At 35.7% G+C, this 236976-nt stretch overlaps 6 protein-coding genes across 13 annotated transcripts; 3 read left to right on the top strand and 3 right to left on the bottom strand.

Moving 5' to 3' along the window:
- Positions 1–4828: 4828 nt before the first annotated feature.
- LOC123529441 (uncharacterized) lies at positions 4829–33291 on the top strand. Of its 2 annotated transcripts, none has more exons than XM_045309771.2 (7): positions 4829–4971; positions 14175–14350; positions 15752–15916; positions 17012–17131; positions 17851–17983; positions 24231–24439; positions 32060–33291. In XM_045309771.2, the coding sequence occupies exons 2-7, from the start codon at positions 14180–14182 to the stop codon at positions 32318–32320; spliced, it is 1059 nt and encodes a 352-aa protein (XP_045165706.1). In that variant the 5' UTR covers positions 4829–4971; positions 14175–14179; the 3' UTR covers positions 32321–33291. The 2 variants fall into 2 exon arrangements, with proteins under 2 accessions (XP_045165706.1, XP_045165705.1); XM_045309770.2 differs by lacking the exon at positions 4829–4971 and adding an exon at positions 5002–5149.
- Positions 33292–34884: 1593 nt separating this feature from the next.
- On the bottom strand, positions 34885–53846 carry LOC123528644 (pre-rRNA-processing protein TSR2 homolog). The gene is made up of 6 exons (XM_045308521.1): positions 53693–53846; positions 46220–46310; positions 43564–43655; positions 42445–42579; positions 41094–41208; positions 34885–35001 (listed from the first exon to the last, which is right to left on the bottom strand). Exons 1-6 carry the CDS (start codon positions 53762–53764, stop codon positions 34931–34933), a joined length of 576 nt encoding a protein of 191 aa, XP_045164456.1. The 5' UTR covers positions 53765–53846; the 3' UTR covers positions 34885–34930.
- Position 53847: 1 nt separating this feature from the next.
- Positions 53848–108625, top strand: LOC123528643 (uncharacterized). 2 transcript variants are annotated; one of them, XM_045308520.2, is made up of 12 exons: positions 53848–53902; positions 81891–82985; positions 86411–86476; positions 87159–87303; positions 92883–93040; positions 96104–96259; positions 96632–96757; positions 96967–97056; positions 99096–99184; positions 99475–99553; positions 100373–100624; positions 102980–108625. In XM_045308520.2, exons 2-12 carry the CDS (start codon positions 82191–82193, stop codon positions 103121–103123), a joined length of 2100 nt encoding a protein of 699 aa, XP_045164455.1. In that variant the 5' UTR covers positions 53848–53902; positions 81891–82190; the 3' UTR covers positions 103124–108625. The 2 variants fall into 2 exon arrangements, with proteins under 2 accessions (XP_045164455.1, XP_045164454.1); XM_045308519.2 differs by lacking the exon at positions 53848–53902 and adding an exon at positions 70269–70430.
- LOC123530295 (uncharacterized) lies at positions 108619–146458 on the bottom strand. Of its 5 annotated transcripts, none has more exons than XM_053521956.1 (18): positions 146388–146458; positions 142864–143029; positions 141096–141147; positions 140826–140910; positions 140276–140335; positions 139745–139800; positions 133606–133707; positions 129368–129581; positions 125801–125908; positions 125080–125222; positions 123126–123252; positions 121708–121846; positions 120789–121024; positions 120061–120227; positions 119275–119464; positions 116852–118040; positions 111714–116411; positions 108619–110074 (listed from the first exon to the last, which is right to left on the bottom strand). In XM_053521956.1, exons 2-18 carry the CDS (start codon positions 142970–142972, stop codon positions 110058–110060), a joined length of 7692 nt encoding a protein of 2563 aa, XP_053377931.1. In that variant the 5' UTR covers positions 142973–143029; positions 146388–146458; the 3' UTR covers positions 108619–110057. The 5 variants fall into 5 exon arrangements, with proteins under 5 accessions (XP_053377931.1, XP_053377927.1, XP_053377929.1 ...); XM_053521952.1 differs by lacking the exon at positions 108619–110074 and adding an exon at positions 110434–111458; XM_053521954.1 differs by lacking the exon at positions 108619–110074 and adding an exon at positions 110434–111458 and having other exon boundaries at positions 146412–146452.
- Positions 146459–146472: 14 nt separating this feature from the next.
- Positions 146473–172023, top strand: LOC128547958 (dihydrolipoyl dehydrogenase, mitochondrial-like). Its single transcript, XM_053521959.1, has 14 exons — positions 146473–146614; positions 153762–153834; positions 154301–154380; positions 159540–159678; positions 162784–162884; positions 163303–163446; positions 164051–164152; positions 164870–165091; positions 165748–165884; positions 166624–166685; positions 167519–167646; positions 168164–168301; positions 170854–170943; positions 171264–172023. Exons 1-14 carry the CDS (start codon positions 146573–146575, stop codon positions 171327–171329), a joined length of 1524 nt encoding a protein of 507 aa, XP_053377934.1. The 5' UTR covers positions 146473–146572; the 3' UTR covers positions 171330–172023.
- A 2675-nt stretch (positions 172024–174698) lies between these two features.
- On the bottom strand, positions 174699–236462 carry LOC123528499 (contactin-4-like). 2 transcript variants are annotated; one of them, XM_045308259.2, is made up of 25 exons: positions 236305–236462; positions 232830–232906; positions 231687–231778; positions 231125–231210; positions 230224–230396; positions 229438–229548; positions 226657–227007; positions 224580–224681; positions 220962–221234; positions 220430–220535; positions 217593–217783; positions 215938–216216; positions 212929–213219; positions 206053–206219; positions 205235–205364; positions 204674–204877; positions 203611–203760; positions 195818–195912; positions 194376–194483; positions 193102–193249; positions 189108–189229; positions 186335–186560; positions 183484–183599; positions 180114–180294; positions 174699–179875 (listed from the first exon to the last, which is right to left on the bottom strand). In XM_045308259.2, exons 1-25 carry the CDS (start codon positions 236445–236447, stop codon positions 179733–179735), a joined length of 4065 nt encoding a protein of 1354 aa, XP_045164194.2. In that variant the 5' UTR covers positions 236448–236462; the 3' UTR covers positions 174699–179732. The 2 variants fall into 2 exon arrangements, with proteins under 2 accessions (XP_045164194.2, XP_053377933.1); XM_053521958.1 differs by having other exon boundaries at positions 236294–236365.
- Between the last annotated feature and the right edge of the window lie 514 nt (positions 236463–236976).

Here is a 236976-nt window from a genome sequence, read left to right as displayed (position 1 = left end):
GATATTTAATTTCGGTACCGTAACGGCTTGATCATAAATGTGACGTCAATTTTGACACAAGAAGCTGGTTCTCGTATACACAAAATATCGCATTTAACTTGTTTGAAATATTGAAGCGTATTATGTATCATTGCAAATCAAGGACATGGCATTATTTTTTTTAAATTCTATAAAAAAGTATAATGATTTTGTTTTATTGACTTTCATTTTGAATAATAAAGTGGCCTGTCATGAACCGTTGCGTTGACGTCAGACAACGACGTTATAAAACAGGTGCTTGTTTGTGAAATATGGCATGTCCAAAATATTTATATTAGTATGTGTTTATACCTTCAGTTATGGGAAGAGTTGCAAAACTGTAGGTATCACATTATTATTTCATACAATGGGATTTGTTTTTGAGAAATTACAACATACATTATTTTTGAACGTTCCTTTTCAAAAGTGTCCCACTTACCCTAATGTATTGGGGCAAGTTGGACACTGTCGTTAAGAACAAAGTTCTCCATGATTTTATTTTTGAACGAACTGGATGCTGGAAGAAAATGGGGATATGCTCCAATGGACAGTACATAAAATGTTGTACATAACTGGACATAACCACTATAAATTGTCAACTTTTAATCTTTTTCCACAAATGAAATGAAAATAGGAAAGAAAGTCTAGTAATGACGAAACTCTGATATTTTGTAAGTATACCACTAGTTCACAGGCGTGGTCATAATATATATTAGCTTAACTCTAGTGCAACTACTGAATTTTCTACCCGATACCAAGTTTACATGATCTAAGTCACTGTTTAGTCACATATGTTTATTTAAAGGGAGATCGTTCCGTAAACCCCTCCCACTCATTCCGCGTAAAATCTGGTGAGTTTAGAATTTTTGATAGTCTAATAGGCTAATACTGATATTTCTTTCATGTTTAAAGAAACTGTCGGCAAATCTTATATTAATAAGTAGTATTTATACTAGGTGAAGCGCAAGAACCAACTGACAGTCAATCCAACATAGTAGTTCTTTTAGTTAATTACTCCTTTAAAAGATGACGTTTTCTTGCATACCAGACGGGGATTTCCGGTATTTTTACCGGTGCTGGAAAACTCCATCTTACACCCCGGGGTGTAAGATGACTCTCGTGCTGTAAATGACGTATTACGAACTACATATATGTAGAAGATTTATGTAGTAATTGATATTTTATTTAAAAAACGGAATAAAAATTCAATACCTTGACTGTTCCTATTAGTTCCTGATAGTATATTTCTCGATTCAAATCACGTTATTTTATCAAAAATTCATAACGTTACGCTGCAACTGATAAAACAAAACCGGAACTAAACATTGTTATTTGTTTTGAAACGTCCTGTTTACGGACGTTGGTTTCCCGCGCTTTTTTTAAATACACTGCTATAAGAAATAGTTCTAAAAGGAAAGCCGTTCGATTGATTTTATTTTTATTATTATTTCTTGAAATAGGTATGCAAGAAAAAGAATCAATCACTGGTCGCGGGTAAAGATGGGAATATCCGGCACTCGGGTAACTGTTTAGGCGGTAACTCGGCTGGAAGCCTCGTTACCGCCTAAACAGTTACCCTCGTGCCGGATATTCCCATCTTTACCCGCGACCAGTGAAAGATTCTTATAGTGTCAAATATTCAGGCTAAAGCAAACACCAAATATTGGCCAGACAACACATTTTAGGTACAGTTGCCAATAGTTTCCGAGAGCGTATGCCCATGTGTCCGTCTAGATCTCCTTAACCCTGCCTTCATTCCCCTCACATTTCATCCCCTCCTCCCCGAGTCTTCCTGTATGCAAAAAGCTAGTTAATGTCCTTATTTCTTTGTGAAAAAAGACACACATTTTAATTGTCCCGTTAATATTTGATAAAATCTATGTTTTAAGACTGTTTAAAATTTTGATCAGTTTCAAGTGTAAAAATCACATATATAAGTACATAATGGATTATAGTTTATGTTAAATTCCTACATAGTTATTTACACTTATAACATTTTTCTATTTTAAACGATTTAGATCTACATAATAAGCATATATTGAAACAAATAATGACATAATTTAGGCAAAACTTGGACATATTGATTCCTTTATGCATCCTTGTTTTACAAAACAGTCATAAATTGTAATTAATACGGAGCTATATTTTCAGTTTAGAATTCGTTTTTGATCTGTGGACATGAATGGTTTCATTTGTCATAAATGCGACTGTAATATACATAAATTCTAATAAAACTAAAATGTCCCAAGTTACCCCAACTGGGTGGGGTAACTTGGGACACTTGACCAATGTTTAATTAATTTATAGTTAATCACGGGTTATCAGGTATTTGTAAAAGTTTATATTCGTCATATATTATATAGGTTGCGCATACTGAAATATCAATAAATCAAGTATATATTTTGTCTTTCTAAAATATTACTCAACAGTGATTCTTTAAGTGTCCCAGTTACCCCATTTTACCCTATATTCTCCCGCTGCTTACTTGATTTACCAATGTTCCCAATAGCAGAGTCAGGCGGGTGATCTGTTTTTGTTCAAACATATTTCCAACATACCCAAATTGAGTATACCGAATTTCAGTGTTATGCACCTGTCAATATTTTGCCCGCCCGGGGGAGCGGCGGGCATACACGGGACTTTAGACAGAAGGCCATTCCCGACAGGCGGGAATTAGACAAACATTTGATGTACCAACAAGGCTCTAGGGTGGGATTTAGACAAAAAAGGTTGTCTCTAGGGTGGGGATTTAGACAACAATTTTTTTTGAAATGTCAAATTCCCCTGGGTCAGCCCGCCGCCCCCCTGGGCGGGCAAAACATTGACAGGTGCATTATGTAGGTATGTTTGTAGGTCGTTGCTGCACAACAGAATCTCATTTTGACAGCGTATCGCAAGTAAAGGTATGTGGCAAAATGCTTCGTCAGAAGTCGTGCTCTAAATCTAAACCGATTGAATTCAATCATTGGCTAGAATAAATCTTCTAGTTTTTTATACTGGTAGTACACATGTAATCTGTGTTTAGCTGTAGTAAATGTTCATTTTTTTAAATGTGAAATTCGTATCTAGTATACCTTTGAGATATGGACACTAGCTTTATCCGCTCGTATCTTTGTATATTCGAAACCCCATTCGAGGTGTCTTTTTTGTTAATGCGAGAACAATGTAAAGTGTTTTGTTTTTGAGACACAAACGCTTTCTTGTAAAATATTGAAAGTTTACTAAACCAACTAAGCGTTTCTTGGTTTATCTGTATATTTTTCATGGTATTAAAACACTTGTTTTTCTGTCATTGTTCGAATGTTTATCTTTGAGGTTTGTTACTAAGGCAGACAGAATCTTTGGATCTTGTGAGACATATCTATGCGAATTTTCTTCTTAAGAAAACTTCAGCCAACGTAAGCCCATATGTACATATTTGTACCAATGATCATATGACATGGCTGGTAAAACCTTTATATGTTCAGTTAAATACATACGGTATCTAAAATGATCCACTATATATGTTCAACATCAGTTGATATGTCTGTACGCACTATTTAAGGTTTGCTCACTTTTACACTATAGATTACAATAATCTAGATTTCAATGACACAGTTGGTGATCATGAAAATGAAGATTAGTATGATAAACAGGAAAGAAACATTGTCAGTATGACTAACTTTCATCTGTAAACTTGCTTCTTTATACGCAATATGATTTAAAATGAAGAAAAATATAAATAGATGAACCGTTCGAAGGTGTTGCCACTGGCCGTTCCTGAGCGATGCCAGCGGTGTTCCTATATCTGTTCGTTTTGACCATGCTGTCAGTTTGTGTATTTGCGTGCGTGCGTGCGTGCGTGTGTTTCCATTTGTGACAGGCCTTTTTTGCGATTTGTGCCTCTGGTTGTGTTTGCTGCGTTCTAAGCTTCCAGAAAATCTACACTTACCTTAAAACAATGTTTTGCTATATTATAAAAAAAAAAAAATAAGTTCATTCAGATGATTTTGTTCAAATGAAGTACTTTAAATAACCGTCTAACCCCCTTAGGCTTTATACTTTGTTGCAATTTTGGCATTTTAAGCCTTTTCATTTTCGTGGTGTCGAATTTGAATTGTACGCACAGGCGTATATGCACAGGTACGCCCTCGGCCATGGTAACGCATACTGCTAAATTTCTACGACCGGTCTTAAAGCAGCATGCCTCCAGATTTTGCTAAAAATAATATTTCATTCAAATTGAACTTTGATCATATTATGAACATTAGAATATGAATTTTTGTTTCTAAAATATTTTAAAAGTTCCAAATTAAGAAAAAAAGATGACCGCGTCGGGAATCGAACACCGGACCACCGCGGCAATAAAGACATTTTCCCGTCGTCGTAACCAATAGCGCTATAGCTGAAGTAGTGAATAATATAGATATTTATAGAGACAGTTCACCCGGAGTAAAAGCCGCGTGACAAACGCTTTTCAATTTTCATCGTAAAAAGTAGTAAAAACAGCAGATTCTCAAGTGTTTCCGTAACATAAAATTTGTCAGTAACTAAGTTTTAAAGCCTTCTTAAGAAATATAGCATTTATTTCAAGATATCTAATAAAAAATATTTTTTGTTGTTGTCTAACGATCTGGAGGCATACTGCTTTAAAAGCCATTTCTTGTTTTACTCCGTTTTCTTTTCTTTTTAATATGCTAAAAAGTTTTGTATGATGTATGAATTTAGTGTGGCAGATGTTTACAAAAGACGGAATATGTTACTCTATACCTCACTGCTGCATACACAAGACGGAATATCAATATATACTTCACAGATGCATGGTTTGAAACACAACGCAAAATAATATTTGATCACGAGTGCATTATTAAAATTTAAACAAGTCGGGACGTAGGCCTATATAGTAGCCATTTGACTGTAACGTAATACAGGACTACTGGGGCAGAACAAGGAACAAGCCGGGGAATTCCGCAGGTAAACAATTTGTTTATGATTGGCCTACAATTTTATTCAAGGATACCAGCCTGCATACTAATAATAAGTTTACATCTCATTTATGTCATCATTTATCTGGAGAATAACTTCCAGTTGACAGGACCGTTTCAATAGCAGGCCTTTTGATATTTTTTCTAATTCATAGTTTACATTCAAGGTAAGCATAGATCTATATATTTTATTTATTTATACTTAATTTAAGAAATAATATATCTCATCGGTGATTTGTCGCTGAATAAATCACTGTTTGGAGTTCAGATGCGAAGGAATTAGATCTATATCACGAGTGCGTAACCCGAGTGATATAATGCTACGCATCTGAACGACAAACAGTGATTTATTCAAGAGCAAATCACTAATGAGATATATTATTTCGATTCTAACACGTTATCAAGCACTTTAAAGTACACCCTTGTCGGCATGCATTAAATATTTGCCCGTTTTCAGTCGGGTTCTTTTCCAGCGCGCCGCTACGCCGCTTGACGCTATGACGTAATAGTTGTGACGTCAGAACAGTGAATTGTTGTTTAATAATTCACTGTTTCCAGCCTTCTTTGTTTAATAGGAAAATGAATCGGATCGTTTTAGAATGTATAATAATTTCAGATTTGTTTATCACTGGAACATTTTTCATTTTGAAATCTCATGAACAACCACTTACTTTTAATAATTTAGTATAATTATAGAGCTATAGCTTGAATAATTTTCCTTACATTATCGTGTTTTTAATACACATGCTTTACGTGTACTAGAGACTACGGCGTAAAAATAAATTGTACACCGAACACATAGGCGTTAAGTTGGTCTGCAGTTTGCAGTTTGCAGTTCGCAATTCGAATTGCAAACTGCAAACCGTTTTGCATTTTGCATTTTGCAGTTCGAAATGCAAACCGCAGACTGATTTGTATTTTGCAGTTTTGCATTTTGCAGTTCAAATTGCAAAATGAATTAATTTGTGGTTCGAGTTATATATAAGTAGATGAACTTCGATTCGCTTTCCGAGAAAGTTGTTATTGTATTTTGCTTTCAGGCTTTTAAATTAAACATTTTAACCCAATTTGCACTTTTAAATTTGAATTGCAAACTGCAAAACATTATGCATTTTGCAGTACGAATTGCAAAATGAATTTTATTTTGCGGTTCAAGATATATATATTTGAACGGCGATTCGCTTTATAAACAAAGATTCTGTAATTTGTTGTCTTTCATGCTTTATTATTTAACATTTCCATCTTATTTGCACTTCGTAATTTGAATTGCAAACTGCAAAACATATCGATTTTGCAGTTCGAATAGCAAAATGAACTGTTATTTTGCGGTTCACGTTATATATATTTGTTTGTTTTTCGTGAATATGGAATATATCTCGCTTAGAAGTGATAAAATCACAAATATTTTCACGAGCGCGTAGCGCCAGTGAAAATGTGAACATTTTCTCACTAGTACAGTATTCTTTTATAGATGAACAAAAAATCATGATAAGTGTGGCAATTTTTTCGTCTTTTAAGTTTAATGATATTGACAGACAGACAGTCGAACACACAGTCACGAAATTGGTAGCTGAACAGCTTTGATAATAAACTTTCAATAGTTATATCGTTATTTAGGTTCGGACATCGACAATTAATTTACGCTAAACATACGGAGTGACTGTCGGGTCAATACTTACGGAAGATAAAAATGAAATCAGTATTTATATAAAATAACACGTTACAATTTTTATGTAGGTTTAAATACAAGAAGGTGACTCGGAATATGTTCAATAGCTTTCTGTAAATAAAGACATTGTTGGTCTAAGTGATATACTGCATTTTGCAGTGTGAACTGCAAAAATGTTTTTTATTTATTTATTTACTGAACCGTGGTGAAGTTTCTCAAAAGATGGTATAATTTTTAGGCTTTGGGATTTTAAGACTTAATTTTTAAATCTTGTTTGAAATTTTAATATTTCGTAATTTGAAATGCAAACTGCATAATATTTTGCATTTTGCAGTTCGAATTGCAAAATGAATTATTATTTTACAATTCAAAATAAAAATTGAATTGCCTGTAGTGTTTCAAAAAGGGCTTTTCATGCATTGAAATGTATTATTTTAGTCTCATTTGGCGTTTTGTAATTTGAACTGCAAACTGCAAAATATTTTGCATTTTGCAGTTTGAATTGCAAAATGAAATTTTATTTCACAATTCAAGATATATATTGAATTGCGCAAATTTTCTCAAAGAACATTTTATTGTTTTTTTTGGGGGGGGATTTTCCAGGCTTAAAAATGTAACATTTTTATCGCATTTTCATTTTGTAATTTAAACTGCAAACTGCAAAATATTTGCATTTTTGCACTTTGCAGTTCAAACTGCAAAATGATTTCTTGTTTTACAATTCAAGATATAAATTGAATTGCCTGTGGTTTTTAAAAAACATGGTATTGTTTTGGGGCTTTTCAGGCTTTGAAATGTAAAATTTCAATCTCATTTTCATTTTTGTACTTTGAACTGCAAACTGCAAAATATTTCCATTTTGCAGTTTGAATAGCAAAATTCATTTTGCAATTTGAATAGCAAAATAGTTTACAATTCAAGATATAAATGAAATTGCCCGTTGTTTTTTCATTCTTTCAACAGGTAGGCTTTCTAGTAAATATGAACTTGACGATGTGAAACGTCTACGCCTCATGCAAATGGGCAACGCCATACTCAGTATCAAATGGTCGTCACTTTTAGCTATTTAATTGAAGCATTCTTGCTCTACATGATTAATGTTGTTATGATTACTTACAATTAACTTTTTCAACGTGTGACAAAATTGCAAAGTATATTTCATCAGAAAGGAACATTTTCAAATGGTCACAAAAAGGTCACACTTCCTGCGTTCAAAATTGACTATGCCAATGTTATATTTAGGATATGTATAGATTTCCCTTTTTCTTCTATAGAACTGCGTGTACATTTAGTGAAGAAATATTACAGGTACTTTGATATTCAAGTTCTTTTAAAGGTTCCGTAACACTTAGAATTTACTTACAGAATATTACATTTTGTCGACTCTACCCAACACGAATAATACTACGAATAATTTGGAAACGCGTTTAGGCGCCATTGTCTATGTATGACTGGTAACAGGAGGAGCGCCAATCACCTAACAACGTAGGAAGGCCAATTGCGTAACAAAAGCTCGCTCCGCCTCTGCGAAAACTATGACTGGCTATCTTCGAAGAGTTTAAGCCACTTAGAGCGAGGCAATTGCGGACACGGTTAATGAAAAGATCATATGTAAGGGGTAACAAATGGCCATTAACTTTGTAAAGGAGTAAGCGGAAGCTGGGACACGGTAAATTTGATTTGATGCGAGGCATGAGTAAGTCAAAAGTAAGTCAAAAGTTCGTGATTTAAACAGAATCACTTTACTCCAATTTTGTGCTGGTTTGTGGTGCTTATAGACTCTTGAGACAAAAGTATATACCGTCATATTAGACGCGGATCAAGATAATAGAATTGTTTTACAGCACTAATAAGACATTATTACATCGTCTGTCAAAACAGATCTTTTAAGAGACGACAGTTTAAAGTGTTCAAACAGTTATAGAAGTTTTACCCTCTCATTATTTTGATAATACTCATTTTGTCATTTATTTTCATTGCATCCATCTAATGTTTCGTACATATGATAAGCTGTAATGCTTAAATCTAAATAAATTCTTAGTAAGATATAGCATAAATGTGCCTAAACAAAATATGTCATGATACACAATTTAAAGCAAATAATACTTTCTAATATAAGATTAATAAGCATGCATATAAATTTCACATACAATGTGACATGTTCGTCTCTATTCTGGTAGACCACAGTTTCTGTAATGAATAATTAAAGTAGAAATCAACTTTAAAGAAAGCAAAAATATGTCGTTTCATGATGTACAGTGTAACATAATACGCTGACTTGACCTAAAACTTTCTATTATTTATGAAAGGTTATTAATTTAAACAGTTAACAGAAATGTGCACGTATGAATATACAAATGCAAATTTGCGGTAGTTTTTAATGTAAAAATCAATATGTAGCATAATGCTCTATGTCTTGAGGAGAAAAGTGTTCGTTATAATATATAGGTCTACGGAGTTCAAATGCCTTGTATACAAATATTGACAGATTTTTCTGAATCAGGTAGTTTTCAGACGTTAACAACTCTATAAATTTTGGTATGTTTGGACGTTTCCAATAATATTTCTTAATATGATTTTGTCTAAGATCTTTATATATCTGACATTCTAACAAGAAGTGGAACTCATCTTCAATAACATTGCATATAATACACTTCCTTTCATTTCTCGGTATTTTGTTTGGTTTATGCCATCTTCCTGTTTCTATAGATAATCGATGTGCTGATAGACGAAGACTTGTTAATGCAATTCTGAATTTAGTAGTTTTTATTTAATCTAGATAGCATTTAAATTCGAAATCTGAAAAAAGTTTATAAGTTGATGCTCTTGTTGAACTGTCCAAAGACTCATTCCAAAGTTCTTACTCATTTCTATAAGCTTTCAGTACAATAAAATAAATATTGCATTCCTGAGAGGGTGATATGAAAAATGTTCACCCCTCGAAATATGAATATAGACCTCGGCTAGCGCCTCGGTCAATATTCATATATCTCGCGGTGAACATTTTTCATATCACCCTCTCAGGAATGCAATATGTATATAATATTCAATACAACATATAAAACAAAGTCACAATCAAACATACTAATGAGAATAGAATTTCTACATTTATATTAATTGCAAAACGAATTTTTATTTTGCGTTTCAGTATTCAGTATTTCAATGTCTTTTTCGCTTTGTAATTTGATTTTCAAACTACAATTTTTATTTTGCTTTTCAGAATTTAGGATATCAATGTCCATTTCGATTTTTGTAAATCATGAATTTTTTATGTATGTACAAACTGAGAATGAAATAAACTTTGAAACTTTTAATTTGAATAACAAACTGCAAAATATTTTGCATTTTGCTGTTCGAATTGCAAAATATTTTTTCATTTTCGATTCAATATATGTAATATACTGCTTTTCAGTTTCTTAGAAAAGTGGTATTGGTTGGGATTTTCCAGACTTTAAAATTTAACAATTCATTCTTATTTGCGTTTTTTGATTTAAATAGAAAACTGCAAAATATTTTGCATTTTGCAGTTCAGATTGCAAAATGAATTTTTGTTTTGCGTTTCAGAATTCAAGATTTCAAACGCAATTGTAATTTGAATTGCAAACTGCAAAATATTTTGCATTTTACAGTTCGAATTGCAAAAAGAATTTTTACATTAAATTCAATATACATTGTGTATGTATTGAACTTCGATGAAATTTCTCAGAAACATGGTATTGTTTGGGGCTTTTCAGGTTTTCAGTCTTATTTCCGCTTTGTAATTTGAATTGCAAACTGCAAAATATTTCAAAATATACGCAAATTATCGCAAATAACCTTCAATATCTACAATATCATACATATTTATATTTGTTTTTGATACAGAAAGAAGAGATTCTGTTTCAAGTAACTAGCATTCAGTGAGGCAAATGTCAAATTACAGTCATTCGTAATACTTTAGACATCCCCCATCCCTTATGTCCTACTGGGGTTTTGCTTAAGTCTGCTACGTCGACAAAGATTGTTTTTCTTGAGACTTCGGACGCTTGATTTCGTATCCAGACATTCTTTTTTGATCGTACCAAGTGGGAGCTCGTTGGCTCTAACCACGGTTTGATGGTGGGGATCTTGATTTCTGTTGCCTTGGTATTTAAGGGGAATCAGAAATGGCATAGCTTTGTGCAAGTGATACATTTATACGGTTTCCAGCATACTGGGGTACATTGTTATTAGAAACTCTTGATGCTTGTGTTTCTGCACATAATATAGTCCCAGTGTGGAAATACATTTTTTCACAATTTTTCCGTTCATACTTCTCTTTGCCGAGTAAACTAAACTAACCTTACCTACTGGCCTTGATTTTGATCTGAGGTCAGTGTACACAGCCCATACTCTTTTCCTAGCATCGCCAAAAAGACAACTTGTTGAATCTTAACCAGAATCGGAAAAAAAACGCATCTGAAATTCGAACTGCAAAATGGAAAATATTTCGCGGTTTGCAATTGAAATTACAAGCACAGGAATGATTTTAAAGCCTGAAAATCATTTTCTCGGAAAGCAAATCGCGGTATAAATTTCTTGAACCGCAAAATCAAAATCTACCTTAAAACTGCAGTTCTTGACACGTTTCGAGGATGTTTTAACAGGAAAGTAAACGTGTTCTCGTCATTTTTAAAATTAATAATGCAAAGCGCAAATGAGAATGAAATGTTGAATTAAAAATTCTGAAAAGTTCAAAACATTAACATATTTCTCGGAAAGCGAATCGCGATTAATTTATATCTTAAACGGCGAAAAAAAATCATTTTTCAATTTGAATAGCAAAGCGCAAAATATTTTACAGTTAGCAATTAAAAATACAAAGCGCAAAAGTGACTGAAAAGCTCGATTTTAAAGCCTGAAATATATTCATTTTTAAATACTGAAAAGCTCAAAACATTACAATTCACATATATATAATGAATAATAAGTAAAACTTCATTTTGCCATTCGAATCGCAAATCGCAGAAAAGAAAAACGATGTGACTGAAATATTCAATGTTATAGCCCGAGGTGCTCAAAATATTAACATTTTTCATGGAAAGCGAATTGCGGATTATATATATCTCTCGAACTGCAAAATAAAAGTTCATTTTGCAATACGAACTGCAAAGTGCAAAATGCAAAATATTTTGCAGTTTGCAATTCAAATTACAAAGTTCAAATTAGATTGAAATCTTCAATAATAAGGCCTGAAAGGCAAAAAAATAATAGATTATTTCTTAGAAATAGAATTGCCGTCCATATATATCTTGAACCACAAAATAAAAATGCATTTTGCAATTCGAACTGTAAAATGCGAAATGTTTTGCAGTTTGCAATTCAAATTACAAAGTGTATATTAGAATGAAATGTTAAATTTCAAAGCCTAAAAAAAATGCGCTTCATATGTATCGTGAATCGCAAAATAAAAATTCATTTTGCAATTCGAACTGCAAAATGCAAAATGATTTGCAGTTTGCAATTTATATTACAATGTACAAATTAGACTGAATTGTTAAAGTTTTAATCCTAAAAAGCCCAAAACAATAACAGCTTTCTCGGAAAGCAAAGCGGTTCATACTAATCTTGAATTGCAAAATAAAAACGCATTTTGCATTTTGAATCGCAAACTGCAAACCAGTTTGTGGTTTTCAATTCGAATCGCAATCTGCTAAACAGTTTGCAGTTTGCAATTCGAACTGCAAAATGCAAAACAGTTTGCGGTTTGCAATTCGAACTGCAAAATGCAAAACAGTTTGCGGTTTGCAATTCGAATTGCGAACTGCAAACTGCAAACTGCAGACCAACTTAACGCCTATCACCGAACACCTGTTATAACGGCGTAACAATGAACTGCTGCGGGAAACGGTAAGTCTTGGATGGGCTTTCGTTACTAACTTACTATGTGATTAAGCGTCTGTTCAGACAGGTTTAAATAGCGATATTTCAATTGTTTGTACTTCAATGTAACTGTTTTCAGTGCAGGAAAAAGACAAAACGCTACCACTCTCCGGACATAATAATGTTTTATTCGTTTCTTCTATCATAAAAAAAACTCCGGTTATATTATTATGTTCTTATCAATCAAACCATGCATTTATTTGGAATTACTAAACGTTGTCAAAAAGAGATTTTGTCGTTACTGTTAAGCGTTGCAATTTATTCTTTTGACGTTAAAATAAACTTTAAAATGTAACTAACGCGAGACAATCTAAGAAAAAGTCACATCGGATAGTCAACTTACTAGTAACTAATAAACATTCTAACACGATCCGATTCATTTTCCTATTAAACAAAGAAAGCTGAAAACAGTGAATTATTTAAGAAATAATATATCTCATCGGTGATTTGTCGCTGAATAAATCACTGTTTGGAGTTCAGATGCGAAGGAATTATATCACGAGGGCGTAGCCCGAGTGATATAATGCTACGCATCTGAACGACAAACAGTGATTTATTCAAGAGCAAATCACTGAATGAGGTATATTATTTCGATTCTAACACGTTATCAAGAACTTTAAGGTACACCCTTGTCGGCATGCATTAAATATTTGCCCGTTTTCAGTCGGGTTCTTTTCCAGCGCGCCGCTACGCCGCTTGACGCTATGACGTAATAGTGTGACGTCAGAACAGTGAATTGTTGTTTAATAATTCACTGTTTCCAGCCTTCTTTGTTTAATAGGAAAATGAATCGGATCGTGTTAGAATAAACAACAATTCACTGTTCTGACGTCACAATTATTACGTCAAAGCGTCAAACGGCATAGCGGCGCGCTGGAAAAGAAACCGATTGAAAACGGGCAAATATCAAATGAATGCCGTCAAGGATGTACTTTAAAGTCCTTGGTAACGTGTTAGAATCAAAATAATATATCTCATTTAGTGATTTGTTCTTGAATAAAATCATTGTTTGTCGTTCAGATGCGTATTATTATATCACTCGGGCTGCGCCCTCGTGATATAATTCCTTCACATCTGAACTCCAAACAATTATTTATTCAGCGACAAATCACTAAATGAGATATATTATTTCTTAAATAATTCATGTTGATCTAACACCAGTAAAGGCGACGACTCTCGAAACGCCGAAGTAATTTTTATAGCAAAACTTATTTGCTTTATATATTATATTACTGTTCTCTTCTGACATCTATTTTTGTGAATATATAAAATGTTTTAGACATTTTTAATGGCGTTAAAGTTATACTGTGTCCAAATTTCATATTTGAAGAATTACTCCATAGTCTCTATGTAAACATGAAATAAATATGTTGCATACGAACAGTATTTTATATCAAGTTAAAAACAGTACACAGTAACAAGCCACGGTGTGAATTTTGTACCACCACTAAACGAACCGGAAGCTTTTTAAAAGTCAATGTCACACGACATTAATTGTGAATAAAACCCAATATACACACTATTTTTATTTAGCCGATTTAATTACATTTAATGGTGAAAGATGTACATGGTATATCTTTAAGTATACTCCATACTCCATATACTTTACTATCATGTTTAAGTTTTCATGATGCCTGAGGTTGTATCCAGAAGGTTTGTGATTCGGCAGCCACCACCTTCAACAAGTGTCATTCACAGTAAGAAAGTGGTCGTATGTTCGGTAATATTTGCTATCCTGGCAGTCTTAACGGCTGTTATCGTCATACCGATGAGTTTTTCATATCTGGAATACTATGAAGTAAGTTAATTGTCTTCATATTGTTTGTTGTCGTAGCCTTACAGTGATATTTATATGCACTATTTATTTTATCTTATCGCATGTTCAGGGTGACCAGCCCACGTGACTTTTCGGTATCGTGCACTCAGTTCAGTAAATATCCTTATTTCTTGACAGTTTTTAACAAAATAAATAGCGTCGAAGACGGGAAAATGGGTGCTTTCATCACGACTAAGCGTATTTCAGAAATTCTTGATACTTTTCTCAAACATTTCGCCTAAAAAGGTGTTTTTTGTTGTTGTTTTTTCCAACGGACCAAATGTGTACACGCACACACTGGACTTAGGGCGAAGTGTTTAGAGACAGTATTGATTAAACGTGGTAGACGCTTTGTGGCGAGACTTTTCATATGTTAAAACAGTTTTTAAAAAAATAGAAACACTTATATTATCATATATACATATTTGAAACATAACTACTAGGATGCTACTTCGACACATGGGTTGGTCCTGAACAAATAAAAAATAGCAAATAAGCTGACATATAACCGTTTATAAAGTTTATGCACTAAAATATTCAAAGGTTTTTATTTTTCATTATAATTAGAAAGTAAATAAAGCTAGACATTGTTGGAACTGTCCTTTACTAAAGAAAATAAAATGTCTTAACAACCATTCAATCTCATTTTTAAAAAGGCTTACTGCTATGGGTGACCCCAAGAAGCAAAACTCTTGACTGCATTTTAAACAGTGTTAACTGCTGTATCTGATTTATTCGTATTTTTCACATGTTTTTCCCAGAAAACCCTCGCCAACCTCCGCGCAGGAATATTGTTAAACAATCAAACTGTACAGATAAGAGGAAGTAACACTGCGTTGGAGTTTGCTGGTTCGCCTCGGCGAGTCAGTATTCTATTAACCCTTCCCCTGCTAAATTGATATAATGAACTTCTCCATTTTTCAATTGGACAGTACCATTAACTGTTCAAAGGGGTGCATAGCAAAAAAAAAAATACTGACTGAATGGTGAACAGTGCAGATCATGATCAGATTGCACGGATGTGCAGGCTGATCATGATCTACACTGGTTGCAAAGGCAGAATCAGTCGTGTCCAGCATTATAAGGGTTAAAACTACCTAAAACACCGAACATTTCCAATTCCTGGCTCCCAGCCTTTTCCTTCATTTACAAACACCAAGCCAGCAACTTTATACAAAATGTCGGTTCGTTTTATAAAGCGACCAATCGAAAGCTGGCTTACAAAAGCCATAGTGCCCTAATAGGCCGTGGCCATCTTTAATGAACAAAAAGAGCTCAATGGTACGCAAAGGACCAGTCTATCGCAAGTACAATACTGCATCAATCGCTTCTCCCTAATTGCAGAAACGACATTTCATGAGTCTCATTTCTTGCTATTCACAGTATGGGTTCAAGCAGCAGAAAAGTACCGGTAAAGTATGGCTTGAGAACATTTACACTGGGAAAAGGTATTTTCTCGGTCCGGACTACAATTTCCTCGTGTACCCTGCAGACTCACAGCCGCTTGATCTGATTAAGATTGACGTATTTACTAAAGACAAACTAGAGGTGGGTAATTATACCAGCTCAACATTTTCCCTGCTAAATTTCTAAAATGGACTAGTCCATCATTCAATTTGGGCAGTACCACTTATTATTCAAAGGGGTGTTCATTGAAAATTTACTGACTGCACAGCGAACAGAGCAGACCATGATTATGCTGATCTTGGTCGACGTCTGCACTGATCGCAACGGCAGAATCACTTTCCGGCAGCAGGCTCAAGGTTAAAGTGGCGCCTAAACATTGCATGTCACTGGTACACGTTTGTCCAGTGTACCAAAAATCACTGTTATCAAACGTTCTACTGCACGTTAATCGATTCTGCACTAAGCAAAATTTCAAGCAGACCACATAACAATCTTTATGTTTTAAAAATTCAGAATTATGTATACAATCTGTAATACATTATGCACAAGGTGTTAACAGGAGTGATAATGAAAGAGTACTCGTAACTTTGTTTTCCAGTAGCTGAAATGTAATTTGAAAGGCTAGTTGTAAGCCTCATCTGGACCTTTTACAAGTAGCTGCCAATTTGGAGGTCTGAGCGTGTAACTATTGCTTATATACAGTCCGTCTCAAAATTTAACTGTATAGCGATTTGTCGCATAATGTTTCGCTGAATCAGCATCACGCTGAAGCGCATACCTTATTGAATTTAACGTTAAAATTTGTGATGGACCTCTGTAGTTACAATCATTTCACGCTCAGCCCTCGAGTCGCCAGCAAGATACACTTCTGCCAGGACCGTTGATGCGTTGTTGTGGAAAATATACCAATGAAAGTTTAAATACTAAAGCTATAGTATTTGTGATTAATGTAATGCCAGTAAAGGGTCTTTCAAAAATAAACTATCGCAATAATATATCTGGTCAGTTGATTTAATCATTTATCAAGGCATATCAACGTGCGAATTTACTACATGTAGGCACTATATTCGAATTCAATTAACGTTCGCTTTTTCTTCATTTGGTCGCGTTAAATGCTCACATTCATGAATCAGTTTTTATTGTTAAAATTCGCTGTATCCAGATATATATATATGTGTACATGTTTATTTCTTGACATTCCGGCTAATTTCCCCTCTTTTTCTACTTAATAACAAGGTGGCACTAAGTGCCCACATGCAGTATTTCTTGAGAAAAGATGAACTGACACTACTGCATAAAACCTTCAATGTTTATTTCGATGATGTTATGAAAACCAGTGCTGTGGACGCACTAAAGGTATGTCTTCTTTCATGTCTTTTCAGAATTTAAAAAATGTTGTAATGAACTTATTTTAAAACTCGAAGTCTAGAGATCCGCGGGCATGCACTAGGTAGGCATTTTATTTGTTCTCAAAAGCTGGTAGCCTTGCTTATTTTGCTTATCGGGATGATTTATTTAATGATCTGTTATTATCACGCTGTGCCAAAACATCTTATTATTTGGACTACGCGTAAAAAGCTGGCTGCGCATTTAAATCAAATAGTGCTTTTAAGTCAATAATATAGAAAGGCTTGGTTGTTTTGGAGCTGTCTCTGCTCTAGGTCAAGGCAAAAGTTTCTAAAAATAGAACGATGGTGAAAAAAAACGAAACCACGATGATGGAAGTCGAAACTGCGATGACGAAAGTCGAAAGTATAATGATGTAAACACGAAACCACGATGGTGAAAACGCGAAATGATATCGCGTTTTCATCATCGTTGTTTAGTGATTTCGACTTTCACCATCATATTTCGTGATTCGACTTTTTCACCATTCAGGTTTTAGGTTTTCATCATCGTAGTTTCGAGATTTCGGGGTTCAGAAATAAAAAAATATTTATGGTCCAAACGGAACACCGTACAAACGAAACACCGTAACATACGATTAATTCTTACAGTTTGAATGAACGAGTTGTTCAGTGTATAATGTGCACATTAAGTTAGTGAATTAAACTAGAGCATTGATATCCAATTAGGGTGCAATACCAATATTCACTACACGGGAGCTAATCCAGAATCGTTCTTCCGTGGAAAAGGTGCTTCATAGTGCAGTCAGACAACGACTCGGTGGAGAATGTTGTAGGCCGGACTGCAGTCAATATGGCCAAGGTATGCTGTCTTAATTTAATTTGTGTTTGTGTAGCTGTATTTTGTATAGCGGAAAATGCAATTATTATGAGCAAAGTGTACGCATATGACCATAGTGTGACTGTAAAACGTTTGGGCTTCACACTCATTGTGACCATACGATCACGGTAATGTAAACAATGTAAATATCGATTAACTATAAGAGTTCAGTCTACACGATAATGTCCAGAGAAAACGAGGATGAGTTTGAAAACGTTGTTTTTCAAGAATATCTCTCTTCCAAAAACTGCTTTCGCTGTAGCCGCCGGTCATTCGTCTATAGATATGCACATTAATCAAATGTTATTGCCCGCATCAGTTAAAAGCGTTTCAGTTCCTTCAGTGCAGGTACATAGCGAACAGATTGGAAAATGCACACTTAAGGTTACGGGAGTCGTTGATTCATCTACATCCATTTCAAAAATGCAATCATCCCGATTTTTACAAGCAAGTAGAATTTCAAATGGTTCTGCTATCCTTACAGCAACAGGTTCAAAATGGATAACAAGGGCGCCAAAGTCTACAGAAAATGCTTTTCCTGACTGCATATATGTATGACTGATACAAGTATCAAACGTCGGATTTCGAAGATTTACATCTACCTGCAGAAAAGAATTTGAGAAAATTATCAAAAGTGCTCATCCAAAAGCAAACAAGGATAATGAATAAAACAACTGGATGTTTCAAACGAAACACAGAAGTGTTGTATGCCCCCATACAAATTTGAATAGCAATCACATAAATGAGAATGACCTGACAACCAGCAACAATACTGAAGAGTCTGCTTATAACGTCATCTTGAAGCTTGTTAAAGCACCTCGGACATTTGCTGGTAACAGATCGACTTGCCAGAATTTCAGCCGTCAAATAGTTGAACTCTTCATATATCTCAGCAAAATGCATAGTCACGGATCTAAAATAACACAGAACCAGCGACAATGATCCAACAAGCAATACCCTATTGTTCACGACGTACATTTTGACGAGAAAGATGCTCAAGAAGGACGAACGCATTTAATCATTGTATATTTCAAGAAAAATGACTCTGTGGTTGACATATTGGTGTTCCTAAACCAAATGGCAGCCAAGACAGTAATGGCGCATTTTTAGTACAAGAAAATGCCATGTATTAAGACAAGTAATTTGAAAAATCAATCTTTAACAAAAATGCGTTGACGCCAACGCAGAGAAGAGATTCAGAGGCATGCTAGCAGGTGACAAGATGCAGAGGAGAAATTCAGTAGAAGCAGATATATTTTCTAATATCATAAAGTTTAACAAAGGCCAAAATCAGCGCATAACATGGATAACACCCAAACCCGTCAGTATAGAGAAATATGCACAGAATTTGAAGGTGTGTTCAACCTTAATTCGTTTTTCCAGCTTTGCAACAGATATGGCCGGAAAATGAATAAAATGATGCTGATGATATTTTTGACCTCAGTTCTTTTTCTAACTTTGCAGAAAAATGAATGAAAATAATGCTGAACGTGTATAACCTTGGCTCGTTTTTCAAGCTTTGCAGAATGATTGCAAATGATACTGATGAAGTGTTTTAATAGAGTGAGTAAAAATGATGCTGATGAAGTGTTTGACCTTGGTTTGATTTTCAAGTTTTTAAGCAAAATAAATAAAAATGATGCCGACAACGTGTATGACCTTGACTTGTTTTTCCAGCTTTGCAACAGAATGAATACAATTCATACTGATGAGGTGTTTGACCTTGGTTTGTTTTTTCCAGTTTGCAACAAAACGAATGAAAGTGATGGTGATGAAATGTTTGACATTGGTTCGTTTTTCAAGCTTTGAAGTATAATGAATGAAAATTATTCTGATGAAGTGTTTGATCTAGGTTCAATTTGCAGCAAAACGAATGAAAAAGATGCTGGTGAAGCGTTTGATCTTGGTTCGTTTTCCAAGATCTCCATCAGAATGAATGAAAAATGATGCCAATCAACAATGTGTATGACCTTGACTCGTTTTTTCAGCTTTGCAACCGAATGCATGCAAATGATACTGATGAAGTGTTTGACCTTAGTTTCTTTTTCCAGCTGCAGGCAAAATAAAACTAGAGCTGCTTTTGAGAAAAGCGCATGCCTCCCACAACTGCCTAATCATCTAAACACTAAATCAGTGTTTTTATACTGTTTAGTCACAACAAATATACCTTTGAAGAGTAAAATGGCTGATTTTCAGTAATTCAAAGGCCATAATTCTGATATGCCAATTTTGCTAGTTATCGAACCTGGGAGAGGACTTATGGTCACACACATTTTGTTTAAGTTTGGTGAAGATCGGATGAGAATTATTCGAGTCACAGTGCAGACAAGTGTAAAAAGGCTGATTTTTGGTAATTCAAGGGCAATAATTCCTAAGTGCATGTTTGAGAATGAAGACTTCAGCATTTTTATGAGTGTAGGTGATTCATTAATTATTGTCAAGGGCCATAATTCCGAAGACCCTGTGCCGATGTGGCTAGTTATCGAACTTGGCCAAGGTCTTATTGGTAAATACATTATGTTCAAGTTTGGTGAAGATCGGATAAGAAATGTTTGACTTAGAGTGGGGACAAGATGAATGGTCACACACATTTTGTTTGTTTGATGAAGATCGGATGAGAAATATTCGAGTTAGAGTGCAGACAAGTGTAAAAAGGCTGATTTTTGGTAATTCAAGGGCCATAATTCCTAAGTGCCTGAGTCGATATGGCTACTTATCGAACTTGGCCAAGACACATTTTGTTCAAGTTTGCTGAAGATCGGATGAGAAATGTTTGACTTAGAGTGCGGACAAGATGAATGATTTTTAGTGCATGTTTGAGAATGAAGACCAGCATTTTTAAGAGTGTAGGTGATTCATTAATTATTGTCAAGGGCCATAATTCCGAAGACCATGGGCCGATTTGGCTAGTTATCGAACTTGACCAAGGTCTTATTGACAAACACATTTTGTTTAAGTTTGGTGAAGATCGGGTAAGAAATGTTTGACTTCGAGTGCGGACAAGATGAATGGTTTTTGGTGAATGTTTGAGAATGAAGACTTCAGCATTTTTATGAGTGTAGGTGATTCATTAATTACTGTCAAGGGCCATAATTCCGAAGTGTCTTGGCCGATCTGGCTAGTTATCGAACTTGGCCAAGGTCTTATTGGCAAACACATTTTTTCAAGTTTGGCGAAGATCGGATGAGAAATATTCGACTTAGAATGCGGACAAACTTTGTGACAGACAGACAGACAGACAGACACACACACACACACACACACACACACACACACACACACACATACAGAGAGAGAGACTGGAGTAAATCAAAATGTCTCCTACACCACTGTGTGGTGGGAGACATAAAAAAGATGCTAATGGCGTGCTTGATCTTTATTCCTCTCTCCAACATTGCAGCAGGTCTGGCAAGAGAATGGAAGAAAGTGATCTAGATATCTTGCTTGATCTTGGTTTGTTTTTCAAGCTGTGCAGCAAAATGAATGAAAATGATGCTGATGAAGTGTTTGACCTTGGATCATTTTTCAAGCTTTGCAGGATGATAAATGAAAATGATGCTGACAACGTGTATGACCTTGGCTTGCTTTTACCGGTTTGCAGCAGAATGAATGCAAATGATACTGGTGAGGTGTCTGACCTTAGTTTCTTTTTCCAGCTGCAAGCAAAATATAAAAAAAAAACAGGTATGCTGATGGCGTGCTTGATCTTAATTCCTCTCTCCAACATTGCAGCAGGTCTGGCAAGAGAATGGAAGAAAGTGATCTAGATATCTTGCTTGATCTTGGTTTGTTTTTCAAGCTTTGTAGGTATACCGACAAAAGAATGAATGAAAGTGAACTTTCTGGGATATTTAATTCTACCTTTTGTGAGATCAAAGAAGATGTTTGGTTGACAAATGAAACCCAGTCACGGAAATAATAATAATGATCCCGAGGAAAACGATGATGTTCCTGCAGATAGTGGTGGGCTAATCGATGCGTTGACAGCGGACTCCTACACAGATACTGTAGAGGGCGAAGATCAGTACATATCAATAACGGCAAATAGATATATAGCTGAAATCCCAGACCTTGGTGAAGAAAAGAGTGAATTCTTGGGAAGCTTTTGCAGAAGTGCTCTAATACATTCCTGGTGAGACTTTCACTATTTTATGTAAGCAAGTGACGTAGTTTTTTATGACGCTTCAGAATAAACGTAATCAGCTTGAATATTAATTAGCATTACCTGACTGTTGCATAGATAGTTTACTCATGATTATTTCAAATGTTTAATTTTAAGATTTTATGCTTATGATGAATTTCCTTTTCTTTTATAGGGGAAGAGGTGTCTTGGAAAACGACGTGATCTATGGATGAATCCATTTGGAAATTAGTTTTGCAATGATAAAATTACATCAATACAATGTTTATAAATGGTTGTTGTTTTGGTATTTTTTTACTAAAAACTACTATTAAAAACTACCGTTACTCCAATGACAGACGAGTGTGTTATTCCTTTCTGAACCCGGTATAGAAAAGTCCAAACATTTTAATTTTCTTAAATCGGAAGGAGAGCATTATCAATAAATTGGTTTGTCCATTTTTATTGTACATAGTATTTGATTGGCACTGTTTCAGATATGCCACTCTGTACGAAGAGGGACTGCAGTGTTCTTAGATGAATAATATAACATTAATTGTCACGATAATTGTGAAGGCACTTCTCTGTGAAATCATATCTTACTCTCATCTCATCTCTGTTGTTTGATGGTGCATTTTTTCTCCAGTGTTATTTTTGATAAACCGTAAATAGGAAATTGTTCACATTCTGCACAACCATGATTTATTTAAGTGAGGCAGCTGTTTAGAAAGACTGGAAGTTTTTTCCTCTTTAGACAAAATGTTTTCTAATGTTTATTTCTTTATTTTCTTATTTTTGCACTACCCCATGTCCATGTTTTCTAGAATGTATACTGTATCAACTGAAAAGTGATTCCAACAAGAGCTCGTCGAACACGAAATGCACACCTTGATGCATTAAGTAATCACACAAGAAACAGAAATTATATGATCACTGTAAACAAAAGTTCTACTGTTCTGGTTCAATCTGACCTTGACCTTTAACCTATTGACCTAAAAATCAACAGGGGTCATCTGCTGGTCATCATCAACCTCCCTATTAAGTCTCGTGACCCTAGGCCCAAGCGTTCTTAGAGTATCGTCCGGAAAGGGTTTAACTGATACGGGTCAATGTGACCTCCAACTTTGGCCAAATGAACTCAAAATCTGCAGGGGTCATATGCTGGTCATGACCAATCTTCTAATTAAGTTTCATGACCCTAGGCCCAAGCGTTCTCAAGTTATTGTCTGGAAAATGTTTAAATGTTCCGGGTCATTGTAAACTTGACCCTTGACCTACTGACCTCAAAATCAATAAGGTTCATCTGCTGGTCATGAAAAACCTCTCTATAATCTTTCATGACCCTTGGCCTAAGCGTTCTCAAGTTATCGTCCAGAAACTGTTTAACTGTTCCTGGCCAATGTGATCTTGAACTTTGACCTAATGACCTCAAAATCAATAGGGGTTATCTGCTGGTCATAACCAAACTCTCTATCAATTTTCCTGATCCTAAGCCCAAGCGTTTTTGAGTTATCGCCCGTAAACAATTTTACTGTTCCTGATCACCGTTACCTTGACCTACTGATCTCAGCAGGGGTCATCTGCTGGTCATGAACAACCTTCCTATCAACTTTAATGATCCTAGGCCCAAGCAATCTTGAGTTATCATCCGGAAACCGTTTAACTGTTCTGGGTCACTGTGACCTTGACCTTTGACATACTGACCTCAAAATCAATAGGGGTCATCTGCTGGTCATGACCAACCTCCCTATCACCTTTAATGATCCTCGGCCCAAACGTTCTTGAGTTATCATCCCGAAACCGTTTAACTGGTAAGAGTCAATGTGGCCTTGACCTTTGACATACTGACTTAAAAATAAATAGGGGTCATCTGCTCATCATGACCAACCTTTCTATTACCTTTCATGATCCTAGGCCCAAGCATTCTTGAGTTATCATCCGGAAACGGATTGGTCTACATTCCAACCGACCGACAGACAGACCGGCCGATCGACCGAAAGACTTACCGACATCTGCAAAACAATATATCCCTCCTTCTTCAAAGGGGGGGGGGGGCATAAAAAGTGTGATAGTTTCCAATTGTGCCTAATAAACCCTATACAATTTCAGCATGCCCCGAGGGCTGTAAACCAGTTCCGCTGTGTACTGATAAGGACAAAGGGCTACATGCCGACGTGGTACATTTTCAGCTAGGGAAATACTACATCCCATCTCCTGTGGAAACGCGCTATATGGAAGCTCTTGTACTACAAGAGACGACGCTTCGAGAACAATTGCTACAAAATGCTTCAGTTGTCAGAAAGGAAACTCAAGCAATAGTGAGTTAGACTTGTCTGAAAGTTTTTGTTGTGCCGATAAGATTAAATTTTGCGACTAGTCCCAGAATGCAGCCTTACCATTAGTGGAGTTCATGGTTGAGTTCAGAAAGAAACCGTCAGCTGCTAAAGATAAGAGATTAGACTCAAGAGTTAACTTTGTAAATTTGGGACTTAAGTTTAGTTTAGCAAGCTTGATTCTGGTGAAAGCTTTAAGCTTATCTCGAGTCCGCTTTCTTGAACAAGAGGACCATGATGGTCCTGAATCGCTCACCTCTTCCCACATGACCCAGTTTTGAGTATGATGTTGTTTTTTCTATTATTTGACATAGTGACCTAGTTTTTGAGCTCATGTGATCCAGTTTTGAACCTGACCTAGATATTATCAAGATAAAAATTCTGACCAATTTTCATGAAGATCCGTTGAAAAATATGGTCTCTAGAGAGGTCACAAGGTTTTTCTATTATTTGACCTACTGACCTAGTTTTCGAAGGTACGTGACCCTGTTTTGAACTTTACCTAGATATCATCAAGGTGAACATTCTCACTAATTTTCATGAAGATCTCATGAAAAATATGGCCTCTAGAGAGGTCACAAGGTTTTTTCTATTTTTATACCTACTGGCCTAGTTTTTGACCGCACGTGACCCAGTTTCGAAACTGACCTAGATATCATCAAGGTGAACATTCAGATCAATTTTCATGAAGATCCATTGAAAAATATGGCCTCTAGAGAGGTCAAAAGATTTTTCTAATTTTAGACCTACTGACCTAGTTTTTGACCGCAGTTGACCCAGTTTCAAACTTGACCTAAATATCATCAAGATGAACATTCAGACCAACTTTCATACAGATCCCATGAAAAGTATGGCCTCTAGAGAGGTCACAAGGTTTTTTAACTATTTGACCTACTGACCTTGTTTTTTAAGGCACATGACCCTGTTTCAAATTTGACCTAGATATCATCAAGGTGAACATTTTGACCAATTTTCATGAAGATCCATTGAAGGGTATGGCCTCTAGAGAGGTCACAAGGTTTTTCTATTTCAAGATCTACTGACCTAGTTTTTGATCGCAGTTGACCCAGTTTCGAACTTGACCTATATATCATCAAGATAAACATTGAGACCAAGTTTCATACAGATCCCATGAAAAATATGACCTCTAGAGAGGTCACAAGGTTTATTTATTATTTGACCTACTGACCTACTTTTTGAGGGCACGTGACCCACTTTCAAACCTGAACTAGATATCATCAAGATGAACATTCAGACCAATTTTCATACAGATCCCATAAAAAATATGGCCTTTAGAGAGGTCACAAGGTTTTTTCTATTATTTGACCTACTGACCTAGTTTTTGAGGGCACGTAACCCACTTTCATACTTGACCTAGATATCATCAAGATGAACATTCAGACCAATTTTCATACAGATCCAATGAAAAAAATATGGCCTCTAGAGAGGTCACAAGGTTTTTCTATTATTTGACCTACTGACCTAGTTTTTGAGGGCACGTGACCCACTTTCGAACTTGACCTAGATATCATCAAGATGAACATTCTGACCAATTTTCATGAAGATCTCTTAAAATATATGGCCTCTAGAGAGGTCACAAGGTTTTTTCTATTTTTAGACCTACTGACCTAGTTTTTGACCGCACGTGACCCAGTTTCGAACTGATCTAGATATCATCAAGGTGAACATTCAGACCAACTTTCATACAGATCCTATGAAAAATTTGGCCTTTAGAGAGGTCACAAGGTTTTTCTATTATTTGACCTACTGACCTAGTTTTTGATGGCACGTGGCCCAGTTTCGAACTTGACCTAGATATCATCAAGGTGAACGTTCTGACCAATTTTCATGAAGATCTTATGAAATATATGGCCTCTAGAGAGGTCACAATGTTTTTTTTTAGACCTACTGACCTAGTTTTTGACCGCACGTGACCCAGTTTTGAACTTGACCTAGATATCATCAAGGTGAACATTCTGACCAAATTTCATGAAGATCTTATGACATATATGGCCTCTAGAGAGGTCACAAGGTTTTTCTATTTTAGACCTACTGACCTACTTTTTGACGGCACGTGACCCAGTTTCGAACTTGACCTAGATATCATCAAGATGAACATTCTGACCAATTTTCATAAAGATCCCACAATAAATGTGACCTCAAGAGTGGTCACAATCAAAAGTTTACGGACGCACGGACTGACGGACGGACGGACGACGGACGCTGCGCGATCACAAAAGCTCACCTTGTCACTTTGTGACAGGTGAACTAAAAACCAGTACTTGTGTCACATGAGAAGGCGTGGTGGTGATCACAGTAAGGCTCAAATCTACATTCTCCGTGTAGAGCGGCCAACACCTTGTCCACTAGACTACTTCTCCCCTTTAGTTCCCAAACTCATTTTCATAGACTCATAGCCAATCAGTAGAAGTCCCATATCATAGAATCATATATATCAAATACATGTACATACTTGTAAATATTTTTGCTGTCATAGCAATAATATTAGGTGTAGAAAAAAATAAAATGGCATGTGGATTCTCAATATTGCTATCCAACTATCGTGTTACTTAAAGATTTAAAGAATATCTTTAAGTTTCAAAGTTTCCTTTGTCGTATTTTAATTTTTTGTTGCCATAGGAACCCCATTTCTGGTACTGGAACTAAATAAAAGGCCTTACATATCCAAACTGCCCATCTGGCTGGTTCAGTAACATACATTTCTATAGGTTTTGGCTCAATCGCATGAAAACTGTAGGCAGACTGACTGACAAGGCAGCAACTATATTAAACCCCCACCTTTTGGGGAGCAAACCTGAAATGATAGTATATCGTCCGTACTAATTTTGGTCTCTGTACCAGGTTATTTGAAAACATCTGTTGCATTCATAAAGGGCAAAATCGACATTTTATGACCGACAAGATGGACAGACAAACATACAAACAGGCAAAACTAACATGCGTGATGTATTGGTTTCATAAAAAATTTCTTATATAGTCTTTTAGTTATAAATAAGTATGTACTGGCTAAAACCACAAATTATGCTCACAAAATTAAATGACTTTTAACTACTTGCCATAGCATCCAGATTTTTGACGGAGCCACAAAATAAAAGGATGTATAATTATCCATATGTAATGTTTTCACAAAAAAAAAAATATATCATGCTTATAGTGTGCAACATACATTTTTGACCAATCAGAGCAAGTTATTTTTCAAAAAAATATGGCTTTTTATTCCTGAAAACCAATGTGACTTAGCAACAGCTCTACACACTGAAGAGCGTCGACACGACTAATTCTGATTGGTCAAACGTAGATTTCACACTGTCAGATAGAAACCATGAAGAGTTCTTCGAGAAAAAGAAACCTCGGTCGTTCACTCCCTATCGGTTTCTTTTTCACTTCATAAACTCTGTCTATAACTTAGAAGTTATCTACGGACAGACTGTCGCGGGCAAATCAAGTCCCTCAGGTGATACACCATTAGACCTTTATAACGGACACGGACAATGTAATCGTACTATGTACTATGGTCAGTATCTGGGGAATTTCTCAAAACACAAAAATTGTAACCACAAGAATTCGTTTTTTTTAAAGATAATAATATAATAAAGGTTTTCGCGTAATTATAATTATCAAGGCACAATATATCTTTATAATTCTTGGCTGCGCTCTCCTTTGCTGCGTATAAATCTTGTCCTCAAGGAGAACACAAATGAACAATTTGTATCTACATATACGTCAGATGAAAAAATACAATGTTCAGTTTAATTAAACGTCACATACTTGTACTTTTATTTATTATCTGCAATTTTATAAAATGCCTTTTTTTTCCTTTTGAAATTTTTGAGTGTTATTTTGACAGTCTATCGGTAAGCAACGCAAATACAACAAATTTCAGAGAATATATTTTGAACTAAATTCATTGGACGGTAGCTGTTTTTTTTTTTTTTTTGTAACTTAGGTGAAACAATTCTGAACTTAGCTCAAACAGACCATTGCTAGGTCTTTTCACTCAAATAAGTATAATTTATGGCAGAATATTATCTTTTAATTTAGATACAGCGATTTTGATCCAAACAGCTGTAATACAATTGCAAGCTGATGTTTTTATAACTATGTTATTTCTCATGTTTGGTGATAATATGTCATTCTAAACTCTTGACCGAAAACCTTTGTTTCTGTTTTTAGTAACAAACTATCAGCTACCCCATATATATCCAAGCCTTTCTATACTGGAAAGCTATCTATAAACAATGTTTTGTCGTAACATGTCGTTGTTACTTACTGTAATTGAGCTCAATCAATTTAAGCGAATAAGGATTTCTATAATATGTATTCACACTGACGTCTGTGTCCGTTTTGCTCTTTGCTCTCGGGTCAAAGTTGGCCGCCTAAATTTTTCTAGTAACTGCCCATATAATCATTCAACCTCATATTTTGTAATAGTGTTGGTTCAATGATTAAGTCAACCTTTTCAATGCCTTCTTAGTTATAATCACTATAAATAAAAAATCATCATTTCTTAAGGATTGATCTTGTTATTTGTAAATATCTCATATGCTCCAACCCTTTACGCCTGTACAGTGGCTTCATCTCATCTCTCAAAAGTGTATATAGACAAGTAAGTACAAAAAGTTAACCATATTATTTATTTTGTAATAAAGTAAGCCTCTCAAATAAATAGGTATAAGTTTAGTGTTCTTCTAATTTTTAAATATTCTCCCAAACACCAAGATCCTTAAACCACCCAATTACACTCCTACACCGACCGTCAGTTATCTTTGTAATTTCTGTTCATATTCCTTTTTTAGCTCGACTATTCGAAGAATAGTCTAGCTATTCTACTCACCCTGGCGTCGACGTCGGCGTCGGCGTCACACCTTGGTTAAGTTTTTGCATGCAAGTACATACAGCTATCATTTAAAGGCATATAGCTTTGAAACTTATTTATTCTTTTTCTAGGTCAATTACCAACCTCTCTGGGTCAAGTCCCATAACTCTGACATGTATTTTGAGCAAATTATGCCCCCTTTTGGACTTAGAAAATTTTGGTTAAAGTTTTACATGCAAGTTACTATCTCCAAAACTAATGCAGATATTGAATTGAAACTTCACATGTGTCTTCGGGGTTATAAAACTAGTTGATAGCACCAAGTCCCATAACTCTGACCTTCATTTTGGCCAAATTATGCCCCCTTTTGGACTTAGAAAATTCTGGTTAAAGTTTTGCGTGCAAGTACATACAGCTATTACTAAAAGGCATATAGATTTGAAACTTATTTTTTCTTTTTCTAGATCAATTACCTACCTCACTGGGTCAAGTTCCTTAACTCTGACATGTATTTTGAGCAAATTATGCCCCCTTTTGGACTTAGAAAATTCTGGTTAAAGTTTTACATGCAAGTTACTATCTCCAAAACTAATGCAGATATTGAATTGAAACTTCACATGTGTCTTCGGGGTTATAAAACTAGTTGATAGCACCAAGTCCCATAACTCTGACCTTCATTTTGGCCAAATTATGCCCCCTTTTGGACTTAGAAAATTCTGGTTAAAGTTTTGTGTGCAAGTACATACAGCTATTACTAAAAGGCATATAGATTTGAAACTTATTTTTTCTTTTTCTAGATCAATTACCTACCTCACTGGGTCAAGCCCCATACCTCTGACATGTATTTTGGCCAAATTATGCCCCCTTTTGGACTTAGAAAATTCTGGTTAAAGTTTTGCGTGCAAGTACATACAGCTATTACTAAAAGGCATATAGATTTGAAACTTATTTTTTCTTTTTCTAGGTCAATTACCTACCTCACTGGGTCAAGTTCCATAACTCTGACACGTATTTTGGGCAAATTATACCCCCTTTTGGACTTAGAAAATTCTGGTTAAAGTTTTACATGCGAGTTACTATCTCCAAAACTAATGCAGATATTGAATTGAAACTTCACATGTGTCTTCGGGGTTATAAAACTAGTTGATAGCACCAAGTCCCATAACTCTGACCTTCATTTTGGCCAAATTATGCCCCCTTTTGGACTTAGAAAATTCTGGTTAAAGTTTTGCGTGCAAGTACATACAGCTATTACTAAAAGGCATATAGATTTGAAACTTATTTTTTCTTTTTCTAGATCAATTACCTACCTCACTGGGTCAAGCCCCATAACTCTGACATGTATTTTGGCCAAATTATGCCCCCTTTTGGACTTAGAAAATTCTGGTTAAAGTTTTGCGTGCAAGTACATACAGCTATTACTAAAAGGCATATAGATTTGAAACTTATTTTTTCTTTTTCTAGGTCAATTACCTACCTCACTGGGTCAAGTCCCATAACTCTGACACGTATTTTGGGCAAATTATACCCCCTTTTGGACTTAGAAAATTCTGGTTAAAGTTTTACATGCAAGTAACTATCTCCAAAACTACTACAGATATTAAATTGAAACTTCACATGTGTCTTCGGGGTTATAAAACTAGTTGATAGCACCAAGTCCCATAACTCTGACATGTATTTTGGGCAAATTATGCCCCCTTAAATTTTGGACTTAGAAAATCCTGGTTAAAGTTTTGCGTGCAAGTACATACGGCTATTACCAAAAGGCATATAGCTTTGAAACTTATTTATTCTTTTTCAAGGTCAATTACCAACCTCACTGGGTCAAGTTCCATAACTCTTAACATGTATTTTGAGCAAATTATGCCCCCTTTTGGACTTAGAAAATTCTGGTTAAAGTTTATCATGCAAGTTACTATCCCCAAAACTAATGCAGATATTGAATTGAAACTTAACATGTTTCTTCGGGGTTATAAAACTAGTTGATAACATCAAGTCCCATAACTCTGATATGTATTTTGGTCAAATTATGTCCCCTTTCGAACTTAAAACTCTTTTGATATTTAACATTTTGGGTAATAATTTCCTGCTTCTGTGACAATATTTCGAATAGTCGAGCTTGGCTGTCTTACGGACAGCTCTTGTTTTTTAAAAAATCCTTGTGTATCTTTTAATTGTTTTAGAACACCACCATCCTTTCCCAAACAATTACAAATACGTCAAAGATCACTGTGTGTTTTTGTAAGCATGTACAGTAAGCAACTTAACAGAATTAAACTTCACCTCTACACAATTTAAAAGACAATGCGCTGTAATTATAATTATACATATTATCGATATACACTAAGCACAATATGTTACCATTTTCTAATAACATGTTTGAGAAAACCCCTCAAATTTGACCATTGTACAGAGTAAGTTTACATTTACATTTCCATGTCCGTGTCCGTGATAAAGGTCTATTTAGAGAACAATTAATTCAATGAATTCATGTTGAATCTTGTTACCATGGAAAATTTTCATGTTTATATTTTCCTAGACAATCTCGATGCCAACATTTCTATTTGACACAAATTATGTTCTGATCTAAGGAACTATTCAATAAAATACAAGATAATTTATTAAAAGTATTTAGTAAAGTACAGTTCTTGAATGGCTTGTCGAGCGCTGTAAGTTTTGACTATTGGCTGGCATAATAATAACACCAGTTATTGTTATTGACCGGCAATTTATATAAGAAGTCGTGTAATGATACATTATATTTTCAGGTCAAGGAAATTAAGAACCAAGCGAGAGAAATAACGTCAAATGCTACAGCGAAGGCTAATTTAATAACACGAGTTGCAAACGCAGACTACAGGAAATCAATAGAAGAGGCTCGAATTATTGGTCTTGCAAGGTGTTTAAGTTCGCTTAATATTACAGACGAAGAGAAGAAGATCAGCTTTGACTATCTTCGTGCGCTGCTGGACAACGGCAAAGTGAGACTGAATATCAATTTTGACCAACTGATTGCCGGCAAACTTTAGAAATGAAATAAAAGTCCTCTATAATAAACTAGAATGATTAATATGTACGTGATCGCACATAAAAAGGACCAAGCCTTGTCCAGGAGCAATAAGATTTAAGACCTTTCTGACCTCTTTGATGATTGGACAGTGAATTATGTGTGCTATCAACAACACTGTTTAGTTGTGATATATACATACATCAAGTTAAAACAAAACTATTGCCAAGCAAACAAAGTCCCCTGTCGGATTAAGTTTTTGTTGCGTAATAGATGTTCCAAAATGGAGACAAGCGTTTTCTTTAGGCAAACTATCTGCCGTCTAAGTTCCATTAACGTAAAGGCCGTGCTAAAATTGTGATCTCTATTAGGTTTACAGTAAATTTATGACCTCTAGTGTGTTTACAGAAGTTTTTTGACGGAAGATGGACGCCAGACTAACCACTATACTTAACAGCTCAACCAGAACGTCGAGTACATGTGAGCTAAAGTGGACTCCTTTTGTTTCATTTAAATATCTATCATTCTTTTCAAGTTATCGCAGGTTTGCTAATAGATAGACGGATGAAGGACAGTCATTTACTCCAAACTTATTTTCAGCCGGTAGGGGACTAATAAAGTTGAATTAATGGTAACAAAGTTAGTGCTCAAACCGCTAAAAGGTCGAGTCCTAATAAAAGAAATTGTCTTAGTCACATGAAAGATTTTTTCCAACACAAAGACTATAATTACATCATTTCAAGAAGCCACTTGTATCAGTCTAAAGAGGGTCTTATTGTATCGTATACTACTTTATAAAGTCTTTTATATTTTGTTATGTTTGAAAAGTATAGAAAGGTCTTTTAAAATCTCTAAGCAGATAAAAAGAATAGTAATCATAACCCTTATGACTACGGAAAATGAGAAAATAAACTGTTCTTCGTATATTTGTGCTGAACCTCTTAAATGTTACTTACATAAATGTATTTTCTAAATATATAACTTTTAAATGGTTCATGTGTTATGTCTGCTATTCCTTTTGGAATGTAAAACCTACCATGGTTAGAAACCACCATGGTTAGATACTGTTTTGTGTGTTTTGGGGTTGACAATAAAGAACTTTGTCGGCCTCTTTTAATATTTCCTTGGGTTCTACTCTATCCAGATCATAAAGGGAACCCGTTTTTATTCACACTGTAAATGTGCACAAACGTAATTTTGCAATTTTGATCCGATTTATAATGCCTGCTTTATTTGTGAAATGTTGAATTGGAGATGTTGCCAAGTGGACTTAGAAATGCATTTGGATATACAATGAAACAGCACTTTGTGAAATGTTGAATTGGACACATTGCCAAAAGTGGACTTGGAAATGAATTTGGATATACAATGAAATAGCACACTGATATTTTAGCTCACCTGAGCCAAAGGCTCATGGTGAGCTTTTGTGACTGCTCAATGTCCGTCAACATTTTCTAAAAAAATCTTCTTGAAAACCACTGGGCAGAATTACACCAAACTTCACAGAAATGATCCTTGGGTGGTCCCCTTTCAAAATTGTTTAAAGAATTGAATTCCATGCAGAACTCTGGTTGCCATGGCAACAGAAAGGAAAAACTTCAAAAATCTTTTGTCCAAAACCATAAGGCATAGAGCCTTGATATTTCGCGTTTAACATCATCTAATGGTCCTCTATGAAGATAGTTTAAATTGTGCCCCTGGGATGAAAAGAGGCCCCGCCCCGGGGGTCCCAAGTTTTACATAGACTTATATAGAAAAAAACTTTGAAAGTCTTCTTGTCTGAAACCACAAGACCTAGGCCTTTGACATTTGGTACGTAGCATTGTCTTGGGGTCCTCTACCAAAATTGTTCCAATTATTACCCTGGGGTGAAAAGAGGCCTTGCCCCTGGGGGTCTCAAGTTTACATAGACTTATATAGGAAAAAACTTTAAAATTCTTCTTGCTTAAAACTGCAAGGTATAGGCTTTTGTAATTTGGTATATTGCATTGCCTTATGGTCCTCTACTTAAGTTGTTCAAATTATGCCCCTGGGGTAAAAAGAGGCCCTGCCCTGGGGGTCCCAAATTTAACATAGACATATGTGGAAAAAAATCTTCTTGTCTGAACATTCAAGGCTTAGGCCTTTGATATTTGGTATGTATCATCGCCTAGTGGATCACTAACAAGATTGTTCAAATTATGCCCTTGGGGTGAAGAGGCCCCGTTCTAGGGGTCACTTGTTATATAGGAATAAATACTTCACAAATTGTCAGATCATATTTCCTAGACTGTTTAATTATAATTACCTGATGACCCCAAGTGATTATGTGTCATTTGACTGTGACCTTGACCTATTTTCTTGTTTTTTTTTTTTAAGATACCCCCTTGAAATTTGGATGACATGTACATTTTTTCACACCGATCTTAAAACTGCCTTTCAGTGACCATGAATGTGACCTACTGACATACTTTCTAATAATTTGGCATCAGTTACAAATAGTAAGTGTTTTACAGTAATATTCAATCATCACGGGGACCTACAGTTTTCCCAATTTAATTAACCAGTTGGGCACAGCTGTCTTAATACACATGACCATAAAATAAATAATTTGTATATAATTTATTTAAAATGTAACTGTGAACAAACAATGTCATCTTCTTTTTCCCTTCTTCCCAACTGTTGTCCAGCCATCGTCTTCTGTAACTTCCATTTCCATAGAATCTGAGGTGAGAAAAATGCATTAAAATCTCTTTGGTGTAAACCTGACACATATAAAAACTTTATCTACTCACTAATTACATAAGTCCTAATGCAGCTTCAAGATAAATATGTGACTTACAAGCGATTAGTTTCATATGCATAAACATCAGCAAAATATGATTTAAGTAATTTTCAAATTTAAAAAAAGCATGAAGTGTAAGTCACATAACTATGGTGTTACAAGTAAACAGTAGTTACTAGTCTGTGGCAAATTGTTATCCTGTGAATTTTTTTTCTATATTTTGAAAAGTTATGTTTTTATGAAAGCTTATGTGATACTTTTTAAGAATTCCATTGGTAACATTTTTTTCGGCCATCAGTGTGGCAGCCATCTTGAATTTCAAAATGGCTGCTATAGTTCTGTTAGTATGCTCTTACATATTCAATCTAGCCTTCAAATAAACCTGTTTTAGCTCACCTGACACATAGTGACAAGGTGAGCTTTTGTGATCACCCTTCGCCTGTCGTCAGTCCGTCCGTCTCGTGCGTCCGTGCGTCAACAATTTCTTGTCTGCATGATAATGGTTTCATTTATGATTTTATTTTAACCAAACTTGCACACAACTTGTATCACCATAAGATCTCGGTTCTTTTCTTGAACTGGCCAGATCCTATTACAGGTTTTAGAGTTATGGCCCCTGAAAGGGCCAAAATTAGCTATTTTGATATTGTCTACACAATAGCAGCTTTATTATGTCTCCCCCAGGAGACATATTGTTTTTGCCCTGTCCGTCCGTCCGTCCTTCCGTCACACTTCATTTCCGAGCAATAACTGGAGAACCATTTGACCTAGAACCTTCAAACTTCATAGGGTTGTAGGGCTGCTGGAGTAGACGACCCATATTGTTTTTGGGGTCACTCCGTCAAAGGTCAAGGTCACAGGGGCCTGAACATTGAAAACCATTTCCGATCAATAACTAGAGAACCACTTGACCCAGAATATTGAAACTTCATAGGATGATTGGTCATGAAGAGTAGACGACCCCTATTGATTTTGGGGTCACTCCGTCAAAGGTCAAGGTCACAGGGGCCTGAACATTGAAAACCATTTCCGATCAATAACTAGAGAACCACTTGACCCAGAATGTTGAAACTTCATAGGATGATTGGTCATGAAGAGTAGACGACCCCTATTGATTTTGGGGTCACTCCGTCAAAGGTCAAGGTCACAGGGGCCTGAACATTGAAAACCATTTCCAATCAATAACTAGAGAACCACTTGACCCAGAATGTTGAAACTTCATAGGATGATTGGTCATGAAGAGTAGATGACCCCTATTGATTTTGGGGTCACTCATTCAAAGGTAAAGGTCAGAGGGGCCTGAACATTGAAAACCATTTCCGATCAATAACTAGAAAACCACTTGACCCAGAATCTTGAAACTTCATAGGATGATTGGTCATAAAGAGTAGATGACCTCTATTGATTTTGGGGTCACTCCGTCAAAGGTCAAGGTCACAGGGGCCTAAACATGGAAAACCATTTCCGATCAATAACTAGAGAACCACTTGACCCAGAATCTTGAAACTTCATAGGATGATTGGTCATGCAAAGTAGATGACCCCTATCGATTTTGGGGTCAGTCTATTAAAGGTCAAGGTCACAGGGGCCTGAACATTGAAAACCATTTCCGGTCAGTAACTTGAGAACCACTTGACCCAGAATGTTGAAACTTAAAAGGATGACTGATCATGCAGAGTAGATGACCTCTAACTATTTTAGGGTCACTCTGTTAAAGGTCAAGGCCATAGGGGCCTGAACATGGAAAACCATTTCCAATCAATAACTTGAGAACCTCTCGACCCAGAATGTTGAAACTTCACAGGATGATTGTTCATGCAGAGTAAATGACCCCTATTGTTTTTGGAGTCACTCCGTTAAAGGTCAAGGTCACAGGGGCCTGAACATTGATAACCAGTTCCGATCAATAACTTGAGAACCACTTGACCCAGAATGTTGAAACTTCATAGGATGATTGAACATGCAGAGTAGATGACCCCTATTGATTTTGGGGTCAGTCTATTAAAGGTCAAGGTCACAATGGCCTGTTCATGTAAAATCATTTTTTGGAAATAACTTGAGAACCACTTGACCTACAATGTTGAAACTTAATAGGATGCTTGGACATGCAGAGTAGATGACCCCTATTTATTTTGAGGTCACTTGATCAAAGGTCAAGGTCACAGGAGCCTGAACAGTGACTTGAGAACCACTAGGCCAATAGTGTTGAAATTTAGCGGGATGACCGGACATGCCAAGTAGATGATCCCTGTTGCAGCTAACCATCAGTGTCTCTTTGACTTTCGCTCCTGACCCCTATTGACTTTTTGCCTATAGGACTTTGCATTGGGGGAGACATGCGCTTTTTTACAAAGCATTTTCTAGTTTATAATTTGATTTTTACCAAACTGGCACACAACTTGTATCACCATAAGATCTCGGTTCCTTTCTTGAACTGGTCAGATTCCTTTATGGGTTCCACAGTTATGGCCCCTGAAAGGGCCAGAATTAGCTATTTTGACCTTGTCTGCACAACAGCAGCTTCATTTATGATTTTATTTTAACCAAACTTGCACACAACTTGTATCACCATATGATCTTGGTTCCTTTCTTGAACTGGCCAGATTCCATTACGGGTTCCAGAGTGATGGCCCCTGAAAGGGCCAGAATTAGCTATTTTGACCTTGTTTGCACAATAGCAGCTTCATTTATGATTTGAATTTAATCAAACTTGCACAAAACTTGTGTCACCATAAGATTTCGGTTCCTTTCTTGAACCGGCCAGATCCCATAATGGATTCCAGAGTTATGGCCCCTGAAAGGGCCAAAATTAGCTATTTTAACCTTGTCTGCACAATAGCAGCTTCATTTATGATCTGATTTTAACCAAACTTGCACAAAACTTGTATCACCACAAGATCTTGGTTCCTTTCTTGAACCGGCCAGATTCCTTTATGGGTTCCAGAGTTATGGCCCCTTAAAGGTCCAAAATTGGCTATTTTGGCTTTTGCAGCCATATTGAGACTTCATTTATGGTTTTATTTGATACAAACTTCCAAAATATCTTCAACAACAATAAATCTTGGATTCCATGACAAATCAGATCCATTTGTAGGTTCCAGAGTTATTCTATATCTGATTACCTCGCCTGATTGTAATCAAAATGGATTTATATCAGTAAGTACTTATAGGACTTTTTTGAAATTTCATTATTGTCATTAGTTGGACTGAGCCAATGAGGGTAGATAACTATGGGCTGATTTTATTTCAAATTACCTCCCTTTATTTCAAATTAAAATGGGTATATCTCCACAACTAATGAAGATACTGATCTGAAATTTCATTTATGTCAACAGATTTATTTGGCAGATCCTTCTTTTGTTAACTTACAATCATTTTCTTTTAATTACTTCACTTTTACGTTATTATAAATAGCTTGTTTTTAGTAACTTTTTTATTATTGGCCGTAGGGGAAAACCGAGACCACTTTTCTGTGGTACAACATGGATGGTACCTCCAATTTTTAGGTGTATTTTGACGTATATGTACCTTGTAAGAATTTTTTTTTCTTTTTGATTTAATTTCTTCCCTTTGTTGTTCCTGTCATTTGGACTTAGATATTTTTTCTGAGGGCCTTCTTGTCCTCAAGTGCAATGATAACAGGTGAGCGATATAGGGCCATCATGGCCCTCTTGTTCTAATTAAGATATGGAAATTTATATTTCTAAATAGTAAAGGATTGTATTTACTATATAACTATCATATGGACAAGTACAAAATAGCAATTGACAACAAGAGCTGTCACAAGAGACAGCGCGCTCGACTATTTTCATGCTGGATAGTAAAACTGGGCACATCTGAGGAAGCTGGAGCTGTCACTAGAGTGTTTAATGACAATAGCTTGAGTCTGTGTCAAAAGAATTAAGTAATAAGAGAGATAAAGAACATTAAATAAGTATAATTCTAAACAAAAATTGGGGTAATTCATGAAATATTGGTGTGATTTTTGCACCTTGTGTCATATGATGTGGGTGACGATGTGGTATAACAATTTCAAGTTTCAATCAAATCCATTTAGTAATAAATGAAATATAGTGAAAGTGAATCAAAATCAACCTTAAAGTCTAAGTAAAAGGGGGCATAATTCATGAAATGTTGGTACCAGAGTTATTGACCTTGTGTCATATGATGTGGGTGATAAAGTGGAACAACTATTTTAAGTTTGAATCAAATCCATTTAGTAATAACTGAGATAGAGTGAAAGTGCATAAGAACTTAAACCGGAAATTCTAAGTTAAAAGGGGGATAATTCTTGAAATATTGGTGTGAGACTTATGGCCCTTGTGCCATACGATTTTGGTGATGATGCTGCATAACTAGTTTAAGTTTGAAACAAATCAATCAAGTTATTACAGAGATAAAGTGAAAGTGCATCAAAACTTTAACCAAAGTGCGGACGCGGAAGGACATGGATGCCACCGGACGCCGTGTCAAGCAAGACAGCTCTCCATACTTCGTATAGTCAAGCTAAAAATGGATAAGCAAGTCAAAATAAGATTTCGCCACTCCTGGGTGGGCATCCGAGTTGAACATTAACTTTCCATAAGCCAGGTAGACAGCTTCCACACATGAAAGAGTTCAACTTCCAAACGGTTAAAATTCACAGTGGTAAAGGGAAAGCGTTTTAAGTGAGTCTCTAAAACCCTGGTGGAAATGTGATTTTCAAGCCGTACTACTACCTTACTGTGGCACAGAAATTCAAGTCTAGATAATAAAGAATGAAGAACAAGAGCTGTCGATGGGCAGCGTGCTTGATTATTCTCAGTGCTTGATAGTATAATATAAGCTATGAGTAAAACTTAGTATAATATAAGCTATGAGTAAAACTTTAACATTACAATAAGCATATTCTAAGTCGAAAAGGGGCCATAATTCAGTCAAAATGCTTGATAGAGTTGCCTCCTCCTTTTTACAGACTGGGGTCATGATGGTAAACAAGTATGCAAAATATAAAAGCAATATCTCAATGGACTTTGAAAATATTTGGGGTGGTATGCAAACTTTAACATTTATGGACTTTGAAAATATTTGGGGTGGTACGCAAACTTTAACATTTATTCTAAGTCGAAAAAGGGCCATAATTCAGTCAAAATGCTTGATAGAGTTGCCTCCTCCTTTTTACAGACTGGGGTCATGATGGTAAATAAGTATGCAAAATATGAAAGCAATATCTCAATTGACTTTGAAAATATTTGGGGTGGTACGCAAACTTTAACATTTGTGTGACGCTCACGCCGACGCTGGGGCAAGTAGGATAGCTCCCCTATTCTTCGAATAGTCGAGCTAAAAATGCAACTGTCCATTATCGTGTTTTCTTTTATCAATAATATTAGCCCTTACCCTGCTAAATTTCTGTTCTTTCAACATGTTCAATTTGGACCATGACATTAACTGTTAAAAGGGGTGCTTACCTAAAAGATACTGACTGAATGGCAAACAGTGCAGGTCTTGATCGACTGCACAGATGTGCAGGCTGATCATGATCATCCATGCCCAGCATGATAAGGGTTAACACATTAATTTGGAACAATTGTTTCTTAAAGTTGCAGGTCTCAAGATTTATGTCAAACAAGATTTATGTCAAATATTATGAAATTCAGGAAATTCTTTTATAAGAATGAAAATTAACGTGATAAAATGCATTTTTATATCTATATATTAAGCACTCCCTTAGACAATACAGTACAATACGTAGAAACCTAACAATAGCATTAGTCAGGCTATTAAATATTTTTTTGATATCAGATAGAGGAAATTTAGCTTTATTTTATACCGAGTACATAAAAACATCTGCTTAATCAATACCTGTTTATCATTTTTGATATCAAATACAAAAAAAATATGAAGTTTTGATGTTCACCTGAAGGTATGTCCTTATAATATGTGATAAAACCTACTTGCAATGTCTTTGGTACAAAATGCACATCACACATTCGAACTAAAAGTCCAACAAAATACCTGTATTTTTATAACAGTCAACCTTAAAACATACCTTGATTTTCATTATTAGCAGCAGGTGGTGTAGAAGATTGTGCCGGCTGAACAAGAGGTGGAGGGCCGGGGTCGATACCATTTTCTGCAGGATCCTCTACATCACTGTCACTATCCTGACAATGGACGTGTTACATTTAACAATACAATAGAGTGTGGATGTAAAAAGCTATGAATAAATCATGCTAATGAGCCAAGTCACAAAACCTGTATTCATAAAACATCAACAAAACAAATAAGTTGATCAATTTATGTCTAAAAGAATATTTTTCATTTATGGATAAAAGAACTCTTTTAAGTGGCCAAATTACTCTTTGTGTCTTCTATGTTAATTGTATCATTCAACTTCTGTTTGTTCTTACTTGTATTATATTGAGTAGATTCTATCTGATAAACAATATAAAATGACTGATTCAGTTCTGAATTTATTGAACTGGTTGTACAGAAGAATATTACACTCACCGGAGCCTCATAAAATTTTATTCAGCCAGTTTATTAAATTCAGAACTAAAACTTTACATATTCTTTGATATCCTCTATGTATTACATGGATCATAGTCTGACAAAAATATGAAAATTTAGCTCCAGTTTTATAAGTATCAGTAACCTGCAGAAACGAATAGCTACACTTTAATAAAGTCAACAACAATTTGGGACATATATTTTCTATCTTTCAACACATAGTGAACACATTTCAGAGTCTTTGAGTTTGTTTTTGTTGTGTTTTAAGGCACTGGCCTCCAGATTGTATGATAACAAAAAAACTGACGTTTTTTAGGTATCTGGAAATGAATGCTATATTTCTTAAGAAAGCTTTGTAACTTAATTACTGACTGAAGACTATATGTTATGGAAACAAATGAGAATTAGTTGTTTTTATTTACTAATTTTTACACTGAAAATTGAAAAGCGTTTGTAACGCTTTACTCGAGGTAAACTGTCTTCATTAATTATATTTATATTTAACGATCGTTATATGCATATTCCTCCATGGTGTATTGGTAAAGACAGCAGGAATGTTTTTACTGCTGCGGCGGCCTGCGTTCAGTTCCCGATTTGTGATCTGGCAATTTTAAAGATTATTTAGAAACAAATACTCTGACCAATCTTCAATTTTAAAAAAACATCATTTATAGCCAAAGTCTGGAAGTACCTTTAAAGTAACACCCACACAACTTACTGGGTATCTTTTTCAGCTCTGGTGGAGACCCCTGGTGCCCCTTTAGAATTTGTTTCATGCATAAGTGGGCACCTGGATAAAACAACTGACCTTCAGTAAGCTAGCTGGATGACTTAATTAAAAATTCTACACCCCAAGTGAGGTTTTGAACCTTACCAATGCTTATACTTACCACAGCACCATTTGCCCCTGATACTTGCTGACAGTTCTGTACAGCTGGTTTTGGCAATTTGCCAAGTCTCTCTTGCAACTGGGCCTCATTTCCATCCTGACACAACTTGTAAAACCCACATATCATCTGAGCAATCTATACAATACAAAACAACTTGTAAACCCATGTATCATCTGAGAATTTATACAATACAAGGCAAACTGTAAATACATTATATCATACGAGCAATCTATACAATAACAGGCAACTTGTAAAACCCCAATAACATCTGATCAATCTATACAATAACTGGCAACTTATAAAACGGTTAAAACCCCAATAACATCTGAACAATCTATGCAATAATACAGGCAACTTGTAAAACCCCAATAACATTTGAGCAATCTATGCAATAACAGACAACTTGTAAAACCCCAATCATCTATGTCCTTTTATGGATAGAAAAGAAGGTCTTTGTCAAATTGCAAAAGTGTGTTAATGTGCACAATAATGAGCTCTTAATGAGGACATTGACAGAATATGAACAATCAAGTCTTTGGTAAATCAAGTAATCTACAGTATACACTCTATAAAGACACTTTCAGCAAAAAGACAAAATTCAAGGCACCAACAATCAGTTTTGCTATATAAATCTGCTCTAAATTATACAAATACTATCTAAAAGAAATTTGTTTGCAATATGTTTACTCTGGATATATACATATTTTGCTGACCAGTTCTAAGGAGTTCTCTATTACTAGATTTTACTGTACCCACAAAATTAAATGATTTCACAGTATCACAATTTCAAAACAAAGCACCACAATGTGGAGCAGCATACGCCCGAGGTATGACGCCCGAGGTATGACCTTTGACCCCTAAGTGTGACCTTGAAGTGATCTGTGTCAAGTTCATTTGAAATCCTTCAAGGGGTTCATGACTGACAGTGGCCACACAAAATTGCTAACGGAGAGACGGACACCGGTGTCAAAACATAATTCACCCCTTTTTGGCATATACATGAATAAAGGATTATTGATTGTTCTATAAGATTTTCTATATGTATATTGTTACAAAAATAATGGCACACAATAGCTAATACTACATTGTGTAGCTTTAAGACAAGAAAGCAGTGAAAACCTGTGGAAGACTTCCATCATCAACTATAGTATCAAATTCTGTGTTCAGAACATCTTCCAGAAAATCCTCGACTTCATACGGGTCAATGTTTGCTGAAATAACAAAAACAAACAATTCTATCAAAAGATAACACAAATATTATGAAGTAAAATTCACATGCCCTGTGTGAAGTAAATAGAGTGTCAAAGTTTAAAAGTTTATAGGGAGCATAAATTTTACAAACACTGACACGGACATGGTGACAACAAAATCTCTTCTATTGAACAAGAGGACCATGATGGTCCTGAATTGCTCACATCTTCCCACATGACCCAATTTTGAGTATGACGTCGTTTTTTCTATTATTTGAAAAAGTGACCTAGTTTTTGAGCTCACTGACCCAGTTTTGAACTTGACCTAGATATTATCAAGATAAAAATTCTGACCAATTTTCATGAAGATCCATTGAAAAATATGGTCTCTAGAGAGGTCACAAGGTTTTGCTATTTTTTGACCTATTGACCTAGTTTTCAAAGGTACGTGACCCTGTTTTGAACTTTATCTAGATATCATCAAGGTGAAAATTCAGATCAATTTTCATGAAGATCCACTGAAAAATATGGCCTCTATAGAGGTCAAAAGATTTTAATAATTTTAGACCTACTGACCTAGTTTTTTACCGCACGTGACCCAGTTTCAAACTTGACCTAGATATCATCAAGATGAACATTCAGACCAACTTTCATACAGATCCCATGAAAAGTATGGCCTCTAGAAAGGTCACAAGTTTTTTTTTATTATTTGACCTACTTACCTAGTTTTGTAAGGCATGTGACCCAGTTTCAAACTTGACCTAAATATCATCAAGATGAACATTCTGACCAATTTTTATGGAGATCTATTCACAAGTATGGCCTCTAGAGAGGTCACAATGTTTTTCTATTTTTAGACCTACTGACCTAGTTTTTGACCGCACATGACCCTGTTTCGAACTTGACCTAGATATCATCAAGATGAACATTCAGACCAATTTTCATACAGATCCCATGAAATATATGGCCTCTAGAGAGGTCACAAGGTTTTTTTATTATTTGACCTACTGACCTAGTTTTTGGAGGCACATGACCCACTTTCAAACTTGACCTAGAGATCATCAAGGTGAACATTCAGACCAACTTTCATACAGATCCCATGAAAATTATGGCCTCTAGTGAGGTCACAAGGTTTTTCTATTATTTGACCTACTGACCTAGTTTTTGAAGACACGTGACCCACTTTCGAACTTGACCTAGATATCATCAAGGTGAACATTCTGACCAATTTTCATGAAGATCTCATGAAATATATGGCCTCTAGAGAGATCACAAGGTTTTTCTATTTTTAGAACTACTGACCTAGTTTTTGACCGCACATGACCCTGTTTCGAACTTGACCTAGATATCATCAAGATAAACATTCAGACCAATTTTCATACAGATCCCATGAAAAATTGTTTTTAGAGAGGTCAAAAGGTTTTTCTATTATTTGACCTACTGACCTAGTTTTTGGCGGCACGTGACCCACTTTTGAACTTGACCTAGAGATCATCAAGATGAACATTCAGACCAACTTTCATACAGATCCCATGAAAATTATGGCCTCTAGAGAGGTCACAAGGTTTTTCTATTATCTGACCTACTGACCTAGTTTTTGAAGGCACGTGACCCACTTTCGAACTTCACCTAGATATCATCAAGGTGAACATTCTGACCAATTTTCATGAAGATCTCATGAAATATATGGCCTCTAGAGAGGTCACAAGGTTTTTCTATTCTTAGAACTTCTGACCTAGTTTTTAACCGCACGTGACCCAGTTTCGAACCTGACCTAGATATCACCAAGATGAACATTCAGACCAACTTTCATACAGATCCCATGAAAAATATGGCCTTTAGAGAGGTCACAAGGTTTTTCTATTATTTGACCTACTGACCTAGTTTTAGATGGCACATGACCCAGTTTCAAACTTGACCTAGATATTGTCAAGGTGAACATTCTGACTAATTTTCATGAAGATCTAGTGAATTATATGGCCTCTAGAGAGGTCACAAGGTTTTTCTATTTTTAGACCTACTGACCTAGTTTTTGAAGGCACTTGACCCAGTTTCGAACTTGACCTAGATATCATCAAGATAAACATTCTGACCAATTTTCATACAGATCCCATGAAATATATGGCCTCTAGGGAGGTCACAAGGTTTTTCTATTTTTAGACCTTCTGACCTAGTTTTTGAAGGCACGTGACCCAGTTTTGAACTTGACCTAGATATCATCAAGATGAACATTCTGACCAACTTTCATAAAGATCCCATGAAAAATGTGACCTCTAGAGTGGTCACAAGCAAAAGTTAAAGGAAGGACGGACGGACGCACGCACGCACGGACGACGGGCGCCGCGCGATCACAAAAGCTCACCTTGTCACTTTGTGACAGGTGAGCTAAAAAGAATTGAAGTAGTCGAATTAAAAATTTTGATGCTGGATGACGGAGTATATTTATACTGACAATCCAACGTGAGCCTTTAGCTCTGGTCAGCTACATACATGGCACAGAAAAGAGTACCACTTATGTAAAAGATAAAAAATTGCTTCATCCCAGTTCACTACCATAGCACAACAGGGAAGTAGTTCCTGCTCACCATTTTCTGCAAACCACTGATCTACAGCAAACACCAACCATTCTGCTTTGGCCTCGCTATCAGCTCCACCAAAACCATGGCTTACTGCCAACTGAAATTTCATGAATAAATGTGTCTTAATTCAAAATTAGGTATGAAAGGCAATAAAATACTATTGCAAAGTACTGTTGTATATGAGCAGCCTCAACTACTGTTGTATAGTAACTGGCATAACTGTTGATGTGCAGGAGCTGGTACAACTAGAACTGTCACAGGAGTGACTCATACCCCCACCATACGGTCTTGTCACAGAAGAATGGCAACCATAAGGAATCTTAAAAATACTTTGGAGTACTTCATCCTGGCCTTCCACATATAAGTAATACTAGTATAATACTAGTATAGTAATACTAGTAAATATATTAAATCTCTAATATTAGAGATACACTAAAAGTGAATACAAAAAAGTGTCTTACCGACCCATGTTACCATGGAAAAAATGTTTTTACTTTTTACATAGGACTTATAATAAAAAAGTTAGAAAAATACCTAAAATATTGAAAATCTAAAAATAGGATTTCTAAAAAGAGACTAATTCCTGGAATTTAAGGGGAAGAAATTCAGTACAAAGGTTAAAAAAAGGTTACTTCCCTTTGGCTCTAAGCCAATCAGAATGAGATATAGTGAAAATACATCAAAATTAACCTTAAATTCTAGGTAAAAGGGGACACAATTCAAGAAAAATAGTGTCAGAGTTATGCACCTTGTGTCACATGATGTGGGTGATGAGGTGGAACATCTATTTTAAGTCTGAATCAAATCCATTCAGTAGTAATTGAGATATAGTGAAAATACATCAAAATTAACCTTAAATTCTAAGTAAAAACAGTGTACGAAATTCAGATTTGAATCCAATAGCCCGTTCGGGCTACCAGATTAAAAAATTTCCAAGCCCGACACCAATTTCACTAGCCCGAACTTTAACACCTTAAAATACATAATTTTTGCACCATATAACATTTTGTTTTACAGACATCTCTATTCATGTTTGAAGTAATAAAAAAGACATACAGTACATGTTTGCCATGTTTTTGAAAAATTTTAACTCTAAATACTCCAGTCCAGATCAGCATTGTCAGAGTCCAAAAACATCGGACATGACACTCCTTGCCAAAATGAAATCTAAACTGTTATGCCCGATTTTTTAGGATCCGCACTCGCCAATTACTGCAACTCGGACTGTTGACAATTTGTAAGATGTAATACCGAGTGCTGAATACACATTTACACACACGCTGATAACATAATTTAAGCTCCGCCTACTGCAGGTACTTGTGAGATTTTCGCGAGAAGTGTGAAAGCTAATCAAATTACCCGTTACGCTAGAGGTGATTGTATTCAGCCAATTAGCGCTGCGGTTATGTCTTTGACACTGTGTTTGATTCTCAACACGTGAGAGTGCAAAAACCAATAATTCCATAAGCGTTTCTCAGTCTGGAAAATCACGATGCAGTACTCGTTTAATTAGCATGTTTTTTTAAACAAATGAGGAAAATTCGGTAGCCCAGTCGGGCTTGTACCTGTGGAAAATCGGTAGCCCGAGCTGAAATTTGGTAGCCACGGGCTGTCGGACTACCGTGAATTTCGAACACTGTAAAAAGGGGCATAATTCATGAAAAGTTGGTGTAAGAGTTATGCACCTTGTGTCACATGATGTGGGTGATGAGGTGGAACATCCATTTTAAGTTTGAATCAAATCCATTTTGTAATAATTGAGATATAGTGAAAATACATCAAAATCAACCTTAAATTTAAAGTAAAAGGGGACATAATTCATAAAAAATTTATGTCAGAGTTAAGCACCTTATGTCACATCATCTGGGTGATGGGGTGGAACAACTATTTTAAGTTTAAATCAAATCCATTTAGTAATAACTGAGATATAGTGAAAATACAACAAAATTAACCTTAAATTCTAAGTAAAAGGGGACATAATTCATGAAAACTTGGTGTCAGAGTTATGCACCTTGTGTCACATGATGTGGGCACATGATGTGGGTGATGAGGTGGAACATCTATTTTAAGTTTGAATCAAATCCATTCAGTAGTAACTGAGATAAAGTGAAAATACATCAAAATCAACCTTAAATTCTAAGTAAAAAGGGGCATAATTCATAAAAAATGGTGTCAGAGTTATGCACCTTATGTCACATGATGTGGGTGATGAGGTGGAACATCTATTTTAAGTTTGAATCAAATCCATTTAGTAATAACTGAGATATAGTGAAAATACAACAAAATTAACCTTAAATTCTAAAGAAAAAGGGGACATAATTCATGAAAACTTGGTGTCAAGAGTTATGCACCTTGTGTCACATGATGTGGGTGATAAGGTGGAACATGTTTTTTAAATTTGAATCAAATCCATTTGGTAATAACTGAGATAATAGATTTCGGGACGCGACGGGACGGGACACGATGCGACGGGACGTGACAAAACTGACTCCTACATACCCCCCTTAAACATGTTTGGTGGGGGTATAACTACTGTACAGAGTAGGTATAAACTACCAGTACTCCTTTTAAGTGTGGGAAATGATGCGCTATAACAAAAATTGCAATATTTTAAATCGATAGTGCATGTGCTAATGGGTATTTTGACTGGTACGTGGATTTTGCTTTATATTTCACAAAATAAAATGTGCCAGCGCTATAGCGCAAAGCCTATTCTTTAGCAACATTGCATTTATATCCTGTTAACTATATGTTTCTTACTTTTCATATTATGTTTTTATTTCAATTGAGTGTAATAAATTCATTTACTATAGGCGCATCATAATAGCATGTGGCCACAGGTTCTAAGTTACTAAAAGGTGCATGCTAAAAATGTCAAATAATCGCTACTATGGAGATATGATAAGCAGGGAAAACTTCAGAAAAGCATAACTACATTTTACGTTATATACATGTATACAGTATTTTCAGTCATATGAATAACAACAAGAGGTGTCCGTAAGACAGCAAATGCTCAACTATTCGAATTGTTGTCCCAGAAGCAGGAATATTACCCCTAATGTTAGAATATCTATAGAGTTTCAATCCAGTATCTGCATTAGTTTTGGAGATTGTAACTTGCACGCAAAACTTTAACGAGACCTTTTAAGTTCACAGGGAACATAATTTGGCCAAAATGCATGTCAGAGTTACGGGACTAAATGCTATAACCTAGTTTTATAACAACAAGATATTCCTTTGATCTGATTTACTGACCTAGTTTTTGACCCCACATGACCCAGTTTCAAACTTGACCTGGAAATAATCAAGACTAACATTCTAACCAAGTTCCATAAAGATTAGGTCACAAATGTGGTCTCTAGAGTGTTCACAAGCTTTTCCTTTGATCTTACCTACTGACCTAGTTTTTGACCCCACATGACCCAGTTTCAAACTTGACCTAGAGATCATCAAGACTAAGACCAAGTTTCATAAAGATTTGGTCACAAATGTGGCCTCTAGAGTGTTCACAAGGCAAATGTTGACGCACGATGCACGCAGGACGACAATGACCGGTCACATTAGCTCACCTTGAGCATTTCCTGTTCTGGTGAGCTAAAAAACAAACTATTTTTAATTATAATTAACTCTTAAGGTATTTATGTTTTCCACACATGTATTGGTTGACGTTTTCACAGTGTTTTTTTACTTAATGTTCTTGATTATAAAACAATCAGTTCCGTGCCAGTTATCATTATATCTTGTTAAATAACAATAAATAACTACACCTAGAAAATCACTAACAGGCTTGTCTTGAGGTACGGACTCGTACCTTTAAAATCAGATTCTAGAGGTAAGGATCTGTACCCAATGACACTTCCTTTTCTAAATGAATAGCTATGTAGTCCAACTAATTTGACGCGATCCTAGGAAATATTGAGATATATTTTTCATATGGGCAATATCCCCACTCGCGTCAAACACTCGAAAGACCAGAATAGTTGAAGCAACTTCCGATGAAATTTTCATCGCTGCCGACGCTTTACATGCTATAGGTATAAATGCTGATTGTTTCACGAATTGGCCATAAAATGAAATACAACTTACATGTATCAAAAGCGGATTCAATTCCTCATAATTTAATCTATGTTAAAATTATTAAAAAATACCCAAAATTACGAATTTTCTGGAGATTTAAACCTTTGTATGTACTGTACACAATCAATGTTTACCGTGTGTTTACACGCCATATAAAACCAATAACTTTACATGACTGTGTACTGTGATTTAACTTCCATTCTTTTGGTCCTCAGACTTAGTTTTGACGTTTGATTGCCTGTCACGAATCTTGGACGTTTCGACCCCAAGACATTTTGACCCCAAGACATTTCAACCCCAAAATTTAATTTTCTTGGACAATGCGACCCCAAAGACATTTCGACCCCAAGACATTTCGACCCCTCAGAAATAGTTCTATGTTTTCATTTTATATTTCTTCCATTTTGCATATTTTAGAAAATATTAATATATAGATGTATATAAACATTCTATTTTTAAATGAATCATACAAAAAATACATGTCAGTGAATAAACTGCGCTGACCGGAAAGTTTATTATTGAAACTAATTGAATTATTTCTTCATGTTTAATTTGATAATTTAAGAAGAAAATATATTATGAAAAATCAGTTTTTAAAAGAATTATATCATGTTTATATATGAATATAAAAACGTTTACTGCATTTATTGCCAAAGCACAATTAATGTCCTTTGAATATATGCGGCATAACAAACACGTGCCTCTGATTAGTCCTGATAGAGTTTGATTGGATTACCACACCTATTGATTATATATCAATTAATCAGTATATTTGTAAGCACACACAAGTGACATGTGACAAATAATGTCTAACAAGGTAAGTGCAGTTAAATATGATAACCTTTTATTTAATTTAAAAGCTAACAAAATTATGGCGACTGTTGTTCATCCACGAGTGCGCAAATTTCCCGTGCGCTCAACAAATTTTCAACTTCGTATAAAAAGTTTTGCGCATTTTATTTTCCTTTTGTAAATTAATTATTTATTTGAGGTATGATTGAATTCTATCATAAACCCTAAAAACACGATTTATTAAAGAAATACCTGTGTACATTAGAGAATCTAGGACATGGAAATTCCTAATGCACAAATTTCCAGTGTGCACACCGATTTTCAATCATGTACAAGACGTAACGCCCAAAAGTATTTTAATTTCCTTTTGAAAAATAATAATTTATGATATATATGTTTGAACTCAGTCATAAATCACTTCAAAATACCATTTGTTAAAGAAATATGGGTGTATTTCGGTTATGGTAATTTCCCGCGTGGTCGCCGAATTTCGATCTCTTATAAAATCGTTTTGCGTTAAAGAATTTTATTTATCCTTCTGAAACTTACTGCCAGTATTATTTATATTATACACTAATGATTTCTGCAATAAACCCTACAAAAATACCATTTATTAATGCAGATAAATATACACGTGCTGTATATCAACAATCAAGGTGTGATGATCCAATCAAAAGATCACGTTTTTCTGATTATGATTTTAAATATCAATGTAATGAAGATGGTGACATCTTAAACTTCTTTCAGTTACATTATAATTATTTATATTTGGTTGAAATAAATAAATAAAGAGGTATTAAAGATGTGACTTTATTAAAGTTATTTTCATAATTAAAATCAGCGAAATCGGCCCATGATTTAAAAATCTTGTTTTTTTAATATAGCCGTGTACTAAAATAGTCTTTAAGATGATTTAATAATATAAATAAACACCAAGTATGAAAATATACTGAACAGCTAAAGAAACTATCAAGATGTATAACTGGGGTATTGTTTTATTAAAGACTTGAATTTATAAATTTGACTTGTTTTCTTCCTACCACATTACACTTGAAGAACGTCACGTGGTAAATTAAAAAAATCAATAAACCATGAAGTCGGTAGTCCCACAATAGCCATTTTGCACGAAATTCACGTGCGCGTGTATTTAACGATATTCTTTGTGGAATTTTATTGTCATTGGAAACATTGATAATTGACTCACTCGAAAAACATCATAAAGTTAAAAAAATGTTGTTGGTTGCATGACACTACTGAATCAAATTCAGCATGAGCGCCCAATTGGGATGTTACATTGCAACTGTCGCTTAGAAGAGTTAGCCAGAATTTCGGGCAAACTGACTGTACTGAATTCACGGTTGATTGATTTTTTAAATTCAAGACGTTAAGTTCTTCAAGTGTAATGTGGTATAAAAAGAACAAATCAAATTTATAAATTTAAGTTTTTTATTAAACAATACCCTAGCTATACATCAGATAGTTTCTTTTGCTGTTCAGTATATGTTATATAAAGGTTATTTTCAGAACGATTTGTTCTTAAATTATTTACGTAATAAACGCAGCTGATACATAAATCCCATTATTTTCGTTAACAATATTTTTTATAAATGATGATTATTTCGTTATTGTGAATAAAAATCACTCATTTCTCATATGAAGGCAGATACTAATAGGGGATGAAAATCCCCGAGACGGTAACATCCGTATATAGTTATTCGTCTTTGCTGTCTGCATATACTGAGACAATTTTTTCGATGTTTTCCGGTTCCGGTTTATGTACAAAACGCAGAATGGTTGTCTGCAAGAACACCCGAGCACACCGAATCAGTCAGAGAAATTCGTAAACCGCGCCAACATGATTCTTTTTCGTAATGAAAACTGTACATGCAACTTAAAATCACTTTCAAACAGTGAGAAAGTGTAAAGGTCGCCAAACAAAAAATCCTAAAGCCAGTGCGAGAACGCGGTGAATGACGTCACCGTCACGGCTTCCCAAAAATTTTGCAAAGTATGATATTCGCTGTAAAAGGTATGATGACACTAAATGTAAACTTCACTGTTTAGAGCGAAGTTTCACTTTCTTTTGAGTGTTGAATATTTCTTCGTAAATAGATATATAAAAGATAAATCCCCATGCTAGGCAGTGCCTTAATTCATATTAAAGTCTTTAAGAAATTAGAAAAAGAATTTTAGAAAATAAAGAAATTTAGACAAATATGGCTCATTTTCGAAAAAAAAAATCTTATTTTCGCAAAAATAACCATATTTTAACATTTTAATTGCTAATTAAGCGTTATTACATTTTGAAATTGCTCAATTATCTATAGATTAAAGCTTAATTATAATAATGACGGCATTCGTAGATGTTTTCAGGCATATCATTGAATGGGGTCGAAATGTCCAAGGAGTTGGGGTTGAAATGTCTTGGGGTCGAATTGTCTCTTGGGGTTGAAATGTCTTGGGGTTGAAATGTCTTGGGGTCGAAATGTCTTGCTAGCCCTGTCACAAATATAAAACAATCTGAACGTCGAATTATTTTGACTAGATAACTATGATGGCGACTAGCTTCATTTTTTTCTTGGAGCTTAAAACGGGAAATAATTTTCTTACTTTAAGAACTGTCCAACTATTTAAAACTCTTTCGACAGAAGCACGAAATTGTTCCCGCATGGAAGCTGACATTTTGGATTCTCTGTTTCCCCTCTCCACTCTCACTTTTCATCTCCCTGCCTAGCAAGCAGCTAGGTACCAACCACATACTTTACTCGTTCATGTTCGGATATCTCCCAAGGCGAGAAAAAGTAGAATTTTGTTATTTTGGTAAGATTTTTGCGTAATACAAATTACAACTTAATTGCAATAATGTTTTTAGAATGAGAAAATACCATTAGACTTCATTTAAACCGACGCAAATACGAAATGTTTCGCTTATGGGTGCAAATGTCATTTTTTTAGAGGAAAATTAACGAATTGGCGAATGTCCGAAATGTTTTGCAATTTTGGGGTCTACAAGATAGTCAACTGTATTTTTACTCCGCCATTTGGCCATATATGGGTAAAACTTACGAGTAAGTTTTGCCTGAGGGGAATAAATCTTGATCTTCTAGACGCTTGGAACTATTTTTTATGCGCATTAATAATGTGTTATTAGGTTTTATTATATATCGATATATACTTCATATATTTTCTTCTATATATGTTTCTAATCCATATCTTCATGGTATTTGTTAATTACGATTTTTTTTGTTTCTAACCTATACATGTATGTACTGTACACGATTAACGTTTACCGTATCTACACGTCATATTGCGCAAGCGATAAAACCAATTAATTTAACGTTTACCGTATCTACACGCCATATTGCACAAGCGATAAAACCAATTAATAACTTTGCATGACTGTGTACTGTTTACAATGAACAATGTAAAAGTCGATTTATTTTAACTATTTCTGATATTTACTCCGTTCTTTAGTTTTTTATTCAAAAGTATTATTTTAGAAAATTGGTGTTATAAATGTTAACTTATTTTAAAGTATTACATGCAACAAAAACAATTTATATATTTTGCTTTGTTATTTATATTGTTATCATTCACCTGTATATTCTTATATTTCAGCTTATTCATTCTTTTATAATATACCTTACGTCTGTTATTCTTTTATAATGCATAAACAAATGTTTCGCATTTTAATATATAGATCTATAACACCTTCCTGAAATATTATTTCATATTATAAAACTTTTAGCCTACCACCGAATATTGTCGCAGTCATTTAAGAAAAAATTTCACTCAATCGCCGAAAATGTAATATGTGGACACAATAAAGAAACTTATTTCATAATAACTTGATTACTTTATAGTAGTGTTATAGAAATGTATAAAGTGTATACAGTATAAAGGTGTTAATACCTCCGCGAAGGATTATCGCTTTTACATATTTAACTGTACTTTGAATATAAATGCTAACAATTACACAGGGTCTGTAAGTTTTACCCATAGTATTATATAGAGCGACGAAAAAATTTTCAACAATACTAGTAATGCAATGCCCAGCGAGGGAAGTTTCTCCCGGGAGAAGGGTTTCTCTTGGGGCTCTTTATACCAGAAAAAGGGGCTACGGAATACTTTTGGGGGTTGTGAAGTGTATTAAAATGCATATTGACGGAAATTTTGCATACCAAAAGAGATAACTCTTACATAAACGTAAATTTTACATGAGTTATCTTTTTACGATTTTTCATATTTTATAAAGAGATAACTCCTTCAACCACAAGCGTTTAAGAGTTGTCTCTTTATGCATGTAACTTATCCTCGGCATATTATATACAGAAATTGAATTATACACTGAGTTATTTAAAATGTTCAATATTTTTATTAAATTACTGGCAATTCATGACATATATATCACTTTTCTGAAATGTTCGATAACATCATCAATCAATTATAACGGATTATTGTCGTATTAGAAGGAAGAAAGTTTTTTTTCCAATACCTTACAATCTTTGTATATAGAGTTATTACATTTTATACCTTACAATAAACATCGCTGATTACTTTGTTACGATTATGTGAATAGTGTAAAATATTTTTAATGTTTTTATAACCTTACTACATAATTATCTGTATGAACTTTGTAACTGTAACTTAAATAGATGAATCAACTTTTCTGAAATACAGTATTTGTATAATGATCGATATTATACACGTAGTGCAGTATAATCCAATGTGTACAATACATGTTTATTACTGTTATAATGTCTGATTGACAGAAAATGGTAAATATTATACGCTGTATTTCAGAAAAGTGGATTATAGAATTTCATACAATATTATATAACTGTTAAATTATTATAAACTTATGGCTGACAAAGCATTCCATTGAAAAGTTATATTACCCAGAGTATTATATAGAGCGACGATAATTTTTTTTCAACTATGATTATATATATTGCCTTGCGAGGGACGTTCCTCCCCGGAGAAGGGTTTCTTTTTGGGATGTTTGCATCAGAAAAAGGGGCGGAATACTTTTGGAGGTAATCAAGTGCCTTAAAATGCGTGTTTTATGGACAGCTTCGATGCAAAGGGAGACAACTCTTACACTTTGTAAATTTCACATGAGTTATGTCTTTACGATTCTGCAAAACATTTATAAAGAGATAACTCTTCCATTGTTATATATGCATGAGTTATCTCTTTATGTTTTACATCTGCGCAAGACATATTTTGCTTTCACTTTGTACAGAAATAAAATGAATCAGTGCTTAGATATACGTAAGGTCTGTAAGTTTTACCCATAGTATTATATAGAGACACGAAATTTTTTCTTATCATGTATGAATATTTATATTGCCTTGCGAGGGAAGTTCCTCCCGGGAGAAGGGTTTCTCTTGGGGATCTTTGCACCAGAAAAAGGGGCTACGGAATACTTTTTGGGGTAGTCAAGTGTCTTAAATTGCGTGTTTTATGGACAACTTCAATGCAAAGGTAGATAACTCTTACACTTTGTAAATTTGACATGAGTTATCTTTTACGATTTTGCATATTTTCTAAAGAGATAACTCTTTAATTGTTAGGTATGCAAGAGTTATCTCTTTATGTTTTACATCTTATCAACACATACTTTGCTTTCACTTTGTACATATTAAAAAAGTTTCAGTGCATATATATACGTAAAGTCTGTAAGTTTTACCCATAGTATTATATAGAGCGACGATATTTATTTTTCAACTATGATTATATATATTGCCTTGCGAGGGAAGTTCCTCCCGGGAGAAGGGTTTCTCTTGGGGATCTTTGCATCAGAAAAAGGGGCAACGGAATGCTTTTTGGGGTAGTCAAGTGTCTTAAATTGCGTGTTTTATGGACAATTTCCATGACAAGGGAGACAACTCTTACATTTTGAAAATTTAACATGAGTTATCTCTTTACGATTTTGCATTTTTAAAAAGAGATAACTCTTGCATTGTTAGGTATGCAAGAGTTATCTCTTTATGTTTTACATCTTACCAACACATAGTTTGCTACCACTTTGTTCATATTTTAAAAGTTTCAGTGCATATAATAATAAATACGTAAAGTCTGTAAGTTTTACCCATAGTATTATATAGAGAGACGATTTTTTTTTCATGTATGATTATATATATTGCCTTGCGAGGGAAGTTCCTCCCGGGAGAAGGGTTTCTCTTGGGGATCTTTGCATCAGAAAAAGGGGCTACGGAATGCTTTTTGGGGTAGTGAAGTGTCTTAAATTGCGTGTTTTATGGTAATTTCCCATGACAAGGGAGACAACTCTTACATTTTGAAAATTTAACATGAGTTATCTCTTTACGATTTTGCATTTTTAAAAAGAGATAACTCTTGCATTGTTAGGTATGCAAGAGTTATCTCTTTATGTTTTTCATCTTACCAACACATACTTTGCTTTCACTTTGTACAGATTTAAAAAAGTTTCAGTGCATATATATACGTAAAATCTGTAAGTTTTACCCATAGTATTATATAGAGCGACGAATTTTTTTTTCATGTATGATTATATATATTGCCTTGCGAGGGAAGTTCCTCCCGGGAGAAGGGTTTCTCTTGGGGATCTTTGCATCAGAAAAAGGGGCAACGGAATGCTTTTTGGGGTAGTCAAGTGTCTTAAATTGCGTGTTTTATGGACAATTTCCATGACAAGGGAGACAACTCTTACATTTTGTAAATTTAACATGAGTTATCGCTTTACGATTTTGCATTTTTAAAAAGAGATAACTCTTGCATTGTTAGGTATGCAAGAGTTATCTCTTTATGTTTTACATCTTACCAACATATAGTTTGCTACCTCTTTGTTCATATTTTAAAAGTTTCAGTGCATATAAATACGTAAAGTCTGTAAGTTTTACCCTTAGTATTATATAGAGAGACGAATTTTTTTTTCATGTATGATTATATATATTGCCTTGCGAGGGAAGTTCCTCCCGGGAGAAGGGTTTCTCTTGGGGATCTTTGCATCAGAAAAAGGGGCTACGGAATGCTTTTTGGGGTAGTGAAGTGTCTTAAATTGCGTGTTTTATGGTAATTTCCCATGACAAGGGAGACAACTCTTACATTTTGTAAATTTAACATGAGTTATCTCTACGATTTTGCATTTTTAAAAAGAGATAACTGTTGCATTGTTAGGTATGCAAGAGTTATCTCTTTATGTTTTACATCTTACCAACACATACTTTGCTACCACTTTGTTCATATTTTTTTTTTTGCATATTTTCATAAATATATAACTCTTTCATTTTAACATTTATTACTTAGTCTTGCAAAATCGTAAAGAGATGACTCATGTCAAATTAACATATTGTAAGAGTTGTCTCCCTTTGCATCGATTTTCTCCATAAAGCAAGAGTTACCTCTTTTTAAAAATGCAAAATCGTAAAGAGATAACTCATGTCAAATTTACAAAATGTAAGAGTTGTCTCCCTTGTCATGGTAAATTTCCATAAAACACGCAATTTAAGACACTTCACTACCCCAAAAAGTATTCCGTAGCCCCTTTTTCTGGTGCAAAGATCCCCAAGAGAAACCCTTCTCCCGGGAGGAACTTCCCTCGCAAGGCAATATATATAATCATAGTTGAAAAAGAAATATCGTCGCTCTATATAATACTATGGGTAAAACTTACAGACTTTACGTATATATATATGCACTGAAACAGTTTGGTTATGCTTGTAATTGGTACAGAGTGAAAGGAAAGTATGTGTTGGTAAGATGTAAAACATAAAGAGATAACTCTTGCATACCTAACAAAGGAAGAGTTATCTCTTTATTAATTTTTTTGCAAAATCGTAAAGAGATAACTCATGTCAAATTTACAAACTGGAAGAGTTGTATCCCTTTGCCTCTATTTTGTCCATAAAACACGCATTTTTAGACACTGGGCTAACCACAAATGAATATTTTGTCTGTATAAAGCTTTGTATTGCACAATTTAATAGTAACTTAACAGTAATACAATATTGTAATGAATAATACAATCCACTTTTCTGAAATACAGCGTTTATTAATTTACCATTTGTTTAATCAGGCATTACAACACTAATAAACATTAAATGCACATCTAGGTTTATGCTGTGCTTCCTATATATTATAGATCATTATACACATACTGTACTTCAGAAAAGTTGATTAATCTATTTTAGACATTTCACAACATTAGCAGTCATAACTGATATATTTGGATATTTTATAATATTGTTCAAAACAATGTTATCCACTTTTCTGAAATACTGCTTATCAATTCCCTATAATTTATATCAGGCATTATAACACTAATAAACTTGTATTGTACACGTAGGTTTATGATGTGCTACCTTATTTAATACATATCAATATAAAAATACTGTATTTCATAAAAGTTTATTAATCTGTTTTATTCATTTCACAATATTAACAGTCATAACTGATATATATATAGATATGTTTATTTCTTTTAACATTTTATTGCAAGTTTAATAGTAATATCTCATCGGCGTATGAATGATGTGAAATATATGAACGGAAGAAAGTAGTTCCTGGCGTATGAATACATAAGCGTCTACGTGATCCAGATTAAGAAAAAAGGTAAAACTCTCTCGTAAGTTTTACCCATATTATGCCCGCCATTTTACTCCTAATTTCAGTTGTTATTATTGGAATTCACATTCTTCATCTTTACAGTTACCAGTATGTAATTCAAGTGACTTTACATGGCAGATGTGCAAATAATTCCTTAGCCTTAGGTATATAGTGGTTTCCAGTAATAACGCGGGTTCCCCCGTATCGCGGTAATCTCCCTTTGCCTACATGGCGTCTGTTTCAATAAAATCGAAGATACACAGCAGTCTTTGTCGGTTGTTCCTTATCGCTGTACTGTACACTCATAGTCATACTCAAAAATCATCAGTTATATATGGATGTGACTGGGGTCATGTATGAATTTAGCCGCACAGCAGCAATTCAATAAGAGGGGCTTAAAAAGGGTTTTTCCCCCCATCCGCCAGAGTTCAGAATCATCCTACAGGTCCTACAGGAATGATACACAGCCTTAGGAGATCTATATATAATACAGGATATTTAATTACTTCATGGTGGTACAGTAAAAGATTTTAGTGTAACAATAAAATCAGATGTCACGCTTTCGTTGCCAATGGCGCCAAATGTGACAATAAACAAATTCTGGTGCTAATTTAGATCAGTTGGCTTTCAAAGTCTCTGGCAACAACAAAGCGAAGATCGGGGCGAGACATTTTTTTTCAGTGACACCAAAGAATTTTTTAGATCATCCTACAGATTCTGGCGCTATCATCGCTGTAAAGTGGGCCACTTTGCCTAATTATCACCTCTGGGTGAAATCTGAATCACCAAATTTTTCAGACTGCTGTAATCTGTTTACTTATAGGCACACACAGCGTATTAAATACACTAAATGCAAATTATCAATAAATCCATGGTTAACTCCGCCTACTCGCCTGTCAAACTTCAACCAATCATAGCATTAATATGCCACTGTAGTTTATCAATATTGTAATCCACGCCATTTTGAAAATTTTCAATTGTTGTGTAAAAAGCTGAAAAACTTAACAAATGCAGACTCAACCCTCCTTCAACATTTCAACATGATCTTATGCATCAATAGTATGTTATTTCTTGATTTTACTATAAATCACTTCAAAATTTGTTTCAAATATGGCCAATTTCAATAAATGAATTGCTCGGGCGCTGTGGCGGACGTCTGAACTGCCGTTCAAAATATTGTAAAATGATCGCAAAGTTTGGTATTGTTTTCGAAAAGATTAATGAATAAATCAATGAAATGTTTGATAAAAACCTTGTCTTTAATCTGGCAAATAACACATTGTTTATTGTACCCGCCCTCCATTTGTAAGGCAATGTCAGCAATGCTGATCTAGTTTCAAAAACAGTGACTGGTGAAATCTTATATCAAAGGTAAAACTTAAAGGTCATATTTGTGTGAAAGATCGCAAAAATAGCATTTTTGTAATCATTCTTATTGTTTAAAAGTATTCATGTCATTATTAGTAACTTACAGTTGTTCCTTGAAGTTTCGTATATATTGTCCAATGTCAATGATGAAAATATCATCAGACATAAGTCTTAATCAGCCCTGATGTTAAAGGTCAAAGTTCATTTTTGGGTAAGAGTTCAAAAGATAGCACTGTTATTTCATTTCTTTGTTCAAAATTATCTTGTCGTTATAAGTCATTCATGTTCATCCATTTTTATGTCAGCAACAAAGGTTGTTTACCAAAACAGTCAAGGGAAAACGTGCTAACAAAAGTAAAGATCAAAGTTGTTTAAGAAAATCACAAAAAAAGCAAACCCATACTTGTGTCACGACACTGTCAGCAATAATGAGCCTGAAATTAAAGTCAGAGTTAAGCTTCATGCAAATCATTTCATGAAAGTCAACATTTTTAGCTCATGTTATTTTTTTTTTAAATGATGAGTTATTGTCATCACTTGATTGGTGTTCGCGTTGCCTGGTTAAATTTTATGTTTAGGTCAGCTTTTCTCCCTAAACTATCGAAGCTATTGCTTTAAAACTTGCAACACTTGTTCACCATCATTGACTGACTCTGTACTACAAGAAATATAACTCCATTCTGCTTTTTGCAAGAATTATGGCCCCTTTTGGACTTAGAAAATATCGGATTTCTTGGTTAAGTTTTGCGTTTAGGTCAACTTTCCTCCTAAATGGTCAAAGTTACCGCTTTAAAACTTGCAACACTTGTTCACCATCAAAAGCTGACTCTGTACAGCAAGAAACATAACTCCATCCTGCTTTTTGCAAGAATTATGGTCCCTTTTGGACTTAGAAAATATCATAAAAACACACGGGTAGGACAATATTTCTATTAGACAGAGACAAAAAAATCAGATGAGTGTCTGCACTCGCGAGGCAGTGCTCTTGTTTGTAATTTATAACCATGTATTGTTCCAAAAAAGAATTGTCAGGGAAGAACTATTTAAAAGGTCAAACATCACCTTAATATCAGAATCTGAAAATGTGGCTTTTAGATAAAATCAGTGTTATAAACATAGAAAAATAAAGATCGGTGACAAAGGTTGGAACTATGTTTTTGTTTTGTTGGTATTATCGTCACAACCAACACTATTATAAGTCAGATGGCAACCTTTCAGCTTTTCATGGTGGAGGAAGACCCCAAGGTGCCCCTCCGGGCATAATTTCATTACAGGCGGGTCCCAGGGTAAAGAAAAATGACCTTTCGTAAGCCAGTTGGATGGCTAAATCCTCACAGGAATAATTCTACTCTGCAAGTGAAGCTCGAACCCACATGGCTGAGGTGCAAGTGATTTATGTGAATATGACCTTTGACTTTTAATATCAATTTTAACGTGACTCATTTGTGATGACCTCTTCATCTCTGACATATATATCCATATTTGTATCAAACTGAGTGACGATCAGACACTAATAATGGCAAAATAGTATTGAACAACACAATTTATTACAAAACAATTCTTTTCTTGCGATTTTCTAACACAACTTTGACCTTTGACCATGTTATGATGTTGACAATTGACTGTTTTGGTATATGACCTTCATTGCTGACATTGCTTAACATGTTAACATTAAAATAAATCAACATCAATGAGTATTAAAACGACAAGATATTTTTTAACAGAGAAATAAATAAACATGCTACCTTTTGAATTTTTACCTGAAAATTAACTTTTACGGTGAAATTACCTTTAATAGGGAATCGATCCTACCTTGCGACGAAAATCGGGATCATCCCTTTATGGTAATATGCGATATACTGAATGAGATATATACTAACAAATTTAAAAATGTGACCTTCCGGCATGTGCACAGAGCGCCTGACTTTTTTGGAAGAATACGCTTTTTCCTTGTGCCTAATAAGCATCCACATAACTTGTCCGAACGGCAACGTCTTGCACGTAAGTACAAATATGGGCAGTGTTGTTTTTATTCCAAAGTCTACCTTTAAAATGATAGGGAATCAATGCTGTCATCAAACAGTTCTTTTCAAATCTTATGCACACCCTATTACCCGATGTCCACCACGCGGAGGGATACGGCTGCCACAGAGGTTGCAAATCAATACATGTAACGATGAGTAGTGGTGTTAGTCTTTTGAGCTGTATTTTTTATTTTGACTTTCCATGAAAATATTCTGGTGCAAGCATACGTGTAAATGCCTAAACATATTATATAATTAATCCTGGTCGCCAACTTTGCGAAATAAAGAAGTATTCAGCTGTTTAAATTGAACGTTTATTAAAACAGGTATCATCCTACAAGGCGATTTGAGCGATATAGTCGCTGTAAAGTCGGCCACTTCGCCTAATTATCGCCTCCAGGCGAAATCCGAATCGCCAAGTTTTTCTGAGTGTTGTAATCTGTTTATTTAAAGTTGTAAAACTTGATGCATATTCTAGATTAAATTACTGATAAATCCATAGTCAACCCCACCTACTCGCCTGTCAAACTTCAGCCAATCGTATCAATATCACACAGTATTAATCAATAATATTGTAAGCCGCCGCCATTTTGAAAATTTTCAATCGGCGTGTAAAAAGCCGATGAACTTAACGAGTGCATGACCTTATGCATCAATTGTATATTATTTATTGATTTTATTAAAACTTACTTCAAAAAATATTTCAAATACGGCCAATTTCTGTTAATGAATTGCCCGGGCGCTGTTGATAAATAAAATACGATTCCGCGGACGTCTCAACTGCCGTACAAAATTATTGTAAAAAGATCGCCAATATCTACGAGTTTGGTATTATTTTGATAAAGATTAATAAATATATCAATTAGATGTATAAATCTGAACAAGTTGATGCAAGAATCAGGCATTATTAAAGCACGAGAATCGAAACATGAATGAAAATTTTCATGGCGTTTCGATCGTGCACCTGATAAACTTACGAGTTTCGGACGTGTAAATATCGGATAGAAATTTTAAGGCGACTTTTTTATAGCTAAGTTAATACTTTATTTAGAAATTCATGAAAATAATAATGCAATAATCAATTTCCTTAAATAATTACTGTTTATAAGTTATAGCAAGACCCACAGAAAGTGGAAATATATAATTATAGGCAGGAAACCGAATACTATGTCGAATCTTCTCCTTAAATTCCTCAATTTCTCCCTAAATTCTGGTCACTTCTCCCTAAAATTTTGACCTAGGATGATCCCTGTTAAAATTGATGCGAAAATCATATTCAACGACCCAATTTAAAGTGTTTACAAAATAATTTGATTGGATTTACCTCACACGTCAAACGATCAACCATCTGGGGATAATCCTGGTAAGTTTCATGTCTGTCTGTACGTCTACACCAACGTTCTGACCCTCCAAAGGGACCCGGGTATAGTCACATATGATAAACTTTACCGCAGAGGGCATTTTTAAATGATGCTCATCTCGCCAAGGAGTCAAAATATAGGATACCGTTTACGGCAGAGGGAAATTTGGTGTACAAATGTCTGTTTTGGCAGTTTGTTTTGCTTTTAAGCCTAATGGGAGGTCATGGAATCATTTGCAGTATGCATTGTTTATACTTGTGTTTAATAATGGGCGAGACCGCTGTAACACAGTGTTAATAAATCTACAGGTAGACTGTATTTCTATCTATCTCCAACATTGCATACAATCTGCTACATGTATATATTTGTTTTGCTGCTGTAAATGTTCATTTTATAAATTCATTTTTTGTTTCAATTTCTTTTATCATGAAATATACAGAAATAATGATATCTAAGGTCCTGGTACTTGCATTCTTCCTGGATTCAGTGTTCAATTTACGGTTAATATTAGATATTAAATTATATACAGCTTTCATTTAAATACACATCAGATCATATAGTTTAACACAGGTTGTCGAGTAGTATATTTAAGCATATATATTTGAAACAAATGGGAATTGTTTAAAAAAAATGCTAAGACACTGATTTGCAGCTTACGCTAGAGTGATTGACAATTAAGTTACAAGGAACTGGAAACAAAACATTTGGAGTTCTGGATATAGGACAAAAAAAGCATATACTGACGTGATTCCAAACGAAGGTGAAATACTTATTTCTAGCCACCAGCGTGTGGACATTTACCGAAGTTACGGGGCAAAATATCAAAACTGAATACACCTTTAAAGTTGTTAAGGGAGGTCGATCAGAATGAAATCTTCATTTCAGATAGTAACTAGGTAATAACATGTTTATTAGCAGGTGGTTTAGTTATTTCCTTCATCTTGATATGACAATTAACTAAATGGTCAATCATTATTGTTAAAGTAATAACACATGTATGCCTTCATCTTTGGTTCTGAAAATGAATACAAGATAAATTGTTCAGAACATATTTGTAAACAATTAATGAATACCCGGTAACAGCTTTATTTTGAACCAATCACTTGAATTATGCCACTGACAACAAATATATTTAAATTTTCTAGCCTAACTGATCTTTAATGTAGAACTATGTTACTATCAGTAGCCTCTTAGTATGAAAGCTTAACAATGCAAAACAATTAGATACTTGATATTAATCTATATTCAACACTGAATCCAGCAGGAACGCAAGTACCAGGACTTAGGATTTCATTGCTGGCAGCAAATTTCTGTATATTATGTTAAAAAAGAAATAAATATGATTTTACAAAACAAAGACTTCCAGTGGCAAAACATCTCTATACATGTATCAGATTGTATGCAATGTAGGAGATAAATATAAATACAATCTAGACTGATTGCAAAACGATCTAACATTTAATATTCAACGTAAATTGAACAGTGATTCCAGCAAAATCGCAAGTAACGATACCATTATTTCTGTATATTTCTTGATAAAAGAAATCAAAACAAAATTGAATTAACCAATGAAGACTTATAGAAGCAATACAAAATTAGAGATAGATAGAGATTCAATCTAGGCTGATAAACACTGTGTTACAGCGGTGTTCGCCATTGAAAATCGCCCATTATTAAACACAAGTATAAACAGTGCAAACTGCAAATAATTCCATGACCTTCCAGGCCTTAAAAGCAGAACAAACTGCCAAAACGACGTTTTTACACCAAATTTCCCTCTGCCGTAAATGATATCCTATATTTTGACTCCTTGACGAGATGGGCATCATTTAAAAATGCCCTCTGCGGTAAAGTTTATCATGCGTGACTATACCCGGGTCCCTTTGGAGGGTCAGAACGTCGGTAAACCCGATCAAATTATTTTGTAAACACTTCGAATTGGGCTGTTGAATATGGTTTTTTCATAAATTTCAATAAAAGTTGGCGACCAGGATGAATCATATAATATCTTTAGGCATTTACACGTATATCTACACCAGAATATTTTCATGGAAAGTCGAAATGAAAAAATACAGCTCAAAAGACTAACACCACTACTCAGCGTTATTGATTTGCTACCTCTGATGCAGCCGCATCCCTCGGCGTGGTGGACATCAGGTAATAAGGTGTGTTATATGGGAGGTGTTGAAGTCGGATCGATTCCCAATTGAGGTAGGGCCGTATTTCATATTATAAGGTCTGATATAGACTCATGTCTGAAGACATCATCATTGACATTGTCTGATAAATCAGATAATGACGGATATATACATAAAGCTACATGAACAACTACTCACTTTTAGTTTTTATGGAATAGATCTGTATTGCCGACATACACTTATATGAATTAATATCAATGACTTATAACAACGAGATAATTTTGAACAAAGAAATCAAGTAAATGTATATGTTACCTTTTGAATTTTTACAAGACAATGACGTTTGATCTTTAAGATCAGAATTGACCTTGACTCATTTTTGTACGCAAGAAGGGAGGTATTATGTTATGATGCCGGTGTCCATCTGCCTGTCCATTAGCAATTTTATGTCCGCTATATAACTCTTGAACCCCTTGAAGGATTTCGAAGAAACTTGACACAAATGTTCACCACATAGAGACAACACGCAGAGTGCATGTTTCAGATGGCTTGCTTCAAGGTCAATGTCACACTTAGGGGTCAAAGGTAATATGACTTTGTTTCCTGTCCGCTCTGTAACTCCTGAACCCCTTGAAGGTTTTTTTAAGAAACTTGGCACAAATGTTCACCACATCGATATGACATGCAGAGCGCATGTTTCAGATGGCTAGCTTCAAGGTCAAAGTTGCACTTAGGGGTTAAAGGTAATACCTTTAAGGATTTCAAAGAAACTTGACACAAATGTTCACCACATCGAGACAACGTGCAGAGCACATGTTTTGGATGGCTCCCTTCAAGATAAAGGTCACACTTAGGGGTCAAAGGTCATTATGACTTTGTTTCGTTTCAGCTCTGTAACGCTTGAACTGCTTGAAAATTTTTTAAAAAATTGGCACAAATGTTCACCACATCAAGATGATGTGCAGAGTGCATGTTTAGGATGGGTCGCATCAAGGTCACACGTAGGGGTCAAAGGTCATACCTTCGGGTGTATATTGCTCCACATTGCAGTGCTCTTGTTTATTATTACGTCATCACACACATTGTCTGTTTTATAAACATTAAAGTAAGTAACTATCAGTTGCTGAAAATAACAAAAATACTGGAGTATGGAAAATTAGAGGCTGCATTTTCCACTGGATCTGCATAAAATTTAATAAGAATGATTGTTTTGGTGAATTCTAGCTTAAGTTCAAATATCATTCATCTGGGGACAAATCTAGGGCCCCCTGCATTTTATTCTGAATATTCTTCAGGTGAGCGACCTAGAACCATTTGATCCTCACGTATATTATGTAAGCATATACCTAGGTATAGTAGTCGCAACTTGACCGCGATGGTTGACCTTAGGCTGATTATTCATATCGATTATTTCATTATAGAAATCAAGGGTGCTTAGGGTAGCCATGTATATTTATATGGTATTTGTTTTTAGCTCGACTATTCGAAGAATAGTCTAGCTATTCTACTCACCCTGGCGTCGGCGTCGGCGTCACACCTTGGTTAAGTTTTTGCATGCAAGTACATACAGCTATCATTTAAAGGCATATAGCTTTGAAACTTATTTATTCTTTTTCTAGGTCAATTACCAACCTCACTGGGTCAAGTTCCATAACTCTAACATGTATTTTGAGCAAATTATGCCCCCTTTTGGACTTAGAAAATTCTAGTTAAAGTTTTACATGCAAGTTACTATCTCCAAATAATGTAGATATTGAATTGAAACTTCACATGTGTCTTCGGGGTTATAAAACTAGTTGATAGCAGCAAGTCCCATAACTCTGACCTTCATTTTGGCCAAATTATGCCCCCTTTTGGACTTAGAAATTCTGGTTAAAGTTTTGCATGCAAGTACATACAGCTATTACCAAAAGGCGTATAGATTTGAAACTTATTTTTTCTTTTTCTAGATCAATTACCTACATCACTAGGTCAAGTCCCATAACTCTGACATGTATTTTGGGCAAATTATGCCCCCTTTTGGACTTAGAATATTCTGGTTAAAGTTTTACATGCAAGTTAATATCTCCAAAACTAATGCAGATATTGAATTGAAACTTCACATGTGTCTTCAGGGTTATAAAACTAGTTGACAGAATCAAGTCCCATAACTCTGACATGTATTTTGGGCAAATTATGCCCCCTTTTGGACTTAGAAAATTCTGGTTAAAGTTTTACATGCAAGTTACTATCTCCAAAACTAATGCAGATATTGAATTGAAACTTCACTTGTGTCTTCGGGGTTATAAAACTAGTTGACAGAATCAAGTCCCATAACTCTGACATGTATTTTGGGCAAATTATGCCCCCTTTTGGACTTAGAAAATTCTGGTTAAAGTTTTACATGCAAGTTACTGTCGCCAAAACTAATACAGATATGGAATTGAAACTTAACATGTTTCTTCGGGGTTATAAAACTAGTTGATAGCATCAAGTCCCATAACTCTGATATGCATTTTGGTCAAATTATGTCCCCTTTCGAACTTAAAACTCTTTTGATATTTAACATTTTGGGTAATAATTTCCTGCTTCTGTGACAATATTTCGAATAGTTGAGCTTGGCTGTCTTACGGACAGCTCTTGTTATACAATGCAGTATCACAGTATATATACTTACATTTGATCAGTTAAAACCTTCCAATACACGTATTCATATTCACACAAACTTATATTTCCTCTTTCTCGTGCAGCTCGTGTTTTACGTATGCTCCTTTTCAATAATAGATTGTGCCTCATTATGTATTATAATGCAAAGGTCAACCATCGGGGTCAAGTTGCGTCCACTATACAGCTCGGTATAAAATTCTCATAAATGGGATATATAATTTAGCCGTAACGGTTGCCTAAACTTTTGAAAATACAACCTGTAAAGAAGAAACAGGGCTTCTCTAATATGTGCGAAAGCTGTTGCATAAGGCCAAAACAAATTCTTTGTTTCAGGTAACATGCTCAAAAAAATTAGGGTAGATAGGTTGGAATTTTTTTTTGATAATTTTTTTATTAAGTGAGACCTTTCGGAAATAATTTTCTGTCAAAAATGAATACAAGTAAGGGAGTTATGGCTTTAGAGCATCAGTAAGTTGATTTCTAACATCACTGACCATGTTTAAAGCCTAAAAAGTGCAGTTTTGCAACAGTTACTTTTTGTTAAAAAGTTAAAAAAAAATTCTCCAAGTTCATAAAAATGTTTAGGTTCGGGCCAAAAATTTAGGGTAGTTCGGGATACTGGAAACAAATTAAAATAAATTACGCCTTAGATATGGCTGCTGAATGCACTAATTTCCTATATATGGATAAAATAACCCATATAAAACTGACTTTGTCTGCAAGCATATAAAAACCATATTACAGAGATTCAGTTTTTGCTAACAATCTTCATTTAGAAGACAGTATTGCCATTTTTACCCGAGTTTGGGAGTGCCCTTGTATTGTTAGAGATTGTGCCTATTCATTGAAATTTTAAACCTACAATGGTGTGATATTTCAGTTAATAGTTAAATGCTTTCTGTATATAATTTTCAGTTTTGAAAGCTTTGTTTCCATAGCAACCAGAATAAACTGACGTAAGAAGACAATATCAAATATTTAGTTCTGTTGGATGTTTACAGCTGGGTTTAATGTCACATCGAAATCAATAATGAAGTGATAGTAAAGCGGGAACAAATTGCCTATTTCTCTCAGATTTAGCAATGGCTTTTCAGTAATTGATGATTTTGTAGAGCTTTTAAGGAGAGCTACCATTGACGGAATTTATAAAAGCTATGTAATGGCATAATTGTACACTGTTAAAGCTATATAGTGGTGTAATTGTATACTTGTATACTGTAATGTGAGTACCTTTTTATGTAACAATAAAAGTAATTCTTTTAATAGAAATAATGTCACTATTCCTATAGGATGCATCAAATTGCTGGATTTGCATTAATTTTAAGGCAATTTGTTTTGAAAGTCAGACATAGCCTCAGGGCCCGACATGTGAAATTCAGTACTTAATAGTTTCATTTTATTTATCTGTTTTAGCTGGATTAATTTATGATGAATGATTGACCAATTCTCTTTGAAATTCCTGTATGGTGAAGTGATGCTTTAATAATGGCAGTGAGACATAATTGTTTTTGTGCTTTATCTCACAGTGTCTCAAAGTTTGCACTGGTTTCTATAAATTCTAGCTGGATTACAAATAGAATTGGTTGGAATTATCAGTCTTTATGAAACATTATTATTAGGCTTTTTTGTTTGTTTTTTGTTGGATTTAAACAGCACCGACACAAGATAGGTCATATGGCGGCTTTCCAGCTTTAATAGTGGAGGAAGACCCCAGGTGCCCCTCCGTGCATTATTTCATCTTGAGCAGGCACCTGGATAGAACCACCGACCTTCCGTAAGCCAGCTGGATGGCTTCCTCACATGAAGGATTCAACGCCCCGAGTGAGGCTCGAACCCGCATAAATGAGGGGCAAGTGATTTGAAGTCTGCGACCTTAACCACTCGCCCACAGAGGCCCCTATTATTATGCAGTTAGGTAGTTATAGGCAAATTATTTATTCTCTGTATACCAATTTTGGACTTTACGGGTTTTAGGGATACATGTACATGTGCACGTTTAGCAACATTTATGCTGAAGGATGTGGTGGGCTAATGCGTAATGAGAATTATGTTATTTAGTATTACTACATATTCACTACTTTGTAGAGACACAATACAAATACTTACATTTCACTATGGGTTTTTTTTTTTTTTTTACACAATTCCACTTTCATGATATATATCAAATTTTAGGAGACAATACGGCAAATTATTTGAAAGAGTGACGAGAGTCAATGGTAAAGTCTGGTAACTCCAGCTTACATTAATATGGAAGAGCAGTATAATATATTATTAGGTCTTCAGACAGTTTGCGACTGCAATGTATCCAGTTGAACATTTATGTTTATGTATAGGATAGACAACTCGTGCCGTTGTCTACGGGATATATATACAACGAGCAAAGCGAGTTGTATATATCCCGTAGACAACGGCACGAGTTGTCTATCCGACTTAGACCACGTGACATAAAAACAGCAATTATTGAAAACTGTCCCACGCATTCTATAGAAATTAGGATTAACGTGTTTTTATAACACTAACAGTGATATTATCTTTGTACCGTTAGCGTTTTTTTGTCAGTAGGGCACATGAAAGAATGCAGGATATTTTGTATAAATTCAGTTTTACTCAAATACCGGATTTACTAAAATTTGACGTTCATTAACACTTTGAGTCAGTTGCAATCGCAAATGCTAAACAGTTAAATATGGATTTCTCAAAAATACTCAAAATTGAACTGCTGAACAATTATTTTTTGTAAGGAGTTTGCATGTTGGCAAAACACGATGATAGATACTTTGATTCAAGAAGATAGCCAGGTTCCAAAACTACAAAAAAGGGCTGACAGTAAATTGGAGGTAAACATGTTGGATAAAAAAATTACTGTTGTTTGAAGTAATCTGGTATTTTAAGTATGGACTAGTGCTTACTGGTAATATACATAATCACATACAAATTATCAGATTCTATTAGAAATCACTTTTCAACAATCGGTATAAAGTGAAAAAATAATTATGGTTATATTCATTTTTGTTCTTATAAAAACAGGAACCAGTGTCAGTTTGTTTTTCACGATATAGTTAGTGCTTTTACTATATCGTGCCTTTCTTGTAAGAATGATGTAGTTGTTCTACTTGCTAACAGGGCCCAGTTGTTCGAAACTTTAATGGAATGTTAGTTTAGTTTAGTTTAATTGATACTATTTTGTTTTAGTTCGATTGTGGTGAAAGCTTTAAGCTTATTGTAACCACTCTCGAGTCCATTTCCTGGGAAAACCAGTACTGGTGGCATATGAGAAGTCATGGTCGTGGCCCTAATGATTCTCGAACCCACGACCCCTGCATTAAACTGTTAAACTAATATACTTATAAAGTTAATCGACCGTTAGCTGAATCGCCTGTTTAAGTTTCAAACAACTGGATCCAGTTGTTTACAAATGTAAGGATCGTGCTGACATGTCTTTTTTATAACAAGTGAACATAAAATGTTACAACTGTTGGAAACGTTTCAGTGATTGTGACAATTAAGTATTTACCCAGTTGGTTCTACACTACAAATATGAAGTTTCTTGTAATTCAATTTAATTTTTATATGTATAGTTATTTCAGTATATTATTTCAGTCATGTGAACCCTTTTATTGATATCCAGAAACATGGGGTCATTTTATGATATTAATATTTAGACGTTGTCAACTGAATTTACCTCCAAGTCAATCTTATTTTTTATCCCAATAAATTCCCATTGATAACTGCCAACTGGTAAGAATATTGCAAGGTCATTTAACTCCGGCGTTAGCCTGTATTGTTAGATGGTAAATTGACACGAAATTCACACGTTTTTTGCCCAAGTTTTCCCCGATATATATACAACGCTACCATTGTATATGAAATATAGACGGGTACAAGTCTGCTTTGTGATTGGCTATTTATGGATTATCGTGGTTTAAATGTTTTTAGGGGTTGCCATTACCTTGAAAAGTTAGGGAAACATTTTTTTTTTCAAGGTCAGTGAATTGTCAGGGAAATCTTGATGATGGTCAGTGAAAAATGAAATTTTAGAAAAGACAGGGAAAAAATGAAATTCTGGGTCGATGTTTAAAATGTTCAGTGACTATGGCAGTCTTCAAGCAGTATTTGTAAGTATTTGATAATTTCCAAACACATTTTGGTGTAAATGTGTATAAACGTAATTTAAATGTTCTTGAATCAAATTATGTTAACTGTGGAATTTCGGTATTTGTTAATTTAAGTTTGTTATTTCTAAAACAAATTAAATTAAATATAAAAGAGTGGATTGGACAGCTGTAGGGGAGGAGGAGCCAAAAAATATGGTGGTATTGGTCAGTGAAAAGTATGGTTTAGTCAGTGAAAAGTCTGGGAATTTAATTTTCTTAACTAAGTAGCAACACTGTTTTTAGCTCGACTATTGAAAGAATATGTAGAGCTATTGGACTCACACATGCATCCGTGTCTATGTCGGCCGTAGTCTATGTCTGCATTGGCGTCCGCATTTGTTTATTAGTTTTTCTATGTAAGCTGGTATTTCAGTAGCCACTTGTGGGAATGGATTGAAACTTCATACACTTATTCATGGTAATAAACTGACTTACAGTGCACAGGTTCCATAACTCTATTTTGCTTTTTAGCCCACCATCATGATGATGGTGGGCTATTAAAATCACTCTGCGTCCGTGGTCCGTCCGTCCGTCATTCCGTCCGTCCGTCCGTCATTCCGTCCGTTAACAATTTCTCGTTATCGCATCTCCTCAGAAACTACTGGGGGGATTTTGACCAAACTTTGTCAGAATGATGTATTGGTACCCTAGTTGTGTCCCCCTGAAAATCAGACTGGTTCAACAATTTATGAGTGAGTTATGGCCCTTTGTTTATTTCTATAATTTATATAGATTTATATAGGGAAAAACTTTGAAAACCTTCTTGTCCAAAACCACAGAGCCTAGGGCTTTGATATTTGGTATGAAGCATCATCTAGTGGTCCTCTACCAAGATGATTCAAATTATTTCTCTGGGGTCAAATATGGCCCCGCCCTGGTGGTCACATGGTTTATATAGACTTATATAGGGAAAAACTTTGAATAACCTCTTGTCCAAAACCACAGGGCCTAGGGCTTTGATATTTTGTATGTGACATCATCTAGTGGTCTTCAACTTAGATTGTTCAAATTATACCCCTAGGGTCAAATATGGCCCCGCCCTGGGGGTCATATGGTTTACATAGACTTATATAGGGAAAAACTTTGAAAATCTTCTTGTCCAAACCACAAAGCCTAGGGCTTTGATATTTGTAATGTAGCATCATTTAGTGGTTCTCTACCAAGTTTGTTCAAATTATCCTCCTAGGGTTAAATATGGCCCTGCCCCGGGGGTCACATGGTTCATATAGACTTATATAGGGAAAAGCTTTTAAAATGTTCTTGTCAGTAACTACAACATTCAAACTTGGACCACATGTATATTTTTGAGTGGCAAGATGAACCTTGACATGAGTTGACCTTGATTTTGACCTAGTGACCTACTTTCACATTTCTGTAGCTACAGCCTTCAAATTTGGACCACATGCATAATTTTGTGCACTGGAAAAAACTTTGACCTTTATTTTGACCTAGTGACCTACTTTCACATTTTTGAAGGTACAGGCATCAAATTTGGACCATATGCATAGTTTCCTGTTTCAAAATGAAATTTGACATTGATTTTGACCTAGTGACCTACTTTCACATTTCTCAAGCTACAGCCTTCAAATTTGGACTCCATGCATAGTTTTGTGTACCGAAAAAAACTTTGACCTTGACATTGACCTAGTGACCTACTTTCACATTTTTGAAGGTACAGGCTTCAAATTTGGACCACATGCATAGTTTTGTATTCTGAAATAAAATTTGACCTTGATTTTGACCTAGTGACCTACTTTTACATTTCTCAAGCTACAGCCTTCAAATTTGGACCACTTGCATAGTTTTGTGTACTGAAATGACCTTTGACCTTTACATTGACCTAGTGACCTACTTTCACATTTTTAAGGTACAGGCTTCAAATTTGGACCACATGCATAGTTTTGTATTCCGAAATAAAATTTGACCTTGATTTTGACCTAGTGACCTACTTTTACATTTCTCAAGCTACAGCCTTCAGATTTGGACCACATGCATAGTTTTGTGTACCGAAACAAACTTTGACCTTTACATTGACCTAGTGACCTACTTTCACATTTTTGAAGGTACAGGCTTCAAATTTGGACCACATGCATAGTTTTGTATTCCGAAGTAAAATTTGACCTTGATTTTGACCTAGTGACCTACTTTTACATTTCTCAAGCTACAGCCTTCAAATTCGGACCACTTGCATAGATTTGTGTTGTGTACGGAAATGAAATTTGACCTTGAGCTAGTCAGTAAGTCTTGAAATTTGGAACACTCAAAAATGGCACATTGGTGGGCGCCAAGATCACTCTGTGATCTCTTGTTACAAAATTATGCCCCATTTTTACTTTTTTCCAGTTTGTATGTAAAGCTGGTACCTGCTAATGGCAATGGATTAAAATTTCACACACTTGTCCACTGTGATGAACTGGCATTCTACAGATTCCATAACTCTGTATAGCATTTTTCCAAAATTGTGCCCCTTTTTCAACTTTTACATTAATTCATTTTACAAAGCTGTTTAATAGTCAAGCATTGCTGTCCTGTGACAGCTCTTGTTCACGAATATGGTTGGAACAGAATTTTTGGGGTGCAGAGACTTCTGCATTATTTGAAAATGAAGAAAAATGAGTAGTTTATATTTTGTTGACCATCTATCTATCTATTAATATGTTATTTTTCTAACAGCATGAATCTACAGTGCGAACTAAACATGGAACGATGCATTGAAAAACTTGTTGCGATGCACCATACTATGAAATCATCCATCAAAACATGACACCATGCAGCTCAATGTGAAGCCGTTTAACACAACATGAGTATGTGCAGTGTAAAATGAAATGATTTATTACAACTTGATGACGTCTAATGCATATTGAAACCGTTTTGTGTAATTAAAAGCGTGTATAAAAACTTGATGCCATGCAGTCCAATTTGTGAAGACTTTCAATACAGTATGTTTCATTATGCATTAGACGGCGTCAAGTTGTAATAAATCATTTTATTTTACACTGCGCGTACTCATGTTGTGTTAAACGGCTTCACATTGAGCTGCATGGTATCATGTTTTGTTGGATGATTTCATATTACGATCGTAAGAGGCGACTAATAGGGTCTTAATACTTGGTTTTGCTGTATCTCAGTGATTCCAGCAGGTATGCAAATTTTGATTCCATACCTCATGTTTTTATTTCGATGTAAATGAGATATCAAACCAAAATTTGTAGTCCTGTTTGGCGCCATATAACCTATACTGTGTTGGTGCACCGTAAAACCCAAATAATAAATTAATATTACGATGCATCGCAACAATTTATTCAATGCATCGTTCCATGTTTAAATGGATGGAATGAAGTTTTGCATTGAATGGTTTCAAAATACAATGCGTACCGTTGAATGCAAATTTATCGGACAGGATGGAGTTTTAGACTAGATGGCGTTGGAATGCTATGCACTGACTGACTTTTTTATGAGCGGATTGTATATTTACTCATTTTGGCGGTTACCGCCGCCCATAGTTTTCCACATAAATTGTTTCTGCACTTTTGAATGAATTGCAATGAAACTGTCTTCATACAGGTGTGTACTAGATGTATTTGAGGTACCTCTTAAGTCAGTTTGGACAGTCCGCCAGCTTAATTGTTTTGCTGAGATATGTATAAATACATCACTTCATAACTCTGGTTTAAAATTGAACTACATGTTCGAAACTTCCAAAAATATTAGGGGTGTACTGATATGCTATTCTCAAGATAAATATGTATCAGGATACAGATGCAACAATATGGTACATATAGCCATACAAATTCAGTAGCTAAAAGTCAGCATTTATGTGACAGAATAAAGGGGGAAAAAATGTTCCTACACTTGGAAAGACTGGAAGTACAAAAATGTACTTGAAATTTTGGTTTGAAGTTAAAGAAATGTTTATAAATGAAAAATTTGTTTAGTTACTATCTTTAACACTGATTGTATGAATGTTTATTTGATAATTTCAATTTAAGCTCATCCGATTTTATGAAAAAATATGATGAGTTATTGTCATCACTTGATTGGCGTCGGCGTCGGCTTTTGCATCAGCGTTGCCTTGTTAAGTTTTATGTTTAGGTCAGCTTTTCTCTTAAACTATCAAAGCTATTGCTTTAAAACTTGCAACACTTGTTCACCATCATTAGCTGACTCTGTACAGCAAGAAACATAACTCCATCCTGCTTTTTGCAAGAATTATGGCCCCTTTTGGACTTATCAGATTTCTTGGTTAAGTTCTATGTTTAGGTCAGCTTTTCTCCTTTACAGTAAAAGTTATTGCTTAAAACTTGAAGCAGTTATTTGCCATTAAAAGCTGACACTGCACAGCTAGTACCGTAACTTTGCATTGCTTTTTGCAAGCTTTATGGCCCCTTTTGGACATAGAAAATCATGGGTAGGTCAATATTTCTATTATACAGAGACAAAAAAATCAGATGAGCCTCTGCACACGCAAGGAGGTGCTCTTGTTTACTGTATTATGAAACAGACCTATAATATGATATGTGTATCGCCAGACTAATGAATTGGGATACTGTAAATTTCAATATATTGTTACAAATATAGCTTAAAAAATATCAGATACAATCTGTATTATTTGATTATTGATCAACATTAAACTCAGGAATTATATCCTCAGCCAGTGACAGACAGTGTTTCTGACAGAGTAGCCAATGGCATTATTATAGAATTAATTTGTCATTCATTGCTCTCATTTGTCTGTAATGAGCCTCCTACCATAATCACATCATTGATTCCTGTATGTGACAGGTGTCAAAACCGTGTTTAGTATTTTCATGTTGTTGTTTATATATACTTAACCCTTATCATGCTGGATACGATTGAGTCTGCCTTTGCAACCATTGTAGATCATGATCTGCTTGCACATCTCTGCAGTCTGATCATGGTCTGCACTGTTCGCCATTCAGTCAGTATCTTTTTGGTAAGCACACCTTTTAACAGTTAATGTGGGTGGTACTGAGACTACTGTCCAAATTGAAAGGTGGATAAGTTCGTCATAGAAATTAAGCAGGGTAAGGGTTGAACTGTGGGTTGACCTCTATTGCTTAGTGATTAAGGTTACTGAATCATCTCTCATTGATTCGGGTTCAAGACCCCACAAGGTATGTAGAATTCTTTATCGAGCTGGCTTAGGGAATGTTGTTGGTTCACCCTGGGTGCTGTCCATGCCTAAAGTAATGAATAGGGACATCTTGAAACTTTATGCTGCTAAATTTCTAAAATGGACTGGTCTATCATTATACCCCCACCAAACATGTTTGGAGGGGGGTATATAGGAGTCAGTTTTGTCGCGTCCCGTCCCGTCCCGAAATCTATTATCTCAGTTATTAATCCCCGGCCGTGGCGGAGGGATTATAGGAATGGTCTGCTTCCGTCCGTCCTTCCATCCGTAACAAAATTGTGTCCGGTCCATATCTCCTAAACCCCTTGAAGGATTTTCATGAAACTTGGGTCAAATGATCACCTCATCAAGACGATGTGCAGAACCCATGAGTCAGCCTTGTAGGTTCAAGGTCAAGGTCACAACTCGAGGTCAAAGGTTTGAGCCTGCCATTTTGTGTCCGCTCTATATCTCCTAAACCCCTTAAAGGAATTTATAAAACTTGGGTCAAATGATCACCTCATCAAGACGATGTGCAGAACCCATGAGTCAGCCATGCTGGCTCAAGGTCAAGGTCACAACTCAAGGTCAAAGGTTTGAGCCTTCCATTTTGTGTCCGCTCTATATCTCTTAAACCCCTTGAAGGAATTTTATAAAACTTGGGTCAAATGATCACCTCATCAAGACAATGTGCAGAACCCATGAGTCAGTCATGCCGGCTCAAGGTCAAGGGTCAAAGGTCTGTATCTCCTAAACCCCTTGAAGGATTTTCATCAGACTTGGGTCAAACGATCACCTCATCAAGGCGATTTGCAGAACTTATGAGTCAGCCATGTCGACTCGAGGTCAAGGTCACAACTGAAGGTCAAAGGTTTGGGCCTTCCATTTCATGTCCGCTATATTTCTCCTAAACCCCTTGAAGGAATTTTATAAAACTTGGGTCAAATGATTACCTCATCAGAGTGATGTGCAGAAATTATGAGTCAACCATGCCAGCTCAAGGTCGAGGTCACAACTAAGGGTCGAAGGTTTGAGCCTTCCATTTGGTGTCCACTCTGTATCTCCTTAACCCCTTGAAGGATTTTCATCAAACTTGGGTCAAATGATCACCTCATCAAGAACTCATGAGTCAGCCATGTCAACTCAAGGTCAAGGTCACAACTGAAGGTCAAAGGTTTGAGCTCTGTATCTCCTAAACCCCTTGAAGGATTTTCATGAAACTTTGGTCAAATGATCACCTCATCAAGACGTTGTGCAGAATTCATGAGTCAGCCATGTCAGTTCAAGGTCAAGTCACAGCTAAAATCAAAGGTTTACCCTTTCACTATCCATAGCAGTCGCGGGGGATTTAGCTGTCTTTCAGACTGCCTTGTTACTAAATGGATTTGATTCAAACTTAAAATAGATGTTCCACCTTATCACTCACATCATGTGACACAAGGTGCTTAACTCTGACACCAAGTTTTCATGAATTATGTCCCCTTTTACTTAAAATTTAAGGTTAATTTTGTTGTATTTTCACTATATCTCAGTTATTACTAAATGGATTTGATTCAAACTTAAAATAGTTGTTCCACCTCATCACCCACATCATGTGACATAAGGTGCTTAACTCTGACATCAATTTTTTATGAATTATGTCCCCTTTTTACTTTAAATTTAAGGTTGATTTTGACGTATTTTCACTATATCTCAGTTATTACAAAATGGATTTGATTCAAACTTAAAATAGATGTTCCACCTCATCACCCACATCAAGTGACACAAGGTGCATAACTCTGACACCATTTTTTCATGAATTATGCCCCTTTTTACTTAGAATTTAAGGTTAATTTTTGATGTATATTCACTGTATCTCAGTTACTACTAAATGGATTTGATTTAAACTTAAAATAGATGTTCCACCTCATCACCAACATCATGTGACACAAGGTGCATAACTGTGACACCAATTTTTCTTGAATTATGTCCCCTTTTACTTAGAATTTAAGGTTAATTTTGATGTATTTTCACTATATCTCATTCTGATTGGCTTAGAGCCAAAGGGAAGTAACCTTTTTTTTAACTTTTGTACTGAGTTTCTTCCCCTTAAATTCCAGGAATTAGTCTATTTTTAGAAATCCTATTTTTAGATTTTCAATATTTTTGGTATTTTTCTAACTTTTTTATTATAAGTCCTATGTAAAAAGTGAATACATTTTTCTGTGGTAACATGGGTCGGTAAGACACCTTTTTTTGTGTTCACTTTTAGTGTATCTCTAATATTAGAGAATTTTTGTATTTACTTCATCCCTCATCCAGGGCACATAATTATACTAGTATTACTTATATGTGGAAGCCTAGGATGAAGTACTCCAAAGACGAGTAAACTTCTTTTTAAGTATTTTTAAGATTACTTATGGTTGCCATTCTTCTGTGACAAGACGGTATGGTGGGGGTATGAGTCACTCCTGTGACAGTTCTAGTTCAATTTTGGCAGTACCATTTATTATTCGAAGGAGGGTTCACTGAAAATTTACTGACTGAAAAGCGAACAGTGCAAACCATGATCATCCGCGCAGACTGATTTTGGTCTCCACTGGTCGCAAAGGCAGAATCACTTGCTGCCAGGAGGCTAAAAGTTAAAAGGTGAAAGTCAATATGACTGTGACCTAAATTGTCCTGGTTTGATATAAAAATATCCACATAATATATGTACGCTTGCTGAAGTGGCATTATGCGCATCTTACTGCACATAGTGTGTTTTTTTGTTTCCCCCAAAAATGACGTTTTCAAGGGCAGATAACTCTTTTTCGAATCCGGTGACTTATGATTTTTATTGCATTTTTTTGTTTCTTAGATGATTGTCCTTCAATATCCAAAGTTTAAAGAAATTCTGTTATTGGGAAAATTTTCGCCCATCTCATATACAGGGAATTCTAGCGTACGCCTTTAAAAGAAAAAGAATTTGACAAAGTTATGAAACTTCATGTTATACAGCATGTGAAGTTGTGCACCAGGGGTTTTGTTTTGAATTTCGCTATTTATAGTAAGAAATTCACAGAACTTGTATTATGGCCCTTTATTTTGTCAAAAATATGTATAAAGGCCCTAAAAGGTTGACACTGCAATCTTGACACTGCAATCTTTCCATTTTGAAATCACCAAAATATCTAATGGTCATTTATTGTCTTCCAGAGTCTAGACAGTGTCATCATAGACCAGTATAAGCACCTGTGTCCAATGGAAACATCTCTTGTTTACAATTTTTTATAACTTTGTTAATGAATTTTATTGACAGGCACATGTAAATTGTTTAATTTTGTATTATCAATTTGTGATCATTTAATACGAAGAAACTAGAAACTTGTGTCTAAAAGACTTACTTAAATACATGACAATTATTTTCTTTCAGCTTGTTCAACAGCAGTGGAATGATTCTATGGGAAAGGAAGATCAGTAAAATATAGCTTACTATGGTTTGTGTAACACCTTGGGAGAAGATGTGCTAAAGCCAATCAGAATGTGACAGCCAATTCAGACAAAGTTCAGTGCTGTATCAGAGAGCAGTAAAAATGGAAAACTTACGTATTGGTTATCCTGCCAGTTTTGAAATGTTGCGCTGGAGCAGTATGTACAGATTAGCTTGGAAGACGAGTAGAATTTGTGCAGGTAGTTTAATTTTGTTTTGAAAATAAACAGTTGAAATATCTGAATGTCGGATCCTGGTGCACCTTTTGTGTACAGTTTTGGGAAAATGGATTCGGCGGATGATGCATATTACAGTGATATGACGTCAGATATTTCCAGCGTAACCTCGGGACCATCCCATTCCTGCAGGCAGCGGCAGTCATATCAGAAACATAACCGTGTAAGCAAGCACCAGGAGCAGCGCATGGTTGAACACGGAGTTGGGGTCATGGAGTCTCATTATGATAAGGAGAACAGTAGTCCTGATAGCGACGACCCGCAGAGTGGGAATATATTTTCGTTTATGCGTTCTGGCAGCGGAAAGGTTGTGCTCAACAAAGGGACATCACTCCCAACAGAGTTAGAGGAACTTGATGGGGAGAGTTGTGATTGCCACTGTATAGCCTGTTGCAGTTGCCATAGTAACAGGGTGAAACAAGGTTGTTACGGACACAATTGTGTGTGCAAGAAAATGTCAGATGGTGCAGAATGTCAGAATAGCGTAAATAAAGACTTACCCAGCCCTACTGCCATAGACTCTTGGGGTCACTTTAGTAAGCACAAAAGAAATCATTATAAATACCGTAGAAGCGATTACTCAAGTGACAGTGAGGACGAGGCATCATCTACCTTGGGAAAGAAAAGTGCAAGTAACATGACATTATTAGCTAAACAGAAATCCCATCTGCCAAGTATCACTTTGACTAGACAAAATTCCACATCATCCTCGCAAAGTTATGATAAATCAAATTGTGGGTCAGTAGATGTTTTCCAATTAAAAGAAGGTGTAAAACCACAGGATTTCAAGGAGAGAGTAAAGGTATGTTTTATGTAACATTCAGATTTTAAGGCTTTACTATATTTCGTGGGCTGAGCGCCAAACTATTATATCTTGTTCTTTATTTATATAAAGTTACAATAGTCTTGGGCTCAGTCCTTTCATTCCTTGATTTTAAATATTGGCACTTTCATTGGGTTCCGGAGCATGCAGATTCAGTCATTCAAGCCACAATGTAGCCTGGAAGCTTAGCGGAATAGGGCATGCAGATTTGTGAATTCACAGGGTAATAAGTTTGCAGCCCAGGTGGGACTTAAGTTCTTCATGATGATTTTTGATATTAACATAATTATGTATGTAATCAATCATCCTCCACCTCTGATTCATGTAGGGAAGTTGGCAGTTCCTGGTTACTGCATTACAGGTGCAGAATCCAGAAACGCTGAAAGCGTTTTGACGAGTCCTTGCTGTTCAGCGATTCTCTAAATGGACCAAATAACACAGTGAAGGGATGTAGTTCCATTAGATTTCTCAAACTTCAAACAGTTCACTGCATGAATGAAGTTAAGTTGTGTCAATTCCCTTTGCTATGACCAATATACGATGTAATCTGTCATATTTATGACTTGTAATTGTGCAATACTCGAATGTAACTCATTAAGCATAAATGTGCATTTTACGAATTGCGCAGGCTTACAAAGCTTGCGTAACATCCAGCGAAAGACAAAAAATGGTTCCACAGGGCTCCAGATAAGATGCGCATTAGCGTAAATTACGTATAGAAATAATGCAAATACGCATGTCTAATAATTTCTAAGCGTATAAAAACGTATATGAAATTACAGAAATGCACACAATGCTTTTTTAAAAACAAAATCTGAATTGTCTGGATGCGTTAGGTAACATAGCCGATCAGCCTTAATTTTCCCACATTGAACGTATACACGCATCGTATGACTTCTATAAACTTTGCGTGGGTTGAATTTTTCAGTCAGTAAACGGATAAATTATCGGAAGAAGAAGCTCTTACTGGTTTGTTTAGTTACTACAGATATTAAAAATGATTTTAATTCTTATTTTTCGAGAAATAAACAAATTGGCGAAACATTAAATTGTATTTTCTTGTAGTTTTTGAAATCGAAAGTAGATCGTCTATGTTTGGCTGCTTCCACGAAACGAAATAACTTTTTATGAAAAGATTTAAATAAGAGGTAATTTAACCGTAAACTTCAGTGTCAGATACTGCCAATTGCTGCTAAATGTCTTCGTATCATCACAATTTGTAAAATATATTGTTGAAACTGGAGAAAAGTGTAATCGTATCCGGATATAATATTTTGGGTAAATATCGAGATGTGTTATGAAATTTTAAGAAAAAAACTAAAAACAAACTGAAACTGGTAGACTATACTGTCAGTACATCAATCATTAGCCGACTCAGGCCCTTCAGGCCTTTGATTTACTACCTGCCATCACATAACTGAATACCATTAAAAAATAGTGCAAACCTTCAATGATTTGGGAAGGTGATTAAGATCCTCCTAGGGTTTGAAGCCATGACCTTTGTGATAAGGTGATTACACTATTTCCTATACTGTGGTCTCTTTAAAAGTTCATAATAATTGATTTAACATTTATAGTGAAGGAAGCTGTCCAGAAAACCAGCTGTTAATGTCATATACAGAGATACAAACAATACCAGGAAGAGCCTAGATCTATGTATCGCAGGGTTGTGAGTTTGATCCCCTGGCAAGGCTTATGTTGAACACACACAGTTCTCTTGGACAATTTGATTTAAGACATTATGTTTGAAATCATTCATCCTCTACCGCTGATTAAAGTGTGGAAGTTGGTAGTTGCTTACTCAGAACAAATTTGTTCTGGTACAAAATCCAGGAACACTGGTTAGGTTAACTGCCTGCCATGATATAACTGGAATACAGTTGAAAAATGGCACTAAATGAAAAACAAACAAATGAGACTTCACATTATTGGAACCCAAGCTTACCTGGTTTAGCTGCTGGTCATCTTCAAATCTCTTACAAGTCTATTCAGCAAAGTTACAGAGAAGTTGAAATAAGTCTAGCAAAAAAACCCAAAAGACAAGCACATGACCCCATCTTTTTTACCTGCCAAATTTTGTAAGTTTCAAAACATCAGGATTTAATCAAATTCTGCATTGTGGAAAAAAAAATTGGATCTGAAAGTGCAGAGTTCATTCACAGAATGGTGACAGTGAGAATTACATGATATTGATACATTCCTAGGCGGCTGTTACACTAACTTTACTCATACATCGCTGATTTTATGTAACATAATAAAACATGCAAGCCCATTTAATGTTTGAAATACATAGCCGTAATGGAAACTAATTGGCAAGGGGCTGCTGTTTGTCTGATGTGTGTTATCTGTGAATGGCTGTATTAGAATATTGAATAGATGTGCAAATGACTTTATCCAGTTCTGTTCTCCGATGTACTTACTGGTGTTTTAGAATATTTCCGTCTTTCTGTTATGTAAAGCAAATTACTGAGTGTAGTTGTACAATAATTGCAGACAAGGGGGAATATATGAATTGTCTGGGTCTATTTATTTACATTAATAGATTGTCATTTTACCAAGAAAAAACAAAAATTGATCAGCTTGACTGGAACTATATCAACAAATGAAAGTACACTGTACAGTGTATGTCAAACATTTACTAAATGAAAGGTGAACTATTCTGATCACTTGCAATCCAGTGTCTGTCTATCATCTGTCAACCATCCTTAAAAAAAAATTTCAAGCCAGATCCCCTTTAAAAGTTGATGAAACTTAGACAAAATGTTTCTAAATTGTTCAGATGTAACAGAAATAATCCTTCGATCAATCCAGATTCATGAAAAAAACATTTCCACTAGTGGTCATGGTTACTTCTCGTTTGTATATATCTTCTGTCAGAAATGGTTGGCCAGATTTCAAAATAATTTCACAGAAATGTTCTTGTGGTGACGTACACTCGAAATTGTTCATGCCCTTATGGTTGTTAGTGAGCAGAGCTAGTTACCATATATGTATTAAAACCTGTTAGAGCTGTGAAACTTGGATGAATCATCTTTAGAGACCTCTGTTGAGAAAAGGTGGTTGATGACCTGTCTTGAGATATTTTTATCAAACATTTACAATTTTGACCCATTTTAGCAAATTCAACATTAGTCTCAGTTTATGACACATGTGAGTGACAGAGGTAGCCTAGAGTCAGAAACTTTATTTGCAGTTACCTTGAAACCTGATAAATGTTTTTTTCACATGTTTCTTCCAGTATAATTATGGATTTTCAGTTAGAGAAAAATATGTCACATTTGCCATTACTACTTATGTAAGTCAAAACTGTTTTTACTGGCTTAAGTGATAATAGAACAGACATTGTTAGATAAAGAAAATTTAAAATAAAAGGAAATGTAATATCAGAATGATTTTATTTTCAGACAATGGTACAGTGGTTCTCAGATTTTAGTGATGAACAAAAGAATCTTGTTCTTAAAGAACTCCTTGTAAGTGTTTTTGTTCTGCTTTTCATCTATATCTAAGCAAAATTAAATATGTCTCCCACCACACAGTGTTGATTTACACCTGTCTGTGTGTCTGTCTGTCACAAAACTTGTCCGCACTCAGTCGAACATTTCTTATCCAATCTTCACCAAACTTGAACAAAACTTGTTTGCCAATAAGTCCTCAGCCAAGTTCGATAACTACCCATATTGGCCGAGGCACTTTGGAATTTTGGCCCTTGAAACTTGTTTTTGGTAATCAAAGCACTCAAAATCTGATAAGGCAGTTGAGGTCTTGGTGCATGGTTGAGTCATATACTTCTATTCAGATGATTAGGCAGTTGTGGGAGGCATGCGCTTTTCTCAAAAGCAGCTCTTGTTTATCAAGATTAAAATAGGGGACCTCCATGGCGGAGTGGTTTAGGTTGTTGACTTCATATCACTTGCTGCTCACCAATGTGGGTTCAAGCCTCACTTGGGGATTTGAATTCTTTATGTGAGGAAGCCATCCAGCTGGCTTACCGAAGGTCGGTGGTTCTGCCCAGGTGCCTGCTCATGATGAAACAATGCACGGAGGGGCACCTGGGGTCTTCCTCCACCATTAAAGCTGGAGAGTCGCCATAATGTTACCACCTGTAATTGTGTCAGTGCAATGTTAATTCATTTTTTCATGCTCTTGCTACAGATTGGTTGTGAATTGCCTCAGTTACATCTGCTGTCTGTCAAGATGGAGGCAAACCTGCACCATGGTTGTCCACCTAATTGTCAGGACCTGATCACATGGCTGCCGACTAATCAGGCGACCAGGATTCTCTCCTACATGGATCCAGGTAATGTTTAACTGATATCCTCTGGACATCGTGAGAGTAAACATTAAAACAAAAGGGAATATTAAATATAAATTAATTTTCATAATTTTTATAAAGACAACCTTGGAAAAGAAATATTTCTTTCTAATCAAAATTTCAAAGAAAGGTTAATATCAGAGCTCCAGATAAGCTTTTGGTGCAGTTGGGTATTTACTCATTCGTCCGTCCGTACGAGCTTAACCAAATGGGACTGTTTCATCTGGCATCAATACCTCTTACTAAAATGACTTGATACTTATGCAGATGTAACCTGTGACCATTCCTCAGCTTCAGACATTACCTGACCTTAGTTTGACCTTGACCTTGACCTCATTTTGGACTTAGGTTGCTTTATATGGGCCATCTCTTGGTTAACCAAATGGGACCGTTTTGTCTAGCATCAATACCCCTTACAAGAATGAATTGATACTAATAAAGATGTAAACAGTGACCATTCCTCATCTTCAAACATCACCTGACCTCAGTTTAACCTTGACCTCGTTTTGGACGTAGGTGCAAAATCTGTCGAGAAGGATGCCACTGGGGGCATCAAGTGTTTATTGAACCGTTTTTTCTTGTGGCTAAACTGTACTGGATGAAACATACTTACTGTTACAGTATATATTATTAACCAGGTTTGACTATTTTTTTACATGCCTGTAAGCAAGGTAAACATCTGTATTTAAATTTATAGTTCTAATTATATATAAATGTGTAACTTATATAAGGATATTTTTTAATCCCCTACTGGTTAAAAACCAGTTTCGGGGACTATAGGAATGCACTTTTCCGTCATTCCGTCCGTCCGTCTGTCTGTCCGTCCGTCCGTCCCCAATTTCGTGTCCTGTCCATAACTCTGTCATCCATGAAGGGATTTTAATATTACTTGGCACAAATGTTCCCCACGATGAGACGACGTGTCATGCGCAAAACCCGGACCCCTAGCTCAAAGGTCAAGGTCACAATTGGAGGTCAAAGGTCAACAGGGCTTTTTTCCTGTCCGGTCCACAACTCTCCCATCCTTGAAGGGATTTTAGTATTACTTGACACAAATGTTCCCCATGATGAGATGATGTGTCATGCGCAAATCCCGGATCCCTAGCTCAAAGGTCAAGGTCACAATTGGAGGTCAAAGGTCAACAGGGCTTTTTTCCTGTCCGGTCCATAACTCTCCCATCCATGAAGAGATTTTAATATTACTTGGCACAAATGTTCCCCATGAGGAGACGACATGTCATGCGCAAAACCTGGACCCCTAGCTTAAAGGTCAAGGTCACAATTGGAGGTCAAAAGTCAACAAGGCTTTTTTCCTGTCCGGTCCATAACTCTCCCATCTATGAAGGGATTTTAATATTACTTGGCACAAATGTACCTCATAATAAGACGATGTGTCATGCACAACTTTCAAACCCCTAGCTCAAAGGTCAAGGTCACACTTAGCAGTCAAATGTTAACATAGCATGAACAGGGTCTGTTTCGTGTCCGGTCCATAACTCTGACATTCATTAAGGAATTTTAATATCACTTAGCAGAAGTGTTCCCCATGATGAGACGACGTGTCATGCACAAATCCCAGACCCCTAGCTCAAAGGTCAAGGTCACAATTGGGGGTCAAAGGTCAACAGAGTTTTTTTCCTGTCCCATCCATAACTCTGCCATCCATGAAGGGATTTTAATATTACTTGGCACAAATGTTCCCCATGATGAGACAACATGTCATGCGCAAAGCCCAGACCCTTAGCTCAAAGGTCAAGGTCACAATTGGAGGTCAAAGGTCAATAAGGTTTTTTCCCTGTCCGATCCAGAACTCTGTCATCCATCAAGGGATTACAATATTACTGGGCATAAATGTTTCCTATGATGAGACGACGTGTCATGCGCAACACCCAGTACCCTAGCTTAAAGGTCAAGGTCACACTTTGAGATCAAAGGTCAAGAGGATTTTTTTCCTATCCGGTCTATAACTTTGTCATGCAAAGCAGGATTTAGATATCAGTTGGCACAAATATTCCCCTGGATGAGACAACATGTCATGCGCAAGAACCAGGTCCCTAGGTCTAAGGTCAAGGTCATATTTAGAGGTCAAAGGTCAAATTCAAGAATGACTTTGTACGGAACATTTCTTCTTCATGCATGGAGGGATTTTGATGTAACTTGGACCAAATGTTCACCACCATGAGGCACCCTTGTTTTTAGAATTACGTCCCTTTGTTGTTACTATAAATAGATTTTATTGTAACTTTTTTATTACTGGCGGTAGAGAAAAATCGAGACCACTTTTCTGTGGTACAGCATGCATGTTACATCCAATTTTTAGGTGTATTTTGACCTATCTCTACCTGGTAAAGAGTTTCTTGTGGACTTATATTATATAGATTTTTTTTTTTTTTTTTTTTTTTTTTAAAGATTAATTTCCCTTTGTTGTTACTATAAATAACTTACATGATAACATTTTTATAATCAGCCAAAAAAATTCAATATGAAAACAACTGTAGGTTTTTATATATATAAATTTTAATCCAAGTGTTTTGTTGTAACATATTGTATATATAGTACAATATTGTTTATACATCATTGACAGATATCAGTTCATTATGTTGTACTGCAGTAGAGAAAATAAGGTGCCTTCCAGTAGGGGACTTTGTATTGCATGGCAATACTTCATTCACTTGTTTTCTCTAATGTTTGTTTTTTTTTTTTTTTTGTTTTTTTTCTGGGAAACTTTCGTTCCATCGTAGTATTTGCACTTTAAATGCAGTCAGAGATCAACTCATCCACAATATACCGAACGATGTATTCACTGCAATATGCTTCCGAAAGATTTCAGCCAGTATCGGTGGCACTATATTATCACAAACAAAACTGTCTTTGCTGAACAACAAAATACCCTATTTTGTTTGTTTGCTGCAACAATGTTTTTCTGCGACCTCTTTTAGTTTTAGAAGTGGTCATTTTATTGGCATATTTTTCTGTTTACAAAGTGTTCAAATAACACCGATCAGACTGAATGGTCTTGTGCTTTTTTCCAATAAATAGCTACCTGTAATGCTGTAACATATAACCAGTTTGTTGTCTAGCATTAAAGTCTCGTACCCATTCTGTTAACAGAAAATGCGAAACGCAAGCGATTTTTAATGAATTTAGTATTAGGAATTTTAATAGCGTTTCAGTTCGCAGACTGTATGCATTCAGTTGGGTTTTCTGCAACTTTAATTATGTAAATACGCAAATACTCAGCTTATCTTGAGCTCTGAATATGAAATAAAGCATTGTTATTTGCAATATCAGCATGACAAGTCGTATGTAATGCTAATTTAATGCATTATTTTGACAAAAATGAGTAATGCTAATGCTAATTTAATGCCAATTTTTTCTAAGTAATGCTAATTTAATGCATTACTTTTGCAAGTAATTATTAACAAGCCTGATAAGTACCCTGGTAGATACAGAATTTTGTTATAGCAATACCATGGAAACAAGTTGAAGAAATTGATAGTCCAAAGAAAGTGTAGATACTGTGTAATCTGATAAATATTTCCTGATATAACGTACCTGTTCTGTGCATGTTTGTTCTCAGTACAGTTTTTTGCCGAGCCGGCTTGCAGTAGTAAAGACATAGTTGTCCAAATGGATGTTCGGTGTATGTGCGTGCCTGCTTGCATCAGTGTGTGCTTCTGTGAGTCCGTCCGGATTTGTTTGTCCGGACCATAACTTTGACATGCATGAAGCAATTTTGTTTATATTTGGCATGAATGTTAACCTCAGTGAGACGGAGTGTCTTGCGCAAACCCCAGGTTCCTATCTCAAAGGTCAAGGTCACAGTTGGGAGTAAAAGGTCATGTCAGATCTTGTCCGGCCCATAACTTTGACATATATTGAGGAATCTTGCTTATATTTGGCATGAATGTTTAACACATTGAGTTGGACTCTATCTCAAAGGTCAAGGTCACAGTTAGGGGTCAAAGGGCAGGCTCAACATGTTGCCTGTTGGCATCTAGTCTTAATATTTTCAGTACAAAATAAAATTCAAAACTTTATAACTTAAAGATTTCAAGCAGGAATCTTTATTGACATCAGTTGATGTATCAATTAAAAAAAAAATCAGTTAACAGCAGCTCTAGTGAAAATGGATTATGGTATCAAAACACTAAAGTTAGGCAAAAGAGTTACATTTTGTACCTTAAGATTCAGCTCAAAAGTAGTTTTGTAATAAAGGTGAAAGATAGTGATGAGTGAAAAATATCTTGCTGAAGAAATACCAGGAAGTTCATAGCAAATTTCAATGTAAAAGAACCCTGTTTGTCATGAGGTTTGAAAAGGAAAAAAAATTAATTAGATTCCTATTGAAATTTCAGACAAAATGATGTCCCTCTTGCCTTATTTTCTTAAATTAAGATAATTAAAAAAAAAAAAAAAAAAAAGGTTGCAAGAAGATTTGATTACAGGATTCAGTATGGGAGAAAGTGCAGAATGATTCATTAGCTAATACTTGCATTCACAAATGAGTAATTTTGTTTTAAGAACATATATATGGTGGCCAATCTGCATGACTTTTTGGCTTGCTTGTTTAAAACCTGCATGACTGTACATTTTGTATTAATGATATTCTATGCTTGATAATGTGTCATTAATGTTTGTGTATATATGTTGAGGCCCAGATAGTAGTTGGGGAAACCAAATGTGTAGCCTCTAGAAAATTATGAAGTTGTTACTTACTTACTTTACAATGGGAATATTAGCACTTGATTTAGGTAATATTTTTCTTATAACTTACTTATTACGTGACAGATTTTAATTAAATAAAAAGTGTCGAAGATGGGGAAAAGAAGTACTTCCCATGATATAAAGCATTTGCCGCACATTCTTAATACTTTTCTCAAACACTTAGGACCAAATGTGAAGGTTTCTGGTATTTGCAAAATTGGATTACGGTGAAAGTGTTGCAGGAAAGTAAAATCTGACATGTTGAAAAAGAAAATTATAGGTAAAAATGTTTCCTGAAATGAGCAATTTTTCCAGTGTACACAGTATTGAAAAATCTGTTGTCTCATTTACCTGTGTCATAGTATTTAATGAGCAGTGCAGCAGGCAGTTTAGGAAATAAGGATGTTTGCTTTTGAAAGTAAAAAGCCTGCATGATTTCAGATGTGATAAGTTCTCTAAGCATTAAAACTGGTAACCAATATCTTTTATATAATAAAATATCTGTAGTGTTTAACAACAAGTACTGTACAAAAATGTATATTGTCATATGTAAATCATTTGAAATAAATTCCAAATTACTTATATTATACTGACCTGGGAAAGTAGTTGAAGTTGATGGTTGTGTGCAAGTGAGTATGTTGGAGGGAGGGGGGAATGGTTGATGGGAGGTATTAGTTAACATTAATCTTGGCCAGTCCTGCAAGCAGCTGAGTCTGAAAAGATAAAGTTTAACATTGATTGCGTAGTTCAGAAACAGTATTGAAGAAGAATAAAACTTACAAATATATTAAAACCAGAAATTTATAAAAAAAACTAGTTTCATTTAAATGAGACTTCTGTTGATATTATATTTTCAGTGAGTCTTTGTCGAGCAGCTCAGGTGTGTAAAATATGGTACCAGTTGTCAGAGGAGCCGTCTCTGTGGCGGAGATTTTGTTGTCAGCCAAAATGGCGATTATGTAAAGCGGCGGAACACAAACAAGTGATTAGTCACATGTCACATGGTAGTATACAGGTAATAATCAGTTGTTAGCTTTAATACTTAGTAAATTCAAAGAATTTTGAGAAATATGAAATTATCAAAAGTTAATGCTTTTGAATATGAACTGAATTAACCTTTGACATGTGTATTTATAAACATTCAAGAACATCTGAGCCACTCCATGAGAAAACCAGCATAGTGCATTTGCGACCAGCATGGATCCAGACCAGCCTGCACATCTGAGCAGTCTGGTCTGGATCTATGCTGTTTGCTAACAGTTTCTCTGATTGCAATAAGCTTTGAAAGCGAACAACATGGATCCTGACCAGACTGCGTGGATGTGCAGGCAGGTCTGGATCCATGCAGGTCGCAAATGCACTATGTTGGTTTTCTCATGGTGTAGCTCATTATTATTATTCTTTTGTCATTTCTCAGTTTAAGAATTGTTTTCTTTATGTTAAACAGAGAGTATACAAGGATATTTGGTGTATGAGTTGCTAGCTTAAATTCTAAAATATGTGGAGAAGCAGTGTTTTTAGGGGAAGTGTGAAGACAGCTTTTCTGAAAAATCCCAAGTGTTTTAGCAAAAGACTGTCTGAATCTGTCCGTAACTGGGTATTGTCCACCTTGTAAAGTACATGTCTTGTGTGTCTCATTGTGATTGTGTGAAGTCTAAATTCTGTTTCATACTGAGAGTACAGTTGAACCTTTTAGTTTTCACAGTGGTATCACAATTGTCACCTTTCTATATATCTGTAGTACATGTACTTTATGCGGAACTATGTTAGTGTTAGAGTATTGTATTTCGTGTGAAAACAGTTAAACACCTCTGTCTTCATGTACCAGATTGTTTAACTTGACATGTATAACAAGTAATACACTTAAATGTTGATATATGAGCAATATTGCATAAATGTGAGAACCTCCACATGTAAACATAACAGTTCATTGTTATACAACAGAAACCATCAGAGGCAGTGTTTTCTTGCCCATGCATTTTAAATTGGGGATGATGGGAGGTGGTTGGGTCATATAGTGTGAACCTTAGGACGGATTACACCAAACCGGAAGTGACTACTTAGTGTTACATGTGAAGTAGTCCAAAATGTTGTTCCATCCTATGGATGAAATCTGGTATAATGAGTGACATGAGGAGGTGACAGTTAAATTTTTGGCTTATTTTTATTGCTTATTGTATTGAGAAAAGATCTAGACCATTTTCATTGTGAATTTCCTGGAATAAGTTTTATTCTTTGCGTAATTGCTAAACGGCTGTTTTCATGGGGGCATTTTTGAGAGTGATGTTTCTCAGAACAGATTATTTTTCTTATATACATCATAACATGTCAATATTTTTCTATTTTTGATAAAAAGACATGTCATACTAAATGACCATATATGGTTTTTTATATCATTGAAATGCTCTAAAGTGCTGAAAATGAGGTCTGAATGTTTTGTTGTTAATATGAAATAAATAAGGAATTGAATTGGTAGAATGTAACCTTATCCATTTGTGTTTGTGCTTGTGTGTACATGTATATGTGAGCGGAATATGGCGCTTGGCCAATGCTTTTATGCTTTGTTGGACTTTTAATTAACTTGGTACAAATGACCTCTATAACAAGACAATAAGTTGTGTGCAAGACCCAGACCCTTTCATCAGAGGTCAGAGTTACGTTATGGAGGTAAAAGATCGAAGGTATTTTTCTTGTCTACTCTATAACTTTTTATGCATGCATGGTTATTTAGATAACTCTGTACAAACCTGCACCATAACAAGACTCTAATCCAAACCCACACAACCGACAAGGTAACCTTCAGAGGTCGAAGGTTTTACATCATTTTTCATGTTTAGTCTATTACTGTTTATGAATGGGTGGATATTCCAATTACTTGGCACAGATCATCACCATAGCTTGACAGGACCTAGGCCCTAAGCTCAGAGTTAAATGTCACTCTTATAGGTCAAAGATTATACTTTAGTTTTCATATCTAGTATGTAACATATATATACATAAATGGATATTCAAATTATTTGGTGCAAACATTTATCAGACCAAGACTATATATCATGCACAAGACCCATACCTGTAGCTTAGACGTCAAGGTCATACTTAGCGGTCTGAACTTTTACATTCTTTTTCTTCTGTATGCATAGTAGAATATTCCAGTTGCTTGATATAAACTTTAACCATAAAAAGATGATATGTCTTATACAAGACCCAGACCCCAAACTTCAAGGTCACCAGACCCCAAACTTCAAGGTCAAATTAAAGTTAAATATTTATGGTTATTTTTCTTATCTGGTCCTCATTTGCTGTGACAAGGTGATATGTCCCTTACAAGACCTTACTTTGGGTTCAGTCTGAATGCTCTAGTGTCAAAGTACATATTCGGAGAACACATACTTGCGTGTTCTAACATCATATAAATGGGGCATCTGTATCCAGTGGACACTGTCATAGTTCTGTGTCCTAACATATCTGTATCCAGTGGACACATACTTCTGTGTCCTAACATATCTGTGTCCAGTGGACACATACTTCTTTGTCCTAACATATCTGTATCCAGTGGACACATACTTCTGTGTCCTAACATATCTGTATCCAGTGGACACATACTTCTGTGTCCTAACATATCTGTGTCCAGTGGACACATACTTCTGTGTCCTAACATATCTGTATCCAGTGGACACATACTTCTGTGTCCTAACATATCTGTATCCAGTGGACACATACTTCTGTGTCCTAACATATCTGTATCCAGTGGATACATTTCTAGTTAAGAGTTGCATACTCACCCAGTTCTTTTTTCCTGTCTATCCAAGTCCTTTCTTTGTCATTAACATCATATTTAAAAAATATGACAGAGGAAATAAGATCTTTAATGTACTGACTCTTTAAGCTGCTTTTTCTCAGTTTAGTGGAATAACCTTACTGTCTCCTCTTTCGCAGGCTTTGGTGTCAAATGTATATCTGACACTGAGAAGTAACAAAATGTTAGAGGAATGGACCGGATTATGTTATTAATGCCTTTTGTTAAGATTTCAGCTTTTTTATCAGAAATGGTAAAAGAAATTTGGTATTTTTTTTGCAGTGGAAAAAAGTGTTTGCTGAACGTTATCGCTTACGTAACAACTGGTTGAAAGGTCGATGTACAGTGAGAACATTTGAAGGTCATTCACAGGGTATCTCTTGTGTTCAGTTTGATGATACTAGGATTGTTAGTGGCTCATCAGACAAGACTATAAAGGTAAAGCAATGTCATTCTTAATTGCAATCAGCTGCATTAAAATAGAATAAATATGTACTTAACATATGACACTAGTTACATGGACAGGGAAGGTGTTCATTTCTTAAGAGATGGCATATAACCTTTAATCCATTTACTCTAACTTAGGAGGATGAAGTTATTTGCAGAGAACTAGATATATCAAGTAAGAACTTTTGTCTAAAGACCAAGAAACTTTTAGCGTTATCTTCTCTTTTTATATGGAGAAAGAACTTGTGTACAGGTGTAGATACATGTACTAAAATTTGATTTTAATTTCAGAAGAAAAAGTTAACTTTGATTTACTTGGTAGAAAAAAGTTCCTAATTATATGTTTGTGAATTTTTTTTTAAGGTATGGAATATACGGACAAATGCCCAGTGGTCAGTGCAGACCTTAGTTGGTCACTCAGGAACGGTGAGATGTTTACACCTTGAGGGTAATAGACTAGTCAGTGGCTCAACAGATTGTATGATTAAGGTAATTAGATTTTATACTAACTTAATATATACTAAATTTAATTGTTTAAGCTTGACTGTCAGAATTTAAACCTAAATAGAAACATTCACTGGTAAAATAGAAACAGTCACCTTAGGATTACATATTAAAAACAAGTTCAATAGAACACTTCTTAGTCCAGAACATGTTTGGGGAGCATGCATAGGTTAACTGATAGTTCTGGTTTCTAGGTATGGGATCTTTCAACCCAGGAGAGCTGGTCAAGTATTGCTTGTAAAGTGACCATGACCGGACACTCAGACACTGTACGATGTTTACAGGTAGGTAGAGCATTATTTACTGCTGAATGAATGTGTTTTTAGCCCACCATCATCAGATGGTGGGCTATTCAAATCACTCTGCGTCCGTGGTCCGTCGTCCTTCCGTCCGTCCGTCCGTCCGTCAGTCCGTCCGTCCTTCCGTCCGTTAACAATTTCTCGTTATCGCATCTCCTCAGAAACTACCTGGGGGATTTTGACCAAACTTTGTCAGAATGATGTATTGGTACCCTAGTTGTGTCCCCCTGAAAATCAGACTGGTTCAACAATTTTTTAGTAAGTTATGGCCCTTTGTTTATTTCTATAATTTACAAAGATTTATATAGGGAAAAAATTTGAAAATCTTCTTGTCCAAAACCACAGAGCCTAGGGCTTTGATATTTGGTATGAAGCATCATCTAGTGGTCCTCTACCAAGATGATTCAAAATATTTCCTTGGGGTCTAATATGGCCCCGCCCCGGGGGTCACATGGTTTTTATAGACTTATATAGGGAAAAACTTTGAAAAACCTCTTGTTCAAAACCACAGGGCCTAGGGCTTTGATATTTTGTATATGACATCATCTAATGGTTTTCTACTAAGATTGTTCAAATTATCCCCCTAGGGTCAAATATGGCTCCGCCCCGGGGGTCACATGGTTTACATAGACTTACATAGGGAAAAACGTTGAAAATCTTCTTGTCCAAACCACAAAGCCTAGGGCTTTGGCATTTGTAATGTAGCATCATCTAGTGGTTCTCTACCAAGTTTGTTCAAATTATCCCCCTAGGGTCAAATATGGCCCCGCCCTGGGGGGTCACATGATTCATATAGACTTATATAGGGAAAAGATTTTAAAATCTTCTTGTCAATAACCTACAACATTCAGATTTGGACCACATGTATGGTTTTGAGTGGCAAGATGAACCTTGACATGAGTTGACCTTGATTTTGACCTAGTGACCTACTTTCACATTTCTGTAGCTACAGCCTTCAAATTTGGACCACTTGCATAGTTTTGTGCACTGAAAAAAACTTTGACCTTGACTTTGACCTAGTGACCTACTTTCACATTTTTGAAGGTACAGGCTTCAAATTTGGACCACATGCATAGTTTTGTGTTCTGAATTGGAATTTGACCTTGATTTTGACCTACTGACCTACTTTCACATTTCTCAAGCTACAGCCTTCAAATTTGGACCACATGCATAGTTTTGTGTACCGAAACAAACTTTGACCTTTACATTGACCTAGTGACCTACTTTCACATTTTTGAAGGTACAGGCTTCAAATTTGGAACACATGCATAGTTCTGTGTTCCGAAATACAATTTGACCTTGATTTTGACCTAGTGACCTACTTTCACATTTCTCGAGCTACAGCCTTCAAATTTGGACCTCATGCATAGTTTTGTGTACCGAAATGAACTTTGACCTTAAGATTGACCTAGTGACCTACTTTCACATTTCTGTAGCTACAGGCTTCAAATTTAGACCACATGCATAGGATTGTGTACCAAAACAAACTTTGACCTTGACATTGACCTAGTGACCTACTTCCACATTTTTGAAGGTACAGGCTTTAAATTTGGACCACATGCATAAATTTGTGTTCTGAAGTGTAATTTGACCTTGATTTTGACCTAGTGACCTACTTTCTTTCACATTTCTCAAGCTACAGCTTTCGAATTTGGACCACATGCAAAGTGTTGTGTACGGAAATGAAATTTGACCTTGAGCTAGTCAGTAAGTCTTGAAATTTGGAACACTCAAAAATGGCACATTGGTGGGCGCCAAGATCACTCTGTGATCTCTTGTTACAAAAAGCACTGATATTTCAGATGTTTTAAATATAGCCTTTTTCAGTCAGTAGAAATATGTATGTCGGGTTAATTTGTTATTTTTACTGAAAATAAGGACATTTGAAATATAAAATAGTATAAACTTGAAATGCTTTTTATGAACTATGGACCATTTTAATATGACAATACACGTGTTAAATAAAATACTGTGTAAACTAGCATACCGGTACTATGTAAACTAATGTGTAAATTATATTTTAGGTTGATGATATGAAAGTTATAAGTGGTTCCTATGATAAAACATTAAAGATATGGGATCTTCCTACAGGTAGATGTAAGATGACATTGAGGTTAGTTTTTAACTTGGTCTTAGGCAAAGACACCTTTAATTATTAGTAATTCTACTTTACAACTGACATCACATTGCAGACAGTAATTTTTGTTGCAACAGTTTATTTTAGAATTTCTTTGCTCTTACGAATTGTTTTACACTTATACTGTAAATTATTGTGCTCATTTTATTGTTAAAGATAGTTGCCACACAATAGCCAAAAATATGGTATTAACTTTGAATAGTAAATTGCAAACTGTTCAGTATTATTGGTTTGAACTTGGCAACTATTCTGTTTTCATGTTTCAGAGGTCATCAGGCAGCTGTTTTATGTGTTCATTTCAATGATACAAAGGTTGTTTCGGGATCCTGTGATAAAACTATTAAGGTAACTAATTGTACTTTCTAAAATATGCATTCTAAGTATAATTAAATAAGACCCATGGGCTTTCTTGGTACAATTTCAGTTTTCTGTATAATGCTATATTGAAAACTAAAAAGCATCACTCAGCTACTGACCTGACTTTAAAGTAAGTTCACACTAACTGGTGATCTTCCCCCACAATCCTTCAGCACATTCTGCTATTTGAAAAAGCATTGCAGCAAGGGGACTAGGCAGATTTTCCTTATAATGGTTATAATGGAAACTTGAGAATGTTCTTGCCAGAAACTGCTGACGATTTCATACACATGTACCTATTTGCCCCATTTTGAAATGATTTTAGAAAATGCGCATTTAGTGTAATATACAAAGTTTGTCCATATTATTCCAGTTTGTTCTGGTCAGGGTCCATACTGTTCGCTAACAGTTTCTCTAATTGCAATAGGCTTTGAAAGCGAACAGCATGGATCCTGACCAGACTGCGTGGATGCACAGGCTGGTCTGGATCCATGCTGGTCGCAAAAGCACTATGTTGGTTTTCTCATGGCGCGGCTCTCATTAACCAGGAAATCATTCCATGACAATCCTTTGCCCTGCACCCAAAATCTTCATGCTGGCTCAAGAGGGTAGATATACTAGATAGTTCTCACGACTGCCAGTCTGTGCATGTAATACTGGTAGTGACTCTTATTATTCTGCATCTTTAAAGCTAGAAAGCAGCCATAATACTATAGCTGTAGTTGTAAAGTTTAACAAACAGACCAGTGATTTTTAAACAGAAACAAGAAAAATCTGCAAGTAAGGTTTTTTTTAATACTTTAACAGGTGTGGAATTACCATGGTGCTTGTATGATGACATTAAGTGGTCACCAAGACGCTGTCACTTGTCTTCAGTTTGATGCCACACGGATTGTTAGTGGTTCGCTCGATTGTAACTTGAAGTTCTGGGACATACATTCAGGTGAATGTATCAACACGATAGACTGGAAAGCTGCGGAGGGTCATACGGGTGTTGTGCGATGCTTGCAGGCGGACAGCTGGCGTCTTGTCAGTGCTGCTGATGACAAAACCATCAAGGTTTGTTTCTGATCAAAATATCATAATGTTAAAATGTGTAGAGAAACAGCAGAATATTTAAATTTCAAACATTTACATATGCAAGTACATGCTGAATTTCATGATAATTACATTGTTGTTATGTAGTCCTCCGAGGTGTTAAATTGTGATAAATGAGATTTTAGTACCTGATTGAGAAGTTTAAAATAGGTATAGTTAAAAGTGATCTGTTAGATTTTATAATTGTTGTTCAAACATTAGGTATGAATAGGTACTTCAGTTCAACTGACTTGGGCATTTCATGATAGGGTGTTCATTCGAACTTTTAAACTTTCATTTTTATGCCCCCCGGCATCTACTGATGCGGGAGGCATATAGTGATTGTCCTGTCCATTCGTTCTTCCGTCCGGTTAACCAAATGGGACCGTTTCGTCTAGCATCAATACCCCTTACTAGAATGACTTGATACTAATGCAGACGTAACCTGTGACCATTCCTCATCTTCGCACATCACCTGACCTCAGTTTGACCTTGACCTTGACCTCGTTTTGGACTTAGGTTGCTTTTTATCGATAAGGATGCCACCGGGGGCATCAAGCGTTTATTGAACACAGCTTCTTGTTTGTAACTTGATTTCTTACAGAATACAGCACTACATGAGAGTTCCTATTTATACGCCCGTCTCTGAAAGAGCGGGGTGTGTTGTGTGAACACTCATGGCGGGCGGCATCCAAAGGCATGTCCGCTCTTTAAGTCAAACAGTTTTCATCGGATCTTCACCAAACTTGTTGACAATGTTTGTGGGCATAATATCTCGGCCAAGTTTGATAACCAGCCAAATCGCCCCAGGCACTCCTGGATTATGGCCCTTATGTTACTCGAAAAACTGTGAATTTAGCCTTGTCCGCTCTCCAAGTCGAACAGTTTTCATCCGATCTTCACAAAACTTGGTGACAATGTTTGTGGGCATAATATCTCTGCCAAGTTCGATTACCACCCAAATCGCCCCCTGGAACTCTGAGTATGGCCCTTGAATTACTCAAAATCTGCGAAATTAGCCTTGTCCATTCAGTTTTGATCCGATTCATCCCACATGGAACCTCACAAATACCTTGATTCCTTCTCTTTTTAGCTTACCTGAGCACAAAGTGCTCAAAGGTGAGCTTTTGTGATCGCCCTGTGTCCGTCCATCTGTCCGTCGTCAACAATTTGACTGTAAACACTTTAGAGGTCACAATTTTGGCCCAATCCTAATGAAACTTGGTCAGAATGTTACACTCAATAAAATCTTGGACTAATTCGATATTGGGTCATCTGGGGTCAAAAACTAGGTCACCATGTCAAATCAAAGGGAAAGCTTGTTAACACTCTAGAGGTCACAATTTTGGTCCAATCTTAATGAAACTTGGTCAGAATGTTACTCTCAATAAAATCTTGGACAAGTTTGATATTGGGTCATCTGGGGTCAAAAACTAGGTCACCAGGTCAAATCAAAGGGAAAGCTTGTTAACACTCTAGAGGTCACTATTTGGGCCCAATGTTACTCTTGATAAAGTCTTAGATGAGCTTGATATGGGGTCATTTTTGGTCAAAAACTAGGTCACGGGGTCAAATCAAAGAAAAAGATTGTTAACATTGTATAGGCCACATTTTTTGACTGTATCTTCATGAAACTTGGTCAGAATGTTAATCTTTATGACCTCAAGGTCCAGTTTGAATCTGGGTCATGTAGGAGTAAAAACTAGGTCACCAGGTCAAATCAAAGGGAAAGCTAGTTTACACTGTAGAGGCCACATATATGACCATATCTTAATGAAACATAGTCAGAATGTTAATCTTAATGATTTACAGGTCAAGTTCAGATCTGGGTCAGATTGGATCAAAAACTAGGTCACTAGGTCAAATCAAAGGAAAAGCTTGTTAACACTCTAGAGGCCACATTTATGACTGTATCTTCATGAAACTTAGTCAGAATGTTAATCTTGATGATCTTTAAGTCAGGTTTGAATCTGGGTCATGTCAGGTCAAAAACTAGGTCATGGGTCAAATCAAAAGCAAAGCTATTCAACACTTTAGAGGTCACATTTATGACCATATCTTAATGAAACTTTGTCAGAATGTTCATCTTGATGATCTTTAGGTCAATAGGTCAGGTGAGCGATACAGGGCATTTATGGCCCTCGTTTTTTTTTTGTTAACAAGGCATACAACATCAACATTATTACCTTTATGATACGTAACTGAATATTTAGACGGGCCTATAGACAGTCTGGCACTCTTGCTATTTCTAAGTAAATCAGTGGTTGAAGTGTTGTTTTAGAATTTCGGTTGCCACATGCTAAAAAAATATTATACCATTTGTTATAATTTGTTTAGGTTTGGAATCTTGAGACTGGCAAACGTCTGGTGACATTGCGGAACCATACGGACGGTGTAACGTGTCTACAGTTTAACGATTTTATCATAGTGTCCGGTTCATATGACAAAACTGTAAAACTCTGGGATTTCAGTTCCTGTTAGTGTTATGATTGTGCACAGAAAGATTTTTATATAAAGGATCTCGGTTTGTAAGGTTGTGTCCGTTTACAGATTTAGAGCAATTTATTTCTAATTTCTTTTCGTGAAAAACTGTGCAATTTGATACAGAAGGTATCGCATTATAATTGGTGCAATTTATATGTGTTATTTTAAGGTAAAAAAATGTGACTATGTTAGATGTGAAAAAGGCATGGCTCATCCAGTTTAAGGTCAACTTGGTCATTTACAATGTCTATAACAAACTCTGGGCCTCCGTGGCCGAGTGGTTAAGGTCGCTGACTTCAAATCACTTGCCCCTCATCGATGTGGGTTTGAGCCTCACTCGGGGTGTTGAATTCTTCATGTGAGGAAGCCATCCAGCTGGCTTACGGAAGGTCGGTGGTTCTACCCAGGTGCCCGCTCTTGATGAAATAATGCACGGAGGGGCACCTGGGGTCTTCCTCCACCATTAAAGCTGGAAAGTTGCCATATGACCTATCATGTGCCGGTGCAACGTTAAATCGAACTAAAAAAAAAAAAAAACTATAACAAACTCAATTGTTTTTTTATACTTGAAATGTAGATGTACTTTAAATTCCAAAACAGTAAAAGCATCTTCATGTACCATATACATGTATTAACTAGGTCATTAGTGCAATATTTTGGAACCAAAGGCCTGAAACTGCATTTTTCAGAACAGTGATAGGAACATATTTTTTACCTAAAGATTGTTAGGGAAAGGCTTGACTAGCACAGAGTCTTAGTTTCTATTACATGAACGATTTTAATTATTTCCCTGTAGTCTCATTGACAAGATTACAGGATATTAAGAGACCAAGTTGACCCATAATGCCCTCGATGTTATTTACCGTCTGCTGATAAAGTGTCATTTAACTCGCATCTGCTGATTATGGGCATTTACTAAGGAAGATATATTGCAGGAAAATGATAACCTGTTATAAGTATTTTGAAAACTGAATTTTTAATGTGAATCTGTTTTAAGGGCTATATAATGCATTTTTAAAACTTGTTTTAGACTATATTTGTATATATATTTGAGAAATGTTCTGTCATTGAGATATGCTATATTTTTATTTTGTAAAATATTCGTTATACTGTTAGAAATGTTGTGCTAATATATTAATAGTATATGGAGATTTTTATATTTCGAATATTTTGTATAAAATGGCAAATGTTGTTAATAGGTTGTGTTTGAAGATTAATTTATTTTAGTTTTCAATGGTTGTGAAAAAACGACAGTGATAAAGTTTGGTTTATACGAGAATTTTATTGCTTTGATGTACCGGGTATTAACAAAAATTGAATAATTGATGAACTTGAAATTTTTTTGATAACACATTTTGACTGCAGCTTGTAGGCTATAGTGTTGGTGGGAAGGATTTATTTTTCTTTTTGTTAGGATTTTTAAAAAATCAAGAACAAACAGTTTTGTTTTATTTTTGTTGTAATTGTTCTAGATAGTTGTATTTTTTATACTTCTTGGTTCCTAGATGTAAAGCAGAGTTTGGAGACCAGTCTTTAAACTCTAGCATCTGATTGGTGGACTTAGAGTTCAGTTTTGAAATTGACCAATGACAATACTGAATTATGAGACTGGTCTCCAAACTTAAGTTTTATAACCAAGAGTCCATATTATGTATTTTGAGACACAAACTGAGATTGATGTATGGTCTTTAAGCTTCCAGATATGAAATATTGTACCAGTAATTTATCCTTACATTGTAAGATGTCCATGCTCAAACTTACTATTTTTTTAGGCAGGGTAGAGCTAGTGCGATATTTATGTGTAGAATTTTGATTTTAATCTATTAGAATACCTTTGTAGTAATTGTACATTCTTTCTTCATTTCCACTATATGCAAAAGAATTGCAGTTTTACACCCATCTGAGCAGTCTGGTTTATTCTCTATAAGCAGTGATATTTATAGTATCTTTTAAAAAGCGGTTCTTATTCAAGCTTCGGACAAGTTATCATTTGTTTACTTGGAATGAAAGTCTGCATTGTTGTAAACATGAGCACTTTGCAAGCTCTTCCTCTAACAAGATCAGTGTCTTTAAAATAATTTTGTATGTAAAATTTGACACAGTATGATTATGATAAATGTCATTTTTAGCTTGACTTTTCAAAGAAAAAGTAGAGCTATTGCACTCGCCCAGGTGTCGGCATCGCCGTTGGTTAAAGTTTTTGATAAAGTCAAATATCTCTGTTACTATCAAAGCTATTGACTTGAAATTTAAAATACTTATTTACTATCAAAGTCTGCACCAGGAGAAACAATCCCCATAACTCTGATTTTGATTTTGACAGAATTATGTCCCTTTTTAACTTAGAATTTTTGGTTAAAGTTTTTGATAAAGTCAAATATCTGTTACTATCAAATCTATTGACTTGAAACTTAAAATAGTTATTTACCATCAAAGTCTACACTAGAAGAAACAATCCCCATAAATCTGGTTTAAATTTTGACAGAATTATGCCCCTTTCTAACTTAGAATTTTTTGTTAAAATTTTTGATAAAGTCAAATATCTCCGTTACTATTAAAGCTTTTGACTTGAAACTTAAACAGTTATTTACTATCAAAGTCTACACCATGAGAAACAGTCTCCATTACTCTGGTTTGAATTTTGACAGAGTTATGTCCTTTTTTAACTTGGAATTTTTTTTACTAGCAAAGCTCTATTTCAGAGTCAAGCACTGAGAAAAGTCGAGCGCGCTGTCTTACGGACAGCTCTTGTTCTTTAGGGCCACGACTCATTTCTTTGCTTATAGCTTCAAACATTAAACTTGTCAGATTTTATAAATAAACTGTATCTTTTATTTTCAAATAATTACTAGGGATAGTAAATAAGGTCTAAGAATAATTCTCTGCTGGGGCTATAATAGGGAAGAAAGCATTTTTATAGAATAAAAGCTTTTTCTCAGTTTTTCCACAAACTTTTTAAATGTATTTCTTTTCCTCAGTTTTTCTGTCTTAGTTATTCCACAAACTTTTTTTAATGTACCTCTTACCTTATTGCATACAAGTGCCATGACAAAAATAATATGTTGATCTCTTCAAGTAAAAGAATTGTTTCAAAAGGTTAAGGTAGAGAATGATATATTTTTGTGCTTGAAACTAGATTTATAAATTTTGCATCCCTAAATAGCATCTGGCAAAGAAGTTAAAATTATCATAAGAAACATTACAAATTTGAAGAAAAAAATTCAAGACATTAGTTTAAGCCCTCATATTGAAGCTTGTAAGGTTATCTGTTGTAAGTTACCTCCCTTAGTGTTGCTGTGAATGACCATACATACAGTTTAAAACATTTTCATTAGTGATGCTAAGAAACCCAATCATTTGTAAATTTTGCAGAAAAGCTCTCAGAGTTCTTTTACAATTGTGGATAATTTTGCTTTGCAGTTAAACCTTATTAAGCAGCCAGCCTAGGAACCAGTAGTCTGGCTACTTAAGCAAAGTTAAAAAGTAAGAGGTCGGTATGGGAAGTTAGCAGACCGACTGGTTAATACAGGTTATCACTTAGGCAGTTTCTATTGTACTTATTGGCATACTTGTAAAATATCAACTTTGATATTTATTATATTTAGCCATAATTTCAATGGTCATCCAAATTAAATTTGTAAGCATAGAATGCAGCCAAGCAAAATAATTCCTAGAGAGGAAGTAAAATGCACCCCACTTCACACTAGCTTAAGTGGTACTTATCTTGTAAAATTGAATACATACACTGATCCTAGAGGAATCGAAGGAACAATGGCAGTTGTTAGTCGAAGTATAGTGCAGTGTTTTATCTCAACGACATATCATGTACAAAGTAAATGATATTCTTTGGAAGCAGAGACCTATGAGGGACATTCAAAAATATTTCTTACTTTCTTTTAAGGAAAATATAATAGAATAGATTTCATTGAAAACAGTTACTTTTCTACTATAAGTAAAAGGCAATTTTACAATACACTGATATGGTTTAAAAACACAAACTCTCTTCTCTCTGCACAGTGTATATATTTAATGACATAACGAGTACGGAGTGTGAAATTATTATATCCTGTTTTTTATCCATATACTAAGTATAGTTACACGCTTAGTAGAATAAGTGACTAGACTTCTTATGTAAAATATTCTTATGCATTTACCGTGCTGTTTTACCCACTTACCATATAAATTTTTCCTAAGCTAACCCCAGTCATGATCGATAATATTCTTTCAATGGTCAGTCATTACCAAGTGCATCTTGGGCAGATTTCAAAATGTCACAGCTTATTTTTGCCTTGCATCATCTGTCGTCATCTTTCAGTAAATATTTCAAATAGCAAACTTTCTTATGTAATTTCAACACTAGTTCATTTTTCATATTGAATAGTTTGGCAGTTTTTGGTACTTCCTGCATCATTTTAACAAATTTTGTTTTGGCATCGTGCCAAGACACACACAAACTTCATTTTTGCCCTCATTTCAAACTTTTCCAGCGACACCATATTTTTGTGCAAATTTTAGTTTGAATTACATCAAATTTAGAAGCTAGGTTAAGCTACAGTCACACAGAAGTACGGATTACTACTTTGAGGTACTGATCGATATGGATTAGTATGCTTCTAGACGTAGCTATCCGTGCCGTATGTGTGACTGGGGTATAATGGCGACATTATCTCACAGCAGATTTTTAAAGCTAAAATTTGTCAAGGTGCTTTAACAAGTTTAAAGAAAAGTAAAACACTGTGCACAGCAAATGTGTTGCTATATTGTAAATGTTTGTTGCCATCCTTAATTTTTTTTTTTATCATAAAGTTTTCAAATTAAAATCATTATGAATTGTTATTTGAGGAAAATAGTTACGTTATTTTTTATCATACGGTAAGCTAAGCTCATTTTCGTTAATTCCTTTTTTCTAGTCCCTTATGTTAAATGTGTTCTAGTCTCCGCAATGAAGGTCATACCAATAAATGAGCCGAGCCATGAGAAAACCAACATAATGCGTTTGTAACCAGTCTGGTCAGGATCCATGCTGTTCACTAAGGGTTTCTCTAAATGCAATAGGCTGGTGGACGCGCAGGCTGGTCTGGATCCATGCTGGTCGCAAATGTTGGTTTTCTCATGGGGCGGCTCATATGAGCCATATTTCAAAATACTGTAAAATATGGCAGACAGTCTATTATTAATTTGTACAATATAAAAAGGGTGTCTATTACCCATCAACCTATTCAAGTACAATAAATTGCCCATTTTGGCCTTAAATATTCAACATGTATTCTCTTCTCCCTAGTTTTAAGAATAAGAAAACAGAATTTTCAATACCTTATTCAGTGGATTATTCAATGAATTAGTGGAACATTCACTAGTTAAGCAATTTATGCATAACATGCATTTTATTTTTCTATAAATTCTCAATGTTGTGATTTTATAATTTTTCAATGTTATATTGTCTAAAATTTTAGCTATATAACAGCATAACATAGACAAGTAAAAAAACTTTAAATCTAATGGTTTCTCTTATCTTTGTGTTGTGGATCCAACATTTTATGTCTCCCCCAAAGAGATAGTAAATTAGTTTTCCTCATCAGCCAAAAGTGGATGGAAGCCTTTAAGACTAAACAGAGAAATAGTGATTTTGTTACCTCTATCGGTCTGTATTTAAAGTTTTCCAGAATTTGTTTTTAAAACTGCTTCCAGCAAACTACCAAACCAAGGTGCATCATGGTAGTGCTAATTTGATAGCTCTACTTTTCATGTGTAAAGTCACAATCCCTATCTGTATGTAAAATGTGATGGTATTTCCCAGCTCCTTGAATGTACCATTATAACTACAAGGCCATAATGGTCCTGTATTACTCACCTGTGTATCAAAACCAGATCTTGAAACAATACTCACGGTCACACAAGAAACATTTTTGCTACAATACTTTGGAAACTGGCCTGAATTTCAGGGCTTTAATAATTCTAGTGGAGTCGCCAAAATAAAGTCTGCAAAATTATTTTAAAATCTGACCTGTGTTTTAAGAGATGATATTCGATTTTCTTAGTTTCAGCAGCTGCATTTTATTGACAAAGAATGATTTGAACATTCAAAGGAACTTAAGTAAACCAGGCAAGCAGTATCAAACAGGAAGATTGTTAATGGGGAAAAACTGACCCATGTTCCCTGGCCATGTTTTTCCGACTAAGCGAAATCAGAGAAATCATTTTAAAATTTGACAAATGATTAAAGACAAAATTTGTTCAAGTTTATCCTTTTATTGCCACGGCAACTTCTACAGTTCATGGAATGACTTTCTGTGAAGAAATTTGAAACTAGATTTGTGTCCATGGGACAGTGGTGCATCCACACCTGTCTTTGACTAAATCAAGGGTCATAACACTGGTCTGGCAGTGTGAAATCTCAAATGAAACACCACTTGCACAACTTCGCATGCTGAATAATAATCCTGTGAGGTTTGATGACTCTAGGTTAAATTCTTTTTGAGATATTCACAACACAAATTCAGACAGACATACAAACATACAAGAGCAAATCTAAATGACATAGTACCCCCAACCCTCCCCAAAAAACTAACTTAGGGATCAAGAAAAGGACAACCAAAGGAATATTCCTGTGACGTTTGGTTGAATTGGCCAAGAAATTAAGGAGATGTCACTTGACTAAAAGTGTAGACAACTGACGTAACTGATCACAATAGCTCTTAATCACACGAGGAGATGTCTAGTTTTGTTCAGTTTAAATCGCACCAACACAGAGTTGACAAGTGTTTAATGGTGTAGGTAGACTTGAGGTGCTCCTACTGGTACTGCTGGAGAGCAAAGGCCTAGGTAGAAACACCAACCTTCTCCACGCCATCTGGAAAACTTTGGTGAGTGAGGTTTCCAACCAAGCACTGGTAAAAAACTGTATTGATGATTCAGCCAACAGCCTCCTTCACTAAGCCACAGAAACCTCTGAAAAAAATATCTACATGAAGCTATTTCAGTATTTATGTCAATCATACTAATTTAATACACAGGCCGGCAATAGAGATTTTCTTTAAAACTCAATAAATACATCTATGTTGAAAGCAATTTTCCTTTCGAAATTGCAAGAAACAAACCGCTCCTGTCACGACACTGGATACCATGTTGAGAGTGATCAGTGCAAATTGCAGAACTTGTTTCACAATCTTAAATTAATTAGAGAAAAGATGGTGCCTTCAAGAATGGCACAAAAAATGTATAATATGTAAAAAGAAGTTAAGACAGGAACCAGTGTATGCTTTTATTTATTCTACTTCTACAAGGGGGTCAGTTATAATAAACACTAGTTGAAATTTAAACTGTAAGTTTTATTTTCAAATATACATATATATTCAATCTAGAATTCAAATGGTGTTTACCATATATTTTTTCCTTTCAAATGTAAAAAAATTCTGCATATCAAATTTTTCCTTTCATGACAGACAATAACAATTTCAACAACTCGAAGCAGAGATGCATTTTTATTAAAAAAAAAAACAAAAAGAAAACGAAAGTAAATCAATGAAAAAAAAAAGTAAAGCTAGCACAACAAAACCTATCAAACATCACTATCAAAGCAAAATATAACAATACAACATCAGATGGAAATATTTTCTTAAGTACATGCGTACTACAAAGTTTCATTTAGATTTCTGCATTGGTTATTTCAACAAAATGGTAAGAATTTTGAATATTTCAGTCTAACCAGATTTTGTTCTAATATACAATTCATTTCACATGAACACATACGGTACATCAAGCATACAAATGTGTTTTTATTCAATACAATCAATAATTGTAATTATTATCATAATCTGCATTATGAAGAATGAAACACAGAACAAGGTTACAGTTTATTCGGATAGAAAAGATCAAAATACAACAAGAAATGGTATAAAATTAGTTTTATTCAAAAACAAGTGTTTCAATTCATCATAGGATCAATTCAACAGCTATGAAAATTTAACCCTTACCCTGTTAAATTTCTATAATGAACTTGTCCGTCTTTCAATTTGGACAGTACCATTAACTGTTAAAAGAGATGAATACCAAAACGTTACTGACAGAATGGTTAACAGTGCAGTTCTTGATCAGACTGCATGGCTGTGCAATCGTGTCCAGGACAATAAAAAATTAGTTATATTCAAATACGAGTGTTTCAATTCAATACATGATCAATTCAATAGCTATGAAAATTTAATAAACCATGCCCATTAAACACCAAATATAACATTTAAAACTGGAAACAACTAGTCAAAACATTTCAAAAAGTATTTGATCAAACTAGAAAAAATTCAGTTATACATTACCATGAAAATACCTTCAAACAAGACTGAAATTAATGAAACATTTTATATATACACATTTTCTTTAATACATTTTGTAATATTAACATGGAAAATTGAAAATGTTGAGAAACTCAAGACTGTTACTTCATTTATGGAATTTTCATCTTTTAAAAACAGTTCCATCACTATAGATACTGATATTAAATGTCAGATGTGATATCATACTAGCAAACAATACCTACAATTTTAAACACCCATTTGAAGTTAGGTGTCTGTAGGTGAACCGTAATATTTCATACCTGTGAGAAACACTGGGAGATCAGTATTTTGTTCCTGCACATCTGGTGTTGTAACTGTCTGTGGTTGCTGACTTGTCTTCCATTCTGACTGAACAGAAAGAAGCTGACCTGAGCGGGACAATACACGTGCCATGATTGGCTTTTTCTTGAATGGGTCCAAATTAGTGTTTCTAACAGATTCTGTATATGTTGGTCTTTGCACTGTTCTTGTTTCTGGTAACACTTCTTGTGGAGTAGTCATGTCTGTGCCATACTCTTGTCTTTCTATATCATTACTGTCATACCTATTCCAGTCCACACTGGGTTTTGGTTGCTCAACTGGAAATCTTGGCTGCCTATCTTCATATGCTGGGTGGGACCATGGTCCTGGTGTAGGGTGATCATACCTTTCGTAAGAATCACGTCTATTCATGCTGTAGTTTTCTGTTTGTCTTCCCCTTTCAAGCCATTTCTCATATTCTGGATCCCTAGGTCTAGGTGGTGGCATTCTGTCATAATATGGGTCCTCGTAACTTCGGTCATCATAACCAGGATATCTAGATGGAGATAATCTTCTTTCATCTCTGTAAGATTCCTTTCTTCTTCTCTCTTCCAGCCAGTGCTTGTAATCTTCCTCTTCTCTATATCGCCTTTCAAATTCTCTTTCTCTTCTTTCATATTCTAAATAATTTCGGTCTCCTCTTTCATAATCTACATAGTCTGTATTCCTCCTTTCATAGGTCACATCTCTCCTTTCTCTATACTCTAAGTAGTCCCTATCCAGTCTTTCGTAGTCTCTCATTCTTTCCCTTTTTTCATAATCTACATATTCTCTATCCCTTCTATCATAATCAACATAACTTCTCTCTCTTCCTTCATAATCTGCATAGTCTCTTGATCTATATCTCCCACTGTTATCTCTTTCTCTTCCTTCATACTCGTAACTTCTACGCCTGTGTTCACTTTCAAATTCATCGTCTCTTGATAATCTGTCTCTTCGAGCTCCTCTTCTATCATAATAGTCTTCTCTATCACTATAGTCTGCATGTTGTGGATGATCATAACGGAATGTCTCTTTAGGAACATCAATAGTCTCTTTCCTGTTATTTCCATATGAAGACTGTTTTGTATTCGCTGCTTCTAATAAAGCCTGCACTTCTTCCAATCTTTTCAATTGCTCAACAAGAGCTGGTAAGTCTTCACCTTTAGACTGATTCTCGTCAAAATTTGGAGGAACATCAGGAGCAGTTTTTGCAGTATCTGCAACATGAAGTCCAGTCAAAGCTGCTATATTGGCTTTGATAGTTGCTAAATCTGTGCTTTCTTGTCTTTGCTTAAACCCTTGCTGTGACAGCCTAGATAAGTTATCTACATAATCCTCTTGATTCTGAGACTGTCCCTCAGAAATAGGTGGTGTCAATGTCAGTGCATCATGCTTCCTCTGCTGTGATGGAGTTTTTCCAATGTTTATATTAATCTTTGGTTTAACATCCTTCTTTGCTATACATGATGGCCCTCTTTCAAATATATCTGCCTTCTTTTGTTGCCATGATGCAAGTTTCTTAGATTTTGGAGCATTTATAGTCACAGTCCTTGTTGAATCTGTTGTTGAAGTGTCTGTTGTTGGAGTGACTGACAATGTACGTTTTGTAGACTGTGTCACAGCTGCTACAGGACCTTGTGTTTTATACACTGTGGTATTTGCCCTTTGTACTATTGGTGCCATTGTTGTAAATGGTGGCATCCATGAACTTGTTGGCAACTTCGCTATTGTAGAGACTGGTGCTACTGTGACTGGTGGTGGCATCAAAGGATTCATTGGCGACTTTGCTGTTGCAACAACTGTTACAGGTGGGCTCACTACAGGGGGAGGAATAACTGGTGAGAATGGCAAACCAGGTGGAGGTTGCGTAAAGGCAGTTGGAGGAGGAAATGGGACACTTGGAGGAGGTCCATAAGGATACTGAATCCAGCGAGGAGGTGGATAGTTGGGAATTTGTGGAGGTGGAGCTGATCTTGAGTACTGGTAATTGTACGGTGGACCTACTCCTGGAGGCGGTATATGTGTTGGTGTTCCCCCAGCAACCAACAGATTATATAGTGGTCTTTGTACAGGTGTTGATGGTGGTGGTGTAGCTGGTACATTGACTTTGTGCAGAAATGTTTTAATAGGTCTACTTTTGGAAACAACTGAAGATATCTTATTAGTTTCTTGCTTAAGAGTTGGTGGGTCCTCTGTTCCAGGGGGGGCAGGCTCGTCAGTGTAATTTATTATGTTTGAAACTTTGCTAACATTGGATGGTGGCAGTTTTCTCCAGTCAATAACTTTTTTACTTTTTGCTGACTTCTTACTTCCATCTTTTGTCTTATCTGATTCCAAGGTGGCAGAATCTGATGTAGATTCAGTAACCTTTTTATTTGAGATGAGTTGTTTATTCATTTCTCTACTTGGCTCCATTTGACCAGATTTTTCCATATTAGATTTACTGTCAGTTTTGTCAGAACTTTCTTCTGTTGTAACTTTCTTAGTTCCAGTTTTTTCCTCTATGCCACTTTGTAATATTTTCTCCTCTTCCTGACCATTCTTTGACTGGCTAGAAGCAAAATCTGGCACAGGAACATCTGAACTTATTGTACAAGAATCTTGAATGTTCTTCTTACTGTTTTCAGCTTGATCCAACTGGGGTAATTCTGTAACTGTGTCTGCTTTTTCTGTTACATCATTCTTTTCCCCAGCCTGTAAACTATCTTTGTTTGAGGTAAAAACATTGCTTTCAGACTTCTCTCTTTTATCAGAATTCTTTTCCATTTCTAATGTAGTTTTATCTTCTGCCAAAACTGTTGGTTCCTGCTCATTCTCTACATTTGTTCTGTCTACCTCACTTTCTTCAGCAGGTCCTACTGAGGTAACTTTTTCAGAGGCACCATCCTTGCTTAGAACTTCTTCAGACTGATCAGTACTATTGCTTGTTTTTAATTGTTCTTCCGTTTCCATCATAAATGTGTCTTGAACAGTGTTTTCCTTTGTCTCCTCTTGAGATTCAAAAACAGAATGTGTAGAAGAGTTATCTTGATTGACTTCCTCCATATCTTTGACAGTGTTCTTTTCTGTCAGGTCATTTTCTTTTTCAGTATGAAGAGGAATTTCTTTGTCTAGAGAATCACTTGTAGAAAGATCAGCAGTCTTTGCTGCACCTGATGAAGTTCTATCTAAAACTGATCCTGACGCTCCATTTTTCATATTACTGGTTTCCACTAACTTACTACTTTCAACTGTTTGTAAGGCACTATCCTGGTTAGAAGTAGCATTGTCTGTATTTTGGCTTGTGTTTAAATCGATGTTATCGAGACATGTGAATGGTGGTTCTGGTGGAACTTCAATACCAGTCTTTTCTGTCAATCTTCCATGAGTATCTTCATTAGCAACAATCTGAACCTGAACTGTATGGTGTTCTGCTTGATCAATTTTCTTTTCAATGTTCTCTTTCATTAGATCATTTCCTTCTACAGTTTGCGCAGGACTTTCCTGGTCTAGAACAGTAACATCTGAAACCACAGACTGATCAATCTGTTCAAGATTCATTCTAGTTTCATCCACTTTGTTAACTTGGGGTCCTTGTTGAATTTCAGCATCAGTCACCTCTGCCATATGAATATCTTCACTTGTTTCTATATTAGAAATTTTGTCAAGAACAGTATCATGATCTGTTGGCCCTGTTACATCGGAATGCTTTCTTGAGTTCAGCCATCCTTGTGTAGTGCTTCCAGAATTACCATTAAGAGATCCATTTCTAAAGTCACCTTTTCTTCTGGAGCTTTTAGGCTTCCTACCAAAAGCCTTTCCTCCTTTACCTTTACCACCAATCCCATCTTCATTGTCCGAATCACTACTCAGTTCTACATAATCATCATACAGCATAGCTGCTTCCGGACTACCAGGATCAGATGATTCATCAGTATCAGATTCACTGTCAGTCTCGCACATAAAGCCTAGTGCTTGCCTTCTCACTTCAGCCCTTTCATCTAATTCTTTTTTACTTAATTTTACAGAACTGTTTTCATCTGATCCACTTTCCTTTAATGTATCTTCTAATACTCCAATAGGATCATCTCTTTTTACAGATTTATCTCTCTTGCTCATTTTTGTTTTTTTATCACTATATCTACTTTTTTGTTCACTCACTTTTCTAACAGACAGCCATTCCGGTGAGCTACTTATTTCATTGATATCATCTATATCAGACTCACTGTTATTTTCAGTGTCTTCTTTTTCCTCCTTTTCAAAGTTATTTTCTTCCACTGTTTTCTTAACTTTTCTTATAGGTTCTGTTTTTGTTAACAAGGATATTTTAATGGTTTTCTTCCCTGGCTTCATAGTTTCTTGGTTTTCCTTTTGACCAGTCATATCATCACCAGTAAGATCGACTATTTCAATGACATCATCATCCATATCATCCTTCATAAGCATGCTTTCATTTAAATCATCCTCTGGTTTTGTTATGCCATCATTCTTGCCTAGTACTTCTTTGCTACTAATTATAGAGTTTGTTGATTCCACACTGAATGTCTGTACAGTTCCTTCAGCTGCATCTTTTTCATTTATGTTTTCTTCTATCACTTTTATACAGCCTGTATCCTGGTTACCATCTTCTCTGTCTATATGTTCTCCTTCACCTATACACTGTGAAGTTCCTGATTTTGGAACACTTTTTCTGGACTCTGAAAAAAAAATCTGAATGAGTAAATGTTTCTATGTGAATCAATACACTGTGTTTTAGACCATTTTTATGCAGTCAAGTACCACCAAACAATTTCAAAAGAAAATTAATTTATTGAAAGTAGCTTATCCCACTGGAATACATGACATTGATTTTGAAGGTTTTAAATCCATTGTTAACAGGTATGTGCTTATGCAACAAAAATCACCACATTTCTCCTGTAAATACAAAACATTTGAATAAACTTCAGTAGCTCTTTCATTTAAATCTCATTAAACAACCAGACCACAGAAGTGTTTGACCAGTTAAACCAGACCTATTAGTGAGGTATAAACCCTATGGCAATAAAAGACAAGTAAGTCAGCCCCTGTAGCCAGTCATCACCTGAGGTTATCTTATAATTATATATTTCTTCTATATGCTATATACCGTAACCTTTACCCGATTTGGAAATATCCTGCTCCACTCCGACAAGACTAGGAGTTTTGTACTCTTCTGGTGTTTGTGGATCAATGTCAGCAATTTTCTCAGCACTTTTCTCTATACTGTGAACCTTTTTCTCTTGTTCTGGATTCTTAGAAACTTGAACATCCATCTTAGTTTCACTTTCAGTATTGTCCTGCTTCTTTTCTATTTCTGGACTAATATTGTTACTGTCATCTTTATCATTACTGACATTATTAAAATCACAATTTGCAACTTCATTTGAGTCACTGTCTACAATCATAACTGCATCTGCAGGAATACCTTCATTTATATGACTGACTATTTCAACACTTCCAAAATTTCTATCATTTTCACTGACTTTAGTAGTAGCATCAATACTGGTATCTTGTTTACCGCTATCTACTTCATCAAGTGAATCACTATCAATTATTATAACTTCATTATCTTTATTATCTTTACTGCATATGTTACTTTCATTACTGTCCTCCTCACTGTCATGTGTTGTTTCTGAAAGATGCAAGTGTAAATCCTCACTTGACTCTGTAACATTGTCAATTTTTCCCTTACCACTAACATCAGTAGTGATCTTTTCAGCTTGAACATCTTTTTCAGCAGTTGTTTCAAGAGAGCCTGAAGTAGATTCCTCCGAATGTTTCACCGGAGTTCCTAAATATGTAATCACATTGTCATCTTTTAGTTGTTCATCTGAAGCATTTGCAGAGCAGGAGTCTATTTCTGCATCAGTTTCAGGTGAACCTTCTCTTTGAGCTGCTGTGCTTTCAACGATGCTCCCAACTAAGGCTACTTTTGTGTCGGTGTCTATTCCTTTTACAACATTAATAGTTTCTAACACTGCCTTCTCCCCATCTTTTGTTACTACTTCATCAAGCAGCGAAGGATTTTTATCTGTACCTCTTAAAACTGTATCTGAATCTGATTCTACAACTATTTTTGAGTCAGTATTTGCATCACTATCAAGCTCCTTATGATCATCGATATTTTGTTCTACACTGGACTCTGTGCAAGCAGCATCTGCCTGGCCATGGGTTGACTTTTTTGTGCCTTTTTTCCCTCCTTTTCCCCTTTTCACTGGACTTTTTGTGATTCCCTTTGACTTGGCTGTTTCTGTTGTTAAAGCAGTGTTATCATCTACACCTACATTGTCTGGCGGAACTACTGAACCCTACAAGAAATGACACAAAGAACTATAAGTACTTACTGATATAAATCCATTTTGATTACTATCAGGGGAGGTAATCAGATATAAAATAACTCTGGAACCTACGATTGGATCTGATTTGTCATGGAATCCAAGATTTATTGTTGTTGAAGATATTTTGGAAGTTTGTATCAAATAAAACCATAAATGAAGTATCTATATGGCTGCAAAAGCCAAAATAGCCAATTCTGGACGTTTAAGGGGCCATAACTCTGGAACCCATGAAAGAATCTGGCCAGTTCAAGAAAGGAACCAAGATCTTGTGGTAATACAAGTTGTGTGCAAGTTTAGTTAAAATCAAATCATAAATGAAGCTGCTATTGTGCAGACAAGGTCAAAATAGCTAATTTTGGCCCTTTCAGGGGGCCATAACTCTGGAACCCATTAAGGGATCTGGCCGGTTTAAAAAAGGAACCGAGATCTTATGGTGACACAAGCTTTGTGCAAGTTTGATTAAATTCAAATCATAAATGAAGCTGCTATTGTGCAGACAAAGTCAAGATAGCTAATTCTGGCCCTTTCAGGGGCAATAACTCTGGAACCCATAATGGAATTTCGCCAGTTGAAGAAAGGATTCAAGATCTTATGGTGGCACAAGTTGTGTGCCAGTTTGGTAAAAATCAAGTCATAAATGAAGCTGCTATTGTGCAGACAAGGTCCAAATAGCTAATTCTGGCCTTTCAGGGGCCATAACTCTGGAACCCATATTGGAATCTGGCCAGTTCAAGAAAGGAACCAAGATCTTATGGTGATATAAGTTGTGTGCCAGTTTGGTAAAAATCAAATTATAAATAAAGCTGCTATTGTGCAGACAAGGTCAAAATAGCTAATTTTGGCCCTTTCAGGGGCCATAACTCTGGAACCCATATTGGGATCTGGCCAGTTCAAGAAAGGAACCGAGATCTTATGGTGATACAAGTTGTGTGCAAGTTTGGTCAAAATAAAATCATAAATGAAACCACTATCGTGCAGACAAGAAATTGTTGATGCACGCACGCACGGACGGACAAACTGACAACGGACGACGGACGAAGGGTGATCACAAAAGCTCACCTTGTCACTATGTGACAGGTGAGCTAAAAAGAAAGTTGAGAAAAACTTCTCTTTTAATTTTTTTTACATGCTGACGATTTTCAAAATGGGGATTCAGCTTTTAAAGACTGATTTTTACATTAATGAACATGAAAATTTGCATTACCAATTGTTCAAGGTTAAGGCCTTCCTCTTCCTCTTCAGTATCTGTGAACTGACTGAGATCTTCAAACTGTTCGTCTGTCTGTTCTTCATCGTCACTCAGACAGAAACGACCAGCAGCAGCATCATCCTCACAGCTAGAACTGACTGCAGCAAGAAAACTGCCAGCTGTCCAACTGTTTGCAGCTTCACCACTTAAAAACAAGACAACATATCATATAGACACCTTTATCCAAATTACCTAGAAATTTCTCTAATTCATTAAAATTCTTTAAAGAAAATGTACAACCAATCTAAATTACATACTTGTATAATTATGCTTTGATTTAAGAGAAGGTAAGTTACCTGCTAATTAGCATCTTACATCATACATTTTTTTGATAAAAACAGATTTTTTTTTCAATTTACTTAGTTCAAGCAGCTTTTTGAATCAATCTATGGACGTTCACCCTGTGTACATGTAGTATGAAATCATTTAACTTCGTGGGCATGTGATTTCAAGGTTTAAGTCAAAACGGCTATTTCGGTTGGATATAAATTTATTGATTTCAACTTCTGAAAATAAAATGCATGGGAATTTTAGTTAATTGTTGGGAACTTTACGTTTCCTTTAAATTGTGTTAAGGTCTACCTATACATTGACCAGCTTGACCTGAAAACAGATAGTTTCATTTCTGATTTTAACTTTTGCATTGTATTTCAACAAGTAAATTAACACCCTTTAAAAGAAAACAAACTTTTTAGCTAGCATGATCTTTATATACAGGCTTGACTTTACATCTATGACTACCTGGCTGCAAGATCCAGACTTTTCTGACTCGAGAAAAGACTGAGTTCACTATCACTTCGCTCACTGCCATAGAATGACGAGTGCTGGTCACTGGTGTCGCTAGCTGGGGTCAGGAACAGATCTGGAGTCGGCGATCTTTCAGACTTCTTGGACTTTTTAGGTGTTGTCTGATAAAATGTAAACAGAAATATAGAACACATATAAATCAAAGTGACAATAAAATGTCTTGTGACAAAGCCTTAGTACAATGTATTTACCTATCACCACTATTTGGTGTCTTATAGAGAGCTAATAGTTCAATTTCGTCTACATATACTACTTTATAATCTTGTTATTATCCACAACTACAATATATGTACCAATTAGTATAATGATTAGCCAATTTGATCATAAACATTTAAAATGTACATGTGAAACCAAAGCCTGAAATTTCAACCATGTTAATTTAAATATAGTTTCACACTGGATTTAAGTTATCAGATAATTTTCATCCGACATCATTACATGTAGAACTTTTACAACATGTATGGGCATATGCACAGATGTTGAAAACTTGTCTGTTATCTACTATCATTCAGTGTCTGACAAACATGAAACTTGTACACCAGTGTAATAATATTCAGAATACCATTGCTACCACATTCATCCTTGCTAATAATATTTGTATCTTTTATACATAAAAGTAAAATTGGGGACTACTTTGTAAAAAAACAATAAGATAAACTTACTTCTTCATGTGTAGGTGTGGCTGCTGATCTTCTTGTACTGCGCCTTGTTCCGACTGCAGGTTGAGAGGCCGTCTCTGCTTTACCCTTACCCCTTCCTCTGCCACGCCCTTTTCTCTTTCCAGTTGAAGAGGATTCTGTAATGGCTGGTTCATCCGCTTCCATGGAACAAGACAAACTGTATCTTGCACTCTTCACTGGGGTACCAAAATCTAGGCTATCAGCATCACTGGTAGAGTCTAAAATTATACAACCTCATTCTATTTGCCCGCTTAACAGATACATAAACAGATAAGCTTTGTCAGCAAATGTTAAAACAGATAAATTACAAGCATCGGTTTTGGGCTTAATTCTAAAATTTAATGCCACTTTGAAGACTTCTTCTCAAGTTGTATTTATTTTTAAACACACTTTCAAACTTACGCCTGTGTTATACATGTACTACAAACTAGTTACATTGTCTTGCTCACAAATATGTGTCCATTTATGACAACCTTCCCACTATGAACGATATAAATTGTTAGGTATCCTGCTACAAGATATACTGTGCAATCATTCAATACTGATGGGGGAATACTTTTCATGAAATTCATGATTGTGTCAACATATGGAATTAAATCCCAACAAACAAGAAAATTTCCTGTTTTTTTTAATCTTTTGATTTAAAAATCCACAAATCAAACCCAAACAAAGCAGCCATTGGGCCTAAACCATGAAATCTGATAATAAATTAAAGCCAAAGAAATTAAATGATTCCAAAGTAAATCATTTCAGTTCAGAAAACAGTTTAAGAACTCAACCACATTAAGACTGAACACAAAGTCAACCAATTTGGCACTGTGATATTGAGGGTGATTTCAAACTCAGTTTTACCGCAGTCCTATGTCGATTTCCTGAGTAAAACAAAGGGATGAATTGTTACCTGTCCCTTTTCTCTTTCTGACCTGCCGTCCTGACCTAGTTTTCAAGGTACCTAGTTCCTTCACTTCTTCTGATTGAACTACCTCCCCTGCTCCTTTTTCCAGGCATTCTTTCAACATTGTGTTCAAACGGTGCTGAGTCTAGAACACAGAAAGTCAGAAAACTTCAAAAGAATTTGCTTTAAGATATTTAAACAAAGGGGAAATAACTCATGGTGTTGAAAAGAGTTAACAGACTTTGATTTGAAGATGTATGTTTTGCTTTTGTTGGTTTTAGAATTACTCCCACACAATTTAGGTTATATGGCCACTTTTCTTGCTTTTGATGGAGGAGAAAGACCAAAGAAGCCCCTCTATGTATTGTCTCAGGCATTGGTGGATACACAGGTAGAACCAACAGCTTTCTGTAAGCCAGCTGGATTTGAAAATGGTAAAACTTGTCAGCAAAATACTTAACAAAACAGGCTGTAGGAAAGAACTTTTTTTGAGACTGAAAACTTCCCCCATAAGGAATAGAGGTGAAGGGCAATTACTTAATATATGAACTGTATAGATTCAACAAGACAGCATAATTTCTTGCTCAGTTTTGTGTCTGCATCTGTTATGTTCTGATCTACTCATTCAAGGACTATTATCATTGAGTATCATAACACTTATTCAAGGATTACAATTACAGTGTAACACCACTCCCTTGAGCATCAATAGCTCAAGTACCTGGGTTCACTTTAACAAAAATATGTTGTCCCTGGCCGCATTCCTTTTGTCTTCTATGATTGGATTGCTGGAAAGCCTGGATAAATGAAGCGTTTTGCTCACACCCTTATAACCTTGAGAGATTAGAGTTTTATTGTACCAGAATTATACAACTTAATCAAGGATTATAATCACCAGTATCACAAAGCTTAATCAACGATCATAATACTATGCTAGTACCGGTAATTAAATGATTTCATACTGGCCTTGTTAATATATGACAGAGGACATCAGTATTGACCCTATTTATTCTATTTTGTTGGGTTTAATGTCACACCGACACAACTATAGGTCATATGGCAACTTTCCAGCATTGATGGTGGAGGAAACCCAAGGTTCCCCTCAGTGCATTTCTTCATCACGAGTGGCACCTGGGTAGAACCATCGACCTTCCGTAAGCCAGCTGGATGGCTTCCTCACATGAAGAATTCAATGCCCTAATGAGGCTTGAACCCACATCAATGAGGGGCAAGTGATTTGAAGTCAGCGACCTTAACCACTTGGCCGCAGAGGCCCCCGGTACTGACCCAAAGCCAAAGGCCTTTGACATATATGACTGCTAAAGAACAAATGTCAATAAGAAATAACTTGATTAACAATAATAATAACTGTAATTATCTGTTATATGAAGCTTATTCAAAGATTAAAACAATAATCAAACATATACCACAGCTAGTGAAGTGTCGGTAGGTGGTTTCACATTGGGATACACTCTTTCAGGTTTCAGGTATGATAACAGATCTTTCACCTCCGTGTATGAAGAATGGAAGGAATAGCACGCTCGGAAAAAATTGCTGTAATAATGATGTAAATATATACAATTGAAACCAAGAATCTCGAATTCGCTTATCTCTAAATTCCGACTATCTCGCAGACATTTTCAAGTCACTTCCCAAAAACGTGCATAAAACATCATTTAAGTTGAATTAAGGTTATCTCAAAGTAAAACCATAAATACCTTGGAATGTGAGATACCCTGTTTCAACTGTACTGATATGCCACAGACAGAACAGCTTCAAGTCATCATTATAATTTAGACACGCCATGAGAAAACCAACATAGTGGCTTTGCGACCAGCATGGATCCAGACCAGCCTGCGCATCCGCTTTGAAAACGAACAGCGTGGATCCTGATAAGACTGCACAGGCTGGTCTGGATCCATGCTGGTCGCAAAGCCACTATGTTGGTTTTCTCATGGTGCGGCTCATATAATAAATGCAGCATATAGGAGTGTATTGCCTAAAATCTTCTGACATTTTGTCTTTACATCAGTAAATTTTTTATTCTGGAGATAATATTAATGCTCCAAAAGTGGTATGCAATTTTCTTACTTTTAAAAAATAATGATTGAGTTGTTACATAGAACAAGAGGGTCATGATGACCCTGAATCGCTCACCTGAGTAATATGAGCCACATGTTTAAAATCTCAAACTGATGCTAAAATATTATAAAGTAGGTCAGTAGCTCATTCATGGTCACTGAAAGTCAGTTTTAAGATCGGAGTGCAAAACTGTACAAGTCATCCAAATTTCAAGGTTGTATCTTAAGAAACAAGAAAGTAGGTCAGTAGGTCAGGGTCAAGGTCAGGTGACCCCTAATCACTTGGGGTCATCAGGTAATTATATTAAAACAGTCTAGGAAATATGATCTGATAATTTTTTAATTATTTTTTCCTATATAACTCATATAGCAAGTGACCCCATGGGCGGGGCCTCTTTTCACCCCAGGGGAATAATTTGAACAATCTTGTTAAACATCCATTAGGCAATGCTACATAACAAATATCAAAGGCCCAGGCCTTGAACTTTCAGACAAGAAGATTTTTTCCCACTATATAAGTCTATGTTAAATTTGGGACCCCCAGGGCAGGGCCTCTTTTCACCCCAGGGCATAATTTGAACAATCTTGGTAGAGGACCACAAGGCAATGCAACATACCAAATATCAAAAGACTAGGCCTTGCAGTTTCAGGCAAGATTTTTAAAGCTTTTTCCTATGTAAGTCTAAGTAAAACTTGAGACCCCAGGGCAGGGCCTCTTTTCACCCCCGGGTTATAATTTGAAAAATTTTGGTAGAGGACCTCAAGGCAATGCTACATACCTAATATCAAAGGCCTAGGTAGTGTGGTTTTAGACAAGAAGATTTTTAAGTTTTTTCCTACATAAGTATGTAAAACTTGGGACCCCTAGGGTGGGGCCTCTTTTCACCCCAGGGGCACAACTTGAACAACCTTCATAGAGGACCATTAGATGATGTCACATGCCAAATATATCAAGGCTCTACTCCTGGTGGTTTTGGATGAGATTTTTAAAGTTTTTCCTTTCGGTTGCCATGTCAACCAGAGTTCCGCATGGAATTCAATTCTTTGAACAATTTTGAAAGGGGACCACCCAAGGATCATTCCTGTGAAGTTTGATGTAATTCTGTCCAGTGGTTTTCAAGAAGAAGATCTTTTTAGAAAATGATGACGGATGGACGACACAACAGACGACGGACATTGAGCAGTCACAAAAGCTCACCATGAGCCTTTGGCTCAGGTGAACTAAAAATTCAAAACACAAACAAGTCAAAAATGAAGAATACAGAAATCATACCTTTATAAAATATCAAAGCACAGATACCTGTTAATTTTTTTAACTATCTTATCTAGGGTGAGATGCTGGAACTGTGTGAAGTACATGGTTGTAGGAAGTATAGCCAGAACCTTGTCAGCATCATGTGCCTCACGACATAGTATACTCTCTCCATCTACATCAATCATGCACTGAATAAAGTAAATTAACATTCTAATGATAACATTACAGATAGGTTGTTTGAACAAAAAAATCTCAACATAAAATCTTATATCACTTAACTGACTTTTCAAACAGACACTAATAGTTTCCAATTATAGAAAATAATTATATTATTCAAGGGTATTCTGCTAAAGATTTAAGTCCACATAAATTGTAATGAAGCCGCCTTTCTGCTATAATAAATGATGTAAAAAAATATGAATAAAAATGTATCTTGCCGACTATTACAGTATTCAATTACCTGGTATAAGAAAAGATATTTAAAGAAACACAACTTGGGAATTATTTTTTTGTAGTGATAAACAACTTTTAAATCTATGGATACACATGTGTAAGCATATTTGTATTTCTGTTAAATTTGTTGCCTTGAAGAACACAAAATCAACTGTTCAACCCAGGGCTTTGCCTACCTGAAATAATGCCTAATGGGACACCAGGAGTTCTTCTTTCAATTGAAAAGGCATAACAATGCTTCAGTTTTGTCATTACAGTGGTTTAAAATCGAAATGGAAACATGAAGGATATGATTTTACAGAGATAGTCTTACATCTTTATTACAGGCATGAAGCTGCGTGTTGATCCCCTCTGTAGTGAATTTGCCATGGAATTCCTGTATTCTGTTATATACTGAGACTTTATGTTCATTCACATGAACCTGTAAAATGTATAATCTACATGAAGAATTTAATATAAAGAATAGCAAAATGTACAATCTATATGAAGAATTCAATGTAAAGAATAGCAAAATGTACAATCTACATGAAGAATTCAATGTAAAGAATAGCAAAATGTACAATCTACATGAAAAATTCAATGTGAAGAATAGCAAAATGTACAATCTACATGAAGAATTCAATGTAAAGAATAGTAAAATGTACAATCTACATGAAAAATTCAATGTAAAGAATAGCAAAATGTACAGTCTACATGAAGAATTCAATGTAAAGAATAGTAAAATGTACAGCCTACATGAAAATTCAGTGTAAAGAATAGTAAAATGTACAATCTACAGGAAGAATTTGATGTAAAGAATATAATTATTTATACATGTACAGTGCATTCGCGATGCTACGAATCGCAATTTAATGAAATACCGGTATACTACGAAAAGGTTTTGTGGTCCCAGCTGCTTTCCTTCTTATTTCTACGTTACAAAGTTGCGGTTTTACGAAAATGCAATTTTACGAAAAACGCCCTCCTACGAATGTATTGTTATGTCCTTAAAACATGTTTTCAACTTGTTTAAGTTGCGATTTTACGAATACCTGTATCTTCTAAATTTTCACACCTTCCATAACGGCGTGAAAATGCTTTAGAGTGGAAAGTGTCACTATCATTTAGCTGGGCGTCAACAGTAATTGAAGTGTGAAAACTTAGTAATTAAATTCGAAACACATAAGCTGTACACTATGATACAAGTTAGTGGTTATTTTTTCTCCTGTAACTATCAGATCGGATGACATACCAGTCACACTGGCTTCAATATCTATACGTTTCAAACAATCACTGCATTTAGAAAAAAAATATTTATGTCCTGATCGTCTGTTTATTGTCGTTTTATCATTCCAAACAATTCAGTAAAGGGTAGCTGAGGGTATCGGAATATGCAACTGCGATTTTTTGTTCTCGTGCAACAAAGTGAATAACAAGTGAAGAAAGAAAGAAAACAAAAGAAAAGAAAGACAACCCGTTTTACATTCCAGATACCATCTGAGTTCAGATTCGAATAAGATCTGTAGTAAACCTAGATGTACATATAAAATTGGTATACATTTGCTCCGATACGAAAATCACGTTTAAATATCACGGGTTACTACGTGTAGATATTAAGGTGCTGTATTGCTAAATTTCCTTTGCTACGCTCGAACGAAAATGCGATATTACAAAAAAATGGCTGGTCCCTTGGCTTTTCGTAGGATCGCAATTGTACTGTATATAAGAAATCACAAAGTATTCTGACAGACCTAAATGACTTGGTTGCAGTTCAAGTTGAACTTGATGTATACCAGAAGAAAAAATAAAACATTTCAAATCTTACTTCAGTGACCCTAGATGATCTTTAGGACAAATTTTCATAAAAAATCCACTTTCAATTATTTCCAAAAGAGAATACCATCAAGAGATACCAATGACAAACAACTGAACTTTTTACAAGAAAAAACAAACCCTGTCAGGCTATCATTGTTACAGGACCATGGACTATGACTTTGCAAATTAAGGGCCACAATTCACAGAATTCTTGTCTTAACCGATAGCTGCTACTCCATTCGAAAGTTCATATTAGCATTATGACTTTTAAAGTCATATGTCAGATATGTATTTCACCACATGGACAGCCTGCCCAGACCAGTCATTACAGAGCGAAAAAGGCTACTAAAATAGAGGTCACAAGTTTGGTCTCCAGCCGAGATTTATGATGTCTATAATAATAAGTCATTCATGTTCCATCTCTAATTTACAAAGTGAAATCTTAAGTCACCTTAAGAGAACAATTAGGTTCAGGGTCTAAGGCTATAAAACTGAGTTTGCAGACCAGTCTCGAAACCCTAGCAGCTAATTGGTTCTTTCTGAGCACAATTTTAAAATTGACCCAGGGCTTCCATTAGGATTCAATTTCAAGGAGTCAGGACTGCCTAACATTCAGATTTTGGAGTCCCTCTTAAATTTTCTTGGAGTCCTACGTAGTATCACTTTGTACAATGACCTTCAATATCATCATCATCATCATCATTACTATCATCATCATATCTAATTGGTTCAGAACAATGTGTAAAGTAATAGAATAAAAGGACCACTAGAATGATTAGAAAACATTTTTTTAACAAAAAATATTTTATTGTTTTATTATAGGTATAGCAACAGTCAGCATTTTATTAAAATCATCAGACTTACTGTTGTTCAGCTACATAACGAAAATCCACTTTAAAAAATCTAAAGTACATTTTACTTGGAGTAGAATTATGTCAAATTACGTCATTCACCTGGCAATACTCAACCAGTTAACTTTCATCCCACATCAAAGAAAATCAATAAAGGAAAATTTTGCCGACACCTCCCTTTTAAGCCACGTGCTGGTGTCATCAAAATGTGTCAAAGGTATCAGTTCTTAATAGGAGAAAAATTGAATGTTTTGTTCTCTAAAAAATACTGTAAAAATAGGATTTATCATTCACGAAAAATCCAAAGTAAGTAGCCAATTTATTACCGATCGAAAAAAATGTTTTAATTTAAACTGGATGTTAAATGTCAATTGCTAGAAGAAAATAGTTACTTTCTGGGTTTTTTCTGCTGAAATTATCGATATAGTTTCCACAATTAAGTTACTTTGTCTCCTGACTTCGGAGCTTGTTTCACCAATTTTACCCGAGCCAAATGCATGTAATGTTTTATTGTCAGCAATTAGCGCCTTCTAAACATGTCAACTGATCTAGATAACGGTTTACATTTACAGACGGTCTCTATCAAACACGATACTTTCACACTAGTCTCACACTTCAAACACTGCAGGCAGTTTTTACGAGGCTGACAATCAAGAGTTATTAAACCGCTTTGATTAGTTTCGGGGAGGAGCTAATCACGTCATTCACGTGAAGTTACGTCACAGTGTATTGATTTTGTCGTCCTTTGAAAATATCGGAAGTCCTTGGTACGCCTCTGACTTTGTGTATTGGCATACGGATCATAATTTTTGGCGTATTTTACGCCGGGACGCCGCTTAATGGAAGCCCTGTTGACCAATGACAAACATGCATTTTTAGACTGGTCTCTTAATGCAGTTTTATAACCTTGGACCCTGTTCTGGAATCAAGAAACTTTGAGAAAGTTAACTGACTGCATCACTGTTGAAAAATGGTGTTTAACCCTTACACTGCTAAATTTCTATAATGAACTTGTCCATCTTTCAATTTGAACAATACCATTGACTGTTAGAAGGGGTGTTTACCAAAAATATACCAACTGAATGGCTAACAGTGCAGATCTTGATCAGATGTGCAGGCTGGTCGCAAAGGCAGAATCAGTCGCGTCCAGCAATGATAAGAGTAAAGTGATTCCAAAGAAACAAAGACACCCATCACTTCAAATTCCAAATAAAGACAAGTATCACTGAACCTACCTTCTTATTTAGTTTTGAAGCAACAGCATTCAGCAAGGGTTCATGTCCATACTGTGCTCGTAGATAGATATTTACAACATGTTTTGGACTTATGGAAGTCCACTCATGCACTAGTTGACATACCGCTTCTATACACTGCTGACGGCTTGGTATATGAAGACTCTCCGGCGTACAGAATGTTGTATCTATATATAGACTTTTTATCTTCTTCACACTAAATGAAATAAAATAAGATCATTTTTATACAAGTAACCTAAAGATGCTTTTTGGAGCCTATAACCTGAGATCAATGCAATCCAATGGGGTTGTATAATTTACAATTGCTGTATTAGGTATTGCTTTACTAATAAAAAAAATATTTGAGCTGTGAAAGTATAAAAATACTATCAATACATACACTAAAGCTGTTTATCTATGTTACACTTTTAGGCTGTTCAGCCAATATGTAGACTTCTCATTTTAAATAAATATCAGCTTTAATATTTAAATTTCTGTTAATATTGTCCATTAGAGCGCTTTCGTGTTTTACCGACCGTCGGCAGTTATCCGTCCACATAATTACATGCCTTATTAATTGGAGTAGCATCATCAATGACATCATCCATTTTTCCCGGAACTGTTCGGTGCCATTTTGTCTTTTACGCAGTGTTTTTGAACGACAAGCCGGCTTCCTGTACAAACAAGGTACTATTTCTTTTCTTTAAAAACACGCTGATAACTAAGAGTATAAGGAGGGTAGGAAGTTTTTGCAACCATTTTGTCTTTGTATATCTTATTTGTTGAATATTTGTAGAAGCTGACACCACTTCATGATGTCACATCGGGAATTTATATGTCTGCTTCTCTCCACGTCTTATTTGACCTTGAAGAGGAGGGAGGTCGGTGACTACCGACACAATATGGTATGGTCGGTAGTTATCGACCGCCATTTTCTTTAAGGATTATTTTTAGTTAATATCACTTTCTTTTCCAGAAAACGATGGCTTTGCAGCTCAAATACTCACCTTCGAAGATGAAACAAGCTATTGCAAGCGTCAAATCAGGCACATTATCAAGACGGAAAGCTGCTGAATTGTACGGCGTTCCCAAAACAACCTTACTAGATAAGTTGTCAGGGCGAAGTCCTGAGAAAAGAGTCCGCCCAGGTCCAGCTACAGTACTTACAGAGGCAGAGAAGATTGTTCTCTGTGACTATATAAAATTAATGGCTTCGATAGGGTATCCTGTGACACGAGATGAACTCCTTACAGAGGTGAAGAAAATCATTGATCTGGATGGTCGTAACACACCATTCAGAAACAACAAGCCTGGAAAGGATTGGTTTTATGCGTTCAGAAGACGCCATCCAGACCTATCTGAGCGTTCAGCAATGTGTCTAGGTAACACAGCTGCTACAGTAACCCTTTTTTATATAAACTCTTAACAAAAGATAGCTTTCCATCATAATACAATTACATGTATACACGTTTACGTTAACTTGAATATATACTCTGCTGTGCATCGGTATTTACAGTAAGATTTAAAGCAAAATATCAAAAAATCTTATCTAAATTCATACTGTTCATACTGATCTGTCTTTAACTTTTTAGTTTTGAATATCTATTAGATCTACATAGCTATGTACACATTGTATATATAAACTGATTATTTTTAACAAAGAAACTGAATTTGACAGACCGCATTTGACGAATGACCATTAGTTAATGATTTTGCACAGAGGTATACAAGCTCACTACTCGTTTTAAAGTTATGTGATGCTAATTCTAAAATTTTTCTGTATTTTTTATCATAGACTAGTGTTATAAATGTAAACATAATAGTAGATGTCTACAATGGAATTCTAATATACTATTTATTTTGTTTTACACAGGTCACCATCGCTCAGTTGTAAATATGACGATGATCCAGGGATGGTTCGATGGTCTTGTAGAACACCTGCAATCTGAAGTACAAGATTATCAAAGTCTTCTAAAGGACCCTTGTAGACTATTCAATTGTGACGAGAGTGGCTTTCCATTGTGTCTTAAGACTGGGAAAGTTTTGGCTGAGAGAGGAGCTTGTCATGTGTACCATGTGTCATCAAGCAACAAGCAGCAGATCACCATCATGGTTTGTTTCAGCGCATTTGGCAACTACGATCCACCACTTATTGTCTATCCCGGGGAACGGTTTAGAGACACTGGTATAGAAGCATTCCCGACAGCAATCTATGGGCATACCCATAACGGCTGGATGGACAGCGAACTATTTGTTGCCTTCCTTGAGCATTTTTCTTCGTATGTTGACCATGAAAACATCCCCAAGCCAGTGCTACTATTCGTAGATGGTCACAGCACTCACATGTCACGAGATGCTGCTACTTACTGTGCCAATAATGGAATCATTCTCTATTGCTTGCTTCCCAATGCAACACACATCCTCCAGCCCTGCGATGTTGGCTTTTTTTCACCCATGAAATCCGCCTGGAAAAAAAATCTCAAACATGGCAGCTTGAGAATATTGGGGAAACATTAACAAAGCGTCAGTTTCCAGCTGTCTTCAAAAGTGCGTGGGAAACTGTGAGCACGCTGGAAAGCACGGCACATGGCTTCAGGCGTTCTGGTCTGTACCCATTAGATCCAAACGGTATAGATAAGACAAAGTTAGAACCGTCTAAAATTGCTAATCCACCACGAATGTTATCAACATGTCAAGATACATCTTCTGTCTTAAAAGCGCAAGACACTAAAACCGCTGATGCAAACGATTTACCAGGGCCATCCGGAGATAGTTTGCCCATTAAAAACAGCCCATCTGATAGCGGGAATTCATTTGGCGGGTTAAAGCAAGTCTCAGACAGCACATGTGACATTAACAATACAAATCTCCCACAATGCACAGAGTCCATGACTGCATCAATCTCACCTTCACTGACGTCATCAAAAGGTCGCCAGTCATTAGTGTCTGAATCATTTAGGTCTCTCTCTGTTCCAGTACCAAAACAGAGACGCCAGTCTAGCACATTTTTTACCAAACTTCCAAAAGCACTCTCCGGCTCTGCAGCACTCAGAATGTTTGAAGAGAGAGAAGAAAAGAAGAAAGCAGATGTGTTAGCGAAACAAAAGAGACAAGAAGAGAGAGAACTGAAGAAAAAGATGAAACAAGAAATGCAAGAACAAAAGAGAAAGGAAAAAGCAGATAAAAAACAAAAACGAGAAGAAGAGAAAAAGCTTAAACTAGCACAAAAGGGTACATCAAAGCAGAAGAGGCGTAGAAACGATAGTTCTTCGTCTGAAAGCAATGATGAAAATAAAAACATAAAACTTCAGTATGAAGATTCTGACGACAGTTACAACGAAAAAGATCTTTGTCCCGGCTGCCTTACTGATGATGTGTATGAGGATGATGAAGAGTGGGTAAAGTGTGCCAAGTGCCCTCGTAGATGGCATGTCTCATGCACTGGAGACGCTGTTCTCTTGGATATTCCTGTCGGCCAGCTAAGCGACTACCTGTTTCATTGCGAGTACTGTGTTTAATTGGATAGACTTTGAGTTTGCATGACAAGAGTGTATATTCAAACAGTAGATTTAATTGTCAGATAAAAATTGGAAGAAAATTTGGTTGTATTTCCTGATTTTCAAACTATGATTTATGTATTTTTTAAAAAGTCAAAAGGTGGTCGGTAATTGCCTCCTGCGGTCGCTTACTGACGACTTTACCAACCTTCATTTTTTTCGAAGCAATATATGACAAATATGCTTTTACACGCTGAACTATATCTTTATCATGTTAGGTAAGGTTCATATTACTGCTTGCTTGTATTTACAAAGCTTAAGGTGGTTTTAGCCATCGACGACAGTAAAGCGTACCTTAAGTGGTCAATAATACCCGAAATTGCTCTACTGGAAAATCTATTGCCAAAAATCTGTACACAAATTCAAGTACGAAAGGTGCTTGTAATAATTAACAACAAACTATATCAGCAGACATTAAAATTACTGGACAGAATGTTTCAATTTAAAGAGTGACAGTGTGTAGGGGAACGGAATTTTTTTAATGGCAAACTAGCTTTACACTTAGCAGAACATTTTTGATTTCATTTAAGGTGATGGCATATCTTTGCACTGAAGGGATTATTTTCCATTTCAATGAGGCGGCAGACCAGCTTTACACTGAACAGAACATTTTTAATTTCATTCTGGCAAAATGACTTTCCTACGAATTGACTTAAGCCACACAAAAGCAAGCATATCCTGTACCTTTCTCCTGACCTAAGATGATGCATCTGTTCAATATTGAAGTGTTCCCATCTAAAATCTCCTGTATACAACACTGTCCCTTCCTTACCTTCTATCAAAAACCTACAGCAAAGAGAAATACACTTACAAGTTATGCAAAATTTGATCATTAAATCACAATTTTGTCAATTTCCTGCTAAAGATAATTAAACACTAAATAGCCAATTATATGTAGCACCAAAGAAGTCTCATAATGGGAAATTCAAATAGTAATCAGTTGTATCTTTACGGCTCTACTGAATATTTGCCTAATTGCATTGCAGTATATTGCTAAAGGGCATGGAAGGCCTGTCTTTGGCATTCTGGTAGCATTATTGCCGTGTAATATTTATCATGGACACCACAACTACAATTTCAGAAATCCTTTTGAGCTAATTTTGAAGTTTGTTTCACTGAAAATGTTTCTCCTGCATAATACTCTATTAAATGATATATCAAACATATGCCTGTAAACGATTTATGTCAGTCCCTCTTCGAGCATGTAATGCTGCAGTTATGGGCGATTGTGAAAGATATCCAATGCAAATTATTGCTGCTAAACGTTGTATCAAGTATTGGCTTAGAATTGTGACTTTGCCTCCACATAGATATGTTAGAAAATGCTCTAATATGCTTTTATATTATGATAGTATTGGCTACAAACAAGAGCTGTCTCCATAGGATGACATATGCCCCCGATGGCACTTTGAATGAGTAGTTATGGCCGATGTTAGAGTTTAGGACCTTTGACCTACGGAGCTGGGTCTTGCGCGCAACACGTCGTCTTACTGTGCCACACATTCATGCGTAGTTATTTTAAAATCCATGCATGAATGACAAAGATATGGACCGGACACGCCCATCAATGCACTATCATGAAAAATGACCTTTAACGTCTAAGTGTGACCTTGACCTTTGAGCTACGGACCTGGGTCTTGCGCGCGACACGTCGTCTTACTGTGGTACACATTCATGCCAAGTTATTTGAAAATCCATCCATGGTTGACAAAGATATGGACCGGACACGCCCATCAATGCACTATCCTTTAATGTCTAAGTGTGACCTTGACCTTTGAGCTACGGACCTGGGTCTTGCACGCGACACGTCGTCTTACTGTGGTACACATTCATGCCAAGTTATTTGAAAATCCATCCATCGATGACAAAGATATGGACCGGACACGCCCATCAATGCACTCTCCTTTAATGTCTAAGTGTGACCTTGACCTTTAAGCTACGGACCTGGGTCTTGCGCGCGACACGTCGTCTTACTGTGGTACACATTCATGCCAAGTTATTTGAAAATCCATCCATCGATGACAAAGATATGGACCGGACACGCCAATCAATGCACTCTCCTTTAATATCTAATTGTGACCTTGACCTTTGAGCTACGGACCTGGGTCTTGCGCGCGACACGTCGTCTTACTGTGGTACACATTCATGCCAAGTTATTTGAAAATCCATCCATCGATGACAAAGATATGGACCGGACACGCCCATCAATGCACTCTCCTTTACTGTCTAATTGTGACCTTGACCTTTGAGCTACGGACCTGGGTCTTGCGCGCGACACGTCGTCTTACTGTGGTACACATTCATGCCAAGTTATTTGAAAATCCATCCATCGATGACAAAGATATGGACCGGACACGCCCATCAATGCACTATCCTTTAATGTCTAAGTGTGACCTTGACCTTTGAGCTACGGACCTGGGTCTTGCGCGCGACACGTCGTCTTACTGTGGTACACATTCATGCCAAGTTATTTGAAAATCCATCCATCGATGACAAAGATATGGACCGGACACGCCCATCAATGCACTCGCCTTTAATGTCTAAGTGTGACCTTGACCTTTGAGCTACGGACCTGGGTCTTGCGCGCGACACGTCGTCTTACTGTGGTACACATTCATGCCAAGTTATTTGAAAATCCATCCATCGATGACAAAGATATGGACCGGACACGTCCATCAATGCACTCTCCTTTAATGTCTAAGTGTGACCTTGACCTTTGAGCTACGGACCTGGGTCTTGCGCGCGACACGTCGTCTTACTGTGGTACACATTCATGCCAAGTTATTTGAAAATCCATCCATCGATGACAAAGATATGGACCGGACACGCCCATCAATGCACTCTCCTTTAATGTCTAATTGTGACCTTGACCTTTGAGCTACGGACCTGGGTCTTGCGCGCGACACGTCGTCTTACTGTGGTACACATTCATGCCAAGTTATTTGAAAATCCATCCATCGATGACAAAGATATGGACCGGACACGAAAATTGCGGACAGACTGACAGACTGACAGACCGACAGACTGACAGACGGTTCAAAAACTATATGCCTCCCTTCGGGGGCATAAAAACTGGGTTACAGACGTAAAATTCGATTTGTATAAAAATGGATTTGGCTATATATGGAAGAATCAGTGTGCTCCAAATGTAAACTTGTTTTTATATCAGTACGTTCAAAGACCAATATATCCAATTATGGAACAATGAATGCAGAAATAGTTCAAAAGTCATGTCTTATAGACAATATTCTTAAACTAGATGCATGTCTATAGGACACTGGTGCGGACTCACTCTTGTCACTGTAGGCGTATTTTTTACTAAGACAAGGGCCACAACTCAGGTCTTGTTGTGTGAAATCCCAATTTAAACACCAGATGCACAACTTCACATGCAGAACAACAAACCTGATGACTCTATTTGAAATAGTTTTTGAGATATGCACAACACAAGTTCAAATGGATGGATGGACGGACAGGCAGGGGGCACAAAAATGTACATTAAAGACATTTAAAAGGGGCCTGTGAAATGTATTACAGACATACATATTTCCACTATTTCTAAGTATGATGAAGAAAAATTAAATTTTTGTAATACCAGTACCAATAAACGGCTTAACATGAATATAAGTCTGAGCTTGTTTACACTTCTCTCCAAACACGTAACAAGAGGGCCATGATGGCCCTATATCGCTCACCAGAGTTGATCTGGCCTACTGACCTAGTTTTTGACCCACATGACCCAGTTTCAAACATGTCCTAGAGATCATCAAGACAAATGTTCTGACCAAGTTCTGATCAAGTTTCATGAAGATAAGATCTTAATCTGGTCTCAAGAGTGTTAACAAGCTTTTCATGTGATTTGAGCATGTGACCTAGTTTTTGACCCCACAAGACCCATATTTGATCTTGACCTAGGGATCATCAAGATAAACATTCTGACCAAGTTTCATGAAGATAGGGTCATAAATGTGGCCTCTAGAATGTTAACAAGGTTTTTCCTTTGATTTGTATGGGTGACCTAGTCTTTGATCCCACATGACCCAGTTTCAATCTTGACCTAGCAATCATCAAGTTAGACCTAGTTTTTGACCCCAAATTATCAAAATACAAACTTGATTTAAAGGTCATCAAGATAAACATTCTGACCAAGTCTCATGAAGACAGGGTCATAAATGTGACCAAGTTTAATGAAGACGTGTCATAAATGTGGCCTCTATAGTTTTAACAAGCTTTTCCTTTGATTTGACCAGGTGACCTAGTTTCTGACCTCACATATGACCCAGATTCCAATTTGACCTAGAGGTCTTCAAGACAAACATTCTGACCAATTCTCCTGAGTTTCAAACTTAAACTGTGGACTCTAAGTGTGTTAACAAGATTTTCCTTTGATCTGGCCTAGTGACCTAGTTTTTCACTCCACATAACTGTGTTTCGAATTAGGCCTAGAAATCATCAAGGTTAACATCCTGATCTAGTTTTACGAAGATATGGTCACAAATGTGGCCTCTAGAGTGTTAACAAGCTTTTTATGTGATTTGAGCATGTGACCTAGTTTTTGACCCCACAAGACCCATATTTGATCTTGACCTAGGGATCATCAAGATAAACATTCTGACCAAGTCTCATGAAGACAGGGTCATAAATGTGACCAAGTGTAATAAAGACATGTCATAAATGTGGCCTCTATAGTTTTAACAAGCTTTTCCTTCGATTTGACCAGGTGACCTAGTTTCTGACCTCACATATGACCCAGATTCCAATTTGACCTAGAGGTCTTCAAGACAAACATTCTGACCAATTCTCCTGAGTTTCAAACTTAAACTGTGGACTCTAAGTGTGTTAACAAGATTTTCCTTTGATCTGGCCTAGTGCCCTAGTTTTTCACTCCACATAACTGTGTTTCGAATTAGGCCTAGAAATCATCAAGGTTAACATTCTGATCTAGTTTTACGAAGATATGGTCACAAATGTGGCCTCTAGAGTGTTAACAAGCTTTTCATGTGATTTGAGCATGTGACCTAGTTTTTGACCCCACAAGACCCATATTTGATCTTGACCTAGGGATCATCAAGATAAACATTCTGACCAAGTTTCATGAAGATAGGGTCATAAATGTGGCCTCTAGAATGTTAACAAGCTTTTCCTTTTGATTTGTGCGGGTGACCTAGTCTTTGCCCACATGACCCAGTTTCAATCTTGACCTAGCAATCATCAAGTTAGACCTAGTTTTTGGCCCCAAATTATCAAAATACAAACTTGATTTAAAGGTCATCAAGACAAACATTCTGACCAAGTCTCATGAAGACATGGTCATAAATGTGACCAAGTTTAATGAAGACATGTCATAAATGTGGCCTCTATAGTTTTAACAAGCTTTTCCTTTGATTTGACCAGGTGACCTAGTTTCTGACCTCACATATGACCCAGATTCCAACTTGACCTAGAGGTCTTCAAGACAAACATTCTGGCCAATTCTCCTGAGTTTCAAACTTAAACTGTGGACTCTAAGTGTGTTAACAAGATTTTCCTTTGATTTGGCCTAGTGACCTAGTTTTTCACCCCACATAACTGTGTTTCGAAATAGGCCTAGAAATCATCAAGGTTAACATTCTGATCAAGTTTTACGAAGATATGGTCACAAATGTGGCCTGTAGTGTGTTAACAAGCTTTTCCTTTGATTTGACTGAGTGACCTAGTTTTTGATCCCACATGACCCAGATTCAAACTTGACCTAGACTTCATCAAGACAAACATTCTGACCAATTCTCATGAGTTTCAAACTTAAACTGTGGACTCTAGAGTGTCAACAAGATTTTCCTTTGATCTGGCCTAGTGACCTAGTTTTTGACCCCATATGACCAAGATTAAAACCTTACCTAGAGATCATCCAGACAAACTTTCTGACCAAATTTCAGGAAGAAAGAGTCATAAATGTGACCTCTAAGGTGTTAACAAGCTTTTCCTTTGATTTGACCAGGTGACCTAGTTTTTGACCCCACATGACCAAGATTCAAACTTGACCTAGACTTCATCAAGACAAACATTCCATTCTGACCAATTCTCATGAGTTTTAAACTTAAAATATGGACTCTATAGAGTGTTAACAAGACTTTCCTTGCATAGTGACCTAATTTTTGAACCCACATGACCCAGTTTTGAACTTGGCTTAGAGATCATAAAGACAAACATTCTGACCAAGTTTCATAAAGATTGGGTCACAAATGTGGCCTCTAGAGTGTTTACAAGCTTTTCCTTTGATTTGACGGGGTGACCTAGTTTTTGACCCCACATGACCCAGATTCGAACTTGACCTAAAGGTCATCAAGACAAACATTCTGACCAATTCTCATGAGTTTCAAACTAAAAATGTGGACTCTAGAGTGTTAAAAAGATTTTCATTTGAACTGGCTTAGTGACCTAATTTTTGACCCACATGACCCAGTTTCAATCCTGACCTAGAGATCATCAAGACAAACATTCTGACCAAGTTTCATAAAGATTGGGTCATAAATGTGGCCTTTTGAGTATTAACAAGGCAAATGTTGACGCAAGACGCACAACGCCGACGGACGCCCGACAATGACTGGTCACAATAGCTCACTTCGTGCTCTGGTGAGCTAAAAATGAAGTATTTCAGTGCACTGTGAAATGTTTATCATTCATGAGTAATATACATGCACTTCATGGTTATGTCAATCTACAAAATTATATCTAATTAGACATATGATTTCCCATCCACTTTTAACTTTGGAAGTTAAAAATCCACCACAAACAAACTGATTAGGTCAAAACCACAATTACGACATTTAGAGTATATTCTTACATTACACTTCCTGGGCAGTGGAATGCAGGCAGCAATGTCACAGTGATTTTTTCTTTCTGAAATTTAAACCAGAAAATGTTAATTTCGTTTCACTGTATTGCTGTTTTTCCAACAGATGTGATATCCTTCAATACTGGTATTGGTGTGTGTTTTTTTTCTATATTGTTGGAAGAAATCAATTTGTGCCGTAAGCAGTCTGTCGGTATATCATTTTTTATATTGGAATAAATAGAAATGTCTCTGGATTCTTAAAAAGATACTGTAAATTAAATGGAAAAGTTCGGTATAAGCTAACAACATGAACCATTCTAAACCAGTATCATGGCTGTATATATAGGTAAGTATGTTTCAACAAATATACATTTCACAAATACTGTGAAATCATTTATATTCGTGGAAGACTTTTTTTGTGGATTCAATAAAAAGTTGAGTCAATCCCTGAAATTAAATTCCAATCAATCTGATGGTAAAAAGTCAAATTCCGCTAATTTATATCCCCATTAAATAGCCATGAATGAAGAAAATGATTACCTCTTCATAGAGTGGATCTGGAATGTCTACAGTAGTTGGGGTATTGATGCTCAAACCTCTCTGTAATAGAAGAATTAAAAATGAAATTACTGCAAAATTACATTGTAAACTCTACACTTTTGACCCAATGCAAATAAATACTGAGGAAATATTTCGCAATGTTTTGAAAACTTACAGTTGTAAAATACTGTTCTATAGTCAGTGGAACGAGTGTGTCATCATCTACCATAGGAAAAACTTGGCCCATTTAGATAACATAGAACGAAAAGCATGAAACTACGTTAAGAATATGACTTATAATGTCATGAGTTTTATCTCATGTGCATAGAGTACATGTATGTTCTACAGAATGCTTTTGATGGAAGACAGTGTCTAGTCATTCATTCTCCACCTCTGGCTCTTGAGTAGGGAAGATGTTAGTCACTTGTGGAGAACATGCCATTACTGATAGAATCAAGGAACAATTGTTAGATTTACTGACTGTAATAACATACCAGAAATATTGTTTAATAATTGCTTTATACCAAAACCCATTAAATATCTTACTTACGATGTAAGGTTCAAGATGATGGTATTTTTTACTGGCTACCAAAAGTACTTGTGTAACTTCAGAACAGTAAAGGAAAATGTCCTTGCTGAAATACAGAAACATCTTGTTCATTGGAAAAGACAGAAAATTGCATTCCCTTGAAACAATTATAATCTACTAGCATTATATTTGCCACTTTTAAGGGTGTGTATATGGCTCTGGCTAAAATAAGTTGTTTAATATCAAGACTTCATTCATTAAATATTTTATATATGAACTTGATCAACTTACTTTGATTTCAGTCTTTTGAGAAAAATCTTTTCCCCAAGTCCAGCAGTATGATCTGGAATAAAACAATAAATAATGTTAAAAGTATGACATGTGAACTTCTATCTCATACAGAAACAAACAAGGAGCTGAGTTTTTAAAACGCAAAATTATGCGCCCCCGCCACCCTCCCCCCAGTAGGTCTTGCCACAAGGATTGTTGGATGTAAGTATGAACTAATCAGGTCTTTAATGTGGGCTGTAGGCAATCTGGTTCATACAGAAGGATGAAGGTCAAGGTTATCTATATATAGGTCAGTTTGCAAGTCTTGCTGCAAGGTTTGTTGAATGACTGTGTGAGTATGAACTATATTCGATCATTTATGCAGGCTGTAGGACCAAAAATGTTGTTTATAAAGGTTTGAAGGTGAATGTCAAGAGGATCAAGGTCATTTATATATGTCAGTTTGTAGGTCTTGCCACAAGGTTTGTTGAGTGCGAGTATGAACTAAATTGGGTCATTTATGTGGGCTGTAGGACCAAGAATGTTGTTTATTAAGGTTTTAAGTTTGAAGGTGAAGGTCATATGAGGGTCAAGGTCATTTATATATAGGTCAATTTGAAGGTCTTGCCACAAGGATGGTTGAGTAGGCAATCGGACAGACAAACGTCAGTTCAATTGCTATATGACCATAGGCATAAAAAGTGCCTAAGGTATACATTACCTAATTCAATCAGTAGTCTACCCGTTTATTTATATTTTCAAGTAGCTTAAAATTTATCATTTTATAAAGTGACATTTCATTAAAGGTAAGACATGACCTTCTTGATAAGAAAAGGAATAAATTTAGCACTGAATTGTTGGAACCAACCTATTAACAAGAGCACCGCAATGCGGAGCAATATACGCCCCAAGGTATTATGTTTGACCCCTATGTGTGACCCTGACCTTGTAGCCAGCCATCCAGAACATGTGCTCTGCACATTGTCTGGATGTGGCGAACACAAAACACACTCATATGACTATTGACCCTTAAACATTAGTGTCAAGTTTCTTTGATCCATCAAGGGGTTCAAGAGTTACAGTGCGATGACCTTTGACCCCTAAGTGTGACCTTGACCTTGAAGCAAGCCATCAAGAACATGTGCTCAACATGTTGTCGATGTGGTGAACATTTGTCTCAAGTTTTTTTGAAATCCTTCAAGGGGGTCAAGAGTTACAGAGTGGACACAAAACACATTCCTATGACATTTGACCCCTAAATGTGACCTTGACCCTGAAGCAAGCCATCCAGAACATGCGTTCAAGTGTTGCAGAGTGGACACGAAATTGCTAATGGAAAGACAGATGGACAGACACTGGGGGTGTAACATAAAACGTCCCTTCGGGCGTATAAAAAGGAATAGGATTTTCAAAAGAAATTTATTTTAAATTAACTCCAAAAACCCTACTTTAATAATACTTGAAGTTCAAGCATCCATTTATACTTATAACCTGGACCAGTATTATTTGAATGTTCTAGGTCTGAAATCCAAACATTAAAATTAAAGTTTCTGTAACTTCCTTCATAATGCATCTATACTCTGATATAAATGTGCAGACATTTTTGTCATTTAAGAAACTATTGTCATGCAAAGGTATGTGAAAAAAAAAGACAAAAAAACTGAATGAACTGAAAATTTTGCATTTTAAAGCTGAAGTCTACATTCCTGCCTTAAGGAGTTGATGAGTATAAGCCATGTTCTACGAATGCAAGGAGTCTGAAAAGATGTTTGCTTTCTGTTCAACAAACCTTCATGTAAGTGTGAAAGAAAGTAGACAGTTGACTGCAGATTCTTTCCATCAAATCGATCCAGGGAAACCCTGTCATACTCCTGCATACGACCTCCAAAGCAACTCATCTTGTCTTTATAATTATCAGCATATATATTTTTGTGAAATGCTGTACATGTGTCAACCTGCCAAATAAAGAAATGTTGGTATACTGAATAATGACTTATTCAATTCTATCCTTTTTTGTAGTCCCAATCCGTGACTCTAGTTACCTCCCCTGCCGGTCCTACCACAGACTGAAATGAAATGAAAGTGATAATTACGCAACGGGTTGGACTAACTTATCTGGAGTTCTGCTTAAGCTGAGGGCATAAGAGGTGTTTCATAACCTCATTCTTGAGTGCTGTTTCCTATTGCAAACCCATGCCATGGGTTTGAAATACAACATCGAAAGAATGTCACTTCACATTATCCAGTGTCGCTCTGCATTGTCAAGCCTAGTATGGCATTTGCATGTGTCTATGACGTTGGCATGTGTCATGGTCATAATGCAGAATATCACACAAACAACAATGCCAACTGACATCTCAACAATGCAAACTGATATCACGATATTGGGATATATCGCCTTCTAAGCGCGACACACGACATTAGATTTGGGATAAACAGGATTCCATCACGGTCTTGCAGATACAAAACTTCTCCACCCTTTCTTCTCTCATAGGAATATGTAGTTCTGGCTACCATTACTTAACTGACGCTATTTTTATTCCGGTGGTCCCATTCGTTAAATTAATGCGTAACCCCATTTGGTTATAACTAACCAGTGTCGAACCACAACATCTCGCACAGACTCTCTTGAGTAACTGATAACCTCATGCAAAGTTCAGAGCACATGGTTATTTTTGAAAATCAAGATCAACATTTTGCATATTTTTAAATTCAATTAAATTATAAATACTAGTATAACTATTTTCAACAAATTTCATGAAAAACATACCTTAGAAGGTTTCAGTTCACAGAAAAAGTCAATAAATAACAATTCTATACCGTCAATTTGTTAACAAAATGAAGAGTACCCTGATTAGGTCACAACTGCAATGGCGGACAAAATATTGCAGACAGCTGTACCCTTTAAAAGTTATGTGTATAATTTGTGTTCAGATTATGTTGCATGGACTATTTTATGTCAGATCAAAAGAAAATTGGATAAGAAATATTTTAAAGTGCAGAATCCTGTTGGTGCCTCTTGTAATGTCATCCATCGTGCTTACAGGGGGACACATGACAATGCGAAGTGACATTGTGACAATGCGATACGACACACAACAGTGCCAATCGATGCTGGACAATGCCAAACGATGGACGACAATGTGAGTGGATAATGTCGCAATATCATATTGTATTGCAACATAATCCGAACACAAATTATACACACAACTTTTAAAGGGTACAGCTGTCTGCAATATTTTGTCCGCCATTGCAGTTGTGACCTGATCAGGGTACTCTTCATTTTGTAAACAAATTGTCGGTATAGAATCGCCTCTCTGTCTTTTTGATGACCGCCACACACGACAATGATATATGACACACAATAATGCAAAGAGCACTCAATAACGCAGTGACTTTTTTTTAATGTCATTTAGCATTGTCGTGTGATGTGTCTACATCTACGTCTATAGCATGACACGCAACAATGCTTTACGACACTAGACAATGGGAAGTGACACTTGATAATGCGAAGAGACATTTTCTTAATATTGTATTGCATTATCGTCTGTCTTCCGGTGAAAGGGAAAGATTTAACAACTTCACCGTCTACCAGTGACGTCATACATACTATAATTTTTCCGGACCTTTCCTGGATTCTGAGTTAAAATTTCCGGGATTTTTACCCTTTGTCCGGGACATACACTGTGACATTAGTATTCGTCTGTTTCATGCATAAATATCATAAAAATTATATGCAGTTTCCGGAGATAAACATTGTTCCCTCGCTTAGGAATAATTTGTTGCAAATGTCGTCTAGCTTTCTAAGGGAGGTAAATAGGGTAATTTACGTCTATAGTTCGGCACATGAATTGGTTGCGTTCCCGAGGTGAACTGAATTGGGAGACGCTATATACGAAGAATTAACCTGGTCATCGTGATTAAGAATCCAGCTTATTTGGTATCTTTTTAAAGCTTAAAAGTTTACCTAATCATTAATAAAATGGAATACTCAAAGGAATGAAATAAATCTTGTAGATAAAATCGATATATAATATATTTCGGGTTGGGTCAATTTTCAAGGATCGGCCGGCAAAGGCATTCGATAGTCAAAAGTTTAATTTAGAATATGTGTGACAATCAATCTACATTTTGAAAGATTACAACCTTTTAAAATAATTATTGTTTAATTGACCGTTATCACCCATTTCTTCCAATCAAGGCTACATGTAGCTTCACCGCCTACGTGCTAACAACAACGAGATTTTCGGCTATTGTTTCTAACATTAAATTATCATAAAACTGCTATTGATTGCATAATTTTGTCAATTCATAATCAGGGTCTTCAAAATAGCTGACTGTAAATTAATCTGGGTCATCAAAAGATCGCAGTGCGCAATATGAGTGGTGATCAGAGCTGGCTTAATCGACATGTGTCCCGCTCGAGGGCATGAAACTGATTATCGGATAATTAGGAATAAACAATGTGACACCGGTATCTGTTTATTGTGTTTTATTCATGTAAAATTCAACAATTTATAGGCCAAAAAAACTAGTTTTTTGGGGGGTTATTTTTGTTTTTCTGTATTTTTAATTTTCCGGGACATTTCAACACTGTCCGGGACACCGGGACGAGTGTTTGATTTCCGGGACAATCCCGGACAATCCGGGACGTATGACATGTATGAGTGACGTAAACAGTCTGTAAAACTTTACCTGCAGACAACATCAAGCTTTTACGGATTATTTAAATCACCAATAGATGGTGAAATTGTTAAATCTCTCCCTTTCACCGGTAGACAGACAATGCGGCACAAAATTACAGAACTGTCACTTCACATCGAGTGTCTCTATGTTGTCATTCATTGTATCACGTTGTCATGCGTCGTGTCACATTAAATTGGCGTGTGTTGCGGTCATCAAAAAGACAGAGCATGACACATGACAATGGGAATTGACAATGTGATATGACGCATGACAACGATGCATGACATTGCGATATTTCGTGCTATTAACAATACATTCAATTGCAACATGACCCACGCACATCACTGTCTTTTGTATTGCATTGTTGTGCATCATTTGGCAGTGTCATGTGTCATATCGCATTGTAGCAATGTCACTTCGCACTGTCGTGTGTCGCTCAGTAAAGCCCGATGTCACGAACAGGATTCCCAGAGATCCTCTGAGCCTCAGACCGAGGCTGAAATTTTTTAGCTAAGGGATGTATTGTGCAAATAAATGAATTTTTCGGATGCGTGGCATCTATATATTTTACTAAACATAACAGGTATGAATGTCTTTAATAAATACGACTTTTTAATAAATACGCATGCTTATGCATTTTCGAGGTATCACATTTTTCACTGAGCTCCAGTTTGTTGTTGTTGTTGTCGTCGGAAGCTCGCAACACTCTTCAACTTTTATAAGCGTTTCATAACCCAGAAAGCGGAAGTCAAGGTCGTTGCGACCTCTGGTGACCGGTGCGGAAGTAAATTTTAGCAGACAAAAATTATAAAATGTTGGCCTCAACTGTAAACAGAGTTTCAGCATTTGCAAGGGTCTGTAGAACATATTTATGATATTGATGCTAAAAAAACCTTTATCATTTGTTTCTATTTTGAACTGTCACTATTTTATACCTGGAAATTATACTTCTGGATACTGATGTCCTTGAACCAGAGCAAAAATGTTCATCATGTGTTTATTCCATGGAAAAATGTTTCCCTTTGGTTAAACATAAATTGGTGAAAGTTTCAATGTGCAGGTATATCTCTGCATGCATTTTTTTTGGCAATTCCATAATATCACTTAAATCACTTCTACTAAACCCAGTAGCTCCACCAAAAGGTTTCTGATTTTATATCGTCTTTAGTCCTTGAAACCACGGAGTACCTTGATTCACAGCCATTTTTATTTGTTTACTGGTCACGCGTGATTTGCATTCACACACTGGAAATTACGTCAGCATTTACTACAAATGTTACTCGACTGTGACGATCTTTCCAATGATTAAAATATGTGTTTTAAGAAGGCATGTGCAAAAATATCAATTTGTCATGAAAATCTTACCTTTTTCGCTATAGGAGGGATCTAAGGGCTGGGTACCGCCTTGAAAAAAATACTGCAGTATACCACGGTTTTTTCCTAATTACCACTGTACCACCATTCTTATTGTAAGATTTACAGCTATGGTAGTGGTCATAAAAATATTGAAAAACTCTCAGAAAGACTTAATTTATTATGAGCAACAATAAAGACTAGTTACTTGACTAGAATTAAAGAAAAAAATACACTGGAATAATAACTTGACAAATGACTAGTTAGATTAATGACCCTTAGTATTTTTTACCAGCGTGTATTCGTCGGAAGACGCCATATTGTCTCTAGGGAAGCACTGGGTCGCATGTATATAGGTCACGCTTGTTTGAAGTTCGATTGGTGCACCCGTTTGATAAACTAGTAACGTTTACAAAAAGTATGAAGGCTTCATCAAATCATTTTCAAACAAAAAATAATAAATTTCGACTCAACTTTTGCCATACTATATATTTCTTTTTGAATACATGCAAATACATACCAGGATATTTAAACTAAAAAGGTCTATCATCATTTAACAAGAGTCAAGACTCGCCGATTACCAGACTCAAAGTAAAAACAAGTGCACCCATGACGTCATCCATCTATTACGGAATAATCGGAGGTTTTCGAAGGTTTTGATTGGGATCACGCGGTCGATCATGCATGTTCATTGTACCATTGGGTGGTTATTTTTGAAACTAATAATAGTAGCATGGAATTCCAGAGATATAAATCGGAAAGCATGCATGGTGTCATTTGCTGTTACGTAGGCTACATAGACAATGTAAATTAAAAATAAACAGAAGTAGGATAATGTTGTAAAATACCAGTATATCCCCATAGTACTGCGGTATCGTACCACGGGAAGATGGTACCACGGTTACCGGTAATACCGTGCACCTCTACTATTTTTAGCTCATCTGATTTTTTGAAAAAAAATGATGAGTTATTGTCATCACTTGAGCGGTTGTCGCGTCCGCTTGCCTGTTAAGTTTTATGTTAGGATCAGCTTTTCTCCTAAACATCAAAGCTTTTGTTTGAAACTTGGAATACTTGTTCACCATGATCATAAGCAGACCTGTACATCAAGAAACAAACTCCATCTTGCTTTTTGCAAGAATTATTGCCCCTTTTGGACTTAGAAAATCAGTTTTCTTGGTTAAGTTTTATGTTTAGGTCAGCTTTATATCCTAAACTATCAAAGCTATTGCTTTAAAACTTGCAACACTTGTTCACCATCATAAGTTGACCCTGTACAGCAAGAAAAATAACTCCATCCTGCTTTTTGCAAGATTTATGGCCCCTTTTGAACTTAGAAAATATCAGATTTCTTGGTTAAGTTTTATGTTTAGGTCAACTTTTTCTCTTAAACTATCAAAGCTATTGCTTTGAAACTTGCAACACTTGTTCACCATCATAAGCTGACCCTGTACAGCAAGCAACATAACTCCATCCTGCTTTTTGCAATAATTATTGCCCCTTTTGGACTTAGAAAATATCAGATTTCTTGGTTAAGTTTTATGTTTAGGTCAACTTTTTCTCTTAAACTATCAAAGCTATTGCTTTGAAACATTGCAACACTTGTTCACCATCATAAGCTGACCCTGTACAGCAAGCATCATAACTCCATCCTGCTTTTTGCAATAATTATTGCCCCTTTTGGACTTAGAAAATCATTTTCTTGGTTGAGTATTATGTTTAAGCAACTTTTCTCATAAACTATCAAAGCTATTGCTTTAAAACTTGCAACACTTGTTCACCATCAGAAGTGGACACTGTACATCAAGAAACATAACTCTGTCCTGCTTTTTGCAAGAATGATGGCCCTTTTTAGACTTAGAAAATCATGGGTAGGACAATATTTCTATTACACAAAAAAAATCAGATGAGCGTCAGCACCTGCAAGGCAGTGCTCTTGTTAGAACTGATAAGACAGTGATCAGGTGGGCAGATGCCAAACGTCCATGTTTTTAGCTCACCTGTCACATAGTGACAAGGTGAGCTTTTGTGATCACCCGCGTCCCTCCGTCCGTGCGTCAGCAATTTCGTGTTTGCACGATAGTGGTTTTGTTTATGATTTTATTTTAACCAAACTTGCACACAACTTTTATCACCATAAGATCTCGGTTCCTTTCTTGAACTGGCCAGATCCCATTATGGGTTCCAGAGTTATGGCCCCTGAAAGGGCCAAAAATAGCTATTTTTACCTTGTCTGCACAATAGCAGCTTTGTTTATGATTTGATTTTTACCAAACTGGCACACAACTTGTATCACCATAAGATCTTGGTTCCTTTCTTGAACTGGCCAGATTCTATAATGGGTTCCAGAGTTATGGCCCCTGAAATGGCCAGAATTAGCTATTTTGACCTTGTCTGCACAATAGCAGCTTCATTTATGATTTTATTTTAACCAGACTTGCACACAACTTGTATCACTATAAGATCTTGGTTCCTTTCTTAAACTGGCGAGATTCCTTTATGGGTCTCAGAGTTATGGCCCCTGGAAGGGCCAGAATTAGCTATTTTGACCTTGTCTGCACAATAGCAGCTTCATTTATGATTTGAATTTAATCAAACTTGCACAAAACTTGTGTCACCATAAGATCTCAGTTCCTGTGTTGAACCAGCCAGATCCCATAATGGGTTCCAGAGTTATGGCCCCTGATAGGGCCAAAATTAGCTATTTTGACCTTTTCTGCACAATAGCAGCTTCATTTATGATTTGATTTTAACCAAACTGGCACACAACTTGTATCACCACAAGATCTTGGTTTCTTTCTTAAACTGGCCAGATTCCATCATGGGTTCCAGAGTTGTGGCCCCTTAAAAGTCCAAAATTGGCTATTTTGGCTTTTGCAGTCATAAAGAGACTTTATTTATGGTTTTATTTGATACAAACTTCCAAAATATCTTCAACAACAATAAATCTTGGATTCCTTGACAAATCAGATTCAGTCGTAGGTTCCAGAGTTATTTTATATCTGATTACCTTCCCTGATTGTAATCAAAATGGATTTATATCAGTAAGTACTTATAGGACTTATTTGAAATTTCATTATTGTCATTAGTTGGACTGAGGCAATCAGGGTAGATAACTATGGACTGATTTTATGTCAAATTACCTCCCTTTATTTCAAGTTAAAGTGGGTATATCTTCGTAACTAATGAAGATACTGATATAAAATTTCATTTATGTCAACAGATTTATTTGGCAGATCCTTCTTTTGTTCACTTACAATAATTTTCTTTTTAATTACTTCCCTTTTACATTACTATAAATAGCTTATTTTTAGTAACTTTTTTATTATTGGCTGTAGGGAAAAACTGAAACCACTTTTCTGTGGTACAACATGGATGGTACCTCCAATTTTTATGTGTATTTTGACATATCTGTACCTTTTAAGATTTTTTTTTTTCTTTTTGATTAAATTTCTTCCCTTTGTTGTTCCTGTCCTTTGGACTTTGATATTTTTTCTGAGGACAAGAAGTGCAATGATAACAGGTGAGCGATATAGGGCCATCATGGCCCTCTTGTTTTTTGTAAACAGTGATGTTTTTCTAACAGCCTAAACTTTCTTAAAACACAAATTATATCAATAATTTTTTTATCAGTGGAATGGTTATAAAACTAGAAAGTTATTAATTACATTTAATTATTATTTCAAAATAAAATGGATTAATTATGAATGTATAACTTACAGTGTTTTTTGTAAAAGTTTTGAACATCACTACGCTGCTATTAAAATTATATGTCATTTAAAATGTTATTCATTTTAAAAAGATATTTGAATACGAAAATATGAAAATTGTAAGTATTGCAAAACTTTTTGAATTACGAAAATCTATAAATGAGCAAAAAAGTTATTAAGAATTAAAAATTCTGATCCCATACACGAACGATGTAAAAACATTTGTTTTGCCCACCACCAGATAAACAGATGTTAATGCGTGAAGTCACAGCGATCTCTCCTATTCCCTAAATATAGCCACTAAAAAGACACAATTTTATACCCTAAAATGGTTCTTTGAAGTCTAAATTTCCTTCATCTGCTTTGTTTACATCAATGGAGGTCATATGGCACAGGTTGTGATGAATAACGGCTACGTAAAAAGTGTTTGTCATGTACCTGTAACATGGTTCGCACAGGCCATGAAAAGTCCTTGAATTTGACGCCTACTCCTTGAAAACTACTTGAATTTTGCAACAGTCAGAAACTACTTGAAAACTACTTGAATTTAGGAAAAAACGTACTAAAGATGGCAAATAGTCTTTAAATTCATCGGGTGCAAAGTGAAAACAGACAAACATTATAAACGGACCAAAATAAACTAAAAAACGACGGAAAAAAAACAGCCGTTACCGCCATAAGGGCCTGCAACGGAGTCGGCGATAGTATGGTACGGTACTGTACTTTACGGGTTTTATGCTCTTTCAAGTAATTTTCACACTGTTTAATTTATCCGCGATGCATTAAAGGTAAATCTTGTGTTACATTGTTTAATTTTGTCCTAAAATGGATTTAAATTGGTTATTTTATGTCTCAGCAACAGTGACATTGCACCCATTTTAGTCCTTGAAAATGGAGGAAAACTACTTGAAAACTCCTTGAAAACTACTTGAATTTTTTTAGGAAGGTCTGTATGAACCATGTGTAACCCTTTGCAATTTTTTGCCTGCTTTTTCAAACTTTCTGAATAATCCTCAGCCTATCAGAAGTAAATGTAGGCTATTATAGTCTCTATCATGTTCCTAGTCCAAATAGTAGGACGTTTCGGGACAGCGTGATAACTTTTGACTGTCGCTGTCTCCTTAAAGGGATGACAACTATAAAATATCAGATCATAAAATAAGTCATCCCGATAAGCCAAATGTGTAAGGCTATCACATTCCCAAAGTGGGCTCAATGTAATGGGATGGTAAAAGAAAAACCCATGTAAACACTGGAATTGATCAGGTTCACTGCACTGGCATAAGAGTAAAGAGGGGAATCTTTCCTATGTCCTCACTGTGTAAGTCTGGAAGAATAGAACCTATTTTGATTGAGATTTGAAATGTTAATGGTTTAATTTTTTGTTACGGTAGTGAAACATTTTAAAAGGAAAAACATTGAAAATCATGAAAACCACATTAATGACTATATTTGACCTTTCATGCTGTGATGTCATAGCCACGAAATCGAGGTTTGCAGACAACTGACATAATTTATTTGACATGACTGTTTCGGACTAATCCCAGTAGATAATTAAATTGAATAAAATTAATTGGCATATTAAATGTATGTGGTGGAGGATAAATGTATTTAATCAGGTGTGTAAACATTTTCATATGACAACTGTTATTTATTATGCCCCCCTTCGAAGAAGGAGGGGTATATTGTTTTGCAGATGTCGGTCGGTCTGTCGGTCGGTCGGTCTGTATGTAGACCGATCCGTTTCCGGATGATAACTCAAGAACGCTTGGGCCTAGGAAAATGAAAGTTGAGAGGAAGGTTGGTCATCACCTGCAGATGACCCCTATTGATTTTGAGATCTGTATATCAAAGGTCAAGGTCACAGTGACCCTGAACAGTTAAACGGTTTCCGGATGATAACTCAAGAACGCTTGGGCCTAGGATCATGAAAGTTGATAGGGAGGATGGTCATGACCAGCAGATGACCCCTATTGATTTTGAGGTCAGTATGTCAAAGTTCAAGGTCACAGTGACCAGGAACAGTAAAACGGTTTCCCTGCGATAACTCAAGAACACTTGAGCCTAGGATCAGGAAAATTGATAGGGAGATTGATCATGACCAGCAGATGACTCCTATTGATTTTCAGGTCATTTGGTCAAAGTTCAAGGCCAGATTGGACAGGAACAGTTAAATGGTTTCTGGACGATAACTTGAGAACATTTGGGCCAAGGGTCATGAAAGATGATAGAGAGGTTCATCATGACCAGCAGATGACCTCTGTTGATTTTAAGGTCAGTAGGCCAAAGGTCAAGGTTACAGTGACCCGGAACATTTAAACCGTTTCCAGACAATTACTTGAGAACGCTTGGGCCTAGGATCATGAAACATGATAGGGAGGTTGGTCATGACCTGTAGATGGCCCCTATAGATTTTGAGGTCTGTAGGCTAATTGTCAAGGCCACATTGGCCCAGAACAGTTAAACCCTTTCTGGACGATACCTTGAGAACAATTGGGCCTAGGATCACTAAACTTAATAGGGAGGTTGATCATGACCAGCAGATGACCCCTGTTGATTTTGAGGTCAATAGGTCAAAGGTCAATATCACATTGAACCAGAACAGTAGAATTTTTGTTTACAGTGAGCAAATAATTTCTGTTCCTTGTGCAATTACTGAATGCATCAAGGGGGCATTTCATGTTCGACGAGCTCTTGTTGAGTTTGCGCTGAATTTAAATTAACTCCGCAAATCATGGTACGGCGAGGGTGATAATAATCAGGCTGGTCACATTGTCCGATCGGGCTTAAAAGCCCAATCGAGCTATTATTGCCCGATTAGGCTTAAATTTATGAAAAGAAGTGGGAAGTCATAGCTATATCACATACGTAAGTTTGAGGGTAAAATCTGTTAAAATAGTTTTTAATCAAAATAAATAAATAACAGTTTTATTTTCAGGTTGGCCTATGTCACTTTCCAAGATGTACAGGTGCTTTCGTTACAGTTTCACATAGACATTACTCAAATGGAGGTATTGGAATAAGGTCTTCTTTGTTTTTCTTAAATGTGTTATAATATCAATGTTACATTTTTTTGTGGCAGATTTACTTGCGTCCAGGGTCTCCCAAGCTTCATTATACACGCGTATTATTATACCGGTACTAATTATGCGTGAACCCTGCATGATTTTTTAGCATTATGAAGTTCAAGTCTGGTATAACAACATAAAAATAATAAAAAATTGAGTGACTGCCATGTTAAAATCTAAATAAATGTCTTTTACCTGATTTGTTTTGAAGATTTTTAGAGAAAACCTTTATACATTAGGTAATTTTTATTATTATAGTATAATACAAGATTGATATAGCGCCCTTTTCATGATGAACATGTTCAAAAGGTCTTAACATAGGTAATGTTCTAATGTAACATTTAATGTTCAAAATATGTCTTTAGCAAATACCTACAGTATGTATTAATAATTGTTATAATGATTTCAGTGGAGAATGATCTGATTGTAATAGGGTCTGGACCGGGTGGCTATGTTGCTGCAATCAAGGCTGCACAGCTTGGAATGAAGGTAACACACACAGTTTATACTTATTTGTTTGTAACAGGGTCTTTGCTACATAGCTGTTTTGCTGCAATATCAGGCAGCACAGCTGGGAATGAAAGTAACACACAGTTTAATACTTCTTGATTGTCTGGGTTGTGTGGCTGAATTGCTGGCTAATCAAGGATGCTGCCTCATTGTTGGTAGTGAAGGTATTACACAGTTTAGTACTTTCAGGTTGTTCAGTGTGCCCCCACACATTTTTGCGTTGCCGCTGTCCGTACATCCGTCAGTATGTCCCGAAATCTTGTGTGTCCAACTTCTCCCACACTATTGGCCAGATTTGATTCAAACTTTCACAGATGAACAAGCTTGATGTGTAGATGAACATTAAGGAAGGATTTTTTTCTTTGACTATTTTTACTGCAGCCCTTTGATAGTTTTTGCTATATGGAATATAGAGAAAAATTTTGTGTGTCCAACTCTTCCCATACTATTAGCCTGATCTGCTTCAAACTTTCATTTATGAACAAGCTTGATATGCAGATGACCATTAAGGAAGGATTTTTATGTGTGACTTTTTAGCTCACCTGAGCAATGCTCCGGTGAGTTTTTCTGATCGCTCGATGTCCGGCGTCTGTCGTCCGTCGTCTGTCGTCCGTCGTCTGTCAACATTTAGCTTGTGTATGCGATAGAGGCTGTATTTTTCAATTAATCTTCATGAATATTGGTCAGAATGATAACCTTGATGAAATCTAGACCGAGTTCGAAAATGGGTCATCTGGGGTCAAAAACTAGGTCACTAGGTCAAATCAAAGAAAAACCTTGTGTATGCGATAGAGGCGGTATTTTTCAATTAATCTTTATGAATATTGGTCAGAATGATAACCTTGATGAATTCTAAGCCGAGTTCGAAAATGGGTCATCTCGGGTCAAAAACTAGGTCACTAGGTCAAATCAAAGAAAAACCTTGTGTATGCGATAGAGGCTGTATTTTTCAATTGATCTTCATGAATTTTGGTCAGAATGATTGCCTTGATGAAATCTAGGCCGAGTTCGAAAATGGGCCATCTCGGGTCAAAAACTAGGTCACTAGGTCAAATCAAAGAAAAACCTTGTGTATGCAATAGAGGCGGTATTTTTCATTTGATCTTCATGAATTTTGGTCAGAATGATTACCTTGATGAAATCTAGGCCGAGTTCGAAAATGGGTCATCTGGGGTCAAAAACTAGGTCACTAGGTCATTTCATGTAAAAACCTTGTGTATGCGATAGAGGCTGTATTTTTCAATTGATCTTCATGAATTTTTGTCAGAATGATTACCTTGATGAAATTTAGACCAAGTTCGAAAATGGGTCATCTGGGGTCAAAAACTAGGTCACTAGGTCAAATCGAAGAAAAACATTGTGTATGCAATAGAGGATGTATTTTTTTCAATTGATCTTCATGAATTTTGGTCAGAATGATTGCCATGATAAAATCTAGGTCGAGTTTGAACATGGGTCATCTAGGGTCAAAAACTAGGTCATATCTAAGAAAATGCTTGTTTTATGGCATGAGACCAATTTTTTGGTCCAATCTTAATGAAAATTGGTCAGAATATTTGTTTCCATGAAATCACTAGGTCAAACATGTTTTACACTGTTATGGAGTGTTTCTTAGGTGAGCGACCTAGGGCCATCTTGGCCCTCTTGTTTACTGCAGTTACAGCCCTTTGATAGTTTTTAGCTCCACTATACAAAGTATATGGATAGCTAGCCTACTCAACCTGGCGTCAGCGTCCTTCCGCGTCCTTCCGCGTCCCCACCTTGGTTAAAAAATTTTTACACTTTCTCTTTTTTCTCCTTATCTCTGTAATTACTTAATGGATTTGTTTCAAACTTAAAATAGTTATTCCTCATCATCACCCACATCATATGGCACAAGGGCCATAACTCTCACATAGATATTTCATGAATTATCCCCCCTTTTTACTTAGAATTTCAGGTTAAAGTTTTGATGCACTTTCACTCTATCTTAATTATTACTAAATGGATTTGATTCAAACTGAAAGTAATTGTTCCACATAATCTCCCACATCATATGACACAAGGTCCATAACTCTTGTACCAATATTTAATGAATTATCTCCCACTTTTACTTAGAATTTCAGGTTAAAGTTTTGATGCACTTTCACTCTATCTCAGTTATTAGCTCACCTGAGCAATGCTCAGGTGAGTTTTTCTGATCGCTCGATGTCCGGCGTCCGTCGTCCGTCGTCTGTCGTCTGGCGTCTGTCGTCTGTCGTCTGTCGTCCGTCGTCTGTCAACATTTAGCTTGTGTATGCGATAGAGGCTGTATTTTTCAATTAATCTTCATGAATAATGGTCACAATGATAACCTTGATGAAATCTAGGCCGAGTTCGAAAATGGGTCATCTCGGGTCAAAAACTAGGTCACTAGGTCAAATCAAAGAAAAACCTTGTGTATGCGATAGAGGCTGTATTTTTCATTTAATCTTCATGAATATTGGTCAGAATGATAACTTTGATGAAATCTAGGCCGAGTTCGAAAATGGGTCATCTCGGGTCAAAAACTAGGTCACTAGGTCAAATCAAAGAAAAACCTTGTGTATGCGATAGAGGTGGTATTTTTCAATTAATCTTCATGAATATTGGTCAGAATGATAACCTTGATGAAATCTAAGCCGAGTTCGAAAATGGGTCATCTGGGGTCAAAAACTAGGTCACTAGGTCAAATCAAAGAAAAACCTTGTGTATGCGATAGAGGCTGTATTTTTCAATTCTTCTTCATGAATATTGGTCAGAATGATAGCCTTGATGAAATCTAGGCCGAGTTCGAAATTGGGTCATCTCGGGTCAAAAACTAGGTCACTAGGTCAAATCAAAGAAAAACCTTGTGTATGCGATAGAGGCTGTATTTTTCAATTTTCTTCATGAATATTGGTCAGAATGATAACCTTGATGAAATCTAGGCCAAGTTCGAAAATGGGTCATCTCGGGTCAAAAACTAGGTCACTAGGTCAAATCAAAGAAAAACCTTGTGTATGCGATAGAGGCTGTATTTTTCAATTGATCTTCATGAATTTTGGTCAGAATGATTGCCTTGATGAAATCTAGGCCGAGTTCGAAAATGGGTCATCTCGGGTCAAAAACTAGGTCACTAGGTCAAATCAAAGAAAAACCTTGTGTATGCGATAGAGGCGGTATTTTTCAGTTGATCTTCATGAATTTTGGTCAGAATGATTACTTTGATGAAATCTAGGCCAAGTTCGAAAATGGGTCATCTGGGGTCAAAAACTAGGTCACTAGGTCATATCACGTAAAAACCTTGTGTATGCGATAGAGGCTGTATTTTTCAATTGATCTTCATGAATTTTGGTCAGAATGATTGCCTTGATGAAATTTAGACCAAGTTTGAAAATGGGTCATCTGAGGTCAAAAACTAGGTCACTAGGTCAAATCCAAGAAAAACCTTGTGTATGCAATAGAGGCTGTATTTTTTAACTGATCTTCATGAAATTTAGCCAGAATGATTACCTTGATAAAATCTAGGCTGATTTCGAAAATGGGTCATCTGGGGTCCAAAACTAGGTCACTAGGTCAAATCGAAGAAAAACATTGTGTATGCAATAGAGGATGTATTTTTCAATTGATCTTCATGAAATTTGGTCAGAGTGATTGCCTTGATGAAAACTAGGTCGGTTTTGAATATGGGTTATCTGAGGTCAAAAACTAGGTCACTAGGTCAAATTAAAGAAAAATCTTGTGTATGCGATAGAGACTGTTTTTTTCAGTTGATATTTATGAAATTTGGTCAGGTTGATTGCCTTAATGTAATCTAGGTCGAATTTGAATATGGGTCATCTGAGGTCAAAAACTAGGTCACTTGGTCAAATCAAAGAAAAAACTTCTGTATGTGATAGAGGCTGTTTTTTTCAGTTGATCTTCATTAATTTTGGTCACAATGATTGCCTTGATAAAATCTAGGTCGAGTTTGAACATGGGTCATGTAGAGTCAAAAACTAGGTCATATCTAAGAAAATACTTGTTTTATTGCAAGAGACCAATTTTTTGGTCCAGTCTTAATGAAAATTGGTCAGAATATTTGTTTCCATGAAATCACTAGGTCAAACATGTTTTACACTGTTATGGAGTGTTTCTTAGGTGAGCGACCTAGGGCCATCTTGGCCCTCTTGTTACTAAATGGATTTGATTCAAACTTAAAATAGTTGTTCAACATCATCACTGACATCATATGACACAAGAGCCATAACACTTGCACCAATATTTTATGAATTATTTCCCCTTTTTACTTAGAATTTCAGGTTAAAGTTTTGGTGCACTAACACTCTATCTCAGTTATTTCGAAATGGATTTGATTCCAACTTAAAATAGTTGTTCCACCTTAGCACCTACATCATATGACACAAGGTGCATAACTCTGGCACCAATTTTTCATGAATTATGCCCCCTTTTACTTAGAATTTAAGGTTAATTTTTATGCATTTTCACTATATCTTGGTAATTACTAAACGGATTGATTCAAACTTGAAGTAGTTGTTCCACATCATCACCCACATCATGACACAAGGTGTATAACTCTTGCACCAATATTTTATGAATTATGCCCCCTTTTTGCTTAGAATTATACATATTTAGTGTTTTGATACACTTTATCTTTATCGCTCATATATCTTAATATTTTTGACACAGACTCAAGCTATTGTGCAATATCTTCATCCACCATTGGAGTCATTAAACACTCCAGTGACAGCTCCAGCTTCAACAGATGTGCCCAGTTTCACTATCAAGAATTGAAATAGTCGAGCGCATTGTCTCCTGTGACAGCTCTTGTTGTGATATGGAATATAGAGAAAATCTTTTTGCTATGTAGAAGATGGCACAGTATTTGGGGGCATCTGTCTCCTATGGACACAGTTTCTAGTTTTTATTGTGCTTCAGTCATTGTAGTTATACACCATGTAAACAAAATATTCAATTAATTATTGAACGTCTCATCCTACTACCTGTACCTGTATTATATATGAAAAATGTATGTTTATTAAAAACCATGAATTACCAAGACCTTTATTACTCAATAAAAGTATATAGAATATCTTTTGACACTTTGCAGTGAACTGTTCAGTCACAAATCTGACCCCCTTTCAATTTTCTTGTTATAGACAGTATGTATAGAGAAAGACCCAACTCTCGGAGGAACCTGCTTAAATGTTGGATGCATTCCCTCAAAGGCACTTCTCAACAACTCACACCTGTATCATCTTGCAGTGGGCAAGGATCTCAATAACAGAGGAATAGAATGTAAGATATTTCATTCCTTTATTACACAAGTCATTATTATGTCTCCCCCCCTCTGGGGGAGACATATTGTTTTTGCCCTGTCCGCCCGTCCGTACGTCACACTTCATTTCCGAGCAATAACTGGAGAACCATTTGATCTAGAACCTTCCAACTTGATAGGGTTGTAGGGCTGCTAGAGTAGATGACCCCTATTGTTTTTGGGGTCACTCTGTCAAAGGTCAAGGTCACAGGGGCCTGAATATTGAAAACCATTTCCGATCAATAACTAGAGAACCACCTGACCCAGAATGTTGAAACTTCATAGGATGATTGATCATGCAGAGTAGATGACCCCTATTGTTTTTGGGGTCACTCCGTTAAAGGTCAAGGTCACAGGGGCCTGAACATTAAAAACCATTTCCAATCAGTAACTTGAGTACCACTTGACCCAGAATGTTGAAACTTTATAGGATGATTGTACATGCAAAGTAGATGACCCCTATCGATTTTGGGGTCATTCTGTTAAAGGTCAAGGTCACAGGGGCCTGAACATGGAAAACCGTTTCCGATCAATAACTTGAGAACCTCTTGACCCAGAATGTTAAAACTTTGTAGGAAAATTGGACATGCAGAGTAAATGACCCCAATTAATTTTGGGGTCACTCTATTAAAGGTCAAGGTCACAGGGGCCTGAACATGGAAAACAATTTCCGGTCAATAACTTGAGAACCACTCAACCTAGAATGTTGAAACTTAATAGGATGATTGGACATGCAGAGTAGACGACCCCTATTTATTTTGGGGTCACTTGATCAAAGGTCAGGGTCACAGGAGCCTGAACAGTGACTTGAGAACCACTAGGCCAAGAGTGTTGAAACTTAGCGGGATGACTGGACATGCCAAGTAGATGATCTCTATTGCAGCCAACCATCAATGTCTCTTTGACTTTCGCTCCTGACCCCTACTGACTTCTTGCCTATACCACTTTGCATTGGGGGAGACAATGCGCTTTTTTGCAAAAGCATCTTCTAGTTTTACTTTAAACCAGCTTGAAATTGTGATCCCCAAATTTACTCTGTATATGCAGAATTTGAGACTGTCTATATTGTACATCTGCATCTGATTGGTTGTTTCTAAGCATAATCCTGAAGTTGTGTTTTTAGCTCACCTGTCACATAGTGACAGGAGCTTTTGTGATTGTCCGTGGTCCGTCCGTCCGTCCACAATTTCCTTGTGAACACGATAGAGACCACATTTTGTATTTGATTTTAATCAAACTTGCACACAACTTGTATGGGCATAATATCTCGGTTCCTTTCGAAAACCGGCCAGATCCCATCATGGGCTCCAGAGTTATGGCCCCTTAAAGGGCCAAAATTTGCCATTTTTTGGCTTGTGAACACGATACAGACCACATTTTGCAATAAACTTTAATCAAACTTGCACACAACTTGTATTGGCATAATATCTCTGTTCCTTTCGAAAACTTGCCAGATAACATCATAGGTTCCAGAGTTATGGCCCCTGAAAGGGTCAAAATATGCTGTTTTGGCTTGTGAACACGATAGAGACAACATTTTGCAATCAACTTTAATCAAACTTGCACACAACTTGTATTGGCATAATATTTCGGTTCCTTTCAAAAACTGGCCAGATTCCATCATGGGTTCAAGAGTTACGGCCACTTAAAGGGCCAAAATTTGCTATTTTGGTTTTTGCAGCTATATAGAGACTTCATTTATGGTTTGATTTGATACAAACTTGCAAAATGTCATCAACAACAATAAATCTTGGATTTCCATGATGAATTTGTCAAATCCAATCATAGGTTCCAGAGTTGCAGCCCTTATTGACCTCCTAAAGAGCTAAAATTTGGTAATCTTTACCTTGTGAGCACGATAGAAGTGACATTTTATATTTGATTTTAACCACACTTACACACAACTTAAGTCACAATAAGATCTTGGTTTCCTTTCGAAAACCGGCTAGATTCCATCATGGGTTCTAGAGTTACTGCCCATGAAAGGGGCAAAATTTTCTATTTTGGCCATTTCAGCCATATAGAGGTTTCATTTATGCTTTGATTTGATAAAATTTGCACAAAATGATTATCTTGATGATCTCTAGGCCTGGATCGAAACTGGGTCATGTCTGGTCAAAACTAGGTCATCAGGTGAGATCAAAGGAAAAGCTTGTTAACAACTAAGAGGCCCCTTTTATGACCCTATCTTCATGAAACTTGGTCAGAATGTTTATCTTGATGATTCCTAGGCCAAGTTTGAAACTGGGTCATATGGGGTCAAAAACTAGGTCACCCAGTCAAATCAAAGGAAAAGCTTGTTAACACTCTTGTTCATTTGATGTGCATGAAACTTGGTCAGAATGTTTGTCTGCATGAAATATAGTATGAATTTTTACCTGGGTCATGTGGGGTCAAAAACTAGGTCACCAGGTCAAATCAAAGAATAAGCTAGTTTACACCCTAGGGGGCACATTTTTGATTCTATCTTCATAAATTTTGGTCAGAATGTTTATCATGAAGTCTTGGACAATTTCAAATCTGGGTCACGTGGGATCAAAAACTAGGTCACTAGGTCAAATCAAAGAAAATGCTTGTTTACACTCAAGAGGCCACGTTTTTTGGTCCAATCTTTATGAAAATTCGTCAGAATATTTGTCAACATGAAATCACTAGGTAAAACATGTTTACACTGTTATGGTGTGTTACACAGGTGAGTGACCTAGGGCCATCTTGGCCCTCTTGTTTTAATTAAGTTGCTATGTGCAGATATATTAAGATGACATATATTACAGTAGTATGGCTGTGGTAATACTTCTGGGTTTGATCCCTGGCTGCTTCATACCAAAGACGTAAAAAAAAATGGTTCTAGTAGCTTCCTTGCTTGGCGCTCAGCATTAAGAGGAACAGTGCTAGGCCTTGTCAGCCCGGTTCAGTATAATGTGACTGGGTGGGGTATCATGTCACTTGTCTATGACGTGATATTCCGGTGAGGCATCACTATAAAGTGCTCACTGCTACAAGTAGACACCATTGTTTATATGACTGAAAAATTGTTGAAAAAGATGCTAAACCCGAACACGCACATGTACTATTATATTTTCCAGTTGATGGTGTCCGTTTGAACCTAGAAAAGATGATGGCACAGAAAGAAAAGGCTGTGAAAGGTTTAACAGGCGGAATAGCACATTTATTTAAACAGAATAAGGTAGGTATTCCAGCTGAAACCAGCACTGTTTAACAAAGTTTGCTCAAAGCAAAAAAACTGAGTTTATAGACCAATCTGAAACTTCAAGCATTTTACTGGTTCTTTATTCCCAATTTTGAGGTTAGCCAGATTGTACCTCTAGACTGGTCTATACAAACTTGTTTATATGAATCTTGCAGCTCAAAACTCCACAGAAGTGTTGAACCTAATTTTAAGTTATAGGTCTATGTCCTGTTGGTCAAGTAAAGAAGGTCATTGGATCTACCCCAATGCCTGCTTGATCCTGGAAAAAAATGCCAGACACGTTTGCCATGTGATAATGAAATATGTCTGTGTGATGTTAATCCCAACAAAAAAAAACAAAAAGTCCCAAACAAATCATAATATACATGTACTTATGTTACAATTCAACTTGCAGGTAACACATGTAAATGGGCATGGCAAAATCACAGGCCCTAATGAAGTGACAGCCCTGAAAAATGATGGAAGCTCAGAAGTTATAACAGCCAAAAATATTCTCATTGCAACAGGATCTGAAGTTACACCTTTCCCAGGAATTGATGTAAGTTAAGTTTTTGTTTACCTAGCATTTACATGTTCATTAGTAAAAGCTAGCGATAGGTTAAGCTTTTAACTGTTTTAAAGTCATGCTGTCACCCTCTTATATGGATGTAGAGATGTGAAAGATTACCATTGTTCCTATCTATTTGGAATTTTCATAAAAAAAAGTTTTCTTTCATATCGCCTCTTTGTATGAAATAGCCTTGCCTCAATCTCCACAAGGGTCTGGTAAATAGGCCACTATTTAAAATGATAAAATATACAAAACAGAAATTTTATCCATTCTTTTGCAGTTTAGTTAGCACGCACAGGTCAATGTATTGATCTATGTAATCATACAAATATGTAAGTACTTGAATGAAGTGTAACTTATTTTGAATTATGTTCCTCAATACAAAGAAAAAAAGTAGGATACAACTTGAGAAGACTGTAATTTTGTTACAGATCCACATTTTACACCAGTAATGTAAATGTGAAATCAATTTCAGAAGAAAATAAATATAAGAAAGTAACTTCTCAATGAATTTTATTCAAAAACTATATTATAAGTGCATGATTTTTGAGTTAAAAAAGTCTTTGACCATATATTGTTTGTTAATTTACAGATTGATGAAGAAACCGTGGTATCATCAACAGGTGCCCTCTCACTGAAACAAGTACCAGAGAAAATGATTGTTATTGGAGCTGGTGTTATTGGGGTAGAATTAGTAAGTAATGGTTAACAGAGTAGAAAAGAGTCAAATTTTTCTCTCAGATAACTTAAAATTTTCACTCATAGTTCAGTTTTAATTATGAAATATTGAAAAAAAGAAGGAGTTAAAAGGGGACACAAGAGTCAAGTGAGAACAAAAACATTGGACTGTTTTTAAATGTATCAAGGAAATAGGGCATCTTTGAGTTCATAATCTAGTTTGTGATCTTCACACTTAGTGTAAGTTCAGTCTGATGGAGAAGACTTTATTAAAAAGCGATAAATACCCTGTTGTATAAAGTAAAAAGAGTATTTTAAAGTGAGGTACTGGTATACTATAACTTAAAGGTCCATAATGCTTTAAATTTTTATCTTATTAACAGATCAGACAGCTTTTCAAATAGATGTTATGCATACTAACATGGTTAGAAAAACACTACTTTTAATATTGCACGTGAACTGTTATAGTTAGAGCCATAAAGGGAGGTAATAAAAAAAAAATAGATTCAATAAAACATTCCAATATATTCAGTAATATTCAAACCTTTGACAAATGTTAATGGAAGTAATTATCAGAAGTAGGATTAAACAAGAAATTGATGTATGTTATGTTTCTAACGGAAAATGTGGTGGCCACATTTTAAACAAAGGCATTATGAGCCTTAAAAGCATTTACGGTTATGACTAATAAAGGTTTTGTATACTGTTCTGCTCATCTTGTCTTGTGTTGCAGGGGTCAGTATGGCAAAGACTTGGTGCCAAAGTTACGTGTGTGGAATTCCTTAGTCATATTGGTGGTTTAGGAATAGATATGGAGGTTGCTAAAAACTTTCAAAGAATTCTCAAAAAGCAAGGACTTGACTTTAAATTAGATACAAAAGTTGTGTCAGCATCGAGAGAAGGAAGTAATATCAAAGTGGCAATTGAAGGTGTTAAAAATGGGAAAAAGGAGGAGGTAGGTACTGTAGATAACTGTTCAAACAGTATGCCACACATATATGAGTAGGCCTTAAAGTACAGAAGTAAAGAGATTTATGTAAAAGTTATATGTCTTAAGAATACTGTTCTTAGATATAAATATTTTTCTGAACATTATGTGAAATATATTGTGATCTCTCTTGGGTAACTTGGATTTGTGAATCAAGAGGATGTTAGTTGGATCCCAGGACACTGTGTTTGTTCTCCAAGAAGATAGATTGTCTGCAGTCATTTGTCCCTCTCCTCTGATTCATGTGGGGAAAGCTGTCAGTTATTTTCATATAAAAAGAAGTGAGTAGAACTGTAAGGTAATCCAGGTATTCTTGATAAGTGATCCATATGACATGACTGAAATTCTATTGAAGAAAAAAACAGCCTTAAACAAGTCAAGTAAATGTCTTAGGAATATATTCCGTCTGTTGAAACAGTAAAATTGGCTCGTATTTGTTGGTATCCTTGTTCCCCTTTTGACTTTTGTAGTTTTAAAGAGATCTACATAGTCTGGCAGCCAAATAAAGAAAAATCGGTTTCCCTAAAAAAAGTTGGATTTGTTGCATTAAAAAAAAAATTTCAGGTATGTACCTTCTTTACATTGTATGAAGTTAATACCACTGTTTACACTGAAACTTTCAGATTGATTGTGACACGTTATTAGTTTGCATTGGTAGACGTCCCTACACAAATAACCTAGGTTTAGAAACAGTTAATATTTCAACAGACAACAGAGGTAGAGTTCCTGTCAACTCCAGATTCCAGACTTCAGTACCTAGGTATATATCTTACAGCATATTTATGTAATGTAATAGTTTAAAGCTTTGTAAATTGGAGCTCCAATGGCTGAAAGGTAAAGTTTGTTGACCTTGAATCACTTGTCTGTCAACACTGTGGGTTTGGAGTTACACTGGATGTGAAAATTTCTCATGTTAGGTAGCCATATCTGTTTACCCACCTGAGCATAAAATTATTCCTAGAAGGGTGCCTTGTGGTTTACTCTCCCATTAAAATCTGTGTTGGTTCAGTTTCAGAGCCAAACACAACCAACCCCGGACTGATAAATGTTTATTTAGTAGATGCTTGACAGTTTTCAAGAAAAAGCCTGAAATGTAGACAGACCAAAAAATGATTATTTTTTTCTACCATTCTCTGATTGTAAAGAAACTGAATGAATGTAACTTCCAAATTGACAAACAACTTTCAGCTGTAAATATTTACTATAATAAGTCACAGAAAATTGAAGTTTTTTGTTCCTAAGTGTTAAGTTATAGACTTCAGATGTTGGTGAATACAGGCCATGTCTTCCCGAGATGTAACTCATACCATGTGTATGAAAGAGAAGTGTAAGATGATCTGTTTAAAGTTTTCATTTAATATTGAGTATCATTAAGCAATTCATTGTTGTAAAAGTATTGTAACAATTGGACGTTGTTGTAGACAAAGACAAAATTATCTAAAATATCTATTTCATTTTATTTTTCATCAATATTAAGGATATATTATCTCTATTTACAGTATATATGCTATTGGAGATTGTATAGACGGTCCTATGTTGGCACATAAAGCTGAAGATGAAGGTTTGTAACAGTTCTGTGTCAAATGTTATGAATAATGGAAAACAAACTGACTCTCCTTAACTTGAAATCTATCAGTATGAATTAAAACGCTATATATTCACATTGCTACAGTAAATATTTGCCCATAGTTGCTGGATATTATATTTCTAATCCTGATACCATAGGAAATGTAAATTGCCACTTACTAGAATACTCCCTACTTCTCTTATCATTTCAAAACAAAATATTATAGTAGTACAGTATGGTGTCTTCAATAAAATCATAGCCGGTGAAGCATCTATTGAATCATCTTCAGAATTCACAAAAAAAAAAAAAAAAATGAAAGATTTGTACAGGCCATTATTGGCAGACCATAAGTGTACTCAAGCACTTCTGAATATGTTGCGGCTTCATCCCTTTTTGTCATTCATAATGATCATTGTCATCAAGGCTTTACTCCATACAACATCCAAACCACTTGGCCAACTTCAAACTTCATTATTCCTTGGGTTTTCATCCTGGTCGCTTCAATTTCTTATATGGCAATGGAAAAGGGGAAAAAATTAAAATTTTCTTTTCAGAAACCATTAAATGGGTTTCAAAGTAATTTTGCCAAAATAATTCATAGGTGGCCTTCTACTAAGATCATTCAACTTATTTTGATTTGTCAGCCTATATTTTTTATAGTAGAAATTTTAAAAATGTACTTGTTAAAAGTAGCTGTCCCATTTTTTGATAGATCTACAAGAACTGTTACCAGTTTGAACTATGAAACTAATGTGAACTATTTAGTGCAAGTATAACCCAGTTGTTAGATTGTATAGCAGTTACTGATGAATCTTATTATAATTCAGGTATAATCTGTGTAGAGGGTATGTGTGGTGGAGCTGTACATATAGACTATAACTGTGTACCATCTGTGATTTATACTCATCCAGAGGTGGCCTGGGTCGGTAAAAATGAGGAACAGCTTAAAGAGGAGGTTAGTTTATCTTTGATTAGTCACATGGTGGTAAATTGAGGGTCAGTACTGACACTTGTTAAGGATCATTAGTCTTCCTCCTCTGCCAAGCTGGAAAGTCATGATAAGATCAGAAACTTTGTCATTGTTACTCTAAACTCAACGATTGATTCTCAACAGGGAGTTTTGCCTTAGTTTTACCAGTTTTTTCCTCCACCAACACTTGTATTATTTGTTAAAGCTTTCTTTTACTTGTTGAAAATAGTCAGCACTTGCTAGATATCGAACTACATGTAGTTAACATGATGCAAATATACATAGAAGAAACTGGCCATATATTTAACACAGTCATATAGTTAAGATGCTTTTTGCAACAAACAGGATTTGATAACAAATGTTGCTCATTTTCTACTTAAGGCTAAATCATTGATGTGATTCATTAGTCAAGATTTTGCAAGTTTCAGTTTTTTTCAGGAATTAATGCATTTTGTATTTTATATAAAAGTTGTGTTTTCACATAAACTTGTTTGCTATTCAGGGAGTGGAATACAAGGTTGGTAAATTTCCATTGGCTGCTAATAGTCGAGCTAAGACTGTTGACGATACCGACGGTTTTGTTAAAGTTCTCGGCGACAAGGCCACCGACAGAATTCTAGGAGTACATTTTATTGGATCTGTAAGTATAATTGAATTGAAATTTGAATGATAGATTTCTTGTTTGTTACAGAACATGTAGATAATATGGAGTAGAATTTAGAACCTCATAATGCAATAATGTACATGTGAACCTAAATCTTTTCATTTTAAAGGTGTTAATTTATATGTAACAAACAACACACTTACATGGTTTTTACAAGTTTTAGCTGATGAAGATGACTAAGTATTACTTAAATAATGAGTACGTTTATGTCTTCAAACCTTAGCTTTTTTAATATGTCTGTATAGCTGAATGAGAAACAGTTTAACTCATTGAAGTTTGAAGAAAACAGTTTTCCATACCATCTGTTATACAGTATTTTTGCCAGTGTTGAGAAATTTTTCACGATACTCTAGTGGAGAATTCTGTAAAATTCATCATCTGATATTACATTAAATTACAGTAACAACATTTTTAGCTCACCTGTCACAAAGTGACAAGGTGAGCTTTTGTGATCGCGCGGTGTCCGTCGTCCGTCCGTGCGTCAGTGCGTGCGTCCGTCCGTCCGTCCGTCCGTCCGTAAACTTTTGCTTGTGACCACTCTAGAGGTCACATTTTTCATGGGATCTTTATGAAAGTTGGTCAGAATGTTCATCTTGATGATATCTAGGTCAAGTTCGAAACTGGGTCATGTGCCTTCAAAAACTAGGTCAGTAGGTCTAAAAATAGAAAAACCTTGTGACCTCTCTAGAGGCCATATATTTCACAAGATCTTCATGAAAATTGGTCAGAATGTTTACCTTGATGATATCTAGGTCAAGTTCGAAACTGGGTCACATGCCATCCAAAACTAGGTCAGTAGGTCTAAAAATAGAAAAACATTGTGACCTCTCTAGAGGCCATATATTTCACAAGATCTTCATGAAAATTGGTCAGAACGTTCACCTTGATAATATCTAGGTCAAGTTCGAAACTGGGTCACATGCCATCAAAAACTAGGTCAGTAGGTCAAATAATAGAAAAACCTTGTGACCTCTCTAAAGGCCATATTTTTCATGGGATCTGTATGAAAGTTGGTCTGAATGTTCATCTTGATGATGTCTAGGTCAAGTTCGAAACTGGGTCACGTGCGGTCAAAAACTAGGTCAGTAGGTCTAAAAATAGAAAAACCTTGTGACCTCTCTAGAGGCCATATATTTCATGAGGTCTTCATGAAAATTGGTCAGAATGTTTATCTTGATAATATCTAAGTCAAGTTCAAAAGTGGGTCACGTGCCATCAAAAACTAGGTCAGTAGGTCAAATAATAGAAAAACGTTGTGACCTCTCTAGAGGCCATATTTTTCATGGGATCTGTATGAAAATTGGTCTGAATGATCATCTTGATGATATCTAGGTCAAGTTCGAAACTGGGTCAAGTGCCTTCAAAAACTAGGTCAGTAGGTCAAATAATAGAAAAACCTTGTGACCTCTCTAAAGGCCATATTTTTCATTAGATCTGTATGAAAATTGGTCTGAATGTTCATCTTGATGATATCTAGGTCAGGTTCGAAACTGGGTCAACTGCGGTCAAAAACTAGGTCAGTAGGTCTAAAAATAGAAAAACCTTGTGACCTCTCTAGAGGCCATACTTGTGAATGGATCTTCATGAATATTGGTCAGAATGTTCATCTTGATGATATCTAGGTCAAGTTTGAAACTGGGTCACGTGCCTTAAAAAACTAGGTCAGTAGGTCAAATAATAAAAAAAACCTTGTGACCTCTCTTGAGGCCATACTTTTCATGGGATCTGAATGAAAGTTGGTCTGAATGTTTCATCTTGATGATATCTAGGTCAAGTTTGAAACTGGGTCAATTGCGTTAAAAAACTAGGTCAGTAGGTCTAAAATTATTAAAATCTTTTGACCTCTCTAGAGGCCATATTTTTCAATGGATCTTCATGAAAATTGATCTGAATGTTCACCTTGACGATATCTAGGTCATTTCGAAACCGGGTCACGTGCGGTCAAAAACTAGGCCAGTAGGTATGAAAATAGAAAAACCTTGTGACCTCTCTAGAGGCCATATTTTTCACGAGATCTTCATGAAAATTAGTGAGAATGTTCACCTTGATGATATCTAGGTCAAGTTCAAAACAGGGTCACGTACCTTTGAAAACTAGGTCAATAGGTCAAATAATAGAAAAACCTTGTTACATCTCTAGAGAACATATTTTTCAATGGATCTTCATGAAAATTGGTCAGAATTTTTATCTTGATAATACCTAGGTCAAGTTCAAAACTAGGTCACTATGTCAGATAATAGAAAAAACGACGTCATACTCAAAACTGGGTCATGTGGGAAGAGGTGAGCGATTCAGGACCATCATGGTCCTCTTGTTATGTACTGTGTTCAATTTGATATACTATAGTGAACATTCGTCAGGTTATAATTTTTATGGAAATTCTTTTCTAAATAAATTTGCCAAAATAAAATCATGGATGCTAAATTGTTTTCTTGTAAATTTCTCCTAGTATCTTTTAGAATAGAGTAGTTTGAAATGTCCAAGGTAATACTTCATTTTTTAAGCAAAAGAATCATGTATCATAACAGGTAGCTGGAGAGTTGATCAATGAAGCTGTGTTAGCCATGGAGTATGGAGCATCATGTGAGGATGTTGCCAGAGTTTGTCATGCCCATCCTGTAAGTATACACTATTCAATAAATACATAGTCTATCCACTCAGGCCAAATATCTCAAAATATTTAAATCTGTTGTTAAATCAGTCTTTTTCTATTGTCATTTTGATTTATAAAAATTAAGAAGTATCTCTTAGTAGTAGTCGTAGTTTGAAAGACTCAAAAACATTAATGCAGTGATACTATATTTTTCTTCTTTTGCTATTATCTCTATTTAAGGAATGTACTTCGTGTTGAAATACGAGTATATTTAGGCTACTGGATAATGGTTAACTGTATTTATAAATGCCGTAGCTGTGATTGTGATGTATTCTTGTATTGTAGACCGTTTCCGAAGCATTGAGAGAAGCCAACCTAGCTGCATATTCAGGGAAACCCATCAACTTCTGAGCAGAGTGTTATATAGTGATGGACTTGAGAAATCTCATCAGTTCTTTATACATCTTCAAACATCTAAATGTGAAATGATTGTTGAAACTGGTAGATGAATATACCTGTGAAATGTCACAGTCAAAAGTAGTGAAAAAATAAAAGACTATTGTTTTCTTTTGTGTTAATATCAGTTCCAATTGACATGCCTTTTCAGCATACAGTACCTTTTAGAGAATTTTGATTAAGACAATAGTTTTCATTGACCACCAGATAACTTTATAGATTATTGTTATTTCACTATGGTTACAGTCAGTAAACAATACAGTCCGGGTTTAATTTTGTTTCTGAACGGGTTTGTTTTCTGTTGAACTATCTGTACCATGTCTTAGTGGCAGTAACAAAAAGAAAATGTTACTCTGAAGGTCTCATGTGTAAGGTAATATGGTTGTTTTTCTCAGAATATATCAAATTGTATTGTTTGAATTATAGAAAATGCATTTACTTTTGGTTTAAAGATGCATGGCATTCGGCAACTGGTTTTAGTTTTCAGATCATCCAGTCCAACATAGTTTTAACTTTTGGTAATCTGCAAGGATAGCCAGGTTGTCCCTTAGATTAAAGAATATAACAAGTTCATAACAAATAACAACTGTCTGTAGACTGTTTTCTGTAATGTCCCTTTTTTCCGTTTTATCTTTCGTGCACAAAAGCAGTGTAAATTTTTACTGTGCAAATTTTTACTGTGCAAATTCTTCAAAACACTTGAAATGATGCAGTCCAAAAAAGTAAAAATTTCCCAATTGTACATGACATTTTTCCTACTATTTAGACTATTTAAAATATTAGTTTACATCTTTCAAAAAGTGTCTTGATATTTACTTGTGCAGAAATGATGTATTAATTGGTAATGCGATAGTTAAATGAATATATAAGGGAGAAAACTCAGATCGTAGTTTGCGGTTGATTAGTCATAACTTCTTTCTTGCAAACTTTTGTCATTTTCATATGTTATTTATTTGATAGAATTGAGATACATTTTTATTCTTGTTAAAACTTCTAGCATAAAAGTGCTTATCAGTAGAGTGATTGTACATTTCTTTCTGTTGTTTTTCATACATGTCCTGTTCCGCATGCCAGGGTTTCAACTCGCCAGTCGGCTTATCCTGCTTCTGTTTTGCTGTTGGATGGGCAGTGTTAAAATATTTAAAATTAATAAAAAATATTTATACAGCAGATACAGTGGTCCAGTGGTAACACTGAATTTGCGGCCATGAGTTTGAGTCCCCATCTCCTCCATTTAAAAGTAACAGTATTGGGATATGGATGCTTTACATATGGAACATTCTAACCGCAGCATTTGCTATATAAACATATAGCAAAATCGCCTATACATGAATCTACGATAAAATATAGCTGTTATATTCCACCCTACGATTGTAACATGACTGTGAGATTCTCCTCTGCTTCCTTTATATGCCAACTAAATACTAGGCTTATTCAGTGCTAAGTAGTAGTAATAAAAAGTACATCAAATTTTCTGAAACAAACAATTTTTAACTGCTGAATTTGTTTGTTTATATTTTTACCATAAGAAAATATTTCAGCCAGTCTACACAGTACCGGTAAGTTTCAACTTCAACAAGTGCATCTAGATCTGGTTATATGCGTAGTTTGCAATTTCTGTGTTGTAGGCACCAAATATGTCAACTTGACAGTAAATAAATTATAATTCATTTTCCAATCATCCAGACTCAAGTGTTTGCGTGTTTATATGCCGCAATGTTCTGGTGTGTATGTTTCAGTGTCATCATGTAGGTGACGTGTACTATTTTAACTTCTGATTTCTATATCCGATCTTAGATGTTATATTAAATAACATTTTCACAGCAGTAACCACTTAATACTTTAATTAAAATTTACTGAATATCGGAACATTACGCATCTGAACTCCAGCCCATACATATATTTTATTAACATAAAATATAGGGACATTATTTCTTAAGTAAAGAACCAGGGAAGCTTCTGAAATTGTATTGTTCTGTATTTGCACTATCCTCAACAGTCTTGTGAATTTGCCAATATGGGTTACTGATGGCAACTTTAAACTTACTAACAAGATACATGTATTTGTATTTCTTTGGTGAGAAGACACACGGAGAAAATATTCCCTTACAATAATACCATAAATCGTGATTACGAAGCAGTGCTTAGAAGTGTTCGAGTTGTACAGAAATGTTGAAAATTTTCTCCACTGGAAATATAGACTTGGTTGTACTACATTTGCATGTACTCGCTAAAACATTATGAAGGACTTATGTAGATTTTTATTATTACATTCACAGTAACATCCAAGCAAACTCTTTAAAATGTGTTCAACAGAAACCCTCCTATAGCTCAAAGGGGACAGCAGAGTTACAATTTAATGTGGTCTAAAATAGTTGTCCGATCTTAACTGCACAAACTGAAAATGGGACAAATTCTAAAGAACTGGACTGATCTTTACTGATACCAGTATACTATACCAAAATAATGCCAGCAGCTCCTATATAGATGTCAAATTCTACAACTGATAAATGTGAAAATTTGTTTTGCAAATTCTACACTTTTTACTTAAAGGTTACACCTGAAGATAAAGGCATGTGGATACCTTATTATTTACCTTGCTATAGAAAGTGCAAAATTGCTCTGGAAAATGGTTATCAGGGCCACCTATGAGACACCAAGAATAAAGCAGTGCCTCTCGTGTCATTTAATGCCAGAGAGTAATGTCTTCCAATTCTGACATCAGTGTCATATACATACCAACATAATAGGTATTTCAAACCAAATTAAGGTACCGTTAAGTGTAGGGTTGTGGAAACTATGAAATTACCAATACAAGCTTGGGCATAATTGTAAAATGGGTCAATAAACAGCTGAAGTGTGCTCTGGCCATAATGAAGCCCCTATTTTCATACTGTTCCTGATGTCAGTATCACACTAGGTTTTGCCATTATGGTAGGTATTAAGCTGAACATCTTGGTCCCACAACTGTGTAACAGCTTTTCCACATTTTGACAGGGTTATGAGACAAGGAAGATTTATGTTGTCAGTGACCATTTCTGCGTCTGGTTTTACCCACAAAAAAGCATATAATATAATAGCTCTGCATCTTCAATCAAAGGCAGAGGGATATCCATAATTTAGCATAATCCATGTACAGCCCTTCTAGCAACTACTTTTGTTTAGAGAGCTACATAATGGGAGGACCAACACTTAACAACAGTGCAGGTATGGTAACTCTGCAAAGGTTACCTGTGTTGAATGACTGGATTCAACATCAAAATCACTTACCAGCCATAATGCTGGAGAGGGTGGAGGTATGTAATGTGAAAAAGAACAACTCTGCTTTATATATCAATTTTATTTAAAAGTTGAAAATATATGGGTGCATTTTTTGTATCTACATTGTAAAAAAATATTGGATATGTTTTAAAATTATATCACCGGCTGACTTAACAGACAGTATGTGTAAATAAAAAATTTGTTTTAACAAGAGATAACATGTAAGTTTTCTGTCTTAAATCAACCATAAGTTTTCATTCTACATGGATTTCAGTAATGTTAACAGCTTTGAGTATTTCTTAAAGAACAACTGTACAGTGTCATTCAATACACAATGCAACATTAGCTGTAAAGTAAATTGCTCACATATTCAAGCAATTACTCTTAAATTACACAACTTTATTTTCTAATCATGCTTTCACTTTATTCATGATGCTATGAAATAAACATTTAATTCGAACTCGTATTGTGGGAGACTAATTTTCTTGGATCATGTTGATGTGTCAAAATTAAATCGCAATGAACAATACCTTGGTAAATGGAAAACAACAATTTTATCCCCACATAATACAGGACTGGTGGCCTTATTGAACAAAAACAAGTCATGCCTATGATATTAAAAGATTTCACAGTAGTTGCATTGTTCACTGAACAACCCTCATCACTTACTAGGTCCAGAACCATACAGAACAAAAGTACTGGTACAATATTTTCACAACCAATAATATACAATAGCTAAAACATATTCCTGGTAAACAGAGACAGTATGAATAGCACCTTCACACACTAAAAGGTCAACTTGTTCACAATTTAGAGGGGTTTTAAGGAGTTTCTTTTTGTGAAATTACCCTTAGGCTTAAATTTCCTGGCATATGACTTTTGGCAAAATATCTTCAAAAAGTATTAATGTTTCCGAAGAGCTGAAATATCAGCGAAACTTTAAAAAGATAAACAAAATACTACAGGACTATTTCGAACTACTGAATACAAGTTTTCACTACTTTGTTATTTCTCAAGGTTAGATAGACACTTTATTTTTAACTGTGTTGAATTGCAAAATTGTGAACGAGAAGCTTAAACATTTGCCTTAACAAAACACTTCCTATACTCTGGGTTAAAATTCACTAACATCAAAAGTCTGAAATTTAAATCTAAAAACACCAAATATTCAATCTGCCATAACTTTGTTGTCACTTTTTTTGTTTTGCTGAAACTTTTCTGTTTGTTGTTGTCGTAGAAGGCACTTTTATCAAAGTTTCGTTACAATATGAGCATATGTAACAACGACCAAGCACATGTAACAATGACCTAGCAGAACGAAAATTGCACGTCTAAATTTCAAACATTAAAATGGGCCCAGTATTTGAGACCAGTGCAAACTAAGTTTTGACTACAATGATGGCTGTCTAGTTATTCAGCTGTTCCTTACATGAAATTTAATCTTTTACACAACACAAAAATCATTTATCTTATGCTGACGGATTAAATGGATTAGAGCGATTTCCTTACAGACAGTGAGTTTTTTAAATTACATACTGTAAAATCATTAATATTCATGGGGGATTAATTTTCGTGCTTCAGACAATCCACGAAATTTAATCCCAACGAACAAGTGAAATTCCCATTCATTTTATGTTCAGAAGTTGAAATCCACAAATTCATATCCCCACAAAATTGCCATTCTGACAAAAACCACAAAATTTCATGCCCACGAAATTAAATGATTTTACAGTAACATAATGTGATATAAAAACTTGAAAAAGTGACATACAAATAAATTACATTTATAATATTATTGCTACTGCATAATAAGAATAATGTAAAAGTGAACGTATATTTACAATGATACAAGAATTACATTCTATGTAAGCACATAACTATGATATGATATATACAAAGCAGAAAAAAGCATTTCAAATGCAGAAAAAGGAAAATGAACTTTAAATTAAATTAAGATACGCATTTAATTTGTACATCCCCCTCGTAAAACAGTATAGTAACACATCTATTGTGTTGCTAAATTACCATCTTTAATTCTTTACGATTTATTTTCAAATTTTTCCCTGTGATAGGTGAAAAGATAACTTGATGTCATATATAAACTACTAAGCAACCCGATGGGGTCACAACCACACCTCACATGTCACCAGTTCCAGAGTTTCCAGAAAGCAGACTGGAAAGTTATTTCAGGTAGATTTCATCTCCAGCGAGCTAAAATAAATACTAACTGATGATAAAAGAAATAGAGGTACTATATTGAGTGTATGTATCTGTTTGTTCGCTCTGGGTTTAATGCCATTTTTCAGGAGTATTTCAGTTATGTAATGGCAGGTAGTTACCCTAACCAGTGTTCCTGGATTCTGTACCAGTGCAAACCTGTTCTCTGTAAGTAACTGCCAACTTCCCAACATGAATCAGAGGTGGAGGACGAATGATATCAGGCATGATATCTTTTATCAAATCGTCACAGCACTCGAACTCACGACCCCGCGATCCGTAGATCTGCACTCTCCCTATCGAGCTAAGCGGGCCGGCTGTATATACCTGTACTGTGTATGTACCTGTCTTTATAAAGTTTGGTGACCACGCACAGATAAATATGTCGTGTTACTGCATGGAAACTCCTTTCAGACCTTGATTTTTGACCTAATGACCCAAGAAAGACCAAGGTTTATCTCCATTCATAAGCTATAAAGAAACAGAATTAATCTGAAGACAATAAACTAGAACCCCGTTCAGTTATTGGATAGAAACCATTATCTACCTTAGACCTTTGATCTTACTAATTAGTTCATACTGGTGTATTTGAACTAGACTGTGATGAAAACTTCGAAGTTTTTTTTAACTCACTTGAGAGAAACCAGTACTTGTGTCACACAAGATGTGGTCATGAGCCATCGGGCTTGAACCCATGACCTCTCGGTTCAAACACTGACACATTAACCACTAGTAATAACAATCTAAAGAATGATGGAAAACATGTGATTTTAAATGATCTATCAATAAATACACATTTGTAAAACTGTTCACTTTTTGCAAAGTGACATTAATAAGACTTAGTGTTTTTTACAAATTTAAAAAAAAAACACTTCTATACTACAAATTATGGCACCTGAAAAAATGTAAACTAGAACACTTTACTTTAGCACATAAATGAGACGGAAGTACAAAAAATATTTACTTAATCACACATTACAGGACTTGAGAGGACAAAAAAACTAAAAAGTACATCTAGTACGATGAACCACTGCAAATACAAAGTAAAAAGAGATTTCTTATTCTTGTAAAATACATCTGCTATGGACTTAAAAACAAGTTTTTGTGTTTTTTGTTATGAACAAAAGATACCCTGATCTTGCTTTTGTGGCAGAGACAGATACAAAAATAAGCAATGAAACTGATGGTATGTAATTCAAAAATATGTAAAAATGTCTCTACACTTATCACAATATGTACATTTACTCTGTGAATACTTAGAAATATAATTATGATTTCTTTATACACAAAATAATATGTTTGATTTCTTTAAACGGACTGGACTCCAGATTTGCAAATTCTTTTATAAGGATTTCTTTGTAAAAAGCAGAGCTAACTTAACTGCAAATTCGTAGATAAGGATTTCTTCATAAAGGGAATACCTAACTTAACAGCAAATACTTTGACAAGGATTTCTTCAGAAAGAGAAGAGCTAATTTAACAGCAAATTCTTTGATTAGGATTTCTTCAGAAAAAGAAGAGCTAACTTGACAGCAAATTCTTTGATAAGGATTTTTTCAGAAAAAGAAGAGCTTACTTAACTGCAATTTTTTGTTTTGAAGTTCAGTGCAAATGAAAAGTATATTTCATATTTAGTGAAAAATATAAAATCTGTGAAATTACAATAGTAATATTTCAATTATTAACTGTAAAAAAAAAAAAACAACATAATAAATACATATGCTGATGTTGAATATAAATCATGTTCAGAATGAAGGATTACACAGTCTGTTTGAACACTTGTTCAGTTTAGTGCAGCGCCGAGATTCTTTTAGTAAACAAAGAACAGCAAATTTAAAACAAGGACACACATGTGTATTTATAACAGTTCACGAAACATTTAAATCATAAGTACAAATCAAGACTAGTATCAACTATAAATCAAAAATATTACACTGAATCTCCAGTTTAAACTTAGTATACAAAAAAGTGGTAACTAACAATAAAAAAAGAAAAAGAAATTGTAAACATATATAAATGATAAAAAAAAGACTTCCAGTAAATCTTGGATTTACACAATGTTGAGTAGAGACTCCTATGGCAACAGAATGAGATTTTGTGTCCTAAAAATTATTTCACAAAATGTAAACAGGCAAGAAAATTCACTAATTAATTCTTACATCCCCACAAATATTACCAGACTAGTGAAGAATTTAACACTTCTTTAACACTTATTTAACAAAATTCTAAATTTCTATGTAAATGTTTTTGCAAAAGTAACAAGTATTATATAAACTGAGTACTTCAACATAATTTTAGATAATATCGCATATGTAAAGTAAGTACGCAGACCTGTTAGATTGCTACTGCAGTGCAGTCATCATGTATGAAAAGTTGCTATGTACATTTCATGCATTTTGGATTTTACCTTTGTACACAAAAATAGAAATGTCTACATATTACACAAAAGCAGCATTAACAATTTCAGGATATATGAATACTGGGAATATTATGTCTGTTTGCTATAATATATTTATATAGTTTATGTTTTAGACAACATCATAAAAACAACTTGCGTTTTCCTTTTAATTTTCTTCTTTCTTACAAAAATAAAATTTTAACTTGCTGGTAAGTATGCTTCAAGCTTTTGTAGAGCTTTTTGTAAATATGATTCACATCTTTATAAAATTTCATTTACAAAAGTTCAGCTATAAAAATGCAGAACTTTGAAGCCAAATTCAAAACTTCAAGCTGATAGTTTTCATGCATATTGGCTTAGAATCTAGTTCCCTGTTGTTATATTCATCAAATTATTGTTAAGTCTATTTAATAGATGTTCATTCATCAGTGAAGAGATGTTACACGTTAGACCTGAGCATATTAAATTATGGAGAACATACTCTAGATAAGGATGAGCATGAGCAATGCTGTAATCATGACAATAACACATGACGTTGCGGAATGTGCAGAATCCATCATGTCATGTGACACAAATGTCACATTTGTTGTTGTTGGATCCACGCTCACCTGTGTTACCCGGCCCCCTGAAAAAAAAACAATATTCACATAACTTACGGGATCAAAATTCACCTATATTATTCTAGTGCGGACCAGAAACTCAGATATTCTATTTCTGGCCTAACAGTCATAGAGAACAAACATCAAGCATGGGGAAGAACTCCTATCAGAATTTTAAATAAGCTGGGCAAGCAGAATAACTCAAACTTCCTTAATTAAGAAAAACAACTCAAAGAAATTTAACTGCTATGTTGGAAAACTTACTGGTATATGTAAAAAGTGTTTCTGGTGAGCTCATTTTTCCATCTCCACCAACACTGTATCCCAACACTCTCAGATGGTACAGGTACCCAGCCTGTATCTGATAGATTGTACCCTCTGTGTTCTTCCCAATTGAAATGTCTGTTGCATTCCTGATGTCCTCTGTATCCCTCCAGTATCGAATCTGTCAATATTTAATGAATAGACTTATTGTTAACATTTTCTCCTGAATTTGTTGCAACTAATAATCTTTCCTATACTAAGCTTGTTGCAGACAATAACCTTTCCTGATGATTTTATGATAACCTTTCCTAAGTTGCATATTGTTGCAGAAAAAAAAACCTTTCTTTAAGTTCTGTTTGATGCATAAGATAATCTTTCCTAAAATTTGGTTTGCTGCAAACAATAACCAATCCTTGAGTTATGTTTGCTGCAGACAATAACTAATCCTTATGTTTGCTGCAGGTGACTGAGAATGTCTGTTGCAGACAATAACCAATCCCTGAGTTATGTTTGCTGCAGACATTAACCAATCTTTATGTTTGCTGCAGATGACTGAGAATGTCTGTTGCAGACTATAACCAATTCCTGAGTTATGTTTGCTGCAGACATTAACCAATCTTTATGTTTGCTGCAGATGACTAAGAATGTCTGTTGCAGACAATAACCAATCCCTGAGTTATGTTTGCTGAAGACATTAACCAATCTTTATGTTTGCTGCAGACATTAACCAATCTTTATGTTTGCTGCAAACATTAACCAATCTTTATGTTTGCTGCAGATGACTGAGAATGTCTGTTGCAGACAATAACCAATCCCTGAATTATGTTTGCTGCAGACATTAACCAATCTTTATGTTTGCTGGAGATGACTGAGAATGTCTGTTGCAGACAATAACCAATCCCTGAGTTATGTTTGCTGCAGACATTAACCAATCTTTAAGTTTGCTGCAGATGACTGAGAATGTCTGTTGCAGACAATAACCAATCCCTGAGTTATGTTTGCTGCAGACATTAACCAATCTTTATGTTTGCTGGAGATGATTGAGAATGTCTGTTGCAGACAATAACCAATCCCTGAGTTATGTTTGCTGCAGACATTAACCAATCTTTAAGTTTGCTGCAGATGACTGAGAATGTCTGTTGCAGACAATAACCAATCCCCGAGTTATGTTTGCTGCAGACATTAATCAATCTTTATGTTTGCTGGAGATGATTGAGAATGTCTGTTGCAGACAATAACCAATCCCTGAGTTATGTTTGCTGCAGACATTAACCAATCTTTAAGTTTGCTGCAGATGACTGAGAATGTCTGTTGCAGACAATAACCAATCCCTGAGTTATGTTTGCTGCAGACATTAACCAATCTTTAAGTTTGCTGCAGATGACTGAGAATGTCTGTTGCAGACAATAACCAATCCCCGAGTTATGTTTGCTGCAGACATTAACCAATCTTTATGTTTGCTGCAGACATTAACCAATCTTTAAGTTTGCTGCAGATGACTGAGAATGTCTGTTGCAGACAATAACCAATCCCTGAGTTATGTTTGCTGCAGACATTAACCAATCTTTATGTTTGCTGGAGATGATTGAGAATGTCTGTTGCAGACAATAACCAATCCCTGAGTTTATGTTTGCTGCAGACATTAACCAATCTTTAAGTTTGCTGCAGATGACTGAGAATGTCTGTTGCAGACAATAACCAATCCCTGAGTTATGTTTGCTGCAGACATTAACCAATCTTTATGTTTGCTGGAGATGATTGAGAATGTCTGTTGCAGACAATAACCAATCCCTGAGTTATGTTTGCTGCAGACATTAACCAATCTTTAAGTTTGCTGCAGATGACAGAGAATGTCTGTTGCAGACAATAACCAATCCCTGAGTTATGTTTGCTGCAGACATTAACCAATCTTTAAGTTTGCTGCAGATGACTGAGAATGTCTGTTGCAGACAATAACCAATCCCCGAGTTATGTTTGCTGCAGACATTAACCAATCTTTAAGTTTGCTGCAGATGACTGAGAATGTCTGTTGCAGACAATAACCAATCCCCGAGTTATGTTTGCTGCAGACATTAACAAATCTTTAAGTTTGCTGCAGATGACTGAGAATGTCTGTTGCAGACAATAACCAATCCCCGAGTTATGTTTGCTGCAGACATTAACCAATCTTTAAGTTTGCTGCAGATGACTGAGAATGTCTGTTGCAGACAATAACCAATCCCTGAGTTATGTTTGCTGCAGACATTAACCAATCTTTAAGTTTGCTGCAGATGATTGAGAATGTCTGTTGCAGACAATAACCAATCCCCGAGTTATGTTTGCTGCAGACATTAACCAATCTTTAAGTTTGCTGCAGATGACTGAGAATGTCTGTTGCAGGGCAATAACCAATCCCCGAGTTATGTTTGCTGCAGACATTAACCAATCTTTAAGTTTGCTGCAGATGATTGAGATTGTCTGTTGCAGACAATAACCAATCCCCGAGTTTGTTTGCTGCAGACATTAAAACCCAAACTTTAAGTTTGCTGCAGATGACTGAGAATGTCTGTTGCAGACAATAACCAATCCCCGAGTTATTGTTTGCTGCAGACATTAACCAATCTTTAGTTTGCTGCAGATGACTGAGAATGTCTGTTGCAGACAATAACCAATCCCGAGTTATGTTTGCTGCAGACATTAACCAATCTTTAAGTTTGCTGCAGATGACTGAGAATGTCTGTTGCAGACAATAACCAATCCCCGAGTTATGTTTGCTGCAGACATTAACCAATCTTTAAGTTTGCTGCAGATGATTGAGAATGTCTGTTGCAGACAATAACCAATCCCCGAGTTATGTTTGCTGCAGACATTAACCAATCTTTATGTTTGCTGCAGATGACTGAGAATGTCTGTTGCAGACAATAACCAATCCCTGAGTTATGTTTGCTGCAGACATTAACCAATCTTTATGTTTGCTGCGCATGTTAATCTTTCCAAAAGTTGTGTTTACTGCAGAGGATAATACCTCCCTTAAGTTATGTTTAAGATCTTCTGATTTCCTTCAGTAATATCTGTTTCAAGCCATAATCTTTCCTGAAGTTACGTTTGTTTCAAACTATAATGTGATATTTTTGTGGGATTATGTGATAACACTTTGAACACACTGTACTGCCCTTGCCTTTCCATTCATCTTTTATTCAGAAAAATGTAACAATGAATATTTCACTGTAACTGCTATGCATTTAGAGATGTCCAATGTAACAAAGTAAGTAACATTATTTATTCAGAAATGTCCGATGACATCATTTGGTCTGACTGCCAGGTATGTAAACTTGCAAACAGAGCTCAGGTTCTTTTTTTTTCTTTTGTTAAATATTAGAAAGAGCCTTACCTTATAACCTAAAAGTGGTTCTTCATCTACAGTTGTAGATACACCTCGGAACCTTACAACCACAGAATTCTCCTCATACGGAAACACTCTGATGTGAACTGGATAGTTCCGAGGGGCTGTAAAAAGTCACCAGAAAACTTATTCAAATATTTATTAAAACTAGTTTGCTTTTTTATCCTTTTCAAAAAATATGGTTTAATTCTTAAATTAAGAAGAAGTCTTAGAAGTCGCATTAAGAACAGAACAAAGGACTTATGGTTTAAGACTTTAAGCAGGAAAAATAACTAAACCCAATCAATGTGCTCTTTAATATAATAAAACATGAAAAAATCTTATCAAATGTGAGTAAAGTTTGAATGGGCATTCCATAAAATGAAAGTGTACCAAAAACAAAAACTGAAATGCTACACAATCAAGCAAAAAAGAAAGCGAAATGAAGAAGCTGAACAAGAAGATGGCAACACTGTATGACACTATGTCATAAAAAGGGGTAAAATAAAACAAGAGGGCCAAGATGGCCCTAGGTCGCTCACCTAAGAAACACACCATAACAGTGTAAAACATGTTTGACCTAGTGATTTCATGGAAACAAATATTCTGACCAATTTTCATTAAGATTGGACCAAAAAATTGGTCTCTTGCGATAAAAAACAAGCATTTTCTTAGATATGACCTAGTTTTTGACCCTAGATGACCCATGTTCAAACTCGACCTAGATTTTATCAAGGCAATCATTCTGACCAAAATTCATAAAGATCAATTGAAAAATACAGCCTCTATCACATACACAAGTTTTTTCTTTGATTTGACCAAGTGACCTAGTTTTTGACCTCAGATGACCCATATTCAAATTCGACCTAGATTTCATTAAGGCAATCATCCTGACCAAATTTCATAAAAATCAATTGAAAAAAACAGTCTCTATCGCATACACAAGATTTTTCTTTAATTTGACCTAGTGACCTAGTTTTTGACCTCAGATAACCCATATTCAAATTCGACCTAGATTTCATCAAGGCAATCACTCTGACCAAATTTCATGAAGATCAATTGAAAACTACATCCTCTATTGCATACACAATGTTTTTCTTCGATTTGACCTAGTGACCTAGTTTTTGACCCAAGATGACCCATTTTCGAACTCGGCCTAGATTTTATCAAGGCAATCATTCTGACCAAAATTCATAAAGATCAGTTGAAAAATACAGCCTCTATCGCATACACAAGGTTTTTCCTTGATTTGACCTAGTGACCTAGTTTTTGACCCCAGATGACCCATTTTCGAACTCGGCCTAGATTTCATCAAGGTAATCACTCTGACCAAAATTCATGAAGATCAATTGAAAAATACCGCCTCTATCGCATACACAAGGTTTTTCTTTGATTTGACCTAGTGACCTAGTTTTTGACCCGAGATGACCCATTTTCGAACTCGGCCTAGATTTCATCAAGGCAATCATTCTGACCAATATTCATGAAGATCAATTGAAAAGTACAGCCTCTATCGCATACACAAGGTTTTTCTTTGATTTGACCTAGTGACCTAGTTTTTAACCCGAGATGACCCATTTTCGAACTCGGCCTAGATTTCATCAAGATTATCATTCTGACCAATATTCATGAAGAATAATTGAAAAATACAGCCTCTATCGCATACACAAGGTTTTTCCTTGATTTGACCTAGTGACCTAGTTTTTGACCCGAGATGACCCATTTTCGAACTCGGCCTAGATTTCATCAAGGCAATCATTCTGACCAATATTCATGAAGATCAGTTGAAAAATACAGCCTCTATCGCATACACAAGGTTTTTCTTTGATTTGACCTAGTGACCTAGTTTTTGACCCGAGATGACCCATTTTCGAACTCGGCCTAGATTTCATCAAGGTTATCATTCTGACCAAAATTCGTGAAGATCAATTGAAAAATACAGCCTCTATCGCATACACAAGGTTTTTCTTTGATTTGACCTAGTGACCTAGTTTTTGACCCGAGATGACTCATTTTCGAACTCGGCCTAGATTTCATCAAGGTAATCATTCTGACCAAGTTTCATGAAGATCAGTTGAAAAATACAGCCTCTATCGCATACACAAGCTAAATGTTGACAGACAGACGACAGACAGACGACAGACGACAGACAGACGACAGACGCCGGACATCCAGCGATCAGAAAAACTCACCTGAGCATTGCTCAGGTGAGCTAAAAAAGACATGAACTTACATCAGATTATTATATAAAAGAAATTAAAAATCTTAAAAATCTGAAGTTCTATGCCATCAAGCCAGCATGGAAAAAAGAAAGAAGCTAAAATATCTGTACCCATAATGTTAAAAATAGAATAAACACAAACCAATAATCAAGTGTGAAACCTGTATATGTAAAAGCATTAGGATTAGCATATGCAGTATAAGAAAAGCTGGATATATCTGTAAACTTAAAAATCTGCTTGCTGTAGTTTATGCCTCCAGAATTATCACATTTAGAGTTGAACTGGCTTTAGGGTCACCAGAATTAAGCATCCACTTCCCTTATGCAGCCAGTCAACTAACTCCCCAAATTTACATTTTGTTCTAATGTCAACTTATCTTAAGCAACCACTTGTCTTAAGCAGTCAGATTACATTACCCCACTTCCTGGTTGTTTAACACAAGTTTGACTGTATTTTAAAAATACAACACTGCAGTTTGTCTGAAAAACTGTGCTTCAGACATAATATATTTATAAACATATTGAAACATGCCTTCAGAAAAGTCTGGGAAATACAATGACAAATATATCCAACTTTGCAAGCCAAAGCACCACACTACATGTAAAGCGATATACATATACACAGTGCATTCATCAAACCTGATTTGTCCGTTTTCTGGTGAGCCACTTCACTTTTAAGTCCATTGCCAGCATTGTTAAATACTGTAACAGTGACTGTGTACCAGGTGTTATTTCTGAGCCCTATAATCATTCCCTGGTTGATATTCCCATAAAAGATCGCTTGTTTGTTATCAATACGATTTTCTAAGTTTTGTACAGTTTGCGTGTTTCGTGTACTGTTTGGTGGCATCAGCCAGTAATCGATCTAAAAATTAAAACAGTAAATCGACATCAGTATGTGCATAAACTTGTACAAATTTTTTGTTTTCGAAGTGCTTACCGGCCTTGTCGGTTGACTGGTGAAACACCTCACTCTTCAGTCCGTTACCGGCATTATTAAACACGTTAACCGACATCGTGTACCATGTATCTGGTTTCAGTCCAATTATCATTCCATGATCAACATTGCCGTATAATACTGCTTGAAGTGCGTTGTCACGATTTTTGATGTAATCCTGTGAAGTTTGTGAATTTTGTGCACTATCTCCCGACATCAGCCAGTAGTCAATCTAAAGGCAAAGGTGATTAAGCAAGAAACCAGCGGATATACAGAGAAATCTCTTGTAATAAACTGATGTCTTCATGATATACTAGAAGCTTGATTGCCAAATAAAAGTGCTCTCCCAACCTCCCTTATATAACAAGAGCTGTCCGCAAGACAGCCAATGCTCGACTATTCGAAATATTGTCCCAGAAGCAGGAAAATATTACCCAAAATGTTAAAAACATCTAAAGAGTTTTAAGTTCAAAAGGGGATATAATTTGACCAAAATGCATGTCAGAGTTATGGGACTTGATGCTATCAACTAGTTTTATAACCCCAAAAGCACATGTGAAGTTTCAATTTAATATCTGCATTTCTTCTGCAGATAGTAACTTGCAAGCGAAACTTGAACCAGAAATTTCTAAGTCCAAAAGGGGGCATAATTTGCCCAAAATACATGTCAGAGTTATGGGACTTGATCCAGTGAGGTTGGTAATTGATCTAGAAAAAGAAAAAATAAGTTTCAAATCTATATGCCTTTAAGTAATAGCTGTATGTACTTGCATGCAAAACTTTAACCAGGATTTTCTTAGTCCAAAGGGGGCATAATTTGGCCAAAATGCAGATCAGAGTTATGGGACTTGATGCTATCAACTAGTTTTACAACACCAAAGACACATGTGAAGTTTCAATTCAATATCTGCATTAGTTTTGGAGATAGTAACTTGCATGTAAAACTTTAACCAGAATTTTCTAAGTCCAAAATGGGGCATAATTTGCTAAAAATACATGTCAGAGTTATGGGACTTGACCCAGTGTGGTTGATAACTGATCTAGAAAAAGAAAAAATAAGCTTCAAATCTATATGCCTTTTAGTAATAGCTGTATGTACTTGCACGCAAAACTTTAACCAGGGTTTTCTAAGTCCAAAAGGGGGCATAATTTGGAAGTTTCAAAGCTATATGCCTTTAAATGATAGCTGTATGTACTTGCATGCAAAACTTTAACCAAGGTGTGGACCTGACACAGACGCCAGGGTGAGTAGAATAGCTAGACTATTCTTTGAATAGTCGAGCTAAAAATACATCTGTTTATCTGCAAAGGGGTAACTTTTAATATAGGGTAACAACTGTAAGAAATAATTATTCCCTGAAAAAAACATACGCATACCAAGTGTGATTACTGCAGGTTACAGAATTGCCTCAGTTTTCAAAAAATACTGTAAGTTAGTAACAGTTGCTTTTATTATATTGTTGGCATTAACTTAGGAAATTTCAAAAATGGCCCATTATAGATTTCCTTCACACTCAGTAAGCGCTTATAATGAGTTCTCTTGAGGACACTCCATTTTTTAGACTGCAGGCTCCTTATGTAGAGGCGAGTATCTTATTTTTCAATAAAAATACGTACATTCTAGTCAACACTGAATCTCTCACATCATGTCTTATAGCACAGGAGCCTGAAATTCTATCTATAATGCTCCAAAATGGCTAAATATGAAAATGACCCCTCATATATATATAAAAAAAGATCAATCTTTTTTTATATGTATAGGAGGGGTCATTTTTATATTTAGCCATTTTGGAGCATTACAGATAGAATTTCAGGCTCCTGTGCTTATAGCGAGCTCGAAGAGCAGGCCCAAAGGGCCTGCTCGAGAATCGAGCTTTACAGTAACGCAAGTATACTTCCACACTTGGTGATGGATTTGAAAAGTTTCGTCGGAAGTTCTTAAAAAGCGCACCCTAACGGATAGGTGCTCACAGGAAGTACTTCTTTCCAGAGTGAATACAGAACTTCATTCAATTGCTAAAAAATATTCATCACTCAACAGTAATGAAAGAATGCTTTCCAGTTGTTTGAAAAAAATATTATTTTCATTTAAAAGATCAAGCATCGGCCAGAAAATGGAAAAAATGTCATTAATAAGCAGAAAGAAACGGGAACGCGGTGATGACGTCACCGTGACACCGGTTTCCCATAATTTTTGCAACGTATGATATTCACTGTTACAGGTATGGTGTCACTAAATGTAGACTTTTTCAACTGAATGGGTTCTCCTGAATTCTTGTGAGTAGGGAATAGTTTCTTTGTGACAAATAAATGATGCATAATATTTTTAGCTAAATCCGATTTCTTTGAGCTCGCTTTGAGGCTTTGCCTTATTTCATATTAATTCTGTAAACTTCTGAATCTTTATGTTACTATCTGTACAAACCAACTGTATAAACTTGCATCTTTATGTATCAAAATATATTAATGCCTTACCTTGAATCCTTTCAGTTCACCTTTCATAAAAGTCCTATCTAGTGGTACAGGGTCCCAGTGTACAATAATGGCTGACTCGTTGAATGGTTCAGCATAAATATTGCTTGGAATTCCTATTGGCACTGTAAAGGAAAGTGGGCATGTGAAGTGTAAACTTTGTAATAACTGTATGACCACATCTACATAGCCAACAATTCCACAACACAAATGTAAAAAGTCAATAGTACTGCAAGGTAATGCTTTTAATATATCATCTTAATCTACACCTACATATATGCCATCATTGTGAAATGGAGGGGTGGGGGGCTAGTGGGGAAGAACTGATATTCATGGATTTAGAGGATATGTTACGAACAAATGAAATGCACCACTGATATTTGTACTTAATTTTTACAATCATAAAATTTATGTCTCCATGCAAAAGTTGTTTTGGCAGATAACATAAAAATTTATGTCAACAAAATTAAATGATTTCCAAGTATACAAATTTTGAAAATCTAAATTTAAACCAACTGATACCTCAAGATTATGATATTGTATAGCAATGGCTTCATAGCCTGCTTAAACTCACTGAATATAAAGGACAGTATATGACATGACCATTTGAGCACCACTGTGCAAAAACCAGTGGTAGAGCTTTGTGAACAGTATGGATCCAGATCAGCCTACACATATATGCAGTCTGATCTGGATCTATAATGTTTGCTTATCAGTTGCAGACATAGACAGAAATTGATAAACAGTATTGATGAAGACATAGGGATAAATGAACAGTATGGAGGTAGGGATAAATGAACAGTATGGACGTAAGGATAAATGAACAGTATGGACGTAAGGATAAATGAACAGTATGGAGGTAAGGATAAATGAACAGTATGGACGCAAGGATAAATGAACAGTATGGAGGTAGGGATAAATGAACAGTATGGACGCAAGGATAAATGAACAGTATGGAGGTAGGGATAAATGAACAGTATGGAGGTAAGGATAAATGAACAGTATGGACGTAAGGATAAATGAACAGTATGGACGCAGGGATAAATGAACAGTATGGAGGTAGGGATAAATGAACAGTATGGAGGTAGGGATAAATGAACAGTATGGACGTAGGGATAAATGAACAGTATGGACGCAAGGATAAATGAACAGTATGGAGGTAGGGATAAATGAACAGTATGGAGGTAGGGATAAATGAACAGTATGGAGGTAGGGATAAATGAACAGTATGGAGGTAGGGATAAATGAACAGTATGGACGTAGGGATAAATGAACAGTATGGACGTAAGGATAAATGAACAGTATGGAGGTAGGGATAAATGAACACTATGGACGTAGGGATAAATGAACAGTATGGACGCAATGATAAATGAACAGTATGGACGTAGGGATAAATGAACAGTATGGACGCAGGGATAAATGAACAGTATGGACGCAAGGATAAATGAACAGTATGGACGTAGGGATAAATGAACAGTATGGACGCAGGGATAAATGAACAGTATGGACGTAGGGATAAATGAACAGTATGGAGGTAGGGATAAATGAACAGTATGGACGTAGGGATAAATGAACAGTATGGAGGTAGGGATAAATGAACAGTATGGAGGTAGGGATAAATGAACAGTATGGGTGTAGGGATAAATGAACAGTATGGACGTAAGGATAAATGAACAGTATGGATGTAGGATAAATGAACAGTATGGACGTAAGGATAAATGAACAGTATGGATGTAGGGATAAATGAACAGTATGGACGCAGGGATAAACGAACAGTATGGACGTAGGGATAAACGAACAGTATGGAGGTAGGGATAAACGAACAGTATGGAGGTAGGGATAAACGAACAGTATGGAGGTAGGGATAAATGAACAGTATGGACGTAGGGATAAACGAACAGTATGGAGGTAGGGATAAATGAACAGTATGGAGGTAGGGATAAATGAACAGTACGGACGTAGGGATAAATGAACAGTACGGACGTAGGGATAAATGAACAGTATGGACGTAGGGATAAATGAACAGTACGGACGTAGGGATAAATGAACAGTACGGACGTAGGGATAAATGAACAGTATGGACGTAGGGATAAATGAACAGTACGGAGGTAGGGATAAATGAACAGTATGGACGTAGGGATAAATGAACAGTACGGAGGTAGGGATAAATGAACAGTATGGACGTAGGGATAAATGAACAGTATGGACGCAAGGATAAATGAACAGTATGGACGCAGGGATAAATGAACAGTATGGAGGTAGGGATAAATGAACAGTATGGACGTAAGGATAAATGAACAGTATGGACCTAGGGATAAATGAACAGTATGGACGTAGGGATAAATGAACAGTATGGACGTAGGGATAAATGAACAGTATGGACGTAGGGATAAATGAACAGTATGGACGTAAGGATAAATGAACAGTATGGACGTAGGGATAAATGAACAGTATGGAGGTAGGGATAAATGAACAGTATGGACGTAAGGATAAATGAACAGTATGGACGTAGGGATAAATGAACAGTTTGGAGGTAGGGATAAATGAACAGTATGGACGTAAGGATAAATGAACAGTATGGACGTAGGGATAAATGAACAGTTTGGAGGTAGGGATAAATGAACAGTATGGACGTAGGGATAAATGAACAGTATGGACTTAGGGATAAATGAACAGTATGGAGGTAGGGATAAATGAACAGTATGGACATGGACATAAGGATAAATGAACAGTATGGAGGTAGGGATAAATGAACAGTATGGACGTAAGGATAAATGAACAGTATCGACTTAGGGATAAATGAACAGTATGGAGGTAGGGATAAATGAACAGTATGGACGCAAGGATAAATGAACAGTATGGACGTAGGGATAAATGAACAGTATGGATGCAGAGATAAATGAACAGTATGGACGCAGGGATAAATGATCAGTATGGACGCAGGGATAAATGAACAGTATGGACGTAGGGATAAATGAACAGTTTGGAGGTAGGGATAAATGAACAGTATGGACGTAGGGATAAATGAACAGTATGGACGTAGGGATAAATGAACAGTATGGACGTAGGGATAAATGAACAGTATGGAGGTAGGGATAAATGAACAGTATGGACGTTAGGATAAATGAACAGTATGGACGTAAGGATAAATGAACAGTATGGAGGTAGGGATAAATGAACAGTATAGACGTAGGGATAAATGAACAGTATGGACGTAGGGATAAATGAACAGTATGGACGTAGGTATAAATGAACAGTATGGACGTAGGGATAAATGAACAGTATGGACGTAAGGATAAATGAACAGTATGGACGTAGGGATAAATGAACAGTTTGGAGGTAGGGATAAATGAACAGTATGGACGTAAGGATAAATGAACAGTATGGACGTAGGGATAAATGAACAGTATGGACGTAAGGATAAATGAACAGTATGGAGGTAGGGATAAATGAACAGTATGGACGTAGGGATAAATGAACAGTATGGAGGTAGGGATAAATGAACAGTATGGACGTAAGGATAAATGAACAGTATGGACGTAAGGATAAATGAACAGTATGGAGGTAGGGATAAATGAACAGTATAGACGTAGGGATAAATGAACAGTATGGACGTAGGGATAAATGAACAGTATGGACGTAGGTATAAATGAACAGTATGGATGTAGGGATAAATGAACAGTATGGAGGTAGGGATAAATGAACAGTATGGACGTAGGGATGAAGGAACAGTTTGGACGTAGGGATGAATGAACAGTATGGACGTAGGGATAAATGAACAGTATGGACATAGGGATGAATGAACAGTATGGACGTAGGGATAAATGAACAATATGGATGTGCACTGATATGGATCTTTGCTGGCCGCAACGCCCTACCAGTTTTCACACAGTGGTGCTCATTTATACTGTAACAAAGCAGTGTTAACATCTATATGCTATCAACTTGTTTTCCACAAAAATTAAGGAAGAAATAGAAATATAGGAGTTTTACTTACTCTCTTCAGCTGAGTACACACTGTCATTCTGTGCTGTAGGTCCGGATCCAAATATATTTACTGGTGTGACCCTGACCTGGTACAGTAGGTAGTAGTTCTCTACCCCAATAACTGCTGATGTTTCACTTGCATTACCAATCACTTCAATCTACAAGACATGTGAATCTAAGCATCAAAAGTGTCTGATTTTATACAGCATAAATTCCAAGAGTGAAATAATGCTCCCCTCCCCCTCCCCTCTGCTATATCACCTAGATCAGACATACAGGAAACCAACCTGTTTTTTATTGGCAGGTACATTTAATCCCCTTCAACTGTAACCTTGAGATTCCTCTAATGCATTATATGCCATTTTTATATGAAACATTTCAGTGCTAAACAGTGTTGAAACAACGTAATTATAAACCCAGTCACAGAAATATGATTAAACATTGTGCTGACGGACTTGTGTGCATAAACAAGTTTTGACCTCTGCCAAATTCTTAACAAGTGAACTTGCTTAAAGTGACACATCGTACAACATCATATAAATGTGACATCATACACAATTTCAGATCATATAACTCTTGTGAAATAACAAAATCTCTGTACTTCCTTTATTTAATGATTCTGTTCACAAATAATTTGCAAGATGTTAGCTTACTAGTTCATAAATACACTTCAAAATACAGTCGTTCCGATGAAAATGATTAAATAGCTCATACTACACACACAATTAAATAAATTCAAAACAGTCATTTTGTCGAACATGAATTTGTGGATCTCTTAACTGAAGATAAAGTTGTTAATTTAGATTTAAAAATACAACATAGATATAAACTATTATTTGTTCTACTTCCCACAAGTCTAGCATTTCCATTGGTTAAATGGTGGTCACATGGTGTCCCCCTATATTTCTGTGAAGGGTCACTGACAAACCCTGTTAGTGATTTGCTTTATCGACCACTTATTTATAGCCTATATAAACATGAAAATCTAGCGACCCTCTCACATGTAGGACTGGTCATCATGTGACCACCTTTTAACCTACGAGAATTGAAGAATGTAATGAGAGGTAAAACAAAAAAATAGTTCCCCATTTAAACATAAATGATTCCACAGTAAAGTAGATTGGGCAACTTTTGCAGTTATTGTTAAGCACGGAGTAAGAATTCTCTCATTATACAAGTGTTTGTGTTTCAGGACATGATACATATCAATATTCATGAATAATTCATTAATATTAGCAAACATAAAAGCACTGAATATTACCCAGTCTATGGTAAAACATTTACCTTGTTCCATTTGATATTGCTTGTTTGTTCCTCGCCTGGTGGGGGCCTCAATCTATACTCAACCTCGTATCCTATACCCCATCCATTATGATCCTCTGGCGGCAATGCCTGGTGAATATAAATACATGATATATAGTGTTTAAGGCTAACTCAAATTATAATCATACCGTATAAGTACTTTTTTCTGCGGGCTTAATATTCTGCGATTTTTTCAAAAATGAGGTGGTATTAAATTTCTGCGTACCTTATTTCTGCGGTATCTTCCTTCTCGCGTTGATGGAATTTATTTCTGCGGTTCTGTATTCACTGATTGTTTCACTGATTTTAATTACACAGGTACTTATGTTGTTGTAATTTTGAGTTATGTTAGCTTCCTGTTTGAACATAAGAGTTGACAGATACTGATGTAACATCGTCATCATCACATGTTAAGTGTTAAATGAAAGGAGAAACAGTCATTTTATGAATACGATCATGCAAAATAGATACAAAAAATGTCTGAATCTATAGATTGCAAACATTCTGTTCATTGTAATGGTATGATATTTTTTGTTAATCACACCTTTTTAAAGTCCAATCAAATAACATTAAACATGACCATCGCTAGACGGGTCGGTTGACAATAGGCAGAAAGGATACAATGAATTGTGTATGTCACATAAATAAAGCAAATTGAAACTGACAGTTGACTGATAAATGGTGAACGAAAATCAAAAGAAAAATCTTTGTTTTATTATGGTTTATTCAGCAGCAAAACAATAATTAAACGGTTCTATTACATTACCGTTACTACTAAATTTTATACTTTCTTCGTCGGCATTCGACAAAAGCCGATAACGGTATCAGACATTGTCTTATACTTAACAAGATTATAATCGGCGTATTACACTATCTCAGGATAAATTTTTCTGCGGATTTTAAATCTGCGGTCTTATTGTCTTCCGCAGAAAACGCAGAAATAAAGTTCCCGCAGAAAAAAGTACTTATAAGGTATCTAAACAAAATTGAACAGAATTTTGTTACTAAAATACTGATCATAACTGTTCTGTGTCCCACACTTAAGATTTGACAGTACTTTTGGTAGTTTTATTTACACCGTCATTAAAAAAAAAGGCCCTGCTAAGAATCACCCCACACTTGGACTATTGTTCCTATTTCTGATCCCTCGAGATCATCAAGATCCTGCGAGATCATCAAGTACATTCCATGATCACTAACCATAGAGTTCTACCAATGCTAAGGAGCAAGGAGAGTATTGCAGTTTACACAACCTCTTAAGAACAGACTTGTCTAAACCAACCATGCAATTACATTGCTTGGTCATGTTCTATGCCTCAAAAGATCTTACTATAGATTTGTTTCATATATACACAAGAAATAACAATGAGAGTGCAGTCAACAGGAGGGAAAGTGTTACATTGTTCTGATATAACTGTACTTACATCCCAGGTCATTCTTAGGGTTCCTACACTACCTCCTCCACCGCCAACATTTTTCGGTGCTTTTGTTGGTTTAGAGCCTGGTATCGTTGTACGCCCTGTAATGGAAACATACATGTACAATCAGAGATAGGCATTAACACCTACTCTACTGTTGCAAAACCGAGTTTTGGAAGCAGTCTGAAATTGTGACCTTGTCATTGGTCCTTTTCAAGACAGCGCTAAGAGACAACCAATCAGATACAGGAGATTCCAGACTGCTGAAAAGTAAATATTTCAAGCGCATAATCCATACTAATATTGTGCATTTTTGTTGTTGTAAATCAAAATAATACACAAAAACTACATTTTCACAAGTCCAAATTAAGAGCTTGTGTTCATAAGTGAAGATATTTTGACCTTGAAGCCGAAACAAACAAATGTTTTAAAATGGTTACATCCAAATTTTATCCGTTTTGTAGTTATGTATCAGAACAAGAGCTGTCAGTGGACAGCGTGCTCGACTATTCTCAGTGCTTGACAGTATAATAACAGCAATGAGTAAAACTTTAACATTACAATAAGCATATTCTAAGTCGAAATGGGGCCATAATTCAGTCAAAATGCTTGACAGAGTTGCCTCCTCCTTTTTACAGACTGGGGTCATGATGGTAAACAAGTATGCAAAATATGAAAGCAATATCTCAATTGACTTTGAAAATAGTTGGGGTGGTACGCAAACTTCAACATTTATTCTAAGTCGAAAAGGGGACATAATTCAGTCAAAATGCTTGACAGAGTTGCCTCCTCCTTTAAACAGACTGGGGTCATGATGGTAAACAAGTGTGCAAAATATGAAAGCAATATCTCAATTGACTTTGAAAATATTTGGGGTGGTACGCAAACTTTAACATTTATTCTAAGTCGAAAAGGAGCCATAATTCAGTCAAAATGCTTGATAGAGTTGCCTCCTTCTTTTTAGCTCACCTGTCACAAAGTGACAAGGTGAGCTTTTGTGATCGCGCGGTGTCCGTCGTCCGTCATGGTCCGTGCGTCCGTAAACTTTTGCTTGTGACCACTCTAGAGGTCACATTTTTCATGGGATCTTTATGAAAGTTGGTCAGAATGTTCATCTTGATGATATCTAGGTCAAGTTCGAAACTGGGTCACGTGCCATCAAAAACTAGGTCAGTAGGTCTAAAAATAGAAAAACCTTGTGACCTCTCTAGAGGCCATATATTTCATAAGATCTTCATGAAAATTAGTCAGAATGTTCACCTTGATGATATCTAGGTCAAGTTCGAAACTGGGTCACGTGGGTTCAAAAACTAGGTCAGTAGGTCTAAAAATAGAAAAACCTTGTGACCTCTCTAGAGGCCATATTTTTCATGAGATCTTCATGAATATTGGTCAGAATGTTTACCTTGATGATATCTAGGTCAAGTTCGAAACTGGGTCACGTAAGGTAAAAAACTAGGTCATTAGGTCTAAAAATAGAAAAACCTTGTGACCTCTCTAGAGGCCATATTTCTCAATGGATCTTCTGAAAATTGGTCAGAATGTTCACCTTGATGATATCTAGGTCAAGTTCGAAACTGGGTCACGTGGGGTTAAAAACTAGGTCAGTAGATCTAAAAATACAAAAACCTTGTCACCTCTCTAGAGGCCATATTTTTCATGAGATCTTCATGAATATTGGTCAGAATGTTCACCTTGATGATATCTAGGTCAAGTTCGAAACTGGGTCATGTGGGGTCAAAAACTTGGTCAGTAGATCTAAAAATAGAAAAACCTTGTGACCTCTCTAGAGGCCATATTTCTCAATGGATCTTCATGAAAGTTGGTCAGAATGTTCATCTTGATGATATCTAGGTCAGGTTCGAAACTTGGTCACGTGCGATCAAAAACTAGGTCAGTAGGTCTAAAAATAGGAAAACCTTGTGACCTCTCTAGAGGTGATATTTTTCAATGGATCTTCATGAAAATTGGTCAGAGTGTTTACCTTGAAGATATCTAGGTCAAGTTCGAAACTGGGTCACGTGGGGTTAAAAACTAGGTCAGTAGATCTAAAAATAGAAAACCCTTGTGACCTCTCTAGAGGCCATATTTTTCATGAGATCTTCATGATTATTGGTCAGAATGTTCACCTTGATGATATCTAAGTCAAGTTCAAAACTGGGTCACGTGGGGTTAAAAACTAGGTCAGTAGGTCTAAAAATAGAAAAAACCTTGTGACCTCTCTAGAGGCCATATTTCTCAACGGATCTTCATGAAAATTGGTCAGAATGTTCAGCTTGATGATATCTAGGTCAGGTTTGTAACTGGGTCATGTGCGGTCAAAAACTAGGTCAGTAGGTCGAAAAATAGAAAAACCTTGTGACCTCTCTAGAGGCCATATTTTTCACGAGATCTTCATGAAAATTGGTGAGAATGTTCACCTTGATGATATCTAGGTCAAGTTTAACAAGAGCACCGCCTTGCGGGTGCTGACGCTCATCTGATTTTTTTTTTGTGTAATAGAAATATTGTCCTACCCATGATTTTCTAAGTCTAAAAAGGGCCATCATTCTTGCAAAAAGCAGGATAGAGTTATGTTTCTTGATGTTCAGTGTCCACTTATGATGGTGAAAAACTGTTGCAAGTTTTAAAGCAATAGCTTTGATAGTTTATGAGAAAAGTTGACTTAAACATAATACTCAACCAAGAAAATGAGTCCAAAAGGGGCAATAATTATTGCAAAAAGCAGGATGGAGTTATGTTGCTTGCTGTACAGGGTCAGCTTATGATGGTGAACAAGTGTTGCAAGTTTCAAAGCAATAGCTTTGATAGTTTAAGAGAAAAAGTTGACCTAAACATAAAACTTAACCAAGAAATCTGATATTTTCTAAGTCCAAAAGGGGCCATTAATCTTGCAAAAATCAGGATGGAGTCATGTTTCTTGCTGTACAGGGTCAACTTATGATGGTGAACAAGTGTTGCAAGTTTTAAAGCAATAGCTTTGACAGTTTAGGAGAAAAGCTGACCTAAACATAAAACTTAACCAAGAAAACTGATTTTCTAAGTCCAAAAGGGGCAATAATTCTTGCAAAAAGCAAGATGGAGTTATGTTTCTTGATGTACAGGGTCTGCTTATGATGGTGAACAAGTATTCCAAGTTTCAAAGCAATAGCTTTGATAGTTTAGGAGAAAAGTTGACCTAAACATAAAACTTAACCAAGAAATCTGATATTTTCTAAGTACAAAAGGGGCCATAAATCTTGCAAAAATCAAGATGGAGTTATGTTTCTTGCTATACAGGGTCAGCTTATGATGGTGAACAAGTATTCCAAGTTTCAAAGCAATAGCTTTGACAGTTTAGGAGAAAAGCTGACCTAAACATAAAACTTAACCAGGCAACGCCGACGCAGACGCCGACGCCGACGCCAACGCCGACAACCGCTCAAGTGATGACAATAACTCATCATTTTTTTTCAAAAAATCAGATGAGCTAAAAATGGGTCACGTGCCTTCAAAAACTAGGCCATTAGGTCTAATAATAGAAAAACCTTGTGACCTCTCTAGAGGCCATATTTTTCAATGGATCTTCATGAAAATTGGTCAGAATTTTTTATCTTGATGATATGTAGGTCACATGTGCTCAAAAACTAGGTCACTATGTCAAATAATAGAAATAATGACGTCATACTCAGTTCAACACTGGGTCATGTGGGGATAGGTGAGCGATTCAGGACCATCATGGTCCTCTTGTTACAGACTGGGGTCATGATGGTAAACAAGTATGCAAAATATGAAAGCAATATCTCAATGGACTTTGAAAATATTTGGGGTGGTACGCAAACTTTAACATTTGTGTGACATTAACTCTACGCCAATGCCGGGCAAGTAGGATAGCTCCCCTATTCTTCGAACAGTCGAGCTAAAAATAAGTATTTGATACTTTTCACCAAATTAACAAGAGCTGTCACTATTGGTGACAAATGCCCCCCAAAGTATGCCCAAGAACGCTACAGTTGTCTGCGTAAAAAAATCACACACCTTTTTGTGACCTTGACCTTGACTCTAGAGACCCAGGTCATAAGCATGACACACCAATATGGTTAACATTTGTGTCAAATTATTTTCAAATCCCTTGATAAATGGAGTATGGACCAGACAAGAAACACCTTTGACTTCTGTGACCTTGACCTTGGAGCTAGGGGTCTGGGTATTGCGCATGACACATCATCTCACTATAGGGAACATTTAAGCCAAGTAATTTCTAAATCCCTTCATCAATGGCAGAGTTATGGATCGGACACGCAACAGACCCTGTTAACCTTTGACTTCTAAGAGTGACCTTGACCTTTAAGCTAGGGGTCTGGGTCTTGCGCATGGCACGTCGTCTCATTATGGTGAATATTTATGCCAAGTAATTTCAAAATCCCTTTATGGATGGCAGAGTTACAGCCCGGACAAGAATTTACACGTGCAATTTTAATATGCCCACCTTCAGGGGCATAAAAATGTATTTCCTTATAAAACTGTAGATATATTTCACTCTACAGATTTCAAACATACAACAAGAGGGCCATGATGGCCCTATATCGCTCACCTGTTATCATTGCACTTGAGGACAAGAAGGTCCTCAGAAAAAATATCCAAAGGACAGGAACAACAAAGTGAAGAAATTTAACCAAAAAGAAAAACAAATTCTTACAAGGTACAGATATGTCAAAATACACCTAAAAATTGGAGGTACCATCCATGTTGTACCACAGAAAAGTGGTCTCGGTTTTTCCCTACGGCCAATAATAAAAAAGTTACTAAAAATAGGCTATTTATAGTAATGTAAAAGGGAAGTAATTCAAAAGAAAATTATTGTAAGTTAACAAAAGAAGGATCTGCCGAATAAATCTGTTAACATAAATGAAATTTCAGATCAGTATCTTCATTAGTTATGGAGATATATCCATTTTAAATTCAAAAATAAAGGGAGGTAATTTGACATAAAATCAGTCCATAGTTATCTACCCTGATTGGCTCGGTCCAACTAATGACAATAATGAAATTTCAAATAAGTCCTGTAAGTACTTACCGATATAAATCCATTTTGACTACAATCAGGGGAGGTAATCAGATATAAAATAACTCTGGAAACTACGAATGGATCTGATTTGTCATGGAATCCAAGATATATTGTTGTTGAAGATATTTTGGAAGTTTGTATCAAATAAAACCATAAATGAAGTCTCTATATGGCTGCAAAAGCCAAAATAGCCAATTTTGGACATTTAAGGGGCCATAACTCTGGAACTCATGATGGAATCTGGCCAGTTTAAGAAAGGAACCAAGATCGTGTGGTGATACAAGTTGTGTGCAAGTCTGGTTAAAATCAAATCATAAATGAAGTTGCTATTGTGCAGACAAGGTCAAAATAGCTAATTTTGGCCCTTTCAGGGGCCATAACTCTGGAACCCATTAGGGGATCTGGCCAGTTCAACAAAGGAAATGAGATCTTATGGCAACACAAGTTTGGTTAAAACTAGAGCTACCACTAAAGGTGATGAATGTACCCCCCGCATGCACTGACATAGTAAATTGCAATTTGACACACACAAGACTGCATAATTATGTGGACTGTATGTATATAGACTGTATGTATACAGTATAGTAACAAAAAACAAAGTCCCATAACTATGCAGAATATTTATCTAAAAGAATGTAACATGCACCAAGCACAACTAGGGTTGGTACCAGGGCCTCCTCTGGGTTTTTCATACTTGTCGCCAACCTTTTCGCCTATTTGAAAAAGTTGGAGCCACTTTAGAGACATTTTTGAGCCAAAGTTCTGAGCCACTTTTATTTCTTTTAGTTGGCTGTCATAGTGTGCATAGAGAAATAAAATATTGTAAATAATTTCATTAGGAATAATAACAAGTTTTGAAGGTGCATTAGTTTATTGTAGAAGTAATTTTTATATTTATAGCTCTTTGGTCAGAATTACCAATTTTTCAGGACTCATTTATTTTCGGAAAGGAAAATTCGGATTTTTTTCTATTCTAAAAGGTCGAGTTGAACACTTGTCTAATGATTTTTAAGAAGCCATGGTAGCAAGTGATATCTTCCAGCTTCTGAACATTTCAAAGAAATTAACCAGGTCCAGGATACAAATTGAGGTCGATGTGTTTTTGTTTTCGGATCCATCGTTAAAATCTTTTATGAAAACTGAGGAATTACAAAATTATCTTGCAAAAACTAACAAATTAAATGTATCTTTTGTACTTATTTAAAATTCGTCAGTCATACAACTGCATGCCACAAACATGTCGATCTTTTATTTTTGTAAAAAATCGCAACACATAAAGTACACCGTAATCGGCGTTAATTTTGGTGAATTCTCGGCAGAGGTCAAACATACAAGCTGGCAGATGTTTTGATTACTAGTTAATCATCAATTCACACACTATTACGCAATTATCTTCTCAAAGTGTCAACCAACCTCAATAGTCGAATTGTCAACACTGCCTAGACTGGTTATCGATTTTATTCACTACCAGCGTCTAGGTAAACATGTGTATCGGGAACCAATTATTTGGCCGCTTATATCACTACGGAAAAAACAAATGCCGAGGAAAAAAAGCTATGCGCCACTTATTTTCACCAGTTCGCAAAATTTAGCGCCAAATTCTTAAAATAATCGCAAATGGCGACATTGGCGATCGACAGCGGAGGCCCTGTGGTACTGATCACTTGTGTGAAGTTTCATTAAATTGTGTGCAAGGGTTTGGTAGATTAGGCACGCACAAGATTGCATATGCAGACTGTATGTACATAGTATGTTAACAAGAAACAAAGTCCCATAACTCTGCAATTTTTGTCGCTGAAAGAACCTAACATGCCCCATGCACAACTACTGTTGTTACTGATCACTTGTGTAAAGTTTCATTAAATTGTGTCAAGGGGATGAGGAGAGATAGTGCGCACAAGATTGTGTCTATGTATATAGTATAGTAACAAAAAAACAAAGTCCCATAACTCTGCAAAATTTTTTCAGAAAGAACCTAACATGCCCCATGCACAACTACTGTTGGTACTGATCACTTGTGTAAAATTTCATTAAATTGTGTCAAGGGGATAGGAGAGATGGTGCGCACAAGATTGTGTCTATGTATATAGTATAGTAACAAAAAAACAAAGTCCAATAACTCTGCAAATTTTTTTTCTAAAAGAACCTAACATGCCCCATGCATAACTACTGTTGGTACTGATCACTTGTGTGAAGTTTCATTAAATTGTGTCAAGGGAATGAGGAGAGATGGTGCGCACAAGATTGTGTCTATGTATATAGTATAGTAACAAAAAAACAAAGTCCCATAACTCTGCAAATTGTTTTTCTAAGAGAACCTAACATGCCCCATGCACAACTACTGTTGATAATGATCATTTGTGTGAAGTTTCATTAATTTCTGTCAAGCGGATAAGGAGAGATGGTGCGCACAAGATTGCGTCTACGGACAGACGGACAGACGACCAGACAGACAGACGGACAGACAAACAGACAGACAACCTGAAACCAGTATACCCCCCCATACAACTTTGTTGTCGGAGGGGACAATAAAATCATAAATGAAACCACTATCGTGCAGACAAGAAATTGTTGACGGACGCACGGACGCACACACGACGGACGACAGACGAAGGGTGATTACAAAAGCTCACCTTGTCACTATGTGACAGGTGAGCTAATAAAAGCCTGATTTTCACTTGATAAGTGGAAAATGGAAACAAATGATGGTTACAAACACACTTTTTACTTCAAACTGAAGAAATAAATTTACTAGTAGGTTCGCTTTCTAGTCCAACACCATACATGTTAACTGCTTTTATCTTGAAGGAATAGCCAACTCCAGGGCTAAGATTGCGCACCAGATATTGACGTCTCTGTGAATCTACTCCTCCCAGTATCACTGTGTCAAACTGAGGTATATCTACAGAAAGTAAGGGTATAGCAATATGTACTTTTCAGACAGATTAAATATGTCATCAATTTGTGCAACAGGAATTGAAAAAGAATGGTTGATATGGTAAGTCTTATATTTTGCGGGTTGTTTCTTTTCGCGATTTTCATTTTTTTTGCGAGTTTTTAAATTTGTGAGGTTGCCACATCAAAATTAGGAATTTCCGGTATTTATATATATATAATACTTAATAATATTAAGACAGAAAATTTAGCGAGACAGATGAATTTGTGAGAAGGTTCGCGAAAATAAAAACCTCGCAAAAAATAGACTTTTACAGTAATAATGCCAAAATAGGCTTTAAAACTATTTGCTCGTAATTAGGGTATCAATGTTTAATATTTCCATTTACAATCTACTCATTCAGTTATAACATTTACAATCTAATCATTCAGTTATTATTTCAATTTACACAGTCTTCTATGAAATATGTGCCTGAAACAAGTGAAACATGGTATTAGACGTTTATAAAAAATCTAATGCATGTTTAACCATTATCCTGCTAAACTAAAATTGACTGGTCCATCGTACAATTTGAGCAGTACCACTTATTATTCAAAGGGGTGTCCACTGAAAATCTACTGAACAGCGACCGTGTTTGCTGAAAATTTACTGTCTCAACATTGAACAGTGCAGACCAAGGTCAGCCTACATATCTTGGTCTGCACTGGTTGCCAAGGCAGAATCATTTGCCACCAGCAGGCTAAAGGTAAAGTTAACGTTTATATAAATCATTTCAAAAGCTTCACTCCATTCATAAAAATTACTTCGTCCTACCTTTCCCTCGAGAATTAAGGCACAAACTATCTTTGTCAATGACTTCCAAGACTAAAAACATATTCTGTAAACAAGATGCAACAAAAATGAATGTTTTGAAACTTACATGTGTATAGAGGTTTCCATTCAGTGGTGTAATTTGTCTGTCCATAGATCATGTAAGTCTGTATAGGAGCCCCATGAGTATCTACTGGATCTGTCCATCTGAGGACGACATCAGTTTCCCTTACCCCACCTTCATCCGACACTTCTTGTGAGATCTTATCAGAAGCACTGTATGCCTGCACACCAGCAGGCTCCCCTGGGGGACCTGAAAATAGTGCATAGCTTTTCATTCTTGATCTCATTTATTAAATTTCTCTTATGATGAAGATAACTCAAAACTGTTTAACATCATCAGACTTTGTCATCATCATCATCATCAATATCATCATCATTATCATCATCATTAAGGACAGGACTTTTTATTTTAATCTTTTCCACAATATACTTCATCAATCTCCACATATTAGCATATTTTTAAGACTTCAGATATATGACAAAATTTTGAAAATCTGATTATTTTTGAGCCAGCAATAACATAAATATCCCATCAATAATCTATTAAAGCATAAACATCAACACATATCTAACAAAACATATTCTATCAACACAGACATAAACTTACCTGTAACAACCAGTGAGGCTGAAGCATTAGCCATGTCAACTTGTGTTTGTGCAATACATGTGTATGTACCAGTATGATCATACTGGGCAAATATCAGATATAAACCTCCTTGCTGGTCTGGGGAATTGCCCTGTAAATACAGAAATACTGACAGTGACAACAGAATGATCACACAAATACCCAGTATACATTTAAACCTGCTTTGTGTTCTAGCGTACTGCCCGGTAAATACAGAAATACCGGTCAGTTTTTTCTCTCTTGTTTGTGCACAAAAACTAGGGAGGCAACCAGTTGGTTTTTTCCCCGGGGAAGAAATCAACCAGTTGGTTTATTTCCCAGGGAAATATCTGACCACTACACCGGTACCATGAATTTTGTGTACCGGAATGATCGTACTGGGCAAATATCAGGTATCGTCCCCATTCTTGGTCTGGGGTATTGCCATATTCAATACAAAAATACTATAAACTTCCTGTTACAGGTTATCACACAAGGCAAATATCAGGGGAAACTCTGCAAACTGTAAACCTAGAAATTACCTGAATTTAAATCCACTAATTCAGATTCCCACAATTTAACTACTTTAATCCAAATCACGAAATTTTGCACCCAAGAAATTTAAAGATTTCATAGTCTTCCCAAAACTAGAAAAACTAGATCTAGATTCATGTATTAAGAACTACTTCTACAAAGTTTGAACTCTTTTAATGAACTGTTTATATACAGCAATGTGCCTGCATTGTCTATGATTTTAAATAAGACAACTGCTAAAACGTCACTGAATGTAGCTATCTGGATACAACAAAAATACTACATACCCTTCTGTAGTGTTCATTGTTTTCAATATCTATCATCCTGTTATTGAACGCCCATAGATATACGAGGTCAAGTTTGTTCTGGTTGAAGGAAGCCTGACAGTACATGAAGGCAGTTTTATTCACTTCTACAGACTGTGGTCTTGGTGGCTGGTATATCTGGGTGCGTGCTGAAACACAATCAACATATTTACTCATGTATCACAGACAGACAGACAGGTCTGATATAACTGGGTACATTCTGAAACACAACCAATACATTATAATAATAATAATAATAATATAATAATAATAATAATAAAGACTTTATTTAACGAGGCTACATATTCGCCAAAACGATCTTCCATATGTGCCTCAACATTTTTACAACATTTACATCAAATAACAGTAGCAATAATATTAAATACAGAATTAAACAATTACAAAATGAAATAAACACAAAATGTTAATCAGTAGTAAGAAAAATCACAGAAACAAAATTACAAACATAAAATTATATATAAGCATGGAATAATAATTTTGACTGAAGGAAAGTTAGCCAGAGTACTTCCACTTTAAATAAGCTTTTTTGAAATTTTCAGTATTTTCAGATTGGCGTACAAAGAGAGGTATATTATTCCAGATTTTAGTTCCAGAATAAGAAAGTGATTTTCGATAAAACTCAAGATTAGGCTTAGGAATATATAGATTAAGATTATTTGTTGATCTGAGATTTCGGTTATGTAGAGTTGAAGCAAATTGAAATTTTTCTTTCATGTAGCATGGCGAGTTTTCGTCATTTAATGATTTGTAAATTAAAACAGCTTTTTTGTACTCAACTCTGTCGTTAAATTTTATCCATTTTAATTCTTTGAAAAGAGGGTCAGATGGTGCATCTGCCTCTTTATCAAGAATAATGCGAGCTGCACGTTTCTGAAATTTTATCATTCTCTCAAGAAGTTCATTTGAGCAGTTTCCCCATATTGAACAGCAATAGTCTATATGGGGTAAGATGTAAGCATTGTAGAAAAGTTTCCTGGCATGTATATTAAGGAATTGTTTTATCCGTAAAAGAAGATAGAGATTACTGTTGCATTTCTTTATTGTTTGTACCACTTGTAGTTTCCAGTTTAGGCAATTGTCAACTTGAACTCCAAGAAGTTTTTCAGATTTAGTGAACGCTATATCAGTGTTAAGTAACCGAAGAGGTGCATTTGTTGGTGCTTGAATGTCATTTTGGGTCTTTTTGGGGGCTGATATGTACATAGCTTTGGTTTTGTCTGTATTAGGTATCATTGCACTATGATTGCACCATTCTTGAATAGAGTCTAGGTCTTTTTGAAGTTTTAAGTTTAATGTTTCAGTTGAATGCCCCGTAGCACTTATGGTAGCATCATCTGCAAACATATCCATTTCTGAGTGTTCAAGATGTAGGGGTAAATCATTTATATAGGTAAGGAATAAGATGGGTCCTAAGACAGATCCTTGAGGGACTCCAGAAGATACATCCAGAGCCTCAGAAAAGGTGCCTGACACAGATACTTTCTGAGATCTTTCTGTTAAGTATGATTGAATCCACTGTAGCGTATGGTTTGAGATATTGTAACAACTAAGTTTTTCAATGAGTAGTGTATGGTTTACCAGATCAAAGGCTTTTGTTAAGTCTAGAAATATGGTACCAACAAGATTATTGTTATTGATTTGCTCAATCCAGTTGTCTACTATGGATGTTAGACCAGTTTCACAAGAGTGATTTGTTCTAAACCCAGATTGTTTTTTATGAAAAAGGTTATTGTCTTCAAGAAATTGTTTAAGGTTATCAGAGACATGCTTTTCAATGAGTTTTGATAAAACAGGTAAAATAGAAATGGGTCTATAGTTATTTTTATCAGATTTAGACCCTTTTTTGTGGATTGGGATAACTTTAGCCATTTTAAATGCAGTAGGGAATTTAGCTGTATCAATACTGAGGTTAATGATTTTAACTAAGTGTCTTGAAATAACATGACAGCTTAGTTTTAAGAAACGAGCACTTATTTGGTCAAGGCCAGTTGCTTTGCTACAGTCAAGGGTTTCAAGCATGTTCCTCACAAATTTTTCAGAGACTGGGGGAATTTGAAACTTTTGATCAGTTTTTAGACAATGTGAATTATGATTTCTTAATAGGGTTTTGTATGATTCAGGATAGCTATCAACATTAGGTGCTCTTTTGAAAATATTGGTAAAGAATTCATTAAACTGCGCTGCACTTTGATAAGGATCAGTAATTGGATCTCCATTATCATCATTTATGTAATGAGTTTGAGTATTAGTACTTTTCCCAGATAAGTGCTTTAAATTTTGCCACATTTTCTTTGTGTCTTTTTTATTTTCGTTGATCACTGTGTTGAAAAAAGATTTTTTAGCATCTATTGTTAGTTGCTTTACTTTTGTACGAAGTATTTTATAATTCTCATAATTACCAGACTTCTTTGCTTTATCCCTTTCTTTAATTGTTTCAGCTATTGTATTATTGAACCAATCAGGTTGATTAGCATGTTTAACTCGCCTTGTTATATGTGGTGCGTGTTTGTTTAAAACTGACGTAAAAGTATTAGTAAAATAGTCTAGGGCATCATCAGCATCTGTAAATATGTCAAGGACAGACCAAGGTTGATTTTGTAAATCAGTTAAATAGTTGTCTTCATTAAATGTTTTCATGCTTCTATAAGTTATTACAGAATGTACAGGTCCATGTTTTGGCTTACTTCTAGACTTGCGCACAAAACAGACAGGATAGTGATCACTCAGTGTGAGGACTGGTACATGTATTTTATATATGTTATCAGGAACATTTGAATAGACATGATCAATTATAGTAGAGGTAGTGGAAGTAACTCTGGTTGGTGATTGAACAAGTTGTTTAAGGTTAAATGTTTCTGTTACATGATTCCATGTGGTATTGACTGTTGCTGAATTGACATAATTATAGTTAAAGTCTCCAAATAAAATAACTTCTTTCCCCTCTATAAAAATTTTCTCAAGTATTTCTTCAATATCATCATTCCAGCTTGCAGGTGATGAAGGAGGTCTATAGATATATCCAATAATGAAAGATTTTTGATTTTCACATTTAACCTCAATCCATATTGCTTCTATTGTTGTTTTATTCAAATCTATCCTTTGATAGCAAGGGTAACACAATTTTGCATATAGTACAACACCACCTCCATTTGAGCCTCTGTCATTACGGATTAACTGATAATTTTCCAAAACATATTCATTGTCAGAATAATTTTCATTAAGAAATGTTTCACATAAGCCAATAAAATCGAGTTCTTTTACACTATCAATTGTATGCTTAAATTCATCAAATTTGTTGCTTATATGGCAAATATTTAGATGCATAAAGTTTAAACCTGATTTATCAAATAGATTACTAGAAAAGAGTTTATGAGAGTTATTTAGAGTGTTAGAACCACAGAAATTATTACTAATGTAACTTCTGACAGAGTGTTCATTTATGCCCACCAGAATGGCATCATCATTGGTAGCTGATGAGAGCCTTTTCCTTGTTGCCAGTGCTTCGTTTGATGTCTCCCCTTGTGGCTGTTGATATACGGTTGTTTCCAGGGCTGTCTGTTGATTGGAGGTCGCCCTCTGTATCCTTGGTGACTTTTGTTGTATGGGAGGCCTTGCTTGTGAAAATTTTCCTTAAGGTTGGCAGAGATTTTGATTTCAGCAAAGAGTGTCCTTTTCATGTTTTTAACTAGAGTAGCTGCCCCAGTTTGTGTAAGATGTACTTCATCATGGTACAGAGATTTGTCCACAGAACCATTTTTCATGAAACTACTGGTGTTGTCCAAGAACACGTGGTCATTGACCTTGCAAAATTCAGCTAGATTTGAGTTTATTTCAGTGATTGGTTTGGTGGAGAGTTTATCATGCTTCTCTGGTAAAATGGAAGACATAACTATCTTTGTATTCTGATTGATTGATTTCACTTCTTGTGTAAGAGCCTTGAAATGATCAATAACTCTATCAGTAGATTCTGCCTCTGAGACATTATTGATACCGACATGAATTATAGTTACATCACTCTGAGATATGTATTCTTTTGTACTTCCAGAGTTCAGATTGTTAATGATGTCTTGGACTTTGGCTCCTGGGTAAGATTTAATTTGAGTGTCCAAAATTTCTCCTGAGAATTTCTTTCTATTAATTATCTTTGTGACAGAGTCTCCAAGAATACAGATTTTAGGTTTTTGGTTGGGTTCTGTTGATATAACATTGGAGTTTCCTTTTAATTCTGACGAAGTTCCTTTTTCGGTCAAAGGTTGACTTGTTGTTGTTTCATTTTCCAGCAGATGGGTTTGAGTTTTTCTCAAGTCATTTTCATCTTCACTTGACAGTTGTTTCCTTAGCTGTACAACTTCAGCTTGAAGTAGATACAAGTCTGTGTTTGTTGGCAAATTGTTAGTTCTGTTCTGTAGCAGCTGCAGCGTTGACGAAAAATGTGAAATTGTATCTTTAATTTCTGTTATATCTGTTTGGATTGTGTCCATACTTTCTTTCTCTTTCTCATTGTATGCCACTTTTTCTCGAAGAACTTTGTTTTCCTGCTTTATTGTCTGATTTATTTGTTTCAGTTTTGATATTTCTTCTTCCTGTGTTACAATCTGTGAAAATAAGTCACTATTGTCAGTGTTTTTGGAAGATTTCTTGATGAGTTCAGCCACCTGCTCTTCTGATTTCTTTAGTTGTGTCTTTAAATTAGTAATTTCTTTTTTTAGGGTGTTCTTTGATTGCTCAGTTGCATTGCTTCTACTCTTCAATTCGTCCAGTTCATTTTGGAGTTTCTTGTTTTCTGTTGTAAGCTGAAGGTTTTGTACTTTCATATTCTCATTCGTAGAGTTAATTCCATAAAAGATATGTGTTTGTTGTTTTAGTTTGGTATTTTCAGCTGCAAGTTGTTCATTTTGTTCTTGTAGCTTTTTACACTGTTCAGTATTCATGTTGATAATATCTGTGTGCTCCACTTTTGTGGTTTTTTCACATGTAGAAATTTTCAGAGATTTTGTTTGCTCAGATGTTAAGGGTGTATGATTTTGCACTGAGTCATCAGAATTTTGACTATCTATTGATATTGTGTCTGATGGGAGATCATTTGATTCTGTTGTTGTTTGAGTCCGGTAAAAGAGTCTATTAGCTGGGGTGGATGTGATTGATTTCCCAAAACTAAAGCTAAACAGTTTCTTCTTTTTCTTTTTTGGTTTAGGCTGAGGTGTCATCATATAACCACCAAAACTGTTCCCTGTTCTCATACACTGGGTTGCATTTGTTGACTCTTGCTGATTTGATGATGATTTATTCTGCAGATCATCAGAGTTTATATTGATGGACTGTTTACTTGCAGTGATTTGCTTGGGGGATGTTGTTTGACTTTCGTCATCACTGGACATGATGGAAGTGCTTTCTTGCAGATTTAATTTGTGTGTTTTCAGTTCCTCTCTGCACTTCTCAAGAAAAGTTTCTATCCAGTCTCTGCAGCCAGCACCTTGAATGGTCATAGTCAAGGTGTTGTGATAAACTCGTATCACAACTTTCTTCCCAGACAGTGTAATTGTGGTTGTGAGTCCCTTTCTGTCAGGTGTTTCAGTCATATTGTAATTTGATTGTAGAATGCTTCGCATTTTTTCTTGTGTTGATAGATCAAAGAATGTTATTGTTATGTTATCACTTGTGTAACACAGATAGACGGGGTCAGTATAATTTTTTTTCAAGATTCTGAAACAGACAAACATTCTGGCCAAGTCGCATGAAGATTAGGTATTAAATATGGCCTCTAGAATGTTAACGAGGTCCATCTATGATTGGATCACGTGGCCTAGCTTTTTGAATGAGATGATCCGGTTTAAACTTGATCAAGATTTCAAAGAGACAAACATTTTGACAAAGTTTTATGAAGATCAAGTACCGGCAGAAAGTGTGGCCTCCAGTATGTTAACAAGGTTTTTCCACCATTTGACCTTTGACCTAGTTTTTGATCTCATGTTACCCACTTTTGAACTTTAAGAATTCACAGAGATATACATTCTGACCAAGTTTTATGAAGATCAGATAGAAAATATGGCCTCTAGAACGTTTACAAGGTTTTTCTATGATTTAACCTAGTGACCTAGAACCCTGTTTAAATGTGAACTAGACTTTATAGAGACAAACATTCTGATAAAGTTTTGTGTAGATCATGTAGAAAAATGTGGCCTCTAGAGTGTCACTTAACCTAACGATCAAGTTTTTTACCTAAGATGATCCAGTTTCAAACTCACCCGAGGTTTTATTCCTGGTAACATTCTGGTCCAGTTTCAAGCAGACTGAACCAATATTGTGACCTCTTAGTGTTAACAGTCAAACTGTTAACAACGGACAATGTATGATGCACATCACATGACAGACAAAAGGCAATCACATCACCTCACTTTGAACACTTTGTGCTCAGGTGCCCTAAAATGGGAAGGGACAGACACCTTTTTTCTTAAAGGAAAAAACACATGTGTTTTTCAGAAGTTCAGAACTGGAAGATATTTAAGTTCCTGCTTTTTAACAGGCTATAATATTCCAACTGAAAACAACTGCAAACAAGTGTCATATTTATACTTATTATTATACATCAGCCCAGCATAATGGGGAGTTGTTCATAGTTGGTCCCACAGCTTTGCCCATCCCACAAAAAAAATCACACATACCTATACTTCTTTAAGAATGTGGATGTAGTTTGCTCCTTAAACTTTTTGCAATGGACCTACAAACTGACCTACCAACCATCCAACTGACTGTAAGATGACTCCTAAATACCGCACCACCCATTCACTCTATCTGGGCTACCAATATAAACCCCTTATTGGTAACTATTTGACTTACGCATTATACTGAGGATTGTTCTACTCCTGTCCTCACCAAGCTCGTTCTTAGCACGACATTCATATGTTCCCTGATCTGACATACTCAAGTCTTGAATCCTTAAATCTCCTTCGATGGTCATCTGCAAACGAGATCCAGAATCGGTCACAGGATTCAAGTTGGCACTGTTACGGAACCAGGTTATTTCTGGGAATGGGGCTGCTTCTGGGCGACAAGGGATTGTGATGTTACCACCAACTGCACCACCCATACTTGAAGGAAGCGGAAACTTCGAAAATGACGGCGCCACCTCTAAAATTGAATACATTTCAGTTTATATTGACAGTAACATTTCTATAGTTCAATGGTTGTTAATCACAGTTGAGCAACATTTTAAAATCAGGCTAGCAGTTTCACGCAAGAATTTTTTAAGGTTCCACTCTATACCTATAGGGAAAATGACCATGCCCCCTAGCAGCCATGCTTTTTGACGAATCAGAATAATTTGAACAATCTTGGTAGAGGGTCATACAAGAACCATTTGTGTAAAATTACTTTAAAATCAGGCCTGCAGTTTCTCACAAGAAGATTTTTAAAGTTTCTACTATATAAATATACGGAAAGTGATCATGCCCTCTGGCGGCCGTATTTTTTGACGAATCAAGTTAGTTTGAACAAACTTGGTAGAGGGTCACACAAGGACCATTTGTGTGAAATTATTTTGAAATCTGGCTTGCAGTTTCACACAATTAGATTTTTTTTATTTCTACTATAAACATATAGGAAAAAGTGACCATGTACCCTGGCGGCCATGTTTTTTGACTAATCGGTAAAATCTGAACAATCTTGGTGGAGAGTGACAGAAGGACCATGTGTGTGAAATTATTTCAAAATCAGACCATTGGTTTAGGAGGAGATGTTGTTTGAAGATTTTTCTATTTTTAGCTATGGCAACCAAGCAGAACTGTTTGAACAACTTTGATAGAAGATCACCCATAGAACATCCAGGTCAAGCTTTATCAAAATCCATTCAGTGGTTTTGGAGATGTTGTTTAAGCACAATTAGTGATGACGGAAGACTTGGTATTAGGTGGTTATTCCACTGTTTGAAAACAATAGAATGACCCCTAAAGGGAAACAAGAAGGTCATGATGACCCTGGCGCTCACCTGAGTAATATGAACCACATGTTTCAAATTGCAAACTGATGCTGAAATTTTAAGAATGTAGGTCAGTAGGTCAAATTCATGTAACTGAAAGTCAGTTTTAAGATCAGTGTGCAAAACTGTACATGACATCCAAATTTCAAGGCTGTAACCTAAAAAACAAGAAAGTAGGTCAATAGGTCAAGGTCACAGTCAAGCGATCCCTAATCACTTGGGATCATCAGGTAATTATAATTAAACAATCTAGGAAATATGATCTGATAATTGTTTAAGTATTTTTTCCTATATAACTCATAATTATAACAAGTGACCCCCAGGGCATAATTTGAACAAACTTGTTTGAGATCCACCAGGCAATGCTACATACCAAATATAAAAGGCCTAGGCCTTTAACTTTCAGACATGAATATCTTTATTGTTCTTTCCTATATAAGTCTATGTTAAACTTGGTACCCCCAGGGCAGGGCCTCTTTTCACCCTAGCGACATAATTTAAACAATTTTTGCAGAGAAACACTAGGAAAGGCAACATACTTGATATCAAAAGCCTAGGCCTTGCAGTTTCAGGCAAGAAGATTTTTAATGGGTTTTTTTTCTCCTATATAAGTCTATGTAAAACCTGAAACCCCCCAGGGCAGGGCCTCTTTTCATCCCAGGGGCATAATTTGAACAATTTTGGAAGAGGACCATAAGGCAATGCTACATACAAAATATCAAAGGCCTAGGTCTTAAGGTTTTAGACAAGAAGATTTTAAAAACATTTTTACTATATAAGTTAGTAAAACTTGTGACCCCCGGGGTGGGGCCTCTTTTCACCCCAGGGGCACAATCTGAATAATCTTAATAGAGGACCATAACATGTCACATGCCAAATATCAAGCCTCTAGGCCTTGCAGTTTTGGACAAGAAGACTTTTAAAAGTTTTTCCTTTCGGTTGCCATGGCAACTAGAGTTCTGCATGGAATTAAATTCTTTGAACAATTTTGAAAGGGGAACACCCAAGGATCATTCCTGTGAAGTTTGGTGTAATTCTGCCCAGTGGTTTTCAAGAAGAAGATTTTTTTAGAAAACGTTGACGGACACACGACACACGACACATGACGCACGACAGACATTGAGCGGTCACAATAGCTTACCATAAGCCTTTTGGTCAGGTGAGCTAAAAAGACTTAAGTGGTTACGGAATAAATACAAAGGATTTCTATTGTCATAGACCACACCTCCTACCGCCTAAGGTAACAATGGTTTGCTCTAACAGACGGACGCACAACAGACACAGCATGATCACAATAGTTCACCATGAGCACTTTGTGCTCAGGTGAGCTAAAACTGTAATATGTATTAAGGAAGTGGTCCTGTAAGTCATGTATTCTCTATATGCAATTTCAGCATTCTCCTTTTTTATGGAACGCCATGCAAACTTACATCAGAAGAATGCTGAATTGCCAAACAAGAATATGTAATCACACAGTAATTGCCAAGTGTCAATATGGGTCCACTACCTTAAGTGTTATATGAACATATGAACATACCTTATTTTCCCCAAGTATTGGGACACCCTTCAAGTTGGGACACCCTCAAAATTTGCAAAAATAATTATTTTTCTCATACCTAACATTTTGGACTGAAAATTCTTGGACAGTCTGTAAAGCAATTGTTAAATGTACATAAGCAGACATAAAAGTTTCAAACTGTTACTTGGCCTAACTCTTTTAAAAACCTTTAAACACTTGCTCTGTTTTTTTTTTTCTTCTCCGCATGGCTACACAATTTTTAGACTACAGTTGGATGTTTAATTAATTACATTTATGATGACAAAAATGAAGTGACAATATACATATAATGATTGAAACAGAACTTGTGTACCTAAAATTCTTAGTTGTGCAGAAGTTGAAGACACGCCATGTGAATTTTCCGCTATACACTGATACATTCCGCTATCTCTGTCATGCTGCAGATTCCTCAGGAAAAGCGTGTTGGCCAAAACAAGACGGTCACCATCGGAGCTATTTTGTATAATCTCACCATTCCTTAACCAAGTATAAACTGGGAATGGTACACCACGAGCTTCACACCGCCATGTTAACTGTCGAGTTCCCTTGTCAAGATGCTGGTCAGTCAATGGTACAATAAAGTCCGGCTTGGCTAGAATAATTATGCAAAATACATTTTATCAAAGACAACCATAAACAAGAGGGCCAAGATGACCCTAGGTCGCTCACCTAAGAAACACACCATAACAGTGTAAAACATGTTTGACCTACAGGGTTTTCCCTCGGGTTTTTTATTTGGGAGTCCATGGACTCCCATGGCTGCTAATTTAAGGGTCCCTAATAATTTTTGGGGGTCCACAAATTATTGACCTTGAATATGGACATTATTACTATACAAATTTACCCTAAAACCGAATGAACTTAATTGTATCTTTTTTATTTAGATAGCAGTTGATTCAATATTTCGGAATGGTATCTTTCAAAATGGCATGAGCTTCTCAATTCAGACCGATTACAAAAGGTGTGATAGTCTTTGTTATGATCAAATAGCCAGTAATTACCGGCAATTAACGTGTCAACTCGTGTCAATTATGTTGTTCACAGTGTTATCTCGGTTAAAGATAATACTCGATCCTTAATTAGTGTCATAATTTTTGTGATTTATTAATATTTTTTCATCAAAATACTTTAAATTTATATGAAATTAATTCTGTTTAATAAAAAAATAAACCATTCAATCTTTTACGGAACGTAACGGCAATCTTAGATTTTAGCGTTGACAGTTAGCGCGGAGAGTAGTTTCCCTTTACCAAAATGTCCAACATCGATAACAAAACTTGTTTTGAAGTTGGAAAATTGTCTATACCTGTGTATAATGAGCACCCACAATTCGGGGATGGTCCCTGTGGTAAAAAACTGCGCATTTTACATGGGTATCTGCGCAAAGGAGTTTCGTGACCGATTTTGCGGGTCCAGTGGATGCAGAGGCACTAAAAAATGCGAGTTCAAAGCAGTAAAAGCGCGTCAGGGACGCAGAAAACCTGCGTCCGGGAAAACCCTGGACCTAGTGATTTCATGGAAACAAATATTCTGACCAATTTTCATTAAGATTGGACCAAAAAATTGGTCTCTTGCGATAAAACAAGCATTTTCTTAGATATGACCTAGTTTTTGACCCTAGATGACCCATGTTCAAATCGACCTAGATAGTAACTTGCATGTAAAACTTTAACCAAAATTTTCTAAGTTCAAAAGGGGGCATAATTTGCTCAAAATACATGTCAGAGTTATGGGACTTGACCCAGAGAGGTTGGTAATTGACCTAGAAAAAGAAAAAATAAGTTTTAAAGCTATATGCCTTTAACTGATGGCTGTATGTACTTGCATGCAAAAACTTAACCAAGGTGTGACGCCGACGCCGACGCCAGGGTGAGTAGAATAGCTAGACTATTCTTTGAATAGTCGAGCTAAAAATCAGACGAGCTAAAAAGACAAAACAAAACTTGCTTGCATTGAAAATAAACTTACATTCAACATAAAGAGTATAGGTCTTATTGTCTGACTGCTGTCCATTGCCGATAGAATTAGTCACGCGGCATGAATACTCTCCTGAGTCATCCTGTTGTACATTTTGTATCTTCAGAACCCGATTACTATCTGTCAGTTCATAACGACCTCGTACTCCACTCGGCACTTTCCATGTATATGTTAGTGGAATTCTAAAAACAGATTATTTGTGGTACTCATTCCATTTTACTTAGAATTATAACAAGACCTATCACAAATGGTGGTGAACAGCCCCATACAGCAGCTTATTGTCAGAGGAACAGGGGTATTAAAACTGAACATTTTATATAAAGGACTCATTATTCTAGGCCATATACTTTTTGAGATATGAGCATAACAAACAAAAATCCACTATTTTGGCTATTTCAAGGACCATAATTCTGTAATAATTATAAGCGCTAAGATTTTCAAGAAGAATGCCAAGTGTGCAAGGTCACATTATGATAAAGACTCATGCAAGGTCTCATGAATTTACCTCAAAAACTTTTGAGCTAGGCACGTAATTAGGTGAAATTGTGCATTTTTTATTATTTCAGGGACCATAAAGGTCAAATCTATATGGCACCACAACTCATGGGGAGGGGGGTGGGGGGGGGGGGGCAAAAAAAAGAAGAAAGTAGGTCCGTAGGTCAAGTCAAAATTAAGCCAAGTCATATAAAATCATTCCAGGGGAGATTCAGTGCAGACATAAAATAGAAGGATCAAACCTTTGACCTCGAGTTGTGACCTTGACCTTGAGCCAACATGGCTGACTCATGGTTTCTGCACATGGTCTTGACGCGGTGATCATTTGACCCAAGTTTCATGTATCCTTCAAGGGGTTTTGGAAATACAGAGAGGACACGAAATGGAAGGCTCAAATTTTTGACCTTCAGCCGACATGACTGACTCATGGGTTCTGTACATCATCTTGATGAGGTGATCATTTGACCAAAGTTTCATGAAAATCCTTCAAGGTGTTTACGAGATACAAAGCCGACATAAAATGTTAAGGACAGACGGAAGGACAAACAGACAGAGACCATCCCTTTAACCTCCCCCCTCCCCCACCACTTGTGGCCTGGAGGAGGATAAAAAAAAACAAGAGCTGTCCATAAGACAGCCAAGCTCGACTATTCGAAATATTGTCCCAGAAGCAGGAAAATATTACCCAAAAAGGTTAAATATCAAGAGAGTTTTAAGTTCAAAAGGGGGCATAATTTGACCAAGATGCATATCAGTTATGGGACTTGCTGCTATCAACTAGTTTTATAACCGCGAAGGCACATGTGAAGCTTCAGTTCAATATCTGCATTAGTTTTGGAAATAGAAACTCGCATGTAAAACTTTAACCAGAATTTTCAAAGTCCAAAAGGGGGCATAATTTGCCCAAAATACATGCCAGAGTTATGGGACTTGACCCAGTGAGGTTGGTAATTGATCTAGAAAAAGAAAAAATACGTTTCAAATCTATATGCCTTTTAGTAATTGCTGTATGTACTTGCACGCAAAACTTTAACCAGGATTTTCTAAGTCCAAAAAGGGGAATTATTTGCTCAAAATACATGTAAGAGTTATGGGACTTGATCCAGTGAGGTAAGTAATTGATCTAGAAAAAGAAAAAATAAGTTTCAAATCTATATGCCTTTTAGTAATAGCTATATGTACTTGCACGCAAAACTTTAACCAGAATTTGCTAAGTCCAAAAGGGGGCATAATTTGGCAAAAATGAAAGTCAGAGTTATGGGACTTGATGCTATCAACTAGTTTTATAACCCCGAAGACACATGTGAAGTTTCAAATCAATATCTGCATTAGTTTTGGAGATAGTAACTTGCATGTAAAACTTTAACCAAAATTTTCTAAGTCTAAAAGGGGGCATAATTTGCTCAAAATACATGTCAGAGTTATGGGACTTGACCCAGTGAGGTTGGTAATTGATCTAGAAAAAGAAAAAATAAGTTTCAAATCTATATGCCTTTTAGAAATAGCTGTATGTACTTGCACGCAAAACTTTAACCAGAATTTTCTAAGTCCAAAAGGGGGCATAATTTGGCCAAAATGAAGGTCAGAGATATGGGACTTGCTGCTATCAACTAGTTTAATAACCCCGAAGACACATGTGAAGTTTCAAATCAATATCTGCATTAGTTTTGGAGATAGTAACTTGCATGTAAAACTTTAACCAAAATTTTCTAAGTCGAAAAGGGGGCATAATTTGCTCAAAATACATGTCAGAGTTATGGGACTTGACCCAGAGAGGTTGGTAATTGACCTAGAAAAAGAAAAAATAAGTTTCAAAGCTATATGTCTTTAATTGATGGCTGTATGTACTTGCATGCAAAAACTTAACCAAGGTGTGACGCCGACGCCGACGCCAGGGTGAGTAGAATAGCTAGACTATTCTTCGAATAGTCGAGCTAAAAAGAAGGTAAACAGGTCAAAGTCATGGTCAAGGGACCATGTAATCACTAAGGGTCATCAGCTAGCTATATTTAACAGCATATGAAATACGTTAAAAAATCATTGTTCCTTTCCAATGTAACTCTATTCCTATTTGAAACAAATAAAGGGCCAAAACTTTGTATAAAATCATTCAAATGGAATGTGCTTCGCACATGCACAACTGATGCTTAATGATGAAGTTTACTGTATGCTTTGTGTGAGATTTGTTCAGTTTGTAAATATTAATTGTTATACAAGTTGTCTAAAGTATATCAGAATTACACTCCATAGGCAACGTACTCAGAATTTGTATTTATTTCTGACTTGTGTTACATATGCAAAACATGCAAAATTCGTATTTATTTCTGACTTACGTTCCATAGGCAAAACACTCGAGACTTATGTTCATGCCGACAACTGGTGAACCGGGAACCACATTTATGAAACTATCTTGAATTCTTGGCGCATATGTTCCACCAGCTGAAGGTAGAAAAAAATAAAAACAATGTATTAATGTTTAATACACTTAGCTTTGACATACTGGATATGAAATTTACAACTGCAATATTTTTACAAGAAATACAGCGATGTTATAAAATAATGTTACTAACCCCAAACGAGGTTTGCATATATGCTTGGTATGACCTTGTCTACAGACCCTTAAAACATAATCCAAAATAGTTGTCCTTTCCAGCTTGCTATACACAAAGTTTGATGAGAATATGTCATCAGAACTAAAGTTATAAGCTGAAAACATTTTTTCTGTTCTTTTTTTTTTGTGACCTTAACCCAGCTACCCTACAGATATTCCTAAACTAGGTATCCATTTAAGTTTTGCTGTAATTAATATGTTATCCCAAACCTAAGATTATAGATTATAGGTGCCATACTGTTTACATGACTTACAATTAGCACGGACTTCAAGACGAACAGGTTTACTGGTTCGACTTGGACTCAGGGTCGTACTGATGAAGTTCTGGTTCAGATTCAGTGTTGTCAATGTTGCAATACAGTAGTAGAAATAGTTATCCGCATCTGTGACTTCTGAGAAATACAGTTTTCCATTGCCGGAGACAAAAAGACGGTTATTTAAATCTGGTCTGACGTCCATTTTACGTAATTTGTCAATATCTCCAGAATAGCGATCCTCCTCTGATTTCTTCCACTGGTATACAACAGCTGAAAAACCAAGAAATAATTTAATGTACAAAAATATTGTTAAAAGCACTTGGCAAACAAATAATATATCAACTCTTTTTAAAGTTTATTAGAAGGTGAGTAATATTGTCAAAGAACAAACATAGCTGTTGAATTATATGGAGAAAACTTGACCAGCAACTGATACCTGCTTGCAGCATTTTTGGGATAAATTATGATTACTTAAAATAATTTTAGTAGAGGGTAACTCAAGGAAATTATCAAAAATTCTCACCACTTGTTTAGGACATGGCAATGATTTTCTATTTTTAGCAATAGCGGCCATGTTTGTTTACATCTTGGAATAATTTGAACATACTTTGTAGATGGCTACTCAAGGAACATTTCTGTGAAACAATTTCAAAATCATTTGAGAGGTTTCAGAGATGTGGTTTGAACATTTCTTCTTCTTTCTTTTTTTCGCAGTCAGTCATGACTTTTGAGAACCAGAATGATTTGAATAGATCATCCAAGCAACATCTGTGTGAAATCCTGCCAGTGATAATAAGGTCATAATGCTTTAGGTATAAATGAAGACTTTTAAAGGTATTTCTATTTTTAGCTCTAGCGGCCCCTAAAAGGGGCCAAGTACCCCAATTGGGAGAAGACTATATAATGATGCTACAGAGCAAGTATGATGAAGATCTATCTAGCAATTCATGAAAAGAAGTCATATAAAGGTTTTTCAATTTTCAAGTTTAGCAACCCCTAAAAGGGACCAAGTGCCCCCGTTTGAACAAACTTGACAGAGGACCTCGCCAGTATGCTACAGACCAAATTTGGTGTTATTCTGACCAGTAGTTTCAGAGGAGAAAATGTTAAAGTGAAAATGTGGATGATTGGCGATGGATCATCCACCTATACTAATAGCTCACCCTGAACCATCGGTTCAGGTGAGCTAAAAATGCCCACAAAGTAAAGCTCTTGTCTTCCTTCTAAGGTATAACAAGAGCTCCGCCAAGCGGGGCAATATACGTCTAAAGGGTTACATCAGAGGATGGGTGCAAAATTTAAAGAACTTGACTGTTGAAGCCCAAAGGCCAGGAACAACAAAGGGAAGACCCAAAAAAAAATTCTAAGTCCACAAAAAAATCCTTACCAGGTACAGGTATGTCAAAATACACCTAAAAATTGGAGGTACCATCCATGTTGTACCACAGAAAAGTGGTCTTCGTTTTTCCCTACAGCCAATAATAACAAGAGTGCCGCCAAGCGGAGCAATATACGCCCGAAGGGTTACATCAGTGGATGGGTGCAAAATTTAAAAAACTTGACTGTTGAAGCTCAAAGGACAGGAACAACAAAGGGAAGAAAATCAAAAAAAAAATTCTAAGTCCACAAAAAAATCCTTACCAGGTACAGGTTTGTCAAAAAACACCTAAAAATTGGAGGTACCATCTATGTTGTACCACGGAAAAGTGGTCTCGGTTTTTCCCTACGGCCAATAATAAAAAAAATGTTTCAAAATAAGCTATTTATAGTAACATAAAAGGGAAGTAGTTCAATTTTTTTTTATTGTAAGTGAACAAAAAAGGGATCTGCCAAATAAAAACAAGAGCACTGCAATGCAATGAAAGAGAAGGCTGTTTCTTTTGTTATTTTCTTTTGTCTGAATAGGGGGCCCTGGACCTTTAATCTATTGTTAACGGATTGAAGCTATTGTTCTCTTTTGTTCTCTTTACCGTTAGATGGCCCTCTCTTTCTTTTCAGTTGCCCGGACAGACAAACGGACACCGGGGGTATAACATAATACATCCCTTCGGGCATATAAAAAAATTTCAAAAAAAGCTATTTAAAGTAACATAAAAGGGAAGTAGTTCAAAATAAATTTATTGTAAGTGAACAAAAAAGGGATCTGCCAAAAAAAAAAAACAAGAGCACTGCAATGCAGAGCAATATACACAAAGCAAAGTCATATATGACCTCTGACCCCCAATTGTGACCTTGACCTTAAAGCGAGTCATCCGAAACATGCGCTCTGCATGTCGTCTCGGTGTGGTGAACATATGTGCCAAGTTTCTTTGAAATCCTTCAAACAGTCCAAGAGTTACAGAGCGGACACAAAACAAACTGATATGACCTTTGACCACAAAGCAAAGTCATATATGACCTTTGACCCCCAATTGTGACCTTGACCTTGAAGCGAGTCATCCGAAAACATGCGTTCTGCACGTGGTCTCTGTGTGGTGAACATTTGTGCCAAGTTTCTTTGAAATCCTTCAAACAGTTCAAGAGTTACAGAGCGGACACGAAACAAACTGATATGACCTTTGACCCCTATTTGTGACCTTGACCTTGAAGCGAGACATCCAAAACATGCGCTCTGTACATCGTCTCTGAGTGGTGAACATTTGTGTCAAGTTTCTTTGAAATCCTTCATGGGGTTCAAGAGTTACAGAGTGGACACGAAATTGCTAACGGACGGATGGACGGACAGGCATCCAACCAAAATGAAAGAGAGGGCCATTTCTTTTGTTTGAATATGGGGACTTGGCCCTTTAAACTATTGTTAACGGATTGAAGCTATTGTTCTCTTTACCGTTAGATGGCCCTCTCTTTCTTTTCACTTGCCCGGACAGACAGACAGACAGACGGACACCGGGGGTATAACATAATACTTCCCTTCAGGCGTATAAAAAAGTTTCAAAAAAAGCTATTTATAGTAACATAAAAGGGAAGTAATTCAATTTTTTTTATTGTAAGTGAACAAAAAGGGATCTGCCAAATAAAAACAAGAGCACTGCAATGCAGAGCAATATACACAAAGCAAAGTCATATATGACATTTGACCCCCAATTGTGACCTTGACCTTGAAGTGAGTCATCCGAAACATGCGCTCTACACGTCGTCTCGGTGTGGTGAACATTTGCGCCAAGTTTCTTTGAAATCCTTCAAACAGTCCAAGAGTTACAGAGAGGACACGAAACAAACTGATATGACCTTTGACCACAAAGCAAAGTCATATATGACCTCTGACCCCCAATTGTGACCTTGACCTTGAAGCGAGTCATCCTAAACATGCGCTCTGCACGTCGTCTCTGTGTGATGAACATTTGTGCCAAGTTTCTTTGAAATCCTTCAAACAGTCCAAGAGTTACAGAGCTTTGACCTTGAAGAGAGACATTTAAAACATGCACTCTGCACATCATCTCGGTGTGGTGAACATTTGTGTCAAGTTTCTTTGAAATCCTTCAAGGGTTTCAAGGGTTACAGAGCGGACACGAAATTGCTAACAGACGGACCGACAGACGGACACCAGGGATATAACATGATACGTCCCTTTGGGCGTATAAAAACGAATGAGACATCAATGTATAATTTACTCACCTTGTTTAAAACCTGAAGCTATATCTGGACATTCAATGACAGCACCCTGGTACTCCCAAGGATTGACAGAGGCAACTGGAATATTTGGGAATTCTCCAAGACCTAGAATATACGAGGGAAAAAAGAATACTAATTTTGTGAATTTCTTAAAAATCAGAAAATATGAAAGGTCAGAACTTACAGAAATCTTCATTTTATGCATTGTTATCAATGTTATACTTCATTTTACTTAATGCTAATTTATGAAATTCTGTGTTTTATCAACAAGATACAATCCAGGGCTTCGGAAATTTGCCGGTTTGTCAGTTTTGGACCGATTTTTGACTTTTCAGACCGATTCGTGAAGTGAAAAAACGAAAAAAATCAGTCCCGTAAAAATGGAGAAAAGTATAAATTTTGGTCTGATATCTCAATTCAAGATCACCTGCCAAATAGGAAATTGTTGGTCGCACCTTCAGATAATCAATAAACGTGTCAATCGGTCTGATTGTCACTTCGATAATCGGTCCGTAATTAGCGCGTGACGCAATCAGTGCTCGCGCGGCACATCCTTTAATGTTTGCAGACAGCCGACTGCAGTGTATTAAACATTTTTGATTGGTTTCCTAACGTTTCTGACTGGATCCAAATCATTTCGACGGGGATCCACTTCTTTTATTTAGAATCCGACGGATGGTTTATTTCAAAAGGCTATGTTTGATCACGGTAACAAAAAATGGTCGCTGCATTTAATCAAACAGCTATAATTGTACATTATAGGTCTTTGATTTAATGAGACATCACGCGGAAAACCGATAAAAATAATTTCTATAATTACTTGATTTGAAAAAATTACACGATTCATTTGTTGGGGCTCCAGTTGAAACAAATGCAGAAAATCGTCTTTGCAACCCGACTGTACAAAAAAGAAAAAAATGGACGGGCAACCACGAATGATAAAGAAAACCGGAGTGGCACTGTTTATCAAATCGGTCTTTTAAAAAACGTTTCAAAATGAAATTTTGTTTACATCAGAAGAGAACATATAACTTTATAAAATGTAGCTGCTTATTGAAGTACAACATAAGTGAAATGAAATATCCGTGGCCAACCCGCGTGACGTTTTGGTACAATACATGTGGGAAGTTTGATCTCAGCGTTCAAATAACGTACACATTCGGTCCGCGGCAGAGTATTCTTTAAATACTGAGGCTGTTTAGCAGAGAATATGTGTCGTGTAACTCACTTTGACGCATTGTATTTTATAGAATTCCGTCAAAGAATGAAGAAACATCACAAAGTATCTGCCGTGTATACGGTATCGAAGTCACGTATGTTGGCTTTAAGACTAGTTACCCACACGGTGTCAATGCCTCGTATTATCTCGGAAAAACATCGAAAGTTAAACAAAGTAACGATCACACATAACACTGAAAAACTGTCTTCATTGTATGGTAACGCACGGTGACTGGTAACTCAGTTTTAATGCATGACATGCTTATTTCTTTACCCTATCACGTTTTACAAAATATGTAATATTGGGAATGCGGTGGGTGGGGTAGCGCCGATGTCAGGATTTTCGTTTCGGACCGATTGAGTTATCAAAATTTCCGGAGCCCTGATACAATCCATACAACACTGGTTAAGAAATGCTTAAGTTAAGTGTGGACATTCAATTTTAAAAATTTCCGGTATTGGCTTGTTATTGAAAATGACTGAGATATTATGTCCATAAATATTGTGACCAAGTTTGGTACACACTGGATAAGAACTGTGACAGTTAGAGAGCCGACAACTTTGTGGATTTTGCCTGCAACCACAGGTGATCAAGGGAGTACAAAAATTATTTAAGGTTATGGTTTATTTGCTTGACACTTTCTCTCATCGCAACTTATCATTGTGTCAAGTTATATTTGATTCTCTTCAGTGGTGTCAGTTTTTTACTTCAATTTGGGACAGTCAGAGGGTAAGATGGACAGGCAAAGTGATTCGAAAACTATAATAATTTATTATTTTGTGAGAGCATAGTCGGTAGGATAAAATGTTAATCTATCAATTTATAAAAGTTTTCATCTAATTTCTGATTAAGTTGACTTACTTGCAAACGAGAGTTGAGCGGGAGCACTAACGATTGCCCCTACAGAGTTTTCCACCTTGCATTGATATATCCCAGCATCTTTACTTTCCTTAGGGTCTTCAATGGTCAATTTTCCATTTGTAATAGTGTAACGTGAGTCATCACTTGTGTCTACAGGTTGTATGACACCAGAGTTATTTCTGATCCAGCTATAATCAGGCTGAGGTATCCCTCCACCAATACATTCCAAGTACACCATTCCCTTAGCCATACCCTGGTCTTCGTCAATGATCACAACAGTACTCGATGCTTCTACAGTGAACTTCGGACCCCTGTGCACGTCGTTCATATTTTTGAATGGCACCCCATAATCTGTTAATGACAGACCATAAAACAAATGTCATTTCTTTCCGTTCTTCTTAAAGTAAATCTATGAATTTAACATAAGTCTAAAGTATTCATTTAAACAAGTCTGATGATACAGAATAAATCTTAGAGTTGTCCATAAGACAGCATGCTCCACTATTTGACAGATTCTAAGTTAAACAAGGGCTATAACTTGGCAAGATTTACCTAACTGAGTTTCTTGATTACAATTTGTTGCAAATTAAAGTTTTATTACAGCAATGATGACAACTTGCATACAAAACTTCAACAAAATTTTCTAAGTCAAACAAGGGCCATATTTCTGATAAATTTCAACAAAGAGTTATCTAACTTGTATGTGTAAGTATGTTTGATGAGAAGGATGTCTTCCGGGAAGTTTCAGTCCAAAGCATCCAGCTGTTACCTAGATACAGCTTGACAAAACTGTTTTTTTAGTTATAAAGGGCCACAATTTACACCAAATTGGAAAAAAAGAGTTATCTAACTTGGATATTGCAGTACGTTTGATGACTGGGAAGCATTGTGTGAAGTTTCAATATAATACATGCAGTTGTTAAAAACATGTGCCTGTATTCTGTTTAGTTTAGATAGTAAATATGAGCCGTGCCATGAGAAAACCAACATAGTGGGCTTGCGACCAGCATAGATCCAGACCAGCCTGCGCATCCGCGCAGTCTGGTCAGGATCCATGCTGTTCGCTAACAGTTTCTCCAATTCCAATAGGCTTTAAAAGCGAACAGCATGGAGCCTGACCAGACTGCGCGGATGCGCAGGCTGGTCTGGATCCATGCTGGTCGCAAACCCACTATGTTGGTTTTCTCATGGCACGGCTCAATTATATTGATGATGTTTCACAAAATCTTTGGGGACGTATCATTTTTAGTCTGGTTATCCATAGACCTGCCTGCCTGTAAAAGTTTGCTGACAGTAAGTTAAAACTTGTGAAAAAAAAAATACTTGGAATTTTTATTTCTTATACTTTGTGATAAAATACTTATTGAATAGATTGCTAGTTAATAGTTAAAACTATTTGCCTGATGTCTGAAAGCAAGTCATTCCATTCAATAAAATTAATGTTTCATGACACAACATTATACGTCATGAATTTCATGTACTGGTAATAAAATACTTATTGAATAGTTGCCAGTCAGTAGTTAAAACTATTTGCCTGACGTCCGAAAGCAAACCATTCACTAAATGTTTCACGACACGATATTATACATGAATTTCAAGGTTTTTCCTCATTTTGGACTTAAGTCCAGCAAACTCATGACATGTTCAGCTATAGACCGGTCAATAACACAGATTAAGAGCTGATTTATGTAAGGAGTTGTAACAATTTTGACTTTTTTAACAGCAAGCCTCCATTAAGTGTATAATACAGAACCATACACTGCATTAATTAACAAGAGCACCGTCTTGCGGGTGCTGACGCTCATCTGATTTTTTTTGTGTAATAGAAATATTGTCCTACCCATGATTTTCTAAGTCTAAAAGGCTATCATTCTTGCAAAAAGAGATAGAGTAATGTTTCTGAGTAAGTGTCCACTATGATGGTGAAAACTGTTGCAAGTTTTAAAGCAATAGCTTTGACTATTTTATGCAAAAAGTTGACTTAAAATAATACTCAACCAAGAAAATGATTTCTAAGTCCAAAAGGGCCAATAATTATTGAAAATTCAGGATGGAGTTACCTGCTTGCTGTACAGGGTCAGCTTTGATGTGACAAGTGTTGCAAGTTTCAAAGCAATAGCTTGATAGTTTAAGAGAAAAAGTTGACCTAACATAAAACTTAACCAAGAAATCTGATATTTTCTAAGTCCAAAAGGGCCATAAATCTTGCAAAAAGAGAGGGAGTTATGTTTCTTGCTGTACAGGTCAACTTATGATGGGAACAAGTGTTGCAAGTTTTAAAGCAATAGCTTTGATAGTTTTAGGATAAAAGCTGACCTAACATAAAACTTAACCCAAGAAACTGATTTTCCAAGTCCAAAAGGGGCAATAAAATCTTGCAAAAAGCAAGATGAGTTAGTTTTCTTGCTGTACTGTGTCAGCTTATGATGGTTTGAACAAGTATTCCAAGTTTCAAAGCAATAGCTTTGACAGTTTGGAAAAAGTTTGACCTAAACATAAACTTAACCAGAAATCTGACATTTCTAAGTACAAAAGGGGCCATAAATTTGCAAAAAGCAAGTGAGTTATGTTTCTTGCTATACAGGGTCAGCTTATAATGGTGAACAAGTATTCATGTTTCAAAGCAATCGCTTTGATAGTTTAGGAGAAAAGCTGACCTAAACATAAAACTTAACCAGGCAACGCCGACGCAGACGCCGACGCCGACAACCGCTCAAGTGATGACAATAACTCATCATTTTTTTTCAAAAAATCAGATGAGCTTAAAAAGACTAAGCTCACCATAGCCTCTTTTGTTAATGTTGATTCTGTACACTTCATTTCTGCTAATCTCACAAATGAAATTTCTCCGCTGCCATCTGTTTGACACTGCTGCTACTCCGTAAAGTCCTCCTTTAATACCATTGTCATTTGTGAGAAAACACATTATAAAGTGTCATTTAGTTAGCTTTTAAACCTTTTTAACATGTACATGAAATACAGTAATATCTAATGTTTTCTGCACCTTAAATTCATTTGAAGTAATGAACTAATTAAAGATTGAGCTGCCAATAATGAAATAAGTTACTATGTTAGTTAAGGCAAAATATCATTTTTCAACAATTCCTCATTTCACTTGATGGTGCATAATATCCTGACATTACATATTTCAATATCCATGCAATACCAAGGATGTAAATTTCCACTCACCCACTTGCACTGGCAAGTTAAAAGTCTGACTAGAGCCAGTGAAAGTTCCTGTATATTCGACCAACTGGGTGAGTGCAACGTATTTTATTTACATTAATTACAAAGGGTGAATTGGCTTTAATGGCTTCTTGTCCTCCAGGATGAGTGGTGGAAAAATAATTTCACTCTCTTGAATACAATTTACAGAGTTATTAGAAACAAAAGGTTCCTAATAATTGACTATAGGAAAACATCAGAAGCTTAATAAATTTTGAGGGCTGAGCGCGAAACTATTGTATCTTGTTCTTTATTTATATATAGTTACAATAGTTTCGCGCTCAGCCCACGTTATGTCAAAATGAAGTTTCCAAGAATACAAAAGAAATGTTATATACTTACTATTCATATCATACTTGTACACAAGTAAGTCTCGAGTTATATCATTGTTGAATGGTTCATATTCATTAATCCAAATGTTTGAGGACAGTGATATCTCCTGGCTTGTAGCTGTCCACACAAACCTTGCAAATGATTTTGAGGAGTCACGTTCTCCACTCGTATACCATTCATTTCTAGCGCAACAAAACACACAATTATCAAGCTAATCATTCAAATTTCAGATATTAACTTTAGTCTTAATCAAAATTAGACAGGGCCTCGGAATATGCGTGTTCACAAATTTTAATTAATTCCCTTGTCAGGTCGGGTACTGACAAAAAATTCTTTGATTATTTTTTTGGCAGTTTTCCTGACCAAGAATGAATTTTAACATTTTAACTGAAAAAGTTACTTTGAAACTATGAAGAAAACAATGTGTGTCTTTACATGTGGAGATTAGGAAACTTAATTCAATATTATAAGATAAATAACAATGATTAACCAAGATATTCAGCTTCAACCTTCTACAAGGTCAAAGTCAAACATTCTCTTATAACACCTGGATCAAAGTTGATAAACCCCTGAGTTTGGGAAACAGTCTCAAAGCACATTTTTGTATTCGACCAATGGCAAAGCAGCATTTCTGTATTCGACCAATGGCAAAGCAGCATATTTTAAATCAACCAATGGTAAAGCAGAATTTTTGAAATACATAATTTTGAGACTGCCCTCCAATCACAGTTCTGTAGTCTCTGACCCCTTGGTAGTTTCGATCTCTATGTATCCCACTCAAGACTGATTCAGTTACTTCAAGCCTTCTATTTCATCAAACTAAACCAAAATTTGAAATAAATTAAGTGTAAACCAACAATAATTTAGATGACCGACACAACATTAAGTGATTGCACCATATCAAACAAACCTCATCACATCTATTCTCCTCAGCTGTGTCAAAATGAATGTATTTTCAACATCACTGTCTACGCTCAGTAGAATGGCACCATTTTTCTGTGAAAAGAAAAGGAAGTCTAGACATGACACAGCACATGTTTCTATCCTTACACTGTACTTAACTTTTCAAAACTTACATCAGGTAATTTCTTAAATCAATCCTAAACTTGCTGACAGCTTTTTAGGTATCCATCTTAAAAACGTCCAATGATTAAGTAATTAACTTGCTAATTAAATGTGTATTAAGCATGAAATAAAATATTTGTTTCTGACAACCCAACTGCCAGTCCTATTACTTTTTCTCACTCAGTTATCAGTATGGTACTTTTCATTTTTTTTTCCAGGTTACTTAAATTCCATGTTAAGCAAAGGCTTAAACACAATTTCATAACAAATAGCCCAATTCTGCAAAATTCCAGGTCATTAATTTAAAATATATCAATACATAAATGAGACAAAGCAGTTATACATAGACAGAATTTTTACCCTTAATATGTGACTAAAAACAAAAATGTGTGGCCTTTAAGACGTACCTGACAAATATGGGCTGCATCATCATACTTGTGTGGAATAAATGAGAACTGGTAACATCTGTCTCCATTTGGTATCCAGTCTTCCGGGCACACTGTCAATAACACAGTCATAATTCAAATTACATATATTTAAATATTTTAACAATCTTTTAAAATTTAAGAGCAACTGTTTTTTAGATTTTGTTGTGTTTTAGTCACACTGGACAGACCATGAAATACCCCTATTGACATAATATCATGCAAGGGAAGACACTGTAGCAGAATCACCTATCTTCTTTAAACCAAGAAGATTACTTCTTTATCCAAATTCAAAACCAAAGGCAGAATATATATCAATTTAAATTTTCCAAACTTAAATTCTTTCAACTGCCCAGTAACTTGAGTATGAACCTTTATCCCTGAATCTGTTCTTGTCTACTGAGTCCAGATCAACTGCTGAACAAGTGTCAGATAACTTATAATTCACCTGAAGTGCCTTAAAAGTTGAAACTTTCATTGTTTGAATAGTTTGTATCGATACAACAGCTAGCAAATTTTGGCAATACATAAATAGAATCTTACGCAGAAGTTATGATTGGTTGAAATAGATCCATCAATGATAAGCAAATATGTTTGCCATTTAAATATGAAAAGAAATCGAAGACATTTGCACAATGAGCAAACAATGTAAGTAGTTGTGGAAAGAACTTTCTTAACTTAGAATCATTTTCTTTTAAATATTCCATTTTCCATTTATCTTTCCTATTCTTATTCATATTGTTCTTTTTTGGTTGCATCTTGGCTGCAAAAATCTCTGCTGATACATCATGGACTTGAACCCTTACAATGCTAAATTTCTACAATTAACTTGTCCATCTTTCAATTAGGACAGTTCCATTAACTGTTAAGAGGGGTGCTTACCAAAAAGATACTGACTGAATGGCATACAGTGCAGATTTTGATCAGACTGCATGGGTACTACACTGGTCACAAAGGAAGAATCAATCATGTCCAACATGATAAGGGTTAACCATATATATAGCAAATACATCAATATCGCAATATACAACTACACTCATTATTGTAACCATAATCATTTATACCTGTATAACAAAATTTAAAAACTTAGGTTACCATTTCCCGTAACCTGAGGTATACACTTACCAAACAAATTGAAGTTCTGTGCCGAGATACCACCAACCGAAATTAGAAGTAATAGCAGTGTTTTCATTTTTACATATCTGAAATGGAATAAAAAATCATATAAAGCGTCCTAAAGAACATGAGAAAAAGAATGAATTTTAAAATGCTATTTGTTGCGCCTAAGCCATTAATGAATACTAGCCTAGTAAAGACACAAGACAATGCAAAGTGACAGTGAGAACAAAACTTCACAAAATAATATATGCATTTCCTAGCAAAAATGAACATAATGTAGGAATGTATTTATAGCAAAACTGTATGTTTTAGTTTAATGCCATCCAAATAAATACAGATGTAGACATTGTACTTAAAAAAATAAAGAAAGGCCCAATGGACTTTATTTGCTAACTTAATGAGGACATTGACCTTTGACCTTGTTTGATAAACATCCATTAAACAGTTCATTAAAAGTAGTTCATTTTCATTGTCTTTTATTTTCTCTGTGATGGTCCCAAAATGCAATCATCATCATGTGTAACCATTTAAACAAACTTGAAAAAGGTTCATGCAAGGATAATATAGACCAAGTTTGATCAAGATCAATCAAGCAGTTTATTTGTGGAACCATTTGAACAAATTTCAGTGAGATCTGTGCAATTGATGCCATACACCCAGAAGACCCATCAGGTGGTTTATGAGAAGGAGTCATTTAATGTGTTTCTAGAGCTCTGGTTCTAGCTCTAGGGCCCATCAATGTGTAAAGCAAAACCATCTTAACATCTCTGGATGTCCGTAAATGACATCAAGATGAACCAATCTTACAAACTTGAGAGAGGCCCATACAGTGATGCTACAAACCAATTTTGGTGAAGCTCCATCAAGTGGGTGATGGGAAGAAATTGTTTAAAAACTTTTTCTATTTTTTAATATCATGAAGTAGCTTTGTCAAAATAAATACTACCTGTGCTCTCATAAGAATAAAGTAAACTTTATCAGCAATATATCATCAATTTATCCAGATCTATGCAATAACAGAGGCTTTTTCAGCTACTTTTTTCACCAGTCTGTGTTTTACCTTTTTTTCTATGCACAAGATCATTTATGCTTTGATTGCTAATTTCAAAGACACCTGCCAACAAGCATGTCTTGACATGTTATATGTAAATTAAGCATGTGTACACAATGTGAGGAAACCCATTTTTCATTGTTTTTTATTTCTATTCACGCACTGACGGGAATTCACCAGCAAGTTTCCAAGGAGTCAAAACATAACGCTGGTAATTTTCCAATGCGGGAGCACATGTGACCTAATTTACGTAATGGAAAAAATACCATTTACAACTGTATTATTTCTATTTTTTAATCTCGGGGATCCAATTACTTTCATTTCAGTTTCATTAATTCAGCCAATGAAAAAATTAGCGACCAATTTTTATTTGTATATGCTGTCTTTTTTTACAATAGTGTCGTAACTCGGTGCTCCATCTGTAAAACTTAAAAGTCATCTGAATTTGTTACTAATACTGTATATATCATATTTTTTAAAAGCATACTTCTAAATATTTATAAGAAATTTTTTTATCATATGATATACCGAATATCGATCACTTCTTATTGATATGAATATCGTATCGATCATTCAACAGCCCTACTTTTTATGACTTGACATCCAGAAACTTAAAAGAATTAGATTGGTCCAGTAATCGGACAGTGGACATTTCGGAAATTCACCTATTCAACATGTTCAATCATTATGTAGGGTTAGTCAAAATAATTCGATGTTCAGATTGTTTTATATTTGTGACGGGCAATCTAAACATCAAACTTTGAACGACCAAAATAATGGAAGTTAAATCACAGTACACAGTCATGTAAAGTTATTGTTTTATATGGCGTGTATATAAACACACGGTAAACGTTGATCATGTACATGTATGTATACAAAGGTTTAAATCACCAGAAAATTCGTAATTTTCGCTATTATTTCATAATTTTAACAAAAATAAAGATTAATGAGGAACTGAATCCCCTTTTGATACATGTAAGTTATATTTTAATTTAGGCAGTGGCTAGGTAGCCGGTTCCGGCTACCTAGACCAAAGGTCTACGTAGCCGGTTCCGGCTATCTAGACTAAAGGTCTAGGTAGCCGGTTCTATATATACATATCATATATGAACACGGAAGTCAAGGTAGCCGGCTTTAATAAACTTTGTTATAAAGGATCATTATATAAGTTAAATAAATTACATTTTTGTGACTTATTATTTACTAAAAATTTGTGATTTACCTGTTTATTTCGCCCTATTTACGCACTCGTATCATATCGGCCGATATTATGTTATGTTATCAACAAATGATCAAAGTGCCGTTATCGTCGTCGGCGCTACCTTAGAATAAATGTTCAAACAAACAATTAGAACCAATCAAGATCATTGACTTATAGACAAATCGGCGAAGAAATTAATAAGTAATTAGTTAATTAATTAAAGACGCACATAGAAATGATCAAACGCCGTTATGTTCAGAAGAGCCGCATCATTTAATGTGCGATGCTGCTCTTTGTTTTATCTTTTCTTAACTGTTTGTTTTGTTTTCTTTTAAGATTGAATCACTGTATCTCGAATATGTATCGAGTACATTCTGTCATAACAAAATGTCCGCCGATATGATATGAGTGCGTAAATACGGCAAAATAAACAGGTATTTAACACAAATAATAAATAATAACTCACAAGAAATGTATTTTATTTAACTAATATAATGATCCTTATAATCCTTTATAGATACAGTTTATTAAAGCCGGCTACCTTTGCTTACATGTTCATATACGATATGTATATATAGAGCCGGCTTCCTAGACCTTTAGTCTAGGTAACCGGACCCGGTTACGTAGATTAAAGGTCTAGGTAGCCGGAACCGGCTACCTAGCCACTGCCTTTAATTTATGGCCAATTCGTGAAATAATCGACATTTAAACCTAAAGGAATCATGCCTATAGCATGTAAAGTGTCGGCAGCGATGAAAATTTCATCGGAAGTTGCTTCAACTATTTTGGTCATTCGAGTGTTTGACGCTATTGGGGATATTGCCCATATGAAAAAAATACCTCAATATTTCCTAGGATCGCGTCAGATTAGTTGGACTGTATGTTGGGTTAGAATGTGGATTCAATCTCTTTCAAATGTCAAAGTGCGCTTTGCTTTGTACAGTACGAAAAAGGTAGATTTAAGTAACAATTCTGAAACCCTCTCAGCAACATAAAAGAGTTATTACGATTTTATACGAACCCGGAAATGAAATTAGTCATCAAAACAAATAATTTCAAATTACTATTAGATAATCTATTTGTTGTAAAAACGATACTAACATTTTTTAAATTTTAATGATATCTATCATGTGTGGTGTTTTGTCATTTTTATTCGAAAATGTAGCTAGTTTGTAACTCTTTCAATTGGAAATATGATAAATACAAAAATAACATTACCTGTAAATTACCTGTACAAAATGGCGGTTTTCCAGTATAAGTAAGAGTTACGCCCCTTCTTTTGCAGGTGACACACCACTAATTTTGACGCATGAAGGTGGTGGTTACAACACACTAAATAGCTGTTCTTCTTTATTCTATATAAAATTGACATATTTCCAATGGCCGCGGCACACATCAGGACCCATTTTAAATGTTTGTAACTTACATTTTCTTGAAGAATATTGTCAGTGCTGAATAAAAATCAAAAGAAACGTGGGGGTCATGTTTGATGCAAGAAAAATATTTTCAGTCAAACACACAAACTGCAAAATCAGCTAAAAAATGAGACCCCAAATTGTAGTGGTGATGTACGATCTAAGTTTCCTTGAATAATTCTGTCATGTTGTTATTTCATCATCAAAATGCTACCTACATGTCAAGCAGAGATCTGTCATGTGATTTTAGCAAAAAAAAAATGGCAAAGAAAATAAGGAAAAAAGCTCTACAGAGCAAAAAAATCTGAGGACCATTTGTACCCGTCATTATGCGACTACCATTTTTTTTGCGCCATTTTTTTATTTAGTGTCTGTATGCCTGGTACGTACCTATATTCTATGTAGAAATGACAATTTTAACAGCATTTACTACATATAGCTAGACCTATTTCAGTGAGAAGCAGTCATTTAAAGGTATTTCTGTTT

The sequence above is a fragment of the Mercenaria mercenaria genome, chromosome 13 (genome assembly GCF_021730395.1).
Source record: "Mercenaria mercenaria strain notata chromosome 13, MADL_Memer_1, whole genome shotgun sequence".
Classification (NCBI taxonomy): domain Eukaryota; kingdom Metazoa; phylum Mollusca; class Bivalvia; order Venerida; family Veneridae; genus Mercenaria; species Mercenaria mercenaria.
Note: the sequence above shows the minus strand (reverse complement) of the source record. Positions and strands in the feature narration are given on the sequence as shown.

What these genes read in the sequence shown, in the direction of transcription:
- LOC123529441 (XM_045309771.2), top strand. Translation starts at nt 14,180, where the DNA reads ATGATGCCTGAGGTTGTATCCAGAAGGTTTGTGATTCGGCAGCCACCA. An exon ending in CATATCTGGAATACTATGAA is followed by an intron (nt 14,351 to 15,751) that starts GTAAGTTAATTG and finishes TGCTATTCACAG; the next exon opens with TATGGGTTCAAGCAGCAGAA. An exon ending in GTGCTGTGGACGCACTAAAG is followed by an intron (nt 17,132 to 17,850) that starts GTATGTCTTCTT and finishes ATATCCAATTAG; the next exon opens with GGTGCAATACCAATATTCAC.
- LOC123528644 (XM_045308521.1), bottom strand. Translation starts at nt 53,764, where the DNA reads ATGTCAGCTTCCATGCGGGAACAATTTCGTGCTTCTGTCGAAAGAGTT. An exon ending in ATAGTTGGACAGTTCTTAAA is followed by an intron (nt 46,311 to 53,692) that starts GTAAGAAAATTA and finishes ATGAAATTTCAG; the next exon opens with TTGGCAGTAAGCCATGGTTT. An exon ending in TCAGTGGTTTGCAGAAAATG is followed by an intron (nt 43,656 to 46,219) that starts GTGAGCAGGAAC and finishes TTGTTATTTCAG; the next exon opens with CAAACATTGACCCGTATGAA.
- LOC123528643 (XM_045308520.2), top strand. Translation starts at nt 82,191, where the DNA reads ATGTCGGATCCTGGTGCACCTTTTGTGTACAGTTTTGGGAAAATGGAT. An exon ending in ACACTGTACGATGTTTACAG is followed by an intron (nt 97,057 to 99,095) that starts GTAGGTAGAGCA and finishes ATTATATTTTAG; the next exon opens with GTTGATGATATGAAAGTTAT. An exon ending in AGATGTAAGATGACATTGAG is followed by an intron (nt 99,185 to 99,474) that starts GTTAGTTTTTAA and finishes TTCATGTTTCAG; the next exon opens with AGGTCATCAGGCAGCTGTTT.
- LOC123530295 (XM_053521952.1), bottom strand. Translation starts at nt 142,972, where the DNA reads ATGAGTTGCTTTGGAGGTCGTATGCAGGAGTATGACAGGGTTTCCCTG. An exon ending in TTCATGCCTGTAATAAAGAT is followed by an intron (nt 125,223 to 125,800) that starts GTAAGACTATCT and finishes TACTTTATTCAG; the next exon opens with TGCATGATTGATGTAGATGG. An exon ending in CAGAAAGAGAAAAGGGACAG is followed by an intron (nt 121,025 to 121,707) that starts GTAACAATTCAT and finishes GTATAATTTTAG; the next exon opens with ACTCTACCAGTGATGCTGAT.
- LOC128547958 (XM_053521959.1), top strand. Translation starts at nt 146,573, where the DNA reads ATGTTGGCCTCAACTGTAAACAGAGTTTCAGCATTTGCAAGG. An exon ending in CACCTTTCCCAGGAATTGAT is followed by an intron (nt 163,447 to 164,050) that starts GTAAGTTAAGTT and finishes GTTAATTTACAG; the next exon opens with ATTGATGAAGAAACCGTGGT. An exon ending in AGGAACAGCTTAAAGAGGAG is followed by an intron (nt 167,647 to 168,163) that starts GTTAGTTTATCT and finishes TTTGCTATTCAG; the next exon opens with GGAGTGGAATACAAGGTTGG.
- LOC123528499 (XM_045308259.2), bottom strand. Translation starts at nt 236,447, where the DNA reads ATGTCAATTTTATATAGAATAAAGAAGAACAGCTATTTAGTGTGTTGT. An exon ending in CGCTCAACTCTCGTTTGCAA is followed by an intron (nt 224,682 to 226,656) that starts GTAAGTCAACTT and finishes CGTATATTCTAG; the next exon opens with GTCTTGGAGAATTCCCAAAT. An exon ending in TCTTGAAGTCCGTGCTAATT is followed by an intron (nt 220,536 to 220,961) that starts GTAAGTCATGTA and finishes TTCTACCTTCAG; the next exon opens with CTGGTGGAACATATGCGCCA.